Below are 288,358 nucleotides of genomic sequence, written 5' to 3' on the forward strand. Positions count from 1 at the left end.
GAAATGAAACTGACAGGTGAGCAGGGACTAGACATGATCGATCCTAAAAATCTATGACAGAGAAATTATGACAGTAAGAACCACTGAAGAATTTTACAGAGGAGTGACATAATGCCATAGCTTTTTTTTTTTTTTTGCAGTACGTGGGCCTCTCACCGCTGTGGCCTCTCCCGTTGCGGAGCACAGGCTCCGGACGCGCAGGCTTAGCGGCCATGGCTCGCAGGCCCAGGTGCTCCGCAGCATGTGGGATCTTTCCGGACCGGGGCACGAACCCGTATTTCTGAACTCTCAAATCCATGCCATTTGTCTATATGTTTACCCTTATGCCATGACCACACTCTTTTGATTACTGTAGCTTTGTAGTAAAATTTGAAATCAGGAAGTGAATCCTTTTTTTTTTTTTCAAGATTGTTTTGGCCATTCAGCGTCCCTTGCATTTCCAAATGAATTTTAGGAACAGTTTGACCATTTCCGAAAAAAGAAAACAAAAAACAAAAACCAAGCAGTCAGATTCTTAATGGGGATTACACTGAATCTGTAGATAAATTTGTGGAGTATTGCCATCTTAACAATATTCTAATCCGTGAACATGGGATGACTTTCTACTTATTTAGGTATGCTTTAATTTCTCTCTACGAGGTTTTTAGAGTTTTCAGTGTACAAGTCTTACATTTCCTTGTTTAAGTTTATTCTCAAATATTTTATTGTTTTTGATGGTACTGTAAATGGAATTATTTTCTTAATTTTATTTTCAGATTGTTTATTGCTAGTGTATAGAAATAAAATTGATTTTTCTGTGCTGATCTTATCTCCTGAAATTACAGTTTTACTGCACTTGTGTGTGTTTAGAGTTTTCTGTATATGAGATCATGTCACCCGCAAAAAAAAAGTTTTACTCCTGCCTTTCTACTCTGGATGCTTTATATTTCTTGTCTCATTGTCTTGGCTAGAACTTCCAGTACAATGTTGAATAGATGTGGAAAGAGTGTACCTCTTTGTCTTGTTGCTGATCTTAGGGAGAAAACTTTCAGTTTTTCACCACTGAGTATGATGTTAGCTGTGATTTTTTCATCAGTACCATTTATCAGGTTGAGGAAATTCTATTTTATTCCTACTTTGTTTTGTGTTTATCACGAAAGGGTGTTGGATTTTGTCAAATGCTTTTTCTGTATATATTTATTGAGATAATCATGTGTTTTCCCCCTTTATTTCATTAATATGGTGTATTACATTCATTTATTTTCATATGTTGAACGAACCTTGCGTTTTTGGGATAAATCCCACTTACCATGTTATTTAATCCTTTTAATATACTGTGGGATTTGGTTTGCTAATATTTAGTTGAAGATGTTTCCATATATTCATAAGAGATTTTGGACTGCAGTTTTCTTATTTTGGTATGTCTTTGTCTGGCTTTGATACTCAGTTAATACTGGCTTCATAAAATGAGTCATTGTTTTCTCATCTATTTTTTTTGGAAGAATTTGAGAAAGATTGTTGTTAATTTTTCTTTAAATATTTGGTAGAATTCACCAGTGAAGCCATCTGATCCTGGGCTTTTTATTTGTTCAAGCTTTAAAATTACTGATTCAATATTTTTATTCATTATGTGTCTATTCACATTTTCTGTTGCTTCTTGAGCCAGTTTTGGTTGGACATTTTTTGTTTTGTTTTTTAGCTCTTTGAACATATTTAAAATAGTTTATTTACATTTGGGCTTCCTCATGGACTTGGTTTTTATTGATTTCTGTTTTCACTGTGTAGGGGCCATACTTTCTTATTTTTTAGGATGCCTCATAATTTTTTGTTGAAAACTGGACATTTTGAGTATCATAATGTGACAACTCTGAAAACCAGATTCTCTTCCCTCCTCAGAGTTCATCGTTACTGCTTGTAGTAGTTGTTGTTTAGTACATTTTCTGAACTGTTTTGTAAAGTCTATTAGTTGTTGTGTGTGGCCACTGAAGTCTCTGTTCTGTTAGCTTAGTGGTCAGCTAATGACTGGACAGAGATTTTCTTATATGCCTGGAGATTAAAAAAAACTGATTTGGGACTTTCCTGGTGGTCCAGTGGTTAAGACTCCATGCTTCCACTGTGAGGGGCACAGATTTGATCTCTGGTCAGGGAACTAAGATCCCAAGCATGGCCAAAAAAAAAAAAATTTAAATTAAAAGTATCATTTATTGTCCACCTGTTTTATCAGTTACTGAGAGAGGAGTGTTAATGTCTTAACTACTATCATGGATATGTTCTTTTCTTCTTTTAGTTCTACGGGTTTTTGCTTTATACATTTTTAAGTTCTTTGATTAGGCACATGCACATTTAAAATCGTCATGCCTTCTTGATGAATTTGTCGACTGAAAGAAAAATGCACAACATAAAACTTGTGAGTTAAGTTTTATTCAGGACCTTACTGAGGACTATTGACTGGGAGAGAACCTCTAGGATACCTGTGAGGAACTGCTCCAAAGAGGTAACAGAGGAGCCAGGATATACATGAGTTTCTTTTGCTGGGGAAAACATGATGTCACACATCAAAAGGTTACTGCTAATCACAAAGAATAAACATCTCAAGTTAATGATTTTAGTGTTTTTTTATGTATGGGAAGATGTAAGAATCTGGGATCATTTGAAACTTTCCATAGATATGCATCTTAACTATCTAAGGGCCTGTATATCCAAAGCACTGTTGAATGTTTCCAGTTTTTCTCTATCCTGAGTTCCCCTCAGGGTGCACTGTCAGTGGGCAACTGCAGTGGCAAATGGCTTGTTTCTTGTAGAACTGGAATGGCAGGCAACTTTTTTTTTCCTTTACAAATTGAACCCTTTATCATTAAGTTTTGTTCTTCCTTATACCTGGTAATGTGTCTTCTTCTAAAGTCTTCTGTGTAGTGCTTTCATGATATATCTTTTTCCATTCTTTTAGTTTTAACCAATGACAGTTGCTGAATTAAACAGATTTGGAGAAAGTGGGAGAGGAAGTTGCTAAGGGAGATTTCTAGATTCCTGGCTAATGTAAATAAATGGAGAATAAAGTCAGTCATTGAGATAGGAACAGGCTTTTGAGGGAAAAAAGCTCAGATTTTAATCTTTTTTTTTTTAGTGGTATTTGGATATATAGGTAAAGATGTGCAGAATATGTGTCAAATCCTAGAAAAGAGATACTCCTTGAGATATAGATTTGTAAGTCAATGGGAATAAAGAACAAAGGATCAAAGGCAAAATTCTGAGGAACAAGGACATTAAAGTTTCCCAGAAGGAGGAGAAATTAACAAAGGAGATTGAAAAGGAGTGAATGACTCAGAGTGTAAAAGGAAAAAGCAAGAGAATGCTGACTCCTATACTAAGGACATAGAAGAGTTTTGAAAAGGTGGAAATGATCAGAAACGTTCAAAGTCTGGAAATACTGGGTAAGATAAGGTCATTAGAAACTTTTTTCAAAGCAGTTTCACAGTAGCAGTGTAGTAGTGAAGTGAATATGGGAATGAATGTATGATATTCATGAATGTATGAATGTGTGATGAATATTCGACTATTGATGCAGATTACTTTGAAAACAACTTAAACAACTTTGACAAAGAGGGGAAGGAGAAAGAAAGAAGCAGGGGAAAAGACAACATGAATGATGTCCTTTATTCTCTTCTCTGCCTGGCTAATTCCTATCTCTCTTTCAAGATTCAGCCATAGTTTCCCCTGTATCAGAAAAACCTTAGCTAATCTTCCAATATTAATTAGATGTGCTCTGTAGCACTCCATATATACATCTGTTATACTATTTACAACAATATAGTTTAATTGTTCTCTGTTTTTTCTTACTAGATGGTTCTTAAGAGCAGGGACTTTGTAACTCCAATGCCTAATTAGCATGATGTCTGGCATATAGTAGGTGGTGAATTCAGGTTTAATGAATGAATGATATATTTAGGCATACATGGGATGAGAAGAAGGAGCCAGTGATAAGGAATAGATTAAAGGTACAGAGAGCAGAGTTGGGATGTCATCGATGGAACAATGTCTTTAGGTCTGCCAATGAGGATGGATATCAGGGCACAGGAAGAGTGATTAGTCCTGAAAAACGAGGTAGGGATATGTCTGTATAGAAATGTGTCAAGATGGAGGGGTTGGTACTAAGAACTTTTTTCCTCCTGTAAAGCAGGAGGGGCCAAAGGGTAGGGAGGCAAGACGTAGAGGAATAGAGAGTTGAGGAGAATGGCAAATGCTTGGAATGAATGTTATGGGGGAAAGAGAAAATCTTGATCAAAGTAAGGTAGAATAATTGCCAAGCAGTGGATAGCAAGGAATTGAGATAGGAAACTCTATCTTCCTAGTAGCTTTCTGAGGTCAGGTGATTCCCACCCACTCCCCAACCCGACCTCCCCAGCCAGACACAGATTCCAGCTTTTAGAACATGAAGGGATGACGTTTAAAACTGATATAGGGCTGTGTCAACTAAAAAATACGCACAATGTGAGAATAATGAGTTTCAGTTTTATTCAGGGACTGCTTTGAGTACTATAGCTCAGGAGACAGCCTCTCAGATAGCTCTGAGAAACTGCTCCAAAGAGGTAAGGGAGGAGCCAGGTTATATATGATTTTTTTTTTTGCTGGGAAAAACATGAAGTCAAGCATCAAAAGATTACTGCTAATCACACAGAACAGCTATCTCAAGTTAATGATTTTAGTGCTTTTCTATGTATGGAAAGGTGCAAGAACCTGTGAAAATTTCCCTTGGATATGCATCTTAACTATCTAAGGGTTAGTATACCCAAAGCAGGGAATACGTCCTAATTTTCCCCAGCTTGAATTCCCCGCAGGGCCTACTGTCAGTGGGTTACTGCAGTGGGTCGCAACTTAATCCTTGTAAAACTCTAACAGGCAGGCTCTATTTTTTTTTTTTTAACATTTGGGAGCTTGCTGTGGTGGTATAAAGACATATGCACAGGTTTACGGGATTTGTCTTAGAAAGAAGGAAGAGTTATGTCAGGCAGAGAGTTCAGGTGTTGTGGGTATTTAAACCGATGGGTCGTCAGTAGGGAAGGAAAGAAGATGCTAGGCTCGGGTATCCCTCCATCCCGTTACAGGCAGTTCTACTGCCTGATTCCAGCCCATTTGCCAGGGTCAGGCCCTAATTAGGGTCCGTATCTCAGGTGAAACCACTTCTTCCCCAGAATTGGCGCCCCGGCCTGACCCGGAAGCTTTCCCGCCAACCCGGAAGCAGAGCGCTGCGGCGGAGGCGCCGCAGCCGAGCTACCGCCCCCTCGCCGCCTGGCCACTACTTAGAAAATCCGGGCCGCGGCGGTGTCGGGTTGCACTGATGGTCCCCGGCAAGCGGCGGCGGCAGAGGCGGCGGGAGGATGACCTCTCCCCGAGAGCGGGGTGCCGACCTGGCCCGTTTCTACACTGTCACCGAGCCCCAGCGACACCCGAGGGGCTACACGGTGTATAAGGTCACCGCCCGGGTGAGTGCAGTTGTCTGGGTGGGGTAAGAGTCTGAATTGGGACGAGAGACGGGTGTGGACCCTGGTGTGGGGATGCCTGACGTCGGGTCAGAGCCGAGGGTGGGACTGGCTGCGCCTAGTGCCGGGACAAGCGTCCGAGGTGAGGGCTTAAGGAAGGATGGGGTGGGGGCAGATCGTGGGATGTCCCGGACAACGCTGGAAACGGTCGCGGTAGTGTCCCCATTCCAGGGTGGGGCAAACGTTGGTCATTTTAAATTGATGATTCAGCCCCATCCCACTTGGACTTTCTCTTCTGAGGCTGAAATTTGCAGAAGTGGTTTTGCTTGCCTCCGAGGGATAATGCAGGTTAAAAAAAATGTTAAATTTATGTACTATTTGATTTACGTAAAAGAAGATATTTCTTCCTTTGACCTTTTATACAGCTTCAGGGTTGCACTGAGGAAGATAAACTCTTGGGAAGTATGTAAGTGGTAGGGCCACCATCGTAAGACCTCTATCTATGTCTTTCTGCCTCAGAGTTTTTCATGGTTTTCAGTAGAAGACATGAGAAATTCTGCTGATGGTGTCTTGTGTGAGTTGTCTTGAGGGCACATTTAAAAGTTGTGAGGCTCCTTTACATCAACTAATTGATCCAGTTTTTAGTACCCACTTTGTTCATGTTTCATTGCTCTTGCCTTGAGTTTTAGAGAGAGTTTGCATCTCCCTTCTTGGAAAATAATAGTAATAACGTTAAATATGAGTATTAAATATAAAATAAGAATATTAAAATTAAATATCTATATACATGTATGTAGTAGGAATGTATGTGTATATTAGGCATGTTGTACACATCACCCAATTTAATACTACTTTTAATAATGAGGAAACTAAGGTTCAAGAGAGTGTTGTGGCTTGCCCAGCTTCACGTTGCAAGGTGGTAGCACAAATGGGGTTTGAGATCAGTTCTGTTTAACTCCAAGTTGTATAAAATGTTAAGAATTAACTTTATCATTATCATTAATTGTTAAAACGGGTTCGTGCTCCGGTCCGGGAGGATCCCGCGTGCTGCGGAGCGGCTGGGCCTGTGAACCGTGGCCGCTGGGCCTGTGAGTCCGGAGCCTGTGCTCCGCGGCGGGAGAGGCCGCGGCGGTGGGAGGCCCGCCTACCATAAAAAAAAAAAAAAAAAAAAAAGAGAGAGAGGTATAGATAGCAGTAATGGTACAATATACATTTGGGGGATGTAGTAATCTTGGGTGATAGCTTAGAAGTGGGCTTTCAGAAGAACCTTAAAGGTTAAATAGATTTAGATAAGCAGAGTTTGGGGCATGGGAATGGCACATGCCTTATGGAAATGGTGCACAATTCAGACAAGTGTGAGAGGATGAGATGAGCAAATTTGTGTAAATATAAAAAGACCAGGCCTGGTTATTGCAGAGGGCTGTACCAAGAATAGAGAGAAATTTGTTACTCCCTGTTTGCAAGTAAGGTTACTATATAGGTGGAGTGTTAGTTTCAGGTTAAGAAAAAATTTTAAGATTAAGGGGGCTCTTATTATACCACTCTTGAAACCTTTCTAGTCTTTGGGACCTTCAAAAATCTAGACTTGGTTTCCTAACATAGTTTGTGGAATTAGAACAGTCTTCAACATACGTAATGTTCCCCTCACAGCACCCTGTTTATCTCTTATTATAACACTTATCACAGTTATATTGTATTAATCTTTTTACATGTCTATGTCTCTTAGTAGATTTAGAGCAGGTCTCTATCATTGATATTTGTTTCCTTTTATATCTCCTAAGGCAGTGGGGCACAGAATGCCTAAAAAAATATTGTTGAACGTTTTCCTCTCTATTTCTTCTCTAAACACACCCAATAAATGTTTAGTTTCAGGCACTACGTGCTCCTAGGGATACAAGGCTGAATAAAGTGTGGACCTTCCTTTCAAGGATACTCCTAGTAGAAAAGTGTTTACTGGACTTAAAGAAGTATAGTACAGGATAGAAAGTGTTAAATGCCATAAGAGACTACAGAAAAGGGCTATGGGATTTTAGAAGACAGAGATTGCTTCTGGCCCAAGGGATCAGGGAACATGTACCAATTAAGATAGGTGGTGAGAGATGGGAAGGATCTAGATGGGTGGGATAAATGGAGGTGGGCATCGTAGGTAGAAGGGTAGGTAGAAGGAATAGAGCCCATTAAGGCCTGAAGGTGTGAATGTGTGTGGAACTTGAATAGGAAACACTGAGTATGATTATTACTTGTATTCTTAATTTACAAAAGGAAAGGTTAACCTAATTGAGATCTTAAACATCTTAAGCTGTGAACTAACTTATATGACAGCATAAATTAGAAGATAAAGTAGCACATTGCCTGTTCTAACCAAATCCATATAATATGCATGCTACGTATTGCTTTGGTTGTTTAACTGGAAATTGCTTACACTGCCTTTTTTTCTCCTTGTAAATATTTACGTCATTTATTACTTACTGTACAGATTTTGTTTTCTAATTTTAAGGATTGAGGGTTAATACTGATATATACTTAAAAGACAACCACAGTATTATAAAATAAGCAAAATATTTGTTATTTTTTGAGACTTAAGGAGAAAAACAGCTTAACTCAGGAGAATTAATCAGGTAAGTAGTGCTCCCCTGAGAGAACTTCATAAGATAAAAATGTCTTCTTTATGTTTCCTATTACTGACTGACTTCTAGCTTTAAGGAACAATCTCTGTATTCTTGATCCTTGCAGGGTTCTTTATGTAGGAGTAGAATTAGAATCATGCGGAGTACCATTGCTAAATTTTGAGTAGCATAAGAGCTGTTTCATGTTCTTAAATCTCCTTTATACTTTTTTTTTTCCCCCCTCAATTCTCTGGAACCTGTCAGGCTTAGATAACCTTATGGCCAGTTACAAGCTTGCTAATGGATTTCCTAGTTAAACTCTGTGTTGCTTATGAATTTTCATCTAGAATAAGAACTTCTGTTCAGGATTGGAAAATTCTCTTGTAGAATTTCATTGAGTCTTTAGTTAAAGGAGACACAGATATGAAAGAACCATTAGCAGTGTTTTTGGTTGTATCATCATGCTAAGGTTACAAAATTCTCATAATGTAATATAGATTTCTCAACAGTATTAAGTGAATGGTAATTCTTGCCTGTATTCTTTCCATGAATATAGAAAGAAAAAGGTATGTTTTTATTTTTAAAAGATGGTTTGCCTTATGACTTTATGTTGTTTATATTGAGACGTAATTTATATACGGTAAAATTCACCAATTTTAAGTGTATATAGTTTGTTTAGTTTTGACAAATGTCTGTAATTGTGTAACCACCACAGACATCACTGCAGGAGTTCCCTCATGCTCCTTTGCAGTCAGTCCGCTCTCCCCACCCCCTGTCCCTAGGCAACCACTAGTCAGTTTTCTGTCGTTGTAGATTAGGCTGTATTTTCTAGAATGTTATATAAAAGGAATCATATACAGTGCTTTTTTGGGGGGGAGGGATCCAACTTCTTTAACTCAGTATGATTACCTGAGATTCATCTGTGTTGTGTATTTTTTTTTAATAAATTTATTTTTTATTTATTTACTTTTGGCTGCGTTGGGTCTTTGTTGCTGCGGGCTTTCTCTAGTTGCGGCGAGCCGGGGCTACTCTTTGTTGCGGTGCGCAGGCTTCTCATTGCCGTGGCTTCTCTTGCTGCAGAGCACGGGCTCTAGGTGCGCAGGCTTCAGTAGTTGTGGCTTGCGGGCTCTAGAGCACAGGCTCAGTAGTGGCGCACAGGCTTAGTTGCTCCGTGGCATGTGGGATCTTCCCGGACCAGGGCTCGAACCCGTGTCCCTGCCTTGGCAGGCGGATTCTTAATCACTCCGGCATCAGGGAAGTCCCGTATGTTGTGTATTTTTATTCTCTTTTATTGCTGACCAGTATTCCCTTGTATGGTTATACTACAATTAATCCATCCACCTGTTGATGGACATTTGGGTTGTTTCCAGTTTTTGGCTGTTAATACAGCTATCATGAACATGTATATACAAGTCTCTGTACAAATGTGGGCTTTTATTTCTCTTAATAGCACACAGCCTTGTTTACTATACCTTTATACTAAGTTGAAATCTGGTAGTCTTAGTCCTCTTTCTTTTTCTTTCTCAAAATTGTTTTGGCTATTCTAGATTGTTTGCATTTTCATAAAAAGTTTGGAGACAGCTTGTCAAGTTCTACAAACATGCCTACCCAGATTTTGATTGGGATTACATTGAGAATGTAGATCAATTTCAGAAGAATTGATATCTTTAAACAGTATTGAATCTTCTGATCCATGAGCGCACATCTTCCATGTATTTAGCTCTTTAATTTGAACCATATTTTCTAGTTTTCAGTGTGCAGGTCTTGCACATACTTAAAGCAATTTGGGTTTGTTTTCAAACTGTGAGAATTACATGTCTTTATTTTACATAGCTAATGTTTACTGAGTATTAATAGCAGACACTTCTGTGGTGCTTTCTATGAGTCAAGCTCTATTCTAAGCACTTTATATAAATTAGTACATTTTTCATAGCAGCCTGATGAGCAGCTGCAATTATTATTCTCACTTTATTGTGAGAAAATTGAAGCACAGACAGGTTAAGTAACTTGCCTAGGGTCACACAACTAGCAAATTATGGAGTCTAGATTTGAACCCTGGTAGACTGGGTTTTTAATCCCAGTGCTGTGCTGAATACCTAAACATATTTCATTAGAGGCTGTGGCTGTACTGTAGCTTGGCAAAAGTGATAGATGCAAGTATACTACAGTGATTAGGGTGATGTGAACAAAGGGGAGCAAGGAATGAATAGAAGTACTCAGCTTGACTCGAATCTGAAAGCTGCCATTTCCAAAGCTTCATATTCAGGCACTATTTGTATTGCTTAGAGGGAACCTGCTTTCAATTCCTGAGCACATTATTGTATGGCCTGCTTGTGCTTGGGAAGATAATTATTTGTAGTTTTCTAAGTATGCTGGTACCCTGCATTCTTAAATACCTCTCTGTTAGATGCTGTTTCCTCTGTCTGGAATGCTCTTTCCTTTTGTCTTGGCAGTCCCTGTTCATCTGAAGTGTTAGCTCCTGCCTTGTGTTCTACAGGAAGCCTTTTTGAATTTTATTTCCTTTATTTGTAATTTCTATTTGGGCCTCCCCATCACCACCACCTCCCCAACACGTATAAATCTGCCCTTATAATATGATCATCACCATTAATTATACAGTTGTACAAAACCAGAATCAGGAATTTAAACGTTTCCTTTTTTTCCCCCACAACTCACACACACACACTGTATTTTATTTTTACAAGAGATAAATAAACTGACACCAAGCATTGTAAATGGATGACCACAACAAAAGCAACAATGATTGCAATTACCAAACACGAGACACACTCATACTATGTCATAACATTGACATTCAGTCCAGTAATCCTCCACTGTAACGGTTCCTTTACTTTTTTGCCTCTGAGTCCGGGTGGCTTTTTTTTTTTATTCAAACAAAAAGTCACAAAAATTATAATCATCCTCATCAGTTCACTCAGTCCCATGTAATTAATTTTTTTTTCCTCTTGATCTTTTGTTAGCACTTTTATTAATTCATTAGTTTTCCATTAGAGTTCTGAAAATGCTTATTCATTCAGTTAAGCAGTATAGTCAGTTACCAGAAACCTGTACTTGTCAGAGTCTTTTCCATGAATTCCTTGAAGATGAAACCCTTTTATAGGAAAATTTTGGCGAAAGCATCAGAGTACATCCAGAACAGTCTGTAAATGACAGAAGACTTAAAAATGACCATGGTTAAAGATTTGATGAAAGTTCATAATAATGCAATTGACAAGGAAATTTAGTTATTTCTGAGATATACATTTTAAAGTAATAACTAGAATTATGACTTATAACATTATACCAGAACATGCAAGATTTTTAGAAATTTCATGTAATGTCTGAAACATTTATATTAACATATTTCCATACAAATAACCCAAAGAAAGTTTAGTATTAGTTGTTTGTTTGTTTTTTTATATCGCAGGTTATTATTAGTCATCAGTTTTATACACATCAGTGTATACATGTCAGTCCCAATCGCCCAATTCAGTACACCACCATCCCCACCCCACCGCGGTTTTACCCCCATGGTGTCCATACGTTTGTTCTCTACATCTGTGTCTCAACTTCTGCCCTGCAAACTGGTTCATCTTTACCATTTTTCTAGGTTCCACATACCTGCATTAATATACGATATTTATTTTTCTCTTTCTGACTTACTTCACTCTGTATGACAGTCTCTAGATGCATCCACGTCTGAACAAATGACTCAATTTCGTTCATTTTTATGGCTGAGTAGTATTCCATTGTATATATGTACCACAACTTCTTTATCCATTCGTCTGTCGATGGGCATTTAGGTTGCTTCCATGACCTGGCTATTGTAAATAGTGCTGCAATGAACATTGGGGTGCATGTGTCTTTTTGAATTCTGCTTTCCTCTGGGTATATGCACAGTAGTGGGATTGCTGGGTCATATGGTAATTCTATTTTTAGTTTTTTAAGGAACCTCGATACTGTTCTTCATAGTGGCTGTATCAATTTACATTCCCAACAACAGTGCAAGAGGGTTCCCTTTTCTCCACACCCTCTCCAGCATTTGTTGTTTGTAGATTTTCTGATGATGCCCATTCTAACCGGTGTGAGGTGATACCTCATTGTAGTTTTGATCTGCATTTCTCTAATAATTAGTGATGTTGAGCAGCTTTTCATGTGCTTCTTGGCCATCTGTATGTCTTCTTTGGAGAAATGTCTATTTAGGTCTTCTGCCCATTTTTGGATTGGGTTGTGTGTTTCTTTAGTATTGAGCTGCATGAGCTGTTTATATATTTTGGAGATTAATCCTTTGTCCGTTGATTCCTTTGCAAATATTTTCTCCCATTCTGAGGTTTGTCTTTTCGTCTTGTTTATGGTTTCCTTTGCTGTGCAAAAGCTTTGAAGTTTCATTAGGTCCCACTTGTTTATTTTTATTTCCATTACTCTAGGAGGTGGATCAAAAAAGATCTTGATGTGATTTATGTCAAAGAGTGTTCTTACTGTGTTTTCCTCTAAGAGTTTTATAGTGTCCAGCCTTACATTTAGGTCTCTAATCCATTTTGAGTTTATTTTTGTGTATGGTGTTAGGGAGTGTTCTATTTCATTCTTTTACATGTAGCTGTCCAGTTCTCCCAGCACCACTTATTGAAGAGGCTGTCTTTTCTCCATTGTATATCTTTGCCTCCTTTGTCATAGATTAGTTGACCATAGGTGCGTGGGTTTATTGCTGTGCTTTCTATCTTGTTCCATTGATCTGTATTTCTGTTTTTGTGCCAGTACCATATTGTCTTGATTATTGTAGCTTTGTAGTATAGTCTGAAGTCAGGGAGTCTGATTCCTCCAGCTCCGTTTTTTTCCCTCAAGACTGCTTTGGCTATTCAGGGTCTTTCGTGTCTCCATACAAATATTAAGATGACTTGTTCTAGTTCTGTAAAAAATGCCATTGGTAATTTGATAGGGATTGCATTGAATCTGTAGATTGCTTTGGGTAGTATAGTCATTTTCACAATATTGATTCTTTCCATCCAAGAACATGGTATATCTCTCCATCTGTTGGTATCATCTTTAATTTCTTTCATCAGTGTCTTATAGTTTTCTGCATACAGGTCTTTTGTTTCCCTAAGTAGGTTTATTCCTAGGTATTTTATTCTTTTGTTGCAGTGGTAAATGGGAGTGTTTCCTTAATTTCTCTTTCAGATTTTTCATCATTAGTGTATAGGAATGCAAGAGATTTCTGTGCATTAATTTTGTATCCTGCAACTTTACCAAATTCATTGATTAGCTCTAGTAGTTTTCTGGTGGCATTTTTAGGATTCTCTATGTATAGTATCATGTCACTTGCAAACAGTGACAGTTTTACTTCTTCTTTTCTAAGTTGTATTCCTTTTATTTCTCTTTCTTCTCTGATTGCTGTGGCTAGGACTTCCAAAACTGTGTTGAATAATAGTGGTGAGAGTGGACATCCTTGTCTCGTTCCTGATCTTAGAGGAAATGCTTTCAGTTTTTCACCATTGAGACTGTTGTTTGCTATGGGTTTGTCGTATATGGCCTTTATTATGTTGAGGTAGGTTCCCTCTATTCCTACTTTCTGGAGAGTTTTTATCATAAATGGGTGTTGAATTTTGTGAAAAGCTTTTTCTACATCTGTTGAGATTATCATATGGTTTTTATTCTTCAATTTGTTAATATGGTGTATCACATTGATTGATGTGCATATATTGAAGAATCCTTGCATCCCTGGTATAAATCCCACTTGGTCATGGTGTATGATCCTTTTAATGTATTGTTGGATTCTGTTTGCTATTATTTTGTTGAGGATTTTTGCATGTATATTCATCAGTGATATTGTTCTGTAATTCTGTTTTTTTGTAGTATCTTTCTCTGGTTTGGTATCAGGGTGATGGTGGCCTCAAAGAATGAGTTTGGGAGTGTTCCTTCCTCTGCAGTTCTTTGGAAGAGTTTGAGAAGGTTGGGTGTTAGCTCTTCTCTAAATATTTGATAGAATTCACCTGTGAAGCCATCTGGTCCTGGACTTTTCTCTTTTGGAAGATTTTTAATCACAGTTTCAATTTCATTACTTGTGATTGGTCTGTTCATATATTCTGTTTCTTCCTGGTTCAGTCTTGGAAGGTTATACCTTTCTAAGAATCTATCCATTTCTTCCACGTTGTCCATTTTATTGGCATAGAGTTGCTTATAGTAGTCTCTTAGGATGCTTCGTATTTCTGTGGTGTCTGTTGTAACTTCTCCTTTTTCATTTCTAATTTTATTGATTTGAGTCCTCTCCCTGTTTTTTTTGATAAGTCTGGCTAATGATTTATCAATTTTGTTTATCTTCTCAAAGAACCAGCTTTTAGTTTTATTGATGTTTGCTATTGTTTTCTTTGTTTCTATTTCATTTATTTCTGCTCCAATCTTTATGATTGTTTTCCTTCTGCTAACTTTGGGTTTTGTTTGTTTTTCTTTCTCTAGTTCCTTTAGGTGTAAGGTTAGATTATTTGAGATTTTTCTTGTTTCTTTAGGTAGGCTTGCATAGCTATAAACTTCCGTCTTAGAATTGCTTTTGGTGCATCCCACAGGTTTTGGATCGTCACGTTTTCATTGTCATTTGTCTCTAGGTATTTTTTGATTTCCTCTTTGATTTCTTCAGTGATCTCTTGGTTATTTAGTAACGTATTGTTTAGCCTCCATGTGTTTGTGTTTTTTATGTTTTTTTCCCTGTAATTCATTTCTAATCTCATAGCATTGTGGTCAGAAAAGATGCTTGATATGATTTCAGTTTTCTTAAATTTACTGTGGGTTGATCTGTGACCCAAGGTGTGATCTATCTTGGAGAATATTCCATGCGCACTTGAGAAGAAAGTGTAATCTGCTCTTTTTGGATGGAATGTCCTATAAATATCAATTAAATCTATCTGGTCTGTTGTGTCATTTATAGCTTCTGTTTCCTTATTTATTTTCTGTTTGGATGATCTGTCCATTGGTGTAAGTGAGGTGTTAAAGTCCCCCACTATTCTTGTGTTACTGTCGATTTCCTCTTTTATAGCTGTTAGCAGTTGCCTTGTGTATTGAGGTGCTCTTATGTTGGATGCATATATATTTATAATTGTTATATCTTCTTCTTGGTTTGATCCCATGATCATTATGTATAGTCCTTCCTTGTCTCTTGTAACGATCTTTATTTTAAATTCTATTTTATCTGATATGAGTATAGCTACTCCAGCTTTCTTTTGATTTCCATTTGCGTGGAATATCTTTTTGCATCCCCTCACTTTCAGTCTGTATGTGTCCCTAGGTCTGAAGTGGGTCTCTTGTAGAAAGCATATATATGGGTCTTGTTTTTGTATCCATTCAGTGAGCCTGTGTCTTTTGGTTGGAGCATTTAATCCATTCACGTTTAAGGTAATTATCGATATGTATGTTCCTATGACTGTTTTCTTAATTGTTTTGGGTTTGTTTTTGTAGATGCTTTTCTTCTCTTGTGTTTCCCACTTAGAGAAGTTCCTTTAGCATTTGCTGTAGAGCTGGTTTGGTGGTGCTGAATTCTCTTAGCTTTTGCCTGTCTGTAAAGCTTTTGATTTCTACAGGAAGCCTTTCTTAAGTGTGGAACTCTGTGTGTATTGTATATTCCTCCATTAAAGCCTATAAAATATTGTGCTTTTCTGCCTCCCCCTCTGAGGGCAAACTCTTGTCTTTTTAACTTTGTGTTCTTGGTGCCTAGAACAGAGCCTGCACTATAGTAGGGATTTGAGAGAAGGCTGGAAAGAGGCAATATTTTCCTTTGTGTTACTTTTTAAGTTAACAAACAGTAGAATTGACTTTTTTATTGTATAAGTCTATGAATCTTTACACATGAATAGATTCATATATTCTCTACCATAATCAGGAAACATAACCGTTCCGTCAGCCTCAAAAACTCCCTCTGCTTTCCCTGTTTTACACTCTTCTCCCCACGCCTTAGTCCCTGGCACCCCTTAGTCCACTGATCCACTCTCTACCACTATAATTTTGTCTTTTTGAGAATGTCTTATAAAGAGAATCATAGAGTATTTAACCTACTGAGACCATCTTTTGCCCATTTTTTCAGTGGGTAGTTTGTTTTCTCACTGTTGAGTTTTGAGAGTTCTTCTTTTGTTCTGAGTATAATTCTTTGTCAGATATGTGGTTTGTAAATATTTTCTCCCAGTGTGTAGCTTATCTTTTCATTCTCTTAACAGTGTCTTTCACAAAGGAAAAATTTATATTGATAATTTTGGTGAAGTCTAGTTTATCATATTTTTCTTTTATGGAAGAAAAATGGGCTTTTAGTGTCATATCTGAAATCTCTTTATTGACATCAGGTTTTAAAAACTGTAAACCTTTCCTGTTTTCATCTTGTTTTTTGACAACTTACATGCTCAGTTATGAAGATTTTAATATTAAGGATTTTTACATTAACTTTAACATTAAGGATTTTTACTTTCCTTGAACTTTTATTGGAAAATAGTTTACCGGAGAGTAGTGCTATAATAATTGGTAAAATTTGAAGTGAGAAAAGCAACTTTAGGAAACATTTATTGAGTATACAAAGGTAACTTGCTGTGATAGTTTCTTTTATTCTCCTTTAGATTTTGAGATTTTAATAATGTAGAAAATATTTCTTATTTTCAACATATTACTTTCATAAGAACTTACTAGAAAGTTGAATGTCTAAAATTTTTCCCATTGACTTATCTATCTTATCTGGAGTTCTTTTACTCCAGAGTACTAAAAAAATGTTGTAAAATATCTAATTATGGTTTGTGCAGGTGCTGCTTCTTGGGTCCTGACTACCTGGCTGGCAAGTGATTAACTAGCCCAAATATTCCTGCCAGCCAGTGACCCCTGCAGCTCTGCAGGGAAAAGAGAGAGAGGAGCTGAGATGCAGGTGATGGAGTGGGAGGGAGGTTGAGTTTGGTAAGTGGATGCTTGCCTATGTGAGCTGGACGCTTTGAGATACCTGTTCTTCTTGCCAGAGTTTGTGTGTGTATATGAAATGCAGTTTAAAGGTGTCAGTATATTTATATGAAAGTATGGATTTTATGAAGGTGAAATGTCTGAAAGTCAGGATTGCATGCATTACACCGATGGATGTACCATTTGGTTAACCGAATCACCACAGTGGGAAATGTTCAGTATAGTATAGCCTTACATTTCTGTATATCTTATTTTTTCTCTTCCATTTTGGAAAGTCTCTTTTTTTCTTGACATGCTTTTTAAAATATTCTTTTCCATTATGGCTTATCACAGGATATTGAATATAGTTCCCTATAATATACAGTAGGACCTTTTTGTTTATGCATCCTATATGTACTAGTTTGTATCTGCTAATCCTAGACTCCCAGTCCTTCTCTCCCTCACCTCCTTCGCCCTTGGCAACCATAAGTCTGTTCTCTCTGTCTGTGAGTCTGTTTCTGTTTTGTAGATAGGTTCGTTTGTGTGCCATATTTTAGATTCCATATATAAGTGATATCACATGGTATTTGTCTTTCACTTTCTGACTTTATTTAGTATGATAATCTCCAGTTGCATCCATGTTGCTGCAACTGGCATTGTTTTGTTCTTTTTTATGGCTGAGTAATATTCCATTGTATATATATACCACATCTTCTTTATCCATTCCTCTGTTGGTGGACATTTAGGTTGCTTCCATGTCCTGGCTATTGTAAATAGTGCTGCAGTGAACATTGGGGTGCATGTATCTTTTTGAATTATGGTTTTCTCTGGGTATATGCCCAGGAATGGGATTGCTGGATCATATGCTAGCTCTATTTTTAGTTTTCTTTTTTTTTTAATGTTTATTTTTTTTCTTATTAGTCATCCATTTTATACATATTAGTGTATATATGTCAATCCCAATCTCCCAATTCACCCCACCACAACCCCCACCCCCGCTGCTTCCCCCCTTGGTGTCCATACGTTCTCTACTTCTGTGTCTCAGTTTCTGCTCTGCAAACCAGTTCATCTGTACCATTTTCTAGGTTCCACATATATGCGTTAATATACGATATTTGTTTTTCTCTTTATGACTTACTTCACTCTGTATGACAGTCTCTAGATGCTTCCACATCTCTACAAATGACCCAATTTTGTTCCTTTTTAAGGCTGAGTAATATTCCATTGTATGTATGTACCACAACTTCTTTATCCATTTGTCTGTCAATGGGCATTTAGTTTGCTTCCATGACCTGGTTATTGTAAATAGTGCTGCAATGAACATTGGGGTGCATGTGTCTTTTGGAATTATGGTTTTCTCTGGGTATATGCCCACTAGTGGGATTGCTGGGTCATATGGTAATTCTATTTTTAGTTTTTTAAGGAACCTCAATACTGTTCTCCATAGTGGCTATATCAATTTATATTCCCACCAACAGTGCAAGAGGGTTCCCTTTTCTCCACACCCTCTCCAGCATTTGTTGTTTGTAGATTTTCTGATGATGCCCATTCTAACTGGTGTGAGGTGATACCTCATTGTAGTTTTGATCTGCATTTCTCTAATAATTAGTGATGTTGAGCAGCTTTTTATCTGCTTCTTGGCCATCTGTATGTCTTCTACGGAGAAATGTCTATTTAGGTCTTCTGCCCATTTTTCGATTGGGTTGTTTGTTTCTTTAGTATTGAGCTGCATGAGCTGTTTCTATATTTTGGAGATTAATCCTTTGTCCTATGATTCATTTGCAAGTATTTTCTCCTATTCTGAGGGTTGTCTTTTCATCTTGTTTATGGTTTCCTTTGCTGTGCAAAAGCTTTGAAGTTTCATTAGGTCCCACTTGTTTATTTTTGTTTTTATTTCCATTACTCTAGGAGGTGGATCAAAAAATATCTTGATGTGATTTATGTCAAAGAGTGTTCTGCCTATGTTTTCCTCTAAGACTTTTATAGTGCCCGGTCTTATATTTATGTCTCTAATCCATTTTGAGCTTATTTTTGTGTATGGTGTTAGGGAGTGTTCTAATTTCATTCTTTGACATGTAGCTGTCCAGTTTTCCCAGCACCACTTATTGAAGAGGCTGTCTTTTCTCCATTGTATATCCTTGCTTCCTTTGTCATAGCATAGTTGACCATAGGTACGTGGGTTTATCTCTGGGCTTTCTATCCTGTTCCATTGATCTGTATTTCTGTTTTTGTGCCAGTACCATATGGTCTTGATTACTGTAGCTTTGTAGTATAGTCTGAAGTCAGGGAGTCTGATTCCTCCAGCTCCGTTTTTTTCCCTCAAGACTGCTTTGGCTATTCGGGGTTTTTCGTGTCTCCGTACAAATATTAAGATTTTTTGTTGTAGTTCTGTAAAAAATGCCATTGATAATTCGATAGGAATTGCATTGAATCTGTAGATTGCTTTGGGTAGTATAGTCATTTTCACAATATTGATTCTTCGCATCCAAGAACATGGTATATCTCTCCATCTGTTGGTATCATCTTTAATTTCTTTCATCAGTGTCTTATAGTTTTCTGCATACAGGTCTTTTGTTTCCCTAAGTAGGTTTATTCCTAGGTGTTGTATTGTTTTTGTTGCAGTGGTAAATGGGAGCGTTTCCTTAATTTCTCTTTCAGATTTTTCATCATTAGTGTATAGGAATGCAAGAGATTTCTGTGCATTAATTTTGTATCCTGCAACTTTACCAAATTCATTGATTAGCTCTAGTAGTTTTCTGGTGGCATCTTTAGGATTCTCTATGTATAGTATCATGTCACCTGCAAACAGTGACAGTTTTACTTTTTCTTTTTCAATTTGTATTCCTTTTATTTCTTTCTTTTCTCTGATTGCCATGGCTAGGACTTCCAAAACTATGTTGAATAATAGTGGTGAGAGTGGTCCTTTTCTTGTTCCTGCTTTTAGAGGAAATGCTTTTAGTTTTTCACCATTGAGAATGATGTTTGCTGTGGGTTTGTCATATATGGCCTTTATTATGTTGAGACAAGTTCCCTCTATGCCCATTTTCTGGAGAGTTTTTATCATAAGTGGGTGTTGAATTTTGTCAAAAGCTTTTTTTCTGCGTCTGTTGAGATGATTATATGGTTTTTATTCTTCAGTTTGTTAATATGGTGTATCACACTGAGAGATTTGTGTATATTGAAGAATCCTTGCATGTCTGGGATAAATCCCATTTGATCATGGTGTATGAACCTTTTAATATGTTGTTGGATTCTGTTTTTTTTTTTTTTTTTTTTTTGCGGTAGATACGTGGGCCTCTCACTGTTGTGACCTCTCCCATTGCAGAGCACAGACTCTGGACGTGCAGGCCCAGTGGCCATGGCTCACGGGCCTAGCCGCTCCATGGCATGTGGGATCTTCCCGGACCGGGGAAGGAACCCGTGTGCCCTGCATCGGCAGGCGGACTCTCAACCACTGCGCCACCAGGGAAGCCCTTGTCGAGGATTTTTGCATCAATATTCATCAGTGATATTGTTCTGTAATTATCTTTCTTTGTAGTATCTTTGTCTGGTTTTTGTGTCAGGGTGATGGTGGCCTCATAGAATGAGTTTGGGAGTGTTCCTTCCTCTGCAGTTCTTTGGAAGAGTTTGAGAAGGTTGGGTGTTAGCTCTTCTCTAAATGTTTGATAGAATTCACCTGTGAAGCCATCTGGTCCTGGACTTTTCTCTTTTGGAAGATTTTTAATCACAGTTTCAATTTCATTACTTGTGATTGGTCTGTTCATATATTCTGTTTCTTCCTGGTTCAGTCTTGGAAGGTTATACTTTTCTAAGAATTTGTCCATTTCTTCCAGGTTGTTCATTTTATTGGCATAGAGTTGCTTGTAATAGTCTCTTACGATGCTTTGTATTTCTGTGGTGTCTGTTGTAACTTCTCCTTTTTCATTTCTAATTTTATTGATTTGAGTGCTCTCCCTCTTTTTCTTGATGAGTCTCGCTAATGGTTTATCAATATTGTTTATCTTATCAAAGAAGCAGCTTTTAGTTTTATTCGTCTTTGCTATTGTTTTCTTTGTTTCTATTTCATTTATTTCTGCTGTGATCTTTATGATTTCTTTCTTTCTGCTAACTTTGGGTTTTGTTTGTTCTCCTTTCTCTAGTTCCTTTAGTTGTAAGGTTAGATTGTTTATTTGAGATTTTTCTTGTTTCTTTAGGTAGGCTTGTATAGCTATAAACTTCCCTCTTAGAACTGGTTTTGCTGCATCCCATAGGTTTTGGATGATCATGTTTTCGTTATCATTTGTCTCTAGGAATTTTTTGATTTCCTCTTTGATTTCTTCAGTGATCTCTTGGTTATTTAGTAACGTATTGTTTAGCCTCCATGTGTTTGTGTTCTTTATGTTTTTTTCCCTGTAATTCATTTCTAATCTCATAGCGTTGCGGTCAGAAAAGATGCTTGGTATGATTTCAGTTTTCCTAAATTTACTGAGGCTTGATTTGTGACCCATGATGTGATCTATCCTGGAGAATGTTCCATTTGCACTTGAGAGGCAAGTGTAATCTGTTTTTGGAATCTCCTATAAATATCAATTAAATCTATCTGGTCTATTGTGTCTTTTAAAGCTTGTGTTTCCGTATTTATTTTCTGTTTGGATGATCTGTCCATTGGTGTAAGTGAGGTGTTAAAGTCTCCCACTATTCTTGTGTTACTGTCCGTTTCCTCTTTTAGAGCTGTTAGCAGTTGCCTTATGTATTGAGGTGCTCCTATGTTGGGTGCATATATATTTATAATTGTTTTATTTTCTTCTTGGATTGATCCCTTGATCATTACGTAGTGTCCTTTCTGGCTCGTGTGACATTCTTTATTTTAAAATGTATTTTATCTCATATGAGTATTGCTACTCCAGCCTTCTTTTGATTTTCATTTGCATTGAATGTCTTTTTTCATCCCCTCACTTTCAGTCTGTATGTGTCCCTAGGTCTGAAGTGGGTCTCTTGTAGATAGCATATATATGGGGCTTGTTTTTGTATCCATTCAGCAAGCTTGTGTCTTTTGGTTGGAGCATTTAATCCATTCACATTTAACGTAATTAATGATACGTATGTTCCTATGACCATTTTCTTAAGTGTTTTGGGTTTGTTTTTGTAGGTCCTTTTCTTCTCTTGTGTTTCTCACTTAGAGAAGTTCCTTTGGCATTTATTTTAGAGCTGGTTTGGTGGTGCTGAATTCTCGTAGCTGTTGCTTGTCTGTAAAGCTTTTGATTTCTCCATCGAACCTGAATGAGATCCTTGCTGGGTAGAGTAATCTTGGTTGTAGTTTCTTCCCTTTCATCACTTCATTATGCCATTCCCTTCTGGCTTGTGGAGTTTCTGTTGAGAAATCAGCTGTTAACCTTATGGGAGTTCCCTTATATGTTATTTGTCGTTTTTCCCTTGCTGCTTTCAATAATTTTTCTTTGTCTTTACTTTTTGCCAATTTGATTACTATGTGTCTTGGCGTGTTTCTCCTTGGGTTTATTCTGTATGGGACTCTCTGCACTTCCTGGACTTGGGTGCATATTTCCTTTCCCATGTTAGGGAAGTTTTCAAGTATAATCTCTTCAGATATTTTCTCAGGTTCTTTCTCTCTCTGTACTCCTTCTGGGAATCCTAGAATGCGAATGTTGTTGTGTTTAATGTTGTCCCAGAGGTCTCTTAGGCTGTCTTCATTTCTTTTCATTGTTTTTTCTTTATTCTGTTCCTCAGCAGTGAATTCCACCATTGTGTCTTCCAGGTCACTTATCTGTTCTTCTGCCTCAGTTATTCTGCTATTGATTCCTTCCAGTGTATTTTTCATTTCAGTTATTTTATTGTTCATCTCTGTTTGTTTGTTCTTTAATTATTCTAGATCTTTGTTAAACATTTTTTGTATCTTCTCGATCTTTGCCTCCATTCTTTTTCCGAGGTCCTAGATCATCTTCACTATCATTATTCTGAATTCTTTTTCTGGAATATTGCCTATCTCTACTTCATTTAGTTGTTTTTCTGGGGTTTTATCTTGTTCCTTTGTCTGGTACATAGCCCTTTGCCTTTTCATCTTATCTGTCTTTCTGTGAATGTGGTTTTTGTTCCACAGGCTGCAGGATTGTAGTTTTTCTTGCTTCTGCTGTTTGCCCTCTGGTCAATGAGGCTATCTAAGAGGCTTGTGGAAGTTTCCTCTATTTTTATATTTTTAAGGATCCTCCATATTGTTCTCCACAGTGGCTGTATCAATTTACATTCCCACCAACATGGTAAGAGGGTTTCATTTTCTCTGTACCCTCTCCAGCATTTGTTATTTGAAGACTTTTTACTGATGGACATTCTGACTGGTGTGAGGTGGTACCTCATTATAGTTTTGATTTGCATTCCTCTAATAATTAATGATGTTGAGCATCTTTTCACGTGCCCACTGGCCATTTGTATGTCCTCTTTGGAGAAATGTCTATTAAGGTCTTTTTGCCCATTTTTCGATTGGGTTGTTTGTTCTTTTTGTTGTTGAGTTGTATGAGCTGTTTGTATATTTTGGAGATTAAGCGCTTGTCTGTCGCATCATTTGCAAATATTTTCCCCCATTCTGTAGGTTGACTTTTAATTTTTTTCATGGTTTCTTTTGCTGTGCAAAAGTTTGATTAGGTCCCATTTGTTTATTTTTGTTTTTATTTTTATTACCTTGGGAGACTGACCTAAGAAAACATTGGTACAATTTATGTCAGAGAATGTTTTGCCTGTGCTCTCTTCTAGGAGTTCTATGGTGTCAGGTCTTATGTTTAAATCTTCAAGCCATTTTGAGTTTGTTTTTTGCATGGTGTGAGGTTTATTTTGGTTTATGTTGTGCATGTTCTGACTTCATTGATTTACATGCAGCTGGCCAACTTTCCCAGCACCACTTGCTGAAGAGAGTGTCTTTTTCCCATTTTATATTCTTGCCTTCTTTGTCGAAGGTTAATTGGCCATAGGTGTGTGGGTTTATTTCTGGGCTGTCTGTTTTTTTCCATTGATCCATATGTCTGTTTTTGCACCAGTACCACACTATTTTGATTACTGTAGCTTTGTAGTATTGTCTGAAGTCTGGAAGAGTTATGCCTCCTGCTTTATTTTTTTCCTCAGGATTGCTTTGGCAATTCTGGGTCTTCTGTGGTTCCATATAAGTTTTTGGATTATTTGTTCTAGTTCTGTGAAAAATGTCTTGGGTATTTTGATAGGGATCACATTAAATCTGTAGATTGCTTTGGGTAGCATTGCCATTTTAACAATATTAATTTTTCCAATCCAAGAGCATTGGATATCTTTCCATTTCTTTGAATCCTCTTTAATTTCCTTCATTAATGTTTTATAGTTCTCAAGTATGTCTTTCACCGCCTTGGTCAGGTTTATTCCTAGGTGTGGAAAGTTATATCTTTGAGAAATGAAAAGAGTGGGCATGTCTCTCTTTTTTCATTGTGTCTGATTATTTGTATCTTGACACTTAGGTTTTTTTTTCAATATGTTACTTTTGTTAATATTTTATCCTCTTAGATCTGCTATTACCCTAAACTAGTAGCTGAATAGTAATAGTGAAGTGGCCATCAGAAGACTTGATTATAATAAATTGCTCATAAAAGTAGCTTTTTAAAATTTATATTTAACTGATTTCCATTTGTTTCTAAAGGGACTTATTTTGTGATCATTTTTGGTAGGAAATACAATAGCTAGATTTGAATAAATTTTGTAGTTTTATTTTTCAGTTGCTATCTCTTAATCTTATGAAGAAGACAATTCTTTTGTGTATGTCTGAGTTAAGAGGTTGATTTCAAATCATTCTTATGAGTTATTATGATAATAATTAGATAAAAGAGTGCCTTTCACTTGACTTTTAAGGAAACTAGGTAAAACTTATTAAGAAGTAGATAAAGTAAGTTAGCACTGGAAAGGATTTAGAAGACCTAATGACAGCATGGTTTGTTGTTTATTATGGGCCTTAGCTAGGCCAAGCCACAACACTCATTCCTTCTTTTTTTTTTAAAAGATGGGCAAGAAGACTTTTTTTTTTTTTTTTTTTTTTTTTTTTTGTGGTACGCGGGCCTCTCACTGCTGTGGCCTCTCCCATTGCGGAGCAACAGGCTCCGGACGCGCAGGCTCAGCGGCCATGGCTCACGGGCCCAGCCGCTCCGCGGCATGTGGGATCTTCCCGGACCGGGGAACGAACCCGTGTCCCCTGCATCGGCAGGCGGACTCTCAACCACTGCGCCACCAGGGAAGCCCAAGAAGACTTATTTTAAGGTCGCTTTTCTTTGGTTTATTACTCAACTGGCAAGAAAGCAGTTTATAGCTAGTGCCAGAGCTGGTATTCAGACTCTCTTTTTCGATCCTTCTGATCTGCCAAAGTGCTTCTTCAGTGTCTTTTTTTTGGTTTACTTGCATTTCTTTGTGAAAGACAAATGGGTTTACCTAACAGGCATTAGGAGTATTACTTGGAATTTTAATCTCTAGGAGGGTAGATCTGTTATGTCCTGGAAAGAGCACTTTGTTGGGAATCACAGAGTTGTGAGATCCAGTCCTGTCTGTTACTGATTAATCTGATTAGTATTAGTATGCTAATATATGCTTTTGGTCCTTGGTTATCTCATTGTACCAGACAAGATTGTCTTGTTGATCGAATGAAATAAAGTATTTAATTTCTTAGCACCGTGAGAGAGAGTTAACCTTCACTGTGAGCCCTTATTTGTTTTCCTAAATTCAGAACTTGTCATTGGCATTAACCGAGGCAGATGGACTACAAACGTTGCAGTAACATTTCCCAACTGTGTTTCAAATTTCTGTAGGTGTTGCACTAAATAAATCAAATAATAATAAATAAACAACCTATGATAAAAATAAAAAGTTGAGTGGATAAATGACCTTGGGGAATACTATATATTTTCTTTTTGGAGATTTACTAGGCATAATAGTGTGTTACAGGCCTTGAGAAATTCTGCTGTAAAAAAAAAAAATTTTTTTTTTAAAACAAAGGTAAACTGAGTTGACCATTAAGCCTCCTTTGAGAGCACCGATTATTAAAGAATATCCGTATTCCGTGGGATAGGCTTTTGAAGCACAGCTTTAGCACGATAATTTACAGGATGACTTGGTGATATAATTCTCTATAGCAAAAGGCTCTTCAAGATATGTATAGTACTCACTGAGCCAGTGGTAGCTAACGCTTGCAGTGGAAATTTATGAACTTTAAATGAAAACAATCACTGCTTTAAATTCTAACTTTTGTGAAATTATAGGCTGAATTCTATGACAAAACATTGAAATTCTCCCAGAAAAAAATTACTAAATGCTAGCAACCTATATCAGGGTGAAATTACAGTATTTTTGTTTTGGAATTGATAATTACTTGTTGAGATAATTGCTAATATAGTTTTAAAAGTTATAGAAATCTTGGTCTGAGGGCTCAGTTTTGTTCATTTTCAGTATGATGATATTTTTCTTCAGATTCTGATTTGATATTCTTATTTTTTGTCAATTTAGCAGTCCCACTGAAGAGAATTATTTAGTTAGAAAGAGTTACTACTAAAGGACATTTGGGCTTAACTCATGTTATCCTAATACATTTGTGTTTTTGGTTTTCATTTCAGCGGACACATTGTTAACTCATTTAAGTGAGATTACACACGTGGGAATACCGAATCCTTATAGTGGGATACCAAGTGGTTGAACTTGGTAATGTATTTGGCAAGTGATTATATTTTTATAATGTGATGTAGGAGTCAGACCCAGTGTTTTCACCACTGTGCTTCAGTACCTAGCAGCAGAGTAGGCACTGATATTTGTTGAATGAGTAAGAGAAAGAATAAATAAAACCTAATAGTGAAGGGTGTTGTGGAAGTAAGTAAAGTTAGTTATTGCTAAAAATACTGCAGATGAACGGACAGATGCAGTAGAGTACCACAGAAAGAGCACTGAACCAGGAGTCAGACTCTCGAGTTCTCATTCCAATCTGAAGGTGAATAGCCATGTGACCTTGCACAAGTTTCTGGATCTCTTCCTTGTTGGGTAAAAGGAGGACTCATAATAACCACTTCTGCCTAATTCATAGGTTGCTGAGAGAGTAACATGAAACACTGATATATCAATAAAATGCTTTGCAAATGCAAATGTACAAAGTCAAGTCCCCCCCCCCCCCACCCCGCCCCGCCACATGCCTAGCACAGTGCCTTGAACAGTATTAGCATGGATATGGACTTTCTCTCTTAATACTAAAAAGGAGGCTAAGAAGCAGAGTTAGGACTGATTCTTGGAGTGATTACAGAGTGTTGAGGGTAGAAGGAGGAAGAAGAACCTACAAAAGAGAAGCAAATAAACCAAAGAGGAAAGAGGAGAATCAGGCCCTCTACTTTCCAGACATGATTTTCACTAAGCTTTCTTTATGTTGTTTGGGAAAAGGATAATTAATGCTCAGGAAATAGCTTTTGACTTAATTTTCTGAACTATGCCTAAGTAAATTTTCCCCCTTTCATATGAGAAGTATGTGAGGGTGAAGAGAAGTTCCATTTGGGAGCTTAAAAATTAAAGACCTTTGGGACTTCCCTGGTGGTCCAGTGGTTAAGAATCCGCCTTCCAGTGCAGGGGATGCAGGTTCGATCCCTGGTTGGGGAACTAAGATCCCACATGCCACGGGGCAACTAAGCCCACATGCTACAACTACTGAGCATGTGAGCCACGACTAGATAGCGCATGTGCCACAATTACAGAGCCCACGTGCTCTGGAGCCCATGCACCACACCTGAGCCGGCGTGCCACAACTAGAGAAAAGCCCCTGCACTGCAATGAAGAGCCTTCATGCCACAGTGAAAGATCCCGTATGTTGCAACAAAGATCCCATGTGCTGTAACTAAGACCCAACACAGCCAAAAATAAAGTAAATAAATAAATAAATATTAAAAAATAATTTAAGACCTTCACTTAGGTAGTTTGAGTACTTAGGCTTTGGTTTTCTGTAATAACCATGAGTAACTTACTGTGAAAACATTGAAGGTCTTAAGTCACTAAACTGTTCTTGTCTGCTTCTGGGATGCCACTGTGGTCTGGACAAGGAGAATTCAGCGAGTATTCAGTATCATGGGAAGCACCTAGGATGAAGCACTTCTCACTCTGTTGCTTAGCACACTACAGTCTTGCGCACCACCAGACTGTGAGCTCTGGGAGGTGTGAAGGCAGGGACTTTTCTTTTGCTCACCATCGTAGCCCTAGCACACAGCAGAAGTATGTGAGCCAGTAAGAGTGTGGATGAGGAATCATAATCAGATTGGTTATTTCTGATGAAATGGTTTTAAAATTATGGATATCATTAGGGGATTACTAATGTATTTTTGCTTATTGCAGTACACATATATTTGATTTCTGGAATGGCTTACTTGAGGAAAATCTAAAATGTGATACTTCTGATACATACACCAAACCAGGAAATAATTTCTTTTGTCACAAAAAGATCATTTGCATGTGTAAAAAAAGATTATTTAAAATAGCAAGGTACTTTAGTATATTTATAAAATGATTGAGTTGTAAATTAAGGAAATTAGTAAATTTTCAGAAAGGTACATCTTAGAATGTAAGGAACAGCTGAATAAATCTTATTGCCAGTGATCATATGTTGATTATTTTTGGTGGGTGGATATTAGTGGATTGATTATCTCTAACTTTCTTCTCGTTACCACATTTTACAAAAATATAAGAAAAAATTATAGGAGGCAAAATTAAATCATTTAATTATGTGAAACACACCATACTTTTGGAAAGGTGTGTGTGTTTCCAAAAACTTTTGGAACGTTTTTTCGGGGAGGGTTGGAATTTGAAAGTAATAGCTAAAATCCAGTGAATAATATATGGTTGTTAGTTACCTTTCTAACCTCTTACTTTAAATCTGTGTTGTTTAGTATGGTAGCCATTAGCCGTATGTGGCTACTTTTATTTAAATTTAATTTAAATGAAATAAAATTAAAAATTAAGGTCTTCAGTTGCAGTAGCCGTATTTCAAGTGCTCAGTAGCCACACAGAAGCATGTGGCCAGAGGCTACTGTGTTGAACAGTGCAGATAGGGAACATTTCCTTCCATCACCAGACAAAGTACTATTGGACAGCACTGTTCTAAATTAATGAAAATTGCTAAGAGATTTCACCAAATTTTATATCCTGAAAATTGGAGAATAGAGTGGCAAGAAATTGAAAACCTTTTCTGTTGGCATTCTTTTTTTAAATTTATTTATTTATAAATTTATTTATTTATTTATTTTTGGCTATGTTGGGTCTTCATTGCTGCGCACGGGGTTTCTCTTGTTGCAGCGAGTGGGGGTACTCTTTGTTGCAGTGCGTGGGCTTCTCATTGTGGTGGCTTCTCTTGTGGAGCACGGGCTCTAGGCGTGTGGGCTTCAGTAGTTGTGGCACGCAGGCTCAGTAGTTGCAGCTCACAGGCTCTAGAGCGCAGGCTCAGTAGTTGGGGCGCACGGGCTTAGTTGCTTCGTGGCATGTGGAATCTTCCCGGACCAGGGTTCGAATCCGTGTCCCCTGCATTGGCAGGCAGATTCTTAACCACTCTGCCACCAGGGAAGTCCTCTGTTAGCATTCTTGTGTTAAATTCTCTAGTAAGAGAGAGAGGGAGATGACTTTTTAATTACGGAGTTCTTACTCTGTTCGTATTTGATGTCAATTACAGCCAGGCCAAGCTGGGACTATTATCCCCATTTTACAGAGGAGATCAAACCTAGGGAGTATTATCCTCATTTTACAGAGGAGACCAAACCTGTAAGTGGAGCAACTATAATTTGAACCCAGGTTTGTCTGACTTTAAATAGCATACTTTTTGTTTTGGACCTCAGGAGTAGTGTTGAGTTGATCGTAATCTCCCAGTTCATTGTCACCAGTCATCAAGGACTTTTCCCCTCTCATCCACAGGCAACCATTTTAATATGTTTGATGTATCTTTTTGTTTGTTTCTGCAAAATACATACTGTAGCATCAAATTCATGATTTTTACATTTGCGTAGAGGGTATTATGTATCTAATGTGAGATTTTCCTACTCTACAATGCTGTTTGATGATTTAAGCACCCAGCCTTCTTCTTTTTTGTAAATTTTGTGAGGAATTCTTTGTAAATGTTGTTAGACTTTTTGGCTTTTTGTAAATGGTGTTAGACTTTTTGGCTTGCTCAGGGAATATTGATAGGATTATTTGTCCCCGAATGATGTATATAATTCTTAAAATCTAATCCTTGAATATTTACTGAATATTTACCACAAGTCAGCTACTGGCCAGGGGAGTATAGCAGTGAACAAAACAGACAAAAGTCCTTGCCTACACACAGGTTACAAAATAGATAACAAGTAAAATACATAGCATAATATTTTGAGAACCATAAATCAGGGGAAAAGGATAGAGAATGCCAGGTGTGAGTAGAGCTGTATTTTAAATAGGAAGGACAGAAAAGTCCTTGCTGAGAAATTGACATTTGGGTAAAGATTTGAAAGAGATGAAGGAACAACCCATGAAAATACTGAGGGGAAAAGCATTTCAGGCAAAGGGAACAGTAAGCATGGTAGCCCTCAGGTAGGGGTGGGGATGCACTTGATAAATTTGACCTCCTAGAAAAGAGATCTGTGTGGGTGGAAAGATGGGGTGGGGGTCCAAGAGGTAATGGGGTTAGGTCCTAGGGCCTTGCAGGATAGTAAGGGATGATTCCAGGTGCCAATCACACCTTAAAGGCCCATATGCAGTCAGTCTTAGGAATTTAAATTTGAATTTAACTGTAAAATGCAGCTCGCAAGCGACCCTAAAGCTCCTTGCATTCCAGCTTGTCCAGCATTCCTTCTCTTGTGTCTGGAATCCTCTCCTCCCCCTCATCCTTCATCTTTGATGTTTTCCCTGACCTTTTCTGTCTGTTTTATTTGCACCCGCATCCCTGTTCCTATCTCAGTCTGTACTTACAGAATGGCCATCTTATCATGTTTACTGTTTTATGCCTTCAGCCAGGAGCTCCTTAAGGATGAGGATGATGTATATAATTTTTTATGGGTTACTTTTGTTTTCTTCTTCACCATTAGGAGGTCAGTGATTACTTCTAACAGATAGTGGTGTATGGGAGCATTGTGGTTGCTGTTTTTTTTAAACTTGAAATTTTTATTGAGCTAATTGTAGATTCACATACAGTTGTAAGAAATAATACAGAAAAAAAGACAAAAAACGAAAAATTGAAAAAAGAAAAAAAGCAGTGCTATCCTTTTGTATACTTTGTCCAGGTGCAGCTGCTTTTTATGCTTCTGATTTATATGTAGGCTGGAAAGGGGGATAGACAAGCTGTTAGAATTATGTCAAGTAAGAGGGAAAGCATGAGGCATTCTCTTGTGAATGTAATAATACATGAACTTTAGCATGTGGACTTTATTTTAGTTGCCTTTTTGCTTAATTTTTTAGTATGTGTTTCAGATACCGAAGTTATTATATAACTGACTTCTGTGTAAGTGATATGATATAGCATTTCTTTTTCTTTAAGCAAATTGAATTTTTCATACAAATTCTGTTGAAAGTAATGAAATGATTTATGTGTATGCTTTGTTTTAGGTTGTTTCACGAAGAAATCCAGAGGATGTCCAGGAGGTAACATGTTTATCCATATGAAAATTTTATTTTATGTATTTGACAAAAATTTAATTAAATGCTTTATTGAGGAAACAATTATTTGTATGTCAGTTTTTGTATTTGTATGTTTATCTGGAGATTGTCTGCAATTCATTAAACAATAGCTGAAGTATCTTATTTCAGACCTATTAAGTACATGTTAAGTTTCAGTAGGTGTTAAGTTATATAAATAAGAATTTCAGGAATTATAGTGCCGTTTAATAATGTGATAATTTTTCTGATAACTACCACTCATAAGATTTCAGTATCAGTTAAGGGCCCCTCTTCACCTATTTCAAAATCATGATGCCTATTTGGTAAAAAAAAAAAAAAAAAGAAAGTATTTGGTAACTAGTACTAATTTTAAAGATCATAATAATAAATTATGTGTTTCCGTTTACTTTCATTTTTATACTGAGTTGGCACGTTGGAAAACTGCTTTGGGTGTAGATGTTTCTTTTTAAAATTTTGTAGTTCTTTTACAGACTATTTCCCTCTTTCTGAAATAATAGCTTGTTATATTTTTGCTTAAAACTGTGGAATTCTCTATTTATAATTACTTTATCCTTGTTATATATCCTTTAGGAATCCTAACTGTGAGGAGTTAGCTTTTTTTTAACATTTTAAAATTTACTTTCATTTTGGTCCTTGCTTATTTACAGTAGGATTAGAAGAGCATATATATATATATATTTTTTTTTTTTCTTCCTACTAAAGTGTTTAAAACAGATGTTGTAAATTGGCAGTCTTGATTCTGCAAGTTATTTTTTTAATTGCATTTTAATGTCTTCAGGTGGGCTATATGCTATTTAGCCACAAGCCCCACTACTCCTTACTGTATATACCTGGCTTGATTCATAGATTTAAGTTGATTGAATTTGTGACACATATTTAGATAATATTTTAACTTTTATATATTACCATTACTTGCTATATCTGATCTGATACTTGTTTTTGTCCTGTTCTTAAAAAGAGTTCAATAAAAGACACATTTTAAAATGATTTCATACTTTTTCCTTAGGGGTTTTAAGATATCTCACCCCACCCCCCACCTATAGTCAGGAAGAGAATATTGTAATATTGTTATTTAGGAAGAAAAGGCTATATCTATATCTATGTCTAGATCTGTATCTATATATCTCTATCCTTTCAAAATGGCAGTGAAAATAACTTGTACCTTTGATTGATAAAGTACTGTTTTTACTTAAGTGTCAGTTGATTAGTATGAACTATTCCTTAGAATTCTATTAATTATGTTGAATTAATAGTCAATACCAGGCTATTCTGCTTTTGAAAATTTACAACTCTGTTAGAATTGAAAATGGGTTGTGTTTCTGTGCTGTAGTGATTGCTGTGCTGTAGTTTGTGATTGCTGTGCTGTAGTTTGTAGCTTGATGTTCCCCTTTTCCAGGGAGAATCCTGAACCAACCTATCCATGAACATACTCTCTGCCATTTCCTTAATCCTTTTTTGGGGAAATCTCTTTTATAATAACAACTGTTGGTGAACCATTCATCAGAAAACTCTTGTAAGTGTCCTTTAGTTAGATGATTGCATGGTCCTTTGTTAGAAATGGAATAAAATTTTGAAAAGAATGTCTTCTGTCTAGCTTGCTTCTTGAGGTATAAATAACCTTGAAGTTATAGCAACATTTTTTGGTTTCCCACGTATTTCATTTAAACATTGGAATTCTTATTTAGGAGAGGAATTTTACCACCTAGAATTTGTTTCTATTTCCTTTTTTTTCACTTTCTTTCTCTGTTAACAGATTCATTTAGTTATTGCTTAGAATTTAGTCATGCTTCACAAGTGCTATTGAAGATCAGTAGATATACTGCTTGTCTAAGCAAGTATAGGGCTAATAATATGGTATCCTTATAAAAGTGGAGAAATTTGGCTCTTTTATACCCACACACACACACACCCCTTGGTGCATGCTACCAGATAGCTCTGTTTTCTTCCTAAGGATGCCAAAACACTCACATGGAGTAAATAATTTAAAATTATCCAGGATAGTTTTTTCTTTTTATCTTTTAAAAATTCCCTCTAAATTTTTATTTATTAAGAGCAGCATGGGTGAATCTTAAGGGGGACAGCAATAGTTAATGTGGCTGCTTGTTCAGTAGATTCTCTAGAGCAGGGGTCCCCAATGCCCCGGGCCACGGACTGGTACTGATCCGTGGTCTGTTAGGAACTGGGCCGCACAGTAGGAGGTGAGTGGCAGGTGAGCGAGCAAAGCTTCATCTGCCGCTCCCCATTGCTCGAGTTACCGCATGAACCCCCCCCATGCCTCCCCCTCCCTTCCCCCCAGTCCGTGGAAAAAGTGTCTTCCACGAAACTGGTCCCTGGTGCCAAAAAGGTTGGGGACCGCTGCTCTGAACACTTGCAGAAGGTAAAGAAAAAGATGGAGATGTTGTGCCCTCCTCCCCCCACCTTTAAAAAAAAAAGTAACCTATAGCTCTGTTTCTCTCTAGGTAGTAAATTTCACTGGGGAAATGTGGGAAAGGAGAATCAAAATAGAACTTTCTATGTATCATGTCAGAAATCTCTAACGTTGAAGTCATTTCATAAATAAAATAGTTTTAGAAAAGCTATTTGAGCACATTCGGAAATGTGTCAAGGGAAAGAAAAAGCTCTTCAAAAGGGGAGGAAAGAAAATCTGTAAGCAGATAGTATGGTAGTGATGTTACACGAAAAGATGATCCAGCTAGTTTTAAATATTATATGAGAGTAAAAAAGACAAAGTTAATTGAATTGAGTGGTTTTGTAAAAGATCTAAAGTTTTTTTGGTATCGTTAAGAGAAATTATCTGAAAAGAAAGCATTTGTTTTATGTAAAAAGTATTTAAGGCAGTGTTTTTAATGAAAATTAAGCTTTTATTAAATTTGTAGTCTATTGTGATTGTCACTGAACTAATATTTAATTGAGGAATTTTATTCAGAGTAACTATAATAAATAGGAAATTTCTGCAGGGTTGGTTCTGCAGAGTAATAGCTGTTAATATAACTTTTTTTTTTCCTGATAGGAAAGAATTGATTATTAGAAAAAATATGTTTTGCATGTATCTTTTGGGACTTTGTATAGTCCAGTTATAGACATCCATACTTGCTGATGTAATGGACATGTGCTTTTGTTCACATTTACATTTTGAAGATTTCTAGAAATGTCCAAGCTCAAAAGGAGTAAGAAGAAAAGGAGGCAGTCGATGGTGACATTTTGGGGATGCTTTGATTTCCTGCCTTTTTTGAGGGTTTATATTTGCTCTTAGGTATTTCACTTCTACAGTCTTAGAGTCCAGAATAAGGAATATATGAGTGAATAAATTAGGGCATGGTGAAGAAACACAGATTCTCTAATTTTTGCTATGACAGACTATCTACTGGTTTATATACCATGGTATTATTATTATTATTGTGATTCAATTGTTGACTTTTGCCCTTTAAGTTACTCTGACTTTATCTGAAAATGACCCTAACTAGAATATAAATTTTTTTTTTTTTTTTTTTGCGGTACGCGGGCCTCTCACTGTTGTGGCCTCTCCTGTTGCGGAGTACAGGCTCTGGACGTGCAGGCTCAGCGGCCATGGCTCACGGGCCCAGCTGCTCCGTGGTATGTGGGATCTTCCTGGACTGGGGCACGAACCTGTATCCCCTGCATCGGCAGGCGTACTCTAGAATATAAATTTTATCTGCAGATTTAATTGTTTCCATGAGCTTCAGTCTTTTGAATAGTTCTCATGTCTCATTTATAATGGCTTTAAGGATTGCATTTCCCTTATGTAAGATTACTGTCATGAGGACTTCGCTGGTGGCGCAGTGGTTAAGAATCCACCTGCCAGTGTAGGCACAGGTTCGAGCCCTGGTCCGGGAAGATCCCACGTGCCACAGAGCAACTAAGCCCGTGCGCCACAACTACTGAGCCTGCGCTCTAGAGCCCGCGAGCCACAACTACTGAGCCCGCGTGCCACAACTACTGAGCCTGCGTGCTACAACTACTGAAGCCCGTGCACCTAGAGCCCATGCTCCGCAACAAGAGAAGCCACCTCAGTGAGAAGCCCGCACACCGCAACGAAGGGTAGTCCCCACTCGCCACAACTAGAGAAAGCCCCCGTGTGGCAACAAAGACCTAACACAGACAAAAAAAAAAAAAAAAAGATTACTGTCATGAGCCCACCACCCATTTCCCCTTAAGCCCTTGGCAAGTGTGGTAGCACCATAATTTGATCTATTTAAAAAATATAAAAATAACACTATTTTCCCGTGACAAAATTATGTTAATGTATCAAAATTAGAAACTACAGAGAAGCAAGATAAGAAAATTAAAATCACTTGTAATCTCACTGTCCTGAGACCTTTTACTTTTCGAGTGTTGGTTTGGCTCTCTCAGTTAGTTCCTCTTACTCTGTCTTTTACTGGAACTGTTGATTTTCTGCTGTCAGCATTTGTCTTGTTTACTTCCATTTAAAATAAAATCTCTTCTTCCATCCAGGTGTCATGTGTCATGGCATAGCTGAGCTTCTTAAATACTTACTTTGTGCTTGGTTTCTTCTTTACTTCTGCCTGACCCCCATCATTCAGTTGTTAGATTCCTCATCTTGTTAGAAATGCTGAGAAATGTTTTCTGAGTGATTACCACCTCTCTCCCGATGACTCCCCAGTTAATACCTCTTGTTTAGTTTTTGCTCTTGAACTCCAAACCTGTCTTTTCTATTGGACAACTCCAATTAAATGCCTCACATGCACCTAAATAAAATATGTCTAAAATTGAACTTCATTCTTATCTCAAAACAGCGTTTTCTCCTTTGCTCTTTACCTTAGGGAATAACACTACTATTTATCTAGTTGCAAAAGCCAAAATTTTAATAATTATATTTGGCATCTCACTCTCCTTTTAAATACTTCATTCCCAACCACTTCTCTCTCTCTGTCTTTTTTTGTTGTTGTTGTTCTAGCTGTTATGTCCCTTCAGTGTGCCCACCTAAGTCAGTACTTTGTGTAGGTGCTCCTTCCATAATATGCTTGGGCTACTGTTTTAAGCATTTATTATGCTGTCTTGTGATGTAGTTATTGTGTTGGCTTATTCTTCCTAATTTGACAGGGAACTCTTTAAAGGAGGGACTTTGTTTCTCATTTCTTCATCCTTTGTGCCAACACAGTGCCTAGCATAAAGTAGGCTCATGAAAATATTTGTTTTGATGACTATTTTTGTTGTCAAGTAAATGAATAAAAGGAAGGATAAGGAGGAAGCAGTTTGTTTAAATTAATTCATATTATAGTCTGACTAGTCTCCTAGGATTAAAAGCAAGTCTTCTATATTAAAGCAAGACACTTAGTAATCATGGTAGAATTTTTGATAGTATGGCAGAGTTTAGTGAAGAATTTCTTATATACAGGAGTAGATTTTTTGACAAGTCTCTTAAATCACACTTGGTTATCTCTTTGGCCTAAGATTTGCTTATTAGCATTACACTATTGAGTTTGTTAGAAGTGAAATAATTAGGTTTTTCAGAAGTAAAGGCCCCAATATACCAGGTAATGGAATTAAAAACTCAGTTTTACCCTATTTTGTGGCAACTGAGGGGCTGAATCAGTGACATCAAGGCCATGTGTCAAATTCTTTTTATTAAGTGTTTTTTCTTTCTAATTTAATCTAAATAAGTTTAGACAATAATTGAAACTAATGAAAGTAAACTTTTACGTGTTGTATAATCTAAATGATTGTTATTTTGTTTTTTGAAATATCCTAATTTTAGTGATATTCTGATCAGGATTTACCTTGCCTCCAGAAATCTTGTTACTATTTTTATTGAGATTTATGAAATGCAAAAGTTTAGGTTAACTATTTGCTACAAAGCCTTTTTTTCAGTGTTTTTCAGATTATTCTTTTAGGCAAGTGCTGAGTATGTTTTTTATGTTTAAAAATTGTCTAAACTACTTTGTGTTTATAAACATGCTGTTTTTGAGATGAATATATATTTTGACATCTAACTCGTTTCCAGGGTAATAGTAATTAATGTTTGAAGAGGTTAAGTGATATTTTATGTAGTGTAAACCTTTTTTGTACCAGGTTGATATTTTTCTAGTATGAAGAAAATAGTACTTGTTTAAAATGAAATTTAAAAACCCAAACAGAATAGTTTGAGGAAGAATTGCTGCTTTATATTTTTAAATAAAATATTATTAGTTAATTTTAGACAGTTAACCATATTGGTTAGAACTTATATGTTTGCCTTTGCATGACAATTTTGAGCACTTGAATAAAAAGATTATTTGTTTTTCAGATATCTGTGGTTTCACTGTGAGTTACACATTTAATTATCTTCTCTCTTTAGATAATTGTATGGAAGAGATACAGTGACTTTAAGAAACTACACAAAGAACTATGGCAAATTCACAAAAACTTATTCCGACGTTCAGAATTGTTTCCTCCATTTGCTAAAGGAATAGTGTTTGGTAAGTGATTATTTTGAAATTGTGATTTTGAAAAGTGATGATTAGCTAATTATGTATATATACTGAACACTGAAACACTGTACCATGAAGTCAGAAGCCCCTTATTAAGATAATTCCTATCATGCCTCAAGCAATTGAAGTTGTTTATTCATGTTCTTTTTTTTTTTAAGATAGGCGATTCCTATTTTATTTCTCCAGTGACATATTTGCTGTTGAATATAAATTAAAGGCCTGCTTGCCCACCAAAGCCAAGGCCTTTAGGTGGTTCAGTCAAAGAGGTAAGACCTCTGGCTGGCTCACATGAGAATCGTCCACTCCTTGGCCCAGATTTTGGGATTTTGCCAGCTTTGGATTCATCAGTAATTTCTTCAGTATCCTTAAGTGTCAGACCCTCATAGTAGTTGTCATTTATTTGAATCATTGGTGCATTTACACAGGCCCCTAAACATCCCACTTCTATAAGAGTGAAAAGTTTGTCAGGTGTAGTCTCCCCAACCTTTATTCCAAACTTTTTCTGTGTAGTCTCCAGTATGCTGTCAGAATTTCGAAGCATGCAAGGTATAGTAGTGCAGACTTGAATATGATACTTTCAACTGGCTTTCTATTATACATTGTATAAAAAGTTGCTACTTCATATACTCTCATTAGAGGTATTTATAAAACTTCTGGAGCCTTGTTCATAGCAGAGATGGGCAGCCATCCATTCTGTCTTTGGGCTAAATCCAGGACTGGAAGCACAGCAGCTGCTTTATGCCCTCCTGGGTAGTTTTTTACAATGGCCTCTATCCTCTTATAGTTTTCTGGTGTGAAATCAAATGGAGTATCTGGGTTATTCTCAGGAGTATCTCTCTGCACAAATAAGGCTCTTCCAGCTCCATTCTGCACAGCTGTCTTATGCAAATTCCTTATATGTCTTCCCCACTGGGCAGTGAGGCAGGCCGCGTGGGCCCGAGTGCCACGGAGAGAAACATGGCAGGCCAAACTGCAGACCTTTCAGGTCACCTGTTTTTTCATGTTCTTGCTGTGGTTTTGTTAACTCAGAATGCATTTACTCCTTTCTTTCATGAAAAAACAGCACCAGAACAACTCAAACTCTAACCGATGAAGCAAATAGAAAAACCCTGTAGGAACATGAGGTGACATTGAATTATTCTTATACAGTTGTCCCTTGGTGTCTGTGGGGGATTGGTTCCAGGACGCCCTGTGGATACCAGAATCTGTGGATGCTCAAATCCCTTATATAAAATGGTGTTGTGTAGTCAGCCCTCTGGATCTGCAGGTTCTGCATCTATGGATTCAACCAGCTGTGGATCGACACCTCATATAAGTGAAATCATACAGTATTTGTCCTTTTGTGACTGGCTCATTTCACTTCGCATAATTTCTCAAGATTCACCTATGTTGTATCAATAGCATGTGTCAAAATTTCCTTCTTGTGTCTGAATATAGTCCATTGTGTGTGTAGACACCATTTTGTTTATTTTTTCATTCATCAGTGAACACTTGGATTGCTTTTACCTTTTGGCTATTAAAAATAATACTGCTGGGAACATGGGTGTACACATATCAGTTCAATTCCTGCTTTTAATTCTTTTGGGTGTATACCGAAAGTGGAATTACTAGATCATATGGTAATTTTATTTTTAATTTTTTGAGGAACCACCATATTGTTTTCCTTAGTGGCTGCTCTATTTTACATTTCCACTAGCTGTGCATAAGGGTTCCAGTTTCTCTTCGTCCTTGCCAACACTTGTTATTTTCTGTTATTTTGATACTTTGGTGTTCCTTTTTTTGCCTTTGTTTTCACTTACTTAGTTTACTTTTTCTTTTTCTTTTATTTTTTGCGGTACACGGGCCTCTCACTGTTGTGGCCTCTTCCATTGCGGAGCACAGGCTCCGGATGCGCAGGCTCAGCGGCCATGGCTCACGGGCCCAGCCGCTCCAGGGCACGAACCCGTGTCCCCTGCATCGGCAGGCGGACTCTCAACCACTGCGCCACCAGGAAAGCCCTTAGTTTACTTTTTTTTATATTAAATTCTCTTTGTTAAAAAAATTCTCTAAAAATAATTGATATGTTTTTTAATCCCTTGACTGGACCTTGACCAATAGAGTACAGAATGTTATTTCTTGTTTTTTTCTATAACTTTACCATAAATTTTCTTGTATGGACAGCTTTATATTCATCCTGTTATTTATTTTAAAATTAATTAATTAATTTTTGGCTGTGTTGAGTCTTCATTGCTGCGTGCTGGCTTTCTCTAGTTGTGGCGAATGGGGGCTACTGTTTGTTGCAGTGCACGGGTTCTCATTGTGGCGTCTTCTCTTGTTGCGGAGCACAGGCTCTAGGCATGCAGGCTTCAGTAGTTGTGGCATGTGGGCTCAATAGTTGTGGCTCACAGGTTCTAGAGCGCAGGCTCAGTAGTTGTGGAGCATGGGCTTTGTTGCTTCATGGCATGTGGGATCTTCCTGGACCAGGGCTCGAACCCATGTCCCCTGCATTGGCGGGCAGATTCTTAGCCACTGCACCACCAGGGAAGTCCCATCCTGTTATTTTTAAAAAATCAATTTCTGCATGTGGAGTTGTAGAGTCAAAGTATATGGACGTTATTTTTCAAACTAGACAGTTTTTTTTTTTCAGGTTATAAAGTACCATATGCAAATAAATCAGATGATACAGAAAACTACTTAAAATAAAAATTCAACCTTAATACCATTTCCTGGATGGTATAACATTTTAGCATAATTTTTAGACTCTGTGTGTGTGCTTGTGCTTGTGTGTACATATGAGTATGCACATGCTTCTTTACCTTTCTGTACATTTAAACTTCAAAATTGAAGTCTTGCTAAATGTAGTCTTGAAACCTCTTTTTCATACAGTGGTATATTGTGATTGTCTTTTCGTATCAATGAAAGAATCTACATTATTAATTTTAATAGATGCATAGTATCTCAGTTTTTGTATATACCATGATTTATTAACCAACCTTTTACTCATATATTATTTTTAGTTTTTTTGCTATTATAAACAACACTGCTTAATATTCTTATTTGTACACTGTAATGCAGATGTGCAATTATTTAATTAGGATAAATTCCTGGGAGCAAAATTGCTTGGTCAAAGGGTATGCATATTTCTGTGACTTTTGTTGCATATTGCATTATTGTTTTCAAATAATTTTAACATCAGTATTCTTTTTTTTTTTTTTAACATCAGTATTCTTTATACATTGGAATAACTTTAGAAGTCAAAGTAATGCAGGTATACCTAAGAAAATTGAAAAACAAAGCACAAAACAAAGCTCATAGAAGAATGTTCAATAAAAAGTAGTAGTTTCCTGGAGAGCAGCGTCAGGATCATGGTAGCATGAGATGATCCCTTCTTTCCCCTTCAGTCTATAACTAGTAAAACAACTCAACAAAGTTTCCTTTGCCTAACAGAACAGGATGCTGAAGAGATCCACACATTTTTACATCTGAAGGTGACTGGACTGAGCACATAGAGGAGGTGGAACCAGGGGAACAGTGGAGGTGGTACCTGCAACTCCAGCCCCTGGCCATGGTGACTGAGTCCACAGCCCCAGAGAATGCAGTAACAGCAGTGGAGGCAGCGCACATGACTCTGGCCTTCCAGCTGCAATGGCACCTGCAGCCACAGGGGACCATGCAGCAGGGCATGTGATCCCGCTGATGCACTGTCAAAAGTCAATGATAAGGAAAGAATTTTAAAGGCAGCCAAGGGAAAAAAGATAGTAACCTGCAAAGGTACCCCCCCATTGGGCTTTCAGCAGATTTCTCATCAGAAACTCTATTGTCTGGGAGAGAGTGTGATGACATACTCAGAATACTGAAAGATAAAAAATGTCAGCCAAGAATAGTCTATCTGGCAAAGTCGCCCTTCATATGAAGGAGAAATAAAGCCTTGCCCACACAAACAAAAGCTAAGGCAATTTATCACCATTATACCTGTCTTATAAGAAATGTTGAAAGGAGCTCTTCTACCTGAAATGGAAAGGCAAAAGTACACAAAATTTCGAGTAAGGTGATAAATAGATAGAATCAGAAAGTACAGCTCTGTGGCAGAATAGGTTGCTAAACACAATTGTGACATAAAGATTAAAGGGAAAAAAAGCATTAAAAATAACTAGCTACTTCAACTTGGTAATTAACTCACAACATAATAAGGGATAATATGTGACAACAAAAACATAAAAGGGGAAAAAAGAAACATAAAAGGGGAAGAGGGAAAGGATGGAACTGTATAGGCAAATGAAGATATGATACTATCAGCATAAAAAGGACTATCTTATCTATGAGATGTTTTATACAAACCTTATGATAACCACAAAACAAAAAATCTAGAGCAGAAACATGAAACATAAAAAAGAGAAAACTGAGCAAAACATCACAGAAAAACACCAAACTGGGACTGCTCTGGTGTTGCAGTGGATAAGATTCTGCACTCCCAATGCATGGGGCCTGGGTTCGATCCCTGGTCAGGGAACTAGATCCCACATTCATGCCACAACTAAGGAGCTGCTGAGCTGCAACCAAATAAATAAATATTAAAAATAAAAAAATCTTAAAAAAACCCCCCAAGAACACCAAACTAAAATGGCAGACACAAACACAAGAAAAAAAAACAATGAAGATAGAGAGCAACCAGAAAATGATAAATAAATGGCAGTACTAAGTCTTCATATGTCACTAATCATCTGAAATGTAAATGGATTGAATTCAATCAAAAGAAGCAGTGACCAGATGGATTAAAAAATAAGACCCAACTATTTGTGGCCTCTGGGATACTCAGCTCTAAAGACAAATACAGGCTCATTGTAAAGAGATGGAAGATGATACTCCAAGCAAATGGCAGCCAAAAGAAAGCAGGTGTAGCCATACTTAGACAAAAATAGACTTCAAGTCAAAAAACTAACGAGACAAAGATGGTCATTATATAATGGTAAAGGGAACAGTCTGTCAAGAAGACATGACATTTACTAATAATATATACATCTAACATAGCACCAAAATATATAAAGCAATTATATAACAGTCGTAAAGGGAGAAACTGACAGCAACATAATAATAGTAGGGGACTTTAACACCCCACTTACATCAATGGATAGATCATCCAGACAGAAAGTCAACAAGGAAACATTGGCCTTAAATGAAACATTAGACTAGACTTATTAAATAGACATATACAGAACATTCCATCCAAAAGCAACAGAATACACATTTTTCTCAAGTGCACATGGAGTGTTCTCAAGGATAGACCATATGTTGGGACAAATATCAAGTCTCTTTAAGAAGATTGATCAACTACAAGAAGGCTGGAAAAGGTCGCAAATATATGGAGACTAAACAACATGCTGCTGAACAGCTATTGGTCAATGAAGGAATCAAAAAAAGACATGAAAATAAGATGTACCAGAATCTGTGGGATGCAGCAAAAGCAGTTCTAAAACAGAAGTTTATAGCAGTATAGGCCTACTTCAGGAAACAAGAAGAATCTCAAATAATCTAACCTTACAGCTAAAGGAACTAGAAGAAAAGAACAAATGAAGCACAAAGTCAGTAGAAGGAAGAATGTAATAAAAATCAGAGTGGAAATAAATGAAATAAAGAATTAAATGAAAGAAAAGATCAGTGAAACTAAGAGCTGGTTCTTTGAAAAGGTAAACAAAATTGACAAACCTTTAGCTAGACTCACTAAGAAAAAAGAGAAGGCTCAAATAAATAAAATCGGAAATGAAAGAGGTGAAGTTACACTGAAATACAAAGGATTATATAAGAGACTGATATGAACAAATATGCCAGCAAATTGGACAGCCTGTAAGAATTGGATAAGTTCTTAGATACAAGCTTTCAAGTCTGAAACATGAAGAAATATAAAATCTGAATAGACTGATCACTAGTAAAGAGATTGAAAAGTAACCAAAAACCTCCCCAAAAAAACAGAAGTCCAGGACCAGATGGCTTCACTGGTGAATTCTGTGAAACATTCGAATAAGATTTAATACCTGTCCTTCTCAAACCCTTCCAAATATATTGAAAACAAGGGAATGGTTCTTAACACATTTTATGAGGCCAACATTACCCTGATACCAAAGCCAGATAAGGACAACACACAAAAGAGAAAATTACAGGCCAGTATCTCTGATGAGCATAGATGCAAAAATCTTCAACAAAATATTAAACAAATTGAATACAACAATACATTAAAAGGATAATACACCAAGATCAAGTGACATTCCTTCCAGGGATGCAAGGATGGTTCAGTGTCTGCAAATCAATTAACGTTCTACACCACATTAATGAAACGAAGGATAAAAAATCATATGATCATTTTGATAGATGCAGAAAAAGCATTTGACAGTTTTCAATATCCATTTATGATAAAAACTTTCAATAAAATAAAATGGGTACAGAAGAAATGTACCTAAACATAAACGTATCTAAACATAATAAAGGCCATATATGACAAACTCATAGCTACCATCATATTCAGTGGTGAAAAACTGAAAGGTATTCTTCTATCAGTGGGATCAGGATGCCTGCTGTTGCCACTCTTATTCAACATAGTATTGGAAGTCCTACCCAGAGCAATTAGGCAAGAAAAAGAAATAAAAGCCATCCAAATGGGAAAGGAGGAAGTAAAACTGTCACTATTTGCAGATGACATGATTTTATATATAGAAACCCCTAAAGATTTCACCAAAAAACTATTAGAAATATTAAACGAATATAGTAAATTTGCAGGGTAGGGAATAAAAGTACAAAACTCTGTTGCATTTTTATACCCTAACAATTAACTAGCAGAAAGAGAAATTAAGAAAACAGTCCCATTTGTAATCCCAACAAAAAGAATAAAATACCTAGGAATAAACTTAACCAAGGAGGTGACAGATTTGTACGCTGAGAACTGTAAGGCATTGTTGAAAGAAATCGAAGAAGACACAAAGTAATGGAAAGGTATCCCATGTTCATGGATTGGAAGAATTAACATTGTTAAAGTGTCCATATTACCTAAAGCAATCTACAGATTCAATGCGATCACTGTCAAAATCTCAACATTTTTCACAGAAATTGAACAAAAAATCCTAAAATTTGTATGGAATCACAAAAGACCCAGAACAGCCAAAATAATCCTGAGAAAAATGAACAAAGCTGGAGATATCACACTCCCTGATTTCAAATTATACTACAAAGCTGTACTAATCAAAATAGCATGTTATTGGCAGAAAACAGGCACACAGATCAATGGGACAGAATTGAGAGCCCAGAAATAAACCCAGACATATATGGATAACTAATTACAACGAAGTAGCCAAGAAAGTACAGTGGAGAAAGGAAAGTCGCTTCAATAAATGGTGTTGGGAAAACTGAATAGATACATGCAAAAGAATGAAACTAGACCACTACTTTATACCATACACAGAAATTAACTCAAAATGGATTAAAGATTTGAATGTCAGATCTGAAAGCATAAAATTCCTAGAAGAAAGCATAGGCAGTACTCTCTTTGATATTAGTCTTAGCAATAACTTTTTGGATATGTCTCCTCAGGCAAAGGAAATAAAGGCAAGAATAAATGGGATGACATCAAACTAAAAAGCTTCAGCACAGCAAATGAAACCATTAACAAAATGAAAATACAGCTTACTGAGTGGGAGAAAGTACTTGCGAATCGTATATCTGATAAAGGGTTAATATCCAAAATGTATAAAGAACTCATACAACTCAACAACAAAGAAAACCAAACAGCCTGATTAAAAAATGGGCAGAAAATCTGAATAGATCTTTTTCCAAAGACATACAGATGTCCAACAGGCACATAAAAGATGTTCAACATCACTAATTATTAGGGAAATGCAAATCAAAATCACAGTTAGGTACCCCCCCCTCATGCTCATTAGAATGGTGATTATCAAAAGTGTTGGAGAGGATGTGAAGAAAAGGGAACCCTCATACACTGGTGGTGGGAAGGTAAATTTGTGCAGCCACAGTGGAAACCAGTGTGGAGATTTCTCAAAAAATTAATAGAAATACCATATGATCCAGCTATTTCACTTCTGGGTATTTATCTGAAGAACATGAAAACACTAATTTGAAAAGATATATGCAGACCTTTGTTTATTGCTGCATTATTTAAAAAATCCATGATATGGAAACAACCTAAATGCCCTTGATAGATGGATGGATGAAGAAGATGTGGTATATATATGCAATCAGATACTACACAGCCATAAAAAGGAATGAAATCTTGCCATCTGCAAAAGCATGAACGGACCTAGAGGGTATTATGTTAAGTGAAATAAATCAGATGGAGAAAGACAAATACTCAAAAAAAAAAGCTGTAATTTTCCACTCTACCCATCTTCCTCCCAGTTTGCTTCTAGAGAGAACTGACTTTTATCTTTTTTATTTTTCATTTCTTGAGTGTGTATTCCATATCTATAATAGTAAGTTTATACCTTTTTTTTTTCTTTGACATAACAGCTTATGACATGTCTTTTGACTTTTTACTCTGGCAGGTAAGAATTTGACTTACCCTGTTCCCTTGTATTATTACATAATATTTTTAGTTCCTCTATTGACTGCATCTCTGTTTCTTGTTCCATAACTATGGACAATACCATTTGTCTCTGTAAGATGAATCTAAGAGCATATTTGTCCTTTCTTTTACCTCTTTAGCCCCTTTCACCACTCAGCGTATTTTAACGTTTGTCAAAGGTGATAGTATTTGTATTCTGTTCAATAATCATTATTAAGATTCAATACTTAATCTGTAGAATGATTTTCAAATCTGCAATTTAATAGACATCATGTGTAACATTTGTATTATTATGACTATGTAAATATTGTTCATTATTATGTTAGGTAGTGTGCCAGAATCACATTTTGTTCTCTAAGTTTAATTGTGATGATTACTGTGACAATGTAGTTTTTTAAAAAACTTTTTTTAACATCTTTATTGGAGTATAATTGCTCCACAATGTTGTGTTAGTTTCTGTTGTATAACAAAGTGAATCAGCTATACATATACATATATCCCCATATCCCCTCCCTCTTGTGTCTCCCTCCCACCTTCCCTACCCCACCCCTCTACGTGGTCACAAAGCACCGAGCTGATCTCGCTGTGCTAGGTGGCTGCTTTCCACTAGCTATCTGTTTTACGTTTGGTAGTGTATATATGTCCATGCCACTCTCTCACTTTGTCCCAGTTTACCCTTCCCCCTCCCCATGTCCTCAAGTCCATTCTCTACATCTTTATTTCTGTCCTGCCCCTTTTTCTTTCTTTTTAGATTCCATATGTATGTGTTAGCATACAGTATTTGTTTTTCTCTTTCAGACTTACTTCACTCTGTATGACAGACTCTGGGTCCATCCACTTCACTACAAATAACTCCATTTCGTTTCATTTTATGGCTGAGTAATATTCCATTGTATATATGTGCCACATCTTCTTTATCCATTCATCTGTTGATGGACACTTAGGTTGCTTCCATGTCCTGGCTATTGTAAATAGAGCTGAAATGAACATTGTAGTATGTGACTCTTTCTGAATTATGGTTTTCTCACAGTATATGCCCAGTAGTGGAATTGCTGGGTCATATGGTAGTTCTATTTTTAGCTTTTTAAGGAACCTCCATACTGTTCTCCATAGTGGCTGTATCCATTTACATTACCACCAACAGTGCAAGAGGGTTCTCTTTTCTCCACACCCTCTCCAGCATTTATTGTTTGTAGATTTTTTGATGATGGCCGTTCTTACCTGTGTGAGGTGATACCTCATTTGTAGTTTTTTTTTTTTTTTTTTTTGCGGTACGCGGGCCTCTCACTGTTGTGGCCTCTCCCGTTGCGAAGCACAGGCTCTGGACGTGCAGGCTCAGCAGCCATGGCTCACGGGCCCAGCCGCTCCGCGGCATGTGGGACCTTCCCAGACCGGGGCATGAACCCGTGTCCCCTGCATCGGCAGGCGGACTCTCAACCACTGCGCCACCAGGGAAGCCCTCCTTTGTAGTTTTGATTTGCATTTCTCTAATGATTAGTGATGTTGAGCATCCTTTCATGTGGTTGTTGGCAGTCTGTATATCTTCTTTGGAGAAATGTCTATTTAGGTCTTCTGCCCATTTTTGGATTGGGTTGTTTGTTTTTTTGATATTGAGCTGCATGAGCTGCTTGTATATTCTGGAGATTAATCCTTTGTCATTTGCTTCATTTACAAATATTTTCTCCCATTCTGAGGGTTGTCTTTTGGTCTTGTTTATGGTTTCCTTTGCTGTGCAAAAGCTTTTAAGTTTCATTAAGTCCCATTTGTTTATTTTTGTTTTTATTTCCATTTCTCTAGGAGGTGGGTCAAAAAGGATCTTACTGTGATTTATGTCAAAGAGTGTTCTTCCTGTGTTTTCCTCTAGGAGTTTTATAGTGTCTGGCCTTACATTTAGGACAATGTAGTTTTAATAGAGTCTTTTTTTCTTATACTACATAGGTAAGTCAAATTCATGCTGCATGCTAGTTTGCTAAATATTTGGACCATGCCTTTTGTGGTAGACAGTCTCCAAGATGGCCACCTGTAATCCTCCTCTCCTGCTAGTTATACATTGGTGTCTTCTCTTCCCAGGGATTGGTCTTTGGGACCAGTAGCATAAGGAAAAGTGACAGTATGTCATTTCTGAGATTAGGTTGTAAAGGCCATGGCTTCTCTATTGGGGATGTTCCCTCCCTCTCTCTCATTACTTGCTCTGAGGTTTACCAGCTTTCATATTGTAAGGACACTCATGCAGCCTATGACGAGGCCCCCATGGAGAGGAACAGGGGGCAACAGCCAACACCCTGCAGGCATCTGACACCTGGCACAACCATGTGAATGAACTTAGATGCAGATTCTCCAGTTCCTGTAGAACTTTGAGATGACTGCAACACTGACTGACAGCTTGACTGCAGCCTCATGAGAGACCTTGAGCTAGAACCATCCAGCCAAGCCACTTTTGGATTCCTAACTATCAGAGGTTGTGTGAGATACTAATGTTTATTGTTGTAGGCTGCTAAGTTTGGGGGTAGTTTGTTACATAGCAATGACTACTTAATAGATTTTTTTTTTTTTAACCTGTAAGTAGAGTGCTGTTATGACAAAAACCAAAAAATGTGGAGAGTGGCTTTGGAATGAGCCATGGGCTTTGAGGAGAGTGTGAGGGCCTGAAGTGTCCTGAAGAAGCTATTCATAGAAGCCTCACGGTCGTTGATAAGACTGCAGGTGAGGGTTTGCAGGAAAATCAGGTAACTGTTACTGGAAATTAGAGGAAGGTAGTGGATCCTTCTTATGTAGTTGCAGAAAGTCCAGCCACATGGTTGCATACAGTTATTTGGAAAGTAGAAAATGTACCAAAGAAGAGGGTAATGTAGCTAAGGAGATTTCCAACCAGAGTGTTTATAAGTATGGTGTGGTTTCTTCTTGCTGCTTTTAGTAAAATGTGAGAGGAGAGAGAAATTAAAGGAAGGATTGTTTTTGTGGTGGCTTAAAACAATAGAACTTTATTTTCTTGCAGTTCTGGGGGCCAGAAGTCTGAAATAAGTATCTGTGGGCAGAAATCAAGGCGTCAGCAGGGCCTAGAGCCTCTAGGGAAGAATATGTTCCTTGCCTCTTTCAGTTTTTGGTGACTGGGTGTGTTTCTTGGCTTGTGCCAGCATCTTGTCAATCTTCAAAGCCCTCATCTTCAAACCTCTGTCTGCTTCATCTTCATATTGCCTTCTCTGTGAAATCTCTCTCTGTTTCTCTCTTATAAGAACATTTGTGATGGCATTTAGTGCCCACCCTGATAATTCAGGATAATCTCAAGATCCTTAATCAAAAGTGCAAAGGCTCTTTGTCCAAATAACATATCATTTACAAGTTCCAGGAATTTGGACCTGGTATCTTTGGGGTCATTTTTTAGACTATCGCATATATTCACCTTCCTTCCTCCCTCCATGTCTCCATCCCTCTCTCCCTTCCTTCTTCCTTCCTTTCTTCCAAAACTTTTAAGATCATGAATATATCCTGCTCTTCTACAAAATTGCCTCTTAGATTTAGCATCCATTGATTCTTGCATGAACCAGTGTTTGCATGATGGCTACAAAATAATGATTTTTCCAGTTCCAGCACCCCTTCCACATTAATGATTATCCTCCCTTCTCACTTTATCTGTGTATCTTTGTTAACTATTCTTCTTTTTACTTGTATCTGTTTATCTGTCTATACAGCTATATGTCTGTGTATTGTATCTGTCTGTATATTTATCCATCTATCCATTATTTATTTGGACACATATACCTATTTTTTTCCCCTAATAGTTTAGAATTCATTAATGTACTTAATTATTTTGATGCTCAAATTGTCCTAGTTTTGACCAGTAGGAGACCTTTTACTCTGGCTTTTCTGTCCTTGTAACTTCTTCCTATCAAATTTTTTTTTTTTAAAGTACTTCTTACTTTTAGGCATAAGAAGATGTTCATTGCTCATCTTGAATTTATTATGCTCCAGCCCTGGAATCAGCCGTCTTTTCACAGAGCCCTGGTTGCTTTTTGTGGGGAATGATTTTAGAAACTATGTTAGTTATCAATTTATTGTGTTTTAGCTCCAAATCAACCTTTTATTGCCTTGTTGGACCTACTGTTCCAACTGGCATGTATAAACTTAATCTGCAGAGGGTGTTGGAGGGACCCTTCGGGAGATAGGGTTTGGGTGTACTTCTGTTCCTGCTTGCTGTGTTGCCAGTGGCATGTGCGTGTGTGGGCTGCCCAGTGTGCTCATCCTCTAGCAAATTTTGTTGCCAGTTCCTATCTGGGGCTTCCTGCCTTCCACCCTTGGCCTGCTGACACCACAGCAAAATTTCTTGTTTGTCAGTTCCAGCCTGCAGTTCCTTGCGCACCGACTTTGGCCCTCCTACTATGGAACAGGTGTGGCTCGGGCAGCCCGGCTAACTCCTCTTACCCAGTGTGCTGCAGCCACAGTCTCCGTGAGATCTGAAGTCCAGCCTTGGGGACGAGGCGCCCCTTACAAGTACTGCCTTTGGTTTTCTCTCTCCACCCTAGGATATTCCTTATAGTTCTCTTTTATTCCTTCTTAGTAGTTAATCTTGTGTAAATAGTTAATAATTCTTTGTAAGACTTTTCCTGTTCAAATTGCTGTGTGGATTCCATTTTTTGGCTGGACTCTGGCTGCCACAGAGACGAAAGAGACAACTGCCTGGGCAGTAGATAAGCTCATGGTAGCTTGCTTTTAGGCTCTTTCAGCTGCTATAGTTGGGAAACACAATGCATTTATGTACATACATATTACAATGCATACATAATACATACTTCCATTCATATACAAACCTGCATATATATATGTATATGTACACATATATTTTTATATTCACGTACATATACATATTTCAGAGTTGTTTATGATAGCTTTTGCCAAACAAATTTTTATATGTTCAGTTCTATTCTTTTTTTTTTTTTTTGCGGTACGCGGGCCTCTCACTGTTGTGGCCTCTCCCGTTGCGGAGCACAGGCTCCGGACGCGCAGGCTCAGCGGCCATGGCTCACGGGCCCAGCCGCTCCGCGGCATGTGGGATCCTCCCGACCGGGGCACGAACCCGTGTCCCCTGCATCGGCAGGCGGACTCTCAACCACTGCACCACCAGGGAAGCCCTTCAGTTCTATTCTTGCATGCCCCTCCACTAACCTCCCTGCCATGATTTTGCAGTTTTGGTCCTGATTAGAAAGGTCTCCCATACCTACATTTGCTTGTAAGATGATTTTTATAGCTTAAAAAGTTCTTTTTAATATCCATGTGGAATTTATATTTGAATGGGATATCAGATGACACTCCATTTTACTGTTCTTTCAGATGGTTAGGTGTCTGTTATAAGATCATTTATTAAATAATCCATATTTTTCCTAGTGAAATCTTTGTTATACTTTTCATATGCGTTGCCATGAATTAAAGATTTTTTTCTTTTGTGGCATTTATTTGTCTATTCTTACATTAATTCCTGTTTCTATACCGTGTTGATCTTCGTATAATGGCTTTAGAGAGTATGTTCTGATACCAACTATATTTCTCATCAACATTGGGGAAATTGCTGCCTTTCAGGATCACCCTGGAATTCCTGGGGCTCTTACATTGGTGCTTCTTGGTTTTAAGAAGCCGTGCCAATTATCCATTTATTGCCTCTTAGCTTCAGGTCCCTTCTTTTTTTTTTTTTTTTTTTTGGCCATGCTGCGAGGCTTGCAGGTTTTTAGTTCCCCAACCAGGGTTTGAACCCGTGCCCTCGGCAGTAAAAGCGCAGAGTCCTTACCACTGGACCTCCAGGGAGTTCCCCTTCAGGTCCCTTCTTTCATTTCCCGTTCTGCATTAATGGGTTGGACTCTGTAAGCATTTTCCTTTACAGTGAGTATGCAGTTAAGCTTCACAGTAGAGGACACGGGAGGGGCATTGTGGGAGGGTGAGGTCTTTTCTTCTTCTTTCCAGTGTTCTATGGGCTTTGTTTTTCATTTTGCTTTTGCTGCACCGTTGCCAGAGGCATCTGCCTCAGCTGTATACCTAGAGCTCAGGCTCCTGATAAGCTTGCAGCCCCAGCCAATTGATGGCCATCTAGCTAAGCACACCAAGGTCCCCCAGACCTATTGGAGAATGGGCTTCAGACTCTCTGACTTCCTCTGTGTACCTGCCTCTCAGCTTCAGCCTGCTAGCACCCTGTACCCCTCCTGACAGGGACACTGTAGACCTAAGGCCTTGTTGCCCTGCAGGTGAACAGATTCTTGATGCCCCTCTCCTTCTCCATGCATGTCTGACAGCTTTGGCCTGCCTTTATTACTTCAGAAAGTCATTTCCTGTGGCCTTCCCGACACTGCCACTGTGTCTCCCAGGCCTTGCATTACCTTGCTTGTGAGTGGGCTCCCAGCACTGTGACTCTCTCGTTGCCCACCCACCAGACTTGTCCCTTCTGAAGTCTGCAGGGGTCTTTCCTGGCAACTGTGGACCAGTTCTGGCCCGGGAAACCCAGCAAATGTCTCCCCCATCCAGTGGCTCTAACCATACCTTTTCCAAGAAAATCTGGGTCCTAACCTTGGGGAGGGCTTTCCCCTTCCAGTTTTTTTCTTCCTTGGGTGCCCTGGGGTATTCTTTAGAGTTCTCTTTTCACTTTAGAGTTTCATTTTTCCATTGTCATGGTTAATAATTCTTTATATTAAACTTTTCCTGTTCCAATTACTGTGTGGTTTTGATCTCTTGACTGAACCCTACTGTCTGTCTTTCATTTTAGAAGAATTCTGGATGATCTGATGTTACCTTGTCTCCATTGGCTAAGAGTCCACGTGGCACAGGGATTTCTTCATTCTGATTTGATTGCAGGACCACAGTACTAACTGAGCTTCACACCTGCTTCCTCAGGATATTCAGCACGTTTTAACAGCTCCTTGAGATCTGGGCACAAGATGCAGAGAATCTTATATAGTATAGCAACATCAGTGGCATTTATGCCAGGATAAAGTGGTCATCGAAAGCTTCTTGCTACAATTATTTAATTTTAATACTAAATATTAACAATTTATGATATATAGTGATATTTTGAAATATAAGTAATAGCAAGAAGTATCTTGGATGCATAATTAAAAAGGTGAAAAACAATTGAGGGATGTGGGCAGCTGGTCACTAGCAATAGAACCATTAGTTCTGATGGGTCCATCCATTCATTCCGTTCTCCTATTAAGCATTAGGAGGATCCACAGACTCTTTGTTATCATAGGCTATTAACCTTTGACTGCTTGCTTTTGGCCTTTGAGTCCAGACATTCCGTTGGTGCTCCACATTTCTGTTGCCTTTTGTTCATAGTTACTATCCAAGATCTATGGTTCCCTACGTTTTTTCTTGACACCTGTCCTGATTAAAGTTGCAGCTGGTTACATGCCACAAATCTGTTATTAATAGAGTCTTCTCTGATAAATTTCAGTTTAGCTCTTAATTATCTGGAAATTTTATGGGCATATTTAATTCAAGAAACATTTTAGAAATAAGCACTGTGGATACAATGACTCAATCTCTGTCTTCTAAGAAACTTAGAGTCTCATAGTTGAAGTGAGCATCATGATCCAGAAGTGCTTTAGGATGTGGCATTCTTACTGTCAAGTTTTTAAATCTTGTGACACTCTACTTTTATTATGAAGATGCAAATAATTTAAAAATAGACTAATCTGAGGAGTTTTAAGAATCATACTTCTAAATCCATATCAAAAAGTTTTTTTTCTTTTGTATTCTGAAAGTAAAGAAACCTCCCTCATGTTGTACTTAACTGTCTTTTCCTCCCCCTTTCAACTCTAAGCTGTGTTGTTTAGAGACTGCTTTATTCTTACTTATGGATATATCTTCAGCATGTAGGACCATGCCTAACATATAAATGCTTGAAAAATAAATTTAGCAAAAAGAAAATGAGTGAAGATTTAAGAATTGGAGTAGTTACAGGCAATGATATTAAAAGTCAGTCACGGGCTTCCCTGGTGGCATAGTGGTTAAGAATCCGTCTGCCAATGGCAGGGGACACAGGTCTGAGCCCTGGTGTGGTAAGATCCCACATGCAGTGGAGCAACTAAGCCCATGAGCCACAACTACTGAGCCTACGCTCTAGAGCCCACGAGCCACAACTACTGAGCCTGTGTGCTACAATTACTGAAGCCCTCGCACCTAGAGCCCATGCTCTGCAACAAGAGAAGTCACTGCGATGAGAAGCCCGCACACCACAACGAAGAGTATCCCCTGCTCGCCGCAACTAGAGAAAGCCCGCACACAGCAGCAAAGACCCAATGCAGCCACCCCCCCCCCCCAAAAAAAGTCAGTCTCATGGCAGAAATTTAAAAGTTTGATTATAGCTACTATGGGGAAATAGATACAGGAAGAGTAGAAATTTGACCAGGTTGGGGAGGATAATTTGGAATATACCTTTTCCTGTTTTTGGTAAATTTTACTACACATCTATTCTCATGTCTACACAGGAGATATTTATCAGATTATTAGACGCTTTGGCTTCAGAAGTCTCCTTTACACTCTTAAAAATCATTGAAGCTTGAAGATTGTATTTGGTTATATCTCTTAATATTTACCATACTAGAAGTTTAAAAATATTATTGTACTAAATTAAGAATAAAAACACACTTAACATGTTAATATTTTTATGAAAAATGATTTTTCCAAAGCAAAAAAACTAGAGGAGTACTATTAGTTTACTTTTGAGAACCTCCAATGCCTGTATTAAAAGAAGACAGCTGATTCTTTTTTTTTTAATAAATTTATTTATTTTATTTATTTATTTTTGGTGCATTGGGTCTTCTTTGCTGTGCGGGCTTTCTCTAGTTGCGGCGAGCAGGGGCTACTCTTCGTTGCGGTGTGTGGGCCTCTCATCGCAGTGGCTACTCTTGCTGCGGAGCAAGGGCTTTAGGCGCGCTTTAGGGTTTCAGTAGTTGTGGCTTGCGGGCTCTAGAGAGCAGGTTCAGTAGTTGTGGTGCACGGGCTTAGTTGCTCTGTGGCATGTGGGATCTCCCCGGGGCTCAAACCCATGTCCCCTACCTTGGCAGGCGGATTCTTAACCACTGCCCCACCAGGGAAGTCCCAACAGCTGATTCTTGTATCTGCTTCTGGATTCAGTCTGTGGTGGTGGTTTTGGTTGAAGTATATGACGAAAATTTAGGGTCACACAGATGATGTAGTTGAAAAAGGAAGGAGTATTTTAATAGCTCTTCAGATAACTGAAGATATTCTTTGATACATAGAGCTTGACAGTGGTAAATTCCTCCTTTTTTCTGTTATTGAAGTCTAGCTGATTTACAATATTATGTTAGTTTCAGGTGTACAACATAGTGCTTTGATATTTTTAAAAATTATACTCTATTTGAAGTTATAAAATGTTGGCTGTATTCTCTGTGCTGTACATTACATCCTTGTATCTTATTTATTTTATGCCTAGTAGTTTGTACCTCTTAATTCCCTACCCCTATATTGCCCCTCCCCTCAACCTTGTCTCCACTGGTAACCATTAGTTTGTTGTATGTATCTGTGTGTCTGTTTCTGTTTTGTCATACTCATTTGTTTGTTTTATTTTTTAGATTCTACATGTAAGTGAAAATATACAGTATTTGTCTTTCTCTGCCTTATTTCACTAAGCATAATACTTTCCAGGTACATCCATGTTGTTACATATGGCAAAATTTATTCTTTTCTATGACTGAGTAGACAGCGGTAATTTCTTATTCTTTTATTAACATTTTTTTTAATTGGAGTATAATTGCTTTAGAATGTTGTGTTAGTTTCTGCTGTAGAATGAAGTGAATCAGCTGTATGTCTACCTATATCTCCTACCCCTTGGACCTCCCTCCCCCGCCCCCCCATCCCACCCATCTCAGTCGTCACAGAGCACCAAACTGAGCTTTCTGTGCTTTATAGCATGTTCCTACTAGCTATCAGTTTTACGCATGGTAGTGTATATATGTCAATCGTAGTCTCCCAATTCGGCCCACCTTCCCCATCACCCCCTGGGTCCACATGTCTGTTCTGTACATCTACATCTCTATTCCTGCCCTGCAAATAGGTTCGTCTCTACCATTTTTCTATATTCCACATATATGTGTTACTATATGATATTTGTTTTTCTCTTTCTGGCTTACTTCATTCAGACTGACAGACTCTAGGTCCATCCACATCTCTACAGATGACCCAATTTCATTCCTTTTTATTGCTGAGTAATATTCCATTGTATATATGTGCCACATCTTCTTTATCCGTTCATCTGTCATTGGACATTTAGGTTGTTTCCATGTCCTGGCTATTGTAAATAGTGCTGCAATGCACATTGGGGTACATGTGTCCTTTTGAATTATGGTTTTCTCAGGGTATGTGCCCAGTAGTAGGATTGCTGGGTAATACGGTAGTTCTGTTTTCAGTTTTTTAAAGAACCTCCATACTGTTCTTCATAGTGGCTGTACCAATTTACATTCCTACCAGCAGTGCAAGAGGGTTCCCTTTTCTCCACACCCTCTCCAGCATTTACTGTTTCTAAATGTTTTGATGATGGCCACTCTGACCAGTGTGAGGTGATACCTCATTGTAGTTTTGATTTGCATTTCTCTAATAATTAGTGATGTTGAGCATCTTGTCATGTGCCTCTTGGCCATCTGTATGTCATCTTTGGTGAAATGTCTATTTAGGTTTTCCACCCATTTTTTGACTGGGTTGTTTGTTTTTTTGATATTGAGCTCCATGAGCTGTTTGTATATTTTGGAGATTAATCCTTTGTTGCTTCGTTTGCAAATATTTTCTCCCGTTCTGAGGGTTGTCTTTTCATCTTGTTTATTGTTTCCATTGCTGTGCAAAAGCTTTTAAGTTTCATTAGGTCCCATTTGTTTATTTTTGGTTTTATTTTCATTACTCTAGGAGGTGGGTCAAAAAAGATCTTGCTGTGGTTTATGTCAGAGTGTTTTTCCTTTGTTTTCCTCAAAAGTTTTGTAGTGTCCGGTCTTACATTTATGTCTTTAATCCATTTTGAGTTTATTTTTGTGTATGGTGTTAGGGAGTGTTCTAACTTCATTCTTTTACATGTAGCTGTCCAGTTTTCCCAGCACCACTTATTGATGAGGCTGTCTTTTCTTCATTATATGTTCTTGCCTTATTTGTCATAAAGTAGGTGACTATATGTGTGTGGGTTTATCTCTGAGCTTTCTATCCTGTACCACTGATCTGTATTTCTGTTTTTGTGCCAGTACCATGCTGTCTTGGTTACTGTAGCTTTGTAGTATAGCTTGAAGTGGGGGAGGCTGATTCCTCCAGCTCCATGTTTTTTCCCTCAAGATTGCTTTGGCTATTCAGGGTCTTTTGTGTTTCCATACAAATTTTAAAATTTTTTGTTCTAATTCTGTGAAGAATGCCACTGGTAATTTGATAGGGATTGCATTGAAACTGTAGATTGCTTTGGGTAGTATAATCATTTTCACAAATCTGATTCTTCCAATCCAAGAACATGGTATATTTCTCCTATCTGTTTATGTCATCTTTGATTTCTTTCATCAGCATTTTATAGTTTTCTGAGTACAGGTCTTTTGCCTCCTTAGATAGGTGTATTCTTAGGTATTTTATTCTTTTTGTTGCGATGGTAAATTGGATTGTTTCTTTAATTTCTCTTTTTGATCTTTCGTTGTTAGTGTGTAGGAATGCAAGAGATTTCTGTGCATTAATTTTGTATCCTGCAACTTTACCAAGTTCATTGATTAGTTCTAGTAGTTTTCTGGTGGCATCTTTAGGATTTTTAATGTATAATATATCATCGGCAAACAGTGACAGTTTTACTTCTTTTCCAATTTGTATTCGTTTCATTTCTTTTTCTTCTCTATTGCCATGGCTAGGACTTCCAAAACTATGTTGAATGAGTGGCAAGAGTGGACATCCTTGTCTTGTTCCTGGTCTTAGTGGAAATGCTTTCAGTTTATCACCAATGATGTTTGGTGTGGGTTTGTCATATATGACCTTTATTATGTTGCAGTAGGTTCCGTCTGTGCACATTTTCTGGAGAGTTTTTATCATAAATGGGTGTTGAATTTTGTCAGAAGCTTTTTCTGTACCTATTGAGATGATCATATGGTTTTTATTCCTTAATTTGTTAATATGGTGTATCACATTGATTTATTTGCATATATTGAAGAATACTTTCATTCCTGGGACAAATCCCACTTGATCATGATGTATGATCCTTTTAAAGTGTTGTTGGATTCTGTTTGCTAGTATTTTGTTGAGGATTTTTGTGTCTATGTTCATCAGTGATATTGATCTGTGATTTTCTTTTTTTGTGATATCTTTTTCTGGTTTTGGTATCAGGGTGATGGTGGCCTCATAGAACAAATTTGGGAGTGTTCCTTCCTCTGCAATTTTTTTGAAGCGTTTAAGAAGGATAGGTGTTAGCTCTTCTTTAAATGTTTGGTAGAATTCGCCTGTGAAGCCATCTGGTCCTGGGCTTTTGTTTGTTGGAAGATTTTTAATCACAGTTTCAACTTCAGTGCTTGTGATTGGTCTGTTTATATTTTCTATTTCTTCCTGGTTCATGCTTGGAAAATTGTACCTTTCCAAGAATTTGTCCATTTCTTTGAGGTTGTCCATTTTAATGGCATATAGTTGTTTGTAGTAGTCTCTTATAATCCTTTGTATTTCTGTGGTGTCAGTTGTGATTTCTCCTATTTCATTTCTAATTTTTTTGATTTGCACCCTCTCCCTTTTTTTCTTGATGAATCTGGCTAAAGATTTATCAATTTTGTTTATCTTCTCAGAGAACCAACTTTTACTTTTATTGATCTTTGCTGTTGTTTCCTTTGTTTCTGTTTTATTTATTTCTGCTCTGATATTTATGAATTCTTTCCTTCTACTGACTTTGGGTTTTCTTTGTTCTTCTTTCCCTAGTTGCTTTAAGTGTAAGGTTAGATTGTTTATTTGAGATTTTTCTTGTTTCTTGAGGTGGGGTTGAATTGCTATAAACTTCCCTCTTAGAACTGCTTTTGCTGTGTCCCATAGGTTTTGGGTCGTCGTGTTTTCATTGTCATTTGTTTCTAGGTATTTTTAATTTCCTCTTTGGTGTCTTCAGTGATCTCTTGGTTATTTAGTAGCACGCTGTTTAGCCTCCATGTATTTGTGATTTTTTTCAGTCGTTTTCCTGTAATTGATTTCTAATCTCATAGCCTTGTTGTTGGAAAAGATGCTTGATACGATTTCAGTTTTCTTAAGCTTTCCAAGGCTTGATTTGTGACCCAAGATGTATCTATCCTGGAGAATCTTCTGTGTGCACTGAGAAGAAAGTGTATTCTGCCACTTTCGGGTGGACTCTCCTATAAATATCAATTAAATCTATTTGGTCTGTTGTGTCATTTAAAGCTTGTGTTTCCTTATTTATTTTCTGTTTGGATGATCTGTCCGTTGCTGTAAGTGGGGTGTTAAAATCCCCTACAATTATTGTGTTACTGTTGATTTCTCCTTTTATGGTTAGCATTTGCCTTGTATATTGAAGTGCTCCTATGTTGGGTGTATAAATATTTATAATTGTTATATCTTCTTTTTGGATTGCTCCCTTGATCATCATGTAGTGTCTTTCCTTATCACTTGTAACAGTCTTTATTTTAAAGTCTATTTTATCTGATATGACTGTTGTTACTGCAGGTTTCTTTTGATTTCCATTTGCATGGAATATCTTTTTCCATCCTCTCACTTTCAGTCTGTATGTGTCCCTAGGTCTGAAGTAGGTCTCTTGTAGACAGCATATATATACAGGTCATGTTTTTGTATCCATTCAGCCAGTCTGTGTCTTTTGGTTGGGGCATTTAATCCATTTACATTTAAGGTATTTATCGATATGTATGTTCCTATTACCATTTTCTTAATTATTTTAGGTTTGTTTCTGTGGGTCTTTTTCTTCACCTAGAGAAGTTCCTCTAGCATTTATTGTAAAGCTGGTTTGGTGGTGCCAAATTCTCTTAACTTTTGCTTGTCTGTAAAGGTTTTAATTTCTCCATCAAATCTGAATGAGATCCTTGCTGGGTAGAGTAATCTTGGTTGTAAGTTTTCCTCTTTCATTACTTAAAGTATACCCTGCCACTCCCTTCTGGCCTGCAGGGTTTCTGCTGAAAAACCAGCTGATAACCTCATGGGGATTCCCTTGTATGTTATTTTTTGCTTTTCCCTTGCTGCTTTAAATATTTTTTTTCTTTGAATTTAATTTTTGATAGTTTGATTAATATGTGTGTTGGTGTGTTTCTCCTAGGGTTTATCCTGTATGGGACTCTTTGTGCTTCCTGGACTTGGGTGGCTATTTCCTTTTCCACATTAGGGAAGTTTTTGACTATAATCTCTTCGAATATTTTCTCAGACCCTTCCTTTTTCTGTTCTTCTGGGACCCCTATAATTCGAATGTTGGTGCGTTTAGTGTTGTCCTAGAGGTCTCTGAGATTGTCTTCAATTCTTTTCATTCTTTTGTCTTTATTCTGCTCCTCGGCAGTTATTTCTACCATTCTGTCTTCCAGCTCATTCATTCTTCTGCCTCAGTTATTCTGCTGTTGATTCCTGCTAGTGTATTTTTAATTTCATTTATTGTATTGTTCATCTCTGTTTGTTCTTTAGTTCTTCTAGGTCTTTCTTAAATATTTCTTGTATTTTCTTGATCTGTGCCTCCATTCTGTTTCTGAGATTTTGGATCATTTGTACTATCATTACTCTGAATTCTTTTTCAGGTAGGTTGCTTATTTCCTCTTCATTTATTTGGTCGTAGGTTTTTACTTTGCTCCTTTATCTGTAACATGGTTTTTTGTTGTCTCATTTTTTTTTTTTTTTTTATGGGTGGGACTATGTTCCTGTCTTACTGGTTGTTTGGCCTGAGGCTTCCAGCACTGGAGTTTGTATGCTGTTGGGTAGAGCCAGGCGTTGGTGGTGAGATGAGGACCTCCGGGAGATCTCAGTCTGATTAATATTCCTTGGGGTCTGAGGTTCTCTGTTAGTCCAGTGGTTCGGACTCAGAGCTCCTAGCACAGGGGCTCAGGCCCAACCCCTAGCCCGTGAACCAAGATCCCGCAAGCCACGCGGGGTGGCAAAGAAAGAAAAAGGGAGGAGACAATAACAAAGAGTAAAAAATAAAATAAGATTAGAAAACTAACAGATATGTTATAAAAAATAAAAATATAGATGAAACAATAACAAGATGAGACAGATCCACAGCAGCAAGAAAGAGGGAAAAGAAAAACAAGCAGAAAAGGCCTTGGCTGTGGGGGGTGGGGCTTAGGCAGGGGTTTGGATTAAGTGGGGGTGGGGTCTAGGTTTAGGACCCACGGCCCTGGGAGGATGGGGGCGGGGCATAGGCTCAGTGCAGCCAGAGGGGCCCTGGAGTGCCTCTGGCCTTGGAGTGTGGATGATGAGGTCCAGGACCTCAGCAGGGTCCCCAGGGTCGGATTGGTTGGGGAAATGTTAGCCGCGCTTATCCCCGCTGATCCTCCCATCCCAGAGTGTCCCTCCCCGTTCGCCTCTACTCTTCTCCCCCCCTCCCCCTGCCACGCCCCTAGGACCCACATGGCTGGAGGGGATCTTGGATGATCGAGGACCAGGCCCGGGACCCCAGCAGGCTCCCCGGGCCCAAGTGGGCAGGGGAAACGCTAGGCACGTCCCGCCCGATCCTCCATTCCTGGAGGGTCCCTTGTCTTCCTCTCTCCTTTCCCCCCACCACCTTGCTCCCATGCCCCTACGGCTTACACGGTTGGAGGGTGCCCTGCAAGGTAGAGGACCAGGCCGGGGAGCCCAGCAGGCCTCCCGGGGCCTGCCTAGGTGGGGGAAATGCAAGCTGCGTTACCTCCCCGATCCTCCGATCCCTGAGGGTCCCTCCCCATTCGCCTCTCCTCTTCTTTCCGCACCATCCCTCCCACGCCCCCAGGACCCACATGGCCAGAAGTGGCCTCGGAGGGCAGAGAACCTGGCCTGGGACCCCAGCAGGCTTCCCAGGGCCCGATTGGGCAGGGGAAACGTTAGCCGCTTTCCCCTCTGATCCTCTGAACCCCCAAGGGTCTCTGAAGGCTTGGGAACCCCTTCCCTCCCCCAGCCACCCCTCAGGGGTGCTGTTCCCATTCGGCCTCTACTTCTCCTCCCCCCTTGCTCCCCACTACGTCCTACCTTATCACTTGGGGGTTCCTCCTGTCCCTTTGGGTGTTTAGGTCCCCCACCAGCATCTGGTTAGGTGCCCTAGTTGTGGGGGGATGCAAACTCTGCGTCCTCCCACTCTGCCATCTTGACCCCGCCCCCCACAGCAGTAATTTCTTAAAGGTTTAATTGCATTATGGAATCTGAAACCCTGTCAATGAACCTTTGGTACTTTGTTATATTAAAATCCATTAATCTGGGGACTTCCCTGGTGGTGCAGTGGTTAAGAATCTGCCTGCCAGTGCAGGGACATGGGTTCGATCCTTGGTCCGGGAAGATCCCACATGCTGCAGAGCAACTAAGCCCATGGGCCACAACTACTGAGTCTGTGCTCTAGAGCCTGTGAGCCACAACTACTGAGCACATGCACCACAACTACTGAAGCCCACATGCCCTAGAGCCCGTGCTCTCCAACTGCTGAGCCCACGTGCTGCAATTACTGCAGCCCATGCGCTGTAGGACCTGCGTGCCGCAACTACGGAGCCTGCGTGCTGCAGCTGCTGAAGCCCGCCCTCCTAGACCCCGTGCTTCTCAGCAAGAGAAGCCACCACAATGAGAAGCCCGCACATCTCAACGAAGAGCAGCCCCCACTCACCACAACTAGAGAAAGCCCATGTGCAGCAACGAAGACCCAATACAGGCAAAAAAAAAAAAACAAAAACGTAAAAAATTAAAAAAAAACCATCTGGTCTGTCTTAGATTTGAATGGATATTTTACTTATGCATGAGCTTGTAACATCATGCATTGATCATTTGAAAAAGATTGTTCCTTGAGTTATGCAGATCTTGAAAATGTTGACCCATTTCATTATATATCAAAAATTGTTAATATCATCACAGATCTCTAAAGGAAATTTTTTAAGTATTGCGAAGCTGTCAAGCTTATAGTGAATTGACAGCTTGAATTTCATCACTGAAAACAATGCCATTGGTTGTTTTACTTGAAGTGTTAGGCTCAGCTTATTTTTGAGAGAATATTTGTCAAATATCCAAGTCTGAGTAGTTATAGTTCTTTTTTACCCATAGACTTTTAAAAAGAAATGGTCTCAGGGACTTCCTTGCAATGCAGGGGACACAGGTTTGATCCCTGGTCAGGGAACTGGAACAGGCAACTAAGCCCGTGTGCCACAACTACTGAGCTCTCATGTCTCACCTAGAGCCCACATGCCACAGACTACAGAGCCCTCTGGAACCTGCACGTCACAACTACATAAGAGAAGACCTGCACACCACAACTAGAGAGAAGCCCGCGCACCACAACAAAGAGCCTGCACGCTGCAACTAAGACCCGATGCAGCCAAAAATAAAGAAAAAAAAAATAGAAATGGTCTCAAGGATTGAGGTTTAATAAAGTTAATAATTTTTACTGCTTCATCAAGGACATTCTCACGTGAAACTGGCATTTAAAAAAATTTAATATGAGTGAGTGGCAATAAGGAATATGATTACTAGTAAGTATAGTTTGGTGTCATTGTCTTGATTCATGCCAAGAGGTCAGCAGTTTTACTGCCATTGCTTTTAGATTATCAGTGCAAATGTCAATGTGGTGAAAAATGCAACTTCTGTCTTGGTATTATTATGAAAATGGTTTTGACCTTGTTGATCCCTTAAAAGGCCCTCGGGGGGACCCCCAGCTGTCTGTGGACCAAACTTTGAGAACACACAGCACATATATGAACACACATATATGTATATACACATGGGTTTCCTTGAAGCATTTTCAATACTGACACTGAATTTTCTCCCTGTGTGATTCTATGGATGTGCCATAATTTAGCCAATAAATAGAATTCTGCAGCTATTTGAGATAGACTGATATAGAAAGATGTCCAATATATATTTTTAAGATACAGAAAACAAATGTTGCATAGCAATATGTTTTGTAAGATCCCATCTGTGTTTAAATAGACATACATATTTGTGTGAAGTCATACCTAATGTGTATAACCTGTGATGATGTGGGTGGAGGGATATTTTTACTTTCTGCCTTATACGTTCTGTACTGTGGAATTCAACTGCACCCAAGTAGCTGTAACTTTAATGTTGGGAGATGTACAGCCCGGCTTCTTAAACAATAAGCGTGTCACTGGGTGAAAGGGAGTGGCTTCTGAATTGGTTGAGGTTCTTAGCTATTATTGTCTGTTGCTAGTGGATTATTTTCAGCTTTTCTCCACATCCTTATATATTAAAGAGTGAAATTTTCTTATTAATCTTAGTAAGTGAGCAATTTATCTCTTTCAATAAATGGTACAGTCCATTTGTAATACTTAAAGTTGCAGTGAACCTTGCAGGCAGCAGCTGTGGTTGTATGGAGGGAAGTGTTGGTTAATCATCTGTCTTTTAGCTTTTCTCACATTTTTAATACATAAGCCTCAGCTGCAAAAGAGAGTCCTATTGTAATTTACAGAACCATTGGATATGTAGTTACTCTTCTAGTGTTACAGTGAAAAGAACATGCCTTTCGGAGTCAGATAGATTTAGGCCCAAATCTTCTCTCCATTATTTACTTAACGGTGTGATCTTGTACAAATTAACGTCTGAGCCTATTTTGTTATTGGTGAGTTAGGGATTATAGCTTCCTGTTCTGAGGATCATATCTGTAGTGTGTATAGCTCAGTGCTCGACACAACGTCAGCTACTGTTAGCGCTCATCTGTTGCTCGGTCTGCCTCTCCTCTAATATACTGCACTTTCTCTGTCTCCTTCTTCAGTGTTGCACTGTTCCACTGAGAACGTTCTGGTTAGCCTTTAAGATTTTTAGCTGTCTCATCTTCTAGGAAGTTCTGTTTCCTTTAGGCTGAGTTAGTTGTTTTCCCCTTGTGGTTCTACATCTCACCAATATGACACTTAACTCATTTTATTTTTCTCCAATTTTTTTTAACTTGCAGAATTTTCAAATTTACCAAAAGACCCTAAAGAACAGTGTAGTGAACACTTATATACCTTTTGTCCAAGTTCACTGATGAACATTTTGCCACATTTTCCTGTATCTCTGTGTGTGTGTATCATTTTTTTACTGAAGCACTTGAGAATAAGTTGGAGATATTGTGACATTTCATCCCTACTTCCCATATTTCCCCTATAGTCACAATACCATATTATTCAAGGAATTTAGCACTCAAGGAATTTAGCATTGATATAATACTATTATCAAATATGTAGTCAATATTCAGATTTTTCCAGTTATCCTAAAAATTTTTTTTTTAGATTTTTTTCTTTTTTGGATCCAGGATTATGCCTCTAGGTTTGTTTCTTTAATCTAGACTATTCCTTATGCATTTTTTTTGGTCTTTCATGACATTGACATTTTTAAAGAGTATGAGACAGTTGTTTTGTAGGTTTCACAATCTTGATCTGATTGTTTTCTCATGATTAGAACATTGTTTTTTGTTTGCTTTGTTACATCTCTCCTCACACTATGATTTCCTGTGAGAAAGGCAAAGCAGTTCCTGACAGATCTAAGAAAGAACTGGCCCGACACTACCTATTTGGTTGACTTTGGTGTTTCTTAAAGTTGGCCTGGCTGTGCTGTTCTTCTGTTGAACGTAAGCAGTTTCACAGAACAGGAACATTAGACAAGGCCACTCTGTGTCCTTGGATCAAGACTAAAACGAGACCACTCTGTAATCATGTCTGAACACAGACAAAAACATTTTTTAAATCACAAAAATGATCAAGCATATCTTCATCCTGGCTATCGTGATGACTACAGCTTTTTTTCTTGTAAATCACAGCCTTAGCCTCTGTTCATTCTTCTTGCCTCATAGTAAGATTTATTAAAAGCATAGAATCATAGAATTAGATAGAATTAACAGAATCATAGAATTACTCCTACTTCCTGACAGCATCCAAGCCAGGGCAAACAAAGCCCCACTTCTTTGAATCTTTCCCCAAAGCACCTAACACAGGCTCAAATCCTGTAAGTCCTTTCTAACACCCTCTTAGTGAAATGCCTCAGGGTTCCCCATAGTATACTTTCTCGGAGTCTTAAATCCAGCTTGTTTAACTAGAAGTATGTTCTTGGTGCTGTTGACTAGAGGGAATTCACACCTGAGAACGTTGGCCTCCCTCTTTTTCTTTTTACTCTGTGAATGAATTTTTAATACAGTTAAGAATTAGCACCAAGCTTTTCTGGCTAGTTTCTTACTGGTCAAGGATAACTTTTAGTTTTTTATAATCAGTTTTTGGTCACCGGCATTTGCATTTAAAAAAAGTTGTGAACGCTGCTTTCAGGAGGTGTTCTACGTAATTAAAAAAACATAGAGAAAATCTCAAAGGTAGCTTATAAATCAAAGAGAGAGACTTTATTTCCAATGCTTTACCAGCTTTGTTAGAAGGTTTTGGTTTAATTTTCCTTTTGCAGCTTTTAATAGCAGACCACTGTTCAGTAATTTGGAGGTGGTGGAGTGGCTTAAAGATAATATGTACATACTCACACACAAATAATATAGTATGTAATATTGTATAATAAACCTCAGGAAAAATTTGTTTGACATTTTCTATCACAATTACGTATAAATTTTCTACTCTGTTCACAGGAAAATAAAAAAATTTCCATTCCTGTGAATGGAAATTTAAAGCACTGTTAAGAGAAGCACCTGTTTCCTAATTTCTCTTTGTTGTTGCCTTTTAAGGGAGGTTGATGATATTAAAAGATTAACAATTTGAGAATAGCCATTAGTGTGTTGTCTACCATTAGAATCTTGCTAACTCTTAATCTAATTTTCAAATTAGGTGGCTTTGTAACATATATTAGGGCCAGTAGTTACTGCATTAAAATTCATCTGCTTATCTTCGTGCTGCCAATACTGTTTTTTGTTGTTGTTATTTTGAAATATCTTAGGAACAAAGAAGTGAGCATGTTCTTTCATCACATTAGTTCTGATGATAGGATTCAGTGTAATTGAACCTTTTAATGCATTAGCCTTTAATTTTGGTTTTACTCCGTTCTGAAAAATGTTCTAATTCATCTCTGCTTGTCCAAGTTTAGTGGAATAGAAATGCATAGATCAATAGAAATATAACAAAGACACACTTTTGACATGTTTATTCTATTTAGAAGTGATATGCTTGTTGCTTAAGCATTTAAATCTAGTTTAATAGGGAGGTGGGATGAGTCATTGATCACACTAGGATTAAAGCAGCTAAATTTTTATGTATTTGTTTCAGCCAGTAAATGAGACTTTTTTAGGATGTCATCAAATATTAGGAAGTTTTTCATTAAAATTTTTCAACAAGTTGTTAGTTCATTTAAAGATAATATCAGGTGGTCTTGTGGGTTGAAGCATAATATAATATGTGCATTTTCTGGATTTCTGTTCTGAGATTGCAGATGCTCACATAAATACTAATTTACAGGTACTGCAGTTTACTTTTTTGTTTACAGGATAAATATGTTGGACAATAATCATAAGCACCGATACATACTTAATTTATTATTTAGGCAAAACAAGGAATAATGGACATTTAGCTGTCATTTTAACCTGTTTGGCCTGCGTTTTTTTTCCCAAGATTGAATATCTTAGATTGTTTTCAGGCCACAGAATTTGCTCTACATGTTAGGGCTCTTAGAAGTTTGTTTCCAGATAATATTATTGATCGGAATGCTAGCAGCGTCATTTTAGATGTGTTTTTTTGTCATTGGAAGAATTTAATTTAATGTAATTGTTGCGTATGAACTGGGAACTAATAGGAAAGTAGATTTAGCATAATGGATTATATTAGGTTTGGTTACTTGTGACAAAACTTAAAACCAGATAGACGTCAATTTTTTTCTCATGGCATAAGCTCTGGAGGTAGGCTATGCAGGGCAGCATAGGAGGCAGGGCAGCTCCAAAGTAATCAGGAATCCAAGCTCCTGCCTTGTGGCTATGTCATTTTTAACATCCCACATCATAGTCCTTCTTGGAAAGGGAAAAGGAGATAGAAGAAAAAGCGGGAGGTGGGGAGGTGAGGGTGTATATCAGTTGTCTCTTAAAGAGATTTCTGGTAATCTGCAAAATAACCATTGTTTATATGTTATTGGCCAGAATTTAGTCCGTGTCCACATGTAACTGCAAGGCAAGATGGAAATTATAGTTTTTTTTTTTCCCTGGGCCGCCATGTACCTAGTTAGAAATTGGGGATTATTTTACTTAGAAAGAAGGCGAGAACAGATATGGGGATAGCAGCTGGCTATCCCAAAGTAAATGAAGTAGCATACTGAATGTTAGGAATCCTCTAATTGATTGCCACTTGCCTGCTAACCTTTACTGGGCCTGGGCTCTTTGAGGATGCTGATACAAGTCACAGATCTTTTCCCTAGAAAAATGTATCTGTGGACATATGTGTGGAGTTTTGTAGGATTGTTGTAACCCATCCATTAAGCATAGGGAGTTGTTTATGGACCCACTGTTAAAATTTCTTTTTCTTTCTTTCTGTTTTTGGCTGTGTCGGGTCTGGCGGCACGTGGGATCTTCATTGTGGCACGCAGTCTTCTCTCTAGTTGTGGTGTGCAGGTTTTCTCTTCTCTGGTTGTGGCGCTCAGGCTCCAGAGTGCGTGGGCTCTGTAGTTGTGGCATGCGTGTTCCAGAGCGCATGTGCTCTGTAGTTTGTGGCACGCGTGCTCTCTAGTTGTGGCATGCATGCTCAATAGTTGTGGTGCATGGCTTAGTTTCCCTGCAGTACGTGGGATCTTAGTTCCCCAACCCAGGATTGATTGGAAGGCGGATTCTTTACCACTGGACCACCAGGGAAGTCCGTAAAATTTCTTATCAGTGAAAGATGACTATCTTCTAGGATAGAATGTTCCACTGTAAGATAGTTCTTTGTGTTAGAAAGTATTTCTATGCTTTTATTATTCACTCATACAGTCAACAAAAATATATTAGCATGTTCTATATGCCAGACACTATGATGGTATTTGAAGATTTAAAGACACCATGATTGGTTTATTAAGTGCTTACTATGTGCCTGGTATGGAACTGCTCATTTTAAGTACATTGCTCATTTTCTCCATTTTGTAAATTAGGAAATAATCTGCCTAAGATTTTATAGCTAGTGAATGATAGAGCAAGTAGTTTGAACCCAGGTCTAACTCTAAAACCATTTCTTTTAGTTACCATGAAGTAGACATTTCACCATAAGCATGAGACACATTGAGCTGAGGTATTTAGTGGTTCAGTTTCAAATTCTTGCTGTGGGTAGTATAACTAGGAATCTCTCTCTCTCTCTCTTTTATCTTTAGGTTGACAAACATTTTTAATGTGATCATGCTACCTTGCTTATTTACATTCCATAGAAAAAACCTGTTCACTTTCTGTAAAACATTGTTAACCATTTTAAGGTGATATCATGATTAAAATCAAAATGCTTGAACCTCAATCTGTTATTTGCCACAAACTCTACTTATTATGTCCAGTTTTTTAGCTGGGATATAGTATAATCTTACACATAAGGGCTGGTTTTCAATTAAAGTATGTTGGATTAGATGTGACATTTACTAGTTTAGAACATCTTTTTTGTAATTATGTGTTTTTACAATATAGTTGAGCATTTCGAAACAGATTTCCCCATAAACAAGGGAGAGTAGAGAGTTGGCACAAATTTAGTTAGCACACCAAAATTTAATCATTAATTGTGTTTCTGAGTGGGTGGAAAATAGAGGTGATATTTTAAAAAGTTAGTAAAGAATAAATTTCCTTACTTTATAGTTATATTAAATACTTGTTGAGCTACTGCAGGAAGTGTGGCACTGCAAAAGTACCCTCTTTTCTCTTTGTACTCTCAGATGTAGTTTAATGCTTTGACTAAAGCAAGTGAGGGCTCTGTTTTAATCCGTTTCTTTTTTTCCTCCCTTTCTTTCATTTGCTTCTTTGTAGTGATAACTGCAAAGAAGTTGACTTATTTCCAATAAGTTGTGGTGCCTATAACTAGGAATCTCTTTATACCTCAGTTTTCTATTAACATTTTGCAAAGCCACTTAAGTACGGGATGTGTTACTCTTTTGATTTTGTATTTTTTTGAACCTAAATTGCAATCAGTATGATACATGGCATGTGACAAATGCCAACCAGTAATCTTATCTGAGAGTAGTACAAAATGGTCATATTTGAAAATGTCTTATCAGCATTCAAACTGTATATATCATTAAAAAAAATTCTTTGAAAACCACCTTTCGATCACCTTGCAAACCAGAGCTCACTGTGCTGTGTGTGTTCTTTTTTTTCTCACAAGTGTGCTTTCATGTACACTGACAGCATCACACATGGAATTTGGCTTGAAAGCTTTTTGCTTCAAGCTGAGGTTTTTGACCCCACTGACATACAGATGTTCTCGGAATTTTCTCTCTTCAGCTCCGTTTATAAATCAAAAAAGAGTGGGAAAGGGAAAATTATATGAGTAATTACAGTATTAAATTACTATAGAAAAGCATTTGAGTTCTTTATTAATTCTGCTTTCAACTTTAGTTTCAAATTACCAGCTTCTTAAATGGTAAGTTTTTTATATTGACAGGCTTTAGATTATCACTGCATTATTTATTTACTAGTTGACACCTCTGCCTCTTGTTTTATCAGAAACATTATTTTCTTTTCTGGTGGGAGCACTACTGATTCCAATTGTAGAGACTAGATTTGACTTCAGAAGGTTGCCTGATAAGCAGAGCAAATAGGCAATGATAGGCCTGCTGCTGCTTTCTAAACTGTGAACATAAACTAACATAAATCAGTGTTTGATCTTTCTTTCCTTAAGTGTTGATTCTTATTTAATTCTAGGACGATTTGATGAAACTGTTATTGAAGAGAGGAGACAGTGTGCTGAAGATCTGCTACAGTTCTCTGCCAATATTCCTGCTCTTTATAACAGTAAACAGCTTGAAGATTTTTTCAAGGTTTGGTGTTCTTTCTGGAATATTTTGTATTTTATTAAATGTCTTTGTTTTCTAGTTTGTAGTAAAGCAAGATTCAAGTTGTTTTTAAAACAAAATGTCATTTACTTTTGAATTTCATAATTCACTAAAATAAGTAGAAGTTAATAGCTAAATAACAATGTCATGGCATGTCTTCTGTATCTCATGTAGAACTGTATATAATTTTCGATTCACAGATTAAAAAAAAATTGATGCTGAAGGTTTAGAGATTATGTAATTTACTCTATCATAATTGAAACACATTAAAATGTTTAAATATGATGAAACTCCAGTAGTTATCTTCACTTTTTGAGGTGTCTTTCAGTAGTAGTCTTCTTTTCTGTTAGTCTATATTAAATTTGTTCTAATTAGACTAAGCTATGTAAAGATAGAACAAAAATAGTCACCGTACAACTTAAAGAGGTAGACTAGTACAAGTTGTATTACCACAGATGTTTGGATAGTAGTGTTTTAAGTTTCTTGACATGTAATGCCTTCATTCTCATTTTAAATAATAATTTTCTAGCTTATTTTGTATTGAACCTGTGCTAGTTGTCGGTTAATATCAATGTCTTTATTTATAATATTAATGTGTTTTCCTATTTCATTTAGCTCTCTAGGAAAAAGCTAGATGATTGTGCCATAATTATTTTTTCCCTTCTTTAACTAAAAATCTACTCAATTGTATATATGTCATTTCTTAAACCATATAGGCAGCAAGGTATATGAGGATCTTACAAAAGGATATAGCAAAGGATCTACAAAAGGAATTTATTTTTTATGACCTATTTTAGTTTACTGAAGGAAGTTGATCTTTTGAAAGATATTATAAACTTACGACTTAGAAAGAGTAGTAGAAAAGTTTGTAGTAACAATAAGATTCTTGCTGATTGACTTAATTGCTTAATTTTTCATTACTCTGCAAACGTGGCTGAGATGATAAATTTGGCTTCTGCTCATGACCTAATGCAGATATTTAGGATAAAAGGCCAAGTCAAATTGATACAGTATTTAGCTCTTTACTAAATACAGCTGTTTCTATGTGGCAGCGAATCTATGCTTTTAGAAAAAGGCAGCATTACTTATTATTATTTTTTTAATTAATTTTTTTGGCTGCGTTGGGTCTTCGTTGCTGCACGTGGGCTTTCTCTAGTTGTGGCGAGCGGGGGCTACTCTTCATTGTGGTGTGCGGGCTTCTCATCGTGGTGGCTTCTCTTGCTGTGGAGCACGGGCTTTAGGCGCGCAGACTTCAGTAGTTGTAGCACGCGGGCTCAGTAGTTGTAGCAGGCGGGCTCAGTAGTTGTGGCTCCCGGGCTCTAGTGCGCAGGCTCAGTAGTTGTGGTGCACAGGCTTAGTTGCTCTGTGGCATGTGGGATCTTCCCGGACCAGGGCTCGAACCTGTGTCCCTGCGTTGGCAGGTGGGTTTTTAACCACTGTGCCACCAGGGAAATCCCATGGCAGCATTAGTAAGCAAGAAGAATATTGCTCTATAGAAATTGTGAAAGGCAGTCTTGGAAATTAACACATGCCAAGGGCTAAAAAAGGGATATAGAGGTCAGATCATAGACTGAACAATTTTTTTTTTTTTTTTTTTTTCTTTTTTGCGGTACACGGGCCTCTTACTGTTGTGGCCTCTCCCGTTGCGGAGCACAGGCTCCGGACGCGCAGGCTCAGCAGCCATGGCTCACGGGCCCAGCCGCTCCGCGGCATGTGGGATCTTCCCGGACCAGGGCACGAACCCGTGTCCCCTGCATCGGCAGGTGGACTCTTAACCACTGCGCCACCAGGGAAGCCCTAGACTGAACAATTTAAATGAAAGCTAGCTGCTCATTCTATTTCTTTTGGGTCTGGGAATTCCTAATTGTAACTGTTGCTGGAAGACACTTATTTTTAGGCTTTGTGGAATGAGAAACAAAAGGAAAGGAAGAAAAAATCGGGCAGTTTAAGAGAAGTCAAGCTAGTCTTGGAAAATATTTGGAAATATCTTAAGCAGTGTGCTTGGCAGGAGAGAGATACTGATTTGGTAATATCACAACAGTGATGCTTAGTTTCTTTACATAGAGATCAGTAAATATGGTCTTTGAAGGTTATTTAGCTGCAGGTAAACAATAACAACAGCAAAACTCACCATATTATCTTAAACAAGAAAAGGGTTTATTTGTCTCATACAACAAAGTTTCTTTTTCCACATATATATATATTTTTAAATTCAGGTATAGTTGATTTACAACATTATATAAGTTTCAGGTGTACAACATAGTGCTTCACAATTTTTAAAGGTTTTACTCCATTTATAATCATTATAAAATATTGGCTACATTCCCTGTGTTGTACAGTATATCCTGGTAGCTTATTTATTTTATACATAGTAGTTTGTACCTCTGAGTCCCCTACTCCTATTTTGCTCCTCCCCCTTTTCCTCTCCCCAATCATAATCACTGTTTCTCTCTATCTGAGTCTGTTTCTTTTTTGTTATATTCATCAGTTTGTTTTATTTTTTAGATTTCACATATAAATGATATCATTCTGTATTTGTCTTTCTCTTTCTGAGTTATTTCACTAAACATAACACCCTCCGAGTCCATCCATGCTGTTGCAAATGGCAAAATTACATCCTTTTTTATGGCTGAGTAGTATTCTATTGTATATGTACACCACATCTTCTTTATCTGTTCATCTGTTGATGGACACTTAGGTTGCTTCTATATCTTGCCCATTGTAAATAATGCTACTCTGAACATTGGGGTGCATATATCTTTTTTTTTAAACATCTTTGTTGGATTATAATTGCTTTACAGTGTTGTGTTAGTTTCTGCTGTACAACAAAGTGAATCAGCTATATGCATACTTATACCCCCATATCCCCTCCCTCTTGCGTCTCCCTCCCACCCTCCCTATCCCACCCCTCTAGATGGTCACAAAGCACCGAGCTGATCTCCCTGTGCTGTGCAGCTGCTTCCCACTAGCTATCTATATTACATTTGGTAGTGTGTATATGTCCATGCCACTCTCTCACTTCATCCCAGCTTCCCCTTCCCCCTCCCTGTGTCCTCAAGTCCGTTCTCTATGTCTGTGTCTTTATTCCTGTCCTGCCCCTAGGTTCATCAGAACCATTTTTTTTTAGATTGCATATATATATGTGTGTTAGCATATGGTATTTGTTCTCTTTCTGACTTACTTCACTCTGTATGACAGACTCTAGGTCCATCCACCTCACTATAGATCAAGACAGTATGGTACTGGCACAAAAACAGAAATATAGATCAATGGAACAGGATAGAAAGCCCAGAGATAAACCCACACACATATGGTCACCTTATCTTTGATAAAGGAGGCAAGAGTATACAATGGAGAAAAGACAGCCTCTTCAATAAGTGGTGCTGGGAAAACTGGATAGCTACATGGAAAAGAATGAAGTTAGAACACTCCCTAACACCATACACAAAAATAAACTCAAAATGGATTAAAGACCTAAATGTAAGGCCAGACACTATAAAACTCTTAGAGGAAAACATAGGCAGAACACTCTATGACATAAATCATATATCTTTTTGAATTATGTTTTTGTTTTTTTTGGATGTATTGGAACTGCTGGGTCATATGGTAGTTCTGTTTTTAGTTTTTCGAGAAACCTCCACACTGTTTTCTTCAGTTGCAACACCAATTTACATTCCCATCAGCAGTGCACAGGGTTCCCTTTTTTCCACATCCTTGCTAACTAACATTTATTATTTGTCGTCTTTTTGATGATAGCCATTCTGACAGGGTGAGGTGATGTCTCATTGTGGTTTTGATTTGCATTTCTCTCATGATTAATGATGTTAAGCATCTTTTCATGTGCCTGTTGGCCATCTGTATGTCTTTGGAAAAATGTCTATTCAGGTCTTCTGCCCACTTTTTAATTGGGTTGACTGTTTTTTTGATGTTGAGTTGTATGAGCTCTTTATGTATTTTGGATATTAACCCCTTATTGGTCATATCATTTGCAAGTGTTTTCTCCCAGTCAGTAGGTTGTCTTCTCATTTTGTTGATGGTTTGCTTTGCTATTCAAAAGCTTTTTAGTTTAATTAGGTTCCGTTTGTTTATTTTTGCTTTTGTTTCCTTTGCCTTTGGAAATGGATCCAAAAAAATATTGCTATGATTTATGTCAAAGAATGTTCCACCTGTGTATTCTTCTAGGAGTTTTATAGTTTCCAGTCTAACATTTAAGTCTTTAATCCATTTTGAGTTTATTTCTGTATATGGTGTGAGAAAATGTTCTAATTTCATTTCATATAGAAAACATATATCAGATAGATATTGAGCAGTGGAATCGCTGAGTCTTATGGTAAGTTTATGTTTTTAAGAAACTGCCAAACTGTTTTCCAAAGTGACTTCACCATTCCCCAGCAATGTATGAAGGCTCTGGTTCTTTTACAACCTCACCAGCACTTGGTATCATGTGCTTTAAAAAATATAACTATGTGTATAATGGTGTCTCACTGTAGCATTAATTTCAATTTCGTAACCTCACCAACACTTGGTATTGTGTGATTTTTTTTTTCTTTAATTTACTTTTGGCTGTGTTGGGTCTCCGTTGCTAGGTGCAGGCTTTCTCTAGTTGCAGCGAGTGGGGGCTACTCTTCGTTGTGATGCGTGGGCTCTAGGGCCCGCAGGCTTCAGTAGTTGTGGCACCCAGGCTTAGTTGCTCTGTGGGATGTGGCATGTGGGATCTTCCTGGAGCAGGGATCAAACCCATGTCCCCTGCATTGGCAGGCAGAGTTCCAAATGTAATCTGGATACATGTTCTTTATTAGAACGTGATTTGCAAATATTTTCTCCGAGTGTATGGCTTGTCTTTTCATTTTCTTAATGGTGTCATTTGATGTGCAAAAGTTTTTAGTTTTGATGAAGTATAATTTACCATTTTTTTTTCTTTTCTGAATCATGCTTTTGTTGTCATATCTAAGACCTCTTTGATTAACCCAAAGTCAAGAGAATTTTCTCCTACATTCCTTTCTGGAAGTCTGTGATCCATTTTCAGTTAATTTTTGTGTATAGTGTGAAGTAACAGTCTAAATTAATCTTTTGGCACTTGAATATCAAATAGTCTCAGCACTGTTTGTTGAAAAGACTATCCTTTCCCTATTGAAGTATGTTGGCACTGTTGCTGAAAAAGAATTGACTATACATGTAACGCTTTATTTCTGGACTTTTGACATCTTCTGTTGATCTATGTGCCTGTTCTTTTACCAGTACATACTCTCTTGATTACTGTAGCTTTATAATATGTTTTGAAATCAGAAAGTGTAAGTTTTCCCACTTTATTTGTATTTTTCAAAGATGTTACGGCAATTTTGATTCCTTTGAATTTTCATAAAATGTTTTAGTATCAGCTTGTCCATATCAACAGAAAATTCCGATGAAATTTTGATTGGAATTTTATTAAATCTGTAGTTCAGTTTGGGGAGGATTGTTATCTTAACAATATTGTCTTCTAATCTATGAACATGAAATAACTCACCATTTATTTGTGTTCTTTAATTTGTCTCAGCAATGTTTTGCCATTTTCAGGTATAAGTCTGGCATTTCTTTTGTTAAATTTATTACTAAATATTTTATTCTTTTGTTGCTATTATGAATGGAATTGTATTTTTTCATTTAGCATTATACTTTAAAGGTTTATCCATGTTATAGCCAGTATCCATACTTCATTCCTTTTTTTATACTTCTTATAATATTCCTTTTTATGGATCCATGGATATACCAAATTTAGTTTATCCATTCATCAGTTGTTGTACATATCGATTGTCTTCTCCTTTTGACTATTATGAATGATGCTGTTATGAATACTGGCATATAAGTTTTTGTGTGGACATATTTTTTCATTTGTCTTAGTTATATACCTAGTAGTGGAATTGATGTGGGAAGATTTTAAATTTCTAATTCAGTTCATTTTCTTGTTGTAGATCTATTCTAATTTTCTCTTTCTTCTTGAATCAGCTTGTTAACTTGTATCTTCCTAGGAGTTTTCATCTAAATTCTATAATTTGTTCATAGTGTTCCTTCCAGTGTTTTAAATTTCTATAGGTATGGTAGTGATGTCCCCTCTTTCATTCATGATTTTGGTAATTTGTGTCTTATCTATTTTTTCTTGACCTGTCTAGCTAAAAGTTTGATATTTTTGTTGATCTTTACAAAGGATTAACTTGGTTTCATTGATTTTTTTCTCTATTTTTCTATTTCATTTCACTGATTTCTGTTCTAAACTCTGTTTCCTTCCTTTCGCATGCTTTGGGTTTACTTTGCTCTTTATCTAATTCTTTAATTCCTTAAATTTGAAGCTTAAGTTATTGATTTGAGATGGTTCTTCTTGTCTAACAGGCATTTACAGCTATAAATTTTCTTCTTAGCATTGTTTGAGCCTCATCCCATAAATTTTTTTTATTTTCACTTTTATTCAGTTCAGAGTATTTTCTGATTACTTTTATGATTTTTCTGTTGACCCATTGGTTATTTGGAAACATGTTTTTTAATTTCCAAATATTTGTGCATTTCTTAAAGTTTCATCTGTTGTTGATTTCTAATTTTGTTTTCTTGTGGTTGTGGTCAGAAAATATACATTGTAGACTTCCCTAGTAGCTCAGTGGTTAAGAATCTGCCTGCCAATGCAAGGGACACGGGTTCGAGCTCTGGTCTGGGAAGATCCCACATGCCACGGAGCAACCAAGCCCGTGTGCCACAACTACTGAGCCTGCGCTCTAGAGCCCACGAGCCACAACTACTGAGCCCACATGCCACAACTACTGAAGCCTGCGTGCCTAGAGCCCGTGCTCCACACCAAGAGAAGCCACCGCAATGAGAAGTATGTGCACCGCAATGAAGAGTAGCCCCCACTCGCCACAACTAGAGAAAGCCCACGCATAACAGTGAAGACTCAACACAGCCAAAAATAAATAAATAAATTTATAAAAAGAAAAAAAAAAGAAAATATACATTGTATGATTTCATCCCTTTAAAATTTACTGAGACCTGATTTATTTCCTAGCAACATTGAAAGGAGCATATATTTTGTTGTCAGGTGGAGTTTTATGTAAATATCTGTTAATTCAAGTTACTTGATAGTGTTGTCGTCTTTATCCTTGCTTATTTTCTGTCTAGTTGTTCTAGCAATTATTGAGATTGAAGTCTCTAATTATTGTTGAATTTTCTATTTTTCTTTTCAGTTATGTTAATTTTTACTTTATTTTGGGGCTTTTTTGGCATAGAATGGTTATATCTTCCTGATGAATTGATTTTCTCAACCTTATGAAATGCCCCTCTTTCTAGTAATATTTATTGTCTTAAAGTCTGTTTTGTGTGATTTTAATATAGGCACTCTAGGTTTCTTACAGTTGCATGGTACTTTTCTTTTATTCTTTTGCTTTCAGTCTGTTTGTATTATTGAATCTAAAGGGTACTCTTACGTGCACTATATATAGTTTAAAAAAACTATATATAGTTTTTTTTATTCAGTAGGCAAATTGCTGTTGTTGATTGTGGTATTTAGTCCTTTTATATTTAATTATTGATAAGATTGAACTTTTGTCTGCCATTTTGCTATTTGTTATATGTCTCATATTTTTTGTTCTTTTGTTTTTCTACTTTATACCACCTTTTGTATTAAATAGGTATTGTTTATTATACCACTTAAACTCTTTTTTTTTAGGTGTGTGTTTTTAAAAGTTATATTCTTACTGTTTGCTCTAGGGATTAAAATATGCACTTTAACTTACGACAATTTCCTTGAGAAGAATACTAACATAATTCCAGTAAAATATAGAAAGTTCACTCCATAGAGCTCTATTTACTCCTCCTTTTTTGTTATATTATCGTATACCTCAGATGTAAACTGAACAATACAGTGTTATGATGCCTTTTCAAAGAGTTAAGGGAGGAAGAGAGAAGAACATATGTTTATGTAGTCTTTTTATTTACCCTCATATTTCCTTTTGTAGGTGTTATTTGTTCAGGTAGATTTGAATTACCGTATGTTGTCATTTCCTTTCATCTTGAAGGATTGTAGTTTCTTTTTTTGTGCAAGGCAGGTTTGCTAGCAATAGAGTCTCCCAGTCCTTGTCTGGAAATGCTTTTATTTACTCATCATTTTAAAAGAATAGTTTGCTGGATGTATAGAATTATTGATTGACAGTTCTTTTTAACAGTTTGAATTTATCATTCCTCTGTCTTTTGTCCTTTATTGTTTTTTTTTTTTTTTTGTGGTATGCGGGCCTCTCACTGTTGTGGCCTCTCCCGTTGCGGAGCACAGGCTCCGGCCACGCAGGCTCAGCGACCATGGCTCACGGGCCCAGCCGCTCTGCGGCATATGGGATCTTCCCAGACCGGGGCACGAACCCGTGTTCCCTGCATCGACAGGCGGACTCTCAACCACTGTGCCACCAGGGAAGCTCCCTTTATTGTTTTTTTATGTGAAGTCAGCTGTTAATTATACTGTAGTTCCAGTGTATAAGTCTTTTTCTGTTGCTTCTTTCTGAATTTAGCCTTTGTCTTTCAACAGTGACTAGCTGTTGATCTGTTTCTGTTTATTTTATTTTGGGTTTAATTTATCTTCTTGTGTTTGTAGATTAATATTTTTGTCAAATTTTGGAAGTTTTATGCCCTCACCTCTTCAAATATTCTTTTTCAGCCCTTTTTCCTCTCTCATGTGTGGTACTCCTATTACATGTAAGTTGCTATGCTTGATATTATCCCACAGCTCTCCCTGGTTCTCTGTTATTATTCAGTTTTTTTCTTATGATGTTCATATTGGATAGTTTCTGTTGATCTTCAAGTTCATTGGTTATTCTTCTTTCTCAAATGTATTGTTGAACTTCTCTAGTGAATTTAAAATTTTGTTACTATACTTTTCAACTCTAGCATTTTCATCTGGTTCTTTTTTTCTTAAAATTGAGATTAATTCACGTTACATAAAATGCACCAATTAAGGCATACAGTTCAGTGTTTTTTAGTTTGTTCACAAGGTCATGAAACCATTATTACTATCTAATTTCAGAACATTTTTATCACCCCAAAAGAAACGTTATACCCGTTAGCATTCACCCCTCCTACCCCACTTGCCCCAACCCCTAGCAAACACTAATTTACTTTCTGTTTTGATGGATTTGCCTATTCTGGACATGAATGGAATCATACAGTATGTGGCCTTTTGCATCTGACTTGTTTCACATAGCTTAATGTTTTCAAGATTCATCTGTGTTGTAGCATGTATCAGTACTTAAGTCCTTTTGATGGCTGAATAATATTCCATTAAGTGGATATGAATATACCACATTCTGTGTATCCATTCATCATCACACTTTACTCTTTCTTTGTATGTCTCATAATTTTGTTGTTGAACACTGAAAAATTTGGATAATATATTATAGCAACTCTGTGTTCTAATTTTTTTCCTCTGAGGGTTGTTGCCATTGTTTTATTAGTGTGTTCAGTAACATGTCTGTACTAAATCTGTGTAGTCTGTTTGATGTACGGTGTGTGACTGCTAATATCTCTGCTCAGCTTAAAATCCTTATTGTATTTTTAAACCTGCCAAGTGCCTTGTATAAGCATAGCTTGGGTCAGCCAGTGATTTGCCTTTGCTTGTACACTTTGTTTCATTATATGCTTCTCCCTTATGCTGATGATTCTTTGTGTGTTTTCAAGGTTCAAGCAGTTTTAAAGTTTGCCCTGGCTTTTGTTTTCCTTTGGGATCTCTTGCATTTCTCTGCATGTGCACCCTCTCATGGTTTGCCAGGGATTTGCAGATAGCTTGATCCGTCTCTGGTTTTTCCTGCATGGATAGGTAGAGAACTTATTAAGAACCCTTATGGCCATGTTATTTTCTGGATCTTCCTGCTAAATGTCTGGCTAATGTGCTGGTCCTTTGCTTACTACAACTTCATGCTTGCTGAGCCACTGTTCTTGCCATTTCTTTGGCACTAAGATTGCTACTATTATTGGTAACACTGTTTTTTGTGGGGGGGGAACTTTTTTCTGTGCTTAAGTCTAAATCATGCCAGCCTCTTCTGCAGGTGATCTACTTGTTTTTAAGGCTTGTCTTCCCTTGTATAATTACCATGGCAACCCAGCTGGGAGGGAATATGTGAACAACCTCAGGCAAGAATGTCATAGACCCCCACAGTTCTCACCGGGGCTTCTGTGGTTTTATGAGTAGCCACTTACTCATTTGCTTTATGTTTTTTGGTTAATTTCCAGAGCTCTTAAATGTAAAATTGTTTTGACAGTTTTCTCTAGTTTCATCATTGCCTTTTGGGGAGCATTTGCTGATTTACCACCATATTTGGATGTTCCAGCATATCTGAACTCCTTCCCCCCCAGATTGACTCTTCATTAATCAAAACCTTTGAGATGCTGTATAATAAGAGTTTCTTTTTACTGCATACTCAGAAACAGTAAAAGGTTAATGTTTTTGAACTAGGGATTTAAAGTAGAATTGTGGCGTATTTTCCTACTACTTCCCTTAAGTTCCTCTAGAACAGTTTTTATTATTTTGTTTCATTAAATATTTATTCTTTATTATCTATTTTGTGTAATATTGTTTATTAAATTAGGTAAGTAAAATTTCTGTAGGATTATGAGCTAAAACATTTCTTGCATTCTTCAGTATTTTGTTTTTATCTTATGAGCAAATCTTGTATCAGCTCGTAATAACAAATAAAAATTTGAGTGCTTATTACATTGTTCTAAACACTTTACATCTGTGAAATCTTTTAGTCCTAACAACTCTTTGAGTTAGTGATGTAGATATTATTTCCATTTTTATAGGTAGGTAACTTAAAGACACATACCTGGTAGTGGAAGAGGTAGTTAATAGTTGAAAGGCACTTTCTACTATGTGAGATTATACCTACAATCAAATTTGCCTATTAAAATTCTCAGGAATACTTTTACATTTTCTTAGGGTTTGGTTTGGATATTGTTTAAAGGATGGCTTAGTCTAGAATAGATACTCTTCTTTTTGGAGAAAAATTCAGTTATAATCTGTGATTTGAATATTTTAATTAAAAAATAGAATAATGTGATAAAAATTCTTCTAAAAATAATCGTTTTCAAAGTTTCAGTTCACTTAAAACTCAGGGAAGTAAAATTTGTTAATTTGAGAGGGACCATTTCAAATTTCTCTTCCTTAAAGATGAACTGGCAGGGAGACTTGATTAGGTAAAGATAGTTGTTAGGGGCAGGGGAAGGATAGTTGTTGAGTTCTTTGTGCTGACACAGAGAGGAAATAGGGGTCTTGTATTTCTCTTGGGTTTTGCTATCCTGGTAATAGTGTTTGGGGGTATAGAACTGTGGGTGGAAGGTAAAAGGAAATATGTTAAAGAGCTATTATTTTAATTAGTTATAGTTATTTAAGGGTTATAAACCTTTATATATGTGATTGGAGCATTCAGTCCATAAAGCCATAGCACAAAATCACACCACACCTCTTGCCTGATAGAGCATTCTCTAGTTGCACACAGAGTAAGAGAAAATAATCTTTTCAGGCCTGAATTTTCAAACTTAAATATAGAATTAAAATGATGGTCACATGGATAAATCAGTTTTGTATTTATTAAAAATGTATCTCTTTAATAAAATATCTTAAATTTATTTAGTCTTATGTACATTGCATTCAAATGATTCTCGAATATAAGGCACTTCTCGGATCACTTGAGGTACTGTGTTGTATGTTGTAGTTTTTAATTTGGTAAAATTAAATGACTTCCTAATAGAGTCCATCATTTATCATTAATTAGAAAGACTAGTGACTACTAAGGATACTGAGTAATACCTACCACTTTAGCTGGTGGGCTTTTTCTTTTTCTGCATTTTTTTTTTTTTTTTTTTGCGGTATGCGGGCCTCTCACTGCTGTGGCCTCTCCCGTTGCGGAGCACAGGCTCTGGACGCGCAGGCCCAGCAGCCATGGCTCACGGGCCCAGCTGCTCCGTGGCATGTGGGATCTTCCCAGACCGGAGTACGAACCCATGTCCCCTGCATCGGCAGGCGGACTCTCAACCACTGCGCCACCAGGGAAGCCCTCTGCATTTTTTTTAATGAGTACTTTTGGTAGATTTAAAATAACATGCTTTTATAAAAAGCCACATATTATTAAAAACATTGTAAAATTCTTGTTGAATTTTTAAATAATAGGCTATGTTTTAGAACAGTTTAGGTTTACAGAAAAATTATGCAGAAAGTATAGAGTTTTCCCATAGATTCCCCTTTCTCCCTCACAGTTTCCCCTATTATTAACATCTTTCCTTGGTGTGGTACATTTGTTACATTTGATGAACCAATATTGATATTCCTATTGATTTTTTAAAAGCAGTTGTAATCTAGTTTAATAGATGAACATTTTTGTACTTCTTGTACATAGATGAGATAACCATTGTTCTCATTACTGATTTTTTTTAAATACTCATATCGACAATGAAGCACAGTTACTTTGGTCTTTTTAGGGTGGAATAATCAACGATGGTTCTGAATTGATTGGTCCCGTTGAAGCTTATTCGGATTCCCTCATTGATAGCTTTCCTGAATGTACTACAGAAGGTAAGAGATTTAAATTTTTTTTTTTCATTTCAGTGGTTTTGATTGTGACAGACTATAAATCATAGCTACATTGCCAAAATTAGGTGGATATAGGAATTTGAGAGTATTTCAGTAATTCTAAGATACTTTTTTTCCCTCATGTTTTAACATCACTGATATTGAGTACATAATACTGAGTTGATGATATCTTACATTTAATAGACAGCTTTTTTCTTTCTCAGTGATGTATAAAATAATGATTTGTCCTACAATTAATGGCTTCTTAGATTTGATGAAATGTGGTATAATGAGTGTTCAGAATTTGTGTTGTCTAGTATAAGAATGCCTTGCTAAAGTTTATTTAGCAGCATCTGACTATCAGACAATTAATTTCAAGACTGGCTTTAAAAGTTTAGTCATGTACCAGAAAGAATAAATCTAAGGCAGTTTTAGTGTTTTTGATATATTTTATAATAACATGAGTCTAAACCAAAGCAATTTTTGTACTTTTAATCACTTTAATTCAAGAATGCTTAATCTCTTGTTTTATTCCTCTGTTAAGCCATCTTTGAATTTTTATGAAGATTTAAAATACATATTTTGGTCTTTGAATTTCCTTAGCTAGTTTTCTTCCAGAAAATATTTTGGAATTAAAAAAGAGAGAGACTTGGGGACAGGGTGGGGAGTCTTTAAAAATAAGTAATTAGATTTGTTTGAGGTGGCTTAGGTTTGGTTTATATAAAAGAAAAATCATAGACTAGATAATATTTCTTGATCTCTTTCATGAGTAAGAATTTATGGTAGAGGAGAATGGTGTATGACTCTAACATGGGAGGTAGCCATGATCTCATTGTAGTGATGTTTTTGTGGGGATGTGTACTGATGTCATACAGTGACAGACACATTGACATAGATCTGTTGCAGTAATTCCCATCATGTTTTGGTAGGAACAAGAAGTTCCCATCCATTGTGTGGGCTGATGCACTTAAAATTTATTTTTCTTTTGGTGGTACCACATTGAGAAGTGATTAGCTTTTCTTATTTTTCATGATGGCTCTCATTGACTTAAAAGCACAGTCCATTAACTTACACCTACTGTTCTGTGAAATGTATGGGGTCCTTAGGCCCAGGGGTCTCCTTGGGTCCTCAATATCTTTGACTCCATCCTGAATCAGGTAAGGTCATAGAAAAACATTGTGGATAGTAATTTTATTTTATAGTCCATCAGGTTTGTTGGGAAAAAAAAAATCTATTCTCCATGACCTATTTTGATCTGAGATACTTGCTAGGCTTTGGAAAACCTAATCACTGCTTGAGATGCTAAGGTGACTGTTTCTAGAACTAGTTTCCTTGGAGGGTGACTTTTCTGGGGTAATCTGATCTGGGTGTTGCCTCAGAGATACACTCCTACTCCTGAGAAAGAGGGAGAGGGCATTTTCTGCCTGTAAATGTGCTGATTTGGTGATGTCCAAGAGAGGACAAGTAGGAGAGTTAGAAAGATTTGTGGGAGAGTATTCAGTGAGGAGTACAGTTCTTGAAAATTACAGAATGTTTCTTTTCTCTCTTTGTTTTTTTTTTTTTTTGCGGTACGCGGGCCTCTCACTGTTGTGGCCTCTCCCGTTGCGGAGCACAGGCTCCGGATGCGCAGGCTCAGTGGCCACGGCTCACGGGCCCAGCGCCCCGCGGCATGTGGGATCCTCCCGGACCGGGGCACGAACCTGTGTCCCCTGCATCGGCAGGTGGACTCTCAACCACTGCGCCACCAGGGAAGCCCTCTCTTTGTTTCTTGATGCAGAAATTGAAGGGTATTTGATTTGGGGATGGTTATATTCTTTGATATCTTTGATAAGTCTTTATTACCTAGGTAGGAGTCAACCATGGTGAGAGAAGGGTGTCCCAGAAGCCTATTTGAGTATAAGATAATCAGGGATGGGAGTGGTGCAGAGGTCTTTTGCCTTAGTTTAGGAGAGAAGGGGAGGAGCATTATTATTAGGATAACTTTCCTTGGGATGGTGTTGTAAAATGTGGAAGCTGTTCGGAATAAAAAGGTATTGATATTAAAGGAGATATAACCTAAGGTAGATTATAGCTCTAACTTTATAAGCTAGGGTGAGCTTATAATTTATTGTCCAAACTGAGACACTTCTGAGAATTAAAGAAGATGCTACTGTACTTATTGTATGCCAAGACAACAAGCATAAACTAACAAGCTGGGCAAACAGGGTGAATGGACCACCCTACCTACAGCAGAGGTAGAGTATATTTGTTTCAGGGTTTATCTTTGACATTTCAAAAAGCTGAGTTTTCCTTGGAAGCAGTTATCATTTAGGAATATGCTTTTATGAGGGAAATTGGGGGCAACATTTCTGTTAAAAACACAGAAAAAGACTTAATGGTACCTAAAAGTAATACTGAAATTTTATCCTTTCAGTGCATAGTTTAGTTTTCTAACTATATTACCATCTCTGAAACACACTGTGATCCTTGAAGAATGAAAAACATGGAACTGGAAGTGCTGTTAATGTTTATGTTTTTTACCCCCTCCCTTTAAAAGCCTCTATTCTATGCCTCGCTAATTAATCCTGCTGAAAGATACCTGTTGACAAATACAGCTCAGAGTGTCAGACAACTTGCAAATTCATTGTTATTTGAGAGGAAAAATGACTTTTAAATATAATGAGATTGTCTGGCATACTAGCCAAGTGGAAGATTTACTTTCACACCAAAAGGTCTGCAAACCACAGAGACAAACAAGGGAGAGGGCCTCTAGTAGGAAAAGAGAGGGGAAACCTGGCAGCCAGCCAAGCCCCACAGGTATGCAGTGAAATGGAAGGTTGTAGAGGGATTGTGGTGGCAAATGCTTGAGATTTGAATTCAGAGCCAAAATGTGAGGAGGTGATTTACTCCGTAACAGCTCCTCTGAGTGTAGTATTTTAAATGGTGTTTTGAAGGTGGATTCATTTTTCATACTTGTGATTTAGTTTGCCAGTGGAATGGGCCAGAAGGGCAAATCTTAATATATAGTCTGCTGTGCCAAGGTCCTTCAGTTAGAGTGACAGAGAACATATGTAGAGGCTAAGTGATCATCATTTTTATTAGTACCATAAAATGCAATCAACAGGTCTTACTTAATTTACCTTGAAAGAAAGTTTTCTAAGGTAAACGTAAAGAATTGGGCTAGTGGATTTAAAAAAAATTTCATTATTTTATAGTATAGTATGATAGAGGAAACCACTTTAAGGTTTCATAAAACCAATAATTTGGTGATTAACTGCTAAATGTATTTTATCTAATATGAAATTGAAAATTATAAAATTATTCAGTAGGTTTTTAGATAAAACGTTAATGTTGTTTTATGTTTTTAAAATGAAATGCTGGTTGCTCTTTATCTCCTTTGTTCAGTGAAATTAAACTATATTTTCTCAAAGATGAAAGAAGATTTAATTGATTGTTAACATCTTATTTCCTTTATAAAATTCCATCTTTCTGTTGACTTAAACTTAGCTATAAAGTTACTGTGACATTAGTGGAAACCTGGCCTGGGTTTCCTGGGTGCCTGGGATGGTGCCTGGGAATTGAGCTTCTTGATATGTTTCTCTCATCTGTTGGCCTGTTGGAAGGATGTAGGTTGCTTTACTGCCATGTTGGCCTTGGTATTGGAGCCTTTGATGTCGGTATAAGCTCATCTGGTAAACTGTGTCATTTCCTCTTCCTAGTACATTACTTGGCTTCTTTTGCAGTTTTGGGAGGGACATTTTCCAGGTGTATGTAGCGAATAAGAGAAAATAATTAGGTGATCATAACCACAAATACAAATGGAGAGATCCGCTTTTTATATGTAGCATATCTTTAAGAATAAATATTCTTAAATGTCTCCTGGAGTAGTCAAATTTACCTTTTTTTTTTCTTTTTGCCTGTAAGTTGTGGAGTAAGAGCTCCCTAAGTGCTCATTGTAACAATTGTAGACACAAGAAAGGATCTGTTAAGCGGTCTTGAATTAACTATTTTTAGAGTAAATGAGATGTATATTTTGAGAATAGCATCTATTGTTAGTCTATGTAAGGGACCTCTTAAAATCACTTTCAGTTCAAGATTTGTGTATTTATTTGGTGGCAGGGTAATAATTCTTTCTATTATGTAGGTAAGCACAAAGATGACAAAATATAGAAAGCCTAATTAAACGTTATTTAAATTTAAAATAGAATTTAGTGCAAATGTCCGCTAGGTGGCACCATGAGAACTGTAAATCTTGTTACTGGGCTAATTCTAGGCCCTCCTCTATTACTTTCGAGCGTGCTTATTCAGTTTGAAGTTCCTTTTTCTCTTAAGTGCTTATCTACTTAACTCTTATTCACTGTCCATTATTAGTTGAATTTCCTTTGGTGGAGAAGTTTAAAATAAATAGGAAAAAAAAGAATAAGTTATTATTCTCAAGATAAACACAAATGAGAATGTGTCATTGTGGTTATGTGTGCATATAAAACAAATGACACAAATTATAAGTATTGACCCTTAACAACTCTAGGGCTATTGAGGATAACGTTGGATATTAAGAGTTTAGCAGTTGGGTGGGGCAAATAAAAAATTCATGCTATTAATATGTTGTGGGAATAGGTTTTAGAATAGAAGGAACATTGGGAATGATATAGGTAAATCTCTTATCTTACAATTAAATATTGGAATTTCAGAGAAATTAAGCCAGGTGCCTAAGGCAGTCACGGCACTCCAGATATTTAATAGCAATCACAGAACTCTATTTTGAAATGAGATTTAACTTTATGTAGGGGAAGGCAGTGAGAATACATATTTGATATAGAAAGCTCAGTGTGAGTTACTTATGTGCTGGTAACAGGTTTGATTTGCAGAGTAGATTATGGAGAGTAGCAGCAAAAAAAGTTCATTAGGTAGAAGTGGAAGGGAACTCATAGATCTTTGTTGTTCATGATAAGGTAACAGTAGGGTCACAACAGTAAAGTAACAATTAGGGTTGTAATTGTGATTGATTTATTGTTTTATGAGTTTACTCTTTTTTTCAAGCAAATATGCAGTAGATATTCTGATGTTCTTTTTATAAAATTTCAACGGTGAAGCAAAGACATGTATCGAGGACATTATAAAAATGTGAAACGTCAAAGGAATGGTTCTTTTTAGTAACAATAGCTATTATTGAATGATGAGTTGGTAATCAAGTACAGACTTTTTTTTGGTGGGTGTTTTTATTTTTTAAATTTTTATTTATTTATTTATTTATTTACATCTTTATTGGAGTATAATTGCTTTATAATGGTGTGGTAGTTTCTGCTGTATAACAAAGTGAATCAGCTATACATATACATATATCCCCATATCTCCTCCCTCTTGCGTCTCCCTCCCACCCTCCCTATCCCACCCCTCTAGGTGGTCACAAAGCACTGAGCTGATCTCCCTGTGCTATGCAGCTGCTTCCCACTAGCTATCTGTTTTACATTTGGTAGTATATATAAGTCCATGCCACTCTCTTACTTCATCCCAGCTTACCCTTCCCCCTCCCGGTATACTCAAGATCATTCTCTACGTCTGCATCTTTATTCAGGTACAGGAATCTTGACTAACATCAACTTTTAGGTTTAGATATTCACTTAAAATCATATTTATAAGGGCTCATTTCTTAATGGAGATTGATATGTATGTCTTCTACCTCAGGGTGACCTTTGTTCTGCTCGCTAGAAATCTTGCTTTGTGTGTGAAGCTTGAGTCATTGCTACTAGGAAAAGTAGAAATTCCCTTTCATTGACTATGGCAATATTTGAACCTCAGGGCTCAGTGAAAGCTATCAGCTAATAATAATGAGACCATGTATTTTATATATAGTTGGCCATGAGAGACCACCTGTTGTTCTAAAGGAAACTGATCTCTTTTTTGCAGATGGTCTTCAAATACAGATTTCTGATAGCTTATAGTATAAAGATTTATTCTATGGCAACTCAACCTTTTCCCCTGGTGCCTGTCTTTCAGAGACGGTATCCTAGACAGATTACACTACACTGCCCTACTCTGAGCGGTTCAAAGCACAGAAGGTGAGGGTAGGTAGGTGAACTGTTGCAGCTGCTTTTTAACCAGTCGCCTGGGGCCCTCTAATAGCCCTGAGACTTGAATCTCTGTGATATGAACCTGGAGGCAGAACGCTTTCATAGAACCTTTGACTCCCCTCCACCCCCCACCCTTTCCAAAAAAGGCTTAGGTTTTTGACTTGATGGTGTTGGTAAAGGATGCACCTTTTACTCTCATGATGGCCCAGAGGGCCCCTTTAAACATGGATTGACTTCAAGTTGGTTTAACTTTTGACAAACAGTCTCTGTATTGTCAGTTGTTGCCCTGCCTTATCCACAGTGTTCTTCCTACTCACCTTAACTGAGAACCTCTTTCTTGCTTGCAGCTCTCTTTATCTTACCTGTTAACTTTCTGGGTTTCAGGGAGCTAGTGTCCATTTCATGTGATATTTATATGTGTAGCTTTGTAAAAAACAGATTAAATGACAGGACTGTGATGTCAAGGAGTTGAGCAAGCACTGTATTAAGTAGATTTATTAAGGATATAAGATGAATAAACTAGGTACTGAGTATTTGCATACCTCTATCTATATTTTTATATTCATTGCTGAGGTGGTAGACGGGGAGTGTTCTTCTTGAGCTGGTTGGGGAATTCCCTTCATTGAGAAGAAGGGAAGGTAGAAATTGCTTCAATATGGAAGAGAAACATATCAGATAATACTAGATTAGCTGCAGTGTATGGTTGGGGAAATATGATAGGGTTAGGTTTTTCAGGTATATTAGGGTGCATCTTAAGAGGAGAATTAAAGGAAGAAAATAAGCAAGGAAGAAGTGTCAGGGGTTAGTCTGCTTTATACAGATCTGTCTTTATAGTCATGTCTGTCTTCTCTCTTAAGTTAGATGTTTCTCGGCACTGGCTGCTGGCCTTGATTCATACATTTTATAAATTATGTCTGTATAACATCTCTTTATTTACAAACAAATTCCCCGTTTTAGCTCTTGCTATATCTTCTTTGATATACTTCACATACAGAGCCTTAAGGACTTGTCATACACATACAGCAAATATGATAAGAGTCACCTGTAGTCCCAGCATACAGAGAAAAGTACTGTTAATGTTTAGTGTACCTTCCTAGACTTTTTTTTCTGTGTTTGTGGTTTTAAACTAGAATTATAGTATATATATACTGCTTTGCAGTTTGTTGTTTTTGATTAATAGAGCATGAATACTTTAGCATTAAATATTCTTCTATAACATAATTTTTAATAACTGTAATATTTTATCATAAGGATGTGCCATAATCTCCTATCATTAGGAATTTGTTATTTCCAATTGCACTAGTTTTTGTGATGTATATTCTTATGTATGGATCTTTTTTTCACGTCTCTGTTTATTTCTGGTATAAATTGTTGAATTTCTGAACCAAAGATACCAGCGTGTTTTGCATCTGGTATGCATTGCCAAATTGTCCTCCAAAAAGGTTAAACCAGAACAAGTCTTTTTGTTTCCTTTTGCTTCTCCTGTTTAGGCTAAAAAATTTCCTCTACCTAACCTGTTAGTTTTTATGTTTGCTTATTTTGAAACATTCCTCCTTTATAGGTGGATGGCCCTAGAGTCTGTCATACAGAGTGAAGTAAGTCAGAAAGAGAAAAACAAATACCATATGCTAACGCACATATATGGAATCTAAAAAAAAAAATATGGTACTGATGAACCTAGTGGCAGGGCAGGAATAAAGATGTAGACATAGAGAATGGACTTGAGGACACGGGGTGGGGAGGGGGAAGCTGGGGCGAAGTGAGAGTAGCAGTGACATATATACACTACCAAATGTAAAATAGATAGCTAGTGGGAAGCTGCTGCATAGCACAGGGAGATCAGCTCGGTGCTTTGTGACCACCTAGAGGGGTGGGATAGGGAGGGTGGGAGGCAGGCTCAAGAGGGAGGGTGTATGGGGATATATGTATGCATATGGCTGATTCACTTTGTTGTACAACAGAAACTAACACAGCATTGTGAAGCAATTATACTCCAATAAAGATCTATTAAAAAAAAAAGAAACATTTAGAATTAGGTAGAATTTGAAAAGGAAACAATTTGTATAGAATATTTATTTATTACTCTATTTTACTATCTGACTTTCTCCCTAGGTGTTTTGATGGTCTTACTTTTCTGATCTAATTTCATTTAATCATAATTTCCTTTGCTAATAAAATAAGGTTGGAAAAGTAAGAGGAAATATGACTATGTGACTAGATGTTTATGGTCAAAAGCCAAGAAACTGAATACACATAACTTTACCCTCTTACCCTTTGGTATTATTTTTCTTGTTAGAAAGGAAAATCAGGCAAAGCATGAAACAGTACAATGTGATAGATGATGTGGAGGTTATAGTGACAAGACATCAGAGAGCAGACAAAAGATCTATAACATTTCCTTTGTTTTGTGATTAGCTGTATAAACATTTTTTTTCTTTGTTTATTAATTTCAATGGACCAGGTTATATAATGATAACTATTTAAGGAAATAAATTTGTATGGAATATATAAAATATTTAAAAATTATTAAAAAAAATCTCTTGTAAAGTTTATATATTGCTCAGAGCAGTGGATAAATAATTTTGTAGATTGCTATAAAGAGATTTTGATTTTAAGTGCTGTCTATACAGTTGAAATGTCAGAGAATTGAAAAGATTTCCACTAGGTCCAGTGAATTTCATCTGATATTGTGGGTTTAATGAGATCTGTTGCTTTTAGGGAACAAAATTAGTACTTTATGAGCGTTCTAAGGATTTAAAAAAACCCCAGAATCCCTGAAAACAGGATATATTGACAGAGTGCCAAAGTAGTGTCTAAAGCTGATTTGAAATTTCAGCTTAGCTGCCAGTAAATGTTTTTACCCTAACTTAACTTTATTCCATATGAAGTAAGCAATTTGAGTCTGTAATAGGGGTTGACAAACTGTGGCCCATGGGCCAAGTCTGGCCTACCACATGTTTTTATATGACCTACAAGCTAAAAATGGTTTTTACATTTTTAAATGGTTGACAGAATTCAAAAGAATATTATTTTGTGGCATGTGAAAATTATATGGAATTCAAATTTCAACATCCATATAAGAAGTTTTATTGGAACACAGGCACACTTTTCACATAGGCATTGTTTGTGGCTGCTTTTATGCTACAACAGCAGTGTTGATTAGTTGTGACTGAGGTCATAAAGCCTAAAATAGTCACCCTGTGACCCTCAGAAAAGAAGTTTGCTGATCCCTGATCTAGAATTGTACACTCAAATCCACCTTTAATTTTGACTTAGTATATGATCCTGGGGAGATCATTTTCTTCTTAATATATTTTCCTTTATGAGAAACTTGGCAGTCAGTATTCAGTGGAGATGCAGATCTCATAGTTGTTCCCAGACCTAAGTTTCACCTAACCCTATTGTCAATCTTATTTAATGATATAAATCAGTGGCTCTCAAAGTATGGTCTTCAGACCGCTGGGTATTCCTGAGATGTTTTTCAGGGGATGCCCAAGGCAGAAACTATTTTCATAATAATCTAGGAAATTATTTGCTGTTTCCACTCTGCTGACATTTGATGATCCAAAAGCAATGGTGGATAAAACTGATGTACTTGAGCAGGAATCAAGACAGTGATACGAGACTGTAACAGTAATTGTTGCACATACTTGCAGTAATACCAATGGTAGTTTCACCTAGGAATAAAGCCTTCATAAAGCAGCAAAAACTGTTAATTTTATTAAATCTCAACCCTTGGGTACATGTCTTCTTGGTATTCTGTGTGATGACATGGAAGTATGCATAAAACACTTTGTGTGCTGAACTACCATGGTTGCCTTGAGAGAAAGCACTTGTGCAATTATTTGAGCCATAAACTAGCTACTTTTTCCCTGGGACCCCATTTTTGTTTGAAAGGATGATTGACATACAAACTATCATTATTCAGACTTGGGTATTTAGCAAATGTTTTTTTTTGAAAATGAATGAAGTGAGCTGACACTTCAAGGAAAACAGCTAACAGTATTTGTTGCCAAATACTGATAAAATTCGTTTTCAGTCCCAAATTAGAATTTTGGAGAACCTGTATCAGCCACTTTGAGCCTGACAGTTTCCAATACTTAAAGAATTTTCTGATGATGTTGGTGGTGGTAAGTAGCAAATATGATTTTCTTGGAGATATTGTAATAATGAAATTTGTCACCATTTGGAGGATCTGTGTAACTCAGGGAACTAATATTTTCAAAATGACCAGGGTTTGATGTTACAAACTCATGCATGATAAAAGATCCATTTAGTGTGTAGGACAGACCCATGGATTTGAATGTAACAGAAACAAATTACATTGATAGAAATTTATATTCCACATGTAAACTAACCTTTAAGAAACTACTGTTTGTTAAGTTTTCTGGTAGTATCAAAAAAACAATAGCCACAGTTATTTGAAAAGGCTATTAAAATATTCACCCCATTTTCAGTTACTTACCCATGTGACATTTTCTTCAAATTTTCCAACCAGAAAAACATCTGACAACAGACTGAGTGCAGAATTAGTCATGAGACTCCAGCCATCTTCTGTTAACAAGATTTGCAAAAATGTAACACAATGGCACTTCTTAGTTATTTTTATAAAAATTATGTTGGGACTTCCCTGGTGGCATAGTGGTTAAGAATCCACCTGCCATTGCAGGGGACACGAGTTTGAGCCCTGGTCCGGGAAGATCCCACATGATACAGAGCAGCTAAGCCTGTGCGCTGCAACTGCTGAGCCTGTGCTCTAGAGCCCGCGAGTCACAACTACTGAGCCTGCGTGCCACAACTACTGAAGCCCACATGCCTAGAGCCCACGCTCCGCAACAAGAGAAGGCACCTCAATGAGAAGCCCGCGCACCGCAACGAAGAGTAGCCCCTGCTTGGCGTAACTAGAGAAAGCTAGTGTGCAGCAACGAAGACCCAACACAGCCAAAAATAAATTAAAAAAAGCAAACAAACTTGAAATGATAAAAAGGTCCTGTAACACGAGAATGAATGAACGAAAAAAAAAAGGAAAAAACAGTATGTTAACATGTAATGGGCTTTTGTGTTTAAAAAAAATTCAGTCTGTTTTTAAAATATCAAGATTGGTAAATATTTACAGATACAATCCATATAAATAAAAGCTCTTTGAGGTCCTTAATCATTTTTAAGAATGTAAAGGGAGGTCCTAAGACCAGAAAGTTTAATAACTGTTGTTGTATTTCAAGCTCACTTACCATGAAGTCAGTTATATGAAATGGAAGAAGTAATTTTCATTGCTTAAATGTTTCAGTAGCACCCATTATTCATTTTATGTCAGAAAACTAAGATGCAAATACAGACCAAAGATTCCTCCAAAAGCTTGTGGAGGAGGCTGAAATGTAAATTTCAAAATACTTCAGTTAAAAAAAACTGTAAGTGGCATACATATTCCAGATATGGATGGTTACTTAAAAGCACACCTCTGGGGCTTCCCTGGTGGCGCAGTGGTTGAGAGTCTGCCTGCTGATGCAGGGGACACGGGTTCGTGCCCCGGTCCAGGAAGATCCCACATGCTGCGGAGCGGCTGGGCCCGTGAGCCATGGCCGCTGAGCCTGCGCATCCGGAGCCTGTGCTCCGCAACGGGAGAGGCCACGGCAGTGAGAGGCCCGTGTACTGCAAAAAAAAAAAAAAAAAGCACACCTCTGAGGATACATTATATTATCGTAAAATAATTATTATGTAATTGCTATAATAGTTATAATTTAATGATAGCCTGTTATATCCATTAACTCTTTTTCTCATTTAAAGCCCTGCATGATAAGTTATATTATTAAGTAACTTGCTGTTGGTCACACAGTAAGTTTTAAAAAGTGGGGATCCAGGCGCTTCTTTTTTGTCTTACTCTAAAGCTCTTACTCTTCCTTTTATCATAATGCTGTTGTTCACAGCAGCTGTGTATACAAGCATTAGCCTTCTATAAATAGTTTACGAGATCTTGTGGTAAGGGCTGTTTTTGGCAACAAGGCTAGATAAAGACTTGTCTCAGTTTTAGTTTGATGATTAAGGCAAGGAGACTGTCTTCTACAGCTGTAGGGAGACAGTGCAAAAATGAACTAAGAAAGAGAAAAACAAATATCGTATAGTAACACATATATTTGGAATCTAAAACAAAAAATGGTTCTGATGAACCTAGGGGCAGGACAGGAATAAAGATGTGGATGTAGAGAATGGACTTGAGGACACGGGGAAGGAGAAGGGTAAGATGGGACGAAGTGAGAGAGTTGCATTGACTGTACTACCAAATGTAAAATAGAGAGCTAGTGGGAAGCAGCCGCATAGCACAGGGAGATCAGCTCAGTGCTTTGTGACCACCTAGATGGGTGGGATAGGGAAGGTGGGAGGAAGACACAAGAGGGAGGGGGTATGGGGATATATGTATATGTATAGCTGATTCACTTTGTTATACAGCAGAAACTAACACAACATTGTAAAGCAATTATATTCCAATAAAGATATTAAAAAAAATGAATGAACTAAGCTGAAACAAATTGCTGGACACTGACTTCCATCAGTAAATTACACCCTTCCTGATTGACATAGGTAGTATGAAAAAATGAATAGTCAGTATGATTTGTATTCTTTTGGCTGATTCTCAGTTTAATATCTGTTTACTATTGTGATCATATTTCTAGGCTTCTCCAGTGACAGTGATCTAATATCTCTTACTGTTGATGTGGATTCTCTTGCTGAGTTGGATGATGGAATGGCTTCCAATCAAAATTCTCCCATTAGAACTTTTGGTCTCAGTCTTTCTTCGGATTCTTCAGCACTAGGGGCTGTTGCTTCTGACAGTGAACAGAGTAAAACAGAAGAAGAACGGGAAAGTCGTGGCCTCTTTCCTGGCAGTTTAAAATCCAAGCTTGGCAAGAGAGATTATTTGGAGAAAGCAGGAGAATTAATAAAGCTGGCTTTAAAAAAGGAAGAAGAAGATGACTATGAAGCTGCTTCTGATTTTTATAGGAAGGGAGTTGATTTACTCCTAGAAGGTGTTCAAGGTACAGTTTTATCTGTATTAATGTATTTTGGCATGTTCTTGTGTTGGTATCTGGGGAAGAAAAAGTATGTGATGTATAACTGTTGCTTGTGTATAATCCTATGTAAAAACAAGACTGAAAAGGAGAAATTACTGGAGATTAAATGACTTAAATATGGACATATACTTTTAGTTACATGAAATGCAGGACAGTATCAGAGATACTTAAGTTCTGCTTTGATCAATTATTCAACAAAAACAATTTAAAAAAAATGAAGGCTCTAAGTCTTTTGTATGAATAATAATGGTTTTTTCTGACATGGTCACCAGCCTTCACCTATCTCAGGAATATTCATAGAGATTCTTTAGTCCATCGACTCTCGGCCCGAAGGGACAAGATGAAATGAGCTTTTAAACTGAGAGTGTAAAGGGTTCTTGGATTTGCCTACTATTCTGTTTTTGTTAGTTGTGATAAATTCTCAGCTAATTAATGTGGGTGATATGGGACATGTAGAGCTGAATGTTGCTGAATGTCTGTAAGTAGAACTTAGCGTTTTATTTACTTATTTTTTAAGCGTCAGTTTTTATCATTTGCCTTTTCTTTATGGAAGCAGATTGAAGCATACTTCAATTCGTTACCTGACTTTCTGGACACAGTAATCAGAGGTTGATAGGACCTTCTTCCAGTGGTTTTCTGTCCAGAAAATCATCATCGTCATTGTTGTTTTGTGGTCTTTGACTTGTTAGTACCATTTAGATTACCACAGTCTCCTGGATTACTAATACTTTTTTACTACAGTACTCCCACCCTCACTATGCCTGGTGTCCTATAGTCTAGAAGACTTCTGTTTACTCTTCCTAGAGTATAAACTTTCCGTCTTCTAATGTAGTGAAAACATGAATTCTTGGCTGTAAAGAGTGGAAGAGGGAGTGTGTATAGTAGTGCCCTAATTACTTCTTAACCAGGAATTTTGATGAATTCTCTTGTTTTTAGCCTTCACACTCAATTTCCACAGCTACCTAAAACCACTAGTTCCTGAAATTTTGGACAGATTTAAAGTGTTGTGTAAATCAAGCAGCTCCCTTGAGTTGCCCAGGTCAATAACCACTCATCCATCTACTTTTTACCTTCTAAAATTTTGTTGCTGCTATTTTCTCTCTCAGTCTCTTTGTTCTTACAGGGTTTTGCCTTAAAAATAATTTTTTTTTTACTGCCACATTAATGGAACTTCAGGAGGGAGCATCTCTTATGGTTTGATTGATATATCATTTTGATATAAATTTTTGTTTTTCAAATAGTTTCATAGTCTTTTGCGTTTTTTTTGTCTGCTAGTGGAGCATTTTGGTCTTAATGATCTACTCATTTTTCTTCTTTGTCTTAAATTTCATATGGGGTTGGGAGTTTAAAATGGGGATGAGTTCCAAACAGTTGGCTCTAATATTTTGCCCTTTTCTTTCTATATAATTTTGTGCTAAAACACAAAATTGATATAAAACACATCAGTGTGATACTTTTCTAAAAGTTAGTTGCATTTAACCTTAGAACACTTCATAATGTTACCACTTGGTGGCACCAGAAAAATAAAAATCTTTGCTTCAAAATGAGAATTAGGGATGCATGTCAGCAAATATCAAAAAAAGTACATAATTTAGTTAGTTACTTTGTGATTATGGTGCTGAATTATTTCTCCACCGGAACTTGATACCAAACCTACTAAACCTCTAGCTTAAGGAGTGTTACTATTTAAACATATTTGTCCTATTTAACTTACGCTTGTCTCTCTGAAACCACAATCTCCAGTTCTGCCTGGATTAGTTTTTGTGGTTAATATGCCATCAAATCTAAAAACTTATAATCAACTAATTGCTTGTAACCTTCTATTGTTTATTCATAATGTGATCAATTTTATTCATACAAACTGTGGGAACCACAATCACAGAATTCTAATTTTAACCAAAATGTAAAATAGCTTCTTTTTGAAGCCCATGGTTATGCATTTAACTACTTGTTAAATGTAATGTCAGGGCAGTGCTTCTAGTCTGTGGATTCTGTTTAAAAGTATATCAGTTACAACACATGGACATTATTTTTAAAAAATGTTTTCTCCAGTTCTACTGAGATATAATTGACATATGACCTTGTATTAAAGGTGTACAACATAATGATTTGATATATGTAAATATTGTGAAGTGATTACTGCAGTAAGTTTAGTTAACATACATTACCTCACATAGTTGTAAATTTTTTTTTTTCTGGTGATGAAAACTTTTAAGATCTATTCCGTTAGCAACTTTCAAATACACGATACAGTTGTTAACTATAGTCACCATGTTGTATGTCACATCCCCTGGATTTATTAATCTTATAAATGGAAGTTTGTATTTTTTGATCACCTTCACCCCTTGCCTCTGGCAACCACCAGTCTGTTCTCTGTTTCTATGAGTTTGGTTCTTTTTAGATTCCACATATAATTGAGATCATATGGTATTTGTCTTTCTTTGACTCACTTCACTTAGCATAGTACCCTGAAAAATTTCTCTTTTTTATGGTTGAATAATATTCCATTGTATATATACACCACATTTTCTTTATCCATCTGTTGATGGACACTTAGGTTGATTCATGTCTTGGCTATTGTAAATAATGCTGCAACGAACATGGAGGTGCAAATGTATCTTTGAGGTAGTGATTTTGTTTCCTTCAGATGTATACCTGGAAGTGGAATTGCTCAATCATGAGGTAGTTCTATTTTTAATTTTTTGAGGAACCTCCATATTGTTTTCCATAGTGGCTACAACAATCTACATTCCCACCAACAGTGCACAAGAGTTCACTTTTCTCCATATCCTTGATAACATTTATTTGTTGTCCTTTTGATGGTAACCATTCTGACAGGTGTGAGGTGATATCTCATTGTGATTTTGATTTGGGTATGATGAGTTATGTTAAGTACCTTTTCATATACCTTTTAAGCATTTGTATGTCTTCTTTGGGAAAATGTCTGTTCACTTCCTCTGACCATTTTTTAATCTGATTAATTTTTTTTCCTCTATTGAGTTGTGAGAATTTTGTGTGTATTTTGGATATTAACTTCTTATCAGATATATAATTTGCAAATATTTCTCCCATTTGGTAGGTTGCCTTTTCATTTTGTTGATGGTTTTCTTTGCTGTGGAGAAGAAGCTTTTTAGTTTGATGTAGTCCCACTTGTTTATTTTTGCTTTTGTTGCCTTTGCTTTTGGTTTCAAATCCAAAAAATTATTGCCAAGACTGATGTCAAGGAGCTTACCCTCTATGTTTTCTTCTAGGAGTTCTGTGGTCTCAAGTCTTACATTCAGGTCTTTAATCCATTTTGAGTTGATTCTTGTGTATGGTGTAAGATAGGAGTCCAGTTTTACTCCTTTGCAAGTGGATGCCCAGTTTTCCCAGCACCATTTATTGTGCCTATCCTTCCCCTATTGAATATTCTTGGCTCCTTTGTCAAAAATTAGTTAACTGGGGCTTCCCTGGTGGCGCAGTGGTTGAGAGTCTGCCTGCCGATGCAGGGGACGCGGATTCGTGCCCCGGTCCGGGAGGATCCCACATGCCACGGAACGGCTGGGCCCGTGAGCCATGGCCACTGGGCCTGTGCGTCCGGAGCCTGTGCTCCACAATCGGAGAGGCCACAGCAGTGAGAGGCCTGCGTACCGCAAAAGGAAAAAAAAATTAGTTAACTGTACATGTATGGGTTTATTTCTGGGCTCTCTATTCTGTTCCATTGATATTTGTGTCTTTTTAATACTAATACCATACTGTTTTTTTTAACATCTTTATTGGAGTATAATTGCTTTACGATGGTGTGTTAGTTTCTGTTTTATAACAGAGTGAATCAGCTATACATATATCCCCATTTCTCCTCCCTCTTGTGTCTCCCTCCCATCCTCCTTATCCCACCCCTCTAGGTGGTCACAAAGCACCGAGCTGATCTCCCTGTGCTATGTGGCTGCTTCCCACTAGCTATCTATTTTACATTTGGTAGTGTATATATGTCCATGCCACTCTCTCACTTCGTCCCAGCTTACCCTTCCCCCTCCCCGTGTCCTCAAGTCCATTCTCTACATCTGCGTTATTATTCCTGTCCTGCTCCTAGGTTCTTCAAAACCATTTTTTCCCTTAGATTCCATATATATATGTGTTAGCATACAGTATTTGTTTTTCTCTTTCTGACTTCACTCTGTATGACAGACTCTAGGTCCATCCACCTCACTACAAATAACTCAGTTTCGTTTCTTTTTATGGCTGAATAATATTCCATTGTATATATGTGCCACATCTTCTTTATCCATTCATCTGTTGATGGACACTTAGGTTGCTTCCATGTCCTGGCTGTTGTAAATAGAGCTGCAATGAACATTGTGGTACATGGCTCTTTTTTGAATTATGGTCTCCTCAGGGTATATGCCCAGTAGTGGGATTGCTGGGTCGTATGGTAGTTCTATTTTTAGTTTTTTAAGGAACCTCCATACTGTTCTCCATAGTGGCTATATCAATTTACATTCCCACCAACAGTGCAAGGGGGTTCCCTTTTCTCCACACCCTCTCCAGCATTTATTGTTTGTAGATTTTTTAATGATGGCCATTCTGACCAGTGTGAGGTGATACCTCATTGTAGTTTTGATTTGCATTTCTCTAATGATTAGTGATGTTGAGCATCCTTTCGAGTGTTTGTTGGCAGTCTGTACATCTTCTTTGGAGAAATGTCTATTTAGGTCTTCTGCCCATTTTTGGGTTGGGTTGTTTGTTTTTTTGATATTGAGCTGCATGAGCTACTTGTAAATTTTGGAGATTAATTCTTTGTTAGTTGCTTCATTTGCAAATATTTTCTCCCATTCTGAGGGTTGTCTTTTGGTCTTGTTTATGGTTTCCTTTGCTGTGCAAAAGCTTTGAAGTTTCATTAGGTCTCATTTGTTTATTTTTGTTTTTATTTCCATTTCTCTAGGAGGTGAGTCAAAAAGGATCTTGCTGTGATGTATGTCATAGAGTGTTCTGCCTATGTTTTCCTCTAAGAGTTTGATAGTGTCTGGCCTTACATGTAGGTCTTTAATCCATTTTGAGTTTATTTTTGTGTATGGTGTTAGGGAGTGTTCTCATTTCATACTTTTACATGTAGCTGTCCAGTTTTCCCAGCACCACTTATTGAAGAGGCTGTCTTTTCTCCACTGTATATTCTTCCTTCCTTTATCAAAAATAAGGTGACCATATGTGCGTGGGTTTATCTCTGGGCTTTCTATCCTGTTCCGTTGATCTATATTTCTGTTTTTATGCCAGTATCATACTGTCTTGATTACTGTAGCATTGTAGTATAGTTTGAAATTAAGATTAATCAAGATTGCTTTGCCTACTCAGAGTCTTTTGAGGTTCCATACAAATTTTAGAATTGTTTTTTAACTTCTGTGAAAAATGCCATTGGAATTTTGATAGGGATTGCTTTCAATCAGTGGATCACTTTGAGTAGTATGGATATTTTAACAATATTAATTCTCCCAGTCCGTGAGCATGGAATATCTTTTGTTTTTCTCTTCAATTTCTTTCATCAGTTATTTGTAGGTTTTAGTGTACTGATCTTTCACCTTCCTGGTTGAATTTATTCCTAGATATTTTATTCTTTTTTATACATTTATAAGTGGGATTGTTTTCTTTTTTTGTGTGTGTGGTACGCGGGCCTCTCACTGTTGTGGCCTCTCCCGTTGCAGAGCACAGGCTCTGGACACGCAGGCTCAGCGGCCATGGCTCACGGGCCCAGCCACTCTGCGGCATGTGGGATCTTCCTGGACCGGGGCACGAACCCGTGTCCCCTGCATCGGCAGGCGGACTCTCAACCACTGCACCACCAGGGAAGCCCGGGATTGTTTTCTTAATTTCTCTTTCTAATAATTTGTTGTGGGACTTCCCTGGTGGCGCAGTGGTTAAGAATCCGCCTACCAATGCAGGGGACACAGGTTCGAGCCCTGGTCCGGGAAGATCCCACATGCCACGGAGCAACTAAGCCCGTGTGCCACAACTACTGAGCCTGCGCTCTGGAGCCTGCAAACCACAACTACTGAAGCCCACGTACTGCAACGAAGAGTAGCCCTCGCTCACTGCAACTAGAGAAAGCTTGCGTGCAGCAATGGAGACCCAACGCAGCCAAAAATAAATAATAAATAAATAAATTTAAAAAATTTTGTTGTTAGTGTGTAGAAACACTGATTTTTGTATTTTGATTTTGTATCCTATACTTTTACTGAATTCATTTATTAGTTTAACAGTTTTGGGGTGAGTCTTTGGGATTTTCTATACCTAATATCATGTCATCTGCAAAAAGGGAGAGTTTTACTTCTTCCTTTTGATTTGGATGCTTTTTTTTTTCTTCCCTCTTTCTTGCATAATTGCTCTGGCTAGGACTTCCAGTACTATGTTGAATAAAGTGCAAAAGTGGGCATCCTTGTCTTGTTCCTGATCTTAGAGGAGAATGTTTCAGCTTATCACTGTCGAGTGATGTTGAGTATAATGGACTTTATTCTTTAATTTGTGGGGAAATTGGGGGCTCCAGCTTGTGAGCTAACTTGACATTTAGGAGCAGAAGAGATGTTTCCTTGGAGAAACTGTTATTGAGACATCACTCTAACCAGTTATACCTATGAGTCATTTTGATTTAACTCTTGCTGTGAGAATTGTTACCTGTGGCCTTAGATTGGATTGGCATGCTTTCTAATAAAGTAACTATTTCTGAATATCTGATAATCCAGAGAAATAATCTTTCACAGCTAAGTAGAAGTGCTTTGTACAGGGATTCTTAAGAGTTTGCAAATTTTGTTATTCTGCATACTAACTATTCATCGTAACTAAACTATTCATTTAAAGGAATTTATCTAGGTTGTTTGGAGATCTGATAAAGATGGCTTGATGTTTTTCTTACTTAATTCGTGTTTGCACAGCTGAGGTTAGATGCAAAACACAGTAGCAGCAGTTCTATTTGCCCATCCAGCAGAGAAGAAACATACCCTGATAGTGGTAACTTTGAATTCTCCTTTTGAATCCGACACTTATTTCCTCAGTCTAGAAATGGCTCTTGAAATTAAGGTGCCCTCTACTCTTCTAAGTCCAGAAGAGATTTTTATGGATTTAAGAGGGAAAATCCAAAAGTCAAGATTGAAGGAATCAACCTGAATCTTTGAAGAGAATGTTTCAGTATATAACCTTTCATTTCTGTCTTATTTATATATTTCTGCAAGTGGCTGATATGACTAATCTGTATTCTTAGTGTGGGCTTATTGGAATAATTGTGATAATGTAGAGTGGCAAATGGATGACATAAAGGTATTAACGAAATATTTAAAATAATTTATTATTTAATACATGCCTGTCACTGTACAAGGGTTTTTTCTTAACGTTATTTTTAATCCTCAGAGCAAACCTATAAGCTGAGCTATGACTGGTCTTGCTGGGCTTTGTCTAAGGACACCAAAACTTAGAGGGTGCAGACATTTAATATAATGATTCTAAAAGGTTGGCACCTAGTTAGCAAGAATAATTATTTAAAACAGGAAGCTACCAGATGGCGAGCATTGTTAGTAACACCCATCTGTGGGCTACATTATGAATTACAGAGTTGATTTGAGAGCTGGTTTTGTTCAGTTTGTTCTAGGTGCCAACATTGCTGGTTTATTGTGTTTGTAAGGTGGATACTGGAATCCCCATTTTACAGGTGGAGAAAACTAAGACTTATATAAAGTAAGCAATTTGCTCAGCAACGCAAGCCAGTAAAAGTTTCAGCCAGGCTTTAAATCTAGTTCTGAGTTCAAATTTTGCCTTCTTTCCACTCTGCCATGCTACTTCTCACGCATAATTAGATTAGCTTTTAAAAATGGAAACACAAGTCTTCTCCAGTTTCAAATATTTTTAAACTTTGCATATTTATTCTTTTTCCTTCTACCCATTTATTTCTTTGCTCAGTCAACCATCTATCATTCGGTTGACCATTCAGCAAGCTTTTTACTACTTGTATGTACCAGGTACTGTGATAGTGAATATACAGTGGTTTTTTATAAAAATATAAAATTGAACAATGAGACCTCCTCTCCTCTCTGCCCATCCCTTCTTCTCCCTTCCCTTCCCCTCTCCATCCCTCCCCTCTCCTGTTTCTGTTTTAAGTCTCCTGCATACATTATGAATATCACAATGAAAAGAGTTTCTGGATGTTGCTGGTATCTAATTTTTTGGTCAAACTTGTTGATATTTTTGACCTATGAGCCTACTTATGATGTTGCTACTTAGCTGAGAGATGCAAACCATCTTCTGCAATTTTCATCCTGGTAAATGGTATAATAAGCAGTACCAAACCATTTTTTATAGTTTACCCCATACCTGGGTCTATGTGTGCTAGGCTCTCAGGGATGTTCAGACATATTTCAAAAGCTGACCTAGTGTGCTGCGGTACTACTGATATGTCATTCTGGGTCTCTTATTGGGTCTTGACTATTTTGCTTTCCCACAGTGAGGAATAGAATTCCTGGAGAAACCATAAACCTACCTACACTTCTAGGTTTCCTTTGAGTCCCTTTGATTAGCTCAGAATTGTAGGGTTGGTTCTAGAACATGTCCAGGCTCTATGAATGTGGCTAGTCTCTGTGCAGTCATAATGCCATATACTCAAGTGCTTTAGAAAACAGTGTTGACCATTGATTTATTCCTTTGAATGAGAGTTACTCAAGTATCAGGAAGCTCAAAGAATAAACTTGTTTGCTTTAGAATGGATGGATATAGGAGAAAGGTAGTAAGTCTACATTTGATGAAGAGAAGCAAGTCACATAATTTCTTATTGCTGAATTTCAGAAATGAAAACATGTAGCTTTAAGAATAAAACTTATTTGACTTGTTTATGGTGTTAACTCTGAAGACATTATGAAAATATTGTCTAGCCCACTTTTTCTTTAAGGGATTGCCCAGTTCAGTACAAAGTATGATATAGTATAAGACTAACAAGACCAAAAGCTGTATTTTTAATAAGCAATGGTGGTGTGACCATCCAGCCTTCTAATGCATTGGCTCCTAGTTTTTTTGATTTATGTTTATGATCCCCTTTGAGAATTTTGTTCTTCTTTTTCAATGTTGTTTCTACTATTGGGATCTCCTTATGACTCTATATAAATTTGAAAATCACCTTTAAAAAATTTGTGGTATAATTGACATACTTATTTTTAAAATTTATTTAAATTTTTTTAGAAATCAGCTTTTCTATTTCTGCAAAAAAGGCTGTTGGAATTTTAGTAGGCATTGAATTAAATCTGTAAATACATTTGGGGAGTATTGCCATCTTAACAGTATTAAGTCTTTCAATCTATGAACACAGATGTCTTATTTTTTACATCTTCTTTAATTTCTTTCAGCAGTGTTTTGTGGTTTTCAGTGTATGAATCTTTCGCCTCCTTGGTTAAATCTGTTCCTAGGTATTTATTCTTTTGAATGCTATTGTAAATGGAATTGTTTCATTAATTTTCTTTGCAGATTGTTTATTTCTGGTGAATTAAAACACAGTTGATTTTTGTATGTATATCTTGTATCTGGCAACTTGCCCAATTCATTTATTAGCTCTAGTAGGTTTTTGTGGATTCCTTGGGATTTCTATATGTAGGATTATTTTATCTGATAGATGTAGTTTATTTATTCATTTTCAATTTGGGTGCCTTTTATTACTTTTTCTTGCCTAATGCTCTGGCTAGAACTTCCAATACAGTGTTCAGTAGCATTGTGAAGGTAGGCATCCTTGTCTTTTTTTTTTTAAATTAATTAATTAATTAATTTTTGGCTGCGTTGGGTCTTCGTTGCTGCCCGCGGGCTTCCTCTAGTTGCGGCAAGCAGGGGCTACTCTTCGTTGCAGTGCGTGGGCTTCTCATTGCAGTGGCTTCTCTCATTGCGGAGCACAGGCTCTAGGCGCACGGGCTTCAGTAGTTGTGGCACGTGGGCTCAGTAGTTGTGGCTTATGGGCTCTAGAGCACAGGCTCAGTAGTTACGGTGCACGGGCTTAGTTGCTACGTGGGATGTGGGATCTTCCCAGACCAGGGCTCGAACCCATGTCCCCTGCATTGGCAGGCGGATTCTTAACCACTGTGCCACCAGGGATTTTCCAGCATCCTTGTCTTGTTCCAGATCTTAGGGGGAAAGCTTTTAGTTTTTTACCATTGAATATGATATTAGTAATTGGTTTTTCATAGGTGTCCTTTATAATGTTGAAGAAGTTCCCTACTATTTCTAGTTCTCTGGATGGTTTTATCAAGAAAGAGAGTTAGATTCTGTTAAGCAGAATTACCACAAATTTACAACACAGATTTATTATTTTATGGTTCTGTAGGTTAGAAATTTGACGTGAGTCTTACTGGGCTGAAATCAAAGTGTGGGCAGGACTGTGTTCCCTTCCAGAGACTCTAGGGGAGAATGGGTTTCCTTGCCTTTTCTAGCTTCTAGAGGCCACCTGCATGTCTTCTTCCATCTTGAAAGCCAGCAATCTTGTATCTCGCTGATCATTTTTCCATAGTTACATCTCACTCTGATCCTTAGCAAGGACACATTACATGATTTTAAGAACCTATGTGATTTGGTTGGGCCCACCCTGATAATCCAGGAAAAATGCCATGTCTCAAGATTCGTAACCTTAATCACATTTGTAAAGTTGTTTTAGCCAAGTAAAGTAATATTTTCACAGGTTCCTTGGTTAGGACACAGACATCTTAGGGGTCCATTAGTCTGCCTACTGCACTTTCGAATTACTTCTAAGTAATATACTTCTATGTATATTATAAGTATACTATTTAATATCCCAGCAATTGAGATTTTTCTGAGTATCTTTTTGTTACCGACTTCTAACTTAATTCCATGGTGTCCAGTGGACTTTGTCTGAATGATTTTAACTTTTTGAAATTTGTTGAGGCTTTCTTTATGGCCAAGCCATCCTATTTAATGATTTTTGCACAGGGCCTTGAAATGGGGATTCTTTTTTTTAAAAATTATTTTTAACATCTTTATTGGAGTATAATTGCTTTACAATGGTGTGTTAGTTTCTGCTTTATAAGAAAGTGAATCAGTTATTCATATACATATGTTCCCATATCTCTTCGCTCTTGCATCTCCCTCCCTCCCACCCTCCCTATCCCACCCCTCTAGGTGGTCACAAACCACCGAGCTGTTCTCCCTGTACTATGCGGCTGCTTCCCAGTAGCTATCTGTTTTACATTTGGTAGTGTATATATGTCCATGCCACTCTCTCACTTTGTCACAGCTTACCGTTCCCCCTCCCCATATCCTCAAGTCGATTCTCCAGTAGGTCTGTGTCTTTATTCCTGTCTTACCCCTAGGTTCTTCATGACCTTTTTTTTTTCCCTTAGATTCTATATATATGTGTTAGCATACGGTATTTGTTTTTCTCTTTCTGACTTAATTCACTCTGTATGACAGACTCTAGGCCCATCCACCTCACTACAAATAACTCAATTTCATTTCTTTTTATGGCTGAGTAATATTCCATTGTATATATGTGCCACATCTTCTTTATCTATTCATCTGTTGTTGGACACTTAGGTTACTTCCATATCCTGGCTAATGTAAATAGAGCTGCAATGAACATTTTGGTACATGGCTCTTTTTGAATTATGGTTTTCTCAGGGTATATGCCCAGTAGTGGGATTGCTGGGTCGTATGGTAATTCTATTTTTAGTTTTCAAGGAACCTCCATACTGTTCTCCATAGTGGCTGTATCAATTTACATTCCCACCAACAGTGCAAGAGTGTTCCCTTTTCTCCACACCCTCTCCAGCATTTATTGTTTGTAGATTTTTTGATGATGGCCGTTCTGACTGGTGTGAGATGATATCGCATTGTAGTTTTGATTTGCATTTCTCTAATGATTAATGATGTTGAGCATTCTTTCATGTGTTTGTTGGCAATCTGTATATCTTCTTTGGAGAAATGTCTATTTAGGTCTTCTGCCCATTTTTGGGTTGGGTTGTTTGTTTTTTTGTTATTGAGCTGCATGAGCTACTTGTAAATTTTGGAGATTAATCCTTTGTCAGTTGCTTCATTTGGAAATATTTCCTCCCATTCTGAGGGTTGTCTTTTGGTCTTGTTTATGGTTTCCTTTGCTGTGCAAAAGCTTTGAAGTTTCATTAGGTCCCATTTATTTATTTTTGTTTTTATTTCCATTTCTCTAGGAGGTGGTCAAAAAGGATCTTGCTGTGATGTATGTCATAGAGTGTTCTGCCTATGTTTTCCTCTAAGAGTTTGATAGTGTCTGGCCTTAGATGTAGGTCTTTAATCCATTTTGAGTTTATTTTTGTGTATGGTGTTAGGGAGTGTTCTCATTTCATACTTTTACATGTAGCTGTCCAGTTTTCCCAGCACCACTTATTGAAGAGGCTGTCTTTTCTCCACTGTATAGTCTTGCCTCCTTTATCAAAGATAAGGTTACCATATGTGCATGGGTTTATCTCTGGGCTTTCTATCCTGTTCCATTGATCTATATTTCTGTTTTTGTGCCAGTACCATACTGTCTTGATTACTGTAACTTTGTAGTATAGTCTGAAGTCAGGGAGCCTGATTCCTCCTGCTCCATTTTTTGTTCTCAAGATTGCTTTGTCTATTCGGGGTCTTTTGTGTTTCCATACAAATTGTGAAATTTTTTGTTCTTGTTCTGTGAAAAATGCCAGTGGTAGTTTGATACGGATTGCATTGAATTTGTAGATTGATTTGGGTAGTAGAGTCATTTTCACAATGTTGAATCTTCCAGTCCAAGAACATGGTATATCTCTCCATCTGTTTGTATCGTCTTCAATTTCTTTTGTCAGTGTCTTATAATTTTCTGCATACAGGTCTCTTGTCTCCTTAGGTAGGTTTATTCCTAGATATTTTATTCTTTTTGTTGCAGTGGTAAATGGGAGTGTTTTCTTAATTTCACTTTCAGATTTTTCATCATTAGTGTATAGGAATGCCTGAGATTTTCGTGCATTAATTTTGTATCCTGCTACTTTACCAAATTCATTCATTAGCTCTAGCAGTTTTCTGGTAGCATCTTTAGGATTCTATATGTATAGTATCATGTCATCTGCAAACAGCGACAGCTTTACTTCTTCTTTTCCGATTTGGATTCCAGACTACAGGCCAATATCACTGGTGAACATAGATGCAAAAATCCTCAACAAAATATTAGCAAACAGAATCCAACAGCACATTAAAAGGATCATACACCATGATCAAGTGGGGTTTATTCCAGGAATGCAAGGATTCTTCAATATATGCAAATCAATCAACGTGATACACCATATTAACAAATTGAAGGAGAAAAACCATATGATCATCTCAATAGATGCAGAGAAAGCTTTTGACAAAATTCAACACCGATTTATGATAAAAACCCTGCAGAAAGTATGCATAGAGGGAACTTTCCTCAACATAATAAAGGTCATATATGACAAACCCACAGCCAACATCGTTCTCAATGGTGAAAAACTGAAACCATTTCCACTAAGATCAGGAATAAGACAAGGTTGCCCACTCTTACCACTCTTATTCAACATAGTTTTGGAAGTTTTAGCCACAGCAATCAGAGAAGAAATGGGGATTCTTGATACATTCAAACAGTTATTTGAAGGTTTCATGATACTTTCTGTAATACGGCTATTGTATTTATGTTTGTAGAACATTTTCTTACATTTTAGTAGTCTCTGCCTTATTTTTGATAATCAGTCATTATGTAATAGTCATAGGTACTTATGATTAAATTGGTTTTTGAAACTATTGATATATGAGATATCATTAAGTTATTCTCTGATTAGTGAAGGCCTACCTGCTTTATTGGCTGTGGGTGAAAAGTTCACAAATAAAGTAAAATCTTGCTATAAAATAGTTACCTTTAATAAACGCAGATCAGTGATAGCCCCTTCCCCTACAAAGGAAAAATACACTGTAGGACAATAAAGAACAAAAACTTCGAGTACCCAGGACAAATAAAAGCAGAGATTAGAAACAAAGTACCCCCAATTGGATTTTTTGTTGTAGTTGATTGGTTTGGTACTTGGAGGGGGAACAGTGCCTTGACTAGCAGTGATAATAAAAGACCCATCTTTATCCAGGCAACAAGAAGCAAGAATTGAAGGAATAAAAAATGAGAAGAAAAAAAAAAAAAAAATGAGAAGAGGCAAAGATGAGTTATTAGAGGGCAGAGAATGGCAAACAATCAATTAAAAAAATGCCATTCCTTTGTACTTTCCTAGTCTTCAAATTACTTTTATTAGTACCTCTTGATGGCTAACCTATCCACTTTTTCTTTCTAGCACCTCTCAGTTGTTTCTATTTCTGTATTTATCTTAGTTTTCATGAGCCATCATTTCAAAAAGTCTTTTGGCAGGTACCTTAATCTCCCTTGCTTTTTGACCTTACATCACTTTTACCTGGCAGATCCCCGGCTATGGATTAAGTTATCCACTTGTTTTGGAGTATCCATGAATTTCCCGTATTTCTGGTTTACAGAGGTTGCTAACCAAAATGAATTCATTGTTACTAATCTTAACTGGGCCCTCAATAATGTTACTTATCCTTGATGTTCCTTGGTTAACTCACATGTATACACTCTGCAGTGATTGTATTTCATACAATCTCTGATTTTCCTAATTCTCTTCTACTTTTCCAGTGACACCACACTTTTCTTCATTTTCTCTCTTAGGTTGCCCTTTCTAAATCTACTTTGCCAGCTCCTTCTTTTCCATTTGACATTTAACTGTTGAAATTTGTTGATTCTTGGTTGTTAACCTTCTTAAGCTTCTTACCCTGCTTTCTTAGATGATTTCAGCATTACATAGTTTTGGAGACTATCTACAATAACACTGTGTAATAGAAATATAATGTAAGACACATTTAAATTTTTCCACTAGCCACATTAAAACTAGAACTCCCACTACAGGCCAATATGGGTAACAGGGTAACTATATTTACTATCCTTCATGAACGAACTAAAAAACCAGACAAGTATATGTAACAATGGTTTTCAAGACACTGGATATTAAGTAATGAAGGGCAGTGTTTTCTGAGGTACAGGAAATAAATGTGATGAGTCTTATGATTGTCCAGCTTACTGTGTTGAGTTTCCAGGCTCAGGGACAGGGAACAGGGAACAGGGAAGCCAGATGGATCATGGCCAAACCTCTGAATTGAAGAGATGGAGCTGAGAGTCCACAAAGGCCAAAGCTAGAGTTTGCAGTTAGAGCTTGCAGGACCATTACTTGATGTCTAGTGTTTTATCTAGAGAAGAGATGACCGTATATAGATTTACAGAGTGTCCCCTGGAATATTTAGCAGAGTACAGATTAGTGCACAGATGCAGAGAAACTATCCATGGTCATGGAAAGATTTCCTGAAAGGATCAGGGGAAACATTCTGGGCATTCACACAGGGCTGGGAATAGTGTCTGTTCCTAAAAGGTAGTCTTGAAAACCTCAACCATGGGGAATTGGGTAGAATACTCAGAAGAGTCTTGTTCCAGTAGGGTGGAGTAACAGTTAGCTCTAGGCCCACCCTAACAAATTTTAGAAGTAAGACCTGCCAAAATGAAACTGCTTCCAAGAAACATAACTATCCGAGAACAAAACTCAGTAATGCCTAAAAGCTTTCCAAATTTAATTAAAACATTCTGCTGGTCCAAGAAGCCCAACAAACACCAAGCATAAGAAACATGAAAACAACACTAAGGCATATTATAATCAAATTACTCAAAACCAGTGATAAAGGAAAAATCTTAAAGTTAAAAGCAGGCAGAAAAAAAAAACAAACACGAACTGAAGAACAAAGAAAAGAGTGACATCAGATTTCCTGCATAAATAATGCACATAAGTAGACAACTGATTAACGTCTTTAACATAATGGAAATAAAAAAACCTGTAGATTGAGAATTCTGTACCCAGTGAAAATATATTTTAAAAAATGAATGCTGATTTTTTCTGTTTTAGCAGTTTTTTTGTACGCGGGCCTCTCACTGCTGTGGCCTCTCCCATTGTGGAGCACAGGCTCCAGACGCGCAGGCTCAGCGGCCATGGCTCACGAGCCCAGCCACTCCGCAGCATGTGGGATCTTCCCGGACCGGGCCACGAACCCGTGTCCCCTGCATCGGCAGGCGGACTCTCAACCACTGTGCCAGCAGGGAAGCCCTGTTTTAGCAGTTATTGAGACAACTCTGACTAATGTTGAATTGTCTGTTTCTCCCTTTATTTCTTTAAGTTTTTGCTTCATCTACTTTGGGACTCCATCATTAGCCACATAATTGTTTTATAACTGTTATTTCCTGATTAATTTAACTTTTTAACATTACAATCTTTTTTGTCTCTAGTAAAAATTTTTTTCTTAAAATCTTTTTGTTGGATGTTAGTATAGCTATCTACCTCTCTCAGTACGTTTTATATGATATATGTTTTTCCATTCTGTTACTTTCAACCTGTTTGTCTGAATCAAAGTCTGTCTCCTGTAGACAGGATGTAGTTAGATCCTTTTTTTAAAAAAAAACATGAGTCTTATAACCTCTGCTTTTTGACTGGCATGTTTAATCCATATACATTTAATGTATTTAATAATACCATTGGATTTATGTCTGCAGTCATACTATTTGTTTTCTATATGTCTCATTTCTTCTTTGTTTTTACTGCCTCCTCTGTGGTAAGTAGATATTTTTCTAGGGTACCTTTATTATCTATTTTTTTTTTTCTAGGCTATCTCATTTTGACTTTGATTTGACTATGATTTTCCATAGTGGTTTTTCTGAAGATTACAGTAATAAACATTTTAACTTAAAACATTCTACTTCAGAGTAAAACTACCTTAATTCTAGTGATAAAGAGAAACTTTGCTTCAGTATAGCTTGCTTCCCTTCCTTCTACTTTTTGCTAGTATTGTCATATATGTTACATCTTTATATAAAAGCCCTACAATGCAGTTTTACAATTATTGATTAAATTTACTTGTCTTTTAAACCAGTTTGGGGAAGAAATGAAAAGAATATATTTATGTTGTCTTTTTAAAATTTTACCTAAGTAGTTTCCTTGCTTTATTTATTTATTTTTTAAATTTGGATTTCAGTTACTCTCTGGTGTCATTTCCTTTTCTTTCTTGTGGGTTTTTTTTTTTTTCCTGCTTCAGTATTTCTTGTAAGGCAGGTCTACTAGCAACAAATTCTCTTAACGTTTATGTAAGAATGTTTATTTTGTCTTTATTGTTGAAAGATAGTTTTCCTGGATATTGGATTCTTGGTTGACTGTTCTTTCTCCTCTTCAGCATATTGAATATGCCATAGCACTGCCTTTTGGTTTTCATTTTTCTGATAATAAGTCAGTTGTTAAATTTTGTTGAAATCCCCTAGTATGTGATAAGTAATGTTTATCTTTTGCTACTTTTAAGATTTTCTGTTTTGGTTTTTGACAGTTTGGCTATTATATATTTGGGTGTGAATCTCTACATTTATCCTTCTTAATATTTGTTGTATCCTTGGTATTTGATGACCTTCTTAGATGTGTAGATCATTTTGGGGAGTTTTTCACCTATTCTTTCTTTCTTTTTTAAAAAAATATTTATATATAAATATATATATATATTTATTTGGCCGTGCTGGGTCTTAGTTGCGGCATGCGGGATCTTCTTTGCCACGTGAGGGATCTTCATTGTGGCGTTCGGGATATTTTAGTTGCGGCATGTGGGCTCATTTAGTTGTGGCATGTGGGCTCTTTTAGTTGTGGCATGTGGGATCTAGTTCCCTGACCAGGGATTGAACCCGGGCTCCCTGCATTGGGAGCACAGAGTCTTAACCGCTGGACCACCAGGGAAGTCCCTTACCTATTATTTCTTTAAAATATTCCTTTCTTCCGTTTTTCCCCCCCTCTTTTTTTTGGACTGCATTATTTCTATGTTAGTGTGCTTTATTTCTGAATTTGGTTCTTCCCCCACACCCTCCCTCTTTTTTTTTTTATTGTTCAGTTTTATTCAGACTGGATAATGTCTACTCATTTATCTTCAAATTTGCCGATTCTTTTTTGTTAGCTCAGTGTGCTGTTGAGTACTTTTTAACTCCAGGATTTCTATTTGGTTCTTTTTTTACAATTTCTGTGTTTTCATTGTTAATCTGTATTTGTTGATTCATTGTCTTTGTGCTTTCTTTAATTCCTTAAACATGGTTTCTTTTAGTTCTTTGAACATATTTATAATAATTGTTTGAAGTGTTTGTCTACTAAGATTTACGTATGAGTCCCTTCAGAGACAGTTTTTACTGACTGCTGCTTTTTTCTGTTTATGGGCCATACTTTTCCTGTTTCTTGACATGTCTCATATTTTTTGTTGAAAACTTGATATTTTAGATAATATATTATAGTACCTGTAAGATTCTACCTCCTCCCCTCCATTTTTCTAGGGTTGTTTGTTGTTGTTTGTGGTCAGCCAGTGATCCTTTAGAGATTATGCTTAAACTGCCTCAGTCAGTGAGGCTTCTGCCATTTGCTGAGAGTGTCTGTGTGTGGGCTAGGGCATTCAAAATTCAGGCGGTTTACGAGTCTTCCCTGGTTTTTACTTTCTGTTTTTGCATGGTCTCCTGTTCACCAAGAGTGAGAGGATAGCTGTGGCCCTCTGTGGTCTTCTCTGTGCATGTGTATAACTTTCAAGATCCCCATGAATATGTGGGAGCTTATCAAAGCACATTGTGCTATCTTGTTTCTCAGATTTTTCTGTTAAATTTTTGGCTTGTCTGTTGTCACTGTTTGCTGTTGATTTCAAAAGCCTGGAACTTTTTTCAGTGGATATCAGACTAGCCACCCCCGGCAGCAGGAAGGCTGTTGATCCTCACATCGGCTATCGACATTGGGCTAGGGATGGGTAGGAGTAGCTGCATGTTAAAACACCCTTGCTTCTCTATTGCAGTTCAGTACTTTTTCTTATATAAATATTTCTTAATTTTTTGTATGTCTGTAGTCAATTTCCAGAGTTGTTGTTTTTGATAATTTTGACCAGTTTTGTCTGGGAAGGTTTTCTCCAGTTCCTCTCTCTGATATTCTGGAAGTCCTACCTCCTGTCGTTGCTTGTCTAACAACTTTATAATTTTTTTTCCTGCTCTGCTCTTGCTTGATGTTAATCCATTCTTTCTCTACCAGTAGAGTAGTCTGAGTGATCTTTTAAAAATAGTCTAATCATGCCAGTTTCTTGCATTAAACTCAGTGCTTTGAGGATAAAATCCAAAGATATTATGGTCTACAAGGCTATGAATGATTTGGCTTCTTCCTCCCTCTCCAGGCTCATCTTGAGCCACTCCTCTTCAGTTATTCTTCTTTAGCCACAGTGGCTGCCTTTTACCTCCTGGCAAGCACCAAGGTCTTTTCTGTGTTGGAACCTTCACATAAGCTGTGCTCTGTTTGAGTGTTTTTCTGTGTTGCCTCAGTTGATATCCCCTTGTTCATCAGGTCTCAGTTTCAATGACAGTTCCTCAGTGAAGCCTTTCCTCACCTCTATTAAGACCAGAATAGATTTCTGAATCTTGTTGTCATTGCACACTGTTTTGCTTCAAGTACTTATCATATTTAAAATGAAATAATTATTTATGCAATTATTTATTGAATGAATATCTCTGTTTACTTGTAATGTCCTTGAATGCAAGGAATTTTCTCATTCATCATTGTATCTTCTAGTATAGTGGCTTTTCCGTAGAAAATCCTCTATAAATATGTTTTAATGCGAATAATTCTATTGATACCTATAAATGGGCACTTGACCGGGGGAAGGAGAAAGCTTGTAGGGAAGGCTTCTGGAGGAGGTGAGAAATAGGTGAAATCGTAAAGTAAGTGTAGTAAATAGCCAGTATGCTTTAAGGCAGCTTGTGACAATGTCAAATAGCTTAACATGACTCCTGTAGGCACATCAGTACTCCACACAGACATCAGTATATTTGTCCCGAAAGTTTGACAATGTGTAGAATTCAGCCATTTGAAATGACATTAATTATATGCATTATTACATTTATATTTGTAGCTATATAAGTAGTGGGAACTCCGTGTTATTTCTTGCTAATATGACCCTGAGTTTGATTTCTAGCTTTAGTAAATAAGCTTCTGTTTTGGTTCCTTTCCTTGTCTTGGTCTTGTCTTTCCTATTTCAGCATCCTGGGAACTAGGACTCTATTCTGTTTTGATTAGACTCAACCCCAAATTGTCCAGAATTAGCATTTGACCTAAAATGCAAACTTGGCAGCTGGGAAACTGTCATGTGATTTACTCCAATACTTTTCTCATGTTCTTTTTGGGAACAAGGTAGGCATAGGCAAACACCTATACTATATTCTAGCAGCTGAATAGACACCTGTAGCATATCACAGTAGCTAATAATCAGGGGAAGAATGGAGTAACAACTCAGTTTAGAAATATTTGTATCGGGCTTCCCTGGTGGCGCAGTGGTTGAGAGTCCACCTGCCGATGCAGGGGACATGGGTTCGAGCCCCGGTCCGGGAGGATCCCACATGCCGCGGAGCGACTGGGCCCGTGAGCCATGGCCGCTGGGCCTGCGCGTCCGGAGCCTGTGCTCCACAACGGGAGAGGCCACACAGTGAGAGGCCCGCATACCGCAAAAAAATAGAGAAACATTTGTATCAAAATAAAGAGTTATATAAGCTTGGACCCAGAAGGGCTAATTCTACATTATCTCTAAAAATTTTGATTGTGAAAATAAACAGAAAAACCTTGTTTCCTAAGAGTTCTTTATTACCACAGTTTTTTAATACTATAGGTTTTCACCATAGACGTTTTAAAAGTTGCCCTTTTTAAAAAGAGAAGAGACACTATAAGAATATTATAGGGTTGTGCTTCTTCCTTAATTTCAGATTTTGTTACCTCTGAAAACAGAACTTTAGAGATCGCATACCTTGGGCCTAGAATAATGTCCATCTGAGGATGATTATTGGTATGCAATATTGTTAATGTATAATAATAGTAATAATGGTAATTAAGATGATCTTTTATGTAGTTAGAACTCAAGCAGGATAAATTGAATATGAAGCAGTATGCTTTGGGCAGGTTTTGATTCTTCATTTGTTGGTCTCATGTCAAAGATATATGTGTTTGGTGGTCTAGATGGAAAGAATATCATACATTCAAAAAATAATGAACCTTCTGAACCTCTGATGATCAGGAGGCTCAGCGTACTGCATCCGATGGGCATAAAGTGCTGCCTTCCCACATGGTTACAACTGAAGGAAGAAAGTCTGGATGAATCATCTGCTGGCATATGTTTCTTGAATTGTTGGCTATTTTGGTGTCGACTTTTATCTTGAGAGTTTCATGTTTTAATGACAAAAGTGTTCACTGGAAATTATAGCCTGGAAAAGAGAACCACTTTCCTGCTTCTGCAGAAAGCTAGGTAAGGCATTGATGTGGGGTAAAGTAGCTGTGGAGTTTTATATTCAGATTGTATGAAGAGTAAACAGAGCATCTAAAATAACCACTTGCACATTGCAACAAACACATCATCATTTGCTTAAAAAAGAGTTATAATTACAGTTGACGAAGCATGGACACCATAAAAAATGCATTAGTTTGGCTTGACACATTAATTACCTGTTTTTGCAGATGTTTTTATGTATTGTTGTGTGAACAGTTTACAAAATAATTACAGGAAAGTCATACGGAAAATAAACTAAGTGGGTGGTTTCTCATCTAAATATTTTCATTCATGTGAATCTGTGTGAGGCACAGCTGCTCTATAGCAAAAGCAGAGATGAGGATTCTCGAGTTTTGTTTTTTTTTTTATTAGATGGTCTCTGTCATCAGTATCACCACATTTTAATATCTTTAGCAGCACAGTTTAAAAACATAAAATGAGAGGGTTGGTTTAATCCCTGTGATTACTGAAAAAAACCTTGATTCTGATCAGAAGAAATGTAGATATCTACGAGTATTTTAAAATAATCCAAACAAAACTAAAATACCCTAAGTGAAAAACTACTGCTATTTCAGTGCTGGCAGGTCGTTAGGCACTTGGGCAAGGATTTAATCATTATTTTGTTTTTACTTGAGTTACATACTTTTACGTAATTTATACCTTAAGCTATATCTTAATTAAACATTGAGCTAGTTATAAATTGCATGGAAGTTCAGCTTATTTATTCTCTTTTAGGAAGTATTAAAAATGTAAATCTGCTTTTTCTCAGACGATTATACTGTATTTCTCTTAGTGGTCTCAAAGTGTGTTTCATTTGAAAAATAACCAGATCATTGTGTCATACTTTTACAAACTGTTAAGACACACATTTTCCAAAATTGTAATTGTCAAACGATAGAGTTCATAGGCTTCATTTTATTTTACACAATGATTTATAATTACTTAGAATATCTGTGTTGTATTTTCCTCACGGATACTGTAATGATAATTTTTCATAAAATTAAACCAAATATAGATTCTCTTTTTAGTCCAGCCATGCCACTTCTATGCTATATTCCTTTTTTATGCATTTCACCTGCACAGATGATAAAGACAATAATTATACACATTTTCTGACATGTATTTTATGTGACTATTATGAAAGGCACTAAGTTATAGAAGGAGATAATTGAATCATCTCTAGGTGTGAAGGTATTGTAATCAGACTGTGTAATATTGGTGAAAAATCATTCATTTACTTTTTCATTCATTTGTTTAACAAAATTTTATTGATAGTCTTCTATATGTAATGTCCTATGACAACATTGAAATGACCATAAACACTGAGATGACTATGTGTCTGGAACATAATAGATGTTCAGTAACTATTAGACATCTTTCCTTCTGAAAGGGGTAGGAGAGGCAGGAATAAGTGGTATGGAGAACTTTTTCACTCTTGTGCCTTACTTAAAGAAAGCCAGTTGCTGGGAGGATTTTCTTTGTTATCTTGAAATGGGCTTCACATGTGATATACTCTGGCAGTAGTGCTTGACACATACTTGCAATTGTTTAAATGTGGCGATATGTAATTTTCACCTTAAATCAGTCTGAAGAAAGATGGGATGGAGTCTTTTCTAATTCTAGTATACACTAAGGCAATTTAATTTTTAAGGTGGGGACGCATTAATGGAGTCTATGAAACTTACAGAATTGAGAAGAATTAACTGCTTATAATCAGTATTTCTGTTGATCATTTTACATCCTCTCAAAGGAAATGTGATTCCATATCATGACATCAAGAAAACAGTTGTTGAACTGAGTCTTCCATAGATTTGCTGCTTCTCTTAAGATGTCTCTTATAGCTAGTGAAAAATGAGCAAAAGCTTTTGTATGGTTTGGGGGACTTTCCATATTTACCTGTGTGGCAGATAAAAAAACTGTAAGTTTATGTGGAGTTTCCTTTCCAGATTTTCCCCTATCTTATTTTTATTCCATCTTATAAGACAAAATTTAGCTTTTTGGTTTTAATTCTTTATTCCCTTTTCCTTCAATATGTCTCTAGCTCCTTTTAATCTTTTTATCGTAATCTTTTAGAAGCCATTTGATTAGAACATAAGGGACACTTAGGGAATTATTATCATCATCATCATAAGGAACATTTAAGGGATTGTTTATTTATTTACTTTCTTACTTAGAAGAGTTTATTGTCAGAAAGAGACTGTGCAAGCAGTGTTGTTTTGAAGTAATTGAATGATTGGTCTTTTGGGTTCTCCCCTTTAAAAATGCAAAACAAAAATAGGTTAGGGAGCAGAAAGAAATTGTTGAATCTAAGAGAAGGCTATCTCTGTAGGCATTTAACACCCTATGGTCTAACGATGTGTTAGTTTTCACACAGTATTACTGATAGCAGTGTTAAAAAACAAAATTCAAGTGAGTAAATTTGAAGATCTAATTGGCATTATTAATGGATTCATGAATTGGGCAGCATCCTATCTAGCAAGTAGCAGGGAGCTCTAAGGAGCTCCAGAAAAGGAGACGTTTTTAAAGGCAGAAAGCGGGTGGGAAAAGGAAGTCATAAATAAAAATAAGGATTATTTTGAGCAAGGTCACCTTCCTTTGGGGTCAAAAGGGTTTATCATACATATTATCTCACTGATCCTGACTGAGAAATTCCAGATTGATTGGTTAAGATTCCAATCCTGGGGAAGGTTGAAATTATAGTTAGACTAGGTATTAAGTCTTGGTTTGGTGACATGGGCTTAGCACAGGTGACTCCATTTTGGACCTGTTGTTTCTTTTTCTTTTTTTTTTTTTTTAATTCTCCCCTTTTGATCAAACTCTTAGCTTAACTGAGAAACGTGATCAAAGTTTAAAGATTATTATGATTATAAAAAAGCAGGATAATTCTCAATGTTTGGGGTGCATTTTGGAGCCATGGTCCCCAAGATCCAAACCAATCAAAATCAAATAAGTCAAAGAACAACCCTGCTGAAGGAGTCAGCTTTTTAACCAAGTGGCTTGCTCAGTGATTTTATGGAATTGAGTTTCAGCTTCCCCAGAAGTGTTGATCCAGGCATAGCAAGTGGTGTTGACCACAGCACAGACAACTCCCTGCTCAGCTAAAAGATACTTAAGGGCTATACTATTATGAGGAAAAATTTTGGCCAGAGAGTCTAAGGATTTTTGGGAGGCAGCTATTGTTTCAGTAGCAGATAACAGAATATCTTCAAGAATTAAGGAAAATTTTAAAATCACATTCTCAATTACATTTACTTTTGACCAGGGAAGCATGGCCTTGCCAAAGGAAGTGAATTCTGAGTCATGAACATCTCCTGGTAGGTCTTTTCTAACTTTCTGATGGAAATCCATGGGAGTTGACCAATGAGGTGACTAGTTCATTTGTGGAAAGTTAGGGGTACAGTTGGGTAACCTAAGAGGCATTGCACAGTTGTCCGCTAGCCATTTAGGCGCGCATAGGTCCGAGGAGAATGATAACCACCACAAACAAAGACAAAGCGTATTGGGGCACAAACCATTCCCGTTAAAGTGATGCTGCTAATGGACCATTCACAGGGATTGCCGTGTTTACCGTTCAAGCCAGAGGTCAGTTAGGATTTCAGTGCATACGGAAAGAAAGTCTTTTAGCCTGAAATAAAGAGTCACCCACCTTGCAAAGATGGGTGCTGCTGGTGAGATCTCTTAGTGAGTGGGGACAGATCTGATCTAGATAATCATGGGAACGTGGGGGGGCAAATGACCTAAGTTATGTAGGTAATTATGTCTCATTGGGGAAGTACAGTTATAATTTATGGAGAAAGGTAAAAAATGGTATTTCATGTTCTGGCCACAAGAGTTGAACTTGGTAAGACACTTCTTACTAAGAGGGGGTGAGTGGGGTGTTGATCATAGTTTCCAGTGACATTGGGAATAGAAGAAAAATTGGTCACAGGGAGGACCAGGAGATCTCTAGTATCATGGATAGGTCGGAATCTTTGGTGACAAATCCAGCAGTCTGAGATGTTACTCTGCTTAGCATTGGACTGGGAGATATGGAAATGTTTTTCCAGGCTAATTCCAGAGTAAATGAAAGAAAGACAAGAATAAAGGGTTTCATGTTTGTTAAAGTATGAAGTCTTGATCCAGCATCATGGGCAGAAGCAATCTACCTTGATGTCAGCTACTTCTCTTCCTTGACAATTTGATTCAGAGGTCCTTACTGTCTGTACAGGACCAGAGGTCAGGTGGAGCCTTCTTCAGCTGTGAGACATATATCCGAGGCTCAAGTCTCTGAAGTTTGACTTCCCTGCCATCTGGGCAGGGAAGAGGACCTGGTTATAGTCCCTTGTAGTCTCTTATAGGAGATTCAATGGCAGCCTTTAAAACAAAGGCTTTAGTGACTTTAAATTAGAAGGGTGGGAGAAAATTAGAAATGTTAGTTTGGAGAGTTGTAGCCAGATATTTGAGGAAACTAGAAGAATTTAGGATCTAGTTCAGTTTATAGGTGTATAACGAAACCTCAGAGACAGTTAACAGGGTTACTCTAAAATAGACAAAGGTGCAAACATAATTTTTCTCCCTACAGTTATCCCCACTTTTTTTTTTAAGGATAATTACAGTAAAACTAATCAGTTTGCATTAGACTTGGCCTGATTATTTTCATAAGTGCAGCAAGAATAGTGATTGATTGTGTAAGTTCTTTTTAAGACTGCTTTGGTGGAACTTTTCATGAGGGATCTCAGATTGAACTCTTAAAAGCCTTTGAGGCTAGGAAGCCAATCCAAGCATCATCACTAGATTTTACCTGCAATACCTACAGTTTGAGTGAAATCCTCTCTTTTCAAGGTTCCTGGGCCTGTCAGGAAGTATAACCTTCCATACTCAACTGGTAAGGCTGACGGTAACCCTGTAAGTAAGGCACCAGGCCAATTTTTCCAAGCAGTTCCTTAAAGCTGTCTGGTCATATCTGAGTGTATACACATTTCTGTCAAATATGACATTCTAGTTAAAGTCTTGGTAATATAGCCAGTGTTTCCAATTGTGTTCTGTTACAGTGAGAACAGATTCTTATTGAACTTATGCAAATAATGAACTTTATTGCCATGAAGAGAATACTCAGGAGTTTCTGAATTTTGGTGGGATCAAGTAGGGAGAAAAAGTAAATGTTCCACTTTAGTTCACAAATGTATGTTACCAAATTGCTGATAGCTTTAAAAGAAGAGATAAAAGGATTTCCTTAAACCTGGAAAAACAAAAGAACCAGCAATGTTTTAAGCAAAAAGTCATAAAAAATTATAATCATCTTCCTCAGTTCATTCAGTTCTATGTAATTATTTCTTTTTTTAAATTAATTTTTATTGGAGTATAGTTGCTTTACACTGTAATTAGTTCTTGATCTTCATCTTTTGTTAGCAGTTTTATGAATCCAGTTTTTCCTTAGAGTTCTATAAATTCTTAACCAGTTGGTGTTATTATCTGAAAGTTACCAGAAACTAGTATCCTAGAGTACTTGTCAGAATCCTTTCTAGAAATTTCTCTGAAAAAAGAAACACTTTTGTAGGAACGCTTTAGCAAAAGCATCAGAGTAAAACAATAACCGTCTGTAAATGTCAAAAGACTTAAAATGCCCGTGGTTAAAGATCTGACTAGAGTTCATTACAGCGCAGTTGACAAGGGAATTTGGTTATTTCTGTGACACACAACACTCCAAGACAATAACTAGAATTATGACTGATAACATTATCAGATTTATTATTGTGTTATTATAATGTCATTATATGTGTTATAATGTTTTATTATAACTGTCAGATATTAACATATCAGATTTCTAGGAACTTCATACAATTTTTAGAATACTTATATACCTATATAAATAGAACATAAAGAAGGCCTAGTATTTTTATTTCTCAATGCTTCACATGTAATTTAACATATCAAATAAGTCTAATTAGTTTAACATCTGTCTTTTTATGAGAAGAGAGAACAAATCTTTTGAGATATGCCAGGGGCCCTCTGGAAAAATCCCAACGTTAGAGGTCAGAAAGACTTCTTTTAGAATTTGATTTTTGGGAATTTTGTAAAAAATATCAAACGGTTTAAAAACACTTGGTCAAATAGGGTCATAGGACACTACGAAACAATGCTTATGTATTGAACCAAAGTGACAAAGACTTTACAGGCAAATATAGGTTACATAGTTCTGAGCAAAACTTACTTTTTTTAATATCCAGAGGACTAGGTTTAAGAAATCAAAGACCCGATAAAGACAACAGGGAACATAGGTGATGATTTTGACAGGACACAAGATCTTTGTGTCCCCCACCTCCTCCCTGGCCCTGGCAGATTGTTCAAAAGGTAAAGGAAAACCTTTTATAATCTCTTACTATTAAAAGCAGACCAGTAGTCCAAGAACACTTTGTCCCTTTTAATAGGGAGAAACTCAAATTCTAATTTTACACCAACTTACTTTTGGTATTGAAACTTAATCAAATTCATTCTAATCTTAGCCAGTCCTGATCACACATAAAATTCCTTTTCCTTATTATTTCTAGTAGTTTTAATTACGTACATGAGAATTTTTAACCCTTAGAAACCTTTAATTTCTAGTGAAAACTGGGAAGTAAGCAATTACGAACTATCTTTTACATTAGCATTCTGTGGATTGGCAGATTCATAAATACTTCTTATAATTTCTAGAAATGTGTTTTCTCATAGACAGTTTCTCAGTGTGGCATAAAACATGCTTATTAATAGACCCAAAATGCCTTGAATTTTTCTGTAAAAAGAAGCAAAAATTAGATAAACCTATGTTCAGTAATTAATCTTTCAGTACTTTACCTTGTTTGGAAGTGATCTAGATACTTAATGACTGTCCTTTAATTTAAGTTAACAAAATTTCAGGTTACCAAAAAGATTTGGAGAAACTATTGGAAAGTTCACCTGAAAACTTTTTATCCTACTGACATCTATTTCATTTACTTGTTTTTAACAATTATGTTTAGACTGCCCACAAAAACTTCATGAGACATTAGACAATGTCAGTCTTCATCCCAAGCCATTTTTCTTGCTGACAAATTTTATAAGAGATAACATGAACTTATTTGATCTTTAGTTGGCCTAGGCTGAATAAAAGGTGTATATCAACATTATTTTTAGTATGATAACTTTAAAGACGTGTCTGTTTTAATTAAATCAACAAACTTAAAATGAGCTTTTACTTACTAAAGATTATCTCAGATTGAGTGAACCTCAAAACCATTGGGTTAACTTTTCTTATATTTTTAAGAATTTTATGAATACATGATTTATATAAGCACTTAATTATTTTTGTAAGCCAGTTAAATAGAGCTCTTCTTTTTTTTTTTTTTTTTTTTTACGGTACGTGGGCCTCTCACTGTTGTGGCCTCTCCTGTTGCGGAGCACAGGCTCCGGACGCGCAGGCTCAGCGGCCATGGCTCACGGGCCCAGCCGCTCCGCGGCATGTGGGATCTTCCCAGACCGGGGCACGAACCCGTGTCCCCTGCATCGGCAGGCGGACTCTCAACCACTGCGCCACCAGGGAAGCCCCAGAGCTCTTCTATAAGTTAATTTTGGCAATACTATCCAGAGGTAGAAAATATATCTATAACACATGTATATAGACTCATGTGAACATGTAGACAGATGCGAACAGGGACCTCATAGCTTCTGTACACTTGGGATTTCTCAATTGCTCAAGTTCCAAGTGACCTACCTTCTGTCCCCCTTCCCCCTCTTTTTTTTTTTTTTAACTGATAAGAACTACCTCTCTGAAGTTTGTACTTTAATATTTACATCTCAAAGGCACAAGAAAAGAATGCAAGTTACAAGTCTTTTAAGATAAATAGAGGAGGTTTGGGGATTGGAAAAAGGAATAGGTGAATTTTGGACTGCCTCTAGAGCTGCATTTCTAGTTTTGCAAAGGTTTGTAAGATAAGGACAGTTGCTCTCAGTTACACAAGGAATTGGGTTGTTATTTAAATGACATCATAGGTTGATCCACCCATAAGTCCTTTTATAAGGGCTTTAGAAGTTTTTTCTTTCCTGCTGGGAACATTATTTTAGTTTAGGGGAGAAGGCCTTAAAAAACAGTTATTAGCAGACTCCGTATATTAGCTTCCAGTTTGGCCAACTTTTGACCACAGAGCTACTTAAAATTAAAAAAAAAAATCTTGTCAGTTTTCAGCTTAGATAAACAGTAAATATTTCTGGCAGTATTGACCAACCCCTTGGACTTAAGAGGTATCCCCTAATTGGGTGCAAAAGATACTTTATTTTTCTCTTTATTGGGTACTACAGACAGAGATCCAGAATTGACTCTGGTAATAATTCTCACCCTCAACTGGCTTCTGCCAGTTTTTCCAGGATCCCACCTGCAAGGTCTGAGTGGGGTTTAAGTGGAGAATGTATCTCTGATATTTACCAGAATTTGGCAAGGTTTTAAATTAATTTTTAATTTCCGTTTCCCCTTGGTTGTTTAAGGGAATGATGTAGCAATTTACCAGAAAATCCTCAGTCTTATTACCTCTGAGAGAGATCCTTACAGGGTCTTTCTTTCAAAGGCACAGGGGTTCCTGTATGGCCATTAACTTGACGGACTTTTGTTTATGGCCTTGTAGTCTCTTCAGAGTGGAAAGACAATTCAAACAGAAGATTAGTAGAATGAGTACTTGATAAAGGAAGACAGAGGGGGCAGTAGGAGTTGTGTCTGTCTTTTTTTTTTTTTTTTAATACGTTTATTTATTTATTATTTATTTATTTTTGGCCGTGTTGGGTCTTCGTTGCTGCACACGGGCTTTCTCTAGTTGCAGTGAGTGGGGGCTACTCTTCATTGCGGTGCGCAGGCTTCTCATTGTGGTGGCTTCTCTTGTTGCGGCTTCTCTTGTTGCGGAGCAGGGGCTCTAGGTGCGTGAGCTTCAGTAGTTGTGGTGCGCAGGCTCAGTAGTTGTGGCTCGCAGGCTTTAGAGTGCAGGCTCAGTAGTTGTGGCACACTGGTTTAGTTGCTCCGTGGCATGTGGGATCTTCCCGGACCAGGGCTCAAACTCTTGTCCCCTGCATTGGCAGGCAGATTCTTAATCACTGCACCACCAGGGAAGTTCTGTGTCTGTCTTATACTCCTTTGTTTTAGGTACCTCTTGTGTCTTTAATTTTTTGTTAGCTTTTTGTAATGAAACTTTCAATAAAGTTCTTTTGGCATTTTGAAGCCTTTGGAAGCTACTGCATACCAGTTAAAATATGTATCCCATTCTGTTTGTTTAATTGGGGAACTCTTACTTTTAAGTGCACTTCTTAAGTGAATGATCTTGTCTAATTGGAATGTTCCCCATAATGGCCACTGTAATTCTGGGTTGTTTTTAGTAATATTTTGCCATTTTTGTAGATATCTACAGTTTCCAGGATTGTAGTTGTTAGACATAAGATAAGCAGGTATGCCAGAAGGGTGTGCTTAACTCTTTGGATTTTAAGGATCCCATTATTGTTTTTATTTTTTTAGCTGGCCTTTGGGTCTCTTGGAGCCAAACTAATACCTAAGAGGGGTGTGTCATAGGGTTGGGGATTATGTGGTGTTTTACAGTGTACCTCTATGCGTGGAAATTTTCTTAAGGTTGGCAAGTGACTGAGTGTCAGTAACCCATTCTGTGACCAACTTATCCTAACTTGGGAGTCTTTGAGTTAGGTGGTGGGTATTCTAACAGATCTTAAATGCTCAACCCTTATGCATCAATTTTGAGGCTGTTTTGACTTCTGAGATTCCTATTAGCATTTAGCCTTTATCTACATAAAGTAAGGCAAAAAAATGTGTACCTTAGTATATACTGTGTCCTAACCAAGAAAAGGCCCTGTGTGTACCATACCAGTTCCCCAATGTGGGATGTGGGACCTTGGACTGGGGAAAGCATTGAACCAGCAGATCTCAACAAATGTGGGCTGTGGACTGAGGGCCCCACATAAATAGGGAACTGCATATTGCCACTAACAGTACCTAAGTGGATCCTGGGACAGAATTAAGGGTTGGGGGTTCCACTCAAAAACCTGGGAATTGCAGTCCATGATAAAGCTAGGGACCTGGGTTCCAGGCAGAACTGTCCACCAGCTCAAGCTGTCTTGCTCTGTAAAGGAAAGCCAGTTATATCTGAAGCTTGATGCAAAGAGAAAGGAGCTCAGAATTGAGAGAAACTTACTGCTGAAAGAAAGACAGTGAACGCAAAAAGGGGTTCACAGATACCACACCTGTCTTTCTTGTCCTCGAATGCCATCAGAAGTTTGTTCACTTTGGACCCTGACACTGACACCATATCTGTTAAAAGACAAAATCCAGCTGAGTAAATTTGAAGATCTAATTGACTTTATTGATTCCTGAACTGGGCAGCATCCCATCTAGCAAGTAGAAAGGAGCTCCACGGAGCTCCAGAAAAGGAAAGGTCTTTAAAGCCAAAGAGGGGATGGGACAAGGAAGTCATAAACAAAAAAAGATTATTTTGAGCAATACACCTTCCTTTGGGAGACAAAAACGTTTATTGGCTAGTTACCTCCCTGGTGCTGACGAGGAAGTTCCAGACTGACTGGTTAAGATTCCAGTCCTGGGGAAGGTTGAAACTGCGATTAAGTTAGGTATTCTAAAATTTGGTGACATGGGCTTAGTGGCTCCATTTTGGGCTGTTTGTTCCTTTTTTTTTTGCGGTACGCGGGCCTTTCACTGTTGTGGCCTCTCCCGTTGCGGAGCACAGGCTCCGGACGCGCAGGCTCAGCGGCCATGGCTCACGGGCCCAGCTGCTCCGCGGCATGTGGGATCTTGCCGGACCGGGGCACAAACCCGTGTTCCCTGCATTGGCAGGTGGACTCTCAACCACTGCGCCCCCAGGGAAGCCCTGTTTCTTTTTTTAATGGCAGAAAAACTGCGTAAACAACATTGAAAGCAATTATAGTTGAGGCAATGCCTGGGCACAACTGTTATTGTGACTATTGCTTTTACTGTTCTCTGGTGACTCTTTGAACTTCTAGGTTTCACATAACACGTAGTTTAGAAAAAACATTAATAGGGAGTTGGTTAAATGCAAATGGGAAGCAGATTCCCTGACTGACCAGGTTTGTTATTCACGGAAAGGCTGATGGCTCTAGATTTGTGGGTGATGTGTAGAACCATAAATTACAGTTTTTCTCAAGGTTGCCTTTTGTTGTCAGAATACTTAGCATAAGTCAGAAATGGTAGGCTTTACCTGAAAAGAACAAAAAACCCATTGAATATAATAAATCAGCACTTAAAAAAAAACTCTAACCACCAAGGCCGTCTCAAACAGGCATATATTCTTTTATGTGACTGAAGTTGTTTAAAAAAAAAAAAAGGAAGCACCAACAAACAAAAACTTATCCCAGCAAACCCAGGTTGATTTGGATGTTCTTCCTAATGTGATAAATCTGAATGAAAACCAAGCATGCTTGACCAAGAGTAAAGTGATAGAGCCTCCAGTAGGGCCTACTGGAGAGTGTGGAGTAGAGATAGGAATATAAGATGTGACTAAGTAGAGTCTTATATGGGGATTAAATTCTGTGCATGTGGAGACAATCAAGTATGGTCAAAATACTCTTGAAAATCCCTTAAAATTTCCCATAAAGTACAAATGTAGACATACTGGCTTTCAAGAAGTCTGACGTGGCCAGTTCTTCCTTTAACATTGCTTTTCTTTTGTTGAATCAATGATGAGGCAGTAGCTATATTCTTTTTAGTGACTAAGGGTAGAATAACAGAATTGGAAGAATTAACTTTTTATTCTAGTTCGTGAAACTGATTTTCATTATTTCTGTGAGTAAAAATGCCTTTTTTTTTTTTTTTTAAATTGGTAAATGAATAAGGACCTTTGTTTTCCAAGGAAATCCTTGGGTTACAAGGATGTTTGAGAGCCCACTTTTTCTCAGAGAGGCCCATTCTCTTTTATATAGTGTGAAATTTGTACCTCTTCATAGCTCTGATTTTCTCGTGTGCCTGTCTATCTTCTTCAGTCTTTCCTTCTCTCTGATTCTACTCTATCTTGTCTGATAGGCTCCTGCCTCAACTCCTTACCTTTATTTTCTCTTCATCTTTGTTCCCATACTCGCTTGTACTTGTCCTGTGCTCTGTATTTTTCTTGCTCTACTCAGTAACAGTAGAATAATCTAATTCACATTCAGTTACCTGAAGTGTGGTAGCATAAGATCTGGTTTAGGTTTAGGCTCTTATTTAACTTTGTGACTGAGAAAGGCATTTCACATCCCTGAGCCTCAATTTCCTTAGTTATAAAAGGAAGGTAATATATTAAATGAATTAGATATAGTGAAGGAGTACCAAATGGTGATGGTCTCTTGGGTAAATTAGAATTTCACAATTCTATTATCTATAGATTGTGCCTTCTATAATAACTTCTCTTAGTAAATTGAGTCAGGGTTGGTGCTCTGGACTGCTGGATAGCAGTTTTCAAAAATTTTCAATGACAGCTTTGAAATTGCTCATTTCTATTCAGCTACACTCTCTTCTTTCATGAATCACACTTTATAATCACCCTAATTCTATTCTTTCTCTTGATCTGGGGTAAAGAAATATGGGTTGACACGATATATAAAGATAAGACATCTTTTATGGTACACCAGAACTTTTTGACATAAAGGTTAGTAAATAAATAATGGAAGCAGTTTTTCTCTTTTGAATGCCAAAGCACAGTGGAAATTCTTGTTCTGTCTGAATGATTAACAGAAATGTAGAGAACTTACTGAAGGTATTGGTTTATCTTCAGGTAGAATTTTTATTTTTTTAAAAGATTTTTTGATGTGGACCATTTTTAAAGTCTTTATTGAGTTTGTTACGATATTGCTTCTGTTTTATGTTTTGGCTTTTCGCCCCGAGGCATGTGGGATCTTAGCTTCCCGACCAGGGATTGAACCTACACCCCCTGCATTGGAAGGTGAAGTCTTAACCACTGGACCACCAGGGAAGTCCCTAGGTAGAATGTTAAATACGTATCCATTTTTAAAAGCATTTATTAAGTGTCTCCCTAGATATATTACTGAAGAAATAATAGCCACATGACCTAATATGGGATTAAAAGTTGAATTCCAGGTAACCTAGTTTCCTTGAAAAATAATCATTATATGCTGCGTGTGTGTCTTAAAATGAAGATTAAGAAATTAAGACGGTTAGAGTCAAAAATTTTGATCAAGTAAAATCTGTTTAAAGTCATATTTATGAATAAGTTGATTACTTGGAATTATTCTGGAAATCGATAGATGAATCTTTTCTTTCTGGTACTCAAAAACCTCAGTAAGTATCCTGCAGCAGAAATCTGCAAGAGGTGGTTTTCATCCTTGGCTGCCGCTATTGATCAGCAGTGCTTGTGACCTACTTTTAAGGGGCTGATAAGGAAGGAGGCATAGTATGTATATTTAAGGTTACATTTAAAAAGCCTTCCAGTATTTCCATCACTTCGTTGTTGTTTCCATGGAAGCGGAACCACTATCATCAGCAGGAGTCCATTTCAACTGCTGGCTTCCGGTTCTTGTTTCTCTGTTACTATGGTGACTGCCTCGAAAGCAACAGAAATACCAAAAGTTTAAAAAGCAGAAATTTGATTACAAAATATTTTTTTTGTTTTTTTGTTTTTGTTTTTGTTTTGCGGTACGCGGGCCTCTCACTGTTGTGGCCCCTCCCGTTGGAGAGCACAGGCTCCGGACACGCAGGCTCAGTGGCCATGGCTCACGGGCCCAGCCGCTCCGCGGCATGTGGGATCTTCCCGGACCGGGGCACGAACCCGTGTCCCCTGCATCAGCAGGCGGACTCTCAACCACTGCGCCACCAGGGAAGCCCTCAAGTAGATTTTTTTGAAAAAGAAAAATTTGAAGTTTTATTAAAGCTTAATGACACTGAATTAAATAGGAAAAAACCCTAAATTGCCATAGTTTCTGTTAGAGTTGAGCCTAAGAAGAACCAAAAATTCTAAATGGGGATTTAAATTAGGGCTTGAAAGGTATAACCTGCAATGAGAAGAGCTAATGATAATGGGAGTAGCAGTTGGAGTCTATGAGCAATAAGCTCAAAACTAAGAATGAGCAGTGTGTTGAAGTAGTGAATGTTTCTTATTTATGTGGCACATTTTATCTTCAAAATATGTTATAGTTAGGTGATTTTCACAGATTATATCCATTTTTCAACCGAGTAAAAATAAAAACCTTGGGTTTAGAAATTAAGTAAATTTTAAGGACAGAGGCAGGAAGCAATACTGACATTTTATTTGAGGTTTGAGGAGTTGGAGAGTTAATAAATATAGATTGTTCCCACAGTTAAAAGGCAGTAGAGATCCCCATCCCTCACCAAGACCAGTTATATTTGTGAATTACTACTCATAAAGGAGAGAAGAGATGGAGTTGTAAGATAAAAGCTGTGAAAGGAAAGGTATATAAGCAAAATTGCAATCCCAACTTTGTTGCAATTTTTCTTTTCTTTTTAAAAAATATTTATTTATTTATTAGGCTGCACTGGGTCTTAGTTGTGGCACGCAGGATCTTCGTTGTGGTATGCGGGATCTTTAGTTGAGGCATGAGAACTCTTAGTTGCGGCATGTGGGATCTAGTTCCCTGACCAGGGATCGAACCTGGGCCCCCTGCATTGGGAGTGCAGAGTCTTAGCCATTGGACCACCAGGGAAGTCCCTGTACTTTTTCTTAGAGGTCTGTATTCACTCAGCGTTCTTTGGTTTACATGTGACAAAATCCACTACCTTAGGGAACAAATGGCAGGATTGTAGGTTCAACTGAAATCAGGGACCCCAGTCACATTAGGTTTTCTTTTTTGGTCTCTCGTATTTGTGTCTCTTTTTTTGCTTTGGCAGAAACTATGGCTGCTGGCACTTCCCACTCTCTTATTTCCAGCGTCAATAACACAGAAGGACTGATTGGTCCAGTTTGTGTTGGGCCAATTTCTCCCTTCTCCAACTGTGGCCAAGAGGATGGGGTTCTATGGTTGGCCCTGCTGTGACAGGGAGGCTCACCCTTGGCTGACAAGTAGTGACTAGAGGGGCTGAGATGTGAAATAAGGTAGCAGCTTTCATTCAAACCATGTTGTTAAGGGTTAGTAGTGGTTGGGGGAAGAGGTGGAGGAGTTTGAAGGGGAGGAGAAAGGGGCATTTCCCAGAAGAAATAGAAGATGTTGTTCCAGGCAGAAATAAGAAGAGGTTTTCCCGCCTGTAGAAAAATATTTTTCTCTTGGGGAAAAATATCTGCTTTATTGTAATTCAGTTCACTTCTAATTCAGGAAACCAGGTGACATTATTGTGTAGGATTTGGTTTTGAGAGAAAAACCAAGATTGAAAACCTTTACAACTTATTGCTTCCTATAGCACTGGCTCTGTTGTAGTACCTTTTATATATGTTGTCTCCTTTAATCTCTACAGTCATTTGAGGTATATATTTCCATTTTAGAGAATGAGGAAGAGGTTCACAGAGTTGAGATGACTTATCATCGGACACATGACTAACGAGAGACAGAGCCAGAATTCAGATAACCAGGGTTTCTGGAATATAATCCAGGGTACTGTCCACTGTGTGATAACTTACATTTTGGTTAACTTCATTCAGAAGATGCATAGGGTGAATTATAAAAACAGTACTGTGTATTAAGTGCTTTGATAAAAATGAGTCATGAATAGTATTGAATATTATTTATGCTAGGAACCTTAGACATCATATAGTACAGTGGTTTCAGACTTTTTGACTTTCAGCCATGGAATCCTTTCTTCAAATGAAATGTTATATTATAGTCGAGTATATATATAAAATGGGTAAAAGCATAGGATCATCGCACTCTGGAGAGGAGAGATCCAGGAGTATAACACCTCCTTTTTGAGATCTTGAGTTCTTAGAGGCCACTTTGAATACCCTTTCCTTAGGGAAACTGAGAGCCAGCAGGGTAAATGATCCTTGTTCACTTTCACATAATATATTACAAGGATTTAAATCACATTATTGTTTTCAGTTGTAAGGTGGGTGACAATTTGTTATTAATGAATAAACCCTGATGCTTACAAAAATCAGAGTGAATTTAGAGTTACCCTAAATAATTTTATTCTCCAGTTTGGTGGTACTTTTATAGCATATCACATCCATGTCACAGCTTTTATTATGTCTCTTGCACTTAGTCCTATTTGTTGAGTTGGACAATCGTATACTGTTTGGGCTAGGCTGGTCTCTTGTCCACAGAGCTTTTTACATTACATTCTTTATATATCGGCTCCTCTTATAAAATACATCAAGTTCTCTATACATATTTAAACAGGGGCATTTCAGAATTTAGATAAATGAAATTCATCTAGAGACCTTGCTGATATGAATAACTTTAGACCTTGCTGATATGAATAACTTTGATGTCTGTTCCAATTTTGATCTCTCTCTTCTTTTCAGTTAGAAATGTGAACAAATGGTAAATTGGGTAAAAGGAAGTTAATCTTCAGTTTGGATTAAAGAAAGTTTATTTATTTTTCACGTGTCCTGACTTCTGTTTTTTCCTTTTAGGAGAGTCAAGCCCTACTCGTCGAGAAGCTGTGAAGAGAAGAACCGCAGAATATCTCATGCGAGCAGAGAGTCTCTCTAGCCTTTATGTGAAACCTCAACTTGATGATGTATCTCACGTATGTCTTATGTTTCATTTTATATTTTCTTTAGCCATTTTTGCTGTTTTGTCTCTCAGTTTTATTTCTAACTAGAATGTTTGAGCATTTTGGTCTTTGGAATTTTATCAGTGATTTTCTTACAAGGTGTTGGTGAGAAGAAAAGCATTAAAGCAAACCACCAAAAGTGGAATAAAATGGGACTCACTTTCTCCTTCTCTTTCTCGGCCCTTTATTCTTTACTCCATCCCTAATATCACCATGTGTAGAATGACAGTAATTTATACTGAATTTTATTTGAGAATTTTAAAGTTAAGTTATGACTCTTATACTATTCCTGCACCGTTTATTGATTCATGCTAAAACTGATTATTTAAGCATAAGTCCTACAAGTAGCAGCTATGATTACCTAGAATTATAAAGGTATAATTCTAACAGGGATATTTAGGTTATTTGGGGCTACCCCTAGTCTTGTCTGGAAAGCAGGTGAATGTTTAAAACATTAGAAACATTTTGGTTTATCATTACTGTTTTTATGTTATGTCCATCTGGATTTGGCAAATTTCTGGAAGAAATTTTTCTGTTTTTTTCTTTTTTACTTTATATGAAACTAAGTTTTTTTTTCTGATGCAATTTAAGACTTATACCTTCTAGAGGTGGGAGAAAGTGTTTGTTTTCTCAATTGATCTAAGAGGCAGGCAGGCTTGTTCACATCTCAACTCTGTCCCTTGAAGCCATGGAAGATTGGACAAGATACTTAACTCCACCTCTTAGCTTCAGTTTCTACATCTGAATGATGAGGATAATAGTAATTCCTTGCTAGGTTGTAGTTAGGATTAAATGAGTTAAAAAAAAATCACTCATATGTGGATGCACATGTACATACACATGTGAACATTCAAGTGCCTACCTCATAAAAAGACCAGCCTATAAGCCAAGCTTTTTAGACTAGCTTAATAAGCATTAGCCCTATTTTTCATCTCCCCTCATATATTGCTTTATATACCTTTTCCCACATTTTTAAATGCTTTTTGTACTTTCTGAAAATTATAAAATGTCTCAATTTTCTAGTTTAAAAATAGCCCATTGTTTAATCTTGGTTCATTGGACAACTAAAACTTTTTTTGCTGCTTTTCTGAGGCCTTTTCATTTTCTGTGTGCCCTTTTAAAACATACAGTTATCAGAACTGTACTTATTAGTGTAAGAATTTTTGTTGTTAAGCATTTGGCCAATCTTTTTAGAACAAAAACGTATATTCCAACTTTGAAGTAATATACTTTCGTTACTTGTTCTAACATAATGAATGTATTTAAGTAAGACAGCTGCTGACTCATTTTCAGATTGTTAATTACTGTGACTCTGTATTCTGTTTGCTAATCTTTTCCTGTTTTCTTTCATCGTTGTTTCAATTATATTATTTCCTTTAATGTTTCACTATTGAATTTTATTTTTAATTTTTAAAATTAAAAACTATTTATTTTTATTGAAGTATAATTGACTTATATTAGTTTCAGGTGTACAACATAGTGATTCAATATTTTTATACATTACAAAATGGTCACCATGATAAGTCTAGTTATCATGTGTTACCATATAAAGTTATTACAATACTATTGACTATATTCCTTATGCTGACTTATTTACTTTGTAACTGGAAGTTTGTACCTCTTAATCTCCCACACCTGTTTCACTCACACCCTCTCCCTGCTCTGGCAACCACCAGTCTGTTCTATGTATTTATGAGTCTGTTTTGTTATGTTTATTCATTTGTTTTGTCTTTTAGATTCCACATGTAAATGGAATCATACAATATTTGTTTTTCCCTGACACTTAGCCTAATACCTAATACCCTCTAGGTCCATTCATTTTGCAAATGGCAGGATTGAGTTTTATCTTTTTTAAAAATAAATTTATTTATTATTTATTTATTTATTTTTGGCTGTGTTGGGTCTTTGTTGCTGCACATGGGCTGTCTCTAGCTGCGGTGAGCGCGCGTTACTTTTCGTTGTGGTGCGCGGGCTTCTCCTCGCGGTGTCTTCTCTTGTTGCGGAGCACGGGCTCTAGGTGCGCAGGCTTCAGTAGTTGTGGCACGCGGGCTCAGTAGTTGTGGCGCACGGGCTTAGTTGCTCTGTGGCATGTGGGATCTTCCCGGATCAGGGATCGAACCCATGTCCCCTGCATTGGCAGGCGGATTCTTAACCACTGCACCACCAGGGAAGTCCCTGAATTTTATCATTTTTAAATGGAATATTTATCTAAACATTACTTTGATTCTTATTTTCTGTGGAGTTGGCAACCTACCCTGTGTGCTATCCTGATGCATATATTCTCCATCCAGTTTGGGGGATACTCATAAATGTAGTAAATAGGATGCGCCTCTATGAACTTTTACTAAATCCATCTTGTATATAAATACAATTGATCCTTGAACAACATGGGTTTGAACAGTGCGAGTTCACTTACACGTGGATTTCTTTTGGCAGTAAATACTGCAGTACTACACAGTCTGAAGTTGGTTGAATCCATGGATACAGGAGGAATTGTGGATACAGAGGGCTACTATAAGTTATATTAGGATTTTCAACTGTGGGGAGGTTTGGCACCCCAACCCCGTATTATTCAAGGGATAACCATATTCTAAAAGTTTTAGGGAGTCAAAATCAGCAGTATTCTGTTCTTTCTATTAATGTTAACTTTGAATGTTCTACTTATACTTACTCATTCAAACTCTCCATTGATGTATCCCCTGTTACAGTTCCCCACAGTCATTTTATGGAGCAATAATTTATTAGGCAAATAAATATATAAAGCCTGCTATATAGCTTTTGACTTGGAGAAAGGAACCATGAAGTATATCAGTCAGAATTTTCCTTCAAGCATAGCTTCAAATGAAAATAAAACAAAAAGAGATCTAGTATAGGAAAGCTGATTGTATTAGGTTTATATAAATTCATTAAGCCTCTGTTATGACTCTGCGTGTATACAGTATCAAACTAGATATACTTTGGAGTTATATTAAAGATATGACACAGTCTCTGCTCTTGCAAACCCTAAAGCATAATTGAGGACCCAAAATATGTACGTAACTGAGGAAACAAAAGTTAGAGAGGATTGTGAGAGCCATGTAGAATAATGGAAACTTGTATCAGGAAGGGTTAAAAAGGGGTACCTAGTGAATCAGATTTGATATGCTAGGATTTTTTTTCAGTTCTTAGGCAAGGAGGTTAGAGAAGAGTTTTTCCTGATAGAGCAAGATGTTTTTCTTTTAGGGTAAGGATTTTCTTTTTATTTTCACTTTTGTATTTTACTCTTAAATCTGGCCCTTATTTAGGTCAGAGATATGCTTGATTATTTTTTATCTGTAATTTAACTTAAATGTCTTCTAGAGGTTCTGGATGAGCTTGGTGAATTTATTATTTCTCTTCTTTAGCCATCTTTGGGCAATAGTTTCAACCAACACAATGAGAGAATGATATAAATGATTTTTAGCAAATCTTAAATTCTGTGCGGAGCAGATATTATTCCTTTCTTGAATACATGTGCAAATATTTCTTTCTCATCTGGTTGAATAAGAAAATAAAGGAATCCTTTGTGGGTATGAAATTTTTTGTTGATTACTGTTTTTCCCTTTGGTGCAGTCTAGGTCATGACTCACTTTACCTGAGTTTTCTGTGGTAGTTCAAGCTTTTGCTTTATTGAGTTTATTTGAGACTCTTATATGGTAAATAAAAAAGTTCCGAATTTCCCCGTCGTTGGTGATAATATCCTTTTCAAAAAAGGAAAGAAAGGAGCAAAAGCACTCTCCTACTCTTTCTTTTCTTCATTACTTCATTACTAAAAGGCTCTGAGGAAACTTAAGGAGCAAGTCTGAGAAAAAAAGGAAATGAGCTTTATTTGAACTAAAGGTGCAGTTTTAACTAAAGGAGATGGATTTCTTTTCCTTTTTTTTTTAATTGTTGGTGACTTTGAATGATTTAAGAATTGGTATTAGAGGGGGTTTCTCTGGAAAAGACTTGAAATAGCTTATTTGCTATTTTTAGCTCTAGGAATTTAAAACTTAAGATCAGTGAAATTTAGAAAAAGACAGTAAATGGTCTAAACTTAGGACATAAAGGATTGTGTAGTTTTTAAAGCACGAATACTTTTTTTTGTTTGCAATTACAAGGTACGAATGAAAATACAATTGGCCCTCTGTACCCACGGTTTCCACATTTGTAGATTAAACCAACTGCAGATCGAAAATATTTGGGGAGAAAAAGTTCTAGAAAGTTCTAAGAAACAAAACTTGAGTTTGGCACCTGTTGTCAACTATTGACATAGCATTTACATTGCATTAGGTATTATAAGTAGTTTAGAGATGATTTAAAGTATATGGGAGGATGTGTGTAGGTTATATGTAAATACTACACCATTTTAGATAAGGGACTTGAGCATCTGAGGATTTTGGTATTCGTGGGGATCCTGGAACCAATCCCCTGTGTATGCTGAGGGACAACTGTAGAATGTATGGCTTTCCTGAATATTTTGTGGATTTTGAGTATAGTTGCTGTAATATTGAAAATATTTCTCTGTTGTGCATTTTGTTTACTGGTATTATTGGTATTTCTCAATTCTTCTTCAGCAAATATTTTAAAATGAGTGTTGTGTCACCCTTAGTGAAACATGGGCAAAGCAAAGATAGAAATCAGGGGCATTCCAAATCAGTAATAGGACTGCAGTTAAGAGTTGTGCTTGAAATGTGATGTAAGAGAGACTTTTTTTAGGAAACTGAGTATTGAGGGTTAATAGGTTGCCAGTGAAAGTCTCGGCAAAGCCAAAAATCTACAGATGAAGCCAAGTTCAGAAACTAGTGTAGTTGGCTATCGTGGTTCAGAGCGGAATTCTTGATATGTTCTTTGTAGAGCTTTCCTTTTGTCCTTGATTGCTTGTTCCCTCCCAAATAATGCTGACTTACTCTCAGGTTATTTAAGGATGAGTAGCTAACCTTACTCCACATGTGGTTGGTGGACCAGCAGCACAGCATCACCTGGTATCTTCTTGGAAATGCAGAATCTTAGGCTCCACCAAAGACTACTGAATCCAAATCTCATTTTTACAAGGTCCTCAGATGATGTGCATGCATGTTAAAGTTTGAAAAGTACCTCGCTAACAGATTGGTAAGAATTGAGATAGATCTCATTGAGAAAAGGGAATAATACCGAGTGAAAGAGACTCTGGGCAGGATAAACAACAGCTTTCAAAAACCCCAAAAATGAAAACAAAGGTAAGGTTAACTTAACCATTTAGACAATGTTGAACAGGAATAGTAAATAGGTTTTACTACTGTGCTAACTCTAGCCACTGGTGGTGGCTGTATTGCAAGACAGAGTGTGGGACTGATAGAGTCTGCCATTGGCTTGAGCAGTTGAGTGATATATACTTGCCATCTTTGGTTTTGAAGGCTGTTGGATTATCATATATTCTTGCCTTTCCCTTCTCCTCACCCTCTGTATTTAAGTTTTGAACTCCTTGCTTCTCTAGGCATCTTCTGATATAGTAGCTAATACAAATAAGTGAAATTTTTACTTTTTTCTTTAAGGAAATCAGCCATGTTGCCTAGAAATATTTCCACCCCACCCTGCCCCAATAGCATTGGCTGAAGTTTTCCTAAACAATGTTATATTATTTTATAAATAAGATTTAATCCCCTCTTATCTATTACCTAGTTTTGTCATCTTAGACAAATTGCTTAACCTTGCTGCTTTTCAGTTTTCTCATCTGAAAAAAAAAATTTTGGACTTGATCTCGGTCTCTTTCTTTTCTTAAAATTCTGTGGATTTATGTTTCCTTTTGCCATCTAAAAAAGGAATAGATCTATAGGGATTCTACCCAATTTAAGCACTGCATATCAGAAATACAGGATTTTTTATTGATGGTTTTATTTCATGATCTTTCTTTGTTCATTTCTCTGATCTTAAACTTTTATAGATGGTTAAAGTAGAAAGAGAACTTGAATGATCACTTTGCCTTTGGTCTTTCCCCATTACAATTTCACCATTCCTGTCTTTGCAAAAGTAACCTTACTAAATCACTGTTTTCGTTGAGTTGCTTCTCATACAAAAACTTGTTTTCTAGAGTCTGGAAAACATAGTCCAGACTTTTTTCCCTGGCATTCAAGGCCTGTTAAAGTCAATAAAACTGACCAACCTTAAAAGTGCAATTTTATTTTCCTTTGTTCTACAATTTGAACATTTTTTTCCCCACCAAGAGAGTTCTTTTTTCCCCAATCCTATGTATAATATCCTTTCCTAACCTAATTCCTACATAACATTTAAAATCCCCTTTGATTCCACTTCTTTCTGAGACCACAGGTTATCATACATGTGATAAACTAGTGACTTATCTCTATTGTCTTATGTTTTTAAAAAATGTCTTATTGTTACTTAACTTTTCATGTATTTGACTTATCTCCTCAGGTAAGTTGTAAATTTCTTGAAGCTAGGGACCATGTCTTTTTTTTTTAATATTTATTTATTTGGCTGTGCCACGTCTTAGTTGCAGCATATGGGATCTTTAGTTGCGGCGTACGGGATCTTTAGTTGCAACATGCGGGCTCTTAGTTGCGGCATGTGGGCTCTTAGTTGCAGCATGCGGGATCTAGTTCCCTGCCCAGGGATTGAACCCGAGCCCCCTGCATTGGGAGCGCAGAGTCTTAACTGCTGGACCACCAGGGAAGTCCTGGGATGGTGTCTTTTGATGATTTATATCCCTTTCAGTTATCATGCACATAGTGGGCACACAGTAATTTATTGAAAGGCACAGTAGAGATTTTGTGGTTTGCTGTCTTTGCTGTTTAGATGGCTAAAGTGAACTGATAAGTTTCTTTGGAAACTGAAAGATCCAATGACATTACTGAATAAGAGGGATAAGTAGGAGATAGGGATGTTGGACGTGTTTGGCCATATTTTCAAAGATGAATGTAATGGATAAGTTATCACTTAAAGTATTCTTTTTCCTCCTATAACTTTTCCGAACCATTCCTTTCACCAAAATCACAAGCATTTCTTGTTCTTACTTGGTAATAGAGTAGGGGGAGATGAATTCTTAATTATCAGAATGTGTTGTGTAGCAGAAGGACTGCAAGCAGTAGAGTAAGGAGTTAGGGCCTAGCCTAGGATCTTTCACTGCTCTTTCTGACGGTAAACACCCAACCATTCTGAACTTCCTTTTATTTATCTGTAAAATGGGGATTATAATAATAACTTCTTGTAAGTACTACACTCAGGCCAGGGTGAGGTATGAAGATAAAATAATATATTAAGAGAGAAGAGACTATTTCTGTTATATGTCTACTAAAATACTCTGCTAAATGTTTTTCTATCCTTAAAAATTCCCCTTGGATTTTAGGGAGGCAGAGATGTATCTGTGTTTTATGTCATCTAGCTCAGCACCTAATAAAGTGAGATTAAAAAGGAATTTTTTGGAAACATATCCTAGAAGTAGAAATTAAATAGATTTAAAAAGATATTATTGGGCTTCCCTCGTGGCATAGTGGTTAAGAATCCACCTGCCAATGCAGATGACACGGGTTCAAGTCCTTGTCCAGGAAGATTCCACATGCTGCAGAGCAACTAAGCCCGTGCACCACAACTACTGAGCCTGAGCTCTAGAGCTCGCAAGCCACAACTACTGAGCCCGCATGCCACAACTACTGAAGCCCGCACGCCTGGAGCCTGTGCTCCGCAACAAGAGAAGCCACCACAATGAGAAGCTTGCACACCGCAATGAAGAGTAGCCCCTGCTCGCCGCAACTAGAGAAAGCCCGCACGCAGCAACAAAGACCCAACACAGCCAAAAATAAATAAATTAAATAAAATAAATTAAAAAAACATAAAAAAAGAGTAATGTACTTAAAAAAAAAAGATTATTATCATCCTGTCCAGTTGCCACTGTCACCAGCGTTCTCAAGTTGTCTCTTTAAAAAATAAAAAGTTGTCTTTTTAAAACAAAATTAAATACCACCTCTTTAGGCATATTGAAGTTAGTATTTGCTTACTAAACCTAAAAACAAAAAAATTTTTGAAAGCAATTAGGATTGCTGCTTTTAGGAAATTTCACAAAGTGACAGTTTTCCCCGTTTGTAAAAGACACCTAATTTGTCTATGCAACCTCCCTCACTTGTTACCCTGCTCTCTTCCTCCTTTCTCTCTTTTCTGCTCTTTCTCTTTGCTTCCAACCAGCATGCTAGGCACTGTGAATATAAAGACGAATAAGGCATATTTCCTGTTCTCAAGGAGCTTCTTGTCTAGTGATGCTGAGCTGCACTAGGACTTGAAATATCAAAAATGTAACTCAGTAACTCTGGTAATCATGACATTTGGTTAACCAGGATATTTATTGTCTACTCATGGGGATGATAAATGTTTCCTATATATTCTAACGGATTTTTTTACAACAAAAAGGTCTGCTTTGAGGGTATAATAAGGCTTTGTGTGTCCTGTCATCCTTTGCAGCATCACCATTTTAATATAAGGATTAATAAAGCATTGCTTTCTGGTTGTAAATGCCAAATGGAGCTGTCTTTAAGTTTATCTAGTCTAATGTTTTACTTTTACTGATAGGGAAAAACTAAGACCAATGGGTGGAAAGTTAGGATTATTCTTTATTGTATGTGGTACTGAAATATCCCTTCCTTATTCACTGATCTTTTTTGGACTTTTTTTTGTGGCGAACAGACTAAGTTTTCCACATCACAGATGTTCAGATATTAAAAAATATTTTCTTTCTTCTGTAAATCATCTCTTTTCTAGGCTTACACAATCTCAGTTCTAATAATTATTGGTCATATGACAGAGTTTCTTAATTTTTCACCATTATTGGCAATTCTGATTGAACTTGAATTTGCCAATCCCTCTTAACATACCTAGTATATATTTATAAAGTAACATTAAAGGACTATAGTTTTATGATGAGAGAAAATGACTTATGTTCCTTCCCTCTATTGTTACATTTGTTTTAGTCCCCTCCTTCTAAATTAGTCTTGAGCCTTCTGGGGTAAATATAAGGCTGTGATTGATTGTTGGCTCAGTTAGCCATTTGTTACAAAGTTTCATTACAGCTGTACAGTTCTGAATTGCATTGTTGCTCTAGAAACTATATCAGCTCATTAATTTTTCTTTTTAAAATTTTGTTTTCAATGTTACGACTTATTTACTTGCGACTATTTTCTTGATTTTTATTTTCTTCATTTTTGATTTGATTATTTTTTTATTTTACATTCCAGACAAATAGAAACTTCCTCCTTTCATCTTTCCATTCTCTGATTTATGATAAATTTAGTTCCTTTGGCCTGACATTTGCTTCAGCAGGCAGTCTTCCTTCAAGCACCTCCCTGATTGATGTATAATCTTTGATATCTTCCATTAGCCTCCAGGATCACTAAGTTCAAGGCCCCCTTGGAACCTAAGGAGCCCTGCCGAGGAGCTGAAGGCCTTCAGAGTCCTTGGGGTGATTGACAAGGTAATTCTTCAGTGTCTCTTCAAGAGTTCAGTCATAAATCGATGCATGCTGACATTATGTCTTTGAAGCTTTGGATCTTAAGGATATGAAACAAAAGGAGAAAATGACTCAAATGCATCTGCACTTTAAAATAACAAAAGAGAAGAGAAAAAGCTTTTATCTAAGCAATTCATGTAAGGTCATGCAAAATATACTTGTGTTAAAGGAGAAGGTGCTTATTTGTTGGCATTCAGTCTAGTAAGGGGTTTGGTTTTATAAACCTGTTATAGTTATAAAAACTAGTGAGTCAGTAGTTGTTCAACATTAACTGGTATAGTCAATCTAATGGTCAAAAAAAATGACATTCTCCTAATAAGTACCATTTCTTGAGTACCTGCTATGTATCAAACCATGTATTAGGCATTTATATAATATAAACAATGTATTAATCCTATCCAACCTCTTTATTCCCATGTTGGTGTAAAAGCAATGCTTAGAACAGTTTAAGTAACTTGCCCAGAAGTCACATAGCTATTTAGGGTGGTACTGAAATTCAAATGTAAATCGTTGTGACACCAAAAGCTGTGCTTTTTCCAATACACTAAACCCCCTTTTGCACACACACATTTTTATATTTGGAATAAAAGTACTGTGATAACAGAGGTCTCTGCCATTGAGTTTCCCCAAATTTGGTGACATCTCAGATATGCCAGACATTAACAGTACTGAGCCTGTCAGAGAGTTTACAAATGTAATTAAAAAATCATATACAGTAAACCGTGTTTTACATATATTTGGTCAACCACCACTTTACCTTTCAAAGTGAAAGAAAATATCTTAATATTAGTTATAAATTAATCTTTTTTATGTTAACCATGTTTTATGAAGCACCTTAGTGTTTATTTATAACTTCATGTTCATTGAGTACTTCTTGTGTTCTAAAGTATGAATGTGAGTCCATACTAAAATTGAACAGTATGCAGTATATTTCAGGTAATTTGAACAGTAACTAGTAAGAGTTTGAGGTATTTCAAAATAAACAGTAGGTTGGATATTACATGAAGCTGTCAGGTCTTATTAAATTCTTATAGGCATCATTTTTCTCAAATAGATTTATTTGACTGAATTTTGAAGTTAAAGAATTCTAAGCAGTAGGACTTTTGAGCCTGAAATATTTCCTTAACCATGTTTTTCCTAGCCATTCCAGTTTAGAGAACATTCTATTTGAGAATACAGAGAAGTAAAATAGCAATTAAATAGTTCTTGAATTAATGAAAGGTTCTTGGATTTCTGTGCAGGAAAATATACTTTTTTGATGTACAGTGTCTCCTCCTTCTCTAAGATCTGTTTATTTTGACAAAGTATGACCTTTCATTGCTCTGCTCTAATCATGAGTAGTCACCTTTAAGTCCTGATAATAGCTATGAGTCTCACATGTATCCAAATAAGGATGTTGACAGTAGAAGAATTCCTAAATTCTGTGCTGAGGCATAATTCATTACTGTCTTTGTTCTATTAACCTGGGGAGTATGTTGGTATTTAGAAGGGGACATTTTAACTTTTCTAAGTAGAAACAAGGAAATATGAACTTGGGAATTAATAAGCTTTACAAATAATCTTTAAAAATTTGTATACCAGTCTCTCCTTTGTAAAAACATGAATAGGTAGATTTTTTAAAAGTTTGAATTTTTTTAAAATTGGAGTATAATTGCTTTACAATGTTGTGTTTTGAATTGTTTTTTAAGATAAATTCCTCCCCACTGTAATGAGGGATACCTAAAATTTGGGTTTTAGAAACTTGAAGTTTGGAAGAGAAGTGTATCAATTCAAACAGGTAGAAAATACACTGGATACATTAATCTCGCCTGTACCGCTCTGATTCTGTTTCATTAATATGTTCTTCATGAGTTATTTTGAGTGTTATTATCTAATAGCTCAGGAAAATAAAATTTCCCTAGGAATAGAATTTTATAGACTTTTATATATAAAGTAAATAAAGCAGATTTGTTCATTAATATCTAGCCTGTAAGCTCCATGAAAATAAGATCGTGTCTTGTTCACCTGTATAATCTCATAGCACCTAGAATCATGCCTGGCACATAATGGGTGATTAATAAAAATTTGTTGAATGAATGAAATTGAGACTTAGATAACTTTAAATATATCATATATAGAGTGACACCTACTGGTGTAATGTGAGACTGCTACCTAGTATCATGGTTCAAGACTCTCAGATGTCTTTACCCAGAGGCACAGTAATTGCAATGCTGTATCTTGGTCTAGAATTCAAAGGGGTGTAAGTGACTTTCTGTTCTTTAATTGGGATTAGAAAATCTTTCATTAGTATATATATGGGACAAGGAACTTAAGCTCTTGGAATATCAATAAGCTGGTGTGCATTCAGAAGCAAGAATGATAAGGCTAGTGAAGGCCCTCAAAATTGTATCATACAAAGAAGAGCTGAAAAATGAGGTTAACCTAATAAAAACGTGTGGTCTTCATATTTTTGAGGGCTATACAGGATAGAGTGAATATATAATGTTCTGTTCAGATCTTGAGGGTAAAAGGGGTTATTAAGTATGCCAGAGCAATAGATGCAAACCTAGGACATCTTAGGAAAAATAGGGCATCTGTCTTTCCTGGGAGAAAGACAGTGAGGGATAAGCCTTTTTTGTTCATATACCCCAAAGGATACAACTAGAAGTAAGTGAGTACAGATTTTTAAGTTTTGGGCTAATGATTAGAGATACCTTTCAAGAATTAGGATTGACCAAAGGTGGATTGGATTCCTTCATATCTTATTTGTTTCTTGTCATTAGAAGTATTCAAGTAAAGGCTGAAGGATCACTGATGAGGATGTTGTACAAGGAATCAAGTATTGGATGGATTTTTATGTTAGATAACTTTTAAAGGTTTCTTTTAGCCCTCAGACTCATTTACACATAGTCTTCATGTAGTAATAGCTAGGGAAAGTAGAAATTAGTGAAATACAGTACTCAGATAAGAAGGATGGGATTGCTATTGTTTTCATATAAGTTTGTGCATGTGTGGATGCAAAATTTTGTGTTTCTGTGTGTGAGGTGTGAATATATAGAGTATGTATATGTTTGTATGTAGAAGGATTGTTTATATATAGGTAGTTTGCAGTTGAATTAGAAGTCTGGATTGGTAGTTTGATTGCTAATAGATGCCCAAGTGCTGGGAGAGTTTCTGAGAAAGTTCATTATTATATAGCTTATCTATAAAAAGGATAAAGGAATCCATAATCTAGTAATGTACTAATGTCAGTTTCCTGGTTTTGATATTGTGCTATAGGTATATAAGATGTCACCATCAGGAGAAGCTGGGTGAACGGTACAGGGGACTCTGTTATTTTTGCAACTTCTTGTGAGTTTTAAACAGAGTTAAAAAAAAAAAAAGGCTAGGAGGAACACTGACTTGAACATCAGAGTAAAAATACCAAGATGTGATCCCTTCATGTCCAGTTAACTCTTCTGGTTTGTGTGTAGCTGGAGAGTCATTCTGCATGTGGTGTGTGTATGGTGTTTACAAGGTTAAGCAGTGAGGATGGTATGGTTGGATTGCCCAAATACATTGCCACTCCTTGAAAAACAGCTTCAGTGGGATGCTTTATAAGTCACTGTTATAAGAGATGCCACATAGTGTAAATCTAAAACTATTACTTCAAGTGCCTTGGCATTTTGTAATTGAGATAGCTTCCCAACTTTATCTGATGCTTGCTAGGTAGAATTCTTGGGTTGGCTTGCTATTGGGAAAAAATTTACTAACTTAGATGAAATGCACCAATTTGTAGAAAAGTGTAGACTATAACCTAATATGAAATGGAAAATTTGAATAGCCCTATAACTATTAAGGGAATTGAATTTACAATAAAAAAAATTCCTAAAATGAAATCTTGGGGCTCAACTGGTTTCACTGGAGAATTCTACCAAAATTTTAAAGAATTGACACTGATTCTTTATATTCTTTTCCAGATAATGGAAGAAGGTGGATCAGTTCCCAGTTCATTTTATGAGGCTAATATTGTCCTAATACCAAAATCAAAGACAGTACAAAAAAGAAAATTATAGGCCAATATTCACAGATACAGAAATCCTCAACAAAATATTAGCAAATAGAAATCAGCAGTATGTAAAAGGAATTATGTCCCGTGACCAAGTGGGGTTGATTTCAGGGATGCCAGGTTGGTTCAGTGTTTGAAAATCAATCAGTGTAATCCATCTGCCTTAACAAGAGGAAAAATTGTATGAGTGTACCAATTGATGTAGAAAAAGCATTTGAAAAATTCAACACCGATTCATGATTTAAAAAATAATCTCTCTAAAAACTAGGAATAGAGTGGAACTTCCTCAACTTGGTTAAGAATATCTATAAAAATTTCACAGCTAATACCATAGTTAATGATGAATGACTGAATGCTTTACCCTAAGGTTGGGAACAAGGCATATTCTTAGCACATCTATTAAACAGAGTACTGGAAATTCTAGACAGTACTACTAGGCAAGATCAAGAAATAAAAGGCATATGAATTGGAAAGAAAGCAAACAGTTGACCCTATCTGAAGGAGACATGATGTTCTACACATATAAAAACATGGAATCTATCAAAAAACTAGAACTAATAAGTGAATTCATCAAGGTTGCAAGATATAAAATCAGCTTACAAAAATGTTATATTTCTATATGGTAACAGTGAACACATAGAAACTGGAAGTAAAAATACAATATCATTTACAATCACTCCAAAAATCTTGAACTACTTAGGTGTTAATATAACAAAATATGTACAAGAATTTTATGCTGTAAAGTACAAAACTGATGAAAAAAACCAAAGGTCTAAATAATTGGAGAAACGTGCATTGTTTTTGGCTTGGAAGACTCAACATAGAAATGATGGAAATGATGTAAATTCTCCCCAAATCAATACACGATTTTAACACAGTTTCTGTCAAATTCTAGTTTTTTTTGTAGACATAGGCCAACTTACTTTAAAATTTACATGGGAAAGTATAGGAACTATAATAGCTAAACCAGCTTTGAAAAAAGAATAAGTGGGTACAATTTACTTGATTTCAAGACCATATAGCTATATAGTAATCAAGACAGTGTAGTATTGGTATAGGGAGAGACACATAAATCAATGGAGTAGAATAGAGAATGCAGTAATAGCCCCACAAATGCAGCCAGCTGACTTTTAACAAAGGTACAAAAGCAGACCTTGTAGGAAGAATCATCTTTTTAATAAATAGTGCTGGAACAGTTGGATGTCTATTGGCAAAAAAATGAACCTTAACTTATACCTCATACATTATACAAAAATTAGCTCCAAATGGATCATACATGTAAATGTGAAATGTGAAACTATGTAACTTCTCAAAGTAAACAGAGGAAAAAATCTTCCGTAGCTAAGCCTTGGTTTACAGAGGTTTTAGACGTGACACTGAAAGCATGATTCATAAAAGGAAAAATTGATAAGTTGACTTTATCAAGATTAAAAACTTTTGGTCTGTGAAAAACCCATTAAGAGAATGAAAAGACAAGCTACAGACTAGGATAACTTATTTGCAAACCACATATATGACAAAGGACTCATCTAGAATCTATAAAGAATTCTTGAAAGCCAGCGTTAAAAAACCCAAACAATACAACCAGAAAATTAACAAAAGATACAAAAAGCCATTTCACCAGATTAAACTATGGCAAATTAGCATATGAAAAGATGTTCAACATCACCTGTGATTAGCAAAATGCAAAATAAGATCACGATGAGGCATCACTATACACCTATTAGAAAACTTTATTTGTATTAGCCCCAAACTGGAAACAACCAAACTGTCTCACAATAAGTGGACAGTTAAACTGTGGTGCATCAATAACATGTAATATTACTCAGCAGTAAAAGGAATGAACTACTGATACATCAGCTGGGATGGATCTCAAGGGCATTATGCTGAATAAAAAAGTCAATCTTGAGTCAGGTCTACCCACCACCAGTCTCTTCCGTCAGGGAACTTGCACAAGCCTCTTAGATAGCCTCATCCACCAGAGAGCAGACAGCAGAAGCAAGAAGAGCTACAATCCTGCAGCCTGTGGAACAAAAACCACATTCACAGAAAGAGAGACAAGATGAAAACACAGAGGGCTATGTACCAGCTGAAGGAACAAGATAAAACCCCAGGAAAACAACTAAATGAAGTAGAGATAGGCAACCTTCCAGAAAAAGAATTCAGAATAATGATAGCGAAGATGATCCAGGACCTCGGAAAAAGAATGGAGGCAAAGATCAAGAAGATGCAAGAAATGTTTAACATAGACCTAGAAGAATTAAAGAACAAACAAACAGAGATGAACAATAAAATAACTGAAATGAAAACTACACTAGAAGGAATCAATAGCAGAATAACTGAGGCAGAAGAACGGATAAGTGACCTGGAAGACACAATGGTGGAATTCACTGCTGAGGAACAGAATAAAGAAAAAAGAATGAAAAGAAATGAAGACAGCCTAAGAGACCTCTGGGACAACATTAAATGCAACAACATTCGCATTATAGGATTCCCAGAAGGAGTACAGAGAGAGAAAGGACCTGAGAAAATACTTGAAGAGATTATAGTCGAAAACTTCCCTAACATGGGAAAGGAAATAGCCACCCAAGTCCAGGAAGTGCAGCGAGTCCCATACAGGATAAACCCAAGGAGAAACACACCAAGACACATAGTAATCACACTGGCAAAAGTTAAAGACAAAAATTATTGAAAGCAGCAAGGGAAAAGCGACAAATAACATACAAGGGAGCTCCCATAAGGTTAACAATTGATTTCTCAGCAGGAACTCTACAAGCCAGAACGGAGTGGCATGATACACTTAAAGTGATGAAAGGGAAGAACCTACAACAAAGATTACTCTACCCAGCAAGGATCTCATTCAGATCGATGGAGAAATCAAAAGCTTTACAGACAAGGCAAAGCTCAGATAATTCAGCACCACCAAACCAGCTCTACAACAAATGCTAAAGGAGCTTCTCTAAGTGAGAAACACAAGAGAAGAAAAGGACCTACAAAAAAACCCCGAAAACAATTAAGAAAATGGTCATAGGAACATACATATCGGTAATTACCTTAAACGTGAATGGATTAAATGCTCCAACCAAAAGACACAGGCTTGCTGAATGGATACAAAAACAAGACCCATATATATGCTGTCTACAAGCGACCCACTTCAGACCTAGGGACACATACAGACTGAAAGTGAGGGGATGGAAAAAGATATTCCATGCAAATGGAAATCAAAAGAAAGCTGGAGTAGCAATACTCATATCAGGTAAAATACACTTTAAAATAAAGAATGTTACAAGAGACAAGGAAGGACACTACATAATGATCAAGGGATCAATCTAAGAAGAAGATATAACAATTATAAATATGTATGCACCAGCATAGGAGCACCTCAATACATAAGGCAACTGCTAACAGTTCTAAAAGAGGAAATCGACAGTAACACAGTAATAGTGGGGGACTTTAACACCTCACTTACACCAATGGACAGATCATCCAAAATGAAAATAAATAAGGAAACAGAAGCTTTAAATGACACAATAGACTAGATAGATTTAATTGTTATTTATAGGACATTCCATCCAGAAACAAAAGATTACACTTTCTTCTCAAGTGCGCACAGAACATTCTCCAGGATAGATCACGTCTTGGATCACAAATCAAGCCACAGTAAATTTAAGAAAATTGAAATCATATCAAACATCTTTTCTGACCACCATGCTGTGAGATTAGAAGTGAATTACAGGGAAGAAAAAGTAAGAAACACAAACACATGGAGGCTAAACAATACGTTACTAAATAACCAAGAGATCACTGAAGAAATCAAAGAGGAAATAAAAACATACCTAGAGACAAATGACAATGAAAACACGATGATGCAAAACCTATGGGATACAGAAAAAGCAGTTCTAAGAGGGAAATTTTTAGCTATAAAAGCCTACCTCAAGAAACAAGAAAAATCTCAAGTAAACAATCTAACCTTACACCTAAAGGAAGTAGAGAAAGAAGAACAAACAAAACCCAAAGTTAGCAGAAGGAAAGAAGTCAAAGATCAGAGCAGAAATAAATGAAATAGAAACAAAACAGTAGTAAAGATCAATAAAACTAAAAGGTGGTTCTTTGAGAAGATAAACAATATTGATAAACCATTAGCCAAACTCATCAAGAAAAAGAGGGAGAGGACTCAAATCAATAAAATTAGAAATGAAAAAGGAGAAGTTACAACAGACACTGCAGAAATACAAAGCATCCTAAGAGACTACTACCAGCAACTCTATGCTAATAAAGTGGACAACCTGGAAGAAATGGACAAATTCTTAGAAAGGTATAACCTTCCAAGACTGAACCAGGAAGAAATACAAAATATGAACAGACCAATCACAAGTAATGAAATTGAAACTGTGATTAAAAATTTTCCAACAAACAAAAGTCCAGGACCAGATGGCTTTGCAGGTGAATTCTATCAAACATTTAGAGAAGAGCTAACACCCATCCTTCTCAAACTCTTCCAAAACATTGTGGAGGAAGGAACACTCCCAAACTCATTCTTTGAGGCCACCATCACCCTGATACCAAAACCAGACAAAGATACTACAAAGAAGAAAATTACAGACCAATATCACGGATGAACTTAGATGCAAAAATCCTCAACAAAATACTAGCAAACAGAATCCAACAACACATTAAAAGGATCATACACCATGATCAAGTGGGATTTATCCCAGGGATGCAAGGATTCTTCAATATACGTAAATCAGTCTATGTGGTAAACCATATTAACAAATTGAAGAAGAAAAACCATATGATCATCTCAATAGATGCAGAAAAAGCTTTTGACAAAATTCAACACCCATTTATGATAAAAACTCTCCAAAAAGTGGGCATAGAGGGAACCTACCTCAACATAATAAAGGCCATATATGACAAACCAACAGCAAACATCATTCTCAATGGTGAAAAACTGAAAGCATTTCCTCTAAGATCAGGAACAAGACAAGGATACCCACTTTCACCACTGTTATTCAGCACAGTTTTGGAAGTCCTAGCCATGGCAATCAGAGAAGAAAAAGAAATAAAAGGAATACAAATTGAAAAAGAAGAAGTAAAACTGTCACTGTTTGCAGATGACATGATAGTATACATAGAGAATCCTAAAGATGCCACCAGAAAACTACTAGAGCTAATCAGTGAATTTGGTAGAGTTGCAGGATACAAAATTAATGCATAGAAATCTCTTGCATTCCTATACACTAATGACGAAAAATGTGAAAGAGAAATTAAGGAAACACTCCCATTTACCATTGCAACAAAAAGAATAAAATACCTAGGAATAAACCTACCTAGGGAGACAAAGACCTGTATGCGCAAGACTATAAGACACTGATGAAAGAAATTAAAGATGATACCAACAGATGGAGAGATATACCATGTTCTTGGATTGGAAGAAAATGACTATATTGTGAAAATGACTATACTACCCAAAAGCAATCTACAGATTCATTGCAACCCCTATCAAATTACCGATGGCATTTTTTATAGAACTAGAACAAAAAATCTTAAAATTTGTTTGGAGGCACAAAAGACCTCGAATAGCCAAAGCAGTCTTGAGGGAAAAAAACGGAGCTGGAGGAATGAGACTCCCTGACTTCAGACTATACTACAAAGCTACAGTAATCAAGACAAGATGGTATTGGCACAAAAACAGAAACATAGATCAGTGGAACAAGATAGAAAGCCCTGAGATAAACCCACCCACCTCTGGTCAACTAATCTATGACAAAGGAGGCAAGTATATGCAATGGAGAAAAGACAGTCTCTTCAGTAAGTGGTACTGGGAAAACTGGACAGCTACATGTAAAAGAATGAAATTAGAACACTCCCAAACACCATACACAAAAATAAACTCAAAATGGATTAAAGACCTAAATGTAAGACTGGACACTATAAAACTCTTAGAGGAAAACATAGGAAGAACACTCTTTGACATAAATCACAGCAAGATATTTTTTGATCCACCTCCTAGAGTAATGGAAATAAAAACAAAAATAAACAAATGGGACCTAGTGAAACTTCAAAGCTTTTGCACAGCAAAGGAAACCATTAACAAGACGAAAAGACAGCCCTCAGAATGGGAGAAAATATTTGCAAAGGAATCAACGGACAAATGATTAATCTCCAAAATATAGAAACAGCTCATGCAGCTCAATATTAAAAAAACAAACAGCCCAATCCAAAAATGGGCAGAAGACCTAAATAGACATTTCTCCAAAGAAGACATACAGATGGCCAAGAAGCACATGAAAAGCTGCTTAACGTCACTGTTAATTAGAGAAATGCAAATGAAAACTACAATGAGGTATCGCCTCACACCAGTTAGAATGGGCATCATCAGAAAATCTACAAACAACAAATGCTGGAGAGGGTGTGGAGAAAAGGGAACCCTCTTGTACTGTTGGTGGGAATGTAAATTGATACAGCCACTATGGAGAACAGTATTGAGGTTCCTTAAGAAACTAAAAATAGAATTACCATATGATCCAGCCATCCCACTACTGGGCATATACCCAGAGAAAACCGTAATTGAAAAAGACACATGCACCCCAATGTTCACTGCAGCACTATTTACAATAGCCGGGTCATGGAAGCAACCTAAATGCCCATCGACAGTTGAATGGATAAAGAAGAAGTGGTACATATATACAGTGGAGTATTACTCAGCCATAAAAAGGAAAGAAATTGGGCTTCCCTGGTGGCGCAGTGGTTGAGAATCTGCCTGCCAATGCAGGGGACACGGGTTTGAGCCCTGGTCTGGGAAGATCCCACATGCCATGGAGCAGCTAGGCCCGTGATCCCCAACTACTGAGCCTGTGCCTCTGGAGCCTTTGCTCCGCAACAAGAGAGGCCACAGTAGTGTAGAGGCCCGCACACCGCAATGAAGAGTGGCCCCCGCTTGCCGCAACTGGAGAAAGCCCTCGCACAGAAAGGAAGACCCAACACAGCCAGAAATAAATAAATAAAATAAAGAATTATTAAAAAAAAAAAAAAGGAAAGAAATTGTGTCATTTGTAGAGACCTGGATGTATCTAGAGAGTGTCATACAGAGTGAAGTTAAGTCAGAAAGAGAAAAACAAATATCGTATGTTAGCGCATATATGTGGAACCTAGAAAAATGGTACAGATGAACTGGTTTGCAGGCCAGAAATTGAGTCACAGATGTAGAGAACAAACGTATGGACACCAAGGGGGGAAAGCGTGGGGGCTGGGGTTGTGGGGTGAATTGGGCGATTGGGATTGACATGTATACAGTGATGTGTATAAAATTGATGGCTAATAAGGACCCGCTGTATAAAAAAATAAATAAAATAAAATTCAAAAGTTAAAAAAAAAGTGAATCTCAAATATATGTTTTATGATTCCATTTATATATCATTTTTAAAGTCACAAAATTATATTTTTCCTACTTTATTCATTTCCCATATTTCATTTATTTACAAATCCAGGTAATATAGGATAAAGACATTTAAAAAACTACTAATAAACTAGATAAGGATTAATAATTATTGCTATAATTTATTGATTTCATATTACGACAAAAGTGAGATAATCCAATATGCTTTCATATTGTTTCTGACAAATTTATTATTATTCTGTTGCAACCTGTAAGAAATCACTGCTGTGAATATTATTTATAGTAAATGTAGAGTAATTTTCACATATATAAGACAATACACTTTACTACTATATTTTTAGTATGTAGTTCAAATATATAGTATATTATAAAAATAGAGTAACAATTCTCAAATTAGAACCTGCAAATACAATATAATCATAGTTTCAGTATATTATAGTATATTCAGCAGTACTATAGATGTAGATGTATTTATAATGAAGTAATTCATCACAATGGTTTTGTGTGTAGCATAGTACTAATATATGTCGCTATTGAAACCTATGTTTATAAATACTTAAAAATCACTGTAGTCCTTTTTTGCTTTTGGTCTGCCATGAAAGGATCTTGGAAGGCACCACTCCATCCTAACAACAAGTAAAAAGCTAAACAAACTGAAAAACTAAGAACTCTTCTGAGATCTACCAGAGAAGTAAAGTCATAGGGCCAATAGCTGCCCCCCACATTGGAGAGACAGACATCAGATACAGAGAATCACAGGTTACTGAAGCAGAAACCCATCAGCATAAACCTCTGTGGGAAGTAGTCCCAGGGTATAAAACTGGACTGTAACTGACAAATTGGCAGAGATCCAATAGGGACAAGTTTGAGAGTTAAAAATTCCATGGGGTGTACCCTCACTTTTGTGAGTTTTGTCTCCTGGAGCTCTACCAGGTTCTCACAGTGAATATTGGAGAAAAATCCCTTCAGGCTTCCTGAAAGGGGAAGGGGAAAAGTATACATTTTGAAATAAGCCAGAGCATTCTATTCTTATTAGAGCCTAACTGACCTGGCAGGAGGGAAATGCCAAACTCCAGTTTGGCTCTAGCTTTGTGTGTAGGGGAAGGGAAATACCCAACTCCAGTCCCCTGTAGCCATCTGGTTCCATCTAGGGCTGAGGAAAAGCTGATAGACACTTGTGAAATTCATAGTCCAGGGCCACAGGCTCACTAAAAGACTAAGACGTAATCATAGGACTATAGAATTCCTCCCCTCTCCTGTCATCTTACCACCACGTTACTAAAAAAGTGTTAACTGAAGTTGCTTTCACTCAGTATATCATGTACAGATTTCAACAAAAAATTACAGGGCATACTAGATGGCAAAAACCCATAGTCTGAAGAGACAGAGCAAGAATCAGAACCAGACTCAGATATGGAGGAATGTTGGCATTATCAGATCATGAATTTAAAAACAACTATGACCAATATACTGTATGTTCTAATAGAAAAAGTAGACAACATGCAAGAACAGATGGATAATGTATGCAGAGAGAAAGAATTTTATTCTAAGAAAGAATAGGAAAGAGAACTAGAGGTAAAAAATACTATACAGAAATGAAGGGTACTTTTGATTGGCTCATTAGTAGACTGGACAGGTCCGAGGAAAGAATCTCTGAACTTGAGAATATGTAAATGGAAACTTGAAACTGAAAAGCAAAGGGAAAAAACACTAAAAAAAAAATGGAACAGGATACCCAAGAACTGTGGTATAACTATAAAAGGCATAATATAAGCATAATGGGAATACTGGAAAGAGAAAAAAACAGCTTGTTCAAAATATTAATAGAAACAATGTATCCAATTTTGTATAGTTATGTATGTATATATATGCTTATGTGTACTTCTGTATAAGTGAAATGAATGACAATGATACCAAGGATGAGAGAGATGGATTAAGAATATTTTGCTATTATAAGGTACTTGTACTACCTGAGAAGCAGTATAATTTTATTTGAAAGTGGAGTTAGATTAGTTGTAAATGTATATCGCAAACTCTAGGGCAAGCACTAAAGTAAAAAAAGATTTATAATTTATTTGCTAAAATGGAGAAAAAATGGAATCATATAAAATGATCAATTAAAGCCACAAATGGTAGAAGAAGAGTGGGAGGAGAAAAATAGGAAAAATAAGCAGGGCAGTTAATAGAAGTAAATAATCATAAAGATCAATGGTCTAAATGTACCATTTAAAAGACAGAACTTGTCAGAGTAGATTAAAAAACAAGACCCAACTATATGTTATCTATAAGAGAGTCACTTTAAAAGACCCATTAGATTAAAGGTAAAAGGTTAGGGAAAGATTTACCATGTTTACACAAATCAAAAGAAAGCAGGAATAACTATAGTAATTTCAGACAGTGCTGACTTCAGAGCAAGGTAAATTATTAGAAATTATCAGAAGCATTACATAATGATAAAAGGATCAGTTATCCAAGAAGATATAACAATCCTTAATGTGTACATGCCTAATAATTGAGCATCAAAATACGTGAGGCAAAAAACTGATAGAACTACAAGGAGAAATAGGTAAATCTATTATAGTTGGAGTCTTCAACATCAGAAATGGACAGATCCAGTAGGCAGAAAATCATTAAGGACATAGTTGAACTCAGCAGCACTATCAATCAACATAATTGGACATAATCAACACTTACAGACTTCTTCATGCAACAATAGCATAAAATATATTCTTCTCAAGCTCACATGGAACATTCACCAAGGTAGATCACGACCACATTCTGGATCATAAAACACCCGTTAACAACTTTAAAAGAGTAGAATTCTTACAATATCTGCTCTTAGACCACATGGAATTATATTAGAAATCAGTAAAAGAAAGATAACTAGAAAATTCCCAAATACTTGGAGATTATACAACATACTTCTAAATAACACATAGGCCAAATAAAAAATCTGAAGATAAATTTCAAAATATTTTGAACTCAATGAAAAGGAAAAAATTATCAAACTTTGTGAGATGCAGTGAAAGTGGTGCTTAGAAGGAAGTTATAGCATTGAATGCATATATTAAAATTGAAGAAAGATCTAAAATCAGTTATCTAAGTTTCCATCCTAGGAAATGAGGAAAAGAAGAGCAAATTAAATACAAAGTAAGCAGAAGAAAAGAATAAAAATTAGGGCAGAAATCATAGGAATTGAAAACAGGAAATCAGTAGAGAAAATTAACAAAACTGAAAGCTGATTCTTTGAAAAGATAAATAAAATCAATAAGCCTTTATCTAGGCTAACTAAGAAAAAAGAGAGATGACACAAATTTCTAAGATCAGAAATGAAAGAGTGGACATCACTACACACATGGACATTAAAAGGGTATTAAAGGAATACTGTGAACAGCTCTGTGCACACAAAATTGATAATCTAGATGAAAAGGACCAATTCCTTGGAAGACATAGTCTGCTGAAACTCACACAAGAAATATACAATCTGAGCAGGCCTATATCTATTAAAGAAATTGAACCAATAATTAATAAGCTTCTAAAACAGAAAGCATCAGGCCAAATGGGTTCACTGGTGAGTTCCACCAAACATTTAGGGAAGACATTGTACCAATTCTCTATGATTTCTTCCAGAAGATAGAAGTGGAGGGAATTCTTCCTAACTCAATCTCGGAGGCCAGTGCTATCCTAACACCAAAAGTAAGGATATTACTAGAAATGAAAACTGTAGACCAGTATCTCTCATGACCATAGATACAAAAATCCTAATCAAAATACTAGGCAATTGAATCTAATAATGTATAGAAAGAGCTATACACTATGACCAAGTGAGATTTATCCCATGTGTGTAAGGATGGTTTAACATTTGAAAGTCAGTTAATGCATCTCAGAAGGCTAAAGAAGAAATCACATCATCATATCAATTGACTCTGAAAAAGCATTTGACATAATTCAATACCCATTCATGATAAAAACTCTCAGCAAATTAGGAATAGAGGAAAACTTCCTCTACTTGATAAAGAACATTTACAAAACTCCTATAGTTTGCATCATCCTTAATAGTGAGAAACTTGAAGTTTTCCCGCTAAGATCATGAACAAGGCAAGGATGTCCTCTCTCATCTCTCCTTTTCAACATCCTACTGGAAGTTCTCACTACTGCAGTAAGACAAGAAAAGAAAAGAAAAATAGGAAAATTGGAAAGGAAGAAAGAAAACTTTGTTTAAGGTGACATGATTGTCTATATAAAGAAAGCACAAAAAATCTCCTGAAACTAATGAACGATTATAGGAAGGCTGCAGGATACATGGTTAACGTATAAAAGCCAATCACTTTCTTATATACCAGCAGTGAATAAGGGGAATTTAAATTAAAAACACAACATGACTTACATCAGCACTTCCAAAGAAATGAAATACTTAGAAATCTACCAAAATATGTACAACATTATATGAGGAAAACTATAAAACTCTAATGAAAAAATTAAAGAAGAACTAAATAAATGGAGAGATATTCCATGTTCATGGATAGGATGCCTCATTATTGTCAAGATGTCAGTTCTTCCCAGCTTGATTTATACTTTTAGTGCAATCCCAGTCAAAATCACAGCAAGTTATTTTGTGGATGTTGAGAAAATGACTGTAAATTTTTTACAGAGGAACAGAAGTCCCAGAAAATCTAACACAATATTGAAGGAAAAGAACAAACTCAGAGAACTAATTCTACCTGAATTCAAGACTTACTATAAAGCTACAGAAATGAAGACAATGTGGGATTGGTGAAAGAACAGACAGATCAATGGAACAGAATAGAGAGTTCAGAAATAGATCTACATGAATATAGTCTAGTGGTCTTTGATAAAGGAGTAAAGGCAATACCATGGAGAAAAGATAGTTGCTTCAACAAGTGGTACTGGAACACCACATCCAATGGACATTCACATGAACAAAGGGGACCTAGACCCAGACTTTACATCATTCAAAAAAATTAACTCAAAGTGGATCATAGACATAAATGAAAACACAAAGTTATAAAACTCCTGGAAGACAACATAGGAGAAAATCTAGATGACCTTGGGCATGGCAGTGACTTTTTAGATATAACCAAAGGCATGATCCATGAAAGAAATAATTGATAAGCTGGACTTCATTAAAATTAAAAACTTCTGCTCTGTGAAAGACACTGTCAAGATAATGAAGACAAGTTGTAGACTGGGAAAAATATTTGTAAAAGACATATATCATAAGGAATGTTACCTGGAATATACAAAGAGCTCTTAAAACCTAACAATAAGAAAATGCACAACCCAATTACAAAATGGGCTAAAGACCTTAACAGGAACCTCACCAAAGAAGATACACATACATATGGCAAATAAGCATATGAGAAGATGCTCCACATCATAGGTCATCAGGGAAGTGCAAACTAAGACAACAATGAGATACCACCACCTATCTATTAGACTGGCCAAATCTGAAACACTGACAACACCAAATGCTGGGGAGGATGTGGAATAATAGGAACTCTCATTCATTGCTGGTTGGGAGTGCAAAATGGTACAGCCACTTTGGAAGACAGTTTGATAGTTTCTTACCAAACTAAACATATTTTTACTATATAATCCAGAAGTCATGCTTATTAGTTTTTTACCCAAATGAGTTGAAAACTTATATCTACACAAACATCTACATGTGTATATTTATAACAGCTTTATTCATCATTTCCAAAACTTGGAAGCAACCAAGATGTCCTTCAGGAGATGAATGGATAAATAAACTGTGGTACATCTAGACAATGGAAAATTATTCAGCGCTTAACAGAAATGAGCTATCAAGCCATGAAGACATGGAGGAAACTTAAATGTATGTCACTAAGTGAAAGATTCCAATCTGAAAAAGGTACATACTGTGTGATTGCAACTATATGACATTCTGGAAAAGGCAAAAAATTATGGAGAGAGTAAAATGATCAGTGATTGCAAGGAATTAGGAGGAGGGAGGAGGGATGAATAGGCAGAGACAGAATTTTGGGGGGCAGTGAAACTATTTTGCATGATATTATTATGGTGGGTACGTGTTGTACATTTGTCAAAAACCATTGAATGTACAGCACCACGAGTGAACTCTAATATAAATTGTGGACTTTGTGTGTCAGTGTAGGTTCATCAGTTTCAACAAATGTACTACTGGTGCAAGATGATCATAGTAGAGGAGGCTGTGGGAGTTTGGGGACAGGAGGTATATGGGAACTCTGTACTTTCTGCTTAATTTTGTTGTGAACCAAAAACTGCTTCAAGAAGATAAGGAATAGTAAACAATAGAGCTAGATTGTGCAGATAACATTAATAACCACAAACTTAATTTAAGGGAATGTAGTTTACCCATAGTTTTTATATAAGGAATAAAAATAGGCTGTTATTATAATTAATAATATCTTTAAGGAACCACATCTAGTATACCTGATTTTTTAAAACAAGGGACAACCACATGTTTGATACACACACACATGAGTTTTAGTTATGTTTCGTAATGTTCAGTGTTGCAATATCTTATTCTGTCTCTATTGTTGAAATTCATATCTTAATTGTAATTAAGAGTATAAAATGAATTCTATACTTGTAAAACCCTTTATCTGCGATATTAATGTTAATATATTGGACTAATAGAGTATTTTTGTTCCAAAGAAGTCGAATCTTTTTGTATTTAAAGTATGATTGTATAATGTATAATATATTTGTATGGTCAGTTTTATAATAGGAGAACCTAAGTAATTTCAAAATAAAGGGACAAGTTTCATTTTACCTCCTAATGGCTTGGGGTATACAATCTCAGGGTTAGAAAGGACTTTAAGGTCATCTGACCCACTGAATTACAGATCTTGTGGCCCATCTGTAGTGCCCCGTTGAATGGTATTTCAGCTTCAGGGCCTTTAATTAATTAATTTATTTATTAGTTTTTTCAGGGCCTTTTATTTATTAATTTAACAAACTTGTTTTGAATGCCACCATGTAGCAGGCACTGTGTTAGGTGCTATATAAGACATGGTTCTTCTCTTTAGTCTAGCAGGAGAGATATAGGTCAGTATGTAAATTCTAAAACAGGATGGAAGGGACTATAAAGAAGTGTGAATAAAGACAGAGCTACTTAATGTCTCAAAGTCAGTCATTCCATTTTACACAATTGAAACTCCTAGAAAGTCCTTTTTTCTCTTGAGCCAAATACTGCCTCTTTAGTCCTTAGTACTGCCCTTCTCCAATAACCAGTTTTTAGTTTTTTCAACACAGTGTGTTGTCTTTCCAATTGGTAGTGTTTTATGTTTGTTTATTCTAGTTTTAGTTTGCTTAAATTTGGCCTAAATTTCAATCTGTTGAAATATCTTTGGACTTTCCATGTACAAATTTTTGGTTTTCTCTTAGAGTTAATAAATTGCCTCGTTTTCCCCCATTTGCTTATTTTTTTCTCTGTCCCTATCATTATTTATTACTAAACTCTCTGATAAAACTTTAAAACGTCTCAATGCAGTCAGACACCTCAAATAGTACATTAGATCAGTGGTTTTCTCAGAGTCTTTTCTCTTGGATTCCTTCCTTGTTCTGATTACGTATGGATTGGTTTGTTCTCTTGGCCTTCTGCATAGCTTTCCTCATCACACTTCCACTTCTTGTAACTGTGGGAATTCTCTTCATCAGTTTTCTGTTGGGTTGGCCAAAAAGTTCATTTGAGTTTTTCCATAAAAAACCCAAACAAACTTTTTGGCCAACCCAATATATCGCATTCCAATTCCCGACCCATTTTTTTTCTTCCTCCCTTTCTCTTGCTGGAGGCCTATAGGCTCTTCTCCCTATTCTAAAATTTCACAATGATTTGTTTGGTGGGATTTTTTTTTTCATTTGTTGAGCTGGGCATTCGGTGACCTTCAATTTGTGTAATAATCCAGATGTTTTATTAGGAGACCTAATAATGTCAGTATTTATATGCCTTATCTTTTAGGCTATTTGGTTTTCTTAGAAAAGAACCTTTAAATCTCTTACCAAGGGATCTCGTATTGGACCAACCAGCATTCTGGGAGCCCAGTGGTTGAAGGAGGACTGATGTCCTCATCAATTTGGCATTTAGGTTTTCATATACTGCCCCTGTTTTCAGTAGCACTCTTCAATCCCTCCTTTAGCTGTCTGTAGTATCTGATTCATTCTGTCTTCTGAAACTTTTCCATCTTTTCTCATCTCCTCTCTTGTTTTCTTTGTAGTCATTATTGTGTAACTTTAAACATTTCTTTACTGTTATTTAATGCAGTTTCTCTAGGGGATAGTGATCTGTGTTTCAGAGAATGTTAAATTTAACACATTGTGCAGTCCTCTCAGCTTCATGGCATCCATAATTTTGATCAGCATGTCTTTGTTGACCTTTTTCAAGTTGTTAACAAATTTTTTTCAACAAAATAGGACAAAGAATCCTGCAGATGACATATAGCTATAGAATAATTATTTCAGGTTGACCCAATACCTCCTGGGTACTGCTAGTTACAACTAAGCCATCTTTCCTTCAGCTGTTTCACATCAAAATTTAGGCATCCCAAGTTATTGTAAGTTTAAAGATATGCACTATTCTCTTTATCCCCCTTTTAAGACATACTGTTATTTGCCTCTAGTCTCATTTTCCTCTGGTTCATTATCAACACTGTTGCCAGAATAATTCATAAAACTGATACTTTAGGAAAGTGATTTTTCAAAAACGAATAACTCTCTTGCTTAAAAGTCTTTAATACCTTCACATAGAATTTTAGGATAATGTTCAAATTTCTTAGCTAAGCCTACAAAGACCATTCCCAGACCACCTCAACATGCTCTCTTGGTTATAGCCCTGTGGAACTTGTAAGATATACAAGGTGTCATGTTTTACACCCCTCTACCTGGAGTGACTTTACCTTTCCTTCCTCACTTAATTTGTCTCATTCTTAATTATTGTCTTCTTTTGGAAGGCTCCCTTGCTTACTTACTTCTACGGTCTAACGTAAATATCTTTTGCTGTGTCCTTCTAATGCCTTGAACCTATCTGTCATAGCATTCATCCATATTGTATGGTAGTTCTTGATATTATTTCTATGCCTCCTCCAACAAGCCTTCATATGCCTCAAATACCAAGTATTTTCCTCCTTCTTTCCTAAAAATTAACATGTTTATATATTTTTGTACAGTATTCACAGACATCTGTTAGATAGAAAAGATAGTCTAAATCCTGTGCAGAAGATATGTGTCTTTGGAGAATAAGCCTCTATAACATGTCAAACACCAGCTTGGTGACTATATCTTATTTAATTTTGTATTTTTAACATTTAGCATAGTGACTTAAAAACAGCAGATACTCAATATATATGTATTGAAAAAAATGAATGAATGAATGAATGAATGATACCTCTTTACTCACATTATCTTAAAAAATGTAGGGACCATTTATTCTAATTGGCCTGCTTCCTCACCATTTCTCTTCAGGTCTTTTCCATTTCTATTTTCTCATTTATTCATTCATTCATTCAGCAAATATTTGTTGAGCTCCTGCTATATGTCAAGTGTGATAATAGCCACTGGAGATACAACGGTGAATAAAACACCTAATCTCTACCCTCTCAGAGTTTATAATTCAGTGGGAAATAGCAGTTACAATACAGTGTGAAACTGCTTTGGGTGAAGGAAGTACACTAGGGTATTGTGAGAACATGTAGGAGGGGTACCTAGCTTGGAGCTCTCCAGAGGCTTCTTAGAAGCAAAACAAAGACATGAGGAATGAGTAGGGTTTAGCTCCTAGAATAGAGTTTCAGGCTAAAGGAATTGTGGGACACTCAGCGCATGCTTTCTTTCTAGCTTCTTCAACTCTTTGAATTCTTCCTTTTTTCCTTCCTGCCCACCTATGTTTAGTCCATTCTTCGAGACTTAGCTGAAAGCTTATCTCCGCCTTAACTGTAATACTCATCTTTCCTTTCTTTGAATTAACACAACTTAGCATTCAGTTGTGTATTATTTTAGCTTGTATGCCTTTAGTTGCCTTAAATATCTTGTTAACCTGTCCTAGAGGGCAGAAACTATAACTTATCCTTCTTTATTTTCTCTGATAATGCCTAACTAAATACAGTGCTGTCCATGCAGTAAGGATTTAACAAATGCTTGCTGAATAGTTATAAAGGGGACAAAAATAGATACATGTGTTTTAAGATTTCAAATACTCTGTGAGTCTGTACCTCAAAATATACTACACGTTCAGGATCAGAGCAAGAAGAGTAGTTTTGAAAACTGTCAAAACATTCATCCTCCTCCCTTTTTCACCCTCTCTCACAGAATGCACCTGTAGATTGTTGGCAGGGAAATTGTTGCAGTCGATGAAATTATCAGTTTGAGAATGAGTGTTGTGTCTTTGTGTTTCATATACACTTTAAAATATTTTGGAATTTTCTAGAACATTAACACATTGTATTCTTCTACTAAATAAAATTTCTAGTCATATTAAAACATTGTTAAATTTTGACCAGTACCAGAATTTCAACTCCATCTACTACAAAAGTGCAAAACTCATTTAAAACACTTAAAAATAATAACATTTAAAGCTTTCTTGCCCTTGAAGCATTTTCTTCCGAATTGGAATCAGGCTATCTCTGACATTGGCAACTTAGTTGGCTATGTATTGATTGACTTGAAGATGTAGCCTCTGTGTCCGTCTGTTATCCTTATAAGATAGCATTTACTGAGTACACACTGCACCAATTTTGAACACTATATGAAAACTATGTGGACATATTTGCTGCTCTTTAGGGACTTATTTCAGTTTCCAGGGCCTATAAATTTATTTGAGCATACTTATGGAACACACTTAGCAGCAGAATGAAAATATTAAACCAGAGTATGAATGGACATAGTTTATATCAGCACCAGAGTATTAGGTGTTTCTAGCAAATGCAAATAAGAAGGATCTAAAGCTAAATACAGCAGACTATACTTATAATTGAATTAATTTTCATCTAAATTTAACAGTGTCAAGTCATTATCCCAAGTGAAGTTCAGAATTCAAACCAAAGAGAACAAATGGTTTCATTATGGTATTGAATGACATAAACTGAATTTGGGCCTATAAACCCAGAACTTCAGAGTTTTTACCTCTCTTTAGCATAATCTCTTTGTGGCCTTGGGCAAGTTGCTTTGCAAAAACAGAAAACAGACAAACAAAATGAGGATGACAAAGGTGTAGAGATCTAGCTTTTAAAGCATTTGGATCTGAGAAGAGCCTCCTAAGTGGATGTTTTTCCTAGCTCTTCAGCATTTCTGTTTTAAACTCGATTTTTTTATTTTTATTTTTTAAACTGTTTTTTATATTCTGCCTTCTGCTATATTTATATCCTATATTCTTACAAAGACACACCATGTCCTTTGGAAGCATGTTTTATGAAGTTATAGATGTGTAGGCCTAGGATTTGAAAAATTATACAAAGTAAAACTCCTTTTTCATATATATAAAAAAGACATTTCTGTGATAGGTTTATTGTTCACTAAATCATTAACCTCACATCCTAGTATGAAACATCATTGAGGAATGGCTCACATTCATTGACATTTGGGTAACAGGAATATGAGATTTAAAATTCATATTTGTGGTTGAAATAATTACTCCCTGGATTATTTTCTGGAGAATCACATGTATTTTGCATTGCCCTAGGGCAGGACTAGATTTAGCTATTTGCCTAAGGATAAATAATCCAGGTGTTGGCCAAGTGACTTTTAGAGAAACATTTTTTTTTAAGTTTTTTTTTTTTTTGATGTGGACCATTTTTAAAGTTTTTATTGAATTTGTTACAATATCGCTTCTGTTTTTATGTTTTGGGTTTTTGGCCACAAGGCATGTGAGAGCTCAGCTCCCCAACCAGGGATTGAACCTGCACCCCCTTCACTGGAAGGCGAAGTCTTAACCACTGGACCACCAGGGAAGTCCCGAGGAACATCTTTAAAATCCTTTTTATCTTTTCTGATCCTGATAAAACAATCTTTGCCAACCATATTTCAATGCCCCTTGGAGGAATGAAACAATGTGGGAATGACTGGCCTTTGAATTTTGAGTAAATTACTTGTATTTGCAAATCTCTTTAGCACCACCAAAATATGCTTATTTTCTTTTTTTTAATGTTATGATTCATAACATTATAATCATAATGTTATGATTCATAACATCTTGGAAGATAAAGTTACTTTGGTAACATTTACTCTGTTTTTAGCTATCACAATGACAAACTGTGATCTTTTAAAAAATCATCATGATTATTATTGAAGTTACTAAGTATACAGAGGCATGAATTGTGTTCCTGTGGAGCATACACACACAACAGTATTGTATTTGATTACAGAAACTGTAGATAGTTGTGCTCAACAGGTTGTGTTCAATTTAAACAGAGGTCAGGACAAATGGGCTTTGTTATGACAGTTCTTAGGGTACATGAATGTTTAATAATGCCCTAGTTTTAAATTAATTTATAACTAATTCGCTGTGGAAGCTTGGAAGAATTTTTAAAAATCAGGATTAAGATTAGAATGAATGCAAACTAAATGTATCTTCTGCCATTTTAAAATCAAGAATTAAAAGATGCTTTATATATTCTAAAAAATACTTTCTATATTGCTTTTCTTCTAACTACATTAAAGATACCAAAAAAACCAACCCAGGAATCAAAGATGATGTATAAGAAAATTTCATATAAGTGCATTTCTTCTAAAATGAATATATAGCTAGGTTCTTGAGATTATCTGTTTGTAGTAATTTAAAAGAAACCATAGTATTTTGTTTCTACATGAGGTATTGTGGTGAATATAATCATTACCTTAAATAAATGACATTTTTGAGTAGCCAGAAATCAGGATTTTTAATTGCTATTTTGTGGATTTTATAAAACCTCATCTCAAAGTGCATTTACCTTGCGTAACATTTGGATTGTGGATATGATGGTACACAGAAAACAAACCTTTCAAAGCAAAGTAACTTATTTAATGACTACCTAAAAAAATATATATATATACCTTTATTATTATTTCATAGACTGAACACACCTTCAATTTATATTTCATTTTATTTATTGTATGCTTGCTTTGTATAAAATTATAGGGGATTTAAAAAAACTAGCCACTTCTCCCCTTTTTTTAAAGGAAAAAATCATCACATTTACTTAAGTAAATTCCATTAGAGGTAGTATTTCTCTTGTCTTTTTGTTCAGCCACTGGAGTCCCTTGTGACCTTGGGTATGTATTCTAAGAGGTGACTGATGGTTCGTGATGTTCTGAATTTTCTGGTAGCTTGCCTGTTGCCTGCCTCTAGGTTTGTCATCACCCTTATGCTGGCTTACGCAGTATTCCTTCAGTCTCTTATCTCCAGGCTTTGATGCATATGTTCTGAAGGTGGCCACAGTGACTTTGGGTAGCAGCAGATGGTGAACCTTCAGGCTGCCACCGGCTATACTGGTGTTAAGTTGGAAAGTTAACGTTTGATGAAGAATCAGTAGTGCATATGAAAGAGCTTTCGCTGCTGAAATATCTTTTAATTAAAAAATTAGCATACTCAAACCTTTGTAAATGTCTGGGCATTTAAAGAAATCTAAAATTAGTTGTTTTCTTATACAGGAATTCGTTACTTACCAGTTTAGATTTGTGTTGCTTGCTAGTCCTACTGTGGTTCTTCTCCCCTGCCCCTGCCCCAATATGCTTGTAGTTAAGGCAGATAAAAGAATTATGTAAACTGAACTGGGATGTTTTTGGGAGTTAAATGTGTTTGGATAAACATTTAAAGTATATATATATATTATTTTACATTTCCTTATTTTATTATTATTTTTAACATCTTTATTAGAGTATAATTGCTTTACAATGGTGTGTAAAGTATATTTTGATTTATGGTAATTTGGAATTTAATAATTGGAAAGAAATGTGGATCTTACATACTACTTCCATAGAATCCTAGTAGATTAGTTCTGTGGTTCCTACCTTTGAAGATACTTCTAGCTTATATAGAAGCCTAAAGAACTTAGCCCGCTTCAGAAAGATATTTCTCCTTGCTCTGAGTTGGTTGGTGATGTTTTGGCTTTGCTATCAGTCCACAAAGCAGTACCCTTTTTTTTTTTTTTTTTTTTTTTTGTGGTACGTGGGCCTCTCACTGCTGTGGCCTCTTCCATTGCAGAGCACAGGCTCCGGACGCGCAGGCCCAGCGGCCATGGCTCACGGGCCCAGCCGCTCCGCGGCATGTGGGATCCTCCCGGACCGGGGCACGAACCTGTGTCCCCTGCATCGGCAGGCGGACTCCCAAACACTGCGCCACCAGGGAAGCCCCGGCAGTACCCTTTTTGATTGTTTGTTCACTTAGTTCATGATATTGTGCTATGTTGGAAGTTCTAGCACAAATAAAACACTGGTAAGACTCCAAATAATTTTTTTCTGTTCCCTTTACATCACAGGGGTACCTTTTATGCTTTGCTGAAAATAAGATTCTTGAGAGTAGTAAATGAAAATGCCCTTTAGGATAGAGTTGTAAGTATCCATGTCAAATTTTACTTTTCATACTTCAGTTCTTATCAGTGAAACAACTTTTGTGAGCATGACCATTAAGAACAGATTGATTTCGTGGCATAACAGGTGAGAAGTTCCTCTACACAGTCTGTTCATGCTGATGCTCCTGATGCTGCAACTTCTCATGGACAGAAGTGGTAGGCTGAGTATCTTTTGCTTTTGGAGTTGCTGGGCAATGGTACAGGGAACATTGCTAGCCTTCTGATGTCAAAGAGAGAAAGTTAGACCCCAGTGGGGAGAATTGTTGGTATTAAAGGTCACCTAGTACTCTTTGTTTTCTGGTAGTTAAATTTTTTATAAGATTATCTCATGAGCATAAGGTATGGAATTAACAATCAACAGTAGAAATACATTTTGAATATTCTAAGCATATAAAATGAGATGGGTTTTAGCAATAAATATAAATAACATTTGATTATCATCCTGTGGTATTGACAGGGAGAGCAAAGGTTTAGTGCTTTAGGTTTGTTGTTCAAAACCATTTCTACAGAAGAATAACATTACTAGTTCCTATAAAGCTGCCAAGATGAGTTTAGTTAGTAACTCATCTAATAGTGGTCAAGTTAAGTGTGGACTTTTTTTAAAAAGAGTACAGTAAGTATAATCATATTTATCTGGAACTATGTTGAAAAAGACTCTCTAACTTGTGGAATTGGGCTTCTCTGTTTTCTCTGGCTTCTTTATTATGTTTATCCCATTCTTTTCTGGTATGTTTGTTTATGTGTGAATTCCCAGCAGTATAACTTGCACAATTGAAGTACATTTAGATGACATCCTGTCAACACGAATGGTACTGTGACACCATTAAGGGAAACGCTGTTTGTCTGGTATGGCTATCTCTGTAAGCTTTTCTTCAACATTAAAAAAAACACTTTTATTAATTGTTCTGGAGTCCTGTGAAGTAACTGGCACCAAAGCAGAGATAGATATTCCCTCAGATAACCCAGGTAGTCTTTCTTTTTAAAGGAATTGGAGTTGAATTTACTTTTAGAGACTTACAGACTTTGAATGTCAACCTTTAAATTAAGTATCTAAAAAAATTAAAAAATGGGTGGTATGTCGTCTTCACTGAAGGGAACTATCCATAATTCCTCACCACAATCATAGTGTCTTTATTGCTATTTGTCTCTTTTCTTTTCTCCAAATTTATTTTTCATATGCTTAAAAAAAACTCATCATTTGATACTTTTGATATATTCCCCAACCTCTCCTATCTTTCCAGAGATGGTACCTAGTTAAATATTGGGCTTTCCCCATTCTAATTAACAAAATTGACTTTTAATCAATTGGAGCTTTTCCTGCTACTGTTGCGAAAGAAGAGTAGGCAAGTCTCATTGTGCTGGTGGAATTGAGGAGCAGATGAGGCTAATCCTAAAGGCATAAGTTGTCTGTTTTTTTTTTTTTTTTCCCAGTTAGGAACAGTGATTCTATATATTACCACGGGCAAAGATGAAGTAATCTCTCCTGTTAGACCATATGCTAATATAGTGCTGATAAGTAAGTGTGAAAAATGAAAGGGAAAAATACATTACTTGTATTCTTTCCAAAAGGTATGATATCCAAGATAATTATTTCATGACAGGTTTAGTTATAGTACTTGTTTTATCATGAAACAAAAGATGGTTTTAGGAGTCTTTTATTGGGAAGACAATTGTATCACTTAGTACCAAATTAGACTTTTGTCTTTATAAAGGTGAGCAAACCCATGAAGCAGTTTTTAAATTGATATGTTCTAGTCCACAAATGAACGAATTCTGTTTGAGGGTTAAAGAAGCTATTATTTTGTCCTTTATGCTGACAGCTTCATTACAGATTGGCCTGCTGTTGGCATTAAAAAAATGTTTGGCTCCTTATGATCTCTGTGCATGCAACTATAATATTAATGCAGCGCCATAGCACTGTTCATTAAGAAATGACTCTAAATGAGGTTGAAGCGTGTAAATTTGGAAAGATACAGATGTTAAATGCAGTCGTTTCTCTTTGTATACAGCCACATGGCTAATAATTTCCAAGTGGCTAAAGCTCTTGTTAGCAGGAGTGCTGGTGTGTTAAGAATGGCTCTATAAATAACTTTAAGAACTGAAGTTGAAGGTGCTTCTTTTAAAGACTACTGTTAACTAAACATTATTGCCAAACAGATGGAAAGCATTCACCAGCCTGATGTTTTTAGGTCTAATTATATTATCACCAGCCCTGTACGGCTCAGTTGAAGAGGTGTATCCAGAGGCCAATTTATAATCATTTAGCCAACACCTGTTTGGGAGAAATTGACAGTCAAAGGGCACATTTAAAAAAAATCACATATGTTCTTGTGTTTATTGCCTCAATGTGAACATTGTCTAGTTGCAGACAAACTTGGAGAAGAAAGTAAATGTAAACAAAGCAGCCCTTCTCAGCCATGTTTATTGATCTTAATTTGGCCTTTTTATTGGATCCACTTCATGCTTCATGGCTAAGTGAGACCAACAAAGAGATATCACTCCTGATTTATGCAGGTACATTCTGTTCAGTCGATTAAGAAGTTTCTGGTAGAAAAAAGTTCTTTGCTTTGTACAGCTTCCTTACCTTTTACCTAGTGAAACGTTTTCTATTTCACACAGAAGTATGTTATTTAAATTAGGATTGGAATCTGATGAATAGCTTAAAAGAGTCATAACTTGATGTGAAAACAGATGAGATTTAAGGAATACTGAATGTCTTCACAGACTCAGTAGATGTTTATTGAGCCCTCCTTTACAGAGGTGTACCCCCTTTTGCACTCATGATATGTTAATTTAACTGTCAAGGTTCAAGTTCTTTGAATGTGCTTCCATACCTAGGAGGTTCAAGATTGGTGGTGAATATAGCTCCGAGGGAAATTATGGGCAAGTAGGTCTACCCTCTCTGAAAATAGTTCAAAACCTGATGATCCTACTAACTCTTTCATTTTAGTGTTTTTCCTTCTTCTGACATACTTCTCTTTGGAAAGACATGTATATGTTGCCTCCATTTTCTTATCTCCCATTACTAACTCAGAGTAGTTGGCTTCTGTCCCCACCAGTTGACTACATGATGTAGTATTGAAAGTTACGAGCGACTTCCCAACTGCCTTAGGCAGTAGTCCCTTCTTAGTCCTCATTCTTCATGGCTTCTCTTTGTTGTTTGGCACAGGTGATTACTCTCATTTTAAGCATTCTCTTTTCCTGATGTGTGAACCACTATATTTTCTGGGGTTTTTGGTGTATTTCTCACTGTACTTTTGGTTGTTATTGTATTATATACCCTCAATATTCCAGCTATGTATACACAGACATAAATAGTATAGTTTAGCAGTTAAAGAGGAAGAGCCCTGGAGCCAGATTGCTGGGTTTAAATTTCACCTCTAGCACATCTTAGCTTTGTGAGCATGGGCAGGTTAACAGTTTTATGTTTGTTTTCTCCTCTGTAACATTGGATAACAAAAGTATACCTACCTTGGAACGTCCCTGGCTGTTCAGTGGTTAAGACTGCGCTTCCACTGCAAGGGGCGCGGGTTTGATTCCTGGTTGGGCAACTAAGATCCCACATGCCGTGTAGTGTGGCCAAAAAGGAAGAAAATAGAGTATACCTACCTCATTGGATTGTTAAATGAATTATGTGATTTAATTCCTTAACCCCCATCACAGTGCCTGCTATAAAGTGAGCATTCCATTGGGGTACTTCCTCATGTCTTTAGCTGTTATTTTTATGGAGATTGCTCAGTTACTGTACATCTTTAGTCCTGACTTATTTTCTAAGCTCCATTCCCAAATTGCTGTCTACCTTCCAAACTTTTACACCTAAATTCATTCACATATGTTTATTGAACAATTACTGTGGGAGATGGATAGGTTATGTGTTGGACGAAATACAATTTCTGCCCTGTATTAGCTTTCTATCGCTGCATTACAAATTACCACAAACTTTGCAGCTTAAAACAACTAAATTTATTATGTCAAAGTTCTTTGGGTCAGAGGTCTGACATGGATTGCTTTGGGCTAAAATCAAGGTGCTGGCAGGGCTGCGTTCCTTACTGGAGACTGGGAGAAAATCCACTTTCAAGCTCATTCAGGTTGTTGGCTGAATTCTTTTCTTTGTGGCTGTAGGACTGTGGTTGCTGGCTCTCAGCCAAGGGTTGGTCTTTGTTCCTAGAAGCTGCCTGCTCCTTCTCATGCTTGCTGTGAGCTCCTAGAGGGCTCTTTCCAGTGCTTACATGTGGACCTCTGTATCCAGCAACAACACGTCCGTCTCATACTTTGAATCCCTCTGATTTCCCCTTCTGCCATATCATTTTTGTGCTCTCCAGTTCTGGACAGAGACAGTTCTCTAAGGGGTCATGTGATTTGATTAAGCCAAGTCAGATAATCCAGGGTAATCTGTTTTAAGGTCTGTACCCTAATTACATCTGCAGAGTCCTTTTTGCCAGTAACATAACATATTCACAAGTTATGGAGATTAAAATATGAGTGTCTTTGGCAACTGTTATTCTGCTTAAACATGCTGATAAAAAGCTTGAAATTTGGTTGGGATATAGGCAAGTGACCAAATAAAACCAAATTGAAGAGGCTGGTACCATATACAGTGGGAGAACAAAGGAAGAAAATGTCTGTGACATTTGAGCTGAATATGGAAAGATAAGTGCTTGTTGGATAAGGGGCTGGGTGAACATTTCAGGGAGAAGAAGCAATAATAGTGATAGCAATAATAGTAATAACTGGCTGTACCAAGCAGTTTTAAAGATTATCTCACTGAAATTCTCACAAATGGTAGATACTATTATTATCTACCATTATAGCTTCTACAGATGAAGCTATAGTATCTTCACATGTGGAGTAGGAATGGTAAAACTATCTTATTGGGTAATTGAAGGAATTAATAATGATTACACATGACTAAAGCATAGCACATATTAAACACTTAAAACATGGTAGGCGAAAGAGAGTAGAAGGTGGAGGAGAGAAATACTTAGGAGGTAGAATTGACTGGACTTGGTCACTGGTTATGAAGGTGGGGGGCAGGGGAGAATTCACGGTGACTTAGGGAGCTTTTTGATTTGGGGGTGTTCCATGGGTGGTGGTGTTATTCAATATGGTAAGAGGTGAAGCGGGATTTTGTTTTAGTTTTAGTGGGGACAGGGCTTTGGGAAGAGGAAGAGATGAGTTTAGGAGGTATCTGTGGGAATATTCAATTGAAATTAAATGGAGTTAAAGAATATAGGTCAAGCACTCAGAAGAGGGGTCAAAGATGAAGTTGTCACTATTACTTAAAATTCATCAGGTCTTAAACGGGTTCCTCTTTGTAACTCCCGTTTCTTCTCACCATTCTTTTATTTATTTATTTATGTATGTATGTTATTTATTTATTTGACATCATTATTGAGGTATAGTTTCTTTACATTGTTGTGTTAGTTGCTGCTGTATAACAAAGTGAATCAGCTATATGTATACATATATCTCCATATCCCCTCCCTCTTGTGTCTCCCTCCCACCCTCCCTATCCCACCCCTCTAGGTGGTCACAAAGCACCGAGCTGATCTCCTTGTGCTATGTGGCTGCTTCCTACTAGCTCTCTATTTTACATTTGGTAGTGTATATATGTCCATGCCACTCTCTCACTTTGTCTCAGCTTCCCTTTCCCCCTCCCCATGTCCTCAGGTCCATTCTCTACATCTGCGTCTTTATTCCTGTCCTGACCCTAGGTTCTTCAGAACACTTTTTTTTTTTTAGATTCTATATATATGTGTTAGCATATAGTATTTGTTTTTCTCTTTCTGACCATTCTTTTATTTTTCTAAGCTTAATATCTTCTTTTACCCTTGACTTCCAACTCTCTGGAGGGGGTGGGGAAAAAAAGCCCTGTTTACAGTGTTTGCAGATTTCTGTGGTGTAAATTCTCCCGCGATGGCCCATTTCGGACTCTGGCTGCTTTTGTGCTACAACAGCAGAGTTGAACAGCTGCAACAGAGACCATGTGGGCCTGCAAAGCCTTAAATATTTACTACCTGCGTCTTTACAGGAAAAGTTTGCCAACCTCTGCTATAGTGTTTCTCCAAAACGATAAGATTAACATAATATAAAATATATAATATAAATATTAAAATGTTTATAAAATATAAACTGTAAATATGGTAGCATAATTCCCTATCTCTGTTCACTCTTTTTTTCACCAAGATGGGTGCAGGGGGAGTGGATAGTTTGAGGGGGCAATGTGTGAGATTATGAGGGGTCTTGAGGTCATTGTTTTTTTTTTCTTTCTTTTTTTGAGGTCATTGTTTTGAATGTGTGCTTTTTCTCGGAATGAGAAGTGACATGATATAACTTGTGTTTTTAAAAGCAAACCCTGCCTGCTATTTTGAGAATAGACCATAGGGCAGCAAAGATGGAAGCAGAGAAATCTGTTGGGACACCATTGTTATAATCCAGGTAAATCTTTGTTTCATTCAGGGTAATAGCTGTGGAAGTGGTGAGGTGAGTTCAGATTGTGGATACAATTTGAAGATAGAGCTGGCAGGATTTGCTGATGAGAAAAGAGGAGTTAAGGATGAGTCCAGGATGGAGAAGTAGCACCAGAAGGGTGCCTTTGGTTAGAGCCTGGGTTATTGAGATCACATTGTAGCAAGTTGCTACATTAGAGGTTTTAGGAAGAAAACTGAGACTTCAATTTCTGTAAAAAAAAATTTTTTTTTTACTTTTTTAAAACCATATATGTTTCATGAGGAAAAGTTCTTTTTCTAAAATAATTCTTCCTTTTCGAAATATATTTTAAAAATAAATCTAGGAAAATGTAGTAGTGTTTCTAAAATATGGCATTTTTAGACAGGAAACACACTTTTAGATAAGACTGTTTTAATCCTGTGATTTGGCGACTTAAAAAAAAAATCAATTCAGAAATTAACAATTTTGGCAGAGTCAATTTCAACACTTCCCCCAAACCTTTAAAGTATAGTTTCAAAAAGTTATGAGTTCATGTTTCATTGTATTGTAAATAGGTTATTACTCATGTCTTTTATGTAGGTTTTACTTGTAATGGACACAAGGACAGAACAGACATTCATTCTAAAAGTAAGTAGAATTTTTCTGTTTAATGAATTTAGAAATTTATTTTCAAATTATACTTCTGAAAGAAAATATTTAATTTTTTTCTGGGTGTTTGAATGTTCTTTTATGTTTGCAGTGATCTGTATTTATTTTACTTTGTGTCCTTCCATCACAGTGGATAAATACTCTATAGCATACATTTAAAAAGAGGCTTAGGTTATAGAGTATGGAGGAAATAATTTGTATAAGTTGAAGACTCATTTTATGCTGTTTAGATGTATAGTGTATAATTTAAATACATCTCTAGTACATTTTGCATAATATGTGAAGACCACACGCAGTCATACCTTTGATTATGATTATAGTTCTTAAGAGCTGAAATTTTGCCTTAAAGTCTTTGTTATAGGTATTTGGGAAAGTGTTATCTACATCCCTGGCCCTGTCTTTTTTCTAAATTCAATTTTGATTCTCTGTATTACTCAATTTGTAATTAAATGAATAAAGGAAGAAAACCCCCTCAATTTTGTAATTTCAAAATCATATTTGAAGTGGATTGTGGTAGTACATATTCTAAAAATATCCTAATTTAAGCATTTCCACAGCATCCAGAATTAATGAATTTCGGATTAGTTTTATATTTTTCTGATATTTTTTCTTTTACTCATCAGCATGGCAGTTGGTCACAATGACATATACTGAAATAAATTTCTTTTTATGAGTATACTTTATCACTGGCATTTTCTCAGATTTTTAAACCAGGATATGACAGCAGAAACTACACATACCTTGTTCCTTTGGAGAAAACTTAAAATGATCTTTGTACTTTTTTGGAATAGAATTTTAAAACTGCCCGTTTAATCTAGGAATGCCTTTTGTGTCTCAGGAATTTGAACTGATCTCACAATGTCTACTGCTTTAAAGATACACATAAGTAAAATAAAACTTAAGAAAAGGTCATAGAGAAATAACTGTGTGTCATCCTGATGACTTAGTTTGAGAGCATCTCTAATAAAAACACTGACCCACGTAATTGATTTTAATGGCAGCTTTGTGGCATCTTCCGTTCTCTGGATTCACGCCAGATGCCATCAGCAGAGCCTCCAGGGACTGAGGGGCATAGAGCAGCAGATGAGTGGTTTCTCTGAAGCCCAGGGTAACTCGGATAGATTAGTTTGGTTGATAAACACAGAGCACAGCAGGCTCCAAAGGCAACTGAGGGTACAACTGACCTTTTTGTTCTCTGTCAGGGTCTAAGGAAAAGCAGTGAATACAGCAGGAACAGAAAGACCATCATCCCCCGCTGTGTGCCCAACATGGTGTGTCTGCACAAGTACATCATTTCTGAGGAGTCGGTATTTCTTGTGCTGCAGCATGTGGAAGGTTGGTTTGTAGTTTAAATTGTTTGTGGAGTGAAGAATGTCACCTGCTTAGCTTTTTAGTTTCTATAATGTCCTTCTTACTTCTGTCATTACTTGAGCGGATAAAATATAGGAAACACGAGTGAGAAATTGTTTCCTTATTCCTCTGCTCTCCCTCCCTAGTTTGAGTTGTGAGGGAGAATGAAAGCCCAGGCGAGAGGCAGATTTCATTTGAACTGTAGTAACATTCTTAGATATACTTAACTACTTACTCACTCCTAGGATTGGTCCAATATGATGAGAACTTTAATGCGAATGTGTGCTAAGAGAACTAAGTTTTATTTTAGGGATTTCTCTTGTTTTCTGCTGAGAAGATACACTAATGTTAGATGACAAAATGAAGAGCATCCCCTGAAGAATTAATTAATTACCTCCTTTTTTAGAAGGCATAGGTATTTGCTTAACATTTGACATTACCTAGTTATTCTGATCTGGGTTTTTACGAATACAGCCATTGGCATCACATATGGGTACAAAGCAAAGGTACAATGCTCTGCCTTCAAACTATGAAATTTCAGCTCTTAGTAAAGGGAAAAGGTGGCAAAAAAATACTATATTTTGGTTTGTTTTTGCCCTTTAACACCTAAATTTAAATAAATAGTCTTTTATGTAGAATGAACACAGCATATAAATATTAATCCACAAAATAAATATTGCCTTTTGGCTTTTGAGAGGTGTTCTTGAAATAATAGAATTAAAATTATTTTCCATATTTCTTGAATTTTAACATTACTGAGAATAAAGAACTACTGTGCTTTAGTAATAGGCATAGCATTTGAATTGAATGCATTTTCCCAGGAAAATGAGTCATTGCTTTGTGGAATGAGGTCTCGTATGATAACTAATGTAAGATTTTTGGCGGGGGCAATAAACTATTAATATTGTTTATTATGAAGTACAGCACAAGATAACTACAGATGGAGGGAAGACCTCCATATGTAGTATTTGATAGGAAATTCAGAAGGGGCTCCATGGTCTCTCAGGTATTAAGAGAGTTAATTGCGTGTGTGAATTGGATAACTAATTCACCTTTGTTCAGATATTATAGACAGCTTTTATCCGAGGATACCAGTGCATTACAGACATTATTGCATTAGAGGTCATGTCATCTGATAGCGAAATACAGCCACCTCTGGTGTGGAACAAAATAACTTGCGTAGTAATAATCCATAATAATTTAGAACAAGGTCAGTAGGATGAATGTAATTATAGTCAATATTCTATTACCCAGTGTGGATTACTCATGTTGGAGATTATCTGTGGCAGATTTTTAATCCTCGTGTACCTCTGCTATTTGCAGCTTCCTCTTCCTGTTTTTCCTTTTCCTTCTCCAAATACAGTACTTCATTTTTTCTCGTGCCATCTTCTCACCTTCTCTTATACTTCCCAAAGCTGATATTTCAACTGATTTTACTTTGTTACTATAGAGAATGTTTATAATACGCTTTAAAGCCATAGACATGTGGCTTTCAAATTTTCCACTGTTTTAGATTATCTTTACCAAGTCTCTTTCCTTTATTGTGGACCGTACCTGACTTTGAATGGTTACGTGACCATAGAATTTGTCCTGGATTATTTAAACTTGGGGGGTGGGCAGGAATCTCTTTTGACTACTCATTTCAGGTGTTTATTGTTTAATTTTAAGAAGATTTTATAATACAAATATATTGGATTATGGTGTAAATAGGGACTCTGGATTCATTTATTATTCAGCAAATTTATTGAGCATGTACTATCTATTAAGCTTTCTTTTAGGTGAACAAAGCAGGAAAAGAGTCTGACTTTTTGAAACTTACATTCTTCTTGTGGAGAGTCAGAAAAACAAAAGCATGATAATATTGGCTAGTAATAGGGACCATACTCATCTTTAATACAGAGAGCTCTAATCGAGAATGACTGGGGGACTACTTTAGACTAGTTAGTCAAGGAAGCCCGCTCTAAGAAGGTGACATTTAAGAGGAGTTCTGAATGACAAAAGAAATAACCGTTTGGATGTAAGGGGGAAACCCATTTAGGTATAGGGATCAATGTAAGAAATAGGCAAAAAGAAACTTGCAATGTTTGATGAACAAGAAAGGAGACGATTCAGTTGGAGTCTGGTAGGTGAAGGCAGTGGTGGTATATGAAGCTGTTGGAGAAGCAGGCAGGAGCATGGTAAGGGCTTTGGCTTTCATTCAAGTGCATTGGGAGACCATTGGACATTTTAAGCAGTGACAATGTCTGATCTACATTTGAGAAAAATCACTCTGTTGTATGTGGAATGGATTATAGAAAGGCAAGAGGAGAAGCAATGAAGTGTAATAAAGTAGTCTGGGCAAGAGATGATGATGGCATGGCCTTCTGGGATACTTGTGGAGTTGCTCTGAGGGTAGTCAGTGGGACCTGTGATGGATTTGAGGTCAGGGAGAGAAGAATCTAGGATAATTTCCTGGATTTGGCATTGAGCAGTCAAGTGAACTGGCTGATAGACAGTGTGTTATCTTTTTACATGTCAGTGGTACTTTCTTTGTTACCTCTGTGAATTAGGAGGTTGTGCATATATCATAAAAACATCACTTTCATATACGTGAATAGCTATTACTGAAAAAGTAAACACTGAAGAATTGTTTTCTCCATAATATGAATCCTTGAACATTTATGATTTGGGCTTTAACTCCCCTTTGCTTAACAGAACTATTCATGATTCACATGAGTCTCTTGGACTAATTTTCATAACATTTTAAATTAATTCATTTAGAAATATATGGAGTGCTCTCTGGGATACAGGCTTAGCTCTAACATGGCAGTGAGCAAAATAAAGACTCTGCCCACGTGGAGCTTGCAGTATAGAGGCAGAACAGACACTAAGCAAATACATAAGTAAATATAAGAGGGAATGCCAGAAGGGTGAGTTGGGGGTTGTTATTTTATAGAGAGTGGTCACCTTATTAAGAAGGAGACATTTGGCCAATGACCTGAGGGAAATGAGAGAGGGAGCAGATGTGGACATGGGAGGGAAGAGTATCTTGGCAAGAGGGAACAAGTACATAGGCCTGGAGGCAAGAGTGTATTTGCTGTACAAGAAACAGCAAGGTCAAGTGTGGCTGGAGCAGAATGGGAAGAGTGGTAGGAAATGGTATCAGAGAAGTGGGGAGGCAGGTGGGCAGATCCGGCGTGGTCTTCTAGGCCACTTTAAGAACATAGTTTTTATTCTGAATGGATAGGAAGACCTGGGGGATATTGAGCAGAACAGTGACAAGGTAGGGATTACTCTGGTTGCTTGGTGGAAAATAGAATCTAGGAGGGCAAACTCAAAAGCGGGGAGACCAGGGCTTCCCTGGTGGTGCAGTGGTTGAGAGTCCGCCTGCCGATGCAGTGGACGCGGGTTCGTGCCCCGGTCCGGGAGGATCCCACATGCCGCGGAGCGGCTGGGCCCGTGAGCCATGGCCGCTGGGCCTGCGCGTCCAGAGCCTGTGCTCCGCAACGGGAGAGGCCACAGCAGTGAGAGGCCCGCGTACCGCAAAAAAAAAAAAAAAAAAAGAAAGAAAAAAGCAGGGAGACCAGTTTGGAGGTTGTTGCAGCACTCCAGGTGAAATCGACGCTGGCGTCCACAAAGCATTAGTGGTGGAGGTAGTGAGAAATGCTTATTAGGTTCTGAACACATTCTGAAGGTAAAATTGACATGACTCCGCCTTGTATGACTCCATGGTTTTGGGCTTAAATACCTGAAAGAATGGTTTCCATTTACTAAGATAAGGAAAGCTGTGGGAGGAGTAGATTTAGAGGGAAAAACCAGAGATTCAGTGTTGGACATGTGAGTTTGAGATGCTTATTAAATTTCCAGGTGGTGTTGAGTAGGCAGTTGGATATGCCAGACAGGATTTTAGGAGAGAGATTTAAAATGTTTATTGTTCCTATTAATGGATTTCTTATTTTAACTCTGTTTGAAGAAGAAAATGTGGGAGTAGCAAATGTATTCAGTCAAGGCTATATGTGTTATTAAAACTTTAAGTTCCTAAGATTAGGGATTATGATTCATTATATATATATATATATATATATATATATATATATATATATATATATATATATGTATCCCAGCATTTATAGGAATGCTTTGTACATAGAAGGTGCTCAGTGTATAATTGCTCAGTACTGACTAAGAAAAGATGAATGACTAGGTTACAAGAAAGTGATTGGAAAAGCTTCTGTGCAAATAGGTGGGGGATGGGAAAGAGTTTCTCCTCAAGTTAAGAGGGGACCAAAGGGATGAAATGATTCTCTTTTTATTAACTAGTTTTAAAAAATCATTATAAAACTAATATAGAAAGAAATTCATACCAGATGGAAGTATATAAAGTAGAAATAAAAATTCTTCCTCCTTATTCACTTTAATGCCCATTTCTATTCTCTAGAAATAGGGTGAACGTTTCCAGAAATTTCCTGTGTATATAAACATATACTTCTCCCCCCTACCTGATTTTTTAAAAAAATATTTATTTGGTTGTGTGAGGTCTTAGTTGCAGCACGTGGCCTCCTTAATAGCAGCTCCAGGGCTCCTTAGTTGCGTTGCGTGGACTCCTTAGTTGTGGCACATGAACCCTCAGCCGTGGCATGCACGTGGGAAATAGTTCCCTGACCAGGGATCGAACCCGCGCCCCCTGCATTGGGAGCACAGAGTCCTATCCACTGCGCCACCAGGAAAGTCCCTGTTTTTTAAAAACATAAATGCATTTTACATATTGTCTGTAGCTTGCTTCCCCCCCACCCTAACAGTGTACTTCGGACATCTTTACTTATCAGTACATACAGGTGTCCACTGAGAGAGGCGGTATAGTACATTGATTAAAAAGAAGGATCTTAGGGCTTCCCTGGTAGCGCAGTGGTTAAGAATCCTCCTGCCAATGCAGGGGATATGGGTTCGAGCCCTGGTCCGGGAAGATCCCACATGCCACGGAGTAACTAAACCCGTGAGCCACAACTACTGAAGCCCGCACACCTAGAGCCCGTGCTCCGCAACAAGAGAAGCCACCGCAATGAGAAGCCCGCGCACCGCAATGAAGAGTAGCCCCCGCTTGCCACAGCTAGAGAAAGCCCGCGCACAGCAACACCGAAGACCCAACACAGCCAAAAATAAATAAATAATTAAATAAAAATTAAGGGGGAAAAAAAACTGAAAAGAAGGATCTTAGAGCCAGACTATGTTAGCTTGAAGGCTGGCTCACAATTTACTAGTTGTGTGACCTTGGGCAAATTATTTAGCCTTTCTATACCTCTGTTTCCTTATTTGTAAAACAGGGATAATAAGAATTATGTAATAATTATGTAATTAACTGTAATAATTACATAGGGTAGATGTGAGGGTAGATGTGGGGATTAAATAGTTGGTATATGTAAAGCACTTATAATAGTGCCTAGTACATGGTAAACACTAAGTGTTTACAAATATTGCTGTTTGTTTATTTTTGAATACATACAAGGTATTTGGTTGTGCAGATTTACCATAGTTGATTTAAGTAGTCCTCTGTCTACTGTTGTTTAAATTGTTTCCAGTACTTGTCCCTGTATATGTGCATTTTTTTAAAATCTTGTTTTGTTTTGAGAATTATTTTTAAGACAAATTTCTTGAAGTAGAATTGCTGGGTCAAAAGATGATTTTTGATCATGGGTCCATCAATATTTTATCATATGTATTAAATTTAAATTCCACTTCGGGTCAAGTAAATTGAAAAGATTTTGTTTGTAATCCTGCAGAAAACCAATAGATGAAAATCTAAAGAGAGACAAAAAGAGTTTTTATTAAACCTTATGGATTGCTATTTTCATAGCTTAAAGTAGCTAATATATGCAATTTTATGTGCTTCAACAGGGCTTAGAAAAGTGTCATTTATATTCTTAAAGTATTAAAAATTATAAATATTTTAGATATTTTCTATTTATATTTTGTGATTTAGCAATAACAGGATTTTTTTTAGGTTAATATTATTAATGTTACAATAATAATGTTGACATTTGTGTAAGTTTGTGTATTAGGCCTGATCTTAACTCTGTAGAAAGTAGAACTCAGCTTCTGTGGAAAGAAACTTCATGGGAATTATGTATTTTTGTAAGTTATGTGGTTTTCATGATTTTGTAATTGAAAAAAGTATGTCATAGGACCAAATTTTTGTTTCTATAGCTCCACATTGAGCATTAAATCTAACTTGGCCCCCAAAAAGGAATGGAAAGAACTAAAACAGTTTTTTTTCTCTCTTGAAAATGCACAGTTTTTATACCTCACATTAGAGTACTTTTTTAGGCTAGTAACAAATTTCCATAAAGAAAATGCCAACAATTACATTAAAAATTTTTAATCTAATAATGAAAAGAATGGAATTAAATAAGATGCCATGTTTGATTAATCAAATTGGTAAACTTGCTAATATCCAATATAGGTAAGATGCTATGAAGATGGCACTAATACACGTTGTTTGTAGGAGTGGATTCTGGTACAGCTTTTCTGTAAAGCAATTTAGTGACACGTATCAGAAGCATTAAAGATATTCATACTTCCTGACCTAGCACTTTCATTTCTGGTGTTGTGTCCTGATGAAATAATCAGAGGTGTTAAGTATTTGTAAGCTAAAGTAGACATTATTTTAATTCTAATAGTAAAAGACTAGAAGCAACTTAGATGTTCCACAATAGAGGAACATTTAAACACACCATATCTATCTATCTCATGGATATGCTATATAGCCTTTCAAGTTCATATTCTCATGAAATTAGAAAATGTTTATGATAAGATGTTAGTTGTGAAAAGTCAAAAGATAAATGTAGTAATGGTTAATAGTGTTTATGGATGATTTATATATTCTGAATTCTTTGCTGTTCTGTGTCCTTTTCTATATTAAATTTTTTGAAAATAATAAAACCATGTATCTGTTTTAGAATAAGAAGAAAGCATGACCAAAAATAATGACATTTTTAATTTGTATAAACTTTTCCTAAGGTTTTCAAAAAATTTGTAAAGATGTCATCTTTTTATAACCCAATTTAATAAATATTTGATTCCTATTATTTTACATGCTAGACAGAATCCTCTCCTTGCAGTTATGAAAACCCTGCAGTATGGTAAAAGAGCTAATGAACGCATAAAAGTAATATTAGTATGAAATAGAATGTTGTAAATGTCATAAGAGGGATGAAGTGATACAGAGGATTCTGAAAAGATAGGAGTTGTATACGTGAGGGTATGTAAAAAAAACTGATGAAAGAAAACAAATTCTGAAGGACCTTCAAGAATAGGTAGGATTTTGACAAGCAGATATTGGGGAAACTAATAGGAAAGACAGTTCTAAGTGGTAGGTATAGTTTGAGCAAAAGCCCAGCATGGGTTATATGTGGAGAAATTCTATTCAGGTGAAATGTGTGATGAGTTGAGGGAGAGGAACAAATTATGGGTTGATACTGTATTACTAAGGGTCCAAATGCCTATATGGAGTTGGTACAACATTCAGTAGGTGGGCGGGGTGGGGGTAGGGTTTGGGTTCTTGGAGAAATGACATGATAAGATCTGTGCTAAAATGGAAGATTACTTGGGCAGCAGTTAGTATGATAGAGTGATACAGGAAGGACTGAAAGTAGTGGTCTAGTTGTAGCTATAACATTATTCCAAGAAACACAGAGTGGTCAAAGGAATTAAAAGAAGAGGAAGACTGTGGGAAACATGGGTAGATCTTATAGGACTTGGAAACTTGTCAGATATAGGAAGAACAAAGGAGAGAAAATAGTTCAAGTTTTTGTGCCTCAGTAGCTCTGAAGTCAGAAACTAGAAGTGATTTGCAGAGCAAAAATAAAGAATTTAAGCACATTCAATTTTAGATTTGAGCAGCTCATCCAGGTTGAATTAGCCTAAGAATGAATGCAACTTTTCTTAGAACTCTACTAGGTACTGTTCCTTGCTGATCACTGGAACTTTACAGCTATAGATAGTGTCTCCTTTGTGATGGCATATCCCATTCTGATAAGCTATGATTTGAGTTAACAAGCATTGAGTGAATGCCTATCATGTCCTGCACACTGTATAGGCAGTAGATATATAAAGATGAAAAAGACTTAGTCCTGTCCTCACAGTAGGACAGTTGAACAATATATATCATTTTATTTGGACTGCATACAAGAACCCCAGCTTCAGGGCAGGCATTACTGTTAGTATGCCACAATGGAGGTATTTGTGATAAGAGGAATGTGGTTATTGTTGTCAAAAGAATCAAAAAAGATGGAATCGATGCATAGCTTCTTTTGTGTGTGAGTGAGTGAATTTCAAAGCCATATATGAATCTTTAAACTTTAGTTTGAATATGGAGAAATATGAGACACCGAGTATAACCTAGTGATGACAGAAAGTTAGCTAAGAAGAAGCAAGAGGGAAGTTAAACACCACAATGTTCTATACCACTAATTATTATCAAAATTGGATAAGATTGTTAACTGGATCACTGGTAGAAGAAGATGTCTGAGTATCCTAGGATTAATATTATGGCAGTTACCCTTTATAGCATTACTCTTTGCTGGGCACAGTATTGGGCGCTTTATGTATTTATTGAGTTCCTCGAAATGAAATGAAATGCCAAGGAGAGAAAGATATTTTGGATGCTTCCATTGACCTTTTTACACATATAATTGACTGTCAGTGATTATTTCCCCTAAGATTTAGTTCCCCTTGGTATATGATGTTTAATAATGACATTGAAAAATGTGCTGAGGGCTTCCCTGGTGGTGCAGTGGTTGAGAATCCGCCTGCCGATGCAGGGGACGCGGGTTCGTGCCCCGGTCCGGGAAGATCCCACATACCGCGGAGCGGCTGGGCCCGTGAGCCATGGCCACTGAGCCTGCGCGTCCGGAGCCTGTGCTCCGCAATGGGAGGGGCCACAACAGTGAGAGGCCCGCGAACCGCAAAAAAAAAAAAAAAAAAAAAAAGTGCTGAAAATAATTGCTTCCTCCTTGTTAGTACAGAGTTTCATTTTTGATGTATTAGTTCCTATTTTGGGGAGCAATAGTTATATCTTTACAAAGTATGCTCCCACAATTACTGTTTTTAAGATTTCTGAATCAAATTTAACTATTTTTTTTGTAATACTGTTTCTAGTCAATAGAGCTTTGGTGGCCATGCTTGAAAAAATTATTAATAAACAGAGCAGAACATAGATGTTTCTAGAGTAAATTATGTTTAACTTTAAAGTAGAATTTTAGCTGTGAAATTTCATATTGGTATTTGTTATAACCAGTTTCTCTTCAAAGGAAGAAATAGGTTGTCATTTAAAAAATAATTGATATTAGGAGATATGCTTGAAACTGTACTCACCAGTCAGCAATAATAAGAAAGCATTTTAGTTAGTTATTTAGTTTTCTTTTCATTGCAAAAATTTTATTTAGACTCTTTGTTGTCGTGAATCCCAAATCCAAGCTCGACTATTCTTCAAGAAGGCACTTTATTAATTGCTTCTTACAGCATACTTGACATTAATGGGTATCATTGACTTGCTTTTGATTGATTATTAGAATACTTTTTGTTTTTTTAATGGCTTCAATAAGTAACCATTAATTTGGTGTTCTTAATTTTTTTTTTTGGTTGTGCTTATTCACAGGTGGCAAACTCTGGTCATATATCAGTAAGTTTCTAAACAGAAGTCCTGAAGAAAGCTTTGACATCGAAGCAGTGAAAAAATCTTCACTTGCTAAAGTTCAACTGCAACAGCCAACATCTAGTCCTCAGGACAGCAGCAGCTTTGAATCCAGAGAAAGTGATGGTGGAGCCATGCTTAAAATTCTGCCTTTGAAGACTAGTCTTACTCCAAGCTCTCAAGATGATAGCACCCAAGATGATGATGGGCAAGACAGCTCTCCAAAATGGCCAGATTCTGGCTCAAGTTCAGAAGAAGAATGTACTACTAGTTATTTAACATTATGCAATGAATATGGGCAAGAAAAGATTGAACCAGGGTCTTTGAATGAGGAGCTTTTCATAAAGACTGAAAGGAATGATGTTGATACCAAAGCTATAGAAAACTTCCCAGCACACCTTGCTGCTGACAGTGACAGCCGCAGCGCACAGCTGACAGCCCATGAGCTGAAGTTCTTTCCTGGAGATGATGGCCTGGAAGCAGTTAGTTCTCCAAGAACATCAGATTCCCTCAGTAGATCTAAAAACAGCCCCATGGAATTCTTTAGAATAGATAGTAAGGATAGCACTAGTGAACTCTTAGGACTTGATTTTGGAGAAAAATTGTATAGTCTAAAGTCAGAGCCTTTGAAACCATTCTTCACTCTTTCTGATGGAGACAGCACTTCCAGAAGTTTTAGTACTAGTGAAAGCAAGGTAGAGTTTATAGCTCATGACACCATTAGCAGGGGCTCAGATGACTCAGTCCCGGTTATTTCTTTTAAAGATGCTGCTTTTGATGATGTCAGTGGTACTGATGAAGGAAGGCCTGATCTTCTTGTAAATCTGCCTGGTGAATTGGAGCCAATGAAAGATGGTGCAGCAATGGGACCTACTAAGTTCACACAGACTAATATAGGCATAATAGAAAGTAAACTGTTGGAAACCCCTGATGTTTTATGCCTCAGGCTTAGTACTGAACAGTGCCAAGCACGTGAAGAAAAAGGCACAGAGGAACTGAGTGATCCCTGTGGGCCTAAATCCCGTAGTATCACAGAGAAACACTATGCACAGGGAGATCTTGGGATGTTATTTGTAGCAGCTGATGATCATAGTAATGCGGGAGACATGTCTTTGTTACACAGTTCGGATCCTAAGTTTCAAGGACTTAGCTTGGTTGCATCGGCAGTAACAGCAAACAACGCAAAAGAAAGCTTATTCCATATTTCTGACCCACTCTCAGGTGCTAATGAATATAACGTAAATATAGACACTTTAAAAACTGAAGAAGTATTGCTGTTTACAGATCAAACTGATGATTTGGCTAAAGAGGAGCCGACTGTATTTCAGAGAGACTCTGAGACTAAGGCAGAGAGTGGGTTAGCACTAGAAGGAGACAAGGAAATACACCAGATTTTTGAGGACCTTGATAAAAAATTAGCACTAAACTCCAGGTTTTACATCCCAGAGGGCTGTATTCAAAGATGGGCAGCTGAAATGGTGGTAGCCCTTGATGCTTTACATAGAGAGGGAATTGTGTGCCGCGATTTGAACCCAAACAACATCTTATTGAATGATAGAGGTCAGGAACTTTTGCAAATGCATTTCTTTTTATTCGCTGTTGCTTCCAATTAACTGAGTAGGCGTTTTATCTTGTAATTAGTATCTTCATTTCCTGTCTAGAGCTTCATTATCAGTGCAGCAAATTCACCCCCAGTAATAGCTTCTAGTACTTAATGATGCCATTATTCTTAATGATACTGTTTTTAGCTACAAAAGGAGTAATTACAGTTCACTTCTGCAGAAAATGGAAGAGAAAAATGTTTTGATTTCTCCTGTCGTTTTGTTTTTAGGACACATTCAGCTAACGTATTTTAGCAGGTGGAGTGAGGTTGAAGATTCCTGTGACAGCGATGCCATAGAGAGAATGTACTGTGCCCCAGGTTAGAGCAATCTCCTAAAATGTTTCACTTGGAAAAGTAGTTTGGCAGCTCTCATTTCTTTATTGAAGTTGTATTTTCACTAGCAGTTGACAATATGTTGGATTTGGTTATCTCTTTAACCCTTTACAAAAGATAATTTTGGGGATAAAAATCATTACAGAATCCATAGTATATGTGTGTATGTATATTTGTTAGTATATGATGTTAAATGGGTTTATACTTCTCTTAGAACTGGCCATGAATTCATAGAAATGTCAACTTCTTAGTGTTTAAAAGGACCTTTAAGTATCCTCTTTAATTGGATGATTTTTTTTTTAATTTTAGAATTTTATTTATTTTTTTATACAGCAGGTTCTTATTAGTTATCCATTTTATACATATTAGTGTATACATGTCAATCCCAGTCTCCCAATTCATCACACCACCACCCCCACCACTTTCCCCCCTTGATGTCCATACATTTGTTCTCTACATCTGTGTCTCTATTTCTGCCCTGCAAACCGGTTCATCTGTACCATTTTTCTAGATTCCACATATATGCATTAATATACAATATTTGTTTTTCTCTTTCTGACTTGCTTCACTCTGTATGACAGTCTCTAGATCCATCCACGTCTCTACAAATGACCCAATTTCGTTCCTTTTTATGGCTGAGTAATATTCCATTGTATGTATGTACCACATCTTCTTTATCCATTTGTCTATCCATTCATAGTCACAGAGGACAGTCTACTTACTTACTTACTTACTTATTTATTTAATTTTTGTCTGAGTTGGGTCTTTGTTGCCGCACTCAAGCTTTCTCTAGTTGCGGCGAGTGGGGGCTACTCTTCGTTGTGGTGCGTGGGCTTCTCATTGTGGTGGCTTCTCTTGTTGCGGAGCACAGGCTCTAGGCAGGTGGGCTTCAGTAATTGTGGCACACAGCCTCAGTAGTTGTGTCGCAGGGGCTTAGTTGCTCCACGGCATGTGGGATCTTCCCAGACCAGGGCTGGAACCCCTGTCCCCTGCGTTGGCAGGCGGATTCTTAACCACTGTGCCACTAGGGAAGCCCAGTAAATGGATGATTTTTAAGATGTGAGAGGTAGATGACTAAAAGAGTAAAATTCCTAAGGCTAAAAATGGATAAAATTTGAAATAAAAAAAATGCAATGTTGTGATTTCAGTGATGTGCCATCCTGGCATTTTAGAGCAGATTTTAAAGAGTTCTTTCCATATTTGAGAAATTTTAGGAAGCATATTCTTCTTGTTTTGAAATAACCAAATATTTGACACAACAGGTTTCTCTTTTACTGTATTGTCTGTTTTTTTAAATTAGAGATTTATTTCTGGGGGTGTTAGATCCTTTGCTGATAATTATAGGTCTCTTAAGCATATGAATTGGATTTGAGTTAGTTTCTGTCTGTCATCAATGCAGATGGGGCTGTGTTTGAATCCAAAGTTTGTTCACCTTTTGCCTAGCATTCAGCCTCTTTGAATGGCCAAAGTTGCTTCACTTGTCACCCTCTGGCTTTCAGAGGAGGTTCAAACTGATTGTATTGACATGATACGCTTAGTTGTTGATTAATACAGTATTTAATGCTTACTAGCAAACCAGCATTATTATTGATGCTAACATTGTTTCCCTGCATAATGGGAAATGATTATAATTAGGATTCAAAGAGCTATATTGTTTTTAGTTACCATTTTCATTGTTAAGAATTATTTCTGTATTGAGAAATAGCACAGTTTTTCAATCAGCAAAGCAAATATACTAAAACTATTTTCTGAAAACAATGATTTAGATTTTCTTCTTACTGTTATACTCTTTTCTTTCCTCTTTCGTCCCCCAAATTAGGATTGTTTGATTTTATTTCTTCCTAGGGGTGATAGAGCATGCCTACATTTTTTTCTTTCTCAAATAGATAATATTATGCTGGCTTTTGAAATCTTATTAGTATGATTTAGTTAATGGGATAACAAAAAAATTTCATAGTGAAATCACTTTATTATGGTTATCTGGTTTATTTTTTAACAGACCCTTCCCCTTTCTAATTTGATTATAAGTAACATTTTAGGTACCAATGTATGTAAATAAATATATGTTAATTATAATGAATTTCAGGGTTTTAGGATCAAAATTAAATCTGGGAGTTCTTTTAAGTAAAACCTGTTAAATCCTGAAGTCAAGTGCAGTATAAACCTCACATCAAAACCATATGTTTATGGGGCAGTTTAATGTTTATAACTGACTCTTTTTTTCCTAGTTTTCTTCTTACTTTCTTGTTGAAAACGATCTGTAAGGTTGTACTTCGGCTTTCTAGCAGATTATTTTTCTTCAAACTGTAGGCATGTTCACTTTAACCTTCATAGCATGTGACCTCCTGAGAATTATAATATATGTGGAATAAAACCATACTACATACATCAGCAAATACATACTTTCAACTTCGTTTACTGAAATACAGTTTTGTGTACTGAATTTAATAGCGGTCAGTTTCCAAGTTCTAATTTTTAAACCTTTTCCCAGAAATCACAATTCTCATAGTTTACCAGCAGGTGGCAGTCTACCATTAATGGATTTTTGCTGTCTTCGTCCAGGTTGTCCTTCACTAACATTTGCAAAAAGCTGTAGTCTGAAGAAGGGCTTTGTTTTAATTATTTGCATAAAAGAATTGTACTTTCAAGCTTTGTGAGTTACAAAAGTGTTCTAGTATTATGGCATGCATTGAACAATGTGGGAAGTCTCTCCATTCCTTGGGTCTATTAATTTGTTTTATCAACAGTATAAAACTCAATCAGTAATGACCTTAATTGAAAAGTGATGCTGGTGTTCTAATTTAGATGGTCTTAAACCTAGAGTTGCAGAACTCAGTTAGGTGTGTGTACTCCTGCCCATTGCTTATAATGCAAGGGGAATTGGAACAAAAATTTGTGAATTACTGTTTGTTTTAAAACTGAATAGCAGTGCTACTGACAGAAATACAAGTAGACTTTGCTCCTCTTCTCAAAGGGGTGGGAGCAATGATAAGAAGCTAATGTTTCAATGCTTAAAAATCACAAATCAATGAACACACGGGGACATAGAGTACTAAGTCATCTTTTGATCTGTCCTTTGCAATACTAAGGGTTGAAGTAATTCTCCTCCTACGTCCCCTTGCCCTCCTGTTTCCCAACTCTAACCTTAGTATTTTTGTCCAAGTAACTCTAAAGCATGTTAAGCAGCTGATGTTTGGTTAGAAAGTAAAGTTGTCACAAGATTATGATGAGAACGATTCACTTCTGTTTGAACAGCATGCAACCTCTACCCCTACCACGCCTCCCTCCTGGGAATCCTTATCACACATTTGTCCTAAAAACATTATCCACCTGCCCTGTACTTTATAATATCAGCAGTGTATCTTTTTATCTTGTGGATGATGTGCCTTTATATTTTGAGAAAAATTTCCAGTAACAGATTCGATTTACATGGACAGAAACTTGAGCAAATGCCAAACTAGCAGGGGGGCCATTATTCTGCTCTATAAATAAGTTTAAAAAAGAAAACACACACACAGAAACCTGTGAATCAACATGTTTTGGTCTAATTGAGGGGAAAAGCAAGACAGATAAATTTTGAAATGCAAATGATCACCTTCTGTTATTTAAGTGTAGTTTCTGCCAACTTTGCGATCTTAGATTTTAAAAGTCATAGTCATTTCAACGATGTATACTACCAGGGATGTCCGATGTTCACAAGTTTCTACAGTGAAATGAAGAACTTTTTTAAAAAAGTTGCCACTTTTTTATATTAAGGAAAATAAATCCAACAACAAAAAGACAAAAACCATGGAGCTTTTTCTCTGTCTACATCTGTGAAAAAGCCAGCAAATAAATGGCTGCAGCTGCAGACCCATCAAGAGGGTCTTGAGAATACGAATTCACTGATGAAACCCAGCCCTGTTTTCAAAGTAGAAGCCGTTCCTTTTAGGTTCACTTTGTATCCTTAGATTATCTAGGATGATTCTCTCGAAAGGTTTTATTTTAAATAAACATCATTCATGGTAAATGGGTTCCTTTCATACCACAGAAACACAGAACGGAGTTCAGGAAAGAAAGAGCAAAGAAATAGTCCCCAAAGTGGGAATAGATTGTATAGCATGACGATATAAATATAACACTGTCTAGTTTCCACATGAGGAGAGTTTTAGATATTTTATTGAGAGATGTTTAGACAGATTCTTCTATTTTTTTGTTATGAGAGATTATAGAATAATCTGGAGAATTATAGAATAACTGGAATTAATTGGTTATTCTTCTCCAGAGGACTTCCTTGAAGTTACTCTGATTTTATTTCAATTTGTATATACACACGAACACACATGTATTTAGAAGATTTAATGTGCTTTATCATTGGAACTATTAACTTATCATAATATAGAATAAATTTTTTATAGTATTTTAAGTATAAAGGAAAAATAAAATGTCAAGAAAGTATTTATTTTTTCTTTTACCAGTATTTTTTTCTTAGCAGTCTCGTCTCTCATCATAAAAAAGCAGCTAGAAAGTAGAACTTATTAAGCACATAAAACACAAAAGACTGGATTTGAAAGTTTAATATGCAATCTAAGACAAGTGAATAAAATTGTTTATATGTTAGTTATTATGCTAACATAATCACTTAAGTTTCCCATTCTAGTCTTAACAAGTTGATATGGTGTCCTATGAGTGTGTCCTTCACCTTTAGTTTCCACCCGATTATGAGCCTTTATAAATGCTTGAAATTTACATTGATATTTCTCATTGAATACTTTTCACACTTGAGAATTTATAGGTGAATATGTGTGTAAATTGAAGAAGTCCAAAGTGCTTTTTACCGCAGCCCAATCTCCACGCTCCCAGATGTCAAATGACAGCTTTGCTTCCTCTCTTAGGCGATTTCACACTTGGAAACAGCTCACAGCTGACGGTGAAAAGTGAAACATAGAAAAATCATGCTGATAACTCTCTGCAAAATTCAGTTTTAGAGCATAACATTTATTTACTACTACTCTTTGCTCTTCTAGCTTGACTTTATCAAATAATCCATGAATATATTTTTGGGGCGTAGTCTCCCCTGCCTTTCTTCATACGCATGCTTTACACACGATTAGTTGCTTTTTAAGCATGGTGCTCTGTGTGATAGTTATGTATTTGATAATTAGATCTAGGACTCAGACCATGGATGGTTTAAAAATACCATGAGGGCATCGTAGGTTTAAGATTTAGAATGTTACGATGAAATTGAGAATTACCAAAACAATATTTTTCTAACATCAGCCATTAACTCATTGCATGACATTGGGCAAGTTATTTAAGACATTTTAGGCCTTAATTTACCAGTAGTAAAATAGATTTTTAAGAACTTTCTTCTTAACATTTTATTTTGAAAAATTTCAAACATACAGAAAAGTCGGAAGAATTGTACACCCATATTTACCCATCACCTAGATTCTGCAATTAACATCCTATAATATTTGCTTTATCATATATCTATCTGAAATAGATTTGTTGAATATTAAGAAGATCACAGATTTCAAAATTCAAGTCCATCTTATTAAGGGCAAGAACTTTTCTGCCGAGAAATAAATACTGATTTCCTGTCTAACATCAGTAAGGTTAAAAAAATTATTTCACTTGGAGGACTTTCTAAGTATTCTCCTTTTACTCATTTATAGTTTGCACATAAAGTATATAATATGGAAATGAGGAATTTATGGAAACTGTTTTCATTTGCGGGAAAAAAGCCAAGACAACTTTTGAGTAGGGTGAAATTTAAATGCCAAGATTTTTAACAAACAAAGCTGTTTAAAAGAAGAAAGAATCATTTAGATCTGAGAATTTCTGGGTCCTGGGTAACTTCACCATGCGTGAGGAATCTCATTTTAGGCATGTGAATGAAGTTGCTAGAGAAAGCAACTGAATATAGATGTATATTTTGAAATAATAATGTTATAACCAGGAAATATGGCTACATCCCTGGTCCAGTCTCCCCCCGCCCACCCCCGCCAAAGGAGAAGGAAGAAAAAGGCAACAGGGAGCTATAGAAATAATTTTAAAAGACTGAAATATTTGTGGTTAATATTTAAACGTTATGTTTCAAACAGGAACTGTTTTGTTTGATTTACCCTTAAGCAAAACTTCAACAGTAGCTCCCATGTACATAGTAAATGTTTTAATGTTTTCCTCGAATGATTAGCAAGTACTTTTAATCTTTTGCCTTTAGTTCCTAATGTTATATAACTAACTCTACGTCTTCTTTGAGAGAACCAGTATCTTTTCAATTTTGCCATAGAATAGCGGAAATTTTACACTGAGGAAAATTCCCTGCTGCACTCCACCCCTGTATACTGATGAAGCTTGTGCCATGAGTATATTAGGCTAAGCAAAAAGAGGTTCAAGTCAAGTCTTAACCTTGTCCAGAAGGGCAAGACCCTTGTGATGGAAAGAAGATTAAAGACTTACTTTATACATGTTTGAGGGTCTGAAACCTTGGGATCCATCCCTAGGTAGGGTATATCCTGGAGTCCTCACAAACCCCCTAAAAATGGGCCAGTCACCTTCACCTCTGCATTAAGGTCACTCCATGTTGAAATAGACCCATTCTGAAACCATACTTCTCATCAGGCCAGAATGTGATTTGTCTCTAGTGGTGAGAATGAGACAGAGTAATAGCAGAGTATTCAGTCCTTGTTATTCGGCACCTTAGTGAATAACACATTAATTCCTCTCATGAGAAGAAATTCTTGAGCTGTTAGAACTAGAGAATTGATAAGGGTGAAAGAATTGATACTGTATTTCACCCCTCCTGTATAAAAACAATATCTCTGTACATTTCCTAGTACTACCTGATATTGGGGAATAGGGAGTTTACTTCAAGCTTTAGATTATTCAAAGGAAGTTAATTTTAACTTCTTATTTACTCTACATCTTTTTCTTTATGATCTTGGACAAATTTGTTTTTTAGAAGAGGAACTCAAGGTTAGATACTTACAATGTTTTAAGTAATAGCTGCAGTGTAATGCTTCTTAATTTTAAGGTCTAAATGGATTAACTGTTCAGTTAATTGTTCTCACCACCATATTATTATAAAGAAGAAAGTGAACTATCTTTTACCTGTGGTATTTAACAAAGAAGATGTAATGCTGAGTTCAACATTATGTACCAGAACTATTGGCTGGCTACTTTGACCAAATCATCAGTTTTTATACCATGTAAAATCTTGTCAGTTTGAATCTCCAGGAAGTAACCAGGGCTGACTCCTTCTAAACAATTATTCATAAATACTTCCTTCAAATAAATGTTTAAAAATGCTAAGGTTTTAAAAAATTGGTGATAAAGCAAATAGAATTCCTGAAGCTCCGTTAATAGCAGTGCATGTAGCTCTGCCTGCCTAACACAGCAACAGAGCAGCGGGGAGAGAGAGAAAACTGCGCCTGTCATTTTCACAATTTTCAGTTAGCCTTTTTCTCATCAATCAACTGTAATGGCTTTGGTTGGGTAACACTGTGACACCCGATGGCTATTCAGAATGGAGTTGTGATATGATCAATGGAAAATGGAGCATGCTATTGGTTTTTTTCCTACCAGAAACGCAGGGTGAGAGTAAGCGAGATTGTATAGAGCTCAGAATTATAATCAGTCAGCCAGAAGTCATATGGTAGTTACCTGTTTCTTAGTTTATCTCACAAGAAAACTGTATAGTAACGATACCTATAAACTTCCTCGAACAAGTAATTTTTGGCTCTGGAATGCTGAATCTAGTTAAATCAAGGATCTTTGACCCAAGTTGTGCAGATAATTGCAGGAAAGCTCAGAACATGGTTGCCAGGTCACCACGACAACAAGGAATTAAAAGCTGGGTAGTGGGAGAAGCAGAATTTGGTTAAACTCGCCTGAATTAGTACTTACGTTCAAGTCTCCGCAGTACAACCCAAGGCCCCGGCTTTCATATAATTTGATTACCTGAAAACCAACTGAATTAGTCATGTGGTGGCAGCAGGAAGCAAGCCTAGAGACTGGGATGAGCCCGGAAGGCACGTGTGTGGAAGGGGGGCAGCACCGCCTCTCTCCCATCACTGTGGGGGGCGTGCGCAGGAGCGCTGAGCCCCAGCTGCTGCAGGTTCTCCCCTCTGGAAAGTGCTTGCCCCTGTTGCTGGTCTTCCCTGATAACACTCTCATGAGTTAGAGCAATGTGATACCAGCAACTTTTAAACAGTTCATATTCTCTACTCGACCAATAAGGCATTTGAATCATTGATTGAGTACGATGTTGAAGGACTTTATGGAATGTGGAACAGATAACTGGGCAGCCAGCATTTTCTGAAATGTCAATAGAACTATATAAATATAAATATAAAATAAGAAAAAAGGAGCAAAATGCCCATTTGAAAGGATGGGCTAGGAAATGCAGATTCCAGGCTCTAGAGTTACTCAGATGTTATCACCAGCTTACCCGTTGGAGCACATTTCATGTAATTGTGTGTCTAGATTCCTTCCATTGAACAGGGACAGGGGAAACCTTGATTTATCTCCCAGTCCTGTCTTCCTCCTCCCAGGGCTTTCCAGCTTCTTTTCTTTACCGCCTGCCACCCGTGCCAGGACAAACTGTAGCAGTCATTGTGCTCTGCAGAGGGGAGCCCTGGAAGGTGTCCACTAGACCACCCCATTTTAAGCCACCATCATCACCTCCATTCTTGCGTTTCAGCCAGCAGCCAGAGTATGCTTTAGATAATGTTGAAAGCTTTCTGGCCTACCACATGTAAGGGTGCAGAAGGACTTGAGGTAGATCTCTGTGCTCAGTAGACTTAAAATGCATGTGATGAGGCCTTTGGAGATGTTTTGATTGCACTGTGCTACAAAACACAAGATGGAGATAGTTGTTCAACAAACATTTATTAAGTGCCTTCTATGTGCCAGGTACTATGCCTAGGAGCTAGAAATAAGGCATAATTGGTTTAATATTGACAGTTACTTTTGAAGATGTGTATAAAAAGAAGAGACTGTCCAAGCAGAAGGCATACACATTGGTTAACTAGGACATTAATAGACTTTATAGGTGAATAGTTATGTTTACAGAATTGTAATTTACCAAGCTAACATAAGATATGCTTAGCTGTCCCTCTTCTCACAGTTTAGTTCCATGTATTGTTGGATATATAAAGAAAAAAGAAATGGTTTCTTCTGTGTTTCTTTCTCTTAGCTCTTTAGTCATCAGCTGTAGTGGAAGACTAATGCTCAGCCCCTGCATAGAAAATCTTTATACACAGCAAGAGCTGGTGAGAGAAATTGACTAGGATTTTGTAATTCTAGTCCCTTTCAATTAGCAACAGATGCTGCAGGGAAAGACTGTGTAGGAACACAGGACTAATGTTTGCATGCTCTAGCTAACATGGAATGCTCATTGCAGAAGAAAGATGTTCTTTTACCCTTGGTCCAAGTATGTCACTAATGATAGATCAGATTTTTTAAAAAAAACACTTTAAAAAAAAAACGATCTAAGGCCATTAATGAAGTCTTGACTCCCTTGGAAGAAAGTTAACAAACTAATTGTAATAGTGTTTTAAATCTTACTGAACACTCACAGAATTTATGGAAAATTTAGACACCACAGATTTTTTTGATACTATAAAAGTGTATGTGGTGCTTAATTTTAAGGTTTATAAGAATGTGGCTTAATTTTTATATTGTCTTATTCACCAAAGAGCTCTCTTTTATTCTAAAAGCTAATGTATTTTTCTTACTTTTTTTCTTTTTCCAAAAAGAGAGAGTTGGAATCCTTAAGATCAGGTATTTAACGTCAAAATTTAAAATATTGTTTTGGAAAAAAAGCCCTGTGCATTTAGAAACTATATTGCCCCCCTCCGAAAGTATACTTACTGTTGACTCTCATTTTAATGTATTCTGTAGGTTTGTGGCTTTAAAATTGTTCCATCATTCTGATATTTGGATAAAGTGCTCTATCGTTTATGTAACTATTTCTTTCAACATCTAAATGTTGGTTTAATTTGACCATTATATAAACACATGATTTGCAACAATTGTTGCTTTTCCACTGAGTTTTATATGACCTCTTAATAACAGTTCCACAGTTACTATAACTTTGAAAGTGAAGAGAAATGAGGCAGTTAAGATTCTATTTATTTAAAGAAGTGTAGTTAAGGAAAAGAGTTTGGGAGAAATATTTAAATACTTGCTCTAAATTAAAATAGAAATTCTCTATATGTGAAATTCTCTTCTAAGAAAACTCTGAATTTACTGTATTTCCTATCATATCCTGAAAGGAAGACAGCAACAGTAGAACATAACTGCCAGAGGGAGGTCATGGAATTGTCTCTAAAGATTTTTGGAATGGGGATGGGTAGCTATTTGTTGTGATCAGTAGAGGTAAGAAGAAGGATGTGATGACCTGTGTGGGTCTCCCTTAGTGGAGAATCAAGTGATGTCACCAGTCTGAAAATGTGCCTTAACAAATCCATCAAAGAGCTAAATGTAGAATATCATATTCACTTATTTATCAAGCACCATAACAGTAATGTCTGTTAAAGAAAAGTAAATTCTGAATTTGGGAATTCACAGTTACTTAAAATGCAAGGTGATTCATCTTTTTTTTTTCTTTGTTTTTATTTTTTATTTTAACATCATTATTGGAGTATAATTTTTTACAGTGGTGTGTTTCTGCTTTATAACAAAGTGAGTCAGCCGTTCATATACATATATCCCATATCTCCTCCCTCTTGCATCTCTCTCCCACCCTTCCTATCCCATCCCTCTAGGTGGTCACAAAGCACCGAGCTGGGTGATTCATCTTTATAAAGCTTTATAGGAAGGTTGGTGTTCATATATAAAGCTTGAGTTTGAGATGCATTTTCCAGCTTTTAAAATTCTCTGTACAATTTCCATCATAGTTTTAGTATTATCTACAGTTATTTCTGAGTCATGTCTTTGACACATCCATGTGGCTTAAACTATATAGCCCTAAAAGGCAGGGCCTGGGCCAGTAGATAGTATATGTCATGATCTCAGTAATTCTGGGACCGAATGGTCTCTCCAGTGTCTTTCAGACTTTCTCAAGTCTAAGAGTGTATACTTTGCTTCTTTCCCTTCACTTCTTATACAGATAGAGACATTTTACGGTTTCCTGAGTCCAGGCTTTCTGTTTTTTTGCTCTTTTACTTTTCAGGAGCAAGGCTTATTATAGTACAGTTTTGGGGTCAGATTAACAGTATTATTTTTGGCTGTAAGAGGGAGACTTAGTAAACTCTATCATAGGACTATAAAACTCTCTTAGTCTATGTTTTAGCAAGCCCTTTGACAATATGGGTTACTAAGGCAGCAGCATTTTTCTGAGAGATGTCCTGGCTTGTTGAAGAGTGTTCTATGAGGTGTTAAACATGAGTAAAACAAAGGTAGGCAAGGCACATTTTTACGTTGTGGTATCTTTATTATTTTATTTAAACTTGTTTATTCACTTGTGAATTATGATAGTTTGAATCATTAGTATGAATCCATAAAATTCTATATTGTGTTAGAGTATGAGGATTGATAGTGCTAAAGTGGGATTTCTAGAATTTTACTAAACTATTCTCACATATTTGATGTCCTCCAAAAATTTTGGACGAGTTGAAATCTAATCTGGAGCTGATTTTGTGTCTCCGTTACATTAAAAGATGGTAACGGTTAGATTTAGTGACACTGATTCATTTTGCTTCCCACCAGGTCTCTTAGGGAAAGGAAGGGTGGCTGTGTGTAGAAAGGAGAAGAAGGACGAATGTGGAATGCTGGCTCATTTTAGCATAATCCCACTCTTCGGGCATCTTAGGTTAATGGAGGGAGAAGAAGTTAGGAGAAAGGCTCATGAGTGCTTTTGAAAACACTTTCAGGATTGTAAAATTACAGGTAGAAAGAATGCTAGAGGTCTGGCTGTCCTCATTTTCAGAGAAGCTAAAATACCCAGCCAGGCTCAAACAGTAGCAGAACTAGAGCCCTGTTAATACATTTCTTTGACTCAAAGACAAAAATTCAGGATTCTTTGATATCACTGTCTCTTTTTGAGTTTTTGTGGGAATAATCTGAGGATTTGTTTGTTTTCTTAGGGAATAGTTTATTTTCCCCCCTGATCCCTTTGCTGAATGCTTATAGCCCTGCTGTCCTTGTGGAGAGTAAGGATACGACTGCTTTACCACCCTGGAAACTGCAAATATAGAATGTAGTGTCAGGGGAAGGGGCATGCATGGGAACTGAATACATTGGGTTTTATAGTGAAAATATTTTGAAAATTGATAAAGCAGTGCAGAATTTATCCTTTAAAATTTTTTTCTGCTTTTTTTCCCACCAGAGATTTAAAAAATTCAAGGTAGGGAGTTTAAAGGGATTTCTCAACTTTACTATGTTATACTTTAAAAGAACTCTCACAAATTTATTTGATATTTCTTTATATTCTCTGCTTTTGACACAACATACCTGACTGTTCACCTGGTGTTTGTAGTAGCTATCATGTAGTTTTATATATGAATCAGTACTCTTGGTTTATGCTTAAAATTTTATATAGATTTTGCAAGTAAAGCAGTTTTAGAGTATTGGTTTTGACAGCCACACAACCTCAGTCTTCTTTTTGGCAATGCAATTTCAAGGTATATCTTTAAAATTTTAATCTAAGAATTATTGATCTATAAGGGATGTTGAAAAGACAATCAAAATCTTTCATTCTGATTATTAAAAGAAAGTGAGGGCTTCCCTGGTGGCACAGTGGTTGAGAGTCAGCCTGCTGATGCAGGGGACACGGGTTTGTGCCCCGGTCCAGGAACATCCCACATACCGCAGAGCGGCTAGGCCCATGAGCCATGGCCACTGAGCCTGCGTGTCCGGAGCCTGTGCTCTGCAACGGGAGAGAGAGGCCACAACAGTGAGAGGCCCGCGTACCGCAAAAAAAAAAAAAAAAAAGAAAGTGAAATTCTGTTTTAAAACCCTAAAGAAGAAATTATATAAGTATCTTCTTCCAGTTGTTCTAATATTTAAGTTTCCTGAGCCGTTAGGAAGTTCTTCCTTGTATCTTATCTAAATATAGAACTCTTTGTTGTAGTTCAGAGTCATCTATTAAAATCAAGGACAGTTGGTCATGATGTCAGTTTCACATTAATTAATGAATGCTTAATATAAAGTCATTTTGAAGTGGTTCAAGCTGCACTGTTAAGGGGATGGATTTAAAACTTGTTCAGTGTCTTTTTTCCAGATTTCCATGAGAAAAAAATTAACTTTTCAGAGTTGCTATCCTTCTTTATTAGCCCAGTCAGATTAAAGATGACATTCAGCCTAGTTGTCTTCAGACTTTCAGAAGCAGTTTTTCTTAGATGGGATCAGTAATTTCTTTAGGCCCAAGTGCCATTAGAAAGCTTAACCAATGACAGCCAAGAGTGGGGAGGAAAAAGAGAATAAGGTGAGGGGAAAAGAAGCAGGCTGTCAGTGGAAGAAAGAAGAGGGGAAGATCGAGGAAAGATGGGAAAAGAAATGGGGAGTGAATGAAGTAGACTAAGGTTGATGGTGCTAGGGTGTCACCAGCAGTTATATCAGGTGCCACATGGGGCATCCCGCATCCTGGACCAGAAAGCGAGCCGACTGAAAATGGGAATTAAATTAACTCCAGGGCCTGCTTGGGTCTCTTGCTACTGTCTTTGTTGCCTGACGTTCAGACTGGTGCTTGTCAGACACTGTAGCATCCACATTTGAAGCAGTATGTTGGTCATTATCTACCTGTTAAGGACTCTGGCAGAAAATTGTGAGGGATTTCAAAGCAGCATAAAAACCAGTGAACCTAGTTCTTAGACTCCTTAGTTGAACAATGTCACAGAAACCAATAAAGGAATAACACCTTGTCTGTCTCCTGAAGTGACTCTCAAACTTTTCTGCCCAAGTACTTCTGACTGTAGAGGTGATATGAAATGGGGACCTCTGAGACTAATAATATGATCCTGAAGTTTCTTTGAAGTCTTTTTATCTTGCAGATCCATGCAAGGTTTACATTCTGTTCCATAATGGGTCTGTGTTTCTTTTAATAATAAAACAACATCCTACCACCTCCCACACATACAAAAATCTTTGATGCTCAGGAGGGTGCACTGTGCTTATGGTAGCATCAGAGACCCCCCTCCCCCCACCGCATGCGTGCGCGCACATGCACACACACACACACACACTCTCTCTCTCTCTCTCTCTCTCTCTCTCTCTCTCCCTCCCTCCCTCCCTCCCTCCCTCCCTCTCTCCCTCTCTCCCTCTCTCTCTTTCCCCCTCTCCCTCTCCCTCTCCCTCTCCCTCTCCTCCCCTCCCCTCCCCTCCCCTCCCCTCCCCTCCCCTCCCCTCCCCTCTCCTCTTTCTGACACATTTCACACCCAGCGCACCTTTAGGGGAATTTGAAAACTCCCTTTATAAATTATATTAGTCACTGATTACATTGCATAGATTTACCACAATAACCCTTTGCTCAATTCTGACAGCAAACCTTTGTGAGCAGAGACTTGGAGTGTGGTTCTAGTCTACAGCTCCTCAGGGCATGTTCTTAGACCCTATAAAACCATCTGATCTTCACAGCTTTCTCTGAGCTGACTGGGTCAGGCATTCCTCTTTTCCCTGAACACACAAATATAGTATTCTTTCTCCTCCAAAGTCATTCTGCCCAAGTAAGTTCTCCGTAAGGATGCTTGGAAATTTTAAATAATTCATGTACAATGTTAAACACAGTTCCTTACATATGGTAAACAGTCAACGGATGTTAGCTACTGTTTTGTTGTTGCAACTATCATTATTACAATATGTGCCTACTAGCAACCTTCAGACACGGAAAGTGAGACTTGGAGGTTGCATATGCAAAACAGATGGCTGATCAATAATTTGGGGTCTTGAGTTGTGAACATGTAACACCTTTCTAAAACTAAGGAGTATATACTGCTTGCTTTATGATTAAAGAAAATGACATAACTTAAATTTTTGAGCAAGATATTTAAAAATAAAGCCATTAACTCTGAAAACTGATTTTAGTTTCACATTATTTAGCAATGTGGTGAGTACATAGTGTTCTGTGGAGGAATAGTGCCTAGCAGGGGACCTAGTTTGTACTGCTTATACGTGTTTGAATGAATCTTGATAGGTTGAGACCTCATTATAGAGGCCTGAATATATATACATGCCTGGTTAAGCAAGACATTTGAATGTTATTTAATGTTCAGTGAGAAGCCATTTCAGAATTTTGAACAGGGAAGTGATGTAATCCATTGCCTGCCTTAGACTGGAAGGAAATGTGCAAAAGGTTATATTTGATGACAGGGCTATGGTAAATTTCTTCTCCTTTTCTGAAGTTTCTAAGAACACACATCCTTTTTAAAGTTTCTGGAGCACACTTCCAAAGGTGATGGTGGCTCTCTATGGGGAGCTTGGGAATGGGGGTGGGGGCAGTGTATTTGAATCTGGGAGGGGTAACATAAGTACTTTGAATGAGAGCCCCCAAGGAACTGTCCTTCAAGAAAATCACTGTTTTAGGGAATCCTTAAGTATCAGAATCGTAGATTATAGAGCTAAATTTAACCTAGAGGTCCTCAGATCTCACCCTCATGTTATGGATGAGATCAAGTGAATTCCTCAAGGCTCTTAACCCAGGACTTCTGATTCCTAGTCCACTGCTGTCTCTAATATACGATAGATTAAAGTTTTAGAGCATTGCTTCTTGGCCTTTTGGCTAAGATCAAGTGTAAAGTTGTAGAGGAAACTATAGGCAAACAGACTCTTAGGGAGGACTGGCCTATATAGCTTCATCTTTCCTGCTCCAACAAGCCTGAATGTTTTCATGCCATCTTGCTATACATTTAAAATTGTACCACTTAGATATTCGTGTAGGTTAATAAGTATAAGAATGAAAATAAAAATCTCACCATCCCAGAGACAAAGCACTAAAACATTTTGTTACATTTTCCCACCAGTCTTTTAAAAATATATGTATTTTTAAAATTAAGATTCTATTGTTTTATAGCTTGTTTTTTTAAAATTTAATATATCCAGACATTTAGTTATATACCTAAACCTTGTGTGAATACATCATTTAAAATGCTTATGTAGTAATATTTCATTGAATTCATGTGTCAAAACATGTATAATTAAACCTCTATTGTTAGATTGTAAGACAGTTCTCAGTTTTTCAAGCAAGCTGCTATTTTATGAATGCAGATGGCTCTCAGAGGAAGCCTTTTGGTCATTCACACAATAATATGAGTCAATTAAATATCTATGTTTTCTTTTTACCACCTAGCTGAGAGCAGCTAAGTTAGAGAATGGAGGTTGTGATTTGGCATGTAGCACAATAAGGGGAGGAAAGATGGGTAGGAGCTGGTGTGAAGGGTATAGTTGTACATAGGCCTTGTGAAGCCCAGAATACAGTAGGTGCAGAGATAAGGAAGGAGGTTGCTGAAGTGGAGTAATTTCAGTATTTTGCATAGAAATGGCTCTTTTTTTCTTTTTCTTATCCATATGACCTTTGCTTCAAGACTTAAAGCTCGAGCTGTGTTATGAGTTTTTTTGGTTCTCCAACACAGTAGATTCACTAAGTATTGGTTAAAAGGCTGGGGTGCCTGAGCACCACTTCCACTTATTATTGTCCAAGTTCCAACCTAACTACTTAAAACCTTTTCAACATGACTGTTGTGAGTTTTGGGCTATCTGCAGACAAATAGTAAGTGTGTTTTGTCAGTTTAATGGAAATTGAAAGGGCAGATATATTCAGGCTTAGTGACTAATTGAATGTCATTAGGAAAGGACAAGAAGACATCAAACATGACTTAAGAGCTAAAAGCCTCAAAAATGGTGAAATGAGGAGTTATTGCTGATTTGTGAAGAAAACTGAAGGATGACACCTGAAAACTCGTATTACATTTCAGGAACTTGTGCTGAGAGATAGGGATAACACAGATAAAACTGTAATTTGGAGATATTCTAGAAGCCCTCATCTTAGCCAGTAGTTTCAGTTGTGGCTTAAAACACCATATCTGTCTGTACTTCTGAATAATAAAATGGGTAAATTTGCATTTCACATCCTCCTTCTTTAGTTGAAAACAATTGATTACTTAGGAGAGGGATCAAACTATAAACTAAGTCCTAGTTCTGCTTCTGATTTACTATATGACATTGGACAAGGCATTTCACTTCTCTGCTTTCTAGTCTGTAACTCAAAGGATAATTAATGGTTTAGATAATTTTTGAAGTTCCTTCTGAAACCTAGAGTCTTTATTTCTAAAACAAAAAATGACCCCTGAGATAGGGTTGGCTGTACATTCTCAAATTTGAAAAATTAATCAAAATGTTCATCTAGTAGATTCATGTAACTTTTAAGTATAGCATCTTGAAGGTGTCCCTCTATCAAGTAAAGAACAAATGTCTCAGTTTAATATATGACTGCATAAAAAAATGCAACCACAGTAGGTGACCAAAAGGATAAGTAACTTTCAGGAATTTTGAAAACCCAGTAGTATTTAGTATGTGCTCTCTCAGCATTAAAAAGGTCACCTTGCTAATACATGTTAATTTTGAGAGCTTAATTGACCTTTGGAATGTTAATATCAACCTTTTTTGGTGTGTTTAGAGGTTGGAGCAATCACGGAAGAAACTGAAGCCTGTGACTGGTGGAGTTTGGGTGCTGTCCTCTTTGAGCTTCTCACTGGCAAGGTAAGCAGTGACCTGGAGGTTTATTAAGTTTATCCAGATGCTATCTTGATTTCAAATTGAGAATATTTAGCCTTTGCCTTTAGTTTTTAGGTCAGGGACTAAGAAAACCTTGATACCAAAAAGGGGGGAGGGTAGAAAAATGCATGTTTATCAAGATTCCAGATTTTTTAAAAAGTTGAATTCTATTACATTGAATAAATTGATGGTAAAATTCTGTTATGTCACACTGTTAGTCCATAGCGAGATATAAGACTACACACTCTTTCTCTTCTTTTTCTATGAGTCAGTTTCAACAGAGTTAAATCTGTAAGGTTCATGTAAGGATTTAAATTCTCTGTATGTTTTAAATACCTGTCTGAAACCAGGAGGGAATTCTCATTTTAGAAAACTCATGTAGATATTAAAGGTAATATTATCTTTTTTCTCAATACTGTAATTTTTCCTGTCCGTTCTGGCTTAACGGAGAGTTATTGATCAGAGAGAATTTATACTCTCTCTGATCAATAACTTTTAAGTAAGATATTTGAGGTTAAGAGTTAATAGATTTTAATTGAGTATTGTGCAGATTGCCTCCTGGGATGAAAACAGAGGAAATGAACAGTCATACTTTTGTAAGTAGTCATCTACCTTAAATATGGAGTTAATACTGAGCGCCTAACATGGTTGTGGAATACACAAGTCACCTGTACATACATTTAAACCATAAAGTGCTATACATATATAAAGCATTATTATTAACAACTTTTCAACTTTGAAGGTTTTTAAGAACACTAAAAAATTTGAGATATCAAGTCCCATTTTAGTTTTTGGGTATAATGGAAGTTTTTCTATTATGAGCCACTCTCTTTATAAGGGAAAAGGGTGAGTGGCCTAAGCTTATGATGCGATTTTGATGACTGCCTGTATTTCAGTTAGAGTTCTGTGGGCTCATAGCCCTTGTCCTAAACTGCTTAGAGGGTACTGTGGTGATTACTGCACCTTCAGTTAAGGTGGTTGTTGAGCTTTCTGTATTTGCTGTCCATAAACCCTGTGACGGAACAGAATATGATATTGTTTGGGATAAGAAGTGTACCTGATTGATTGTTTCAGACTCTGGTTGAGTGCCATCCAGCAGGAATAAATACTCACACTACTTTGAACATGCCAGAATGTGTCTCTGAAGAGGCTCGCTCACTCATTCAACAGGTAATTTAATTGACGTATTGGCCAAGTATATCAACCATGCAAATTAGCAGAGCCCACAGCTCCAAAACCTTAAAGAAATTAGTTTCAGACAAGGAGGACCCTTTACTAATTACAAATTCAGAACTAGTACTGTATATCTTTAGGCTTCTACTATTATCTGAGTATTGGTGATGTCAGAGAGAATAGGTAAAGCTTGTTGGTATTATTTATTTATTTATTTTAAATCCAGGCTAATGTTTAGTCAATTCCATATGTCTGTGTAGGTGTGAGATGTAAGTATTGCTTTCAGCTGGTCTGGAGCTGCTCTATTACATTTTGTAACCATATGTGAATGGCTATGTTCTTTTCTTTTCTTTTTTTTTTTTAAACTTTTTAAAGAGTTTATTCCTTAGAGCTAGTCTCGAGATAGTATATGGCGAATGGCTATATTTATAAACGTAGGAATGGGCTACTTAGGAGAGAAGTGGTAGAAAATCTTGCCAAGTTAGATCACTTGTAGATCCATTCATGAAACTTGAATATTGGTGTCAGTTGGTGTATTTCTGGTGGCTTTGAAGAAAGAGACTATTGATAATTAAAGTTCAGTATCCCAGAGGTAGGCTTGGAACTCTAGTGAGCTCCTTAAATTGATTCGCCATGTGTAAAATGCTCACCTGGTTTTGAAGAGCAAGTTTTGATGAGTACACTGAGGGTTGTTAGCATTGAGGTGTGATAGGCTCACAGCAAATCAGCAAGAATTGTCAGGACTGTGATCTCCTATGCTTTTGGGAAAATATCAAGGGAAAAGTTATTTGAAAAAGATGAAGAACTAAAATTTTTGTTTAATGAAACATGAATTATTTTTTAAATCAGGGAAAACAAAATTTGTAAAAAAAAAAGAAAGAGAAAAGGGGAGGGGAGAAAATATTAAGAAGAGTATTACCTAGTATTCTCTTGAGCAGTGATTTTTGTTCCATTCAACAAATATATGTATGGCATAGTGTCATAAGCTACAAACTTGAGATTCACAAATAATTATATCACAGATGGATTTAATAAAGGCTATCAGAGAGGTTTAAAAAAATACTTTGGCGAATCAGGATAAAGAGGTAATAATTGATGCAGTGGTGGTATTAGGAAAGTTTTCGTGTAGTGAGTGTTATTTTTGCGGAGGCTTAGCCAGAATTTTGGCTTGCAAGCTTGGATGTGGGAGAATAACTGGGTGGAATGAAAAGCTTGAACAAAGGCAAGGAAGGAGTCAGAAAGACTCAATTTGGGAAATCAAAAGTTTGGTTTATCTAGAGTACAAGGATGAATATAGGGATGAGTAATAGTAAGTAGATGAGAATGGAAAGAGAAGTTGGGGCTCTCTTATCATGAACACCAGGGGAGAATGATAGTATTTAATTCAGTAAAAAATTGAGATTTGGAGTTTTTGTGCACAAGAGTGAAAGGATCAGAGTCGTGCTTCAGGAAGATTAATTTGCCCAGACTCTGTAAAATCTAAAGAAACATAATCAGGTTGGAAATAGTGAGATGAGAGTACCCTGAGCACTTTGTAAAAGGATTAAGAGGTAGTGCAAAGATACATAAAACATTTCATTCTAATGGGCAAAAAGGACAGCTCCTCATTTGATTTCATATCCTTTGTTGTGGCACAGCAAGGTAAATTCAAAGTATTTTTTTGGCTATTAATTTAAGGAAGGCTAGCAACTGCTATTTTTTGTTTCTCTTTCTTAAAGAAGTAGTCATTATTATATAATATTGAGAATAGAATTCCCCACATTAATTAATAAAGGTCTGTTACTCCTGTCTATCAGAATTTATGTTGTAAAGGGGTCTGAGCTTAAGATATGTTAAGTTCCCAAATACAGATATGTATAGCTTATATAGTTAAAGCAGCATTCTGTCATTGGCCTGCCTAAGGAAACTACCACTCATGTTGAGGAAACATCATCAGGAAAGGGAAAAGGGGTCTCTTGGCATGATTAGCAATTTGTCATTTTGACTTTCCTCTTCCACTACCTCATGGTTCATAAAGGTTACTTTAAAAAAATCACAAAATGATTTATGTGGAAAGAATTATTCCACTTTGAGGAGATTTTCCCCTTTGGTCTTTTCAGCTCCTTGCTTTCTTCCTAGATTTCATAATTCCCTGTACCCATGGTTTAGTCATCTCAGTCCAAGTGAATTGTGCTAAAGTAAACATAGTTACATTTTAAATGCGGTTTTAAAAAAAGATATTTACAGATCCTCAGCATGGATGTTTGTACTTCCCAGTGTACTTTTAGTTCTTTATGACACAATTGCTTTGTCAGTTGAAAGATATTATATGAGGAAAAAGACCTTCAAAACAAATTTCTGTGCCTCCAGTGCTCAGCTTTATTGCCTATTCTTTAGGAGAAAGGAGGTTGGCAGTGACTGTCTTGGTTTTGCCACTGGCTGACACATTCTTTTAGCAATAGAATCTTTGTGTGATCTGTCAGAAGGCCTGGGAGAGTATTTAAAATGGCAGAATAAGTAAGACAGTCATGGGTAAACAATTATACTTTTACCTGTAGATTTACACTTGCAAAATTATAGAAGAGTCCATGAACTAAGGTAAATTGACTTTAGTAAAAGTCAAAATATGAACTTTTATTGGAATTTCATAATGAGGTCATGTTTTGGAAAGAATGGGGGCAGGAAAGCCAATTTTAACAAGAAAGGAAGAACTTACGTGTTTATATGTTTCCTGAAATATTAAAAAACATGCTATAGTTATAGTTAATTCTTACTAATGTTTGATATTTTAGATTTATATTCAGATGTTTAATGCCTTCCACATTTCAATCAGTGGACATGACTTGTCTGATTTTGAAAATGGATTTGATACGTTTAGGATATGCTTATGCTGTTTGTTTTATAATAGCAGCTTTTCTCTTAAGACAGTTTAGCAACTTCTAATATAAAAATTCTTTGAGCAGTTCACTTTAATAAAAAGTAGTCATTTTGAATGCTAGATACAGTAATTTCAAGTGAAAAGACTGTGAGTACAGTCTTTTGAAGTATATGCTTCACTCCCCTTGTGGATTTGGTGATAGCAAAGTGAAGTAATAGATTCTTGGCATTTGCAGATCACGCACTCTTAAAGCAGTGCAATGTTGTGATTAACAACAGGGATTCTGGAGACTGAGTACCTGAATTCAGATCATCTCCTTGTTACCTACTACCTATATGATCTTAAACAAGTTATTTAATTTCTCTGAGTCTCTGTTTTCTCATCTATAAAACAGAGATATTTATAGTAACTATTCATAGAGTTGTTGTGAGTTCAGTGAATTAACCTGTGTTAAGCAATTAGAATAATGCCTGGCACACAGTAAGCGTCACATAAATGTTTTGTATTATTATGGTTGATAGGGCAGCATTGAAAGCTCACGACATGTAGTAATTTATAATTTGATGAAGCATATAGTTGAATTATAGTATAGGGCTGCTAACATGAGAGTGACACAACTGCTGGTGATACAGGTTGAAAAGGTCTAAAAAGTAGTGGATTGGCACGTAATAGGAAATCAACTGATGCTTTTATATAAATGATTAATTATTAGTGAATAATAGAAATATAGAAATAAAGGAAAAAGGAGAAATAAAAGTTTAGGTTTGATTTGAGTAGTGGGATTTCCTATAGGTATAGAACCATTAATGTAATCATCCACATATTTCAGTTGCAGTTGACTAAATTCTGTGGAAAAAATTGTATGCTATAGGAATATTCTCAAATTTGAATGGCTATAGCCATATGAGAAAGTTGGAAAATTCTCTTTAAAAAAAAGAAATTATAAAGTTGGGCAGAATTGGCAAAAATAACCATCTTTGTGCTCTGGAAATTGATCAGAGGGATGCAACAATCTGGAAAGTACTTATGCTTGAAAATAGCTGAACTTTGGGAAAGAATTGTGGGACTCTGTGGCATTCTTGCCTGGGGCTACTTGCATTCTCTCTTCCCTGCTTGGCCAGGTGTGAAGGTTCTCCCAGGTTGAGGTAGGCCATGAAGACCAGCACTGAGGCTGTATGCATGTGCAGGGAAAGATCTCAGTGGAAAGTAAAAACAAGGACAGACTTGAAAGTGGCCTAAATTTTGAATGTGTTCTCCTGCCCACTGGCATAGGATGGAAGCTTTAGTAGCTAAGGTATTTGAATGCATCCCCTTTTCAGTCACTGGTTGACCACTAAGCTATGCAGACACAGTGGTGACCCTTAGGAAACCAAGCTTAAGAAAGGAAAACTTAAAACTTTTTTCTTAAAAAAGAAAAAACAATGAGAAAAGATATCAACTTCTGCTTGTTACAGTGGGGTGGGGGAAGCAGATTTACAGATCTAGCTGAACAAGTTATCAAAGAATAAACCAACCAACAGCAATTGATAACAGCCTTCTTGAGAAAAAAATAAGACTCCAGAGTCACTAAAATATATTATCTAAAATGTCTCATTTTCAGCAAAATATTGTAAGATATCCACAGAAACAAGATAGTATGATCCATAGGCAGGGAAAAAAACAGTCAATAGAAATTACTCTGATTGTCCCCAGAATTTGGGGTTTAATGAAGACTTCAAAGCAGTTATTATAAATATGTTCAAAGAATTAAAGGAAATCATGTATAAAGAATTAAAGGAAAATAAAACAATAATGAATCAACAAATAGAGATTCTCAATAAGGAGATAGAAATTATATTAAAAGGAAAAAAAGAACCAAATAGAAATTCTCAAGTTGAAAAGTACAATAATTGAAGTGAAGAAGTAAGTAGGGGAAAAAAAATTCACTGGAGCATCTCAACATGATAGTAAATTATCCAATCTGAAAAACAGATTTAAAAATTTGAAGAAAAATGAACAGGGATAAAGAGACCTGTAAAATGATATTAAGTATACCAATATACATATAATGGGAGTTCCAAAAAGAGGACATAGGGAAAGGGGCGGCAAAAAATGTTTAAGAAACAATGGCTGAAAATCCTAAATTTGATGAAGAACATTGAGATGCATCCAAGAAGCTTAGTGGACCTTATGTGGACGAATACAAAGAGATCCACATAGAGATATTGTAGTCCAGTTGTTGAAAGACAAAAACAAAGAGGAAAAGGAGCCAAAGAAAAACAACTCATTGTATCCAAGGGAACATTGTGATGTCTGGCTTCTCATCAAAAACAATGGAAGAGAGGTAGGAGAAGATGGCGGAAGAGTAAGACGCGGAGATCACCTTCCTCCCCACAAATACATCAGAAGTACATCTACACATGGAACTGCTCCTATAGAACACCTACTGAACGCTGGCATAAGACCTCAGACCTCCCAAAAGGCAAGAAACTCCCCACGTACCTGGGTAGGGCAAAAGAAAAAAGAAAAAACAGAGACAAAAGAATAGGGATGGGACCTGCACCTCTGGGAGGGAGCCGTGAAGGAGGAAAGGTTTCCACACACTAGGAAGGCCCTTTGCTGGCGGAGACTGCGGGTGGCAGAGCGGGGAAGCTTCGGAGCCACGGAGGAGAGTGCATCAACAGGGGTGCGGAGGGCAGAGCGGCGAGATTCCCGCACAGAGAATCGGTGCCACCAGCACTCACCAGCCCGAGAGGCTTGTCTGCTCACCCGCCGGGGTGGGCGGAGCTGGGAGCTGAGGCTTGGGCTTCGGAGGTCAGAGCCCAGGGAGAGGACTAGGGTTGGCTGCGTGAACACAGCCTGAAGGGGGCTAGTGCACCACAGCTGGCCGGGATGGAGTCCGGAAAAAAGTCTGAAGCTGCCGGAGAGGCCGGAGAGTTTTTCTTCCCTCTTTGTTTCCTGGTGCGAGAGGAGAGGGGATTAAGAGCGCTGCTTAAAGGAGCTCCAGAGGCAGGCGCGAGCCGTGGCTATCAACGCGGACCCCAGAGACAGACCTGGGATGCTAAGGCTGCTACTGCCGCCACCATGAAGCCTGTGTGCGCTCACAGGTCACTCTCCACACCTCCCCTCCCGGGAACCTGTGCAGCCCGCCACTGCCAGGGTCCCGTGATCCAGGGACAACTTCCCTGGGAAAATGCACGGCGTGCCTCAGTCTGGTGCAATGTTATGCTGGCCTCTGCTGCCGCAGGCTCGCCCCGCATCCATACCCGTCCCTCCTTGGCCCGAGTGAGCCAGAGCCCCTGAATCAGCTGCTCCTTTAACCCTGTCCTGTCTGAGCAAAGAACAGACGCCCTCAGGCGACCTACACGCAGAGGCGGGGCCAAATCCAAATCCGAACCCCAGGAGCTGTGCGAACAAAGAAGAGAAAGGGAAATCTCTCCCAGCAGCCTCAGAAGCAGAGGATGAAAGGCCCACAATCAACTTGATGTACCCTGCATCTGTGGAATCCTGAATAGACAACAAATCATCCCAAATTGAGGAGGTGGACTTTGGGAGCAAGATATATTATTTTTTCCCCTTTTCCTGTTTTTGTGAGTGTGTATGTGTATGCTTCTGTGTGAGATTTTGTGTGTATAGCTTTGCTTTCACCATTTGTCCTAGGATTCTGTCCGTCTGTTCTTTTTTCTTTAAAAAATTTTTTTCATAATAATTATTTTTATTTTAATAACTTTATTTTATCTTTATTTGATTTGATTTTATCCTTTCTTTCTTTCTTTCTTCTTTCCTTCCTTCCTTCCTTCCTTTCTTCCTTCCTTCCTTCCTTCCTTTCTTTCTTTCCTTTCTTTTCTTTCTTTTCTTTCTTTTCTTTCTTCTTTCTTTTCTTCCAAGCTCTGTGGATGAAAGGCTCTTGGTGCTCCAGCCAGGAGTCAGTGCTGTGCCTCTGAGGTGGGACAGGAAACTTCAGGACACTGGTCCACAAGAGACCTCCCAGCTCCACGTAATATCAAACGGTGAAAATTTCCCAGAGATCTCCACCTCAACACCAAGACCTAGCTTCAGTCAACGACCAGCAAGCTACAGTGCTGGACACCCTATGCCAAACAACTACGAAGACAGGAACACAGCCCCATCCATTAGCAGACAGGCTGCATAAAATCATAATAAGGCCACAGACACCCCAAAACACATCACCAGACGTGGACCTGCCCATGAGAAAGACAAGATCCAGCCTTACCCACCAGAACACAGACACTAGTCCCCTCCACCAGGAAGCCTACACAACCCACTGAACCAACCTTAGCCACTGGGGATAGACACCAAAAACAACGGGAACTACGAACCTGCAGCTTGTGAAAAGGAGACCCCAAACACAGTAAGATAAGCAAAATGAAAAGAGAGAACACACAGCAGATGAAGGAGCAAGGTAAAAACCCACCGGACCTAAAAAATGAAGAGGAAATAGGCAGTCTACCTGAAAAAGAATTCAGAATAATGATAGTAAAGATGACCCAAAATCTTGGAAATAGAATAGAGAAAATGCAAGACACATTTAACAAGGACATAGAAGAACTAAAGAGGAAACAAGCAATGATGAACAACACAATAAATGAAATTAAAAATACTCTAGAAGGGATCAGTAGCAGAATAACTGAGGCAGAAGAATGGATAAGTGACCTGGAAGATAAAATAGTGGAAATAACTACTGCAGAGCAGAATAAAGATAAAAGAATGAAAAGAACTGAGGACAGTCTCAGAGACCTCTGAGACAACATTAAACGCACCAACATTTGAATTATAGGGGTCCCAGAAGAAGAAGAGAAAAAGAAAGGGACTGAGAAAATAGTTGAAGAGATTATAGTTGAAAACTACCCTAATATGGGAAAGGAAATAGTTAATCAAGTCCAGGAAGCACAGAGAGTCCCATACAGGATAAAGCCAAGGAGAAACATGCCAAGACACATATTAATCAAACTATCAAAAATTAAATACAAAGAAAGCATATTAAATGCAGGAAGGGAAAACAGCAAATAACGCACAAGGGAATCCCCATAAGGTTAACAGCTGATCTTTCAGTAGAAACTGCAAGCCAGAAGGGAGTGGCAGGACATGTTTAAAGTGATGAAGGAGAAAAACCTACAACGAACATTACTCTTCCCAGCAAGGATCTCATTCAGATTTGATGGAGAAATTAAAACCTTTACAGACAAGCAAAAGCTGAGAGAGTTCAGCACCACCAAACCAGCTTTACAACAAATGCTAAAGGAACTTCTCTAGGCAAGAAACACAAGAGAAGGAAAAGACCTACAATAACAAACCCAAGATAATTAAGAAAATGGGAATAGGAACATACATATCGATAATTACCTTAAATGTAAATGGATTAAATGCTTCCACCAAAAGACACAGACTGGCTGAATAGATACAAAACAAGACTCGTGTATATGCTGTCTACAAGAGACCCACTTGAGACCTAGGGACACATACAAACTGAAAGTGAGGGGATAGAAAAAGTTATTCCATGCAAATGGAAATGAAGAGAAAGCTGGAGTAGCAGTTCTCATATCAGACAAACTAGACTTTAAAATAAAGACTATTACAAGAGACAAAGAAGGACACTACATAATGATCAAGGGATTGATCCAAGAAGAAGATATAACAGTTGTAAATATTTATGCACCCAACATAGGAGCACCTCAATACATAAGGCAAATACTAACAACCGTAACAGGGGAAATCGACAGTAACACAATCATAGAAGGGGACTTTAACACCCCACCTTCACCAATGGACTCATCATCCAAAATGAAAATAAATAAGGGAACACAAGCTTTAAATGATACATTAAACAAGATGGACTTACTGATATTTATAGGACATTCCATCCAAAAACAACAGAATACACATTTTTCTCAAGTGCTCATGGAACATTCTCCAGCATAGATATCTTGGATCACAAGTCAAGCCTTGGTAAATTTAAGAAAATTGAAATCATATCATGTATCTTTTCTGACCACAATGCTATGAGGCTAGATATCAATTACAGGAAAAGATCTGTAAAAAATACAAACACATGGAGGCTAAACAATACACTACTTAATAACCAAGAGATCACTGAAGAAATCAAAGAGGAAATCAAAAAATACCTAGAAACAAATGACAATGAAAACACGATGACCCAGAACCTATGGGATGCAGCAAAAGCAGTTCTAAGAGGGAAGTTTATAGCAATACAATCCTACCTTAAGAAACAGGAAACATCTCGAATAAACAACCTAACCTTGCACCTAAAGCAGTTAGAGAAAGAAGAACAAAAAACCCCCAAAGTTAGCAGAAAGAAAGAAGTCATCAAGATCAGATCAGAAATAAATGAAAAAGAAATGAAGGAAATGATAGCAAAGATCAATAAAACTAAAAGCTGTTCTTTGAGAAGATAAACAAAATTGATAAACCATTAGCCAGACTCATCAAGAAAAAAAGGAAGAAGACTCAAATCAATAGAATTAGAAATGAAAAAGGAGAAGTAACAACTGACACTGCAGAAATAGAGATATAGAGATATACCTTGTTCTTGGATTGGAAGAATCAACATTGTGAAAATGACTCTACTACCCAAAGCAATCTACAGATTCAGTGCAATCCATTTCAAACTACCACTGCCATTTTTCACAGAACTAGAACAAAAAATTTCACAATTTGTATGGAAACACAAAAGACCCTGAATAGCCAAAGCAATCTTGAGAATGAAAAATGGAGCTGGAGGAATCAGGCTCCTGGCCTTCAGACTATACTACAAAGCTACAGTAATCAAGACAGTATGGTACTGGCACAAAAACAGAAATATAGATCAATGGAACAGGATAGAAAGCCCAGAGGTAAACCCATGCACATATGGTCACCTTATCTTTGATAAAGGAGGGAAGAATATACAGTGGAGAAAAGACAGCCTCTTCAATAAGTGGTGCTGGGAAAACTGGACAGCTACATGGAAAAGTATGAAATTAGAACACTCCCTAACACCATACACAAGAATAAACTCAAAATGGATTAAAGACCTAAATGTAAGGCCAGACACTGTCAAACTCTTAGAGGAAAACATAGGCGGAACACTCTATGACATAAATCACAGCAGGATCCTTTTTGACCCACCTCCTAGAGAAATGGAAATAAAAACAAAAATAAACAAATGAGACCTAATGAAACTTCAAAGCTTTTGCACAGCAAAGGAAACCATAAACAAGACCAAAAGACAACCCTCAGAATGGGAGAAAATATTTGCACATGAAGAAACTGACAAAGGATTAATCTCCAAAATTTACAAGCAGCTCAATAACAAAAAAACAAACAGCCCAATCCAAAAATGGGCAGAAGACCTAAACAGACATTTCTCCAAAGAAGATATACAGATTGCCAACAAACACATGAAAAAATGCTCAACATCATTAATCATTAGAGAAATGCAAATCAAAACTACAATGAGATATCATCTCACAACGGTCAGAATGGCCATCATCAAAAAATCTACAAACAATAAATCCTGGAGAGGGTGCGGAGGAAAGGGAACCCTCTTGCACTGTTGGTGGGAATGTAAATTGATACAGCCACTGTGGAGAACAGTATGGAGGTTCCTTGAAAACTAAAAGTAGAATTACCATATGACCCAGCAATCCCACTATTGGGCATATATGCTGAGAAATCCATAATTCAAAAAGAGTCATGTACCAAAATGTTCACTGCAGCTCTATTTACAATAGACAGGACATAGAAGCAACCTAAGTGTCCATCAACAGATGAAGGGATAAAGAAGACGTGGCACATGTATACAATGGAATATTACTCAGCCATAAAAAGAAATGAAATTGAGTTATTTGTAGTGAGGTGGATGGACCTAGAGTCTGTCATACAGAGTGAAGTAAGTCAGAAAGAGAAAGACAAATACCGTATGCTAACACATATATATGGAATCTAAGGAAAAAAAAAAAAAGGTCATGAAGCTCCTAGGGGTAAGATAGGAATAAAGACACAGACCTATTAAAGAATGGACTTGAGGATATGGGGAGGGGGAAGGGTAAGCTGTGACAAAGTGAGAGAGTGGCATGGACATATATATACTACCAAACGTAAAATAGATAGCTAGTGGGAAGCAGCCACATAGCACAGGGAGAACAGCTCGGTGGTTTGTGACCACGTAGATGGGTGGGATAGGGAGGGTGGGAGGGAGGGAGACGTAAAAGGGAAGAGATATGGGAACATTTGTATATGTATAACTGATTTACTTTGTTATAAAGCAGAAACTAACACACCATTGTAAAGCAATTATACTCCAATAAAGATGTTAAAAAAAAAAAAGGAAGACAGAAGACAGTGGAATGACATATTTAAAGTGTTGAAAGGAAGTAACTGTCAGCCAAGATTTCTATATCCAGCAAAATTATCTTTCAAAAATGAAAATGAAATTAAGAAATTACCAAGACAGAGAATTCATTTTTAGCAGAGTTGTCTTACAAGAAATAATACAAGAAGTCCTTCAGCTGCAAGTTACCAGATAGTGACTCAGATTCATAGGAGGAAATGAAAAGTTCTGGAATGATAAATATGAGTTAATAGAAAAGACTAAATATGTTTTTTCTCATTTCTCTGCTCAACTTCTTTCAAAAGACATAAGGTTGTACGAAGCAATACTTGTAACACTGTGCTGGTAGGTTTATAACCTATATGGATGTAACATATAGTATTTAATGACAGTAAAAGACAAAGGAGGACAGAAGGAATGGAACTATAGTGGAGCAAAATTTCTGCATTTCACTGGAATTAATCTGAAGTAGATTGTGATAAATTAAGAAGCATATTATAATCTTGACAGCAACCACTAAAAAAAAAATAGTAAAGGAAAATTAATAGAGGAACTGAAATAGTACAGTAAGAAGTATTTGACACAGAAGAAGGCAGTAAAGGGGAATGAAAAAAGACAGTAGAGGTAGAAAACAAGTAGCAAATTAGCAAACGTAAACCTACTGTGTCAATAATTACATTCAGTGTGAATGTCTAAACATGCCAAACAAAAGGCAAAGATTGTTAACTGGATAAGAAAGAGATCCAACTATCTGTGTGCAAGAGACACACTTAAATTAAAAACACAAATAGGTTAAAAGAAAAAGGGTGGGAAAAGATAAATCATGCAAACAGTGACCATAAGAGAGGTGAAGTGGTTTTATTAAATATCAGACAAAATAGATGTGGAGACAAGAGAATTACCAGGGACTAAGATGTTGTATAATGATGAGAGGATCAATACATAGAAAGATATAATAATTATAAATGTATATGCTCTAATAACAGCTTCAAAACATATGAAGCAAGTCTGATTGAATTGAAATAATAGATAATACAATAATAATAAATGGAGGCTTCAATACCCCATTCTTGATAATTAATAGAAAATCAGCAAGGATATAGAGAAGACTTGAACAACATTATCAAACAACTCTGACATATATAGAAAAATGATTGCAGAATACAGTCTTATCACATGCACATGGAACATTCCCCATGATAGATCATTTGCTATGCCATAAAACAACTTTCAGTATTTAAAAGGATTGGAATTATACAGCATACTCTGACCATAACAACTTTTTATTAGAAATCATCAACAGAAAGAGATCTGGTGAATCCGTACCAGATATATGGAAATTAAACAACATACTTCTAAATAACCTGAGTCAAAGAAGAAATGCCAAGAGAAACCAGAAATTGTTTTTAATGGAATGAAAACAAACACATGATATATCAAAATTTATAGGATGCAGCTACATCAGTTCTTGGGGAAAATTTATGGCTTTAGACATCTGTATAGGAAAAGAATGGTCTCAAATAAAAATCTCACCTTGTAACTGAGGAAGTTAGAAAAAGAAACTGTAAAAAGCAAAATAAATCCAAAGCAAGCAGAAGAAAGAAAGCAAGCAGAAATCAATGAAAGAGAAAATCTTCATTGGATAGAAGAGAAAAATAAGAGAAAAATTAAATCACAAGTTGGTTCTTTGAAAAGATCAGCAAAATTGGGAAAACTTTAGTGACTTCAAAATGAATATGAGGGCTTCCCTGGTGGCGCAGTGGTTGAGAGTCCGCCTGCCGATGCAGGGGACACGGGTTCGTGCCCCGGTCCTGGAAGATTCCACATGCCGCGGAGCGGCTGGGCCCGTGAGCCATGGCCGCTGAGCCTGTGCGTCCAGAGCCTGTGCTCTGCAATGGGAGAGGCCACAACAGTGTGAGGCTCGTGTACCGCAAAAAAAAAAAAAAAAAAAAGAATATGAAAAGGCAAGGGACCTAGAGTATCCAAAACAATTTTGAAAGAGAACAAAGAAGGAGTACTTACACTCCCAATTTCCAGTCAGTATAAAGCTACAGTAACTACTTAATTACTGTGGTATTAGAGCAAAGATAAGCAATATAGATCAATGGAATGGAATTGAGAGTTCAGAAATAAACTCCTACATTTATGGTCAATGGATTTTCCATAAAGGTGCCAAGATAATTCGATGATGAAAAAATAATCTTTTCAACAAATGGTGCTGGGGAGGGAGGAGATATGGGAGCATATGTGTATGTATGGCTGATTCACTTTGTTATAAAAGAGAAACTAGCACACCATTGTAAAGCAATTTTACTCCAATAAGGATGTTAAAAAAAAAATGGTGCTGGGAAAATCAAATATTCACATGCTAAAACCAAAATAAACTAAGACCCTTAATTCATATCATATGCAAAAATTAACTCAAAATAGCTCATAAACCTATATGTGGGAGCTAAAACTGTAAAATCATAGGAAAAATATTGGAGAAAATCTTCATGACCTTGGGTTAGGAAAAGAATTATTAGGTATGACACCAAAACATGATCCATAAAAGAAAAAAAATGATAAAGTGGGCTTCATTAAAATTAAAAACTTTTGCACTTCAAAAGATACCAGTAAAAGAATGAAAAGACAAGCCACAGACTGGGACAAAATATATGCACATCATGCAACTGATAAAAGATTTGTTTTCAGAATGTGTAAAGAACCTTATAACTCAGTAAGCAAACAGCTCAGTATAAAAATGGGCAAAGGTTCACCAAGGAGGCTTTATAAATGGCTAAGAAGTACATGAAAAGATGCTCACCATCACTAGTCATTAGGGAATATAAATTAAAACCATAATAAGATACCACTAATACCCACTAGAAGGGCTGTAATAAAAAAGACAGTATCAATTATCGACGAGGGTGTAGAGAAACTGGAATTCTCATACGTTGCTGGCAGGAACGTAAAATGGTACAGATACTTTAGAAAAGTTTGGTAGTTTCTTAAAAAGCTAAACATAAACTTAACACAAGACCCACCAGTCCCATTCCTAGGAATGTCCTTAAGAGAAATACTTAACACAAGACCCACCAGTCCCACTCCTAGGAATGTCCTTAAGAGAAATGAAAATATGTGTCTGCAGGAAGTCATATATACTATTAATTATAGCCGCAACCTGGAAAGTCCATATGTCCATTAACTGGTGAATATATTAACAAGATGTGTTATATCCAAATAGTGGAATGCTGTTCAGAAGTAAAAAGGAACAGACTGTTGATACGTGCTACAACACGGATGAATCTCAAAAACATTATGCTAAGTGAAAGAAGGCAGCTGCAAAAGACAACATATTTTTATGATTTCATTTATTCAGAAAGGGCAAGTTTATAGAGATAGAAAACAAATCAGTGGTTGCCTAGGGCTGGACATGGAAATGTGGATTAACTGCAAACAGGATGAGGAAACTTTTTAGGATGATCAAAATGTTCTAAAACTGGATTGTGGTGAAAGTTGCACAACTCTTTAAATTTACTAAGAATCATTAAGTTGTATACTTACAGCAGATAAATTTTATGCTATATAAATTATCCTTCAGTAAAGCTGTTAAAACAAAAATTTGGGGATACATGAATGTCTTAACACATTCTTTCAGTATGCCCAGGGTCCTCTATAATTGTATATGACTACTTTTATTTTCCCACACTTAACAATCCTATTGTGTGTAACATTTATTAACTTATTTTATACCTGATTCCTATTAGTGAAGATGTAGAAACACATTTCACTCATTGTATCAAATTGTCCCATGTGAGTCAGCTATTTCAAAGAAAGCAATTCTGGAATATGAATTGGCTTATTCAGACCTTAGGTAAAGTTTAGACCTGGTGCATATATAATTCACTAAAGGTTGAAAGACTTATTGCGCCTCCCAAACTTTCTCATCATGAAAGGAGTAACTGGATCTCTCAGAATTTGGTGCAATATCTAATTAATGTCATAATTGTACTTTTGGAGTAGGAAATTGATAGGTGTAACTATCCTGTTGTACTATATGAGGATGAGAAACAAAGTGAGTTACTCAAGGTCATATTTCAAATCAGTTGAAAAGTCCCCACCACCACACAGCTAGAGTGGTATCATAGACATAATTCCCTTTCAAGGAAATATAGCCAGTTGGCTGTCAGTCAAGTCCATTTGTTACTGGGGTTGAATTTAGAAGTTCTTTCCTTTCATATATTTTTCTTTTCCTTTGATTCTTTAGTTGGATTCCCACTATTCACTAAATCCTTCTTTTTTAGCTCTTACAGTTCAACCCTGTGGAGCGTCTTGGTGCTGGAGTTGCTGGTGTTGAAGATATCAAATCTCATCCATTTTTTACCCCTGTGGATTGGGCAGAACTAATGAGATGAACATAATGCAGGGTTCTCTGCACACGTTCTGATCTTCTCTATGACAAGCGTCTCCAGCACAGAGGTAGCTCTGCCTTACACTCAGTTATGGGGCACCAAGCATTGGGATGAAGATCTTTAGAGGAAATGGAGAAAGAAAAAGCCTGAGAGAGAACAATTCCTTTACAGTTACTGTCTGGACAAGATATTGGCTACATTTGCAAGGGGCTGTTATGTACAAACCTTTAACTGAGGTGTGATCTTTATTTTATCTGCACTTAGTGTTGCAGGTGAGTTGTAAACCCAACTAAAAGAGGAATGCCCTTCAAGACCTTCCTCTGATATGAAGCTCCAAGTGTAGAATGAAGTGTTACTTGAAAGGAGGACCTTTACATGGCAGCTGACAGTGCTTTCTGCTAACCAGGATTGGTTTAATATGATCAAATTAATATTTGCTGAATAATATACTAAAAGTGCTTCATGAATAATGTCATCTGTGGAGCTTAAAAAGTGAGAAAAAAAGAAAATACACGTCATGTCTGATAGGAAAACTGAACCACAATGCTATATAATTAATGTATGTCGAATATGGTCCCATAGTCATTCTTTCTGAAGTCCACGTGAGAAGAAAACACTTCATGTTGTCAACTGTGTACTTTGTTGGTTGATACTGCTAACAGAAGGGTTCATATGAACACTCTCTCTTTCGCTCTCTCTCTCTTCATCTTTATTTTTTCACTTTCTGCACCCTTTGTCTATTCTCTCATGTTCTGTTCTTCCCCTATTAATACATATGCAACAAAAAAGGGAAGGGAGTATTTATTTCCTCAAATTGTATCAACTTAATAAGAACTAAAGAATCATGTGAAATAAACGTAGTAAAAATTTAAATCTCTCTTTCATTTAATTGTTTAAGTTTTTTTTCTTTTTTTCCAAAGGCCTCTCTTCCTTTCATTTTGGAATGTTAACAATTTCTGCTTCTTATTATGCTTGACTTCATTTTAGTTTTATGCCTTAGTATCCTAAGAACCAAAGGATCTCCTCTAAATGGGATTGAATGGCAATCCTATTTTATAACGTATTGACAGGATTTCCAGATTTGACCTCCAAATCTACTTGACGTTGTGTAGAAAGAACATGAGTATTTATACATCTCCAAACATTTGTATTCGATTTCCTTCTGTCGCTAAGATAGCTCCTGTAGTCATGCATTGTTTACAACAATTTACAGAATTTTAAGTTAATGTCTGTTCTTTAAATTTTATCCAAAGAAGAAAGAATAAGTCACCATTTTCAAGTTAGGAACCACAACATAATGAAAGTTTTCTGTATGTTTTAATTCTTTGTATTTTTGAGATCTGTGTGAGAGCCTATCCCTACTCCAAGAGCATCTGTACAGCTTCCAGCTGCCATTGGCCAGGTCTGCCCATCAAATTAAATGGAAGCAGAAAATGCTTTAGTGACACAAAGGAAATGTGCAAGCATTTTTGCTTTTTCTATTATCCTACTCCCCCATTTTCCTTTTTGGTCCCCTTATAACCTGAAACCCAGCTGAAGTGCTGCAACAACACTGGGATGGGGAGCAGGTCAGCAGGATCATAGCTCAGTCAAGATGACATCACTCCCTGGAACTGGATTTCAACTCACCAGCCCCCTGGCCTCATAACAGGAACTCATGCAGGTGAGACACAAGAATGACTTCCTGTGTAGGACTAGTAGGAAATCTGTAAGTAGTTAGAACTGGCCATTACAGAGCTTCCTTCCAGAACTGCCCTATGACATGAAAGTAGGACTTCACAGCTAAGGTGAAGCTCCCAGCCCTACCACATGATTTGGGTCCCTTGGATTCAAAGGACAGTGTTAACAGATGGTTGCTGTGTTAGTGTGTTGACAGAATTCCACTGCTTCAGTTTCTCTCTCTCTCTCTCTCTCTCTCTCTCTCTCTCTCTCTGTGTGTGTGTTTGGAATTGTGCTTAATGTAAATACATCATTCATAATCATGGTAGACATGAATTATATTAGTAATAAACACACAGGATAAATAGCTTTGGGGTGATGGACCCAAGTCTGTTTTTACTTTTTTTTTTTTTAAAAAAAAAGCTTTTCCTTTTTTACAATTAATTAATTAATTTTTGGCTGCACTGGGCAGTTTTCATTGCTGCACGTGGGCTTTCTCTAGTTGAGAGCACAGGCTCAGTAGTTGTGGCGCACGGGCCCAGTTGCTCCACGGCATGTGGGATCTTCCTGGACCAGGGCTCGAACCCATGTCTTCTGCATTGGCAGGTGGACTCTCAACCACTACGCCACCAGGGAAGCCCCTCGTCTATTTTTACTTGATGATGTATATTAGAAATATCAAAATCAGAGAAGAACTTACCACTTAGTATTTCTCATTTGATTTTTTACACTTGTTTTTATTTTTTTCTCATCTGACTTTTTTTAATTGTAGTAAAATTTACATAACATAAAATTTACCATTTTAACCACTTTTAAGTATACAATTCAGTGGCATTAAGTATATTCACATTTTTTCCCAACCATTACCACTATGCATTTCAGAACTTTTTAATCATCCTAAACTGAAACTCTTTACCCATTAAACAATAACTTCCCATTCTTCCTCCCCACAGCCCCTAGTAACCGCTCTTCTACTTTCTGTATGAATTTGACTCTTCTTGGTCTCTCACAGAAGTGGAATCATATAATATCTGTTCTTTTATGTCTGGCTTATTTTACTTGGTATAAGGTTTTCAAGGTTCATCCATACTGTAGCCTATATCAGAATTTCATTCCTTTTTAAGGCTGAATAATATTCCATTGTATGTGTATATCACATTTTGTTTAGCCATTCATCTGTCAATGGACATTTGGGCATTTCTACCTTTTGGCTGTCATAAACAGTGTCCTTAAGAACGCTGATGTTCAAACATCTGTTTGAGTCCTTGCTCTCTTTTGATTTTATACTTTTATATGAAAGTACTGGTGTCCTTGACTGTTATGTTACTATGTTCTTTATAGGAGAGCTTTACCAGTGGGTTGCCAATAACTTGGTGTAATGCCACCTATCTTCAGACAAGGCATGAAAATCTACCATTTCCGTTTCACAGAAGGGTAAGATAAGCTTCCTAAGAGTAAAAAAGAATGCCGTGATTCTAGCAGTTTGTTTTAACTATGATATGAGTTAATACTTTTTTGGAACGTATATCTTTTCAACTTACTTGTTGTGATAACTGACCTCTTGTTAACATATTTAAACCTGCCTTTTAAACCTTTTTAAACAGCTGTATTTCCTGTTGTGTTTTGACCCTCAGGCTTTTCCTACGCTATCCTATTTCAGAGTCACTGTGAACCAAGATTGAGTTTGGCTTTTATATAGTGCATTTAATGAAGAATTTAAAATCTATAAATAATATTCATGCTGTGACCAGTAACATTATGTTAGGGCCCTACACATAGTATGCCTTAGTTGGATTCACTTGTTCATAATTTATGATAGAGAGAAATCTGACTATAGCACTGAAAGGTTCTTTGCCTCTCAGGGGGCCCTTTCTAGCATCTTTATTGGACTCACTTAGGGATTACTTTATAGCAAAGGCCAAGGCATAAGATGCATCATTTTTCTTCTTAGAGTAGTTGATTTAACGTTTGGTATTTCTAAATGCTCTGGGTAATGAATGAAGCCTCATATTTCAAGTTCTTTCTTCGAGGATTGTGGAATATAATAGAAAGTCTTAGAGTAGTATCTGGTTTTGTCTCTGTAACTAACTAGCCTTTTCTTTTAACTTTAATCAAATAACAATATTCTAGACCTGTTCCCTCACCTATAGAATGAAAAGGTAGTTGAGTTCTAAGCTTCCCAAGTATACGGCGGCCTTTCTCTTTTTCAGAGTGAACTAATTTGATAAACCAACATTGTAAAAATAGAAGGTTAATGAAAATCTTAAATTGATACTTAACTGTTTTCTTATAATTTTTTTTTAGTAATCCCAGATACTTGGGTTACTGCCATTTACCCACTCAGTAGCATAGCCCTTAGTGGTTATGTGGCTATAAAAATTAAAAATAGATTGAAATATTAAAAGGCTATTTCTCAGTCAGCTCTACGCTGGAAAAGGAGAGTTGAAAGTCCAGATAGAAGTACACAGAGGTGAAAGGAGGGTAGGACACACCTACATTTATTCACTTCTTAGACCTTTCTCAACAACCGTGGTGGTTTTCCTACCCCCATTGCCCTCATCTATCATATTTTATGTGTTTATTTGACTCAATTCTTGGGCAGGCATAATCAGAGTACAAAATTGATACTTTCTGTTCCTATTTGATGTAGAACATTAACCTCTACCAGTCTAGGTAATTTGGACTTTTGAGTATTTGATGTCTACTCAGCTCATTTTAAGGATTTCATATTAAGTCCTCATGTTGAAGGGTTACTAAATGGCAAAAGCTGTGAATTCAGCTCTTTCTAAGTAAAGTTGTAAACATAGTAGCCGTAGGGAAATGGGAAGCAAAGTACTACAGGTTTTTGTGACTTGGCATCACTTATTCTCTCAAGGACAGTAAATAGGAAACCGGAGAACAAGTTTCCTTTTTTAGGAAGATTTACAATAGTGGTGATATGTAGTCAGATGGCATAGCGTTGCATTTTTTGTCCCTATCACATGACTTCTCCCCTTGATCCAGGGATCTATCTCAGGGAGAAACAGCAGCAGAGAAAATGTGTGGAGGTGTAAGAGAGAAAGTGACTTGAGTGTTACTCTAGGAAAGTGAAGCAAGGTACTCGTCAGGCATGTTGGCCCAGGTATCTGGAGCAATAGAGAGCGTGTTTTTTTGAGCTAGATTTAAAGTGCTATTCTTTGTTCTTCCCCCAGCAAGAGTTAGGCAGAAACTGAAATTGTTCCTCCTATCCCAGGAAAAAAGGTGCTGAACTAACTTTTTGGAAAGGATTAAGTGACATGCTTATCCAGAGTTGGTTCTAACTCTGCTTTCTTGCAGAAGACAGCTGGTGAGTGTCTACGAAGAGCTGCTTTCATTTCTTTGGGCAGGAAAACCTCTTATTGAATGGGGTAAGGAAGAATGGCAAATGAACCAGCTTTTAGTCACACTTACAGATGTTGGCATCCTGCTTTTGTAAGTCTCAAAAAATTTTCATATCAAAAAGGTGACTCTTCTGGGAATGTTGATCAAATTCCTCCTAAAGCTAATCCACAAGGCAGGAGTTTGACCAACCCCACCCAAAGAGGCAAACGTCAAAGGGGATTTGACAAATGTAAAGAGATCTGAGTCTGTTTCAGTGCCCAAATAATGACTGCAGTGTGATGTTGCCCTTACCATATGGGAGACAGACATGAAATTGACTCAGTTGTGACATAGATAGAAAATAAGAAGAAAAGGAGGTGTAGTGTTGGCAAAACAAAAAATCTATACAACTATTCAGTCTGGGTTGTTCTGGAAAGAAAATGTGTTAGATATTTGAAGGATCTGTCTTCAGGAAAAACATTCTAAATGCCTAAGAAAACTATAAAACTGAACACGTCCCCTCCCTATGCTCTCCTACTCTTTTTTCATTCTTCTCCATCTTCCTCTCTTCATCGCCTCTTCATCTACCCACCCTGCCTCCTATGGGTTTCTCTGGTCACTGAACAAAAGACATGGTGCTGTCTTCAAGGATCTTATAAAACTCAGGGGAAATAAAGCATAAATAATAAGTAGGGCAGAATGTTGTGTTACAGGGTACAAATAGAGTATGGTGAGCATACAGAGGAGAGATCCGAGGAACTGCAGGAAGGCTTCCTGTATTGGAACAAAACTTTGACCTTTGAATGGTATTTTTAAACATAAGGACTTTTCTTTTTTCCAGATTTTGTTTGGGAAGAAGGAAAGTTTCCAGTGGAACAAAAAATAGTTGTATACAAAGGCATGGAGCTGGAAAAACGTAAAGCTGTGCGTGTTGTGTTTGGGCTGGTGTGTAGGCATATGAATTTGAAGGGTGGGTTGGGGCCAGATTAAATGCCGCGTGGACATTTGGACTTCGTTCTCTAAGTTGCAGGGGACTTTAGAGAGATGACATTATTGCAGGCTGCTGTTAAAAAGGTAACTTTAGGGTTAGAATGGAGAATAATATTGGAGAGAAAGTGATAAGAGACAGATCAGTTAGGAGTCACTGCAGAAATTCAGGCAAGAGATAAAGTCCTAAGTTCAGGAGATAGAATACAAAAGAGGGGTACATGACTGTCCTCTCATCCATGTCTCTCAGGTGTAGAGTTTCCCTATCAAATAATTGCTTTCCTTTTTTTATGAAGCCAGTTTATACTAGGAGATACCGATTTGTTGTTTGTAAAATCACCCCCAAGGAATCACCAGAGAGACAAACCAGGAGAGCTTCTACACTTCTCCCGCATTGGTTGATAATGGTGTTTACTATTCTGAGCTTAAAACCCCTGGGTCCCATCTCACCTTCTTTCATCATTTTGTGATACTTCTTCCCACCTTTTAAATAGTTGGTCTTGCTTTCTATTTGGATGGTGTTCTGCTCTTGCTCTTAGATGGTGTCCTGTCAGGTGATTGCTGTCCGCTCTGACCTACCTTTAGCTTAGCTTAGTGGTCCTCAAAAAAAACAATTCCCATCTGGGTCAAGGAAATACAGCGATTTTCACTTTTCTTGTGGCTTTAAGTTTGAAATTACTCCCCCCCAAAAAAGTTTTAGGGAAATAAAAAAAAGGGGTTCCCAAACCATCAGCATTAGCATCACCTGGGAACTTGTTAGAAAAGCATATTCTTGAACTCTGTTCCAAATCTACTGAATCAGAATTCTGGGGGCTGGCACAGCAGTCTGTTTGATTTAGCAAGCCCTTCCAGTTGATTCTGATGCATGATCAAGTTTGAGAACCACTGCCTTAGTTTAACGTCAGTTTATTGCCTCTGCTTTGTATGAACATAAACATCCTTCCCCGTGGTGTGTGTTTTGAGTTTGAAGACACTTCCCAACACTTAGCATATTTCCCAGAAGGCTGGCCCAAGCAGTTTTTGCCTCAATGGGAACAGATGACCAGAGAAGACAGATAATGAGGACAATAAGGAGGAAGGGAAAAGGCAAGGGGAATAGCCAGTTGGATAAAGAAAACATCAGAGGAAGGGGCAAAAGGAGGCATACATGGTGGGGAGTGATTCTGTCCCCGCAAAGAGACACAGCCACTTCCGTCATAGTTACTAGATTCAAATGACTCATCCATTTAGAAGTAGGATAAGCATTATAATCATAATTCTTTTGGTTACTTGTTGTATACTGCTGGGTTGTTTGCTCATTCTTAAGCAGAGCCACAGTGGAAATTTAGTGTTTAGTCCCTGCGTTGTTCAAAATCTGAATGTAAGGAATCTAAACCAAGCTTGAGAAAGATGCCAGCATGTTCTCATCTCATTCTGAAGGGTAGCAGAGCAGCTCAGTGTTCTCTTTAGAACTGAGGGACTTAGCTTGGGATGCTTTCTCGGTAGACTTGGTTTTGCCTGTTGAAAATGGGCACCAAGCTTCACAGGAGTAAAGTAAAATGTATGAAATTTTCTCTGAAGGCTTTGTGTGTGTGTGTGAGGGGGCGGGGTGGTGAGGGGAATGTGGGTGACCCACTATTTTCCTATTTTTCACTTTAAATTAAGGCTCTTTTGTTTATAAGGTACCAAGTTTATTAGATTAGATGATTAATAAAGTCTATTTTGACCAAATATATATTAACCTCTCATGAGCATCTGCAAGATGTTTAGGTAATTTCATGTTTTCAGTAGGTGGGGTTTCAGTGTTGCCACTGGCTTCACGTGTCTCTGTGTTCTTGCTGTGCCTAGACTCAGCCTCAATAGTAATGTGCTATCCTTAAAAATGACACTATTTCCTTCTCTTTTTTTGTTGTTATATATTTTATTTCATTTTATCATCTTTATTGGAGTATAATTGCTTTACAGTGGTGTGTTAGTTTCTGCTGTATAACAAAGTGAATCAGCTGTACATATACATACATCCCCATATCACCTCCCTCTTGCGTCTCCTTCCCACCCTCTCTATCCCCCAAAATGACACTATTTCTTAAGCCGCCATTGATAGGACATGCTTTGCACAATTCTTTTTACTGGTAGACAGAGGTTCCCCCAACACCTGCTTGTCCCCGCTGATTATGAGCAGAGGCGCACCACGCAATTCTGGTTAGGGAATACAGTATCTGGTGAACAGAAAAAAGCCCCTGTGCCCCTAAGAGAAGCGACCCTCCTTCTGGTAAGCGTCCTCTGGGGCTGTTTCCCCCAGTCCTCTGGCCGCAGAGGCCGGACTCTTCCCACCGTGTCGTCACTCTCTCATTTGCTTGCTCCTCTAACCTGTGTTTCAAGTGTAAGGCCCTGAGCAGCTCCCGACAAGCGTGATGTGGGTAAAGGGCGTGCTGGATAGAATTTGGTAGTTTGAGAAAGAAGAACTGCTGCCTGCTTTTTATTCTCTCACCTCTCACTTCAAACCCTAAACTTTCCTCATTCAACTCACCCCTCTGGGTCATACCTCCACCTAACCTGACTCCAGCAGGACCTGAAAGTTCACTCAGGCTCGTATTACCTTAGCATCAAAGGCCACTTCAAGGCAAAGGGCTTCTTTTTGCCTGCACCTTGTTCCTGTGGTCAAAACACCCCACCTATCACACATTTCTTGATTGTAAGGATCCCCTGAAGATTGCCGATCTGGATCTCGCCCTGGCCATTTCTTTGGCCTTTGTGACGCTCATCAGTCTTGGCACTCAGGAAGCAGAAAGCGACAGCCATCCTGACGTTGCCGCTCTCTATCCCTCTGCTGCAGATTGAAGCCCCGTCCGGCAGCTTATTTCCTCTGTGGGCTGTCGTGGTGTGAGGGAGCCGAGGGGAGAGCGGTGGCTGCCCGCTGCAGCTGTCTCCTTTAGAATCAGCCACCCCCATTCCCCAGGTGCCAAAATAGCTCGCTGGGTTTAGAATGCTCCCCGTCTCTACCTCTCCCGCCCATGGCAGCGTTGGTAGCAGCTTTCCAACGAGTCTTTTGTTGTGGAAGCTCTAAACCCATGGTAGGGAAATTACCAAGAGACTCTTCCACAGCCTGCCCTCCCTCCCCTTGCTCCGTCTCTTTCTTCCCTTCCTTTGTCTCCTTCCGTAGCTGGGGTCAGAATCCCTAGCCAGACTGAGAGCATGGTTGCGATTCCAGGACCCAGATGCCAATGTGTGGCAGCATCTGGCTTCTTGGCAAGCGTTGCCGGCAGTTGTGCTGGCTGCTTCTAGGCCTGTCATGTGGCTGAGCCCGCTAATGGGGGCCCTGTCACAAAACGGAGTTTCTTTGAGAATATGGTTTCAACCAAGGAGCCCACCAGAAAACAATGAACTGCACTGAGAGGACATGAATTATTGGGCAGGGTGACTGCAGACTAGAGCTTTGATGCTGATCCTGGACCTGTTTTGCAAAAATCCCTGTTTCATGTTGTTGGAGTCTGCTCCTCCTGTAACCTTACCTTCTTGTGCTGTTAGTGTTTCAGGTGCCTTAAGGCATGGAGCTCCTTGAAAGAGAAACACAAATCACGAAAAATGTTGAGATAAAATCCTGCTCCTCAGAGGCGCCTGTTTGGCACGGTGAGCGCATGATAACAGCTTGCTTTAGAAAGGTGACATTTCTGCTGAAGGCTGAATAATAAAACATGCATTTTAAAAACTCAGCTCTTCCCTGTCTTCTGACGGGTGACTTTTGGAGTGAAGGCCATTTCTTCCATGTGAAGGGTCTTTTTTGAGGCTAGCCTCTCCAGCCCTAAACAGGGGTTGGTTAACTCTTGTCATCATTGATGTGGCCAAGGAGCTCTTTAAATTAATTATCACATAATAGGGCTGTTAGTACTTTTTTTCAAGGTGCAAATACTGAGTACTCAGAATGTGTCAAGCATTGACATTGAGGCATTGAGGAGCAGAGACAAAGATGAAGAACACCACAGAGTTGCTGCCCTCCCCCAACCCAGGATGCAGGCCACTGGTGCCCAGATTACATATGCTTCCAGGACAGGGCAGTGATATGCTCTGTGTTTTACAAAGGGAGGAACTAAAGTCCCGAGAAGTTGCCTTACCCCAGTTGGCATGGCAAGCTAGTAAGAGCTGTGATTGAAAACTGGGTAGCTGTACTTCTGCTTCACTAAGCAGATATGTGTTGGATTCTTAGGTTATAAACGCCTAAGGGCAGGGACTATGTCTTTAACATTTTGCACATCTGCCCCCAATTAGCAACCTCTACTCACTCATGACCCTGTCCCCGTACATCTCACTTCAACACACTCATGCGTGTGCGCGTGCACACACACACACACACACACACACACACACACACACTAATACTGGGACTCTACAAACTGAGGCCAAGTTCTTCCTGTGACAGGCTAAAGGAAGGAATCAAGAGGAAGGATAAAGCAAAAAAATAGCTTGAATTAAAAGATGGTGATGATCCTGGGAAGTTGGTGGTAATGATGGCAGTAGCATACTACTCACATAATCCCATGTATGAATGTACAGAGCAATTAGATAAGCAAAGTCCAACTTTCATAGAGGACATTTACAACAAAACTAGGTAACAAGATACCAGGAATCCCAGAATGTGAGCAGCTGGGGACAAAATACAAAGAACCACAAGACTCGTATGATAAGCACGTCCGTGTGGGAAACAAAAGGAAGAAACAGTGCAGCTTTTTTTTTTTTTTTTTTGCAGTATGTGGGCCTCTTACTATTGTGGCCTCTCCCATTGCGGAGCACAGGCTCCGTTTGCGCAGGCTCAGTGGCCATGGCTCACGGGCCCAGCCGCTCCACGGCATGTGGGATCTTCCCGGACCAGGGCACGAACCCACATCCCCTGCATTGGCAGGCGGACTCTCAACCACTGCGCCACCAGGGAAGCCCACGGTGTAGCTTTTGACTGGACTGGAGAACAGGAGAATCCTAGCTAGCCAACTGGTACTCATTAGGAAACGCAGTGGGCCAAGTTGAGGACAGCAGCTGAAGGTGAAGGCGTTTTGCCTGCTCAAACACCTGGTAAAGTGCAAAGAGCTTGCAATACAAGAGAATAAAGGGGTGGGCTCCTTGAACTCTCAAAATTGACCTGCCAGAACAGCTTTCTAGTACAGGGCCCTACACTGAGGAGAAATTGCTGGGAATGGAATCAGAACGGAGCAGGGTAGGGACAAGAGAAAGGTCCAGTTCAAAGGAAGGGAAGGGCGGCCAGGAAATTTCAGAAACCAAGACGTCATACTTCTTTTTTTTTTTTTAAACACTTCACAAAAACAACAGAAGAGGGAGCTCTGTGAAGTTGGAGCCTTTTAAAATTTAACCTTCATTCTCATAGTTTAGGAAAACTAATTTCACATAAAAATACACAACAGAAAAGAATCAAGTCCCATACAAAGTTATTGTAAGAAACGAAAGAGAATTAGGAGTAGAATAATATCCTTACAGATAATGAAAGCATTCTGGAAAGATGTTCTCACAAAACAGATAAAAATTAGTTTACAATTTCAAAATGCACTGCAAGACATTAAGAAAATTATACAAGACAGGAAAGAACAGCATAAATCATAAGTAGAAAACTCAGAAATGATGTGACATCTCAGGAAAGACTTAGAGATAAAATTTAAACAGTTATTTCAGAAATGAAGATTAAACTGGGAGTACCAAAAGAGTGAATAAACACAACAGATAATGCCTTAAGAGAAATATAAAATGAAAATTAAAAAAAATTTTTCTTAATTCAGACTTTTAGTGCAGTTTCGGGTTCACAGCAAAATTGAGGGGAAGTTACAGAGAATTCCCAAAGGCCCTTTGCCCCACACATATGTAACCTCCCCCATTATCAACATCCCCCACCAGAGCGGTACGTTCATTACAACTGATGTGCCTACATTGACACATCATTACCACCCAAAGTCCAAGTTCATGGTTCACTCTGGGTGTCACACTCTTGGTGTCACACTTTCATTACAAATGTATAATGACACGTATCCATCATTATGGTGTAAAGAGTATTTTCACCGCCCTCAAAATACTCTGCAACTGCCTGTAAATATCCCTCCCTACCTCCTCCCACCCCTGACATCTGGAAACCACTGAACATTTTACTGTCTCCATTGCTTTTCCTAGAATGTCATAGATGGAATCCATATGTGATGCAGCCTTTCAGATTGGCATATTTCACTTAGTAATATGCATTTAAGGCTCCTCCATGTCTTCATGGTTTGATAGCTCTTTTTTTTCTTTAGTAAATTTATTTATTTATTTTTGGCTGTGTTGGGTCTTCGTTGCTGCATGCAGGCTTTCAGTAGTTGCGGCGAGCGGGGGCTACTCTTCCTTGCGGTGCACGGGCTTCTCATTGCGGTGGCTTCTCTTGTTGCGGAGCATGGGCTCTAGGCGCTTGGGCTTCAGTATTTGCAGCACGTGGGCTCAGTAGTTGTGGCTTGTGGGCTCTAGAGCGCAGGCTCAATAGTTGTGGCACATAGGCTTAGTTGCTCCATGGCATGTGGGATCTTCCCGGACCAGGGCTCGAATCCATATCCCCTGCATTGGCAGGCAGATTTTTAACCACTGCGCCACCAGGGAAGTCCCAGCTCATTTAAAAAATTTTAATTTAATTTAATTTTATCTTATGTTTATTTTTTAAATTCTTAGCTGCATTGGGTCTTCGTTGCTGCATGCAGACTTTCTCTAGTTGTGGTGAGCAGGGGCTACTCTTAGTTGTGGTGCACAGGCTTCTCATTGCGGTGGCTTCTCCCGTTGCAGAGCACGGGCTCTAGGTGCGCGGGCTTCAGTAGTTGTGGCACACGGGCTCAGTAGTTGTGGCTCGTGGGCTCTAACGTGCAGGCTCAGTAGTGGCGCATGGACTTAATTGTTCCGTGGCATGTGGGATCTTCCCACACCAGGGCTCGAAGCCGTGTACCCTGCATTGGCAGGTGACGTCTTAACCACTGCACCACCAGGGAAGTCCCCAGCTCATTTCTTTTTAAGGCTGAATAAGTTTCCATTGTTCGGATGTACCACAGTTTATTTATCCATTCATCTGCTGAAGGACATCTTGGTTACTTCCAAGATGGTTGGGCCATCATGAATAAAGCTGCTATAAATATCCATGTGTAGGTTTTTGTGTGGACATAAGTTTTCAACTCATTTGGATAAACACTAAGGAGCTTGACTGCTGGATTGTATGGTAAAAGTATGTTTAGTTTGGTAAGAAAATGTCCAATGGTCTTCCAAAGTGGCTGTACCATTTTGCATTGCTACTGGCAATGAATGAGAGTTTCTATTTCTGTACATCCTCTCCAGCATTTGGTGTTGTCAGTGTTGCAGATTTGGGGCATTCTAATAGGTGTGTGGTGGTATCTCATTGTGGTTTTAATTTGCATTTCTCTGATGACGTATGATGTGGAGCATCTTTTCATATGCTTATTTGCCATCTGTGTATCTTCTTTAGTGAAGCACCTGTTAAGGTTTTGGCCCGTTTTAAAAATTGGGTTGCTCGGGCTTCCCTGGTGGTGCAGTGGTTGAGAGTCCGCCTGCCGATGCAAGGGACACGGGTTCGTGCCCCGGTCCGGGAAGATCCCACATGCCGCGGAGTGGCTGGGCCCATGAGCCATGGCTGCTGAGCCTGTGCGTCCAGAGCCTGTGCTCCACAACGGGAAAGGCCACAACAGTGAAAGGCCCATGTACAGCAAAAAAAGAAAAAAAAAATTGGGTTGCTCATTTTCTTATTGTTGAGTTTAAGAGTTCTTTGTATATTTTGGAGAACAGTCCTTTATCAGATATGTATTTTGCAAACATTTTCTCCCAGTCTGTGGCTTGTCTTCTCATTCTCTCGACATTGTCTTTTGCAGAGCAGAAATTTGAAATTTTAACAAAGTCCTGCTTATCAGTTATTTCTATCATGGAAAGTGCTTTTGGTCTGGTATCTAAAAAGTCACTGCCATACCTAAATTCATCTAGGTTTTTATTCTAGGAATTTTATAGTTTTTTTTTTTTTATCTTTAGGTCTGTTATCCATTTTGAGTTAATTTTTGTTAGGGTGTAAGGTCTGTGTCTGGATTCATTTTTTTGCATGTTCAGTTTTTTCAGTACCATTTGTTGAAAAGACTCCATTGTATTGCCTTGGCTTCTTTGTCAAAAATCAGTTGACCATACTTATGTGGTTCTATTAATACTTCTGGGGTCTCTGTTCTGTTTAACAATCTATTTGTCCATTCTTTCACCAATACCACACTGTCTTGATTTACAGTAGCTTTATAGTAAATCTTTAAATCGGATAGTGTCAGTTGTCTAACTTTGTCTTTCAATATTGTGTTGGGTATTTTGGGTCTTTTGCCTTTCCATATAAACTTTAGAATCAGTTTGTTGATATCCACAAAATAACTTGCTGAGATTCTGATTCGTATTGCATTGAATCTATAGATCAAAGTGGGAAGAACTGACATCTTGACAATATTTAGTCTTCTTATCTATGAACATGAAATACCTCTCCATTTATTTAGTTCTTTGACTTTGTTCATCATAGTTTTGTAGTTTTCTGCATACGAAGATCTTGTCTTTTTCTTTTTGTTCAACTTATACTAAAGTATCTCATTTGAGGGGGGGTGCTAATATAATGGCATTGTGTTTTTTAACTTAAAATTTCACTTGTTCATTGGTGGTATATAGGAAATTGTATCCTGCAACATCGCTATAATCGCTTACTAGTTCCAAGAGTTTTTTTGTCAGTTCTTTCCAATTTTCTGCGTAGCTAATCATGTCATCTGTGAACAAATACAGTTTTATTTCTCCTTTTCCCATCTGCATACCTATTGTTTCCTTGTCTTGTATTATTGCATTAGCTTAGAACTTCCAGTATGCTGTTGAAAAGGAACAGTGAGAGGGGACATCCTTGTCTTGTACCTGATCTTAGTGTGAAACTTTGAGTTTCTCACTGTTAAGTCTGATGTCAGATGTAGATTTTTTTTAATAAGGAGTACTTTATTTACTTTCATCTCGTTTTTTGTACTTTTTAAAAATTGAAGTACACTTGATTTACGTGTCATGTTAATTTCAGGTATACAGCACAGTGATTCAGTTATATATATTATATATCTAATATATAAAATATAAAAATATATATATTCTTTTTCAGATTCTTTTCCCTTATTGATTTTTAAAAAATATTGAGTATAGTTCCCTGTGCTATACAGTAGGTCCATGTTGGTTATCTATTTTATATATAGTAGTGTATATATGTTAATCCCAAACTCCTAATTTATCTCTCCCTATAGATTTTTTGTAAATGTGCTTTATCAAGCTGAAGAAGCTGCTCTCTATTCCTGCTTCACTGAGAGTCTTTATGAATGTGGGGTAGATTTTTTAAAATTTTAATTTAATTTTAAATTTTTTTATTTTTTGGGCTGTGTCATGCAGCTTGTGGGATCTTAGTTCCCTGACCAGGGATCGAACCCAGGCCCTCAGCAGTGAAAGCATGGAGTCCTAACCACTGGACTGCCAGGGAATTCCCTAATTTTTATTTTATATTAGAGTATAGTTGATTTACAATGTTGTGTTAGTTTCAGATGTACAGCAAAGTGATTCAGTTATACATATACATATTTCTATTCTTCTTCAAATTCTTTTCCCAGTTAGGTTATTACAGAATATTGAGTATAGTTCCCTGTGCTATACAGTAGGTCTGTGTTGGCTATCTAGTTTATATATAGTATTGTGTATATGTTAATCCCAACCTCCTAATTTATCCCTCCCTATAGATTGTTTGTAAATGTGCTTCATCAAGCTGAGGAAGCTCCGGTGTATTCCTACTTTCCTGAGAGTCTTTATGAATGTGGGGTAGATTTTGTCAAATGCTTTTTCTGTATCTACTGATATGATCATGTGATTTTTCTTTTTTAGCCTGTTGTTATGATGGATTCATTAATCAGTTTTTGAATGTTGAGCCATTCCCTCAATTTTTGTTTGTTCGAGGAGGTCTTTTTTTTATCTTTCACTTTTGAATGTTAAGTTCTCAGGATACAAAATTCTAGGTTGGCATTCTTTTTCTCTCAACACTTTAAATATTTCACTCCACTCTCTTCTTGCTTGCATGGTTTCTAAGGAGAAGTCAGATGTGAGTCCTATCTTTGTTCCTCTAGGTGTAGCTTCCTGGATCTGTGGTTTGATGTCTGACATTAATTTGGGGGACATTCTGTTATTATTATTTCAAATATTTCTTCTGTTTCTTTTTTCTCCTTCTGGTATTACTGTTACATACATGTTATACCTTTTGTAGTTACCCCAGAGTCCTTGGATATTTAGTTCTGGTATTTTTTCCAATCTTTGTTTTCTTTGCTTTTCTGTTTTCAAGGATTCTCTTGAAATATCCTCTAGCTCAGATATTCCTTCCTCAGCTATGTCCAGTCTACTAATAAGCCCATCAAAGATATTCTTCATTTCTGTTACAGTGTTTTTGTTTTTATCTCTAGCATTTCTTTTTGGTTCTTTCTTAGGATTTCCATTTATCTGCTTACATTGCCCATCTGTTCTTCCATGTTGTCTACTTTGCCCATTAGAGTCCTTATCATATTAATCATACTTGTTTTAAATTTGCAATGTGGTAATGCCAGCATCTCTGTTCTGTTGCTTGCTCTGTGTTTTCAGATGGTGTTTTTTGCCTTTTGGTATGCTTTGTAATTTTTTCTTGATAACCAGACATGATGTACTGTGTAAAACGACCTGCTGTAAATAAGCCTTTAGTAATATCATTGTGAGGTATGGGGAGAGGGGAAGCATTCTATAGTCCTGTGATTAGGTCTCACTCTTCTAGTGAAACTATGCCTCTGGACTGTGAAATTCACAAGTTTCTTAGTTTTTTTCAACCCCCTTAGGTAGGACAGGATGGCAAGAATGGACTGAAGTTAGATATTTCCATTCTCCCACATGGAGGCTAGAGGAGACTGGAGTTGGGTATTTTCCTTCCCCAGCTCAGTTAGGCTCTGATAATATCCCAGCAGGTTAGGCTATGGTTAACTAGTTTCCCCTGAGAGAAGGTCTTGTTAAGAAGAACAGAATGCCCTGGCATATTTCAAAATGGTTCCTTTTCCTCTCCCTTGCTGGGAGCATGGAAGCATGAGGGGATTTTTCTCTGATAAATTGGTTGAGTTTCTGGAGGTAAATCTCATGATATTGTAGGGGACCCCAGTGACTGAGTCCCCTGGAGTTTTTAAGTCTCAAGCTTGTCCACATTGAGCCTCTATCACTTTGTCAATTACAATTCAGGTTTTCCTACCACAGCCTAGGTTCCCACCTGTGAGTCTTCCATTTGTGAATTTCTGCTATGGTAAGCCGTGACTCCCTGTATTCACTTGTCTGTCTCTCCAGTCTTGGGAGCAACAGTTTGCCGTGTGTCCTTGCCCATCTCTTACAGATCCAAGAAGAGCTGTTGTTTTCTCAGTCTGTTCAGAATTTTACTTGTTGTTAGGATAGAGTGGTGACTTCTAAGCCCCTTGCATGTGGAACCGGAGACTGAGTGTCAGAAAATTTTTTTAAATAAAAAAATTAAGAGAGAAAGAGATACAAAGGTTGAAGAAAAAGTGCCAAATATTGAAGTGGGCAAAGGAAATTGGATATATGGTTGGTAGGAGATCACAAAGAAAACCAAAGCAAGGCAATTGAACTATAAAAACTAATTCAAGAAAACTTTCCTGAAAATTAAAAAAAACAAATTGAAGCTAAATATAGAAATAGCACACTGCATACCTGAGAATGACTACAGTATGACTAATACCAAGAAAAGGAAGAAATCCTTTGAGCTTTTAGAAGAAAAAGTGCACATGACTTACAAAGGAGAAAGGATTATCATTAATCACTTCTCAATGACAGTGTTTTACTGAGGGGGAAAAAAATGAAACAACATAGAGTTGACCCTTGAACAACGTGTGTTTGAACTCTGTGGGTCCACTTATATGTGTTTTTCAATAGTAAATACTACAGTACTACACTGTCCATGGTTGGTTGAATCTGCAGGTGTGGAACTGTGGATACAGAGGAACTGCAGATATGGAGTGCCAAATGTAAGTTATACCTGAATTTTCTACTGGGTGGAGGATTAGGTCCCCTAACCCTTGTGTTGTACAGGGTCAACTGTATTTAAAATAAGGAAAGAAAGAGTGAGCCAAGGATTTTATACCCAATAAAGCTAACTTTTAAGTATAAAGAGCACAATAGTTATCAACATGTGAGTATTCATGGAGTATTATTTGCATGAGCTCTTCCTGAGAAATCTACTAGAGAATATATTGTAGACAACTGAGGTGATGAGAAAGACACCAATGTGAGATTTAAGCATTAAGTGGGGACTTCCCTGGTGGTCCAGTGGTTGAGACTCCACATTTCTGATGCAGGGGGCACGGGTTCAATCCCTGGTTGGGGAACTAAGATCCCACGTGCCGTGCGGTGTGGGGCGGGGTGGGGGGAAGACTTAAGCATTAAGTAAATAGTTGCCTGTAGAACTAGGACTAAAGGAGGACTAAGGGGGAAAGAGTATAGTGTGTAATGACCATATGCTCTGACAGTGTAGATTTGGTAGATCTATTTTTTTAATGGGGAAAGTAAGGAGAGAATATACAAAAATATAAAAATAGTTTTGGTAATTATGTTGGTGGTGATATTAGTGTTGTCATTCTGAGATTGTTGCCGTGTAACGTGGGATAAAACAAATAAGTCATTGTGAAATGTTCTGTCATCCTCTCTGCTTTTAAGGACCAGGATTCTCAGAATGGAAGAAGATTCTGATGTTACAGAGAAGTGGTTAGGTAAAAGTTCTGTAGTGTTGAATTTGAATAGAAAGCACCAATATGCATTTATAAGATGTTTTTTCTTTGAATCAATACTATTTCCTAGTTTATTCCACTGAAAAGTCTTAGAAACTATGTCTAATTTAGCAAAGAGCTAATCTAGCACTCAGATTGTGGTTTTGAAATGCCATTTTTCTGTAAAATAAATTATGGCTTCTTGGAGAAATAAGTCTGGGGCAGAAAGTTACAAAATGAATCTGGAACATCTTGGATAACAAGGAAGCAATCAGAGATTTCTAGGGTCATGTCAAAAGGACACAGAGCCTCCTACTGGCCAAAGATGGGACAATTTGACCTTTAGTAATGAGAAAAACAGAAACCCATCATGTATGTTTAATCCATAATTTGATAATGATATTACAAAGAATGATCACCTTCAGAGAATTATAGAGAACTAATTCATTATCTTGAAAACTGGGAAATAAAGGGAAAGAATTAAGCATACTGATTTTTATATGAACTGTATCACTGAGTATCCAAATAGTAAATGAGGGACAGAGTCTCTTATAGAGTTACTCCAGCTACAGAATGTAAAAGAAGTGATAGAATTAGACTATCACCATTTTGCAACCCCTAATGGATGGATACAAGCATTAAACATCAATGGCTGCTAAGATTATAAAAAGAAAGACAACCAGATATTTTGTGTCTCCTGTAGTATTATTGCTAAACACCACCTGTAGTCTTCATGATGGGGTCCAAAAGCGGTCTGATACTTAAGTGGACTGAGCTTGCAATTTTCAGGAAATACAGAAGTCATAGGAACATGTTGAACTTTTCCATGAGTATGCAGTCAGCAACATCAAGACACTGGGAAACTATATGTCAAATTGCCTGAATTCTTCAACAGATAATTTATAAAGATATGAAAATGATGGAGGAGAAACCCATAGATTAAAAGAAAGATACTGAAAATTTTAAGGGCATGTCTAAACAATAGTGTCTAGAGATGCACATTTTGATGATAAAATGATTTTTAAAATGCAAAGAAGTGATAACTACAACAGGATAACTGTTACTTTGCGGGAAGGGAGGGATTATGATTGGGTGGGGCACATGGAGGGACTTCTTGGGGATACTATATATATATATACACACACATAATACATATACACAAATATAAATGTATAAATAAAAATAAAAACATAAAAAATATATAAATATATAAATAGAAATAAAGAGGATGTTGGCTACCTTGTCCTTTTACTAGATATGAGTTTCTACAGAGCTACTGCCAGCCTTTATCTTTGTGCAGTTTAGAAAAAGGCAGCCCTTCCTTGGGCATTTACTGCCATTGGCCAGTAAATACAAAAATCTATAATAATGCCTATGAATGAAAAGTGCCTCTTTGATGGTGCTTTTGTGCAGTATACAACCTGCACAACGTTATGAAATAACGTTGAGTCTCTATGTTGGTTCAGGCCCATCTCTGTTCAGTGTTATTTAGGGAAAGGGATTCTTTTTTTCTTTTCCAACACCATTTTGTTCTTTGAGGGATTTTACTTCAGTGCAATTTAGCAATCTAGTGCGATAGAGAAAGTGCTATTCTAGCTAATATTTCTCCTACTCATTTTAGCATGCAGTATCCCTAAGGTAGAATTAAGTATTTCCTGAGATGTTATATAGTATTAGAAAGATTTAGGGGGGCTGACTGGTTGCTGAGGCAGGATGTTGCATGGTATTATACCCCTGCTCTGCTAGCACAATTTGGTCTCTAGACCCCATCTTGGCCAGGTCCAGAACTTGATTCACCATAATTCATCAGGTTCAGGGAGATAGATCCACATTAACAAAGGTTCAAAAGATTGTGATATAAATCAGAATGTCAGTTTATTAATTTTCCAAAATAATAGTAACTGCTAAATGAATGAGGGTACTCGTGTTATCTCTGGTTTCTCCCTACTAGGCAAGTACCTTCGAAGACAGAAGGTTATGTGGTTTGCAGAGGGAGGTGGATGATCCTAATGGTTGGTGACATTCTTATCACATTCTGATCCACCCACCTCTACTCCAGGGAGAAACCTGCCAGCTGGACCAAAACACTTGTGTCAGCCATGTCAACATTGTGCAATACGCACAGTTACAAATTCTTGCTTTCTAGTTTATCTTTTCCTAGGCTCCACATAGAGAAAGGTAACACCTTCACAGTCAGCCAGAGCATCTGGGTCAACCCTAGTGATTGGTGGCATGACAGTTGCTCACCTCACATATAAAGAATTTCAGGTAAATGAATCTAACAAACTTGCAGTACCTTTGATGGACTAAAGAGAAAGAGGAACCAGCAACGGTTCCTGGTCTTAAGTAGCTTACAGCCTTGTAGGGCCAGCTTTAAACGTTCTTTGCCCACTTCTGCTTGAAATATATATATATATATATATATATACACACACACACACACATATATATGTAGTGTGTTTGTGTGGGTGTGAGATTGAATCAGAGAAAGCATCAAAGTAAACTTTAGCTTGGCCTGTGTCTGAGCATTGTGAGATTCAATTACTGGGTCTCTGTCTAAATAAAGTTTTATTGGATTTCTTTTCTTAGACTTACGTATAACAAGACTGAACTATACCTGAGCCCAGTTTATAAATTTTATTAGATGGGATTGGATCCTATTGGATGCAGCCTTATCAGGTAGAAGCTTGCTGTTTGGTTGTCTATTTAGAGAAGTAGCAGTAATTTCCTCTGAGGATGGCAAAGTACTAAGAAAGGGAACTACATCTCTCCTCCCTTCCTTTAATGCTGTAGGTCTGTATGGTTGGGTCTCGTGGCTTTTGTTTGTTTGTCGGTTTTATCTAATCTGGCATAGAACATGGAGCTATTGATGCTGCTCCAGGTTTCCGGGCTTCTCCTGCTCCGGGCTCAGGTGATCATGGTGTGTGACCCCCTGCTGTTCCTCAGGCCCATCAGCCACATGGCCACCGTAGTACCTTCTTACAAGCCTGACACCTGGTCTGGAGACAGAGGGTTTAAAATTAAGCATGCTTTCCATCCTGGAATTTTGAACTAACCTTTAGAACTCAAATGAGGGGTTGGCTATGACAGCGAAAGAATTAATCTGGAGTGTTGGATGCTCCAAAAAAAAAAAAAAAGACTTAAAGGCCCTGTCCATTAAATAAATTGGACCTGAAATGGAGATGATTATGTGTATTTTGGATTTAAAAGAGTTTTGTAAAGAAATTTCTTTTCCCCGAGTTTTTGGTTTAATTGCCTGGCAGGGTGGGAAATCCCAGCACAACAGCGTGGAACTGGGGCATGAAAAGCAGCAAGTGAGACGGATTTATGAAGCCCATAAATAAAAATGAAACTCAGTTCATTGTCCAAATTAAGTGGAAAGGCACAATCTATCCCTAGTCTGATAAATAGAAGAATGGGACACACATAGGAGAAGTTCTTTCCATTTTAATAAGGCCAGATAAAGGTAACATAACTGAGGAATTTCAGAAAAAGAGACACTTCCTTTTGCCAGACTTGACCAAGGAGGCATGTTACCCAACTCTGTGCTATGGGGGGGAATTGCACACTTTTCCAAAAAGAAGTACAGTTGACTGCATGTTTAAACAGTGCCCTAAACAAGTATTTTCCTATAAAAGCAATGGCAGTGAAAGGAATGAGAAAAAAGTAAAGGCCAAAGTGGCAGCCCTGGTAGGAGATTTTCATACTTCTGGAATTTGAGGGGTTGCCAGCCTTTTACTATTCTCTCCTGAGAAGCACACAGGTACTTAACTGTTCTTCAAAGCCTGTTTATTCCTGTACAAATGGATCAGATAAGATAGAGGTGAGTGTCAACAGTGAACAGCTATATATTTTTTTAAAAACGTATGATGGAGAGTGCCTACAACTTGAATGGCAGGATATTTGTGCTCTGTGGCTCGTCAGTGAGCTGTGGGCCACAGTATGCTTCCTACTCCACACTGATTACCAGCCACTCCTTCTGTCCTGTGTCAATTCAGCCTGTTCTCTTTCCAACTAAATTCCTGGGTTTTTTAGGTTTTTCTTTGTAGCTTTTTGCTGGTCCATTATCAGCCTCTTCCTGGGCCTGGTTGTGACGAGGGAAGGTATACCAGTTGGTTGGTACAAATTAAGAACGCAGTCACTAGTCATGAAGCAGGAGGGAAGCCAGTGGGCTTATAAGGGAATCAAACCCAGGCATGAACTTACCAACTTCAACATGGAACTAAAAACTCACTCATCATTCATTTAATAAAAATTTTGAACACTTGTCTTATACTACTCATCCTGCTAGGCATTTACATGATTCAAAGATAAATTAGGGGCTTCCCTGGTGGCACAGTGGTTAAGAATCTGCCTGCCAATGCAGGGGACACGGGTTCGAGCCCTGGTCCGGGAAGATCCCATATGCCACGGGGCATCTAATCCCATGCGCCACCACTACTGAGCCTGTGCTCTAGAGCCCAAGTGTCACAAATACTGAGCCCATGTGCTACAACTACTGAAGCCCCCGCGCCTAGAGCCCATGCTCTGCAACAAGAGAAGCCACCAGGATGAGAAGCCCACGCACCACACGAAGAGTAGCCCCCGCTCGCCGCAACTAGAGAAAGCCTGCACACAGCAACCGAAGACGCAGTGCAGCCAAAAAAAAAAAAAAGGATAAATTAGACCTGGCTCCCACCCTCAGTAATCCCATAGCAACGGGCAGAGTCCTCATTTCCTCCCTCAGTGTTCATCAGCACCCCTAGGCCACTCCAAGAAATGTTCAATCTAGGTAAAAATGGCATGTCTGCTTTGCAAATGTGGCTTCCAGACAAGTTCTCTAAGCCCCTTCCAACTGGATTGCTCCCTAAACCTGTCTTATAAATAGAAATTCTGAAGCTACCACAGCCTCCCGGGGATGCACTGAAAATATACTCTGGCAACTAAAAGGCCACATAATCAAACCATCTCTTCATCCATCTCTTTATTCATGCATAATTCAAGACTCAAGAAGACTGGTAGATTCCCTCCCACTTCTTTGTGCGAACTTGTGGAAGCATCCTGTCACCTTTTTGCACACTGGGGAGAAACCACCCCTCTCTGGGAGATGATGAAGTCTCTTCCACTGCCTCTCACCCTTTAGCTTCAAGAATCGACTCTACAGCAACTTAGCTAACTTGATTGAAAACATGTCCAATGCAAACTCCTGGAATTGATCTTTCTTGTTTGGTGTTCTATCCTTGGATCATTAAAGACTGTGGCTGTGAGGAGCTTCTCGCATGGTGAGAATTTGACTAATTAAATTACCACAAAGGGAGGAACTTTACTGTTAGATAAAGCAAAATATGTACCAGTGAGACAGGGGAGGAATCTTCACTGAAAATTGGAGTCCAGAGAGACCAAGTTGGCACATTTGCACTGTATAAGGCAGAGGCACTGCATGCAAAGGATTAGAGTGTTTTGACCACAAGGAAGAGGTTCCCTGTTGTGCAGAGGGGAAATTCCATTGAGCAGAACCCTCCCACAGCATTCTGCTTTCCTGTTCCAATTTTGAGTTCACCAAGGGGCCTTCTGATTAATAACTCAGCTTCCTTTCCTAATAAACACATCGATATTGGGAGGGGGATCACCTGGAGAGGAAGCATGAGAATTCCAAGCTCTAAAAAGGGAATTTCTGAACTCTTCCGTTAAAGGTTAGTAAATTAATATACTGATTTATTGGCTAATTGTATGTGAATTTGGTAAGAATAAGGTCATCAGTAAGAAAATCTGATTTGTGAGGTTGAGGCTCCATCTCTGGAACGTGTTGCCTCGAGGTGCTTGAGGACCCCTTTCCTGTGACCACCCCCATGATGTCTTCCTAGGTGCTGCCCCAAACTCCAGCATACTCCCCATTACTTTCCGCTTAAGGATGAGACCATCCATCAGACTGTGTGCTAGTTAGGTTGTGGGTTTTAAAGATTTTATGTCCTTCTCTTCCTTACCACCTTATGATAGACAATATTTTCTAAAAGGAAATGGGATAGAGGGAGTAGTGTTATGCACATTAACATAATTATTAAGAAACAAAGGAAGAACTGCAGGCCCTCTTGAATCACGATTGGGTAATTGTTCTGATTTGCTGATGTAGACTTGACCAGTGAGTACTCCTTACACAGTGCTCCCTACAAAAGGGGGAAAAAGAAAGAGAAACTCACCATTAAAATCAGGCCAACCTCCTCTTTGAATAACTCTGACACGGATGAGGGAAAAACCCAGAAGGAAAAAATTTGAAAAGTTTACTTCAGGTTGAGAATTTCTAATTCTACCACTTTTGTGTGTGTGTTGTTGTTTGATAGACATGACAGCATCTCCTCATTATTATGGAAAATATAGGGTTGGTGGTAATTACTATCTGAATATGAATGGGAGCAGAAGTGGGCATAGCCTGCACTGGCCTTTCTTTGACAAGGTATAACTTTCTTCTGAATTTCTGTGTTAATTAATGCTTATTTAAAAACCACTTTAATTGGTAGTAAACACCTCAACTTTTTGTACTCATTAAAATGCGGCCATTGATGTGTGATGGATTTTTTTTAAAGCTTAATTAACTTTCCTTCTGTATATATAACCTATAATAATGACAAACATATTGGGAAAAAATTACCCCTGCTTTTTCCCCCTCTCTCCCTACCCCCATTATAAAGACAGTTTTAGATGTGGATGCCTCACTTTGTTAGGATCAGATGCCATTAATTTGGCATTTTGGAGAAGAGTAGGTGGCAGGAAATCAAAGCTTTCGTTGGTCATTTCTAAACCAAATATTCATGTTTCTGCTGGAGAAATAGGCTACTTTTTTTAACATCTTTATTGGAGTATAATTGCTTTACAATGGTGTGTTAGTTTCTGCTTTATAACAAAGTGAATCAGCTATACATATACACATATCCCCATATCTCTCCTCCCTCTTGCATCTCCCTCCCACCCTATTTTTTAAGTAAAGAAAAAGTTTAGAGAAACCAATATTCTAGGTGACTCAAGACTTACCTTGAGTAACTATGTGGAAAACATCATATTCTTAAGATGTTCTTGGAGATCTTTTCTTGGAGTGGTTATAACTGTGTAGGAACTGAGTAGTGCATCCCTTCCCTTTTTCATTAGGAGATATAATTACTGTGAAGATGATGTAACTACCTTAGAGAAAATTTGGAAAATAGGAAACAAGTCTTAATAGTCTCACTACCCTAACACAACAATAGTTTTCAGTTGTTCATTATCCCCTTGCATTCTTTGTTCAGAATGGACACAAAGTTGTCAAACAGTAAAACCATAGTCAGCAGGTATAGATCAGTAAGATGGGAAGAATTAGAGGAATGAAGTGGAATCGATCTTGATTTGGGTTTTATCAAGAATGGGGGAACAACAGCTGCAGGAGTCATGTCATATAAGGGCCACAGCAGGAAATTTTTAGTCACTTGGAGTCTCTTAGAGTTCCCCTTCTTGGTCAACAGGGAGACCAAGTCTTATCATCTGATCAGATTCTGACTTGTTCACTCCCTCAAATTACCTAACTCGTGTCAACTGCAGTCTCAGACCCATTGGTGAGGACTGCTATCGAGTTTCTTGTGACTTTTGTTTTGCCTTTGTAGTTGAATTTCAATCCTTTTTTTTTTTTTTTTTTTTTTGAGCAAGTGGCTGACTAGAAGCATCTAAGATTCTGAAGAGAACACAGTGAATGATTGTGGAGACAACATGGATTAAAAGAGTTGTCGAAAGGCCTTGGATAATACTTATTAGTCCAGATCCTGCCCCATCCTCAGATCAGCCAGAAGAACACTTACATTCCCAGACCAAGGAGGAGGGAGGTTTGATATCAGTAAATTTTCCCAATACTTCATTCATCCTCTTGATTTACCAAGGTTTAACCTCTGGCATCCAGAATACTGTAACATTAGGGGAAGTAATTTTAAGAATCTCCTTTTAACAAAGTTTTAAACAAACAGAAAAGGGAATAGGTAGTTATGGAAAGAATGAGGAAAGAAAGAGACAAACAAGGGTATGGCATTCAGTGGCTCCCTGTGTTCTGGATCTTGATCAGGAGGTCACGGGTCAAAGCTGTTCGTCCTAGCCGTCTGCTGCCTGATCTGGGATTCTTGGGAAAAGTGTCTCCTTTGTGATGCCATTTGCTTCAGAAGAATCTTGAGGGAGTTTCAGTTTTGGATTTCCTGTCAGTATGGAAGCCCAGGATGTGGGTGTATGATATCTTGGGAATCATGAATCCAGTGGGGGTAATTCCTTGGAATTTCACTGCAGTATTTGTATTTAATGGTACCTGATAAGGTTACTTCCAAGAGGTACACCTCAGGTTTAAGAACACCAACACAGAAGGTAGATAAGGCAGTTGCGATATCTTTACAGGGAGATCAGAGTAGTCCTGGAAGTTGAGATACTGAATAGTCTGAGATCAGAATAGCATTATTTTATAGAATTGGATTTTTGGCCACTCAATTTTGACATGAAAGATTTCAGGGAGAGCTGCTAAGAGAGGCAAGAATTAGGCAACTCTTTTTCCCTCTTTGAAAGCTTTTAGGATCTTTTCTCAGTTCCTCCTGAATTTCCCAGTCATGTGGCTTTTTCTCAGTTTCCCAATGATGAGCCCTCAGTAGACCTTTCAGTCTGGAAACTCAGGTCCTTTAGCCTAGAGACTATTTATTGTGTATTCTGTTTTCTGTTCTTTCAAGAATTCCTATTAGCTAGGTTTGGGCTTTTTTGCATGATCAAACCTTTTTTTCTTTTCTATTTTCTTTTTATTCTGTTTTTGGACATTTCTTCAGCTTAATCTCAGTTTTTCTATTGAGTTTTCCTTCAGCAGTGATCTTTTTAATTTTCAAGAATCTTATTCTTTGGATACACCTGTTTGATAACATACTATTCTTATTTTTATTAATGATATATTTATATATATTTATCTCTGTAAGGAGAGAGGAATTGTAGTTCTGGTTTTTTTGTTTTTCCTATTTCTAGCATGATTCCTTCTGTTCTGGTTATCTAGTGCTATGTCACAAATCCCCCCCCCCCCAATATTAGTGGCTTATAATAACATTTATTTTGCTCATGAACCTTCAACTGAGCAGAACTCAGCAGGTGCAGCTCATCTTTGGTCCATTCAGCATCACCTAGGCTGGAAGTGTCTGAAGGCTCGCTCACTTGCATGTCTGGTGTCTGGGTCGGGAAGATTCAAACACCTGGGGCATCTCTCTCTAGCAACATATGTTCCTTCCAGGATGGCAGCTTCAAGGACAGCAGACTTTTATGTGATGATTCAGGGCTTCTAGGGTGCATGTCCCGAGAGCATGAGAGTTGGGTGGAAGCCGGATCCTTTTTATTACCTAGCCTCAGAAGTCACGTAGAGTCATTCCTCTTTACTCTATTGCAGTGCTTTCCAGCTGAGATATAATTGTGAGCCACAGGTGTAATCCTAACCTTTCTAGTACCCACATTAAAAAAGTAAAAAGATATTTTGGTTGTGTATTAAAATATAATCATGTGTTTAAAAAAAAGTAAAAAGAAATAGGTGAAATTAATTTTACTAATATTGTATTTAATATACTCAAAATATCATTGTAATATGTAATCAATATAAAACTATTAATGAGATATTTTATTCTTTTTTTTCAAATTGTCTTCAAAATCCAGTTTAGATTTTATACTTACAGCACATCTCAATTCAAATGCTAAATTTTTTTCAGGTGCAAAATTTTCAATAGTTAATGGGAAATACAGTCTTATCCAGACAATCAAGTTACTGGCAAAATATTTTATACTACTTCAATTTTTTAATTTAAACGATTTAGAATTGAATAAAATGATTATTCTAGTTCTTCAGTTGCAATAGCCACAATTCAAATGCTCGATAGTCACATGGGCGTGCTGGCCACCAGCTCCCGTATTGAACAGTGTGACTCTGTTAGTTGGAGTGCCACCCAGATTCAAGGGAAGAGAACATAAACTCCACCTCTCAATGGAAGAAGGAGCAAAGTATTAAGGAAAATGTGGGAACGGAAATATTGCGGCTATCTGCTCCAAGTTTCCCTTGATTTATTTTCTGTTTTTGTGGTGAAGACTTTCCTCTAACACCTGTTTACTAAAACTGAAACTCTTAGAGGTTGGTGCAAGCTCTGTGTGTTGGGCAAGGCTTATCTGTCGGTAGACTTCACTGAAGGGTGATTGATGGGGGCAGGTCATCCTACTGGGGATGCATCACAGGTCAGCATCTTTGGTCATCTCTCTTAGGTCAGATTCTTCAGAGAAGAATCAGTGTCCTTAGGGTATATAAGCCTGGCTGTCAGCGGTGGAGGCAGCGGAGGCGGCAGGGATGGTGTCAATGTTTACCTAATGCTATTGTTTCAGTAAAGCATCTCACCTCATCCCTCTGTAGTGACTGGTGTCTTCACCAGAGCCGCTCTGATCTAATTATACGAAGAATAAATCTCCCAGGGCTCGCTGGGTTGTGGAAGAGTGGTTTCCAGGCTGCCACAGGTAGGGCTAGAGAGCAGCCAATCCTCCCCTTCCAGCTCCACCCTCACCCTGCCTCCTGAGGAAGGTCCCAGAGCCTCTCTGGGCCTCTACTGTGAAGCAACCCCATTTCAGGGCGTCCTCTCTATGGTTCTTAGATTTCATAGTTTTCCACTCTGCTGAGCCAGTTATCACTCATGCATCCACCTTCCATTCCCCAAATATTTGGAAACATCTGTTGTATGCTGTCTTCTCCTCTCCTGTTTTCTTTGTCCTTTGTATATTCCTTTGCTTATTATTTTAGCAGGGTTTTAGTAGGAAGCAGAGATAGCTTTAAGGTAGCAAAGCTCCGATGTCCTGCTAATATGACAGTGCCACCAGAAAGAATGTCAGGCCCTTTGGTGCCTTAGAACTTCTAGCTGTTGAGTTCAACAGTTGTGCTGCTCTTAAAATTAAAATTTAGCCTATAATTTCATTATACATTACAGTCCATATAATGGCCAATCAAGAAATACTTACTGGGCAGCTAGTAGATGCCAGGCATCGTCATGGCCCTGGGTATGCAGCGGCAAACAGGTCAGATAAGGCATGTAGTTCAGTGCTTCTCAAACTTCTGTGTATGCACATCACCTGGGGATTTGTTAAAAAATGCCAATTCTGTTTCAGTAGATCTGGCGTAGGGCCTGAGATTCACCCAGTAGATAAGCCTGTCCTCCCACACAGAGCTTCCAATCAACTTCTGAGCCCTTCACTCTCAACGTGAATGGACATCAGAAAAAAGTCTCAAACATGAAAGATGTTTAATTTCATTATAAACCTTGCTTAGGAATAACATGCTTTGCCCATCTATGCTTTTACCATGTTTCTGCTTGGCCAGAAGTTGGCTAATGGCTATTTATAGGTTGCTACATCTGTTATGTTCATAGGTTCCTAGGATTGGAAAGGACCTAAGAAGTGATCTAAAGACCCATTTGTAATACGTATATTCCTGTTGTGGTTTCCTTATGGATTAAGCCTCAGATCCTGAGGTTACTGGATCATATCTTCATAGTGAGGGCCCAACGGTAGGGTTGAGGTTTGGTGGAAGATTAACATGCCAATTGCTCTCACTGTGGCCCATCCACACGTGGGCACAGGTTTGACCATAGGCACCTCCTATCTGTCCCAGTGGCTTCAGTGTCCCTCCAGACACCTGTTACTAAGATCCAGGCTGGGAGAAACTCACGGATAGAACTCATGTAATATGCTCTCCTACTGCTTGGCACACTCTAGGTATTCAATATTAGTAGCTTATTTTTTTGTATATGTTTTGCCCACTGGACTTTTTCTCCCTCCCACTAGACCTTTGGTACTTAAAATATTGTCCAAGTGCTAGAAGTATCGACCTCACCTGGAAGCTTATTGGACTCTCAGGCCCTACCCCAGATCTATTGGGACAGAATTTGTACTTTTAACGAGACCCCCTGGTGATGTGCATGCACACTTAGAAAGTTTGAGAAGCACTAGATTATATGCCTTTTCTGCTTTGTTTACCTCAAATGTTGGGCAGTGCCCTGCCAGTACTTGGCCTGTGCTGGCTGCCCAGTAAGAACTAGCTGATTGGCTGGTCCTCAGCAAGCCAGGCTGCAGCATGAGCAGAGGGCCCTCCATTTTATGAGCTCCCAGTCAGCTCCAGGATGGGAGGGAGAGGAGAAGATAAAGAGGTCCTTGCTTTGTACCTGGGAGCTTGAACCTATGTGGAAGCCCCAGGAGCAACTTCTAGTATTCCCTTCACGATTCATCTCAAGATTTTCCAGACCGAAACTGACCTTTGAGATTCCCCCCCACCCCTAAAGCAACCCTGGAAACTTGATACCATCCTAGACTCCTTCCAGCTCTGCGGAGTCTTGGGCATTAGAGCAGATTTCATGCCTACTTGGATACCTGCACCCTGGTCTGTGGTGCAGGGGCAGCCCTAGGACTGCGGTGTGGGGGTTGGGTAGGGCTCTTTTCCAAACAGGGCTGTGTTTCTCCTGACAAAGTCCAGTGTAGGATGTGCCAGGGGCCTGGAGTATCCAGCACCTTCCTCCCAGCCATGCTGAATTATCTTAAGAATCCCTGGATTTCAAATGAGCTAATAATATAATAGCCTTATATTACCAAAAGATTTTTATAAATAATTTAACAAGGCTCTGAACAGTGTTATAATCGTATTTTATTTAATTAAATAATATATCAACTGAAAAATATGAAAATAAAACACCCTTTCAACAGAGCCATCATATTGCACATTTATGACTGTTGTCTAGGATTGCATTTAGGCGGTATAGAGGGTTGAGCCAAAGCTTTCCTCACCCCAGAACATACCCTGGAATAATAAAATCACTTAAGCCCTGATACAAGTTCAGTTTGTTTAAAATAAAAGTTTTCCTCTGATTTAAAATCGTATATATTCATTAATGAGAACTTGAAAAAATTTTGACACTTTTGAAGAAGAAATAAAGATCACCATAACCCATCACTCAGAGATAGTCACTGGTAACATTTTTAATATATTTCCTTCTAGTCTTTTTATGCATGTCATGTGTTGTTATGTAAAATTGAGATGATTCTGTTTAGAAAATTTTGCATCTTTTTGTTCACCTAACATTATATTGTAAGTTATTTCCACATCCTTTGAGACATTCTTTGAAAACACCATTTTGCTTTACCCATAACATTCTGTTTCATGGGTGTCTCCTGTTTTTGTTGCTGTTGGTGTTTGTTTTTTAATGCATTTCTCTTTAGCTGATCACTTAGACTATTTCCCATTTTTGCTGTTACTAATACTGTAAAGCCACAGTCTTCTTTCCTGGAACCTGTCTTTGGGAAACAGCTGAAATCATGCAAAATCTTTATTACTGGATCAAGTTGGGATTTAAGCTTTATGAAACTAGTTGTTTGAAAAGTGCAGAGTCAACCCCAACTTCAATCAGTTGAGTGTTCTGCTTAGCTCATTTTAACTCAGCGGAAGGGAGACTGCGCCCATGGCTGAGCTTGAGGGAGGTGTCGGAACAGAGGGTAGAGGAGTGGAGAAGAGTTAGGAGCGACAGCTGGGGCTTCACTTAGCTGGCATCAGTGTTTCTGGTGTCTTGGGTGAGGACAAATCCCACTAGCCAAACGCATTATCACAAATTTCCTGGTAATGGATTCCTCTGGTCATCTTCCTTTGCCCCTGCCATCTCCTCCTTCCTTCCCCTACCCTCTCTGTCTTCACCTCTTTTCTGCTTTGCTCTTTCATCAACTGTTTTGACCCTGTAACTTTTGAGAACCTGGTTGCCGCTCTTAAATTGCACTGGCCTGAGATCAGGGGACAGGTATTCCATCACAACTGACCTCATCTTTACTGTGTTACGGTAAGCTAGGTAAGGCTATAGTAACCAGTAGCAGCAAAATCTTAGTGCCTTTACAAAATCAGGTTTATTTCTCACTCAGGTAGCTGTCATCCAATGGGGTGCGACTCAACAATCCAGTCTGCTTGGATTTTATGGCACCTTGATCTTAAGGCATGATTTCAGGATGACCATGGCAGGTGATGAGTGTGCAGAAAATCAAGCATCATCTCTTCAGTGCTTCAACCTGGAAGTGACACACAGTTATAGCCTTTGGGGCAAAACTAAGCACATGACCTCACCTGATTGCCTGGGGTCAGGAAAATGTGATTGTATGTTCAGGAAGGAGAGAGAACTGGAAATATTGTTGAGCATTATGATGTCTACCTGAATTACCAAAAATAGAGATATTAAAGTATAGTCCAAACACAGTAATTAGAGAAAAACATCATTATTAAATGTGTGCAAGCAACACCGATAAATAGTGACTTATGAGAGCATCCATTATTTAGGCTTTATGTTTAAACTGAATTTGTTGTTTACAAATATGTGAAGCTGTATGCCTCATGGTGAAAACAACAACATCAGATTAACCTGGATGTCATGATGGAGCTCAAAGTAACCCAGGAATCTACCTAAATTTTCTATACAAATCGCATCACTTAAAGGGAGAGTGTTATGATTTAACTTTTTGTATAGGGACCAGAGGCAGGTTTAAATTTGTGTGCCATGGCTATTTGATTGGTAGTAAACTTCCTAGAATTCAATTGCTTTGTTGAGCAGGGCTCTAAGACAGCATCTAGGCTCAGGGAGGAAGAGTGCAGTGATTCATTCGTTCAACAGATATTTGCAAAACACTTACTACAGTAGGCACTCTACCAAGTGCTGATGCTGCAGCTCACATGGAACTATCGATATCATTTAGCGGTGTCTGTCACGGGATGCCTGCGTGCGTGCGTGCGTGCATGCATGTGTGTGTGTGTGTGTGTGTGTGTGTCTGGTGGGTCAGGGAAGTGGAGGCACATTATTGTCTTCATATTTCCATCTCTGAGCTAATGTGACTGTTCAGTTAGTGCCAGATTAATTCAAGCAATAGAGGTAATTGCTAATCGGCTGTCTCTCACATGCACTCCCATAAGAAGGATGTAGGTTTTGAAGTGCTTTCCCCTGATCATCATGAGCCCTGCAGAACTAACTATATGCTTCATCCCTGTGACATGTGTTTTCAAGGAAACTAAAGGTGTTAATGGAGCACCATCTCCTTTTATGTTTCTCTTTCCCTAGTTCATTCCTCTGGCTGCTTTGTAAAACTTTGCTTATTCTTATTAGGTCCCAGAGTCTATTGTCTTACACAGAATTTTCTCTTGTCTTAAAAAGCTGAAACTAGCAAATGGGAATGATATGAATGTCTCTCCTCTGGTTCCTCTAAGTTTTTTGTTTTTTAGTCCACCTAGGATGGAGCAGGAGGAAAGCCACCTTTCCTTGTCAACTGCTTCAGGAGAAGTGGTGTGAAGACCTGCAGGATCTCCAAAGGGGCTCCTCCTTGGCTGGGACTCTGGGATGGGTTCCCCATAGAATCTGCACCATGAAACTCAAGTGAAATGGTAAACAGGACAAGGGGAGTCCTAGCAGGACCTATCTGGTCAATTTACCGGTTTCCCGTCTCCCTTTGTTCTTCTTGTCAGCCTGACTCTCCTGGCTCCCCCAAGCTCTCTCATTCCAGAGAGCACAGGACTTGCTTGGGAACTTCTCATGGTACAGTGGGCAGCAAGTCAAGTACTGTGCCAACCTTGAGTAGTAAAGGTCTGTATAATGACAGTGGGCTCTTACCAAGAATTAAAAACAAAAATGAATTTATTTCCAAAGAAAAATAGGAAATGTGCGTTTACGTTTTTCTTCGTCCTTATTATCTCTGTCTATATGATAAATATGATAAGTCTAGGGACCGATTTTCCAAAATATTTTCTCTATTGGGACCCACAGAATATTTCGTACTCATAATTATACACACACACACACACACACACACACACACACACACAGATTTGGAACTAGATGTTAAAACGCCATGCCTATCTGCTAAAAGACATCTCAGACCCATTATGGGAAACTTTTTAAAGCTGTTTATTGGGGTAAGGATCCTTTTGTTCTCTGAGTGTTCATTATCTGAGTCCCCAGTTGCATACGGAGGAAAAGCCATTCTAACAAGGAAATTCTCAGTAATAATGTGACCACTTACGAAATCAGCCTCCACTCAGACAACCCTCCCTGTTTAACACCGGAGTTTTAACCCTGCCCATTGGGTCAATATCTTTAACATTTTCGGCTCTCAGTACGTCTCAGCTAATTTCAGGGTATTGGAAACGTTTGACAACCCTAATGCAAATAAAATATAAATAGATTGCAAAGTAAATGCGCAAATCTTGCAGAAGATCCAAGGTTTCATAAAGTTGTTGGTAACAATCCGGAGCGAAGCCTTCAACAGCTGGAGATCTGCCAGAGCTGGATTAATTAAAAATGGAAGAAGAGGCAATTGAAAGGGATGATGACAATATGGGTGTTTGAAAGAGAATTATTTGAACCGTAAGAAGACAGATGTAATACCTGAGTATTTAAAAAATGATCTGGGGACTTCCCTGGTGGAGCAGTGGTTAAGAGTCCGCCTGCGAATGCAGGGGACACGGGTTTGATCCCTGTCCGGGAAGATCCACGTGCCTCAGAGCAACTAAGCCCGCGTCCCACCACCACTGAAGCCCGTGCGCCTAGAGCCCGTGCTCCACAACAAGAGAAGCCGCCGCAATGAGAAGCCCGCGCACCACAAAGAAGAGTAGCCCCCGCTCGCCGCAACTAGAGAAAGCCCGCACGCAGCAACGAAGACCCAACACAGCCAAAAATAAGTAAATAAATAAATTAATTTAAAAAAATGATCTGCTTTATGCTCTTACTTCATGCCAAAAATGAAGTGAAAAATGTCAGAGTCCACAAGAAGTTTAGAAAATTTTAGTCCAACCGTCTCACTTTTGACATGAAGACCCAGAGAGGTTGTACAAGGTCACACTGTTGGTTGTGGAGCACGACTGGACCGCAGGTCTGCCGACTTCGCCGGTTCTTCTAGTCACTCCAGCCAGTCGTGTTTGGTTCCTTCTCATCCCCTTCCTCCCACCCACGAGCAGTTCCTGTTGGCTTCTTGTTCAAAACACACCTGGAATCTGACCCCTTCTCTCCCCGCGAGTCTCTCCCCTGGATTGCTGCTGTGGCTTTCTCACTGCCCTCCCACTGCCATCCTTGTTCCTGGGATGTCTACTCTCCACACAGCAACCATTGTGATCCTTTTAATAAAACAGCTCAGACCTTATCCCTCCTCAGGCCAAACCTTCCAGCGGCTTCTAATCTCCCTCAGAACAAAATCCCATGTCCTCCCTGAGGTTATAAAGCCCAACCACGTATTGCTCTCTGATGTCATCTATCTTACTCTCCTCCTCCTGGACCGTGCTCCACTCCCCCGGCCTCTTTGGTCTTCTCAAGGCGTTTGCACTTCTCTCCCTCTGCCCAGAAGGCTGTTCCCCCAGATATCTCACTTTCTTTCAGTGCTTTTTGCATGTCCTGAGCACCCATTTTGAAAGAGCACTTCACCTTGTCATCCTCTCTCTTTTTTTTTTTTTTTTGGCCGCGCCGAACAGCTCGCGGGATGTTAGTCACCCGACTAGGGATCAAACCTGCGCCCTTGGCAGTGAAAGCACAGAGTCCTAACCACTGGACCACCAGGGAATTCCCACCTTGTTACCCTTTCCTACTAAATTATTCTTCATTCGAAAAATGATCAAACCCTGACATATAGATATGTTTATTATCCGCCTTCCCATATCGGAATATAAGTTCTGTATTCATTGTATGTTTTTTTAAAGGTGTTTTGATTCTTATTTATTTTTTGCCTTGTTGTGCAGCATGCGGGATCTTACTTCCCCTACCAGGGATCGAACCCGTGCCCCCTAGCATTGGGAGCACGGAGTCTTAGCCACTGGACTGCCAGGGAAGTCCCTCATTGTGTGCTTTTAATCTATGCACCAGGCACCTGTGTCTTCTTTGTTTGTAGGTACTGTTAGAACAGTAACGCTGCTAGGAGATGCTAAATAAGTAATTCTTGAATAAACAAAGAAATAAATAACATGAACGGTGAAATAAGTTATATTATCTATGTTGGGGTTACATATAAGACAATTGTTTTAAAAGTTTGCCAGGTTTCTTCCCCCAGCAGCATTTCATCTTGTGGTGCATTTATCTGTCCCCCGCAGTCACCCCCTCCACCCCATGCTCTTTGCCAGTGTGAAGCCTCACCCCCTGGGAACCAGAAGACCATTTGGGTCTCTGCTTCTCAGTCTTTTGGTGAAGAGATGGGGGCAAAGTGACTCAGAGCTTCAAGATCACAGACTAGCAAGGGCGCTTGGGGTCCTGCTCACCCAGAGCCATTGGGGCTGGGACGAAATTACACACATAGATGAAGAACTTTTTTTAAAATTGAAGTAGAGTTAATTTACAATGTTGCATTAGTTTCAAGTGTACAGCAAAGGGATTCAGTTATACATATATTATATATACATATTCTTTTTCAGATTCTTTTCCATTATAGGTTATTACAAGATATTGAGTATAGTTCCCAGTGCTATTTGGTAGGTCCTTGTTTATCTGTTTTATATATTGTAGTGTGTATGTGTTAATCCCAAACTAGGACTTAAAAAATTTTTTTTTAATTTAGAATTTCGGCAGCTCTTTAGGTCAGAGATTACCTATGCAGTTTCTTGTCATTTGGCCCTCCTTGTTCTCCTTTATTTTGGCCACAAAAAAGAAGGGAAATTTCCCCTAAGTTGTCAAACTTGTAGTGGGAAAAGAGGTTGAAATTCCTGCTCGAAATCAGCTTCCTTGGATTTTTTCTTTTCTTTCTTTCTTTTTTTTTTTTTTTTTTTGGGCATGGGGTTGGTGGTGGAGAGTTGGGCAGAAGAGGGAAGCTTTTGTGTTAAGATGCATGTACTGTTTGTGGACATTCGTTTTGAAAGTTTGGGAAACATTTAAGGACTGATTTTTTTTTTTTTTTTAATTATCAATTAGCATGGGATAAGGGAAATTTAGGGGATATGTGAGGTGAGGAGGTGGGGAACTCAGCTCAGAGTAAGAGCGGTTATTACAGCTGAAGGAAGTTAGGCCAAGTGTCAGGAAGAAGTGTGTGATGCACCGAGACAGCTGGGGCGGCATCACCCCAGAGCACACGAGGAGCTGGGTCGCTCTCCTCTCGGGGCCATGGGTGTCTGGGAGCATGACTCGAGGTGACCATTTGGCTTGTATAACCCTGGATCCTGAGTCATTCTATGAAATTTCAGGGTCAACTCATTTTGGGGGCAATTGATCTGACAAATTGGCACCTGGAAGCCCTTCAGCATAGGAAGATTCTGTGGTATTTCCAGTCCCTTCCTCCACCACAGAATCAGCTTGGCAGAGTTTGGAGCGTGGTGCTAAAACTCCATCTCCTTCCCTTGGCTTTGCCCAGTAAACACTTGCCGGTAACACTCAGCAGTGTGGAATTTCCCTGCGCTACAGAACGAAAGCGAGCCCGGCCCTCTCTTCAAACCTCCGTCCTGATGGAAAGACGAGTGAGCCTACCAACCACCATCTCGAGCAGCTTCCCCAGCCCCACAATGTGAGGACAAGGTAATGAAGTCCAATTTTGCACACTTCAGATCCATTAGTAGCAATTACCTTTCTCGAGGTGTTTTGAGTTAGTTTTAACATAGCATTCTTACAGTTGGTGGATAATGACAGTAATAATGTACACAACATTTTCAAGTCACTGTTTTTAGCTACAATAACACCATTAGTAGGTCTATTTAACAGATGCATTTCATGCTAAAAGTTAAGGTTCTTGTGATTTCTTTCCCTTCCCCCATGCAAACCTTCGCTGCTATTTCATTCAATGGAGATTTTTTACTCCAAATTTTCAGAGATATTTTTCTTATTCTGGGTTTTCCTATTGAAACGAGGTGGTTGTGTTAACTGGTTTGATCTAGAATTATTAATTGTTTTTATAATAAGCTGTTCTTATTTAGCTGTTCTTTTCATGATATGCAAGCTGACCCAGAAATCGAAAACTCACAAAAATGGGAATTGCATGCATTTTCTAAAACTCATTTGGGAAAATCTATGAGCGATTACTAGGCTTTACATGGTGCCTTCAGGGCAGAGAGATGACCACTGAGCTGTCCAGGGGAGAAATCTCTCAGAAGCGGGGTTCAATTTATTCTAGTGACTCCATCAAGGGGTGTGTGTGTCTTTGCGTGCATGTGTGTGTATGTGTGTGTGTGTGTGTGTGTGTGTGTGTGTGTGTATGTTAGCTCCTCTGATAATGCAGATCCCACCTCTCCCACCTTCTCCTGGAAGCTATCTTTAATCACCCCAGCCACCAGAGAGCTCTTTTCTTCTCAAACCTTACATCTTTGTTATCTATAATCCTTTTTTAAAAAAATTTATTTTATTGAAGTATAGTTGATTTACAATGTTGTGTTAATTTCTGCTGTACAGAAAAGTGATTGTTATATATATTCTTTTTCATATTCTTTTCCACTATGGTTTATTACAGGATATTGAATATAGACAAAGCTGTATCTGTAATCCTTTTTGGACACCCGTCTACACCACCTCCTTCCATCCTCCCCTCTTGTTGTTATTTAGTCTCCATTTTGTAACTGGCAATCATGTGTCTCATCCTCCCGTATTAGATTCCTAGGCTGCCATAACAAAGTAACACTAACCAAGTGGCTTAAAACAACAGACATTTATTCTGGAGGCTAGAAATCTGAAACTAAGGAGTTGGCAGGGCCATGATCCCTCTGAAGCCTCTAGAAGAGGATCCTTTCGTGCCTCTTCCAGGCTTCCTAGATTTTTGGTGGCATAATTCCAGTCTCTGCCTCTGTCTTCATGTGTCTTCTCCTTGTGTATCTCTCTTTTTACATGACCTTCTTTTTTTTATAAGGACACTAGTCATATTGAATTAGGGGCCCACCCTAACGACCTCTTCTTAGCTTGATTACATTTGTAAAGACCCTATTTCCAAATAATGTCACATTTGCAGATAACAGGGGTTTGGATTTCAACATATCTTTTTAGGCAAGATGATTCAACTCATAACAGCCCTCAAGTAAATTGTAACCTTCTCAAAGCCTAGTGTATTTGATGTACTCCCTGAAACAGTGTTTCCTAAAACCTTGGCTATGGAACAGGAAACCTTAGGTTCTTGGTTAAAGCGTGTCCTATCATCAAACACATTAGAGGTACATGATATCAGGAGTCCCTGACCTGGGGACTTAAGATGCCTCTTAGCCTATTAGAGCTGCGAAATCTTGCTATAAAGACGCTTGCTTAAGTAAAACTTATTTTCACTAGCTTTTTTGACCACAGGGACTTTCTTTTCTCTCCAAGTTTCCTTCATTAACAGCAATGGAAACTATCAATACTGTGGGGGAATATAGGCCCATTGACTGTTGTTTCTGCCACATGAATTGCCCCAAATGATGTAAGCAGAGTATTATGGCATTCAGTTGAGTAATTTTTTTTTTTTTTTGTATAACATGAAACGGGCACTGAAGAATGGGAGCCATTTTATAGATTTATTTGTTTATTTTTGGCTGCACTGGCTCTTCCTTGCCATGCGCCTGGGCTTTCTCTAGTTGCGGTGAGCGGGTGCTACTCTTGGTTACGGTGCACGGGCTTCTCATTGTGGTGGCTTCTCTTTGTTGCTGAGCGCGGGGTCTAGGTGTGTGGGCTTCAGTAGTTGTGGTTCATGGGCTCTAGAGTGCAGGCTCAGTAGTTGTGGCTCATGCTCTTAGTTGCTCCGTGGCATGTGGGATCTTCCCGGACCAGGGCTCAAACCCGCGTCCCCTGCACTGGCAGGCAGATTCTTAACCACTGCACCACCAGGGAAGCCCTAATGGGAGCCATTTTAAAAGACTAAATTCTGAGTGATACTCAAATTCGGTCAAGAGTTGGACAGAATGTCTGCAAGTCCCCCCTGCCCCCAGGCTCAGTCCACTCACCTGACCTCTGTATGGTGTGTTTCTGCATTTGAAATGGGGACAAGAATAGACCTTAAAAATGTACAGTGCATAATTACTATTTGAGCCCAGTAATTCAACCAGGAAAATCAATGAAGTCAGTGAGCCCTTATGCTATTCTGTGCTTTCATTCACAGTGATTTTAAATGATGTGATGGAATGGTGAGCTGCCTGGGGAAAACTTTATTCTCTGCTTATATTTAAAGGAACATAATGATGATAATTTCCCAACAATAATAAAAAATCATCTTTTTGACCCTTACACCACCATGTGAGTTCATTATGCATCTTTCTGGAAAAAGTTTGATCAAGTGGACTTTTCAGCAAACTTGTGATAGTTGTTTCTTTTCCCTCTCTTCCCATTGGTGTGCTTTGGGGAGTACAAATCCATTTTGGTACTAGCCTGAGGAATATCTAGGAAGGTCAGTCTCCTGGCGGAAATGTCACGCATTATATTGCAGAGCCAAACAAAAATGATTTTGGAATCATGGGTGTGTCATGGATGACAATGAAGCTGGTATATTTATCACAACTAAATACATGAGAGTGCTCTTTCATAAAAAGCATTGTCAGTTTTTTAAAATATACAACTTGGAATTGATTGCAAGTTCCCTTTAAATAGTAAATACTCCTGGTGTATTTCAGTTAAGATTTATTTTACAGATATCTGATTTCCATACCACTTTTTGGATTGTTACAGATTTGTAGAGCGTTTAAGAGCATGGGCTTTGAAGTCAGACGGACTTGTGTTCAAATCTTAACCGACTTCACCCCTTACTACCGCTGTGAGCTTGTGCAGATGAGCTTCAGTTTTCTTATCTGTAAAATGGGAATAACGACACCTACCTCAGACAGTTATGGTAGGGACTAAGTTAGATGATGTACTTAATTTGTAAAGAGTTTAGCTTAATGCCCAGTGTATACACATATGACATATAGCTTAGCTCATTGCTCAGTAAATGTAGCTGCTATTATTATCTGCTACCTTATAATCATTTACAATTTTCATCATTTAAGAAATACTTACTGAGTGTCTGTTATGTGCCAGGCACTATTGAAATTGCTGGGGATATAACAGAGAACAAATAATTTCTTGCCCGCTTGTCTTTCTTCTCTTTTCCTAGTTCTAGGCTTCAGCGACCAGCTATGCATCCTCCTTTTGTACAAAGATGCCCATTTTCCAGGGGGATAAATATCATTGATATTAAGGGCAATGTCTTAGCTCAGGCTGCCATAACAAAATACCACGGATTAGGTGGCTTTAGTGAAAATAAATTTTTATTTCTCACAGTTCTGGAGGCTGGCAGTCTAAGATCAAGGTGCTGGTGAGGTAGGTTTCATTCTGAGTCCTCTTCTCTTAGCTTGTAGACAGCCTCCTTCTTGCCAAGTCCTCCCATGGTGGGGAGATAGATAGATCAGTTTTTTCTTATAAGGACATGAATCCTATCAGATCAGGGTCCCACCCTTAGGATCTCATTTAACCTTAATAGCCTCCAAGACAGCTCTATCTCCAAATACAGTCACATTGGGGTTGGGGCTTCAAAATCTGAATTTTTGGGGAACACAAACATTCAGTCCATAACAGGGAGGAAGTGACATATTAAGAGTTCAGGTTTTTGTTTTTGTTTTCGTTTTTTTACCAGAATGGAGACTATGCTCATTTAGCTAAAGTAAAATGTCACCCCTCTCTTAGAAGAAGCCCAGCGGTTGCTGTCATTTTTCATAACGAGGTATAACCTAGCAGAGTTACCCTAGATGTTGTGGTAACATCTACCAGAGGACCAGGACCGCATCCCAAGGGCCTCCATGGAGATGATTTTACCAGGTTGCGCTTTAACATGAGATGCTTTAGGAGGAGTCCGTCACCTGCAGGTTCTCAGCAAGGCCGCCCTAGGCATGTTATGTTCTGTACAAGGCCCCCCGCCTAAGGGGGCGAACGAGGGCTGAAATCCAGCCGGGCACCTCTTGCCGAGCCATGTGCCCTCCTGGTCACGCTGGCCTGGAGAAGTGTGTCCTTTTTTCATTCACACGGAAGTGCCTGTGGGCTGACAGCAGCCTCCTTACTGCATGGTTGTGATTGGATATTGAGCAATGTCTTCTCTGTCCTCAGGAGAAATTTCTCTCCAGTGTGAGTATCAGAAATAGTTGTGCTTCCCTTGGGCTCCTGGTTGGTTTTGTGTTATGGTACTTACAACTGTGCTGTCCTCTTCCCTTGGACTCTGAGGAAGCTTAGAATCAGGTTGGAGTTTCCTCTCTAGCCAGTAGATGGAATTTCACAGTAGGCTTTCTGTGTGCCACTGGCCCTTATCACGTGGGATTCCTGGCCACTCTGAGTGCTCTGGGTGGGGTGGGAGACCTTATAAAGTTGTTAATTTGAGAACATGTTGTGTGCATCGCTCGGTCTGGGTCATAAATTGAGTTTCGGTCTGCTTACTTTAGGAGAGTATTATAAGTTTGCGTTCATTCCATATGTATTTGTTGAGTACCCTACTGTGTGCTGGTCACAGGGTAGGGGTGAAGATGAACAGGTTGGACTCTACCTTCCAGAGCTTGTATGCTAATTAGGGAGGGGAGGCAGGTAAACGGGCAAGGTGATGAGAGGCTGGAACGGTGCCCTCCAGGAAGCAAGCAAGGTGCTGCCTTGAAAAGTTACTGTGTGTGGGGAGGGGTAAGAGGGGGTTCTTTATTTTTTTGTTTTTAAAATTTTTATTGGGGTATAGTTGATTTACAGTGTTGTGTTAGTTTCAGGTGTAAGAGGGGGTTCTTTAGACAGAGAAAACAGGGAAGGCTTCTTAAAGAGCATTAATTTAGATAATGTAAGTTAAGTCCTGACACATGGTGCCTGACACATGGTAAGCCCTCAATTCATGGTAACTGCTATTATTATTATTATTATTAACTGTCTCCTCGCCTTCATCATAGGCTGCTCCGTGCATGAAGGCAAGAGGAAAATGCATGGCTTTGCAGATGCACCAGCACTGGAAGGCCGGGGAGCTCCAGTTCATAATCACTGATCATGCATTTTCCCTCTTGCCACCTTGAAAGGCAGGCTTTCCTTGTTGGGTGGTACTACGCAGCTTTGCTGGACATCTCATCTTGGGTTGGTCATTTGAGCCATCTCTCCAAACCATCGTCCCCAGGCATTAATCTGCTGCAACTGCCCAGTCTCTTTCAATCTGTATTTTCCTGATGGTTATTAAAGTACAAGTTTCAATTTATGTTCATTTAGAACCAAATGCATTTAAATCCTGAATTAATACGGGGGCAATGAAGAGCAGAAGGCCCTTCTTTGCAGAGATGACATTCAGTGTTCAGAAGAGTTATTCAATGGATTGAAATATATCTCCTCTAACTTCATGTTTTTGAGCACACTCTGAGTTTCTAGAATAGTCAGCCTGTCTGGTAGAAGAGGAGGGGGAAGGATTAGGGCCTGAGGCTGGGAGTTTTGGTGAGTATAAGAGGTTGGCTTCGTTGTACTCCGAGGAATGATGCAATGATGCAATGAAGTACAGGAGCTAAGCTCGGGGAAGTAGCTGGAAAAGAGTTGGGCTTCCATCTTGCCCACAACTCAGCGCCTTCCCTTGGTTACCTAAGGGAATCCACTTATGACTCTATTACCCAGTAAATTAGGAGAGCGATTCAGTCAGGTATATTTATCATGAAGAGAACTGAAGATAATTAATACACTGCATTGAATGCAAATTGCACCCACAGCACTTATCTCATTTTCAATGAGCACAAATGTTACAGCACTGCAGGCTTGTTATGGTTTTACCATGGGCTGGGTAATTAATTTCTGTGAGTCACATAGCAGGCACCTGGTAATGCCGTTTATTAATAAATGTCACCCCAGGTATTGGTTTGTTAGAAGAGGTAAATAAATGGAATGCGCAGTTGTCTGCCCTGTGCAAATCTATTTTTACACCTCACTGAGTCTTTTCACTTGTTTGTTTATTGACTAGAGTGACTACTGGGCTTACAACGGCAAACGAAGGAAAATCCCCACCTTTAATGTGGCCTCCAAAGGGGATTCCTTTTTCTTCCCCCTCAGGGACGCTGAGGCCTGTGAGCGGCGTGGAGGAGAAGAGTTCGTTGTCGGTGGGCTTCTGTTGCTTCAGAAGGCATTTTCCCAGATGAGGCCCATGGGAGGAGGGTCAGAAAGGGGAGAGCCCTCCTGCAGTCGCCCACCCCACATCTGATCACAGACTCTCGTGGGCGCCGCTGGTCACGCTGCCCCACCTGTGAATCCTTGGGGAGCGAGAGCTCTTACAGGCCCCTCACTGAGCCCCCCTCGCGTCTCATCCCTGCCCTCTTTCACTGGCCTAGTTCTCGTTTATCCTCTTAGCTACCACTCGGGCCTGTGACAAGAAAAGGTGGGTGGGATTTGGAGGTTTTGACAAGCGTGGCTTCTTCAGCCAAAGTCTCCTATTTCTCTGAGCTTTTCCATGTTTCTGAATGTGGGCCTTCTCTTTCCATATGGACAGGTGACATTAGTTTGTTTGTTGTTAAAACAAAACATAACCCGAATTAGCAGATTCTGACTGTATACCTACTACGGTTCAGACACTTTCCAGAGCTGGAGGGCTGGCTCTTGGCTCCAATTCCATTTTATCAATGGTCTTGTGTTGGCACCAGTTTTGCCCAGTGAACAGTTTCCTCTTTTTGTCCTGAACCAGCTGGGACCTTCATCGGAAATCAGCAATTCCCACCCTACATTTTGAATTTTGCGGCTCCTTGAGTACCCTTCAGGGCCCTATGTGAAGAGCCACTGTGATTTGCTTAACTGAGTTAATACATGGAAAGCACTGACCACAATGCCTGGTTTGGTGTGTACCCAGGGACTTAGCTGCGATTAGCCTGTCTGTTGTTATCAGCACTAGTTACATTGTCTCATCGGCTCCAGCCACGTCAGAGAGTTTGAGTGCCTTCGAGAACATCAGGTAGGGAGGGAAGTCTGGGAGTGGAAGGGGGTTTCAGTTTTGAGGTCTTAGCTTTGAACAGGGTGCTCAAGAAAGGCCTCTCTGAGAAGGTGCCGTCTGAGCAGACATGAAGGAGGTTGGAACCTAGCTCTTGATGTCTGGGAAGGAGCCTTCTAAACAGAGGGCAGAGCAAATGTGAAGACTCTGAGACAGAAGGCTGCCTGGAGCCCCAGGGAGACCAATAAGGCCGTGGGGGGATGAAAGGAAGCCTCAGAAGGTGGATGGCTAGGTCAGGCAGGACCTTGTGGGCTTCTAAGAACTTTGTATTTTACTCTGAGATAGGGCACCACAGGAAGATGTTGAGCAGAAGAGTGACTTCGGTTTTCAAAAAATTGCTCTTGCCTTTATGTTTAGGAATAGACCGTAGAAGGACAAGGGCAGAAGCAGAGAGGCCAGTGAGGAGGGTGTATTCATTTCTTACTGCTGCTGAAACAAATTGCCACAAATTCAGTGGCTTAAAATAACATAAATACATTAATTTACAGTTATGGAGCTCAGAGTCCTAAAATCAAGGTGCAGCAGGGCTGCATCCCTTCTGGAGGTTTTAGAGGAACATCCACTTCCTTGACTTTTCCAGCTTCTAAAGACCACCTGCATCCCTTGACTCATGCCTTCTTCCTCCATTTTCAAAGCCAGCAGCACAGCATCTCCCAATCTTTCTCCCTCTGACATCTGCTTCCGTTGTCACAGTTCCTTCTCTGACTCTGACTCTCCTCCTTCCCATGCAAGGGCCCTGGTGATTATATTGGGTCCATCTGCATAATCCAGGACAATCTCCCTGCTTAAGGTCCTTCATTTAATCACAGCTGCAAAGTCCTTTTTGCCATGTAAGGTAACATATTCACAAGTTTTGGGGGTTAGGATGTGTTCATCTTTTGGAAGGTCAGGATTCTGACCACCTTAGAGGTTAATGTGTTCATGCGAAGGATGAAGGTGGTTTGGGTGAAGGTGGTGAGACGCAGTTGGATCATGGTGATGTATCACACTGCCTCATAATTTGGGCCAGTTTCAGCATGGAAGCTTCTGTAATTCTCTGGGCCTGTGGCATGGGTACCCCCTTTTTCATTATCATTTCAACTGACTTGGGGTCTGTATCTCACCCCAGTAGTTCGCCCAGAGACAGGAACCATAGACAGCTGTAGTGGGAAGGGACTTCCGAAGCTATCAAGTCCTCATTATTAATTTATAAATTACTGCTTTGTCCTGGGCCCACTGAAAATATCTTGGATTTTTTTTTTTTTTTACCAACTTTATCTGGTTATTCTTTTATTCGCTCATCAGCATTTTCTGGGCACCTGTGGAGTGTACTGCTCTGTGCTATGTAAAAATAGAAACAGAATATGTAAGAGTCATGTTCCTTCTCCTTGGGAGAGAAGGATCTATTTGCAATCTATTTGGAAGGAATCGGAATAATTATAGAACTAAATATAAGTGAGTAAAAAGTGAAACACAGGACTTATGCATCAATACCAAAGGAGGGAGGAATGTAGAGAGGCTTCTTGGAAGAAGTAACAGGTCATGGATTTTAATTTTTTTTAATTGGGGGCCAGTTGAAGAATTGCCAGGTTCTAATTTTGCTAAGAATGGATATTAGAAAAATTCTTACACTCTCTTATTACCATCATTTCATAGTAGGTAGGACATCTAAGCTATTAAAAGGACATGTTCTCAGAATAAATGGGGAGTCCATCGAATTAAACATATTTGGCTTTGTACAAACTCAATGTTTTGACTTTATTTTTAAACTTTTTTAAATAAAGTTTTTTAAATTTTTATTTTAAATAAAGTTTTGACTTTATTTTTAAAGTCAAACTAAATGTTTTGACTTTATTTTTCTCCTTTCACTGAGGGTCACTGTGGATTGGTACAGGTCTCTAAACCTCAGCCTAGAGACAAAAGACTGTTTGAGTTGTTCGTAGTTTGGACTTCTGACTTTACTGAACACGATTATCTCCCTGTATTTCTTTGGGTTCTGACTTCAGAGAGCTGTTGACCAGAATGTCTAGGATCTGCTGTCTCACTTGTGGATCTTCTAAAACCTTGTCACTGCTTACTGGCTCATTCACCAGAGGGAGGCTTGGGAGACAGAGGAGGGAAGAGAAATATAGACGTGTTTGTGTTGTTGTCATCAGGTGGTTGGCTCCAAAGATAATCTAATTATATACTGAGATTTGGGGGTTCTCTGTGGCTCAGTCATCATGCTCATCTTAGTTTCCTGGGGCTGCTGTAATAAAGGACCACAGACCAGGTAGCTTAAGACAACACAGACTTACTCTCTTGCAGTTCTGGAGGCTGGAGTCTGAAATCAAGGTGTCAGCTAGGCCATGCTCCCCGTGAAGGCTCTAGAGAAGGCTTCCTTGACTTCCTAACTTGGTGTGGTTTCCTGACAATCCTTGGTGTTCCCTGGCCTACAGCTGCATCACTCCAATCTCTGCCTCCATCCTCAATTGGTGTTCACCCTGTGGGTCTGTATTTCTGTCTCCTCTTCTTTTAAGAACATCAGTTATTGAGTTAGTTTAGGGCCCACTCTAATCCAGTGACACCTCACCTTAACTAATTACACCTACAAAGACCATATATCCAACTTATGTCACATTCTGAGGTTCCTGTGGACATGAATTTTGGGGAAACACTTTTATGGGCCGAACTGTGTTCTCTCAAAATTCACATGTTGAAACCCTAAGCCCCGGCACCTCAGAGTATGACTTTGGAGATAAAGCCTTTAAAGGTAAAGTTAAAGTGAGATCATGTGAGTGAGCCCCAGTCCAATATGACTGGTGTTCTTAATAAGAAGAGGAGAGTGTGCACACAGACAGGAAAGACCACATGAAGACATAGCCAGAAGGCGGGTATTTACAAGCCAAAGAGAGAGGCTTAGATCTCGGACTTCCAGCCTCCAGAACTATGAGAAAATAAATTTTTGTTGTTTAGGCTGCCCAGTCTGTGGTATTTTGTTATGGTAGCCCAAGCTGACTAATATAAACAATATTCAGCCCGGCACAAGGCCTGATAGCCTTTATTTTTAGCTTAGATAACACAGTGTATGATGGAGACATCCCCAAATAGATTTCAAGATGTCTGTGTTATACCTGTACCTTTTGTTATCATTCGCTCCATGTCTATTCCTACCTATGGAGTAGATATGCTGCTCTTAGAGGGTGGGTTGGTGGGGAAGGGTGTGAGGGCTTTTAAACAAGATGCTGTGAGACGGAGGCCCCCAGATAGACATCTGGAGGCCACTGTCACTGGGGAAATTCTGCTCAGGTAGATTATGGATTTGCCACGTGGAGTTCTTTGTAGTCCCATGTTCACCTGATGTGTGTACACTTCGGGGAGGGGCAGATATGTGGGGGAGGCTCGGGGTGAGGTGGGGGCTCTAACACCACCAGTTTCTCTGCTCCCAGCCTCATTATCCCTCTCCGAGGACCTCAGTCTCCCAGGCCAGCCCTGCCCCCTTTCTGCACCCAGTAAACATTGCTGGTTTGCTTTCTCATGAATATGGATTTCCATCATCCCTCACTAGGGATAGATGTTGGGGGCAGAGCTGTTGATTACATTTCCAGCCAATCATTGCCCATTAGCAGGGAAGAGTGGTGGGCATTATGCCTCTTCAGTGAGGAGCCATTTGCATTTGGTTGGGCCCCCGCTTTCTTTCTGAGCATCCATGGACCCTCAGCGCACTCAATTACTCCTGCATCCGGCTCTTCCTCTATGATGCTCTTTTGCTTTCTAAGTGTCTTGATTGGATTCGCCAAATAGCTTGGTGCTAACTACAGCTGTTTAGCATATCCCTGGGTGGAGGGTGATAAGGACATCGGGGCTTTGGGTGGCTGTAACCAGCAGGAAACAAGTACCTTTTCCTTTCTGCTCACACTTCTCCCCTGTCCCCTGCTGAAAGAATCCCCTGTTGTTTGGAGGGAATAACCCCAGCAAGCAGTGGGGTACATGCTCGTACATTTTGCCTCCTTTTAGGGGAGGGCTGGAGGTCCTTAACTGCAGCCTTCTCTGCCCAGTGCCCTTGTCCCTGAGGACTTGGTTTCTTGTCTGCTTCTTGGGACGGTCTGTGGGGTGTGGCAAGGATAGATGCTGAGTTTCCCTCACTGCTTGCACTTCCAAGAAAGAGGGTGTGAGTTGGTCTAAGGAGAGCCCATTGGGAATACAGTTTTCCTTCCTCCCCTGGATATTCCATCAGAGTCATTGGTCTGGGGAAAAATGGAGGCTTAACCCATGGGACAGGCATTTTTCACACCTTGTTTACAAATCCTCACAATCAATAACGTGTGAAGACAACTGGGAATGACAGAGTCTCTTTCTTTCGCAGGATCTTGTTATTTCTAACCCCCTTCTGCTACCCAGGGCCCTTTGGAAAGCCATTCTCCAGAGTCAGGAACATTTCTTTGCTCTTGTTAAGGCTGGAGCCATTTTCCCTCCCTCCTCTGGGCATGCCTGGGTGCCCCCCACCCCCACCCCGGCCCCCTGCTCCCCTCTCTGCTGTGTTACTAAGGATGCTGTTTTGTTTTCTTTTCCTCCTTCGTTTTGCCTCTTCAAGAAAATGAAAGTGAGCACCTTAGAAAGAGAGGGCAGCAGAGGGGGAAGAGACAGTGGGCACCAAATGATCTGAGAATGATAAAGGAAGGTTACCTGTGTGTTTGTCAACAAGATGAAATAAATAAGAGCAAAAAAAAAAAAAAGGACAGCAGTCAAAGGCAATCAAATATGTATTTAATTAAAGCAAACATAAAAATAAAAGTTACATGTTGAATCAATAAACAGCACTTTTTTCTACATGCATTTTGAACAAGACAGATCAGAATCTTGCCTGATGAAGACATAATGTGTCATAATAATTAGGAACACAGACAAAAGAACAGCTAATCAGCATGCAAATGTATGCAGTTCTGGTGATTCAGATGAGGCAGATTTCTACCTCTTTTTTGCTTGATTCATCTTCATTGCTAATCATCTGAAGGCTGCCAAATGTTCACTGACACTAATGTATTATAGGTCAAGAGAGGCAGGTCTTCACCTATTACCCCCCCAAACAATATGCTTCCCTTCCCTGTTTCCTCTTCAGGATTTTCAGCAATCACTGCCAGATGCAATCAGACTCCTTGAATAGGAGCAACTGAGGCTTGTTTGTGGCTCGGATTCATTAGAATCAGGAGGCTGAAGAAAGGAATAAATTACTTAATTGCACAAAAAAGTTGCAGCCAAAGTGATGGTGGGAGAAACTGATTGTGTAGATACGCATTAGGCCACTCTTGGAATGGGGCGTCTTAGAATAGCTGGTAGTTTGGCCTCACAGATTCAGACAGATTTGGGTGTCCTCCAAAACAGATGGCTCCACATACCATCTATTCTTCTCTTTGTCAGGTTTTACCATTTATTTGATCTTGGTCCCTCTCTGATGCTGGTTGTATGAGTTGTAACACACATATGCATTCAGATCATATCCATTTAGTCTGGCCTCTCCCAACTTTTGTTCTTCATCTTTTTTTCTCTGTCTTTCTTTCTTTGCTCTTCTTGTTTTGAGGAGATGATCAAGTTGAATAAAACCCTTGTTGTCCGCCTCCTGAATGCTCCTTCGCACGAAATTGCTGGAAATGGGAAGATCGCACAGGCCTGGGGTGTAGGGACAGGTGCCTGAGGAGGAGGGAGCAAATGGGGCAAAGAAAGAAAGAAGTCACTCTATTTTCCAACCACTGGGATACTTTTCTTGCCTCAGACTAACTCTTAATCTGCTAAAAAAAAAAAAAAAAAAAGGTACACTATTAACCAGTGCTGTTCATAGAAACCAAGGAAGATGAAATAAAACACTGCGGAACAGTCTCACCAATGCTTCCTCGCTTCTCTCTGACACCCTGGCCTGTGTCTCCAGCCCCGGGACCTCTTCTCAGGAATTCCACTCAGGTTCCTGGTCATGTGCCCGACTTGCGGGTGGTCTTAAGGTTTTGAAGAAGGAACTTCATTTTCTCTCTGCAGCCCCTGCATTGTTAGTAGTTGTGTGTCTCCGTGTGTATATGCGTGTGTCTGGGGCGGCAGTGGAGGGTGTTGGGGGAAGGGGCTGATATAAGGCAAGAGGCCCTGGCAGGGAAGATATTGGGGGAAAAAATAATTATGATTGATTTCTCTTTGAGGGGGAAAAAAAAAAAAGCATTCAGAAAGTGAGGAGACTTTCCGGTACTGTTGAAAAAGTGATTGGCTAGACTGATACACCCAGGCTTGCTCTGACACTTCTTCCCCAACCTCCCTTTGCTCTTGCTGTTCCCTCAGCCTGACAGTCCCTTCTTCTGGATCTTTCCAAGCCTGGGTCATCTCATTATGCAGGTCTCAGCATCAATCCCTCATCCTCAGAGTCCGGCTCTGTCCTCCAAAGGTCAATTAGTGATCACCCTTCCACACCCATCTCTGCCTTGTTACTCTGTTTTTATTTGCTATATGATTTTACTACTCTCTGAAATTTATTGGTGTAAAAGTTATTTACTTATTTACTGAATTTTATTTACATGTCTATCATCTGTTGTCTCTATTAGAGGGTGGGTTTTGTGAGGGCAGTATTATCCGTTTTAGTCCCGTATCCCGATGTCTACACCTTCAGAAGGCACGCGACGCATTTGTTCTGTAAACAAATGATTTCTGAAAATGAATGCGGCCTAGCGGTCAAATCACATTAACCATCAACTCTAAGAGGTTACTCAAATTATTTTCCCAAACTGTGATACCATCACAGAATTTGCTGGAGGTGAAAATGTGGGCCACTGAGCTCCTTTAGTTACAAAAGGCATTTTTGCCAAATTCTTGTTTTTAAGCCTGGTGCTCATTTGTTGGGTAAGCGAAGTAGTGACTTCTTGGAAAGGAAAGACATTTCTTTTCCTGAATTCATGGTCTGTGTTGTGTCCACTCAGTGTGAGCCGGGAGTCAGCCATCTCTGCAGTTCTGCGTGGACCTCTGGGTGTGGGAGGACCCCGGGGAGGAGGGGCGGGGAGGGGAGAGAGGGGAGATGAGAAGGGAAAGATCCTAGACAAGGAGGAAGGAGGCTCCTCTGGCCCTGACACTGCAAAATTAGAGGCACCGCGAATGGCCCCCACATGGCTGAAAGGCCGAGTGAAACGCCAGGTTGGTTGATCTCTGTTAAACGAGTGGACACAGGCTAACAGCTTTTTTCCAGGAGCTGAATAAGCCGAGAGAGTCACGGGGAAAGGCATTTCCTCCTCTGGTTTGATCACACCCTTTAAAAATTCCTATTACATAGACCAAGATTCCAGTCACTAAGAGTTCCATCTCCCAACCCTGAGCCCCCCACCAGGGTTGCGTGTTAGCCGGAGCTTTTTGTGAGGATGTGAAAGAGAAGCCCTTTTCTTCTGGTTTGGAGTACCACTTGGGCCATTACAAACAAAATAAAGCAAAGCAAGTTCTTTTTCTGGAACTTGCCAGGACTGATCGAAATGGGAATGAAATGCGTCTTGGGGCTTGTTTTTCTTTTCCCGCCTTACAGATGGAAAGATTCCTTTCTCCCAGGAAGCTCAGTGATGCATCTATTGAGAGATAGATGCCTCCCCCTGCGGGGGACCCATGGGGTCACAGATTTACTGGGAGTGGGGAGTGGAGTGGCAGGCAGGTCTGAGGGAGCATTTTAATTTTCTGTGGCGTTGGCAGGGAGAAGGCCAGAGTGGGCCCCAGACCATCTAATCCCTTATCGCAGGGGCCCCAGCTCCATGCCAAGAACTCGACTTTCGGAGAATGGCAGTCTCCTTGTTGGGGGGAGGCTCTCATCTCTGTAGGAAGCCAGTGGGCAGAATGGACACCACCAGACAGAGCCTTCTGTAGCCAGTCCAGAGGCATCTGATTATTCAGTGGATGGCTTCTTTTTTTTTTTTTTTTTTTTTACTGGTCCAAATAAGCCTCATATCCCTTCATCAGAACAAAGCTGAATTTTCCCACTCTCCGGCTGGCGGAGATAGCTGTCTTAGGCTCCTTGGAAAAAGCTCCATGGTTACCTTTCTTTCCCTTTTCCTTAGATCTTTTTGTTTGTTTGTTTGTTTTCTTTCTCCTAAAGTGAGAAAGACATTCTTCTGTGCCTTGGCAGACAGCTGTCTGAGGTCCTTCCTCTATTGGGGTCTCACCGTTGGACCCCCGGCCCCTCCCAGTCACACAGGCAACAAAAGCTCCTTCTGCCTTCCTTTCACATACCGTGTCTGAGGGAAGGAGCTGGTCTCCGTGCCAGCAAGTGAAACCTTGGCACCGTCTCAAAGGGACCTGAAGTGAGAAGGGTTCAAGAGGGACATTGCTTTGTGTGGAAAATCTCCCGGCACAGACCTCTCCACCAGTCTGTCTGAGGACCTCCCGTGGGGCACTGGAGGGATGGAAACCCGTTCACACTGGGCACTGTGTCCACTCTGGCTCCTTCAGCCACTGCTTTAAGTTTAAACAGACCGAAGAAAAAGATTCCCATGGGATATAGGAGAAACCTAAGCCCACTCCTGTCCCATCCTGTCTGCTCTGGATTTGGGATTTTAGTCTCAAAATGCCTCATTTCCCCTAACCACCAAGTTAGTTCACTGACTTCCTGTCTGGAAATGCCATAACTAGCTGGCCTCTCTGTTCATGTCTCAGGTTAATACATGTGTATTACCGGACGCTGGGGAATCAGATAATTAAATCACCGTCCTGTTGGGAGAGACATGTAACAATTAACTTACAGGGCAGTGCGACAGGAGCTGGAAGTTCCCAGAGAGCAGCTCTTCCTGCCTAGGGCCTGGTCCATGTGAAGTTGGGGTCACTAAAGGCTCGTTGATCCTGGTGACCGATGGCTCCAACCTTCGTGGTCACAGGGGTAGGGGACTCAGTGGTGTTAAGACCCGGTTGACGTGACAACTGGGAGAACAGAGAACCGCCCGAAGCCCTTCTCATTTCACTCCTACAGGGTGGTGACCAGTTTGGAGAGTGGAGAAAGAAGATTCCAGGATGTCATGGGAACAGGGTGTTATCTCCTTTCCTCTCCACTGCCCTCCTTTTCTTGAGAAGGTGAACAGTGAGCACACTCCATGGGTTAAGTGTCCAGCTGTTGGGTTAGAATGCTTTCCCTTTCTCCCGGGAGGGGAACTTTTCATGGCATCAGCAGCTACTTCGAGAAGAAGTAATTGCCGAAGCAAGAGGAGCTCAGATCCCTGCTGAGAGTTCACGAGGGAAACTGCTGGAAAAGTAGAATCAGAAGGTGACGTTTTTTCTTGGTACATGGAAGAAGGAACAGAGAAGAAGAAGAGGTGGTGTTGGTGGGGTTTTTCCCATTTGAAGAAAAAACAAAGAGAGAAATGAGCTTTTAGTCATTGCTTTGTCCACAGTAGGGAGTGAACAAGTGTCCCTCGTTGGGTGCTAGTGTCCTGACACAGGACACCCATGAACTAAAGTGTCTCTGTTTTAAAGATGGATCGAGGATTCATGTCTAAGCAGAAGGTTGGGCTTGATGAATTCTCGGTCCCCATCCAACCGGTAGAGTTGGGCTTGTCCTTTGGCCGCCCACTCTAGGCAGGAGGGCTGCCCCTCTCTGCTATGGGAGGAACTTTGCTCTAGCTGGAACTGAAAACACAGACCCGGAGATGAGAGCGACGTGGTAGAAGTGTGGCGTGGTGGGGTCAAAGCCATTTCTAGTACCTTCTGGTCAACTATTAATTGAACAATTACATATTGTGGGCCCAGCCCAGTGCCCGTGCGGGGAGATGGGGCCGAAGGAGAAAAGCGAGGGCGTGCAGGCACGCGGAGGGCCAGTGTGCTGAGGCTGGGCAACGCTGGAACGCGGCCCCTGCCCCCGGGTCCCCGCGGCGCTGCTACCCCTCCACGTCTGTTAACGTCTGTGGGCTGGGAGGCCGGGACAGGCAGGATTAGCGCCTGGGTAAGGAGGTTGGTGGCGTTGCTATTATTTGACTTTGAAGGACGCCATGCCTTTTGTGTAAAACGGAGGTGAAAAGGCTGTGGTCCTTTGTGTGGCAGGGACTATGTCACCCTGCAATTCTCTGCAGACTCCTGAGGAACTCGTGCCGACAGATGAACCCCCGGCCTCTCTCTGGCCTCCTCCCTCGCTGCCCGCCCAACCTGCCTTTGTTTTGACATCTTTGGGCTCTCCTCTCCATGTTTCCTGTTTTCATGGATCTTCCCCCTCTGCCGTATTTTTCCTGTGTCTGTTTGGTCTCCCAGATGTTGCAGCCCCTGGTTATTTTGGTAGCTATCAGGGCATCACAAGATCAAAAAAAAAAAAAAAAAAAAAAAAGACAATGGAAAAATCCTATATTGGAAAAAAAAATTTCCATACATGTATCCCAGGTTGCATAATGGACCATCCCAATGTTTCAAATGCATAGCCTAGGTGTTGTTACTCATGACAGAGCCAACCAACTAAAATGTAGCAAATTCAGTGAAAACGTCCACAGTTCTTTCATATTATGCCACTTCCTTGTAGCACACCACAGCACCAGCACATAGCTGGTTCTCACTAAACACTGGCTGAATTAAATTTGTTAAGTGCTGGAGCCTTCCTGGAGATATCTTTTTAGGTGTGACAGTTCATGGTCCTTTTTAAACAAACAATTTTTTTTTACCAGTTGTCATATAGGAAAAAACAAAATCCATGATACAGCAATCCAGTCAAATGGCAGCGGAGGCCACGCTTGTCTGTAGATGCAAAAGAGAAGAAATGCCTTGGAAGACATATGCTGCTCCGATGGGGGCTCTAGCAGATCTCTGGCACTGGGACGGCCAGCCGTGCCTGGGAATTTGGCCTGAGAAAGGCCTATAGGAAGAGTCTCATTAGTTGATTCTGTGTGGGCCAGATCCTGGAGGCAGGTAAACTGTTTCCTTAGATGCCATTTAGTCGGCTCCTCTGTGGGTATCTGTGGGGCGGCCCAGCGGGGCTGTGAGCTCCTCTTTGTGTGGAGGGGGTGTCTTCTCTCTGCCCTGACCAGGACACACTCTTATCCAGAGGGCTGACCTCGGATGGGGTGGCAGGACCACGTGCCCTTAGACACCACTCTTTCATACCCTCCATGGGATGGATCCAGCATCATAACTGACATATAACAGGTGACAAAAAAGACACCAGTCCCTCACTGGACTTTTCCACCACTCCATGGATTAGGTAGAGGAGCCATTATTACCTTTCTTAGTTGGAAGCAAACTCAGGGCTCCAAGCGGACGACAAGTGGGAGAGCTGAAAGAGCAGGGGCTAGAAATCAGGGCATGGAAGTTCTAACTGGGTTTCTTCCTGTTCTTAAACCCCTCAGCCCACATCCAGTCTGTGGGAAAGTCTCCCAAACATTTCTCAAATCCGTTTTTTTCTTTCCATTCCACAATCATAGGTGGCTCTTAGGCCCGTAGTTACATATTTAAAGAGAAACAGCTATCCCAGCATTTCTCCTGTGAGTGTGTGTAGACCCTTGAGTATGCACAAGAGACTTGGGAGAGGGGTATGCCAACTGATCCTGCACAATTCTTGCTGTATTTGTGACCACGGTTCCTGGTATTTCTTTCATTACATGGAGAGCTATATTTTCTAAAACTGAAAAGCTGAATTTGGTGGAGTGAATGTCATAAATGAAGGGAAAAGCCTGATGTGTCACCCGTGTTAAGGGTGTAAGACTTAACTCACCCATGTGGTGATTGTCTCATGTCCACTGAAAATATCCACGCCCATTATCTCCATGTACACGGGGGACTTAAACTCATCTGCAGGATAATCGAGCCCAGTGATTTATCTAGCTGTGTTGAATTGTCTTGTGAGATGCTTAGGGTGAGATTTGGGGTGTGTGTTTATTTGTTTTGGTTGCTTGATTTTCTGCAGCTTCATGAAAGGTATAGCCGTAGGAATGTTCCTGAACCCTTTTCCGATATTCCTGTGATGCTCCATGTTGCATATTAGGGACATTTTGGCAACAAGGACTGGCTTTTTAATGGTCACTAGGAGGCACTCACTGGAAAACTTCAAGAGCAGGCTTAAGCTTCCTGGTCAACAAAGGGGAAGCGGACAGAAAATGCCTCCAATTTCAGGACCGTAATAATAATAGCAGTAGCATTTTTACTACATTTTTTTACATTTGAACAGGGTCAGGCCCCTGTTCAAAGTGCTTCATGTGAATTAACTGCTTTAATCTGTACAACCACCCCATGAAGTAGACTATAATCCTCATTTTATGGAGGAGGAATCTGAGGCACAGAGAGGTTGATTAACTTGCCCGAGGTCACATAGGTGGCTCCAAATTTTGTCAGATTTGGGAACACCTCTATTAAGTTTTTCTTATTACTATTCTTAAGCATTCTAAGAATTGATGATAGTAGAAGTATTCCTGGCAGCCATTTATACACTAGGAGCACTAACAATAAATATAACAAGGGATTGCAAACCACACAAACATACCCCACAAAACCCAAACCAAATGTATCATCAACTCAGCTTTCCCTGCGCTGAATCTCAAAAATGCCTGCAGCCATTCCTCTACCACCCGAGTGGAAATTGGAATGGAGGTGAGTGGATAGAGGGAGAAGTCTTAACCGACTGGCTAAAATATCTTACTGTTGCAAAATTTATAAAAATATATGATAACGTGATGACATTTCAAGGGCTTCTCTGTGGTCTTTGAAAGTGATCTGGGGCCCGGAAACTTAGGCTCATTAATTCCACGATAAATATGCTCCTGATCGTAAGATATTTACAGGATTTATATATATATGTATATATATAAAAATACGCACACACACACACAAATGGTAGCAGGATGCTCGTCTGAAGGTGTTTGATGGCTATCTTCTGCTGCCAATCTTATTGTGTATTGTTGTGACAGAAAAACCTCACCTGGAGATAATATGAAAAGGCTACATTTGAAACCCTTTGGGAAGTTGAGGCTCATGTCAAGTGACTTCCCCACCGTGCGTCTCCCTGCGACAACAGCATTAGGAATTATCATCCCCATTTTGCACATGCAGGAGCTGAGGCGCAGAAAGGTACACAGAATGAAGAACCAGCTCTGATAGTTACTTTTTACTCACATGAACTAATGATGGCTTCTATAAAAAGCACAAATAAGGATCACATTACATGGCCTCAAGAGGATGGGATGGCAGAGAGCTTATTGCTCCTTAGGGGAAGTTAAGTACATAATGATAGGTTGTTGTATTAGTTAGGATTAGTTTTGGCTGTGAGTGGCAGAAATCCCTAAATAACAGTGGTTGAAATCAGATGGATGTTATTTGTCACTCATGTGAAGTCCAGGTAGCTGGTCCACCATGGTCAGGGGCCAACTTTCTTCTATTTTATTGCTCTGCCAACCTACACATGTAACTTCTGATACATGCTCCAGAGTGGCTGCTATATCTCCAACTATGAAGTCTATAGTCTAGCCAGCAGGAAGGAGAAAAGGACAGAAGGAAGACAGATTTCTTTTTAAGTACACTTACTGAGAACTTTGTGTGTACACACTAGCACACAACTTCCACCCCTATCTACAATCCCGTTGGCCGGAACTTGGTCCTATGGCCACACCAAGATGCAAAGGAGACTGGGAAGTGTAGGTTTTATTCTGGGCATGCCCCTCAACACCCCTTTGATAAGCATAGTGGAGAGTTCTGATCTAAAGCTAGAACCTGGGGCAAGGATGTAGGAAGGTCAGTCACGTGAGTAGGGTATGGGTGAAGCAGGCACTGGTCGAGCAGGGGATGCACAGAGAGCAAGAGAACAGCCATCTTGAGTGTCCTGATCATAGAGCTGTCTTAACTCCTTCTGGATCCCCTGTGGGATCTCCCACAATGCAAAGTCCATAGCAGGTGCTCAACAAACCCTTGGTTATTGATCAGTTGAAGGGTTATTTTCTTCTTGGAAAGAACAGGTTGAAGGTAATAAACTGCAGACAGTGGCAAAAGCTCTTCCCATTAGGATGTGCTGTCTCTTTCCTCAGTCCTTGAATCTGGGCTGGTCTTGTGAGGCATTTTGATGAACAGAGTGTTGTGCAAGTTCTGGGTCTAGAAGCCTTGTAGCTTTTGATCTTGGGCTGGAAATGTTTCCAACACTGAATATGCCAAGGTGAGCCTGGAAGAGGGCAAGAGGCCACATGGAGAGAGGTCTTGGCCATCCCCGCTGTGGCCCCATTCATGGCTGTAAGCCTGGCCAAGAACAGCTGAGCTGGGTTCAGACCAGAAAGATCACTCCGAGGAACCTGAACCAAATTGCCCAGGTACACAATCACAAACAAAATAACCTGCTGGTGGTTTTAAGCCACTAGGTTTGGGGTAGTTTGTTATGCAGCACTGAGTAACCAATACATTCTGTGAGAACACTGGTAGCAAGGCGAAGTGGTTCTAGAAACAATCCCTTGCACTCATATGCTGCATTCATGATATACTTCAGAGTTTTTTCATGTCCATCACCTCATTTAATTCTTGCAGAACTTTTTGAGAAGACAGGTATTTGCCACTGTACCTATTTTACAGATTATGAAATCAAGACCTAGAGAGGTTGCCTCAGACATGCTAGCTCAAAGGGGATGAAGAATTAGTGCTCAACACCCCTGTTGTGCAGAAGTCCCAGGACACCAGGTGGCCTTCCCTGTGGAGGGCAGGTTAACCCGAGGACAATAGCCTGAGGTGGGTGAGGAAAGTTGAGACCTTAGGGCCTCACTTGGAGGCTGCCTGTTCTAATGAGCCTGGCTACTCTGGGCTCCTCTCACCTCCAAGCAGGAAGATTGTATAACGAGAAACTCATAATGAGGCTTAGCAAGTCCTTGTTTTTTTGAGTAGCTCTGAGCCTCGCTTTGCTGCTGCATTGGGCTGCTTGTGAAGGTTTCTAATTCGGGGTCTTAATTTTTGTAAAGCGTGAATTACAAGAAGTCAGAAGAATGATGCAAAGAGCATTTAATAATGCACATTCACAAAAGAAGTGGTGTAACTACATTAATTAGGCAAGTCTTGCGTAAAGATGCAATGTAATTATATATTTGAGACAGTTAATTAGAGAGCTACTTGGAAATTTCAGTGAATATTAAGGTAATTATACATAAATACTATAACCATTAAGACTGCACCCATAATGAAAGCAATAACTAATTACATAAATAACAGCATACTTATGTTTTTACATTACCAACACCTAACAATGCTTCCTCTCCCCCGCCTCCCTTCACCATGCAAATGACAAATCTTGCATTTTTAACTCAGATATTCTTGCACATGGTGTAGAACAATGACCTTTCCTCTTTTTGGATAAATCTGGGCCTGCTGCAGAAGCTGCCAGTGAATGGACAGAAATGTGGGACACGAGGGCTTGTTGGCACTGCCTGACTCCATCTGAGTGGCTGTGGGCAGGAATAAACCAGAGCCAGACCGTGCAGTGGCTGGAGAGGGGTGAGCCAGGACCATGGCCAGAATCAAGGTGTGGCCTGGGAAGATCTGGACTCCAGTTCGGGTCTTGCCCTTTGTCAGTTTGAATCACCTCAGGGAAGTCGCTTAGTGTCTCTGAACCTCAGTTTCCTCCTTGTATTAGATAGGAATGATAGGAATCCCTGTCTTTCAGGGCAACGATGAAGGGAAAATATAAAACTGTCAAATGCTATCCTAAGTGATTGGTTGAAGTTTGCCTTTGAAGCTCTCTGTGCCTTTTGCTCCTTCAGCTTGTCCCCTTTGTCTTCAGGGCCCTCAGATACTCATCAAGCTGCCTACACCAGCCTTCCAGTTAAGAGCTGCTTTCATGAGAGAATCTGGAGCTCATTCACACTCCAGTGTGACTGACCGAAGAATGAAAGTTTTGGGAGGGCCAGGGGATGAGGGGATATATTTATATTTTAACAGGAAACAAAGCCTTCAGCTACTGACCTGTAGGATGCCCAGTTAACAGGTTGTTAGCGAAATGTTTGGGTCAGGAGCAATTCTGGGCATCCTGGTATCTCGCCTTGGAGGCATTTGCTGTACCGCTTGAGAGGGGCCACATAGAGTGGTGGGTAAGAGCGTGGATCGAGGAGTCTGAGATATCCGGGGTTAACATCTTGGCTCTACCACTAGCAAATTACTTAGCTCCCCAGTAATAATAAAAACACTAGCATTTACTGACCAGTGACTATGTTGTAGGCACTGTTGTAAGGCACTATTTTATGAATATTAATTAATTTATCTTCGTAACAATCCCACAAGGTACATGCTCTAATTGTCTTCATCTATGGGTGAGAAACGTGAGGCACAGAGATGTTAAGTCACTTGTCTGGGCCACTGGCTAGGAAGTGGAGTAGCCTGGATTTGATTCTCAACACTTGGCTCTGCAGCCTGAATTCTTTGCCTCTATGATATACTTTTCTCTTCAAACGCAAGATGGTGGCAGTCATCACACCTACTGCATGGGGCTATTGTAAGTATTACGTGAGACAGCACCAATAGCCAGTACATTGTACATACTCTATCCTAGCGAAGTTTGTCTCTTACCCCAAAGGTCAGCAAGTGTTCATTTCTGTTTGGCCCTCCTCTTGGCAAGTCTGAGTCTCTCCCATGCTCTCCATTTCCCACTATCTTTCATTATTTGCAACTCAGTCGATTTCGCACCAGGTGGTCTTTCCTGCTCGTGTGGGGTGTAGATGTGAGGGGTGAGTCTGATTGCATGTGATCCATCGGATGAATGCTGCTCCTTCAAAGGCTTCAAAAGGGAAGTCACACACTTGATCCGACGTCACTCCCATTACCTAAAGTCCGACTGGTACCATCTCCTCCTGTCACAATCTATTGATTTCTTGGAAATTGCCCATCATTTTTTACTGGGAAAGTTTCATCATCTCACTTATTGACCAAATTTAGATATGAACTGTTTTTTAACATATTAAAGAAAAGCAAATCTTCTCCCTTGGAGTGATAAAGAGCAGTTAGTGTTTGATACATAGAGGCTTGTTCTTTAAAGAAACATGAATGTCCCATCTGGAATGGGAAAAGTTTCTTCGTGCGGCTCTTGGTACCTCAGCTCTTTCTTAATTTGGCAGGGATTGGAAACCAGCCTGTTTCCGTGCTCCCACCCATGGCCCCTAACACAGTCAGTTGCCAGCCTTCCGCTATATTCACAGCTTGTAGTCAGTCTTCTCATCCAGAGGAGAGCCATAGTGGGAAAGACACATACAATATCAGAGGAAAGTTGTACCATCTACTTACATTAGTCAAACTTCATTCATAATTATAAATAAGATCTTTATTTAGTGTAATATACACTAGGTGATCTCTAGACATTAAGGGGAAAAAATGTAAAGTGCAAAAGAGAAGAACCAACAAATAGAGCTAATCTCAGAGGAAAC

General features: G+C 38.0%; 1 protein-coding gene, 1 non-coding gene and 1 pseudogene across 10 annotated transcripts; 1 reads left to right on the forward strand and 2 right to left on the reverse strand.

Annotated features, from left to right (window-relative positions):
* The first annotated feature begins 5,206 nt into the window (after window positions 1-5,206).
* Window positions 5,207-226,242, forward strand: RPS6KC1 (ribosomal protein S6 kinase C1). 9 transcript variants are annotated; one of them, XM_033438042.2, is made up of 16 exons: window positions 5,356-5,459; window positions 31,532-31,567; window positions 33,000-33,116; window positions 37,920-38,040; window positions 71,520-71,635; window positions 84,131-84,224; window positions 96,940-97,302; window positions 135,258-135,373; window positions 144,759-144,851; window positions 177,901-177,948; window positions 179,172-179,304; window positions 188,951-190,546; window positions 190,818-190,907; window positions 208,519-208,601; window positions 209,691-209,786; window positions 225,262-226,242. In XM_033438042.2, the coding sequence occupies exons 7-16, from the start codon at window positions 97,011-97,013 to the stop codon at window positions 225,370-225,372; spliced, it is 2,658 nt and encodes an 885-aa protein (XP_033293933.1). In that variant the 5' UTR covers window positions 5,356-5,459; window positions 31,532-31,567; window positions 33,000-33,116; window positions 37,920-38,040; window positions 71,520-71,635; window positions 84,131-84,224; window positions 96,940-97,010; the 3' UTR covers window positions 225,373-226,242. The 9 variants fall into 9 exon arrangements, with proteins under 9 accessions (XP_004275295.1, XP_033293932.1, XP_033293931.1 ...); XM_004275247.3 differs by lacking the exon at window positions 33,000-33,116 and having other exon boundaries at window positions 5,207-5,459; XM_033438040.2 differs by lacking the exon at window positions 33,000-33,116 and having other exon boundaries at window positions 5,216-5,459; window positions 188,951-190,207.
* On the reverse strand, window positions 38,213-39,199 carry LOC101273466 (NADH dehydrogenase [ubiquinone] flavoprotein 2, mitochondrial-like; annotated as a pseudogene).
* On the reverse strand, window positions 133,323-133,395 carry TRNAG-CCC (transfer RNA glycine (anticodon CCC)). Its single transcript has one exon. It is a non-coding gene; the product is annotated as a tRNA-Gly (tRNA).
* Window positions 226,243-288,358: the final 62,116 nt, after the last annotated feature.

Source organism: Orcinus orca, chromosome 1 (genome assembly GCF_937001465.1).
Source record: "Orcinus orca chromosome 1, mOrcOrc1.1, whole genome shotgun sequence".
Classification (NCBI taxonomy): domain Eukaryota; kingdom Metazoa; phylum Chordata; class Mammalia; order Artiodactyla; family Delphinidae; genus Orcinus; species Orcinus orca.

What these genes read in the sequence shown, in the direction of transcription:
- RPS6KC1 (XM_004275247.3), top strand. Translation starts at nt 5,355, where the DNA reads ATGACCTCTCCCCGAGAGCGGGGTGCCGACCTGGCCCGTTTCTACACT. An exon ending in ATCCAGAGGATGTCCAGGAG is followed by an intron (nt 31,568 to 37,919) that starts GTAACATGTTTA and finishes TTCTCTCTTTAG; the next exon opens with ATAATTGTATGGAAGAGATA. An exon ending in AACTTGATGATGTATCTCAC is followed by an intron (nt 135,374 to 144,758) that starts GTATGTCTTATG and finishes ATCTTCCATTAG; the next exon opens with CCTCCAGGATCACTAAGTTC.